The 288,358-nt window shown below is 43.6% G+C and overlaps 2 protein-coding genes across 2 annotated transcripts; both read right to left on the bottom strand.

The window, feature by feature from the left end:
* Positions 1–20,290: 20,290 nt before the first annotated feature.
* C6 (complement C6) lies at positions 20,291–58,378 on the bottom strand. Its single transcript, XM_030567770.1, has 19 exons — positions 58,135–58,378; positions 58,000–58,043; positions 56,783–56,942; positions 55,641–55,797; positions 53,531–53,675; positions 52,638–52,779; positions 51,637–51,775; positions 48,979–49,179; positions 43,422–43,662; positions 41,738–41,860; positions 40,277–40,443; positions 38,884–39,109; positions 36,625–36,796; positions 34,574–34,685; positions 33,256–33,388; positions 31,967–32,158; positions 28,180–28,270; positions 24,839–25,080; positions 20,291–21,431 (listed from the first exon to the last, which is right to left on the bottom strand). Exons 3-19 carry the CDS (start codon positions 56,923–56,925, stop codon positions 21,250–21,252), a joined length of 2,808 nt encoding a protein of 935 aa, XP_030423630.1. The 5' UTR covers positions 56,926–56,942; positions 58,000–58,043; positions 58,135–58,378; the 3' UTR covers positions 20,291–21,249.
* A 52,848-nt stretch (positions 58,379–111,226) lies between these two features.
* On the bottom strand, positions 111,227–272,838 carry PLCXD3 (phosphatidylinositol specific phospholipase C X domain containing 3). The gene is made up of 3 exons (XM_030567938.1): positions 272,685–272,838; positions 177,212–177,920; positions 111,227–111,895 (listed from the first exon to the last, which is right to left on the bottom strand). The coding sequence occupies exons 1-3, from the start codon at positions 272,785–272,787 to the stop codon at positions 111,739–111,741; spliced, it is 969 nt and encodes a 322-aa protein (XP_030423798.1). The 5' UTR covers positions 272,788–272,838; the 3' UTR covers positions 111,227–111,738.
* Positions 272,839–288,358: the final 15,520 nt, after the last annotated feature.

Genomic DNA, 288,358 nt, shown 5'->3' with positions numbered 1-288,358 from the left:
GGGGAGTCAAACCAGTTCTCAGTCCTGGTGCTGTTCTTTGCTCCAGTGTAATATTGTACAACAGTTTGGGGCAGATGTTGGCTTACCCACCTCGTTGATTCAGAACTGAATACAGCCACCCATATCATGAGTGGTTGCCTTAGTCACACATTCATACCTAATTTATATGTGTTGTCTCATATAGCTCCTCCAGAGCTTCAACAAGAGGACCTCACCCTTAAAACTGAATGGAAGGCTATGAAAAATGAAAACAAGCTGCTGCACACAAGGCTGACAATGGTTCCAATAAGACACACACGTCTCACAAGAAGATCTACTCAACTCCAGAAGAAAACACCTACTGCTGCAGCTCCTGCTGCCTTGTCATGACTGACTTGGCGACATCCTTTTTCATTAGCTTGTCATGCATTCATGTCCAGAGCTGCCCGTCCAGTGCTACCAGTCAAGTGCCAATCTTGGGTGAACAATGGCATATCAGGGCCAATAGCTATGTCCTCACAGAGTAGCAGCAACTATGGGATAGAAGCCCTAATTTACACCCACCTGTTTGCAATCTGGGAAGTTGATCCTGGATTGGCTTAATAGATTGCTGACTGGAATGGCCAGAATAATGCAGAATTCCATAATGCAGAATTTTGGTTTAGCCCAATCTTCACAGTGTGACTGCAGGGCAGCAATACAGGTGGTCAAACACAATTGGAGGAGCATCTGCAAGTGTTTGCTATCCTTGCAGATGCAGCAGCTAGATGGCTGAATAATCTATATCATGACTTGCGACATCCACAGAAGAAAAAGTTTTCTTTTTGCTGGTGAGGATCTTCAGGGTTTGGTTTGGGGATGTACATCTTCATATATTCAGCAGTGATTGTGAAGGGGAGGTTCACAGAACAGTGGGGAAGTTTGCAGAGGACGTTAAGCTGTTAAAACAATAGAAAAAAATGAAGACTATGAGAAATTGCAGCAAAACTTAATCTCATTGGGGAATTGGGCAATACTGTGATAGATTAAATTTAATGCTGACAAAGACAAAATAAATGTCTTGAATATGCTGATGGGCTCTGAGTTCACCGGATACTCTGAGGACAGGACCCAAGAGTCATCATCACAGACTCAACAAAAAATGTGTGCAGCTACTCAGGGCTTGCTATGCATCAGCCTTTTGGACTGTTTTGTTTTGTTCTGATCTTTGCTGACTTAACTTGTTCATGGTATTACTTGTTTTGACTGACAATTTACCTGTGTGTCTTGCTTCATTTTTTCGGTATCTTGGGATTGCAGTTTTGGGGTGCATCTGAGTATAACAACCTTTCAGTGATCCAGCAATCACTGACGGAGTTCAAAGTTATTCTTTGGGCAGTTTAAAGGGTTACTGCCCCCTAGCCCCCAGCTGTGATGTTTCTCTCTCTGCTCTCCAGCAATAGCCAAAACTAAAAGTAAAACCAAACCCTTTGTCCCTGAATTCTGGATTCTGATTGGTTCTGGTAGTAGCTTCCAGCTTGTTCTATCTGCATCCAGGACTTCAGGCAATCTGGGAACTGGAGTCCTGAGCCTCCGTTGTCCAGAGGCAAGTCCCCTTGAATCTTAACATAGTATGTCAGGGACAAATAACTCCTGAGGGGTTACATTTAGAACAAACACATTTCAAAGAAAACATCTCAAAACCAATATAATGGACCCATATACATACTTATCTTATCCCTAAGACGTATCTCTCTCTGGATCTGGAAAGGCCCTACTGCTTAGATGCCCTCCACAGAGTTTCTCTCTCTTTCTCTCTCACTCTGTTAGCTTGTCTCTCTAGACAGCTTCTGACAAGTGACTGCCCATCTCCTCAGAGAGCTTTTAACTATTTAGCATTCTTTTGAGCTCCAAGTTCCCAGCCTGGCAAAAGAAACTTGCATCTTCCTTGAAGACAGAACGCAAAGTCCTTGAAGCAGGTACTTTTACTCATTGTCTTTCAAGCGTGAGGGCTGGTCTACACTAGGGGAGGGGATCGATCTAAGATACGCAATTTCAGCTAGTAGCTTAGATCGAGTTACCTACCGTCCTCATGGCGCGGGATCGATGTCCACAGCTCCCCCTGTCAGCTCTGCTACTGCCGTTCGCGTTGGTGGAGTTCCGGAGTCGACAGGAGCACGTTCGGGGATTGATATATCATGTCTAGATGAGACGCGATATATCGATCCCTGAGAAATCGATTGCTACCAGCCGATATGGCTGGAAGTGAAGACATACCCTTAGACTGGGTATTCTTAGCTGGGTAGCCATTGTATTACTTCCCTGTTTGTTCTCCTCATAGCCCCCAATCTAAATTAATTTAATGCAGTCAGGAAGGAAGTCCTTATAATCAAATACATCGTAACTCCCTCACTGACCTGGTCAAGTACAGTGCTCCTAAAATTGTTACATCTCGCTATTCATAACATTACATATCAGCTCCACTTTTCTCAGACTGTGCATTTACTTCTCTATGCAATTTGATGCTCCACTCTTGCAATTAATTATGGAGTAATTACTGCACATGGCTATTGACCAAGTAAAATAAAAGGTCATTGATTTTTTTCGTTCTGTACTACTAGAGATGGGATAGATTTGGCTTAACAACAGAAAGAATGGATTCTGGCCCTATAGGGGTGTGAGGCATATTGGATTCTTTTCTGACAAAATTCTTGAGAAGTATTAGCTCACTTAGGGTTCAGATTTCTATTTCAGGAACTCTCTCAGTGTGTATTCCTTAGGGATTTTTTTCCCATTTATTGTTTGGGTTCTGTTAAGTCATTGGGCCGAATTCTGCTCTGACAGGAGCAGACAGAACGGTTGACTCATTTTGGCACTGGTAATGTTTGCTATAAAATTATATTTTTGCTCTATTCATAGGTTTGAAAAAAAATTAGTTACAATTAAATGTACAGAATTAATTTTAGCAAGAGGCAAGCAGCCTGGGAGCAGTGTGATAATTTACCATGAGTATGCGGCCAGCTTCTGTGGCAAAGTAATATTTCCACAGTATGCTGTAGGTAGAGGTTATACTAGAGTGCTTTCAAGGGTTTCTAATATTATGATCTTGAATAACTACACACGTTATAAGTACTCCTATGTCTCAATATGCTTATACCATTGGCCTTTACCTGTGTAAACACAAACTCCATGCAGGCTAACATGAATATTTCTACATTGCTTTATATTGCACCTTTACTCATGTGCTCAAGTATTAAGTTGATGAGGGCCATATAAGTACCTATATGGAGAAACAAGAAATCCCACTGGCACATGGGTAAGGTCATTTCAGTGAAGGTTCCAGGATTAGACCCTCCACGTTCAGTATTCATTGATATTTCTGAAGACAATATTTCTAAGTAAAGTAACATCGTTATAAGTGAAGGTCGGAATTTCTTCAATGAGGATGAGTTATTCTTTATTGTTTTCCATGACATGTTAAGGCAAACATTTCCCAGGATGCAACGTTTCAGATTTCACTTTAGCACGTTTTATTGCTCCCATTGCACACAGGCTGGATTTCTTCTGTGTGCAAATCCCATTCTGATAGGCTGGTTCTCATCCTTTGGACACTGGTACGGCATGAGGCAGAGGCACTTTGATTCTGTGAATGGAAGAGTTTGGGGGTTATATGCAAACCAGTTTTGCAAAAGGGTTTGTCTCAGCTTTCTTCGCCATAGCCATTAATCCATAGGGCTGGCACTAAGGCATGAGCAAAAAGATATGATTGTCACAACAGCTTTCACCAGTCTTAGTGGCATTCTATGTGTGAATTGAGAAAATGCATGTGTAAGCACTAACATATGGACAAGTAGCTGTGAGGAGTGGTTCTAAAAGACATAGGTATTTAACTTTAACCCCGTAAATGCCCATGATGTGCACAGCAGCCCTTTCAAATGTTTTTCAGATGCAGCTACTCAAAAAGGCATGACGACTTGGGTATTCTTAGAGGTGTACTTAGAAGAAAGGAAGAGCAGGTGTCAGCACTGATGAAGAAAGAAATAAAATGTAAATGAGAGGGAAGGTGATTTGGAACTGAATCTCGCAAGGGGATGCAGGAACTTGCTCTGCACACTTATATTTTTGCATACAGCAACACAGGATTCTTGATTTTCACATATCCTCTTATTTTCTGGATATATGGGGCATATGTTATGAGGATGCAATGTCAGTTAAGCAATGTGTCTGAATTTTTGCACACTCTGAGGAACACCTTTTGATGAAGTGTCTCTCTTATCTGTGAGTACAAACATGCCTCCTGCCGTCCCACTCCATGTGAAGGAAGAGTGTGCCTGCTATTCTTTTTCCTGGCACAACTACTTTGTACACGGTGTTAGCCAAGAAAATTTTGCACATTTACAGGAAAACTCACTGCTGTTATCACCCTGTTACACAGTAAATAGCAGAGTTGCACAATGAATGTTGACATACTAACTCTTTTAGGAATTTTGCAAAACAACCTAATTCTGTATGCACTGTACCTAGCAAACAAACATGGATTTAACACATAGGCACCGACTCCATGGATGCTCTGGGGCTCAAGAACCCATGGAAAAAAAATAGTGGGTTCTCAGCACGCACCAGCCACCGCTGTTCACTGTTTGGCAGCTGGGGGAGGCACTTGGGAGAGGGTGGAGAGCAGGGAGCGGTAGGTGGGGGCTTCGGAGAAGGAGGCAGAATGGGCATGGGAAGAGGTGGGGCAAGGACTCGAGGGAGGAGGCACAGCAGAAGCAGGAGCAGGAGCAGGAAGAGGTGGAGTGAGGGCAAGGCCTTGGAGTGGAGTTAGGGTGGAGCATGCCCGGAGAAAAATAAAAGTCAACCCAACTCAACCTGCCTAGTTTCATTTAGCATACAGACAACTTGATGGCCATATTCAGGAAAAAAAATTTCCTTCAGTCGATCTGTCATACTGTGGTGAAAGCAGATTGATATTAGAAGGGTAACAAACTGAGAATTGTATTATTTTACCTTTGTAGGAGAGGACTCAGTGGCTTCACTGATGGTAGAGGATGAGGAGACTCCTATGCTTGTACCTGTAGACCCCAGAAGAACCATCACTGAAGAGGGAGGACTTTCCCAGGAGTTCTGATGATTTTGAATTTTGAATTGTATTGCTATAAAAATGTTTGAAAATCATCCTCTTGATTTTCCACCTGAAGAAACAGAACCACAAAACTAGTCTGTTAAGGCCACAACCCTGAAAGTTGATCTAAGCAAGCAAACCTTTGTTCTCATGTATGAGAGGAAGAGGCATGTGTGTCTGTCCAATGATTACATCACTAATCTGGGACTTGGGAAAGCTGGCTTCAGTTCCCTGCTCCACAACAGATTTCCTGTGGTTCCCTGGGCAAATCACTTAGCCACTCTGTGCCTCATTCCCTTCCCTGTAAAATACAGATAATGGCACTTCTCTACCTCAGAAGGGTGCTCATAAATACAAAGGCTGTGAGGCAATCAGTTACCCAGTAATGAGGGGCATTATACATACCTTAGATGCCACACCCCAATAACCTCAATGGGGATGTGTGGGAGTTCGCTCAGGCAGTTCAGTTTGCAGGATCAGGGCCAAGGTATTTATTTTGCCCACCTTCCACAGTCGTGCTGCTTCTATACACAGTAACAATGAATACACAGATTAAGGTACATGGATATAAAAATAGCCTCCTCCATCATCTGAAACTTGAACTGAAACCTTAGCATTTGGGTAAAAAAGCAACTAGAGCTTCCCCTGAGATAGTGCTTAGGGTGTGCTATAGACTACCGGGATCTGATTTGGATATGGATAGAGACCTCTTTAATGTCTTTAATGAAGTAAACACAAAGGGGAAATGTGTGATTATGGGAGACTTCAACTTCCCGGATATAGACTGGAGGACGAGTGCTTGCAAGAATAATAGGGGTCAGATTTTTCTGGATGTGATAGCGGATGGATTTCTTCATCAAAGTAGTTGAAGTACCTGCGAGAGGGGATGCCTTTTTAGATTTGGTTTTGGTGAGCAGTGAGGACCTCGTAGAAGAAATGGTGGTAGGGGACAACCTTGGTTTGAGTGATCATGAGCTGATTCAGTTCAAACTAGATGGAAGAATAAACAAATGTAGATCTGGGATTAGGGTTTTCGACTTCAGAAGGGCTAATTTTAAAGAGTAAAGGAAATTAGTTAGGGAAGTGGATTGGACGGAGGAACTTGTGGATTTAAATGCGGAGGAGGCCTGGAATTTAAGTCGCAGCTGCGGAAATTGTTGGAAGCCTGCATCCCAAGAAAGGGGAAAAAAACCATGGGTAGGAGTTGTAGGCCAAGCTGGATGAGCAAGCAACTCAGAGAGGGGATTAGGAAAAAGCAGAAAGCTTACAGGGAGTGGAAGAAAGGCGGGATTAGCAAGGGAAGCTACCTTGGTGAGGTCAGAACATGTAGGGATAAAGTGAGGAAGGCTAAAAGCCGCATTCAACTGGACCTTGCAAAGGGAATCAAAACCAATAGTAAAAGGTTCTACAGCCACATAAATAAGAAGAAAACAAAGAAAGAAGAAATGGGGCCGCTATACACTGAGGATGGAATGGAGGTTAAGGATAACCTAGGCATGGCCCAATATCTAAATAAGTACTTTGCCTCAGTTTTTAATAAGACTAGTGAGGAGTTTAGCGATGATGGAGGGATGATAAACAGGAATGTGGATATGGAGGTGGATATTACCGCAACTGAGGCAGAGGCCAAACTTGAACAGCTTAATGGGACAAAATCGGGGGGCCCGGACAATCTCCATCCGAGGATATTAAAGGAACTGGTGGGTGAAATTGCAAGCCCGTTAGCGAGAATTTTTAAGCAATCGATAAACTCAGGGGTTGTGCCGTACGACTGGAGAATTGCTAACGTAGTTGCTATTTTTAAGAAAGGGAATAAAAGTGATCCGGGTAATTATAGGCCTGTTAGCTTGACGTCTGTAGTATGTAAGGTCTTGGAAAAAATTTTAAGGGAGAAAGTAGTTAAGGACATAGAGGTCAGTGGTAATTGGGACGAATTGCAACCTGGATTTACTAAAGGTAGATTGTGCCAAACCAATCTGATCTCCTTCTTTGAGAAGGTGACGGATTACTTAGATAAAGGAAATGCGGTAGATCTAATTTACCTCGATTTCAGTAAGGTGTTTGACACGGTTCCACATGGGGAACTGTTAGTTAAATTGGAAAAGATGGGGATGAATATGAAAGTTGTAAGGTGGATAAGGAACTGGTTAAAGGGGAGACTCCAGCGGGTCGTCTTGAAGGGTGAACTGTCAGGTTGGAAGGAGGTTACTAGTGGAGTCCCTCAAGGATCGGTTTTGGGACCGATCTTATTTAAACCTTTTTATTACTGACCTTGGCACAAAGAGCGGGAATGTGCTAATAAAGTTTGCGGATGACACAAAGCTGGGGGGTATTGCTAACATGGAGAAGGACAGGGATACTATTCAGGAAGATCTGGACCACCTTGTAAACTGGAGTAATAGTAATAGGATGAAATACAATAGTGGAAAGTGCAAGGTCATGCACTTAGGGATTAATAATAAGAATTTTAGATGTACGTTGGGGACGCATCAGTTGGAAGCGACAGAGGAGGAGAAGGACCTTGGGGTATTGGTTGATAGCAGGATGACTATGAGCCGCCAATGTGATACGGCTGTTAAAAAAGCAAATGCGATTTTAGGATGCATCAGGCGAGGTATTTCCAGCAAGGATAAGGAGGTGTTAGTACCGTTATATAAGGCACTGGTGAAACCCCATCTGGAATATTGTGTGCAGTTCTGGTGTCCCATGTTCAAGAAGGATGAATTCAAACTGGAACAGGTCCAGAGACGGGCTACTAGGATGATCCGAGGAATGGAAAACCTGCCTTATGAAAGGAGACTTAAGGAGCTTGGCTTGTTTAGCCTGGCCAAAAGAAGGCTGCGGGGGGATATGCTTGCTCTATATAAATATATCAGGGGGGTTAATGTTAGGGAGGGAGAGGAATTATTTAAGTTTAGTACTAATGTAGGCACCAGATCGAATGGGTACAAACTGGATATTAGGAAGTTTAGACTTGAAATTAGATGAAGGTTTCTAACCATTAGGGGAGTGAAGTTCTGGAACAGCCTTCCGAGGGAAGTAGTAGGGGCAAAAGACTTATCTGGCTTTAAGACTAAGCTTGATAAGTATATGGAGGGGATGTTATGATAGGATAGTTTAATTTGGGCAATCGATCTTGGATTATCACCAGATAAGTCTGCTCAGTGGTCTGTGGGGAGATGTTGGATGGGATGGGAACTGAGTTACTGCAGAGAATTCCTTCTTGAGTGCTGGTTGGTGAGTCTTGCCCACATGCTCAGGGTTTAGCTGATCGCCATATTTGGGGTCGGGAAGGAATTTTCCTCCAGGGCAGATTGGCAGAGGCCCTGGAGGTTTTTCGCCTTCCCCTGCAGCGTGGGGCATGAGTCGCTTGCTGGTGGATTCTCTGCAGCTTGAGGTCTTCAAACTAATTTTGAGGATTTCAATAACTCAGTCCTGGGTTAGGGGTTGTTATAGAAGTGGACAGGTAAGGTTCTGTGGCCTGCCTTGTGCAGGGGGTCAGACTAGATGATCATGTTGGTCCCTTCTGACCTACGAGTCTATGAGTCTATGAGAAAACGGTCTTACCTTGAAGTTTGCACATTTCTGTGCTTCCTGGTTTCAGTCAGGAGGACTGGAAACAAAAGTGAAGATATACCACAAGAAAAGCTGCAAGGAATGCATGGTGTTCTAAACGTAACCCCTCAGGAGTTATTTGTCCCTGATTTAGTGAGAGCTGTGTTTGCTTATGCCAGAACCACATTTGGTCCATGTAATTTTTCCAATAAACAGCCAAAAATTGTTTTTAAAACATGTGCAGTCAAGTAAATTAGAGATTATAGAGTGAATAGCATGACCCCCATTTTTCAGACTGGAACTTATTCCTGCAGCCAACTTCCTCTATATTGCAAAGTTTAGTTGGGAAGCACCATTGGGAATCCACTAACTACTACAGGCCTGTTTCCTGAACCAGTATGGGTTCAGCAAGGACCTGACATGAAATTGAAAGGAAGCAAAGGAAAAAAATCCAGGTTGTTTATTCTTAGTTTTCTGTCTATTGAGCAGAAGCTATATATTACTAACAAACACCACCACCATCATGCTCTTATATAGTGCTTTTCTTTAGTAGATCATAGTGGTGGGTGAACCTCTAAAAGATTGGAAAGTCTGGTTAGCACAGATGAGAAACCAAATACTCAGATGCTATTCTCAAACTTGTGCTCATGGGACCACAAAACTGGGTGGAAAATGAGGGGGTTACAAGGGGTTTCTGACACTACTTGCTCACATTAGGCCAGATATATTATGAAAATAGCATCACTTTCCATTCTCAAAGCTGGTAGGGCACTGGTTTACAGTCTCTTCCTTTAGGATCTCACACTATCTGCTATAGCAGGTTGGCTGTATAGCCAGCATTAAGCTATGAGATGCTAACTCTGATTAAAGGAAACATACATGATCTTTCCAATCAACTGTTTTCTGATTCCTGACCTGCTGCCATCTTTACTGTTTCCCTATTGTCACAATTTCTGAACTTACAAATCAATTTGTCATGTGCACTGCCTGACCTATTGATTGTGTGTTAAATCCCAGTTCACATTCTGTGGTTTGGCCTGGTTCTGCTTCCAGAAATATTAAAGTTATTACAAGGAACCCAATGTGCATGAAGGAGACAGTTATATTTAGGAAAGGGGTTCTGTCCTTGTACTATTTTTATTAGCACAATTAAAGTCACAAACACTCCAACCCAGCAAGGAAGATAGCAATAGTATAAAATGAGTTTCTGAGCATCCATATAGTTACAAGATCCCTTACAGAAAAACCTGAAATACTACTTCTCCTCCTCCTCCTTGTTATCATCATCAGTTAGCAACCTGGCATTTCCCAAGGCACAAGGGCCTGGATACAGCTTTTATAATGTGCTATGCTGACACCCACTATGCCTAATGCTTATTTAGTAGGGGTTTCATCCCCTTTTCCTTATCTGTATTTCCTCGCCCTACTAACATTGGGGTGTCCTTCTACAGGGTACTAGACCTTTTACCTTGAGCTTCTTGGCATATACATCAGTTAGTTACCATGGTATTCTTGTGGCTGGATGTCTGCTGATGTTCATAACTTAAAATATCTAAAGCTGGTATAAACTGGCATCTTGTGGTTTCATGACATCAGTTTAGTCATGCTAGTTTCTTACAGAATTCTATCTTGGGATATCTTATGATCCAAGATTATTCCTGGTTAGTGGCTTATGCTAAGGCTTTTGAGACCTTATGCCTCAATTAGTTTAGCTAAGTTATTATCTTCAAGGGGTTGTAGGCTTATTATGTTATGGTCTTAAATGCAAAGTAATGCACATTAGAAAACATAATCCTGACTATACACGTAAAATGATGGCATCTAAATTAGCTGTTACCACTCAAGAAAGAGATCTTGGGGTCACTGTGGATAGTTCTCTGAAAACATCCACTCAATGTGCAGTGGCAGTCAAAAAAGCTAACAGAATGTTGGGAATCATTAAAAAAGGGATAGATAATAAAATATAAAACATCGTATTGCCTCTATATAAATCCATGGTACTCCCACTTCTTGAATATTGCATGCAGATGTGGTCACCCCATCTCACAAAAGATATATTGGAATTGGAAAAGGTTCAGAAAAGGGCACCAAAATGATTAAGGATATGGAACAGCTTCCATACGATGAGAGATTAATAAGACTGGGACTTTTCAGCTTGGAAAAGAGATGACTAAGGATGGATACGATAGAGGTCTATAAAATCATAACTGATGTGGAGAAAGTAAAGAAGGAAGTATTATTTACTCCTTCTCATGACACAAGAACTAGAGGTCACCAAATGAAATTAATAGGCAGCAGGTTTAAAACAAATAAAAGGAAGTATTTCTTCATACAACACACAGTCAACCTGTAGAACTCTTTGTCAGAGGACATTGCAAAGGCCAAAACTCTAATAGAGTTCAAAAAAAAACTAGATAAATTCATGGAGGATAGGTCCATCAATGGCTATTAGCCAGAATGGGCAGGGATGGTGTCCCTAGCCTCTGTTTGACAGAAGCTGGGAATGGGAGACAGAAGATGGATCACTTGATTACCTGTTCTGTTAATTTCCTCTGAAACACCTGTCATTGTTCACTGTTGGAAGACAGGATACTGGGCTAGATGGACCTTTGGTCTGATCAAGTATGGCCTTTCTTACGTTCTAATTTATACGTATGCCTTACCAAGCTATAGAGGGATGGCTGCCCCACTCCCACAGGTAAGGGTTAAAAGCAGCTCTGGAGAGGGCTGTGTCTGGGAAAAGCTAGGCTGATTGGAAAATCAGCCACAGCTGGAGCCATGGCCCAATCAGACCATAGCTGGCCCTCTAAGAGGGCTGAGAGCAGCAGCTGCAGGAATCTTACTCTAGCCCTGGAGTGGGAAGGGCTAGCTACCTGAGAGAAGGTACCTGAAGGGGAGCAGTGCTGGAGAAGGGCAAAGGGAGCTGGGGAGCTCCAACCCCCAGGATGCAGGCCTTGGTAAAGGCCCACAAAGGTACTGGGGCTGCAGAGGGGTCACCTGGAAATACACAGAGGCAGCTAGTCATACCGCTTGCCAGTGATGAGTGGCCATTACAGACTGCAGTCTCCCTCAGTGAGCGGGGGCTAGATTATGGCACTGAGGCAAGGTGGAGACAGAGGGCTGGGGGTTCCCCTGGGAGGGGAGAACAGACTGTGGGTTACTGCTGGGGGAAGAACCCAGAGCAAAAATGGCACGGGGGTCCAGGAGGGACAAAAGGGCCCTAAGGCAGGCGAGACAGTGGCACGGAGAGGGCACTCCAGGCTGGAGGAGCTAATTCTCAGGACAACCAGCAGGAGGCGCTGTGCCAGTGAGTCTCACCTCACTACACAAGTAAATAAACTACATGCCATCCAGTATCAAGATATTTTCTTGACATACAGGTGACATTCATAGTCACCATTTCTCTACAACCACCCACCCATTTTATTCTTTACCTACTTGTTTAACACACGGGTCACATTCTGACCAAGGACCAAGGTCTCCAAGTTGGTAGTTGATAAGACAAGCCTGCTAGTTGCAGGTCTGAGAGTCCCACATTGCCCACAGTCATCCACAAGAATTTTGTATCTAGTAGGTACCAGTTCTTATTTGTCAGAAAAGAGATAAGGTAGGTAGTTATGGCATTATCATCAAGTACAGTATATGTGCTTTGCTCACAGTGGGAGCCAAGATTTAAAAAAGAGCCATGTTTTGTAAACCAGCTTCATTGTTCATCAGCTTCTAAGGGAAAGACAAAGAGAAATATAACAAGTTCTTGGTGATCACGTTTAGGTCAATGTACAGATTAATATTTAATCAATCATCAATAAGTCTGCATTTGCCAACACACTTATTAATTATGTCCCACTCTAATTCTTAATTCTTTTTCATGAGAATCTATAAGTCTCTTATATGCTTTAGGGAGGATCTGAAATTTATTTGCCATCTAAGTATTCTGATAATTGAACAGTTCTTTTTATCAGGAAGATTATGGAAGCAACAATTGCCAAAGGGAAAGTGAGATTTTTAGCACAGACCTCTGGTTCTTTTAGGCTTGCTTATGCCAGAACAATTACTTCCCTGGCTGTTAACTTCATTTTTCTAGAGGCCTATTATGTCAGAATACATAAAAGCAATGGAACAGCACACACCAACCTCTCTCTGCTCTATGCTCCATTATTGCAGGTTTTTGAACAGCTTGACCCATGGACTCCATGGATAATGGTCACAGTAGGACCCCTCAGAAGGATGATGGACACTAATATAATCTTGTCCATAGGTTTGAAGGTATCCAACTACAGAATATGAATATATGTTATTTCTTGTATTCTGATATTCAGAAGCTGTTAAACATGTCAAATGCCCCCCAAATCACTTGAGACACAGTCAAGTTAAAAGCACAAACAGGCTTTTAAACTTCATTTTTGCTTGTTAACAACAGCTAAAAATGAAATGTTGCCACATTCCTTTCTCTTTATCCAATGCTGCAACTGCAAAAAATTATTATCTGGACAAAGAGGGTAAATGGAGAGATTTGCTTCTCCCATGAACATTATGCCCTGAACAACTCTGGAGGGTGATGGGCACTCTTTCCTAAGGGAAGAGTGCCTGGTGCCCGATAGAGCTGGAACTCCTCTATCTAGTCAGAGACATGAGAATATTTATCTGATATGCGAATTATGACAGTGTGAATAAAATTATTACTACAAGTCCACTATTTCCTATGGTATCTTGGACCGGGTGCCTGGGATGGACCACACTGAGAATGCCACACTCAGGGCAGATTGCAAGAAACAGGGTAGACAATCCTCCCCAAACTGGCAGTTTATTCTATAGTTAAGAGTCCAAGCCAGTATCAAAAGAGCTTCTGTAGCACTCTGGTTAACAAGAAGCCAAACAGTCCCCTTAAGGCATTCTAGCCCTTGGCTCCCATCCAGACAAACAGGTCTAATATAGTGAGAGGTTACTGAAAACTCAGTTCACCATATGTGAGGTTCTATTAATTCCAAAGGATCAGACACTTACCCCCAGGTCAATATGTACTTCAGATCTTACCCAAATAGCACACTGGCAGCCAGTTCTTAGTACATTTTAATTCACTAAAGATTTTACTAATAAAAGAAGAGAAGAGATTTATTGAATGGTTAAAGAATCATACACACAAGTGATTTTCAGTGTTCATAGGTCAGGATCATAGCCATGATGGAATAGACTGCTGGCTTGCAAAAGTCTCTCTGGTAACTTCCAAAAGATTGGAGAGTTCTCAGTCCATAGTTCAAAATACTCTTTTTAATTGAAAATCCACAGTCCAGAAAATTGGAGGAGGAATGAGGCAAGATGGAGATGTCTTAGGAGTCTTTTATCTCTTCTGTCATGTGAATGGAAATTTACTGTCCCAAACAAAGCCCTCAGCTCCTGTGTATGGTAAGTTACTGACAAAGATGGAGTCCAAGGTCACATGTCCATATCATATGCCCTTACATGTTTTGCTGAATCACAAGGGTGGCTCCTTGCTGTCTGAAGCATCTGCAGGAAAAGATATCTGGAGACTTGATTTGTCTTAATGGCCCATCAAGCTTCAATAGTCCAGTTCATCCTGACTGGGCTGGCTAGACAGGATGTAAAACTATCTTGAGGTTGTCACCCAAGAACAAAACACATGTTTGAGATACAAATACATAGCAAATATTCATAACTTCAAAGACAAAGATGATACATGCATATAAACAGGATTGTTTTTTACTTGGCAGAGTACAATTTTGCCATTGATACCTTAGCATGACATATTTTGTATAAGATTAGTTGCAACTGTAGATCAGTGATAGCAACAATGATACAAATGGTCTTCAATCATACAGAAGTAGTGCTTTCTCATGGGAGGTGTCCCATTCACACCAATGATGTGAATATGTATTGCCTAATCTGAATAAGTGTGGCAGATTCTGGCATATCACTATTCATTGTTTATTCTGTAAGTGCATGTACATAACTATATATAGTAAGTAAACCATGCCATATAAATGAGTCTTTGCCCCAAAGAGTTCACAATATAAAGGCACAAATAGCTCGGGCCAAATGCGCTATGTAGCCCTTATTTAAATAGCCTAGTCCTATCCCATTGTTCTTCCACCTCAAGTAAACCACATGGTCCAACTGTCCTATCTCAAGAAAAACCCAGTGGTCTCACCAAATTGCACCACAAGGCCCCAGCCATGCAAACCACAGATCAGTTCTCTACTCAGGCTATCTCCACAGGTAGAGCTCTGTTGTCCTCCTTCCCTGACAGTAGGATAAGTATTCCTAAAATAGGCTCTCTGATCTCCATCCCCTCCACCCACAAGAACAGATCTGGAGAAGGCTTGTTCTTTTCACTGTAGATCTGGTCTCCAAGATGCAATAGGCTGGGTCACTTGCCCAACAGGTGGGTGTTCTCTGTGGTTCTTTTATGCTCCTTGGAATGCAGTGACAACAAACCTTTTCCCGTTGCTGGGGCTGGAGAGAGGTGGGGTTGTCAGTCCTGCTACTAAAGGAAAAATTTGGGGAAGCAGCATAGCAGGTTCAGTTCCTTGTTTTAAGGATAGTCGCTTCTTCCTAACCTGCTTATCCTCCATCGAGGGGACCACTAGCTTGCTAGCTTTCCTGTTCCTTTCCATGTCTACTTGAGTGGCCACGCCAGTGGCATTTCTTTTATCTATTTCTCACTATAAATAGGGAGGTCTAGTGGCAGTGGCCTCCATTCACAGCCCATTGGCCTACTCACTGAATACCTACCTCAGGTGCTCACACTGACTGGGAAAGGAGCCACATGTGAGTGAACAAACATTCAAAAGTGTTGGGGCTGTGTTGGGTCTGCCAAGTCTTCTGCAGTAGAAAAATAATTAATTGCCCTAAATGGAACACTGGGTATGTCAGCTTGTTGAGAAGGCTACAGTTTAATCAGTGTTTTCATTCTAAACTGTATTATTCTCTTCCTCTAAAAGTACCTACAGAGGAAGAAGATTTCTAATAATAGCTGGCTCTTAGCTGGCTGAAAGTCAGAATCTCCATCTGGCAGGAAAATTTGAAATTAGAAGCCCTGGGAGTCAGAAGCCTTTTAGCTTGGGAGTTGGGGCTCCCAGCTCTGTGCCAAGAACCCTAGAAACTCAAAGAGCCACCAGGGTTTCCAGGCTTCGAGGTCTGAGGCAGGGAGCATTGAAGCCCTGGAATCCCCAACTGTGAGACAGCCCACAAAGCGAGACTGCCCTGGAGATGCAGACACGAGGAACCTGGGGCTTACCAGCAGCTCACCAGGTGAGCTAGCAGGAAACCTGGCAGGTTTCTGAAGGAACTTTGCTTGTAGCTTGTCAAAGCTGATACATGCTTCTGGTCCTGCCATGAGGGCAGGAGACTTGATGAAAACATGGGGAGTCTGATGAATCAGCATTTTCTGATTAAATCCTGTTTTGCTAGAAATTTTATGCCCAGCTTTACTTTTCAGTCTAGCAAACACAAGGCTAAACAAGATCCAGTGGCTGGAAGGTAAAGCTAGAAGAATTCAGATGAGAAACAAAGGTACAGTTTCTTAAACAGAGAGGGTAAGTAACCATTGGAACAATTTACCTAGGGATATGTGTAGTAGATTCTCCATCGCTTGAGACCTTTAAATCAGGATTGACTGTCTTTCAAAAGACATGTTCCAACTCAATCAAAATTGTTGCAGGAATTACTGGAATTACAGGAATTACCCTCCGGCCAGGTCACTCAAGCATTCCCCCTTCAGGGGTAGGAAAGTATCTCTTCACAAACAGCCTGAGGCAGTCTTCCTACTCACTGCCCTGCCGGTGCCATTTCATCAGTGGCTGGTACAGGGACGTAGGCCCAGGTTCAGGGGCCCTTTCATTGGCAGCCAAGGTTTGACCTGCCCCATACCTTGCTACTTTTCCCCTCAGTCTTGTCTAACTCTCTGGCTCTCCCCCTTCTCTGAGCTTGCCAAGCCACCCTCCCTCCCCTCCCAGGGAGTAAGTGCAGGCTTCGTGCCTCCTGGCCCTTCTATTGCCAACTTCCTGACTTATTTAGGCCCCTCCAGCTGAGTCTGCTTCCAGTCAATTCCCTGCTTCCTGACTTCTCCTCCAGGTACAGCCTGTGAAATTAATTGGCCTGACTGGGCATCTTAACCCCTTCCAGTCCTATGTGGGGTGGACACGCTATCATAGTGGCCTATGTAAAATTACCTGGTTGACTTGACTTCCCAATACTGAGGTTTGTGCACTGCAAGAAGCACCATCTCAATCAGCACACTAGTTACTTAGAAGTCCAAGCAGAGGCCAAGGGCTGAAAAAGCCCAGACACAACCTATTTTCTCTTCCTCTGATATGGCTCCTGCAGATCAGGTGGGTAAGGTGTGGGTAAACTTGCCCTAATGCTTTCTCTATTGTACTAATCCTGTGGCCTCAGCTACTAGGTCTGGAAAACACCATATTCACTACAGAATGCATTGCTCTTAAATGGTTTAGTCACACTATATGAAAGCGTGTGAAAACACATGATTAACTATATAGGCTGGGATTTTCAAAACAGACTAAGGCAGGGAGTCTCAAACTTCATTGCACCGTGACCCCCTTCTGACGCAAAAATTGCCACATGACCCCAGGAGCGGGTCCTGAAGCCTGAGCCCACTTGAGCTCCGCAACCCCGGGAGGGCCAAAGCTGAAGCCCAATGGCTTCAGCGCCAGACAGGGGGCCTATAACTTGAGCCCTGCCACCCAGGGCTAAAGCCCCCAGGCTTTGGCTCCAGCCCTGAGCCGTGGAGCTCATGCTTTTGCCCCAGGCCCCAGCAAGTGTAAGCCAACCGTGGTGACCCAATTAAAACAGGGTTATGACCCACTTTGGAGTCCTGATCCACAGTTTGAGAACTGCTGGACTAAGGGATGGAATTTGGGCACCTAACTCCCTTAGGTTCCATTATCCAGCACACACACATTACATATGAATGATCCCATTTAAAAGATGCAGACTTGCCCTTGTGTTTCACACAGAGACTGTGGGAAGCCATGGAACATCAAGTCTGCTCGACAATTTACAGAAGGAGATGGCTGCCTGCCAAGCAACTGGAATGTGGTTTCACAGGCATACATAACCCTACACAGCTCTGGGAGCAGTTTGAAAACATCCCTTCAAATTAAGAAACATAACTGACCCCTCTGATCAGACGGTTTGTTTGTTTTAGTTAATTTTTAACTGAACAAAAAATATTGTTTTGTAACTTTCTTCATCAATTTAACTCCATAAGCAATGTCAACAGTCAGCACTAAGTGAGATGCATTTTAAGCCCATATTACTTAGGCTACAAGCAGAAGTGTGCTGGACAGGGATCTATGGAAGGACATAAAAGCCATTCTTGCTGAACTGGAAGATTTAAGAAACAATTCCGGTCAACTGAATATGTAAATCTTAGCTTGTCTGGAACTGCAGCAAGTTTAAATGCCATGGACCTTGTATTTAAAAAAATTATGGAGATTCTTGAGTGCAGTTTGTAGCTTTGCATTAGAAGCTGAGTAGGCTCAAAGGGGATCAAGCTAGGACTAACATCTACTACAGCAACAGATTTATCCCATGCCAGTAAAAAGCAGCCCTCCGTTACAGCCACAGAACAGGTCTACTGCACCTGCTGCAAAAGGTAACCTTGCACGTCTGCACATATATTGTAGCCATCCAGCCACAATTCCTGTTCTCGCGGATATTCTTATATTGAAAACACCTACCTTCATTGTCCCATACGCAGCGGTTCAAATTAAAAAGTCAGGCATTCACAATGTGAGATATTCTAGGCATAGGGAAAAATCACTAACTGTGGTAACGATGTGGTGGCTTGTTGGCAAATATGCTTTTTTTTTTTGTTTTTTTTGTTTTTTTTAAATGATGACCATTGTATCCTCATTCCACATGATAAGATTTTAACTTATCTGGGGGACTGCTTCCTGGAGCTGTACAAAAAATAAATATTATTCAGTTCTTTCCTATGTCCTGCTAGAGAAATCTACCATTTATGTAGAACTCAAAAATGTGAAGGACTGTGCCAATTTCCCAGTGAATTCCTCTTGTTTTAAGCAGTTAAGTTGTGATGATAACTGTATTCCATGTGTTATACCTGCTCTGTCACAATACAAATTTAGAAACAAACAAAAGCTGTTCTGGTGAACCTACTGTAGGCTCCTTACACTTAGATTGGAAAATACTTTACCCTTCTTTCCTACATGAGTGATGCTCATGTAGGTTTTCTCTGTGCAACAGTGAAGCTGCTGTATAGGGACAGCTACCCTTTTGTGAATTTCTAGGTCTCAGAATCCACTGTCATCTTGACGGATTTTTCCTATGTGCTGTCTATCCAGGTGTTCTTCCTTGTGCCCAATTATAAGGTAAGCCCTTGGGCACCGATCCATCAAACCAGACATTTATCTGGAGCTTACAATGACAAAGTAAATGAAGCTTCTTCTGCTACTGACTGGGAAGTAACTGCCTCTCTAGTTATTTAATCTAAAATTATTACAAAGAAAGTATTTCTTCCAAAAGAGAAGAGAGATGCCTGTCGAAGGAAACAATAAAACTGAGCACAGTGTGGCAATTGTTGAGAAAGAAAGGAAGGTCTTGTGATTAAAGCACACCACTGGAACTCAGCATGACTGGGGTGAAATCCTGACTCTATTGGAGTCAATGGCAGAACTCCCACAAACCTCAGAAGGCCAGGATTTCACCTTTGGATTCTATTCATAGCTCTTCCTCTAACTTCCTCTGTATCTCGAGGCAAGTCGCTTAACCTCTCTGTGCCTTAACGTTCCATCAGTAAATGGATTCAACAACTGTTACACAGATCAGAAAGAGAGGGTGAGACTTAACTAACAAATGTTTGTAAAGCACTTCAAGATTCTGAGATGGAAGGTGCTAGACAAGTGAAAGATTAGCAGTGTCTGAGCTCCTAAATATTTTAGAAATGCAAAAAAATAAATGAGGCAGGTGGATTGTGTCACACAGAGCATGAAAAATAATCACAACAAAAATGCAAGATGGCATTTCACTTAAAAATGTCTTGGGTCAGATTTATATATAAAAAGGGCAGCTTTAAGATGAAAAAGGCAGAAACATAAGCAGCAGATCCACGCTCCCTGTAGAGAGTCCAGAAGGTAGAGGCAGCAGCCCTCCTGGAGTCTGCAAAAAGCACAAACCTCTACTAAAAAAAGATCACTGGATTTGTGATCACTCTGAGAGCCAACCACTTAGTAATAATAGGAAATCTGTGAAAAGTCTTGAGACTATGGAGACACCTCGGACAAACTGGAAACAGATAAGGTCAAGATATGTAAGTATTTATTTTGAATTGCCTTTATTATAAATTTTAACACCACAACAAAATATTTTGGTCTATTTTGGCATAGGAGTCCTCCCTTCCTTTCCCTGCGGTTCTACGCAGCCACTACTGGGTTAGTGGTTGCTGAGGTTCCACAGCTCCCTTGCTCTTAGGAGCCAGTGCCTCCTTGGAGGCAAAACTGCCATGCCATGTTTAGCCTCAGTGGCCACTAAAATATGCCTCTGTTCCTGGATGAAGTCTGGAACTCAGCCCAGCTGAATGGCCAGATATAGGAGCCATACTGCATGATGCATCAGAGTTGCAATAAAATGGTGAGAACTGGCAAGTCTCATGAAGTTAGTTGGTTTTCTCAAAGCTTCAGCTCACAGAGTCAAGCGATTATGTTAGAAACTCAGCTCTTTCTGTTTGGAAAGTAAGTTTCTAGCTCTCTTGGGTGAAAAGGAAAGCTTGAGGCTCTGAACCTTAGAGGCTAAACATAAAACAAACAAACAAAAAACCCCAGAAGGCAAATAAAGAGAACTGCACATTTATTTAAAAAAATACCTGACTGTTCAGCCAGTCTCATGATTTTGGGGAGGCCTGATTCAGGATTTTGGAATGACTGCAACTGGAAGTGCTGTATACTGCTCATTTCATTGTTTAAGGTCTTCAGTACTGGGGGCAGTGTCTCTCTGTTTGACTGACCATCATTAAAGGAAAGGTAAAGGTGCTGGGCCGCCCAGAATCCCCTTTCTGTCTGAGAACTCCAGTATGGAGCACAGCCAGTGAGAAGACAGAGGCACTGGGCGGGCAGGGACAGAGGAGACAGCCCTCTGCCATCAACAAATCCCCTCAGGATTGCGGAGGAGAAAGTCCCAAAAACTAGGGCAAAAGACACAAACAGCATCACAGTTGATAGTAGGAAAGACCCTCAGTCCCAAAGCGCAAGGTAATTTTGAACAGATAATACGACAATTGCCATCCCTCTATCCAGGAGCCACACAAGAATCTTACTGCAGCCCATGAGAGTAATTCTGGAAGCCCAACAAAGGTGCATGCATTGCCTGCAAGATGGAGAGACACACAAAGGTAAAATTGGGCATAGTAGGGTGTAGGAGGTAGAGGGCTCATTTGCATGAGATCCTCACCAACCTATGAGCATGTCTGTAAATCCCAGCCACAGAGTTCTGGGGCTTTTTGCTGTTTTGATTTATTTGGGTAGTCAACCAATCTTTCCCCAGGAGAGGCTGTCCTATGTTGCAAGGCCTGAAGCATAAGGCCAAGTATATTTTTGGATGCATATGGCCCGAATACATTAATTCGAACAGTTCCCCTGATGCAGTACTTCTATTTTCATGCCGGCACATTTCATTGCTCCCAGAGCACAGAGACTGGCTGTCCTTTTTCTACTTGTAGATTCCATTTGGATGCAATAAAGCTGGCTCTCAACCTTTGGACATTGGTAGGGTATCAGGCAGAAGCACTGTGACTGCGAAACTGTGAACAGATAAGTTTCAGTTTTAGTTGCCAATACAGCAGGTGTGCATGTGTATTTTACAGTCTGGCAACATTTAAAAGAACTAGAAAGAGATAATGAAATTGCAAATTGACAGTATGACAATTCCAGACAGCCTTGGATATTAGTGCAGTGGGAATAGACACAACAGAAGTTTCAAGAATGTATTTTCAAAACATTGGTCCCAAGAGCAAGTAAAATGTCAACCTCGCTGATCCATTTGTCTGTCTGGCCAGTTTTTATCAGCCCATGGATGTTTTGAACAAAGACATTATGTTGACTGTATGTTTCCAATTACTTTCAAATGCAGCAATGCTGTGAAATGGATGCTTAAAACTTCTGTTGTGTCTGCTTATTTTTCATTAAACCTCCTTTTATGTATGCTAGGCTCTCCACTAGAGGCATACAGGTGACTGTGATTTCATTACTCATTTTTAACAGGAACATCTTCTAATTTCTGACATTCTACCCTAGAAATTTTCCATCTAAGAAAATAGTTCTCCCTTTCCTCACTTACAATGTAAATATTTCATTTATTCCCATTTTATTTGTTTCTATATATTATTTACATATCTTCTGTCTCTGTAGTGATTCCCAGTGCTCACCCTCAAGAATACCAAAGCTGGCCTCCATCCTATGTCTATTTTATGCTCATTGGAACGTATGTGGGTAACACTCACTGTCATGTGTTAGGGTATATCTACTTTGTAGTCGGAGGTATGAGTACAACTCGAGTAACATACTTTAATCTAGTTAGTGTCTCTAAAAATAGTTGTGAGGACACAGCACCATGAGCTGTACAAGCCTGCCCAGAACCCTTACCCCTCTACTTGCTTTCCCAGCCCACACCACACTCTATGCCACCACATCCTCCCTGCTGCTTCTAGCCACGCTAGCTAGATCAAAGCTTGGATATGCCTACACAACCTGCAATCACACCTCCGATTGCAGTGTAGATGTACCCATAGTGAAGCTGAACCTTAGAAATGCAGGGCCAGCCAAGACGTGATCGTGATTTATATAGGAAGATTGCCAAGCAAGATTGAGGGTACTGGGAAATGAGGGAAGGGGAAGAGATCGGGGGTGGGGGAGGGCAGAGAGAAGGAAGAAATATGAAGAAGATGGAGTAAAGAAAAAACTTCACATTCTGGATAGCATAAAGAGCAGAGGGGGCAGCTTTTTTAATTCCATTAAGCATTGCCTTGGATTTATTGAGCCCTTACACTGGAAACAAACACTTTTTGATAAAATTTGTTTCTCTTCCAATCTTCTCCCCCTTCTACGCTCTCTATGCTGGACCTCTGAGAGGTGCAGCACACAGTTTATAGGCCGGGGCTTAAGGGGTACTATGGGGACTTTAAGACACCTGTGTGCCCTTCTATCCTTGGGCTACTCTGCGTGGAGAGGAGGAGTGGAGAGGTGCCTTTAGTAACATACAGTCACAGGGGCCTGTCTAAATTATAGCAGCCTCTCTGGGGCTGCCCTATGGGCTGCAGTGATGCCTAGAACCCCAGCAGAGCTGCGTGCTACAGCCTCACCCCTGACACACACAACATGGCCTATAGGACTTCCCCTTGGTGGGGGTTTGCAAGAGGATCCTCAGGAGGCAGCCTCCCAGGTGTTCTTCCCCTCCTCTAGCCAGATATGGGGCTTTGGAGTCTCTTATTTATGCCACTCCAGTTCTTTGACCCTGCATAAAGGAGCTGGAGCACCCAGTCTCTGAAAGCGAGTGGAGGAATGAATGTGGCTGCCACCCACCCCTTTTCTGGCAAGGCTGCTCTGCGTGCTGTGTCAGCCAGCAAACATTTCACAAATTTACCGGAAAATCACTGCTGCTATCGCCCTGTTACTCAGTAAAGAGCAGAGTTGTGCAATAAAGTTTGTACACCAATCCTCAGAGGGATTTCACAACGAACTCTGACTCTGTTCGTTAAAGCTCTTAATAAACGCGGATTTCATGCATATTATTTTAAAATTATACCATTAAGAAGCCATTATGTAAAACAATACAGTCATGACCAAGAGATACATTGCTGCCTAAACCTATGCTACTCAGTAGTACAGTGATCTAATGTAGCTATTCCGAAAGATTATATAATATTGCTTATATGTCATGAAACACAACGCTAGAGGCTATGCTATCATAAGAACAAATAGAGGATCGTATTGGTGGCTTAATTTCCATTATTAATGCTACAGGTAGGAATTGCCTTAAAAGGTCAAGTTCCTGTAGGTCTTCTTGTACCTCTGTTTGGTGACCAATGGGAAATGAACTTGGTGATCTCAGTTTGAGGTGCCACTCCCCCCCCAAAATCAGCATAAATTACACTGAGACAGATTCTGATCTTAGTTCCACATAAGTGAATCTAGAGTAACTCTATTGATTACCAAACCTCAAAATTATGGAATAAGGCAAGCGAAGCCAAGACAGTTACTCTGGATTACACCGGGGCAACAGAAAGGGGCCCACTGTGTTCATGATGTACTGAAGTATACCCATCAACATTACTTTTAATCACTGTTTTTAAATGCAAATACACAGTAGTTACAAATGTTTTCATTGACAAGAACCGGGGGTAGGATTCTCTTTGCCCAGCAACCTGAGTAGCCATTCACAACAATGCAGAATGAGTGTAAAATAATCAGCATGGTAATGTTTTACTCCCACTTTGAACTGGCTTAAATGACCACACAAGTTGCAGTGAACAGAGAATTAAGCCCTAAATGTCTAGGTTATATGGCACTCTTCACTGGTGTACCTGACCACCACTGGAAAGGAGTTAATTTGCTAACCTTTTATTGCTGGAGACACGGGCTCAGACCTAGTTTAGGGATGCAGGAAAATAAATGTGGCCAAATTTAGCTTTAGAGTAAGCCACTGGATCTCCTGTTGGTGTTATGGGACTTACCTCATTGATCCCTCATGATGGTTGGATACAAGGTACTGTGTAAATAATAAATACTTACAGTTTTCAAATCATTTGACCCATCTGTATACAATATTCAGAGCCTTGTAGTCTTTAATCACACAGGAACAGACCCTGTTACTCTATCTGTTTCCTTTGTTGGGGCAGCACAAAGTGGATAGAAAACTGACTCAGTTTGGCAGTCCCTTTGCATGGTGGGTTCCCCAAATGGCATACAGTTGGTGTGGTCAGCTCTACACTCCCTTGAAGTGCAAGAAGTGCTGAGGAATAGACCTGCAGCTGCTCTAATTCATGCCAGGGACAGAAAGCTACCTGTGCCTCCCTGTCCTTCTCAGCTAGGAGTAGCTCAGATACACCTTAGAATGTGGACCAGAATGACTGTGAATCTCACTCCTAGAGCAGTGGTGTGGATGTTAAATGTTCTATTCTGAGTTTAAGATCTCAATAAAGCACAGTCATACCTGAACACATTTCCCAGTCGTAGCATGTGTCATATCCACAGAGCTCTTTCTTTGAGCTTTTTGTTGAAAGCTTTGCCCTTTCAATGGCCCAGTTCAGGTTGGTATCACCATGACAGGGGCCAGAATGCAAGAAATAGAGTGGCTGCTCGTTAAGGCATTTTTCAGCTAAATACTGACAGCTGGACTTTGTAGAGGGACTTTCAGAAACTGCATGTAGTACGCAGACATCTTCAGAGTAGTGGCTGCCAAGAGACAAAAACAAAAATGTTACAGGAGGCTGGAGAAAATGAAGGAGGCATATGTCAAACCCTTGAAATTCCAGCAGCATAGAATACATTGACATTGCCACTGTGCGGTTAAGTCAGGGCCATCATTAGAACAAACAGCTGCATGCAGGGCCGCCTTTAGGAAGCGCGGGGCCCAATTCGAACACTTTCGGCGGGGCCCTGGCAGGGATGACTTAAAAAGAAAAAAGTGTAAAAAAAAAAAAAAGGCCTTCCATTTCTTCCATGTATTATTTACTTTCCATAACTATATAAATAATAAAATTGTATATTATGTACATTGCATCATATACGCTGTTGACTGGTTATTAATGTCTGCCGTTTCACATGTGTGGGTCCCCGCCACTCCGTGGGGGCGTGCACATGTGTGGGTTCCCGCTGCTTCCTGCCCCCCTCATTGAAGCAGGTGTGCAGGTTACTGGCCTGGGAACTGCAGGGCAGCAGTGGACATGGGGCTGGTTCGAGGCAGGATAGGGGCTGACTGGAGGTAGGGTCTGGCTGCAGGCAGGGCAAGGGGTGCGGGGCTGGCTGGAGACAGGGGAGTGTGGGGCAGGCTGGCTTCAGGCAGGGCCACAGGGGGGTGCAGCAGGGGTTGGCAGGGCTGGAGACAGGAGTATGGGACTGGCTGGCTTCACGCAGGAGCGTGCAGCAGGGGTTGGCTGGAGACAGGGCAGGGCGGGCAGTGCAGGGCTGGTGCGGGCAGGGGTGTGTGGCAGGGGTTGGCTGGAGACAGGGCAGGGGGTTTGGTAGGGGCTGGCTGTGGGCAGGGGGTGCAGAGCTGGCTGCAGGCAGTGGGGGGCAGGCTGGTGCGGGCAGGGCAGGGGGTGCAGCAGAGGCAGCTGGAGCCCCGGCCCTTTAAAAAGCCCCCCGCTATTCCAGGGTTCTGGGGGCTATTTAAAGGGCCTGGGATTCCCCTGCTTCTACCCCACCCCAGACTTTTTAAATAGCTGTGGGAGCCCTGGGGAATGCATGGGGGCGGCGGGGCACTGGCGGCTATTTAAAGGACAAGCATGGCAGAGGCAGCTGGAGCCCTGGCCCTTTAAATAGCCCCCAGAGCCCTCTGCTACTCCAGGGCTCTGGAGGCTATTTAAAGGGCCCGGAGCTCCAGCAGGGGGCACGGGGCTTGCTGCGCTCCAGCTGGAGCTCCAGCCAGAAAAGCGGGGCCGCAGGGCTTGCGGCGCTCCAGCCAGAGCTCTAGCCGGGGCCATGGGACTTACCGCGCTCCGGCCAGAGCTCCAGCCAGGAGAGCAAGACCGCAGGGCTTGTTGCGCTCCGGCCAGAGCTCCAGCCAGGAGACCGGGGCCGCGGGGCTTGCAGCGCTCTGGTCAGAGCTCCAGCTGAGAGAGCAGGGCTGTGGGGCAGTTGCGCTCCCGCTGCCCAATTCCCAGGAATCAGCCTAAAGACGGCCCTGGCTGCATGTCTATCTTAGGTACTTATACAGCCCCCTATACCACAGTATCTGAGAACATCCCAATCTTTGATGTAGTTACTCCTACAACACTCCTGTGAGGTAGGGAACTGCTAGTCTCCCCATTTTACAGATGGGAAACTGAGGCACAGAAAGACTTGTCCCAAGATCACACAAGACATCTATGGCAAAGCAGGAATTGAACCCATGGTCTTCCATGGCCCGACCTACTGTTCTAACACAGATCAATCCTTCCTCTCCTAAGTGTCTCCATGCCAGTCCACCACGCAGACATCCTTAGTCTAGCTTGCAAATAATTAGATGCTAAAAATTCTCCAAGACAACAATTTGTTTCCTTGCTGCCTCTGGGGCCTGAGCAGTTGATGTTGTGTAAACAGACAGCATTTCTCTCTAAAACTAAACTAGCTGTGTTATTGGCTTACTTTAAGCCTGGTGCTCTTCTATGCTTTTTGTGTTATGGTGATGTTCCAAAAATTAAAGCTTAGGTCTAGAGTTTAGGGGAATCCATTTTTCCTCATTTCTTTTCTAAAGTGACTTGGTCTCCATACCATCATTCCCTGATTTGTGATTCCTCTTTGGAGCTGGTAGAGGCTCCCTGTCCCTGTTTGTCCTCTCTTCCCACAGATGGCTTAACAAGCCCACAGTTACTTATATCTGAGATGACAGCACAAGTGATTTTCTCCAAATGCAAACAAATGCAGCATCAGAGTAGGCTATAAAAGGGCCAGTAATTAAAAAAAACTCCTGTGACCAAACACATCGGTCTAACAAAGTTTGAGGTTGTTGCTGTTTTTTTTAGCCAGTTAGAATACGCCAAACTGGATAATTAGTTACACTCAAATTAATTAGTCTGACAGAAGTGAACCATCATCACTGGGCCAGTTTCTCAGATGCTGCAAATCAGTATATCTCCCCGGACTTCAGAGGAGCCACGTCAATTCACACCAAATGTGTTTGGGAGAATCCAGAAGGAATACAGGTGTTGTATTCATATAATTGGCCCTAGGAAGATGAGGCAAACCGGTTTGGGGAGAAAAAAAAAATCAATCACCAGAAGACCCTTCACTTATCCCTGCAAAAATTCACAGGACTTCAGCAAGTCTGGCTGCTAACTTCAAACGTGGCACAACCCAGGGCTTCCCTGGAGTCTGAGGCCTTCAGTGTATTCTGCCCCACACCCACCTGATGGAAGTCCCAAACACAAGAGGCATAAAACCAAAGAGCTGACCCAATGGTAACTATCAAAACCAGACCTGATGAGACTCCACATGGGTAACACAGGCTGATAGGAAAGCTAGGTGGCTGACCTCTTAGAAGTCAGTGGCTGGAAAGAAGTTAGGTGAGGGCGAGGGAAGAATGGAAGCTTGTGGGTCCAGACAGTGGGAGATGGCATTGTGGCATGTTGACCACTGGATGCCATTGTTGATCTGCAGAAAAACAGCTGCTAGCCATAAAAATGGCTGTATTTTGGACACCATCTTGTGCCTGTTTTGCTAATGTCTGGTACAGGCTGCTAGAATGCCATGGCTAGTCTCATTTTTAACTTTCCCTGTTGTTTCATGTTCACAATGAATCACTCCACCGTAGTGCGACTGTGGCTTTATATCCAAATACTGTATATACCTTACCCACAATCCTGTGCTGGAGACATGCAAACACACTGAGATCCAACCTGTTTTTGTCCTGGGCTGCAGTTACCTCTAACTTTAGTTTGCTCATCTGAAAAAGAAAGACGGTATTGTCAGAGCTACTTCCTGAAATAACTGATAAAAAGATGAACAGAAACTAGAAATGTGCTGTCACAGCTAGAGTGGGTTTATTTTAATTTAGCCTGACCTCCCATAACAAGAGGTGATACGCATTGTTCTTCAGTTAGCAGGGACACCCAGGTCTAAGTCAAACATTTAAAAACAATCCAAGTATGAATAGAAATCACACCACACAAAGGACAGAACTGCAAAAAGTTCAGAACATCAAGGTGAAGGGGATGGGGTGGAAGCTCTGTAGTCAGCACCTACACAGAAAACATAAAAGAGCTTTTCCACACCTAGTTGTAAAGCACAAAGTCAGTTCAGCCAAAAGATTCTTCCCCTGAGCTGAAATAGTACCCAAATCGTGGTGCCATTTTCCCTTGCTGTTATTATCTATTGGCTTATTTTACAAGACTTACAGTTATTTTTGAATATATTTATTTACATTGTTCTCATCACTTTGGTATTTTTGGAGAATTACAGAAATTAACATGCATGACTGTTGCCAACAACTGACACAAACCAAACTGCCTCTACCACTCTTGCCCCTGAACAGTTAAAGAAAGCAAAAGTTGGAGTGAACAAGTATATCTCACAAAAATCCTCAGACTCAGACTCTGATGGATTGTAGGATACAGCAAATTCTGAAATGAAAGGCTATCCACTGAAAATATCCTGCTGCCCATGTGCCAGACTTCCCCTCTGGAGAGGCACAGGAAAGGGCATTCCAGTGGAACCCAGGTGGCATTAAAAGATATAGGCAATTCCCAAGATGGCCATACCTTCAGGTCTTTATAGAAGATAACATCCTTAAGCTGTACCTAGAAGTTGTCTGGGAACAATTTCAATTAAAAGAATGCAGGTGTCATGCATCTACTCTAGTCTGCACTTCCGAAGAGGTAGGTAGGGAGGTATGTAGATTTCTGCTGAGTTCAAGAAGCTTCCAAGTGGGTTCTTAAGTAGATTCCAATGTAAAGAGCACATTACAAAGGTCTGGCTTGGTGGTGCTCGATGGATGGAAGTTGGTTAACCTTGAGGAAGGTCTTGAAATCTTGTTTCATGGGATTTCCTCAAAATGTTCAGGCCATGTCTTGACAAAGGGATAGTTAACCGTGGTGAAGCTCGCAGACAGGAAAGGTTGAAATTTTGGGGCCAGCTCTGCTGTCTGATAACTACAACTAGGTATGTGCAATAGTCCTCTCCTGTTTTTCTGAACACTGTAGAGCAAGAAATGCAAGAAAGAAGCATAAACTGAGAAGTAAAGGGAAAGATCCAGTTCATTTAACCACTTACTTTCAGACCTTTGCTACAGCTTCTTTGAAGCCACAGGCAACAGCAGCAGTAAGTGCAGATGCTCCTTTGGAATGGAAAGAAACCATTATTCATGGCAGGCTTCCAGTTAACCGTGTAACTTGCCATGTGACATCTTCCATAACTGCCATTTGGGATGGCTCACTCTTAGACCATTTTGCAAGAACAGGATGTGGGCCAGGGCTCGGCTTAACTTTCAAGGCTTTAACTTGATTGGAAACGAGTTTGGAAAAAACAAATGCACAACTACAAAGTGTAGAGTAAGTAGCTAGGTGTAGTATTAGTGAAAAAGGATATTGGATTTATAGTGGATCACACAATGAATATGAGCCAACAAGGAAATTCAGTTATTAAAAAGGTTAATATTATTCTGGGGTGCATTAATAGGAGCGTCATATGTAAGATATGGAAGGTAATTGTCCCACACTACTTGGTGCTGGTGAGGCCTTAGGTGGAGTTCTATGTCCAATTTTGGGTGTCACACTTCAGGAAAAATGTGAACAAACTGGAAAGAGTCCGTAGCGGTACAACAGAAATAACACAAAGTTTAGAAAACCTGATCTATGAGGAAAGGTTAATGAATTGGGCATGTTTAGTCTTGAGAAAAGAAGACTGAGGGGGGACATAATAACAGTTATCAAATATGTTAACGACTATTATAAAGAGGACTGTGATCAATTGCTCTCCATGTCCTTTTGAGGTAGGACAAGTAGTAATGGGCTAATCTGCAGCAAGGGAGATGTAGATATAGTTTAGATATTAAGAAAAAAACTTTCTAACTATATGGGTAGTTAAATTCTGGAATTGACTTCCAAAGGAGATTGTGGAATTGCCATCATTGGAGGTTTTTCAGAACAGGTTAGACAAACATCTGTCAGGGATGGTCTAGCTTTACTTGATCCTGCCTCAGAGCAAGGGGGTGGATTTGATGACTTCTCGAGGTCCTTCCAGCCCTACATTTCTATGTTTCTATAATTACAGGCCTTATTTTTTCTCCTTTAAAAAATGCACTTCTAAATATTAGATGTCACATGAAATACCACCCATGTTAAGTATTAAGAAGTTCAAAGCTCCTCAGCCTGCAAGGATCTGGGTTAGATGTAAAAGAACATATCCTTACAACAGGGTCAGTGGTGGTGACATTCCCTGTTTAAGAAAATAGACAAGTGCCCTTGAAGAGATGGGAGGAGCAAAATGGCGTGAAATAAAATTCACTAACACAACCCTGTTGGAGAGCGCTAAGCACCTGGCAAAGGAATTTGTCTGGCTGAGAAGAAAAGTTTCTGAGCATATAAAGAAAATGATGAGCAGTCTAGTGTAGCCAGAGAGACAAAACATAATGTGCAGCAGAGAATGGTGAACAAGACAGTAAGCAATCACCTTCATCGCACGTTTGCTTTCCAGACTAGGCAAGCTCCATAAGAACACATCTGGGGATGGGTGAGGATTAGGAGAGTACCACACATGATAATATATGAAATAGGTCAGACAATACTAACAAAACTATTGCATGGTAATGGAGACCTTGTTAGCTACAGCCCAGTCTCTAATCTCCCTTTATGAGCAAGCTAATGGAAAAGGTAGCCAAAACAGTGTCAGGTGCCAGTAACCTGTACCCATCTCAGTCAGGCTTCAGGGCAAGGCATGGTATTTAGAGAACGCATTGCTGTGGTGGATGATCTCCTCTTGTCCACAGAAGCAGTGGAAGCATGTCTTTGTGGCATTTGATATGGGCAATTGCCACATATGCCTGTACTTTCTCCAAAAAGCTGCAAGGATGAACCCAAAGTTCACCCAAAGGCTCAGTGCTTCCTCTCATCAAAAGCAGAGGGCCATTATGAACAACTGTTCCTTCGGCTCCAAAGCCTGCATGTGCACAGTCTCACAAGGCCTGATCTATATTGATCTATATGAAGCTCCAGGGAGAACTGGTAAGATAACACAAGCTGAGGTTTCAGCACCATGCAGGTGACATCCAGTTCTACATTTCCTTTGCTTCAAACATAAATACTACCATCTCCTAGCTTTCACAATGCCTAGTAGGTACAGTTGAAGAAAAAAGTCTATCTGCAGCCTAACAACTTCACTGCTAATAAGTGATAGGTTATAACTCAGTCATAAGTATGAACTCGATGTAGGAATAACTGTATGAAATTCTATGGCCTGTGTTATGCAGGAGGTTAGACTGGATGATTATAATAATCCTTTCTGGCTTTAAAATTTGCCACACATCATGCAATGCTCCACAGTTAGTTAAATCTGATTTGAGTTACACTGTTAAAAAAAAAGATTGATCCCACCCTGTTATCTGAAATGAAAAGATACTAGTCAGAGGCAGACCAGGGGTACTAACCTTTTTCACACGTAAGTGATCTCAGTATAGGAGGTGTCCATGATACCTCTTTCCTACAAATGTACTGCTTTCCACCAGTGACAATGAAGCCAGCTGGGCAGCGTAGCTGGATGGTTTCCCCGACCTTGTATTCATTTTTTAATGGGGAGATTGTGATGCCCTCAGACACTGATGGTTTAGGGCACATTGATACTATAGTAAAGAGACAATTCAAATAAGTATATCAATTTGTGGTAATAAACACGGTAATTAAAGTGGGTAAGATATATCTATTTAAAAAATGTTGTGACCATTTTCACAAACACACTGACCTCTTTCATTTGATATTCTAAAATTTGGCTTTAAAAAAAAAAAGCCCACAATTTTGAGTTTTGAAAAATTTTGACCTGCTCTCATGGTAACATTCCATCTATTACATTTGTCTATCAGTTACTAAAAAGGAATAAGAAAAAATGTTTATAAAGTATATATAATAGTTTAATAACACTTGTAGAATACTGGCACAGCATGCTACAAATATTAAAAAGAGGCAATTAGAGAATCTTATCCAACTATTTACAATATGAAATTATTAATAAAGTGAATGGTGGTAGAAACATTGTAAATATATTAAATAAGAAATTCATGCTGAAATATACAACCTGAAGATTCAAATCAATGCAAATGCATTGAGTTCTTGCCAACTCTTTGAATCTCTCTCACTGATAGATTCAGAATAAGTTCTAGCTTTACTTGTTGATTACACTGTAAGCACATCAGGATATGGGTTTTATGGCTCAGATTTCCAAAACAGTCTAGGGGTTTAGACACACATCCTCCACAGAAATTAATGGAAACGGAATGTGTAAGTCCCCTAGAGACTGCTTTGGAAATCTTATCCTATGTAACTTGTGTGTCCAATCTGAGAATGCTAGTTTGTTCAATCTGATTGTCACAAAATTTACAGCTCACTTGGATGGGTCTGGAAGTGAAATGCAAGTACTGCTACTGAAGACATTTAAACTCAGACTAGAAAAGGAACTAGAAAGTATCTGTCTTCAGGTTTTCTATAGCACGCAGCAGGATAGTATCTTATTGATTATAGAATATGCTATAGGAACAATCCTGCATTGCAAAGGGAACAAATACGTTGACCCAGGAGGTCTCTGTGACCTCTGACTTCTATCAATCATTAATTTCTTCTTAAGACACAATTACAGATTATTTTATTAAAAATGGAACCATTCTATTGCTTATTATATATTCTTCTTCTGAGTTTTGTTGAGCCTAACTGTTCTCTTCTTTCTTACATTGGCACTCAACAGGCTGCTGTGCCCAGGTATGATCTGGTAGACACCTGAGGAACGGATAGCCAATGAGATCATATCCAGTCATGCAGGCGATTTCAGCTTCTTCCCCAAATGCATAATCATTCTTTTCATTCTACAATTAAATCAAATCCTTTGTAAGTGGAACACTCACTGACATAAGAAACAGATTCTCAGGACCATAGTATTGCAATTGTCATAATTTTTTTCCCTTTCTCTGATGCAAAAGCCATGCATCCCATTTGTCTGTCCATCCAGGCACTAATATTGTCATGCATTCACCCCGTTAGTATCGGCACACTGGTTACAACATTTGGGTTCACAAAGAATGCTGTGTAAATTGGGTCCTATATCCTTCACCCATCCTTTGTTTTAGTTGTTGCTGAGCTCTTTTACAGATCTGTGACTGGGAGAAAGCGCCCACAGAAAGGGAGCCTTGTAGCTTGCCCTCTATTCAGCAGTATGATTGCTAACACAGCAGGGATGCAAGATATAGTAGATCTCTCTCTATGTTTACGTGCTGGTAAAAGGTCTACTGAAGAAACTGTCAGTCAACAAAAATATTGATCCCAGAAATGTAAAAAAATTGTTTAGGCAGCATATTGATGATTGTCTACTACCCATTTGTGGCACATACACGGACATGCATCAGTATCTCAGCAATAGTGCTTCCCTTGCCTTTTAAATCTCTCTCAATTTTTCACTTTGCAGTAGATTTGTATATTCAATCTCTTCTGTTAAGCTCTTACTGGAGGAAGCAGTAAGTTCTCATTAATCACTCCAACACCTAGCTGATTGTATGCTGCTCCTTGTCCTATCGCTTCCATGTAGCCAAAACCCAAAAAGTCCAAAGTGAAGATGAAATATGAATTTAGTGATTGAGAGACAGGAGAAGGGATTTTAAGGAGCAGAAAGAAAACAGTCAATGGAAAAGAAAATCAGTAGGAAAAAAGCCTCCAAATATAGAAGACTTTGGTGAAAAAAGGAATAAAGTTGGTAAGAAAGAAAATTTAAATTAAAAAATTCTGTTTAAAAATGCACCCATTAATGCCAGCCTTGCTTTTATATCCCAAACAGTGGTACATAATATCAGCTTCTAATCAGTTAGAAAAATGTATTTATTAAATAAAGTGGAATCATGTTGTTCAAGCTGGTGTCATGTACTAATATTTGGATACAATTAGAGGAAACAGTTTTGTGAACCCAACAAGGAGTTGATGAGGCTTGTCAAACCTGGAGTTTCTTGAAGCTCTCCGTCCCTGCACATCACCCCTTATCCCGGGCGTTACAATCGTCTCACCCTGAGAAATCCATTTTCTGGTGGGGATGGCTTAAGACATCCAGACTCTGGTTCACCAATGAAAATGTCCACTTCCTTTCTTGCTTCATTGTCATTTACACAGGGAGCCCCTCTGAAAAATAAGAGTTTGTAGTTAAGGATGCAAACTAAAGAGTAGCAAAGAATCCTGTGGCACCTTATAGACTAACAGACGTTTTGGAGCATGAGCTTTCGTGGGTGAATACCCACTTCCTCAGATGCATGCATGCAGACATCTGAGGAAGTGGGTATTCACCCACGAAAGCTCATGCTCCAAAACGTCTGTTAGTCTATAAGGTGCCACAGGATTCTTTGCTGCTTTTACAGATCCAGACTAACACGGCTACCCCTCTGATACTTGAAACTAAGGAGTGATTAAAGTAGATTGAAGCAGGAGGGAGAGTTCTCACAATATAAGCCGAAGGGGAGGAGAAGGTGGCAGGGAATACTGCTCCTGCAAACCAGAGAAAGCAAGGGGGAGCTCGGCTTTCTTTTCTCCTCCATTCCCCTACTATAACCCATTGAAACTAAGGGAAAGAGTACCGTGTGCTGACAAAGGCCAGATTAGCCGAAAGAAGCCCAGGGAACAGAGGAGCAGATATTGGGCCATATTCTCTGCTGACATGATAACTTTCCTGGATTAGCAGAGAATTTTACCTATTTAATTTTCTTGAATTAGGAGAAACAGGGCAAGGAGGACAAAAGATGGTGCTGAACCTCTAGGAAGTGACTGTGAGCTCAAGTGGTTTGGTCAGTGTTGGGGTTCATCATCCGTCGGCTGGGTCATACCGAAGGTAGTCAAAAGTCTATTCCCTGACTACCTAGTTCAGGCAAGGACTAAGGAGACTCCCAGTGCGTGGATATGAGTAGGCTTGGCAGAACTTGATTGTAAATATTTTTTACAATTTGATGAATATCATGTTTATTTTAAGCACTTTTTAATTTTTATTGACTAAATTTTCATAGTTGTGGAAAACTATCAGGGGAGGGGAAGACACCTGATGACTATTTAATGGCAGCCATTGAGATTTAAAATTTAAAGCTTTATAACTGTTAAAACACAAACTGTCAGCATCACATTTCAAAATAAATATCCTTAAATCAAACTCTAATAAGTTCTCACATAGAACTTTACTTTGTCTAAGTGTAAATTTTGATTATCACTGATAAGAATTTTTGTCACGTTGGGTGTATACGGTGAAATAAACCTTTACTGACATTTACCAATACAAATCTAATCCCCCCAAGCCTACCTATGAGGGAGCACATGCTATGTTACCTTACTTACTGATGGAGCTAGGTAGCCAAGGAGAACTAAAGGGTCTGTACGTGTCCAATAGCCTCAGTGAAGGAGCTCCTATATAGTCATTACAACAGAGACAGCACAACTCCCAGTCCCACCTCTGCAGCTTCCACTGATTGCTACCAGGGTTGTGACCACCAGAGAAGATGCACCAGTGGTGAACTATGGTTATGAAGTTTACTCTTCAAGACTCAGCCTTTGAATGAGACACTAAACCCATTGAAACCTTGCAAAATTCATGTTTTGCAGTTTCAAAGCAGAACCAGGTGGACCTCAGTAGTTTTGGTACCGTTTCTCTTTGAGATTTTGAATTCAAAGCTAAAAACAAGTAAACGAACAAGCAAGCAAGTAAACAAAGCAAACAAACAAGTAAACAAAGAGAAACTTGTGGGAATAGGAGGCAACATACAAATTCATGTAGCTCAGAAGACAGGAATGTGTTTGCATAAAGACCCATGAAAAGAAACAGCTGAGTTCTGTATGATTTCAGACAGAGTCATAGAAAACATTTTAAAATATATTGGTAACACTATTGGAATTCTCTGGGAAGCAACAACAAAACCAAATCAAATTTGTATCAATTTTCAGACATTTTCCTCTAACAGACCCATCCACAGAAACACAGGCAGGAAATTCCTCTCCACTATTCCCTATCCTTACTAGTCACCAAACAGGCATCTTCAATCCCAACCCCTCAGGAAGTGGAAATTCCAGTCTACCATCTTCTTACTTGTCCACAAACATTGAGATGTAACAGTCCTCTTCCTGCTCACGTTCACCCTGGCACGACTTCCCTCCATTCAGTGGTGCGGGGTTATTACACTCACGGGTCCTTCTTCTCTTGAAAGCAGCATCGCAGGAGCTCCAGGCAGACCAGCAACTCCAGTAACCATCTACTGCAACTAGAATAGTTGAAAGAAAACTCCAGTCACTTGACAAATCAACTCTACCTGCATTATTTTCCTTACTCTGTATACAACAGGAAGTCTGGTTGATTAACAGTCACATTTTAAAACTATTTGCATTGTTTCCTAGCAGAGAAACATGTTATTTATGGGGTTACATTTTAAACAGAGATGGGCCAAACCCAAATTTGAACTGAATTTCAGGGGAGTCTAAATATTCCTTTCTTTACACAGTTTTGGTCCCAGGTCATATCCAAAACCAGATGATGCCTATTTTCTAGTTCCACCATATATGCAGCCATTTGGTGATTCCATGAGGCTAGAAATCTTTTCAGAAGCTCATGAGATGTTAATGTCTTGAAATCCAACTCCTAACCTGAATTCCAGAGCCAAGATATCCCTAATCCCAAATTTACTCCAGATCCAAATCGGAATTAAATTGCCATCACCTTCACCCATCTTCTGTTTAATTCTTTTAGTTTGCTTTTCCTTGAAACATGTTTTATATGAATTACTAAATCTACAGATATCTCCACAGGCAGTACATGGGGTTAATGTCTTTTGGCTTCTGTATACCTAGCTTCTAATCCTCATGTGGTCAAGAATGAAAAATAAATACAGTAGTACCTTGCTAAACCCTTCTACGCATTTGTCCTTGTCACAAACCCCAAACTCAATTAAGCCCTGCCCAAAAAGGCTGAGTATTGGAATAACAGAGTTGCAATCAGCACTAAACAGAATTTGCAGGTAGGTTCATAAGCAGTAATTCTTAGATCTAGCCAGGTATCTTAAGTTTTCACTTGTACAAGGACCATATTTTAAAAATATTAGAAATACAGATTCATGTTGGACACCAGATTATTAGACACTATAATAAACAGGAGTTGGCACACATATATACACATGTACATATATGTCATAATATAGATTTTCACTTTCAAAAGGCATCTTCACAATATGGATATGATTAAATCAGTACATAGATAGAAGTATTTCTACCAGGCTAGTAGAAAGATTTCCTGTTGGAATAGTTTTCTACTAGAAAATGCTGATTTGATACAATCAAAACATTTCACTTCTGATGGAAGCCAGGCAAGCAGCCAGGCTAGCAGACTGCCTGCTTGATTTCCTACCTGTCCACCAACACACCTGCGATGGAGGTGGGAGAGAGAAGGCTGTCCATATGCCCACCTAGTAGGGTCCTTGGCTAGTCAGCTGCCAGGCTGCCAAATTCCTGGGCAGCAAACTCTATGGCAAGCAGCCTCCCTGGGTGGCTGGCTCCCTGGGCTTCCCGGCTTCCCAAATGGCTGGTTCCCCAGACTGCCCTAGCTGCTCACCCAGCTCCCATGGTTCCCTGGGCTCCCCACCTGGCTCCCTGGCTGGTTTGCCACTGGCTGACTGCCTGTCTTGCCTGATTTATTTTTATTTTGAAATTGGTAATTGGTATTCTAATTAGTGGAGTAACTGGTCATTTGTAATGGTCTAGTAATTGGCAACTTCCTATTGTAATACGTACAATAAAAATACAGAATAAAAATAATCTGTGTATTTTTTTTATTATACACATTACATTAGGAAATACCAAACCACTTCAACACTTATCATTAAGATTATCACTTACTAATTAAAGAATGCCAATTTATAATCAATTCCCAATTTACAAAATAAAATACAAAATATAATTTAATAATATAAAAGTTGAAATGTTTCAACTGTTCTGACATGGCATGAAAAATGTAACATGAAATTAGGAAATGTCTCAACTTTTATGTTACATTATAAATTATGAAAGTCAAGCCAACAAAGTCCAAATGAAATGTTTCAATCTTATCAAAATGAAACTACTTCCACCTATCAAAATTAAACATTTAATAAACTAAATATCATTTTGATTTGTTTGAAATGAAATTGTGGAACTTTCCTTGGTGATTTTCAATATTTTGTTCTGATGCAATGGAAATGTGAAAGTTTGGAATTTCATGGAATGGGAACTCCAGATTCCAACCAGCTTTAACTTTTAACATTAAATTGTTCAGCTATTAAGAAGAAGCATATTTGTATCATTATGGTATTACTGTAAATACCTGATTTGTAATCTGGTGTGCGTTTCTCACAGTTATCGCCATAGGTTCCAGCCTGACACACACACAGACACTCTGTTCCAGACAACACAGGTCTGCCATTATTGGGACAGGGGGTACATTTACAAGGGTCAAATATGTCCATGTATTCAATAAGAGCTCTTCTGAGGTTGCGCCGTTTAGTCACTGCACAGGGGAAGTTCTTCACCAAATCCAGGATGGGGGCCAGCTAAAAGACAAGCACATAGCAGAGGATCATATAATGAACAATAAAGTGAAAATTTTGTTGCAGTACAGAGTTAGTCGTATTGACTTCTTGCTACGGATCGCTGCAGGGCATCAACATAGCCCAAACAGCTAAAAAAAATCCATCTTTTTTAAAGACATCAGAGCCTACAAAGCTATGTGCATAAGATATTGGGAGTGTGGTGCATGGTGCAATTTCTTGGTATTTAACTGGACATGAAAACTCCACACATCTAGATCACCCATATATATTTTTTCCTCTTCACAGGGGCGACGGCCTAGCGGGCAAGTGGCAAAGAATTAGCAATATACATTTTAAAAATCACAACAGATAAGATGGTGTAAACAAAGACATGGAGGTCATGTACACTCATGGGAGATGCAGTAATATACAGGGGTGAGCAATGTGATGAGACCGATATTACATTTACTGTTTAGCCACAGTCTATGTTTTCCAAACTAGGAGTGGTTGTGGAGTTTGCACAATGAGGAAGGCAGCTAACTTTCTGCACACAACTAATGCATTGCTTTCCTTCTTCCCCAAAACAACCAGCCTCTTCCTACTACCAGGCTCCAGGGGACTCCTCCTTCCCAATGATGTCTGAAAATAGGCCCAGCGACTCCCCTCACTCCCTGTGGCTATCCAGTATCCTTCAATTTGGATGCCCAGTACTAAGGAGAGTTAATTTAACAGGCTGAGGGATACAAAAAGTAGTTCTAGTAAATGTTTACAAAACTCTCTAAAATATTTTGTGTATGTAAAATAATCACAGTCTCCTTCCAGGGAACAAGATGAAAACGAACGAAGGATCTAGTCCAGTGGTTCGCAAACTGTGGGCTGCAGGGCTGGCTTACACTTCCTGGGGCCTGGGCGGTGGGAGTCAGGTTACAGGTCTCCTGTCTGGGGCTGAAACTCTTGGGTAATGGCGCCCGCTCCTGGGGTGGTGGAGCTCAGGCTTTGGTTTCTCTCCCGACCCCCCCAGGGCAGCAGGGCTCAGGCTTGGGTCCTCCCTCCTGGGGTCCTATTGTAATTTTTGTTGTCAGAAGGGGTCACGGTGCAATGAAGTTTGAGAACCCCATATCTAGTCTCTGATCCCCTAACGGATGATGGACTTTATTTTCTTGCTAGCATTTTTCTTTCTTTTCTTACCTCAAAATCAATCACAATAGGATTATCCTTTGTTGATTCCACCCAGTCTGTGAATACTGTATGCTCTGGAAAAGCCCCCTTTTTCTCCCAGGCCAAACCTGCAGCGTATTCTGCCCTTCCTCCTTTTACCAGTGAAATAGACCGTTCAGCTGACTGCAAAAATGATCCTAAAATGAGATTAAAAGTAAGGTTTTTCAAAACATAACCACAACTTTTCTATTGTATACAATGCAAACTCCAAGGATTGGATTTTTTTTTTAAGAAGAGCCAATAGGATTTGATGGTGACACAGGGGCACGAAATTATAGGGTAGGGAGATGGTCATCCCTCTCGTTCTCTCCCATTCCCACTGAAGTCAATGGAAAGTTTGCCATTGACAGTGGCAGTCCGATTGGCATTTATGTGACTCTTGGCAAGACTGACCAAGGGATCCTTTGTAAATTTCTAATAATAACTAATAATAACTAATAAATACTACTAAGGTGTAAACAACTCAGTGCAGAGGAACTTTTCATCCAGATCCAAGGAGCATAACAGGAGTAATGTTATGAAATTAAGAAAGAAAAATGTAGTCTGAATATGAAGAAAAATAGGGAAATTTAGTAGATTGTGGAATAATCTCGAGGACTTCTCGTAAAAGAAGGGGATGAAAGTCTCATTCCTGGAGACATTTAAAACTAGATAGGACATTGTACAATATGAGTAGAAAATATATCATATGGAATTGGCAAGAGAATGGGCTGGGACAGGATTTCCTTAAACATCTCAATAGTTTGGTTGTCTTTCATATGGCACTACTCACGTGAGAGAGGGAAGGCATATTTGGCCTGAGGTGATCAAAGAGTTCTTTCCATTTATGTTGGATGCATGACTACCTGACACTTTGTAGAAAATAAACTGTTCTTTGAATATACCTGAATATACCTAGGGTAGAGCCTCCGTTGCACCAGAGCTTTGCTTGGTACAGCAAAGAAGATGAGGATGTTGAAGAGTTAGTCACGGATTCCTGATTCTCTGTCTGATTTTGTGCCACCTTCCGCCACGGAAAAGTTGAGAGCAGCTTGGGGGCTGCTTTAGTCTCTGCCAGCTGGTAATAGTCGTCAAATGATCATCCACCAGGTGGGCTTGCCAGAGCAGTCCTGACATGTCACCTTCCCACCTCCAGCATGGCCTTACATTGAAAATGTGGAGATAGGTAGCATAGGAGATGGCTATACTAGTTTTGTGAGATAGGATTCCTCAGCTGGGAAAACATGCCAGGATGGAACAGGGGAGAGGATCTGGGCCACAATGCTCATAATGCTTGACTTGGGAGACAAAAGGTGAAAAACTGGCCTCACTGAAATTGATGGGACTTTTGCCATTGATTCCAATGAGGTTAGGGTTTCACCCCAATAACTGTCAGATACTATCACCCATGGTAAATAACAGTACACAGTGCTTAGTTCTCATCACAATGACCTTCATGGTGTTCAGTCAATTTATTTGTGGTGCACGTCGTATGTACTTTCTTTTTCTTTCTGAAAAACACTCGCCTAGTTGTTTCTACGCGGACACATTCCGTTGATTCTTGCTGTGTCAAGCCTGGGAAATATTAAACAGCAATGATGGCATTAAGCGCCAAATATTAAACACAAAACACTAAACAGAATCCTTAGTTTCCACATGGTGCCCCTTTTGTCTACATCTATTTCATGGCATTCCTCACCTAGAACACCTCACTAATTTCCTCCATGTCTGAGATTCTCATCCCCACCAGTTACATCCTGAAGATGACTTAGGTGTTGTGGATTACTTCATTCACCTCACTGTTGTTTCATGAGATATCCCGCTATTCCCCCATGTACCACCAATGTCAGACAGAGCCATATTTACCATACCTGTCTAAGTATGTACTGATGTTGCTGGTACTTCCTTGACACACCCGACTATACTTTATTAACCAGCAGTGGCCACACAAGTTAACCATAACTCAGGAGCACAACCTTTAATCTGAGAAGTTAGGTTTTTAGCTTTTGTAGAGTGCTCTCTCCATTTTAATGATTTGATGATCTTTCTAAGGAATTTACTGCCAACAGTCATTGCTAATACTTTTCATAGGTTTATAGCTTTCAGGTCTAGAAGGAATCATTAGTTCATCTGGTCTGACATCCTGTATCACACAAGCCATAGAATTTCATCCATTTACTCCTGTATGGAGAACAATAAGTTGGGTTTGACTAAAGCATCTGTTCTAGAAGACATCAAGAGAAGGAGAATCCATCACTTCCCTTGGTAAAGCCTAGACCTACATAAGTTTGTGAGGTCAGATATTATTTTGTGAGAGAGCCATATAGGATTACTGAGTTGTGTATGCTAAAACATGAAAATATTAAGCAGTGCTTTTCTCATGGGCACTATTAGCAGAATGATAGGAAAATATACATACATATATATATATATGCTACTTGTGACAAAGCTCCTCCTCTTCCTTGGTGGGTCCTGTGCTTGTTGGCGGATTTGCTCACCTCAGAGATCTTCCCCTCTGGTGGAACCCACAGTCCGGGTCAACTCCTCCTGTGTCTGATCAGGAGTTGGGAGGTTTGGGGGGAACCCGGGCCTACCCTCTACTCTGGGTTCCAGCCCAGGGCCCTATGGATTGCAGCTGTCTATAGTGCCTCCTGTAACAGCTGCATGACAGCTACAACTCCCTAGGCTACTTCCCCATGGCCTCCTCCAAACACCTCCTTTATCATCACCACAGGACCTTCCTTCTGGTCTCTGATAATGCTTGTACTCCTCAGTCCTCCAGCAGCACACCTCACTCTCAGCTTCTTGTGCCTCTTGCTCCCAGCTCCTCACACGCACACCACAAACCGAGGTGAGCTCCTTTTTAAACCCAGGTGCCCTGATTAGCCTGCCTTAATTGATTTTAGCAGCTTCTTGATTGGCTGCAGGTGTTCTAATCAGCCTGTCTGCCTTAATTGTTTCCAGAAAGTTCCTGATTGTTCTGGAACCTTCCCTGTTACTTTACCCAGGGAAAGGGGACCTACTTAACCTGGGGCTAATAGATCTGCCTTCTATCACTTTCCTGTAGACATCTGGCCTGATCCTGTCACATACTAAATAGATCATATGTTTTTTTTCCTCACCAAAGATTACATACCTGAATTCTTCAGTTCTTCAGCACTGTATTGATAAAGAAGGTCATATGTGCCACCCATTGATCCAGAAGTGTAGTAATGAGTCCCAAAGTCATCAAAAATTCTGCTATATAAAGCAAAGTTGTACTCCAAAGGCAGGTGGTTAAGAGCCTTTAGAAAGATATTTGAAAGCTGCAGATCTGACTGTTTCATTGTGAAGTTTGAAACTGCAATCACTTTATGGACCCTAATAAAGTTGGAATTCTAGAAAGAAAGAAAAAATGAGACACTAAATACCCTTATTCTCTGGTTCACTAAAGACGCAAAAAAGCTGAGAATATGTTAATTTCCCTTTGCATATTGTAAAAAGGGGCAAATACATTCTATTTTATGTTTCTTTTGTCATGGGTAAACTAGCACAAATGAAACCAGAGATCAATCCACTTGAGACTACAAGCACTTGGTTACATTCTAGAGGATCTGTCTCAATGCATGATAGACAAATAGACAAAAAGTACTCTTATTAATATTACTTGTATGATGTTAGTGTGTAGGGACCACAACTGAGCTCAGGACCCTTTCATTCATTCTGTACAAACGCAGAATAAGTGACAGTCCTTGTCCTGAAGAATGTACAGCCCATAGACAAGGCAAACAGAGCTCAGAGGAAGGAACGTAACATGCAAGCAGAATGATAGGTGCTATGGTTTGCAACTATCATGTTAGTTCCGTGATTAATTTTAATTTTTTCAGGGTGGTTTTTGGAGGTAGAGGATTCGGTCAGTGTTGCCAATTCCTATGATTTTATATGAGTCTCACAGTATTTGGTGTTTTTCTTACAGTCACAGCTGGAATCAAGACGCTGCATCAGAATCTTGGCTTTCAAGTTTCTAGCCTGCAGGGTGGCAGAGAAAAAGCTTGAAACCACAAAGCAAGTGCACCCATTGGGATCAGAAACCAGAAGGCAAAGAAAAACAAAACAAAACTGTGTTTTGAAAATTTCATGATTCCAAAACCAGTCTCACGATTTCAGGGCACCTGACTCTCAGTTTCTGCATGCTTGGGATTCTGTTAGCTAAATAGAAAGACAAAGGGAGGGAGAGAGGAAGGGACAGGAAAGCAGGTGGATGAGGTTGAAAAGAAGAGACTTTGAGGGAGGGCACAGAATGATGTTGGAGCCAACAACAAATCAGTAGATGGGAGAGAATGTCCAGAGTAAAAAAAAACAAAAAAAAACCCATGAAAAGTGGCACTGATGACATAATCAGAAGCTGCAGCTTCCTGCTTCAGCTGCTTCTCTCTGCTGCTAATTTTCCCTCTCAGTAGTTTCTTTTATCCCTGAGCTCACAAGGCTTGTGATGGGTGTTGTGGGGAAGGGAGATGCGTGGGCTCTGATGGCTCCAGATTGAGTTTCCCTAGACCAAGAGATGCTGGGAAACGAAGGGTAACCCCGGCTGGATCTCAGTTTCCCCTTTCCCCACAGTTGTCCAGTCACAATTTTATTACAGTATTAGCTCCCGTTATAAAGTTTGCATCGAATTCCAGGATGCCCATTTAACGTTTCACATTGCAGTCACAGGGAGATTTGAAATAAACGACCTAAGAGATACCTCTTGTATTTCTCCTAAGGACATATGGAGATATTCAAACTGACCCTTGGTAGCACAAGTTCCAGCTGAAGTTGGAACTAATCCTGTACTCACTGAATTCAATGGGAACTCATGTCAGCAACTCTGATAATAAGATGTCTCAAGCAGGGCACCCAAAATGAGTGGCCACTTCCGAAAATATTGGCCTAAATGCTTAGTCAGGCCAAATGTGCATTAATTTCAATGGGAATTTTGTATGATTTAGAACATCAGGATTTAGTCAAAAGTTTCATTTCCCTAGCATTTCTTAGGATTTTCTCTATGGCTTTGTACCTATCCACCCATGAACAGCATAGGTACTTTTCACGTTTCCACTGAATGTTTGCATCCTTGTTCTTACCTTCACTTGGCTCAGAAAGCATATTTTTTCTAAGTGTGTCCAATTCAGCTGTCTTTTGTATTGTACATGTGATACATATATTTGCATTTTCTACTGGTAAATGTATTTCTAAATGCCTGTGACAAGCAATTCTTTGCAGAACAATTTCCCAGAAATTTAATATCTGCTCAATAATTACTACATTCAAATACAGAAAGGCTCAGAATCTTTGGCACTATAAGATATTTAATCATTCTAGCAACTTGGAAATCTTAAATCTAATTATCTTTGGGTAGATGCTTCCCCTATAAAACTATAGTGATCCTCATGACATCAGTAAAACCTACTTATGCCAGTAGTAAACTTATCCCTTAGAGTACTAAATATCATCACAAATATTTGTCTTGGTCAGGGTAGACTATTTAATAAGATATTGCACCAAATTCTTCTCAGTTACATGAAAAAAACATCAATGACTTCAATTAAAGTACACAATATACTTACTTGACCGTGGTGTAACCCAAGGAAAGCACAATTGGCCAGTGTGAAACTTGGCAGTTTTGATTGAGAAGGGGATATACAATTAATTTATGTGGATATTTTCTCTAATTTCAAGCAATACTGTTTCATCCTCCTGAGTTTTAAATAAGGACAAACTCAAAGTGAAGTCAAAATGAGTATGTTTCACCTGGTATACATTGAACCCATGAGATTCACATGATTTTAGCCAGAGACTTCAACTGGTAGGAGCAGAAGCAACCAAAGCAGGGGGAAAAATGGGTCCAAGTTGGGGCCACTGCTGTCCCCATTGCTTTCTTTGGATCAACAATAGTACAGAGGTGACCCCCTGCACTCTGGGGGCACTAGAACCCAGGTGGTGCCTCTCCCTCCCCCCAGTTCCCAGTTTGGGCATAGAAGAAAACTGCAGAGAGGAGCTGGCCAGAGACTCCAACTGGTTGGAGCAGAAGCAACCAAAGCAGGGGCCTTCAGACATCCAGAGAAGTTGCTACAGTTTTGACTGGGCTTTCTGTGTCCCATACCTGACTGGCTGTTTGCTCCAAGGCCTCTGCTCGCCTCCATCATGTCAAACCTTCTGCCTCCCTCCCAGTCTATTCACCAGAGCTTCACTCCACTCCTCCCCTCATATGCTCTTCTCCTCTCCCCTGTCACCCTAATTCCTTCCTTTCCCTATCCTGGAATTAACATGACATTGTTGTCACCATCACATTGTTCACTGTGCTTGTGTGTTTTACCCCTTTCCTCCCGCTACATCTGTCTTATCTACTAGACTGCAAGCTTATTGGGAAGGGGACTGTCTACTGCTTTGTGCAATGAGGCCCCACTCTTACTGACCCTTAGGAACTACCATACCACACATGTTAAATTTTTTTTAAAAAAAGTTTCCATTGTGAAACAAACTGGCTAGGATTTTTCAAACTAGGATAAATTTTAAAACTTATGTTAACACTCATGAATGTTAGACAATCTTCTGACCATCTTGTAAGGAAACCAGAAAGCCAGGTAGGTTTCTAGATCCATTGCTAGCATTTTTCACCACCCTAATCATGATTAGAAGCAGCAGCTACTGTGGCATATTTAACTATGCTCTGTTTTCTCTGTTGTGTACTGCCCTGTTAAATTTCTAAGGTGTCTCTGGTCTGCAGAGGCCAGCAGTCATTTTGCATTCAGTTCAATACAGCCTGTCAGAAATGGTAAACACACACCGTGTACTCTCTGTGAGGACTTTACTTCTGTTCTTTCTTGGTGTGTGGTTCTTAAGCTAAGATTACAGCCATTCTGGCTGAAAAGAAGTGCCTGTTTACTCTTTATGCATGAAAAACCATACAGATATATTCTTATTAAAAACTCTTCCCTCTCCACTCAACAGGATTCTTGGCAGCTGCTAAGATATGAAAAAATAATAGTTTTTGGAAGAAGCTTATCGCTTCATTGCAGACATTAAAAACAACTATGATTTTTTTTCATATTGGGGGGAAATTATCCTTTTATTAAAAACATCATAAGCCACATGTTTTATTTGATATGCTAATGTCAGCATTTTTGTGATTTTGTGTTCATTCATTTTGGATTCAAATACATATATAAGTAGCAAAGAAAAGTGCTACATATCGAAACTACCCTGTTTTTGTGGAGAATGGTTTCTTGAATTAAGTAGTTCAAACTCAATCTTAACCAATTTACCGTTGCCCAGTGTATTAGGATCACCTATCAAAGCAAACCAGCTTAATCCAAAATCCATTAAAATCTGAACGAGCCTCTCTGCTGATTTCAATGGACTTTAGAACAGGCAGTTATTGACCTGCCAAATACTTCTGGTACATCCTGACAATCAATTGGTCTCAAAGCAATGTTCCTTTTCATGGCAGGGTAGGAGTTCAGTAAGAAGAAATAATGGCAATACTTTGCATTGTATAGCACTTTGATCCTACGAACTGTGCAGTTATTAACCAATTAATTCACAAGGAATGGTCTTAAAGGCTTGTGCCTTTGAAAACTAGATAACTTTATCACAGCTCTTCCTAAATTTAACATACAGAATAGGACAAGTAATACATGTTATGTAATTTGAGAAGGGTCAGAGAAGAGTCATGAATATGATTAAAAGATTTGAAAAATGCTTTATAGAAAGACCCTCAAGGAGCTTAATCTAGTTAATTTATCAGCAAGAAGGTCAAGGGGTGACTTTATTGCTGTCTGTAAGTGTATACACAGGAAACAGAAATTTGATAGTATCAGGCTGTTCAATTTAGCCAACAAATATATAACAAGATCCAATTGCTAGAAAGTGAAACTGGACAAATTCAGATTAGATATAAGGTGCTATTTAAAAAACAACAAAAATAGTGAGGGTGATTAACCATTGGACAGTTTACCAGGGATTCTGTATCACTGGAAATCTTTGAATCAAAGTATGCTCTAGTTCAATAACTATTGGATAGACTACCAATAACTTGACAGTTCCAAGACTCCGGTATTATAAGGCGAGAGTAACCAGAGGTGAAAAATAATGTGGATTTATTCCCATATTTATAGAATCATAAATCCTGGTTGAACTTTATTTCATCTAGGCCATTTTCTCAACTGACTGTCCAGGCTTGGAGTGAAGGGCAGGGTTACCTGACCTGTTAGTCTCAGCTCTGATGTACTCTTAGAAGAGAGGTAACCTATGATGTGTTGATGTGGTACTTTTCCACACAGATGTATGCGTTTAAAGGTATATTATAGGTATCTCTTGTGGCATAAGGAAGAAAAAATTCTTATTTATATGCAAGTCCAATGAAATTTTATGGGTATAAGATGTGGTTCTATTTCCTAGAAGTCATTTAAGGGCAAGGTGATAACCCATGTGTGAAAAAACAAAGTTTATATTTCACTCAAGTGAACAAAATTGCCTATTCTTAAAGTAAGAGGTAATCTGGGTTTGACAATCATTTCAGCCCTGAGTACCCATTTTCCTTTCTCTCATTTAGCATAGAATAAATTTTGTGCTAGCTTGATTGTAAAATGTAATCTTTTGAAGATCTGCCATTCCTGGAATTGAACAAATGGAGAATGAAAGAAATAATAAATATGAGATCTAGTTTATTATACCTTTTTATATGAGGCTTCAATGGCTTCCTTGAAGGAGGAAGATGATGTGATTTTTACACGTCTCTTTTTTGAGAAGAAACCTGGGATCCCAGAAGAGCTTCTTCCAGAGCCAGTGTGTGAAGCATAACTAGCAGATTCTGTGTGCAGAGGAATTATATCCTGATAGAAATCCGATGCTACATCATCCTCTTCATTTTCCACCTAAAGAAGCAGAAATGGGTTGTTCATTGGAATATTGTTAAATAATGAAGTTCTAAAATTTTCTGGGAGCAACACATTTGAATGACAAAATGACAAAATAAGTCCATTCATTACATGACGGACTGTTTTTAGAAGCTGATGGTTAAAGTGTGCAAAAGGTATACGCACAGAAAGGCATTTGGATATGGAAATAGGTGAAATTGGTGTTTTTGCATGCAGTTATTCATTTATATATCAAATACATATTTGAATGTACAAAGTTTCAAGTGCAACTGACGTCAGACTTTGAAAATGTGTCTGAAAAGCCTTAATATTTCCCACTTTCAACATGCTTTTCAAAGCTGTTCATATTCAAAGGAGCTCAGCCCTTCTGCAGTTGCATGTACGAAGTTACTTGCAAGGGATGAGACAACTGATTTGCAAAAAACAAGAAATGATCCACATTTTCAGCCCAAACTCAAGCAAATCCAAAATAAAACATTTTGGGAAATTTGATAAAGTTCAGTTCATGTTAGTTTGATTGGGCTTTTGTCCATTTCTTGTTCTGCACGCTGCTTCACTCTTTGATTTAAGCTGGGAGCAGGACGGAAAGAACTGAAATACTATGAGCAAGGCTATTCTCATAGAATCTCTAGCCTATTTCAAACTACAAAGCACTGGAACGTAAGAGGGAGATTCTGGTCCAATGACCTTTCCAGCCCAAAGCATGTTGTATACATGTATATACAGATCCAGATGCACATACAGCACAAACCTCAAAACCTTCTGTAATTTGCTAATCTCTATTGGTGGATGAAAACTCACTATGTCATGAGGGCAGCTTTGCAGAGACATGGAGCAAAACAATTTGCTTCTCCCATACTTAAACATTTCTTCACTCTTCTACACTTGAACCTGGATGGCTACTAAATCTACAAGCTGTGTACATGCAAATCCAGTTAAGCTCTTTACAAAGCGCCTTTGGAAGTGTGGTCTTTGTGCAATCACACCTCTTGTGTCACTGATAAAAAATACGGCTGCAGATAGGACAATCTGCAATGTGAACCTCATCCATAGCATGGACCTTGTTGCACACTTTGCCCTTATTCCATCAACAGAGCTGCCATTGACATTGTGGAAGTAGAGAAAGAACTGACAGGGATTTGTAGGGGATCTTAATGCAAGACAGTCTCCGTTAGCAAGAGTTAGGCTAGCTGTAACCCTAATAATGCGAGATTTGTAGAAGCGAGTGGGAAAGAACTGTGGAAGAAGTAGTTGCAATCTTGTGTCACTGGGATTGTGTGAGGTGAGTGGGAAAGAACTGTGGGAGAAGTCGTTGAGATCTTGTGTCGATAATGAGGAATGTAAATTGGTGTCTGAATAGAACTGAGAAAAATAAGATAACAAGATGGCCTATGTATAAATAAAATGCAGCTGTTGCTCATTATTGTAGGTAACAAAAAAGTATAAATGCTTGCTGTAATTATTTACTAGTGGAGAGACCTGCCTAGGAGGGGGAAACCCTGTGTCCTAGGGCACTCCCTCCCTCTTTGCAATGGCTTGAGAATAAATAAAGTATTTGATTTTGCTGCCCTCAACCAAAGAATGAGAACTGAGTTTTTCTCCAACATCATCAATAAAGATCTGTGGCGATCTGTCTCCAAAGTGATGTAAAGTAACTCCTCACTTAACGTCTTCCTGCTTAACATTGTTTCAAAGTTACATCGCTGCTCAATTAGGGAAAATGCTCGTTTAAAGTTGTGCAATGCTCCCTTATAACATTGTTTGGCTGCGTGCTCTGTCTACTGCTTGTAAGATTCTGTGAAAGAGCAGTGACTTTACAAGGGAACATTGCACAAGTTCCTCTTCTCTGCCTCCTCTGCCTCCTTCCCAGCACTTCCCCCACCACCAAATAGCTGTTTGGCAGCGCTTAGGACTTCAGAGGGGGGGGAAGGAGGGGGGATGCGGCTGCTCCAGAGAGGAGGTGGAGTGGGGATGAGAAGAGGTGGGCCTGGAGTGGAGCGAGGACAGGAAGAGGTGGGCCTGGAGAATCCCCCGGCAAAGTCAGAGCCTGTTCTTCTCCGGGGAAGCTGCCACTGCAAAGGTATCTTTGCCTGTAGTGAGCTGTGCCTGTGTGGGGTAAGCCAGGAGCACTTCCCAACCACAGTACTGTACTGTACAGTACATAATGCCTTTTGTCTAATTTCTTTGGAAATTTCTTTGGAAGCTAAACCCCCCCCATTTACATTAAATATTAAAGAAAAACTGGATTTGTTTAACATCGTTTCACTTAAAGTTGAATTTTTCAGGAACATAACTATAACGTTAAGTGAGGAGTTACTGTACCCTGGTCATAGCCCTTAGGTTCTATTCCTGAGTCATAATCTAGAATATATCACTGTGTAACACATCCATCTCTCTCATATGGACATCTCATAGCAGAGCTGTTGTTTAGTGGCTTTACTCCTCAGACAGTACCTGAAAGCGGATAGTCTCAAGATTTGCAGGAACACGAAATGATTTCCTTGTGTCATTGCCTTTTACAGTTGTGCATTTTCCTCCGTTGAATGAGTTATCAAGGATTTCTCCTCGGTTCTCTCCAGCCAGAAGATGAAAACTAGAAAGAAAGTAATTTTCAGAAGTTAAAAAGACATGGAAAAATAATAGGGCTAAAACCTGGTGTAAATCAGCATAGCTGAAGAGAATGTAGGTTAACATCAACTAAGGATCTAATTAAAGGATTTTATGTTGATGCTTTGAAAGAAATTCTTCCTACAAGAGTTCCAAACTCATGAAGAATGCATCTCAAAAATGCACCTATACTTTCCCGCTTTTCTGTCTCTATTGATCCAGAACCCTATGTCACACTCATCACTGGGGAACTGGAGTACCTAGAGCTGTAATGTCTGAAGAGGCTGCACATATATCCCTTCTGTGCTATGCTTTGGGTCTTTGGGGTTAATTCTGAATTAGAAGCACTCTATGGCAGAAGAGAGAGTTGCAAACAGTCACCCAGTAAAATTGTTCTTTTCAGCTGACTGTAGCAAACAAAACAACTTTAAAATGATTTTGGGTAAAAATCTAATCAAAGAAATTCACATGTAGTGCAGAATAAAAGATGTTTAGGGAAACATTCTCCAACCGACAGAAGGGCTCAGACACATCAGAAATGTGCAGTTACATTGTGAGGAGACCAGGCTGCCAAGAGGGCCCATGGGTTGGGGCCCAACTCCCCAGAGACTAGTGCTTGGATGGCTCTCTCTATTGCATCCTGTATAAGAAGCAAGCGAGTGCTGTGCCTCTGTGCTTAATTATATTCTTATAATTTTTTGATATTCTTAATAAAAAGATACCAGGTATTTGGTGCAGTTGGATTCACTAATGTACCAGTGCAGCCTTCAGAGACTAAACCTCATTTACATAAATGTTAATGAGATAAAAACACCATAACCTGAAAAGGGCAAGCAGAAGCAACATACCCATTGCCTATTAACTGTACACTGGGGATATTCTCATATCTCCTGTTGCACACGGTCTTTTTGCGTCGACAGTCCCTTTCATCCGAGTTGTCCCCACAGTCGTTCTCTCCATTGCACTCCAAACTTTTGGCAATGCAGCGACCTGTTCCAGAGAAACCACAGAAGCCAAAATATTTTTCATATGATAGGTCTGTCCATTAGAATGAGGGTAAGACAGAGATGCTTCTAATGCTTCAATAATTGGGAGGTATGAGACTGCAGGAAGAAAAGAACTCTAAGGAAATAACAGAAATGCCTTCATTGTTCTAGCTGGGAGCAGATTCTCTTGTTCTAATGGTTGGTCACATGCAGAATTGCCCTGGTTTAACTTAAGATTTGCCAAAAGCCTATGTGAACATACTTTCTTTGGTTTAACTCGGGCTTATTTTGATTGAGGAACAGGCCAAAGCTAAACCTATATAAGCCACCTTTAAATCTACTTAAGAATATCCACCCAGAACTTTGCACTAGTTCAGTTAAACTGATACAAAACAAGTCCTAAAACTGTACGGAGCCATGTACACACACAGAAGAACCCATGCAAAGAATCTCTTCTTGTTAGAGCACTGCTGTTCTTCAGTAAACAGAGCTCACCGGACAATCTGCCCTGGCTCAAGTTTCTTGCAGACACAATGAAGACAGAAGGAAGCAGCACAAAGATATAAAGCTCCTATTTTGCACACAAATGCCTTGGCAAACCATTCTCTTTAACGTCTTTCCAAAACTCCACAAATGCATATGAAGGATTTGGAGAGTACACACAGCATGGCATTTTTCAAATAAGCAGCCTATTACCTCTATTATTTTGATTTGAACATCTGATTTAGTGGTTATGGAGTGAATAGCACTATTACCATTTTCACACTGGAACTTATTCCTGCAATCAACTTCCTCTATGTTGCAAAGTTTAGTTGGGAAGCACCTCCGGAAATCCACCAATTGTTCAGTACAGGCCTGTCCCCTGAACTGAGATGGGCGCCGCAAGGACCTGACACGAAACTGAAAGGAAACAGAGGAAAAACAGAGGGGTTATTTTTGTGTTTACCTATGCACTAGGAGGACAGTATTAACGAGCAGTGGGCAGAGCTATAAACAGCTGGTTGCTGCTGACTAGAACTGGAGTTGCATGAATTGCGTGGGTGTAACTCCAGGGTTAGGCAGAGCAGAATCAGACCCACTATGTATCTTTGTTTGCAGTCATGATCATGTTTCCTTCTAGGCTTCACTGTTTGTGATTATTTGTGATCCAGAACTGCATTACTATATTAACTATGCTGAGTTCTATGCACCATCTCTCAGCCCATGTCATCCTTTCCAATAATTTGGAATTTATTTAGTCTTATCTTTGTATTTGTTTTGAAAAAATCACACCCTTCTGTCTTCAAGGTCATTTATATAAAGCTGCCAAGCATCATCCAGAGCCCAGAGACAGATTTGTACAAGGCTGGAGGGGAAAGTGTATGAGGGTGGAGTGGAGCAGATCACCAATGCAAGCCAATTTTTCAGCTTGAAACAGAAAAATACACTGTATCACTATCTATGTGATTAAAAACAAGGCAGTATTTCATATATATGTTTCTAAACACAAACTGAGTAAACAAGAGGGACTGAGGGTTCTGTACCATAGGTGCTGGAACCAGAGATACTAGGGGTGTTGCTGCACCCCTTGGCTTGAAGTGGTTTCCAACATATACAGGCTTTACAGCTTGGTTCAGTGGTTCTGGAAGCCCCCACTATACAAATTATTCCAGTACCCCTTTTCTGTAAAGTTTAAAAAATGCACCATGAAGATATGAGTTATTGCTCCCTGAAGCTCTTGGTGTTTGCATGTGGGGCTGCTGCTGTGTTTCTCGATTTCTGCTGTCCCTCTCTGTACCAGCTCTGCCTGGCTCTAGAGAGAAGATGGTGCAGGATGATGGCAGAGCACCTTCTCCACACAAATGCCACATGAGCTAAATCACCTCCTAAGGAAAACATCCATGCTTCCCCACACATCCCACTTGGGCGGAGCAGTTTGGTAGCCTGCGTTGCTGCAGGAAGCATGATTATCTAGGCACATAGATGTCTGAAGTTCCACAGAACATACCAATTGCCTAACTGGATCAGTCCCATGGCCCATCTAACCCAATATCCCGTCTCAGACAATGGTAGCACCAGATAATTCAGAGAAAAGTGTAAAATGCCACAATGGGATAATCTGCTTTCCATGAGGGAAATCCCACATGGCTCAGGGCATCCATGAGATGGGCAAGCCATTATATGCTTCTTTCTGGATTCATGCTGCATTTTGGTGGCATGGCTCTCTTAAGAATTAGTTACCTGGACTGGTCTCATCGGATTCTGAAATACCTTTGAAAATCTGATCTTAAATATTTAATTAGGTGCCTAAATACTTTTGAAACTCTTGCCTTTAGACGCAGAGTTGGAATGAATGTTGAAAGAAGCAGTTTTAATTTCCACTGCCAGACTAGGACAGTATTTGCACCCTTTTTATCTTTTTTTTTTAATCCCATTAATGTGGATGATCTGACCCCATCAATGTAATTATTCCCCACTTAAGAATGTATTGACAAATACTATGAAATATTCATACAGCTCTGTCATTTTGGGGTGACCCAAAGAGACTTGTTACTTTGATGGCAGAATTTACTATATTTACGGGAGACTCGTTCCAAGTAATGACACTACCCCTTGAGAAAGGACACTTGGCAGATTTGATGCCTTTTTGTATGAACGTGTGCATGACAATGATTTGTGGTTTCCCAGCATGTTACCTCTCTCTCTATTCTGAGCTGTTTCTTTTAACTGACTCCCTCCTATTCCTGCCCTGATGCCAATTTATTATTGATTTCCCCTATTCCCTTGGGCTGTGCGAATCAGTTTGCCATGTGGTTCAGTATCTGAAATGCAAATAAAACAGTCACATTTCCTCACACTCACCCATCAAATTTATTTTCCACCTACTTGTTTTTTAACACACGGGTCACATTCCGACCAAGGACCAAAGTCTCCAAGCTGACAGTTGATAGGACATGCCTGCTCGTTACATGCCCAGGATTCCTGCTTTGTGCATAATTGGTCACAGAAGTTTTTTCTATAATAATCGTCCACTTTTATTTGCCTAAAATGTAAAAAGTTAAAATTAATTTAGTTAGAGCCCCGTTAAAAAGTGGGAACTGGCTGCAAAGTTTGGATCCAGAGGCGAGCTTCTTCCAGCTTTGGGGTGGGAGATGTTCACTTCTGAGGTTTTTGGGTTCCGATCACTATAATGATAACAGACAGTTGTGAATTTGGATCCAATCCATCCAAACTTCCTCCATGTTCGAGGTTTAATGGAACAGGAGTCTTGATTCAGGTCCATCTCTATGGCAAGGTGCCAGCAGATGCGAACAGAAAAAGATCAGATTTTAATAACCAGATAAGGAGCGGCTTCCGTGCATGAAAGAAAGAAGAATCCAGTTGGATGATGTACCAATGTAACAAGGAAACCTGTAGCTCCGAAGGTAGACTTGATTTACCTTCTGTTGAAGAATTAAAACACTGTTGCAGAATTCAATATTTACGAGACAAGCTTTTTTGAGACTGCCAAGTTTGACTCCTTGATACCTGTTCAAAGGCAGTGCATTGCAACGGCTGGACCTTCCAGCCAAGGAGCGCAGCACTCTGACGCTCATCAATATCACTCCTGAGTTGGCTTGGATGATGGTGGGTCACTCACAGATCTACTGCTTACCGGAGCAATGCAGGACTGAACCCATCATTACCAGAATAAATTAATATTGGGCTGTTCTACGTCCTCACTACAAGGTTCGTGAGCAAGGAAGATTCACTTGGAGACATCTCAATTTTTTTTAAATGTATTTTGTGATGAGAATTTAAAATTTTCGTATCTAATCATCGTCTAAGCACTGGGACAGGCCAACTGTTCTTTTTTCCTTATAGGTTATGGATGCAACAACTTCCAAAAGAAAAATAAGATTTGTACACAGTATACTGCAAGTCCTTGGGTACTTTTAGATTTGCCAGCCCCAAAGTGATAGTTTCCTAACAGTCCACCAGAAACAGAAAAGTGAAGAGGTAAAATCAATATGGTCGTTCACACCTACCTTTGCCTGGTCTGGGTTCCATAATTGCAAGTTTTTGAACAGCTTGACCATGATCCCCAGGGGTAATGTTCACAGTAGCATCCCTGGCTGCTCTGAATTGCCATACCCAGGAGAATAAAGCACATGAATATACTCTTGTCCATAGTTTGAAGGTGTCCAGCTACACAAAATATGAATATTCAGCACAAGAGCAACATACCTTGAAACATACACATTTTTTGTGCCCTTCTCTTAATAATAATTTGTTTTTCATTATCTTAACTTTGAAAGTACGGTAAGGCAGAGATCTCATTCAAAATATCATGTAGCTGACTGAGATTTCTGGAAAGTGATTATTGTTTGAGGGATTTATCTGTTAATATTTTAAGAACCAACCCTGTGTCACACAAATCAATAGGGACTATTGACTAGAATGGGAGTAGGATTGAACCCTAAATGAATATTTGTAACACCATTTCGGATTAAGAAATTGTCTAAATCTTCATGTATGTGACCAAGAATAATTTGATCCTGTTATCTTTACTCAGGAGTACTCCCAATAGGTATTTTGCTTGAATAAAAACAGGATTAGGAACAATATTTGTTTCAAATTAAGCCTGAAAAAACAGAACACTATCCCCCAATGAACCAACATCAGATACATTTTTACCCTAATCCTTCGATGGGACTAGTCACAGGCTTAAAATGAACCGTTGTGCTTAAGTGCTTTGCTGCATGGGGCCACTGTTTCTACAGTTTTTCCTTGCTACCTTGAGCACCATTAAATACATTTCAATTCCTGTTTTATTTCACTGCCTGTCCAAGCTACAAACTCCCACTCTCCCAGGCTCAGCAGAGAAGGAAGCCAGGGATGAATGCTGGCCCACTACTAATTCTTGCATATCAATTAATATGTATTTGATGAGTGATCAGATTACAGAATGGTCCTTAGAAAATAATATTTAGAAAATATACAACTCTCTTCAAAGTGTTATATCAATGACTAATCCCTGGAAGGAAGGATGATTTTTGATAAAAAGTATTATTCACATTTAACAACTGAACACAGAAGTTAAGTGATTTGCTAGTGCGTAAGTAGCAGAGGAGAGATTAGAACTTCTGGCTTTCCTGGAGTTCCTGCTTCCCAGTTCCCTACTAAATCCAGTTATGGTACTTCCCACCTAAAAATGACCAAACTCTACTGAAATTCTTTTCATGTTATTTTGTTCATGCCTTACCTGTGTGCAGACAAGGCTCACTTTGTTCTGATCTGCTAGAGTATCTATAATAAATACACTGACAATTACCAAACTTATATACAGTTTACGCACACTATAAAAGTGAATTAATCTATTGAAAAGAAGTAGACTTACCCTGGTGCTTCACATACACTGAAATCAAAAGCAAAAAAGCCCACTTGGCTAATTTACCACAAGATGGTTGGCTGCAAAGTCAGTCAGTTTCAGTTTTATGTAACCTCAGCCTGGTTTGAAAGGTTTTTCAAAGCCTTTTCAAGAGGTGCAGAGGTTCTGTTTGTTGTAGTTACAGTTTAATCAAAGATCCGCTGGTGGTATTATAGCTTTCAGACAAGCCGGCTGACTGCCAGCACCTCTGTGATTACCTTTAAAAATATATCTTATGCTTTGGTGTTGTGCTAGGAATTCCTCTTCATACTATGTAGACCTTCGGGAATAAGCAATTATTTTAAAGTGGTTGTTCAGAAACACACACATGCCCATGGATACAAACACACACTTTTCCTACAACGTAGGATGCTGAGTAATGCTTATTTGCATAATATTGTGCATATACAGCAAGGAATTAACTTTATCTTGCAGTATTGATACATTACCATGTCTGTGGGAAGGCTGACGGGGCATGGCCATCTTTAACATTATCAGCAAAACCCAGGGAAAAGCAGACATAGGATGATTTATTTAAACAGTTGGTCAGACATAACAAGGAAGAAAATATGGCCAAGTGTAAATATATATATTTTCCTTTACAGAATCACTTTAAACCTGTCTGCTTAGGTTCTCAGCTGCTCTGAACTGGCATAAGCCTAATACCAATTATGCCAATTTACACCAGCTGAGAATCTGGTCCATCATTTTTTATAATGAGATATTTTTAGGCAGATCTGGTAAAACTTATATTTCACCAGTGGCAAAATAAAGCCTACTGTGTGCGCTTTTCTCTGGATTTTGATAAAGCAGCATTGAATATTAAAGTTAGCAAGACACAATCTTCCCCATTCCTCTTCCCATAAGAAGACGGTCATCCATTAAATAAACACGGTAACAGAATTACTGGAAGTTAAAGTCTGCTCTTTTCTTTACACAGAGTTATGCAATGAAACAATCAACCTCCACATCTCAGAAAAATATCTCACTGTAAAGGAATGGGGTAGTAACGAATGCTCCTGCCCATACATGACAGAATAGCTACTACTCCTCTTTGGTATTCCTGGACTGCCACTTCTGTCATGAGGATGTCAGTTCCTGATTCCTACTTAAGTCAAATTAATGCCAAGTGTTGCAGATCTCCTTGATATGCCTGATAATATCTCAATACAATTCAGCTCCCAATTTGAGAACAATTGGTTTAGGTAGGAAGCTAGTGAAATTCCACTAAGGTGTGACAAGTTCCATAACAAATTGTATTAGTAGACACAAATTATAATACATAGGGTCCAATCCAGCACAGAATATCAAACCCGTATATTCTCCAGAAGGCCTTGGAGGGAAAGTTGATCTCCCAAAAAAGCCAAAGACCAAACAGGCAAACTGCTCCAGGACTGAGATTATTCAAACTGCTTCTTTGCATCTGGTCCTGAACTGGGCCTTCAGTGGACACAAAGACTAATGAGGGAAGTACGAGGTGTTGGTAATTCTCCTTCATGACTACATCCAAGAGAAGGGTAGACTGATGAATTTTACGGTGGAGCTCTCTATCTGGTTTGTTTAAAGCATAATTTCCTGAGGGAGGGTGTGATGGCTGCTCTGAACACACTGAAGAGATAGGGATTGCTGCTAGTGAACCAGCAGTAACCTTCATTCCAGACACCACAAACAATAGCTACGTCCTCTCTAGTAGAACCATCACACTCTAGCAGTCACTTAGGGCCAGATTTACAAAGGCACCGAAAGATGCACACATACCTAGTGGGATTTTCAGTAGCCGCCCTAGGTGCTTAATGCCTGTGACTTTAAGTTTAGGCACTTTTGCCTGTGACTTTAAGTTTAGGCACTTTTATAAATCCCATTGAGTGCCTAGCTGCATCTTTAGGGGCCTTAGTACCTTTGTAAATCTGGTCATCACAGACTAGATCCTTCCAGGTCCTAGGACTATGCTAGATTGTAAACAATTTTGGGCAAGGACAGTCCTTTTGTCCTGTATTGTACAGCTCTAGAGGTCCTGGCTCATGACTGGGGCTCATAGGTGCCTGGATAATAGAACTAATAATATAGAAGTGTTGAATAGTTGAGGTGAGTGTGTCCCATCACCACCAAGTGCTCATTTTCCATGGCTCCCTTTCTTGCCAACCCAAGTTAAACTCTAGAATTGAGCTGTACGCTAGAAAAAAGTTTAATTTTATTGCTACAACCCCTTTGTTGTTTTTTATATGACAGTAGTGCCTAGACACCCTAGTTGAGATTGAGACTCCATTGTGTTAGGCACTATACATACATAGTCACAGATAGCACCTACCCTGAAGAACTGTCTGTATGAATAGACAAAACAGGCAAAGGGTGGGATGGGAAACAGGGGTCCAAGATCACTAAGAAAAGCGAGGAAGAGAAATGAAATCTCTTGGCTTCCACTCCAGTGCTTTACCAACGAGAGAAACTGGGAGTGAAGGAAGCTTGGATAGCAGCAGAGTAGCAAGAAACTCCCCTCACATTAAAGATTACAATGCAGTGTAGGCCATTGACACATATTTCCAAGAAACTGGCAAAATTAAACCCCAGAGTCTCACATGTATTTGGGGGAAAAAAATCACCACTTGGACAGTTTGCTGCATTTCATTATTTTTCAGTTATGGTTACAGCCTTTTTTTGTTTTGTCTCTGGTCTGGAGCAGTCTTGTTACAGAATTCGAGGATACAATTAGCAAACTGATGTTCTGTTGCCTTTTGCCATATCATTATTGCACTGAATAAACTGTCATAAGAAATCAGAATAATTACCAGTCAGCCTGGCTACTGACTGGGTGGGAATTGTGAAGCTCTCTGAAAAACATTTGGCTATTAATTTCACAGTGTATCCTTGACTGATACCAGTTTACTGAGGATAAATATTTGGGTGGCCTACACTGCATTGTAAATATAATCTAAGCGTACATTAGGTATAGGTAAAACCCCACAAATTGTGAGTCTTGGTTATAACAGCATAATATTTGATGGATAAACCAACACTTTTCGTGACTGACTGGGAAACTGCTTTTTGTGTTCTTTTATAATATGAGAACAAGGAGTCACCCCAGATCTAATTTAAAATTTAAAATAACTGAAAGGAAATAGCACCTCAGGCAGTCATCTAAATACCTTTAAAACTCTGGGCCATAGTCAGTAGAAATGGGAATATGCAGCAGGCCATTTAGTCCACCTTCTGTCATTGAAAGATTGTTCCTTGCAGTGTATTTTCTAGTACTTTAGATTAGAATCTGTCTTAATTTTAATAATTGTGATGGATTGGAGCCCCCTTCTGTGGTGCCCCCTGATGTGCTGGGTCCCACTGATCCCGATCATTCCACCAGCCTGGGCTCCCGCACCTTGTTCTACTGTGCCAGGCTCTCAAGCCTTCTCCAGCACACACACACAGGTAGGGAAATACCCAGCTGCAAATGGACATAGAGACACTGAGATCAGCTCTGTGTGGGCAGAATCAGCTTGGGTATTGCCTAGCACTCAAGTGCACACCTCCTTGCGGATGCAAACCCAAAATTATATGGTCTTGCACTGTATAGAGATCGATATAGTGTAAGATCATTAAAATCATCCCCTCCCTCAATGTGGAGGAAGATATGCAAGCTTTTTGCTGCCCCACCTTATGAATTGCACAAACCAGGTTTTGGAATAAACAAAGAACAAGTTTATTAACTGCAAAAGGTAAATTTTAAGTGACGATAAGCAGATTACTGAGCAAATATAACAAAAACACGCAAACGAGGCTGGATACATTAAAGAAATTGGCTACAAATGGTAATTTCTCACCCTAAATGTTGTTTCAAGCAGGTTGCAGAGTTTCCTGAAGTGAAGCTGCAAGCAGTTCAGTTTACATGTTCAGGGATCCCTTTTACAGGTTGCCCTTTCTTGCCTGGACTCAGTTCCTGTCTCCCCCAGCTTAGCTCCTTTGTTTCTTCGGGTGTTTTCAGCAGGCTTCCTTCTTCAGCAGGGAGGCAGTGGAGAACAGTCAAGATTAACTTACTCCTCAGCCTTAAATAGGCTATACATATGCCAGGAAATTTGTTTCCTAGCCCGCCCCCTTCCAGTGGAAAAATACCAGCTCAGGATGGGACCCTGTACCAGATGACATGATCACATGACCATGTAGTGTCAAAGCAGCATCCCAGGAAGCTTCTTAAGAAGGTAGGATATTAGTATCTTCAAAGTTCTAATGTCCTTCCTAATGGCCCATCCAGGCTCATTGCCTACTGTCTGGTGGGCATTCCCCCAAGTATACACACAGTTGTAATTGTTACATGTCCATTTGCAGCTGTATTCAGATACAGAAATGATACATGCATAAAAATTGGATATTCACATTCAGTAAATCATAACCTTTCCAATGATACCTCACATGACCCATCTTGCATAAAACATCTTCGTTATGCCATATTAGTATAACAATATTTTGAAGAATATGGGGTTCAGTGTCACAATATTCCTTTAATGGACTTCCCCAGTCATTTGGTTTTTCATCCAGAAATGACAAAAACAAACGCCATAATGCTCCCTAAATTCTGCAATAATGCTACTGTAAGTAATTTTGCACCAAAGCTAGGGAAATGGTTTCCTGATTTTATTAAGAAAAAAACTTAAAGTTTACTGAGAAATGTAGTGATTCTTTGGGCAAACCTAGGAGAGTTTCAGGGTAGTCCTAAATGCAGTGTGGCTGAGATCTTCTCTCAACGGGCTCTAACCTCTTCTCTCCCACCCTTCATCTAGTTCAGGGGTCGGCAACCTTTCAGAAGTGGTGTGCCGAGTCTTCATTTATTCGCTCTAATTTAAGGTTTCACATGCCAGTAATACATTTTAATGTTTTTAGAAGGTCTCTTTCTATAAGTTTAATATATAACTAAACTATTGTTGTATGTAAAGTAAATAGGGTTTTTTAAATGTTTAAGAAGCTTCATTTAAAATTAAATTAAAATGTAGAGCCCCCCCAGACCGGTGGCCAGGACCTGGGCAGTGTGAGTGTCACTGAAAATCAGCTCGCGTGCTGCCTTTGGCACCTGTGCCATAGGTTGCCTACCTCTGATCTAGTTCCACCTACTCAGAGGAGACACAGTGTCCTGATACCTCTTACCCTCACCCTGATAGCCAGCTGGCTTGGTCCCCTCATCCTATATGTTCAGATGGAGGGGATTTGTAAGGTCAGTCTCCCTCTCCCCAGAATTTTCAAGCATTTTGTGGCAGGCAAGTGGGCTAGAAGCAGGGAAAAAGAGACTCTTCCAGTCCCACTATCTCTGGCCTTTACATAAACCTGGGATTGAGAGATAGGACAATGTACTGTGGACTAACAAGGTCCTGGAACATTGCTGTCTCTTTCATCCTTTTGCATTAAGACCAGCAAAATAGTGACAGTGAGAACTTTCTCCAGCTATTTATTGAGAAGACTGGTGTTTGAGAAGCTGGAAAGTAGTGGGAACCCTATTCACCAATCTGAGCTTTATGTTCTAGGAGTCAGGCCATAAAACCCAAATGGATACACTGCCAACTCAAGTAGCCTTTCAGTTGAAATTATACACCCTTTTTGACTTTCAAATGCTTTAACCACTACAACAGAAACTGTGACTGGAGTTTGTTTTTTTTAACCACACACACAGTTGCCAACACTTTTCTTAGTTGGTAGATGACTACCAAGTGTATCTGATCAGCTATACAATTTAATGGCAATACAATTTATTGTACAATCATGTAAGTCAGTCATCTGTGCAATCTTTATATAAATGACTATTTTTCCATTTGTACATCAAATATTAGAAAACTGGACTTTCTAAAGCTTAAATCAATAATAATCTTTAGACTAAGCAGAATTTTTTTAAATGAAGGAAAAGAAAAGAACTCAAATGCCCATCTGGTCAGTTGGAGTTTAATTTACTATACTATGCATTGTACTTGACTATTTAGTAGGTCTTTTTCCCTCTTTAAATCCTTATGATCCTATGCCCTCCCATCTTAAGGTGTGTTGAAATAGAAATGTGAAGGCACCTTTAAGCATGAAAGGCTTTCTGATAGCCTCCAATATTGAAATGTATTGACACATCCTATAACAGGAGAAGTGAACCATAAAATATCTTATTTATTCTATCCATCACTGGGTCTTCTGCTGACAAGGCTGACATTATCCCTCGGGCCCTGAGAAGGCCAACTTCATACTCTGTCATATTCTAGTCAGTTATATTTTCATGAATTTGGACACATGCTGCTTTCTCCATGATATCCTCAGTACCTAGAACTGAGCAGAAAGACAATTCATAGCTAATAATAGAAGGGGGTGAGGGTGAAGCATACATTAGCACAGTTTCCAAGTTATTCTTTTGAGGAGGGAAATTTTTATTAAAGGATTATTTTGCAGGATTCAGAAGTTGTATTGTGGGATTCAAAAGCTTCAGAATATAACACTGCTCTACAGCCAAAATGCTTCCGAAATAAATGTAGTCCAACCTTATTAATTTTGGGTCACTGAGAACGAAAATGATGCTTAAAATTGTTGATTGGCTCTAGTTTTCAAGATATGCTATTGGGTCAGTATATATGACCCTTGACTTGGGAATGGCAGAGGATAAGTGAGTTATAAAGGGAAGGGATCTCAATTTAAACCAGAAATGACTAAAATACATCTTTGACTGGATCTATGAATAAATCTATGACTGAGTTTGGACAGTACTTGCTTTTTAGGCAAAACAATGAATGATGCAATCTGAAGCTGGTATTACATCATACATGATATGAATTGCATCATGTTATTCCTAGAAGTCATGGATGATGCAATCATAACGAAGCTTACATCACTCTGCTGAACAAATTGCCCTATATCAGCTCTAGAAATCATACAGTATCGTGCTCTCTTATTTGTCAGTGTTTGATTTTGCAAAGGGACACGTTTCCGTTTAGCCAAAGTGAGCAGAGATGCCTCGTACTTGTGTGAACAGTGCTGATAACTTCTGCTATGTTTGTGGTGAAGTGACTTTTGCATCACAAAAGCGCAGTATAACCACTATGGTTAAGAAAGCCTATCACCTTGATTTTGGCTGCAAAATTGGAGATCAGGACAAGAGGTGGGCCCCACAAATATGCTGCAACACTTGTGCAACAAATCTTTGCCAGTGGTTGAACAGGAAAAGGAAATCTATGCCTTTTGCAGTGCCAATGATTTGGAGAGAGCCAACAGATCATACCAGCAATTGTTACTTCTGCATGGTGCCTCCAGTTGGGAAAGGTGTGTCAAAGAAGAAAAAGTGGACTGTGCATTATCCAAACATTCCATCAGCTATACGCCCAGTACCCCACGGAGAAGGACTGCCGGTTCCTGATGCACCAGAATCATTCTCACTTGAGTCAGATGAGGAAGAGGAAGAGGATGAAACTTCTGGTCCTGAACCATCAATGTCACAGGACCCACATTTTCTCCCATTCTCCTCCTCTGAACTACACCTCATAACACAAGGTGAACTGAATGACCTTGTCAGGGATTTGGAACTACCCAAGAGTAAGGCAGAGCTGTTGGGCTCCAGACTACAGCAGTGGAATCTCCTGGCAGGCTATCAGGCAAATGGAGCCCATCAATGCTTGCAGACTATTGCTGGACAGTGACAAGAGATGCTCCATTTAATGAATACAAGAGACAAGCCAAGAAGCGCTGAGTAGACACTGAATAGGACTAAACTATGTACATAATAGTTTTTTGCCTTTTGTTTCATAATAAATTTTATTTATATAACCCTTTTGCTGATTTTTAAAGTGTTACATAAACAGGACAGGTGAAATATTATCATGTAAAGCAACCATAAACACATGAAAAGACCTAGGTTTACAATTTATGATTAAAACTCTACTATCTACACAATATACATAGACATAAAATATAAAAAACTTAAATATCTTAGAAACAGGAGCCAATCAGTTGTTTTAATTGTCATATTTGAATTCAGCACATCAAAATACATAATAAATATCACATTTTATCTCTGAAGCAGACGACTTCTCAAAAATTGTAGACCAGTGTAATTGGTGTAACCCAGCCTGGAGGCATGACTACAGTCTTCTCCCTTTTCTCCTCAAGGTTATAGGTCCTGGGTTCAAGGGCACCTGGTGGCTCCATCCAAGGAAACCCCTCTATCACCATGCCTCCATGGGTCACAACTAAGAATACCAAATTCAGGACAAGCTGCTAGAAAAAAGGGAAGACACACCCCAAAACTGGTGGCTCTTCTCCCATGAGAAATATCAAAACAGCAACAAAAGAAAATCCCTGTCTCACCACACTGGCTAACAAGAAGTCAGAAATGTAGATTCCTTAGGTATTCCAGTGTGGATTCAATACCCAGACACAAGACTTAATAATGAGTGGTTATTTAAAACCAATTTCATTCAAACAAAAGGGTTCTTCTCCTCCCAAAGGACCAGCCACATATCCAGGTCAAGCAAGCTATCTTTCAATGGAGTTTCTTCCCTCCCTCTGGGGCTGGAGTCTGGATGGTTCTCTGTCTCCGTTTTGTGATAATCTTTGGATCTCTGTAGGCTCCCCCTGGGTGTTGCGTCTGCCAGCTCATAAGGGCTCCTGTTCCATCAGATCACTTGTCCCTCTGGTGCAGTCACTTCTTATGACCTGATTACCACTGCACCCATCATGATTCCTTTAATCCATTCCTTCTGTGAGGATCCAGCCACAAGAGAGATGCAGAAGTGTCTGTCTCCAGGGCTGAAAGATCCTTGGCTGACATGTCATACTCTAGGTTTCTTTGATTGTGATCATCTCCTTTTGACATAATTTCCAACCTTCTCACTGAAACAAGTTTTCCCTCCTTGGTAGCAGAGTTTTGATCCTTTGCCCCATCAATGTCCATACTGGACTGTTTTGGTACCCCTATAAGGGGGTTATGCTGTGTGCTAAAGAATGGTAACAAGGGGTTTGATCCACAAGAAACAACCTTGTGTAACAGTCTCTTGGAATCAGAGCTGATTTCACCTTACCATCACTCTACGGGTATGCTGGGGAGGAAGTCTGATGGTCAAACTCCTGTTTCTATGCATGAAAATTCCTTAAATTCTTCTGGGGCAAAATTGTGGGCCATTGTCAGTGAATAAAATGTCTGGAATGATCTCTCTGAATGTGGACCTTCAGTTTGCCAGACACCATCTTGCTTCTTGTATCAGGCAGGGCATCAACCTCCCAAAATTTGAACAGTAGTCCACTATAATCAAGTATTGTTTTTCATTGAGGTAAATAACTCCACTCTCACCTATTCCTAATGTTGGGTGGGCAGCCCATGGTGGTTACATAGTCTCTTTCTGCTGGTGACTAACACATGACTGGCAGGAGTCACACCCTTCTATCAAGGAGCACAGTTGTGTATTCAGTACTGGTCAGTAAACAAAAACTGGAACTCCTCCAAGGCAGCTATCAATGCCCAGGTGCGAAACATATTTTTTGCATGACATCCTTATGTAATGAGGTGGGGAAAACAGCTCTGTCCTTGAAATATAATTCCAGCCTGCACACATTTGAAAATATTGTTTGCTCCTACCAGTACTTGTCTTCTGGGCATGTATTAGTATCACTCTCAACAAGGAGACATCTAACTATAGGCTGTCAAGAAACTGGGAGATAGTGCAGCATGTTAATGGATTCAGTGTCCTGCCCCCCCTTTCACCAACTCCCTGATATAACTGGATATAAATGCCTTGCTCAGGGTGTCAGCTAATACCAGTAGTTGTCCTAGACAATATCCGATGTCTACCTGATAATGCTGGAAGCATGTCAGTGTGCACTGCAATCTCTTTAGAGTGCTAAGATGGGGTTTTGCCATGGTTGTCTCTAGGAGTTTGTGGGCTGACTGCACCATTACTGGGTGGCTATAGGTGTACTGATGGAATTTCTCCACTCCAAATACCACAACCATAGCTCTTTTTCTATTTGGGTATACCCCTGCCTGCTGCTCCTGCAAAAGAGCTACACCCATTCCTTTCTCCAATGCATCACACTGGGGTGTCAGCCTCTCTCCTGGCTGGTAGTGCTTCAGGAGAGAGGCTTCTGCAATACCATTCGTGTCAGCACATCAACTGCTCCTTTTGGGAACCTGCCCAGTTCCACTTCACTTCCTGCCTTGTGAGCTGACATATGGCTTGGCCTGATGACTTCTTTACTAATCACCCTTTTGCTTACCCGGGCTGTACTGGCTTCTGCAGGTGCTATGACACCCCTGTTGTGCAGACTTTTAAGCTTCTTCATATTGGCTTATGTAGTGCCATTGGAATTCTCCTTCATGGTAAGCACACAGGTTCCACCGTGGAGTCTACTTCCAGCCACAGCTTTCCTTTGAGGCACTCGTTGCCTTTGAAAATATTCCCATGTGCTTTTAAAATTGTCTCTATTGGCCATGGGACTCCACCTTTTGCTTCCAGCACTGCAGCTATACAGTTCTGATGCTGTGCCTTGATCAGATTCAGGTGCTTGTATGGTCTGCGGTGCCTACCATACACCACCACAAACTTCAGTTGGTACAGTCTGTTATTTTCGGGCGAGTTACTAGGAGGTCACATTTTCTTATGGGTTGCATTATGTCATCATTGCATATTGTGCCAGCAGTTTGTAATGGGTGTATTCAGGTCCAATTCACTCACAGAATCTCATTGCAGGAAGCCCACTACCCAGCTGAAATTGCACGAGACATTTTCCTATTAACAGTGTCACAAGCATGGAGGTTGGCACTGCCCCTTGTTACTTTCCTGTCCTGACAGGCTGAACCTACTCTTGGACTTAAGGAGGAGAGTCATGATGTCATTGATCCTGTCTGATCAACCCTCCCCCTCTTGTACAGGACTCACTTAATCTTTCAAACCTTCTTCTGCTCTTGCACACAGCTAACATGGTTCAACTCACCACATTTCTTGCAGTGCTGTCCTAGCTTTAGTCATTTCTCCTTTACCCAGTCATGTGGTCTCCCTCAGCAAATGAATTTCACTATGAGTATGGAATCCTGCCCCTGCTCTCCTTCACTGTAGTCTCACTGTGTGTACTTCTGGAGTTATTGTGCCATCTAGAACGTGCATCCTCTCATTATGCTTCCACTGCATGCCTGTGGGAGGGTGCTGGGAGGTCTAGAGGTTAGTGCACCCAACCCTCTCCCCCGCCTACGTTAGGGCAGTAGAGGTGCCTGTTCCCAAACCTAAGCCAGAACATAAGAATGGCCATACCGGGTCAGACCAAAGGTCCATCTAGCCCAGTATCTGTCTGCTGACAGTGGCCAATGCCAGGTGCCCCAGAGAGAGTGAAGCTAACAGGCAATGATCAAGTGACCTCTCTCCTGCCATCCATCTCCATCCTCTGATGAACAGAGGCTAGGGACACCATTCTTTACCCTTCCTGGCTAATAGCCATTTATGGACTCAGCCACCATGAATTTATCCAGTTCCCTTTTAAAAATTGTTATAGTCCCAGCCTTCACAACCTCCTCAGGTAAGGAGTTCCACAAGTTGACTGTGCGCTGTGTGAAGAAGAACTTCCTTTTATTTGTTTTAAACCTGCTGCCCATTAATTTCATTTGGTGACCTCTAGTTCTTGTATTATGGGAATAAGTAAATAACTTTTCCTTATCCACTTTCTCCACATCACTCATGATTTTATATACCTCTATCATATCCCCCTTAGTCTCCTCCTTTCCAAGCTGAAGAGGCCTAGCCTCTTTAATCTTTCCTCATATGAGACACTCTCCAGACCCCTAATCATTTTAGTTGCCCTTTTCTGAATCTTTTCTAGTGCTAGAATATCTTTTTTGAGGTGAGGAGACCACATCTGTACACAGTTACCGAGATGTGGGCATACCATGGATTTATATAAGGGCAATAATATATTCTCAGTCTTACTCTCTATCCCCTTTTTAATGATTCCTAACATCCTGTTTGCTTTTTTGACGGCCTCTGCGCACTGCGTGGACATCTTCAGAGAACTATCCATGGTGATGCCAAGATCTTTTTCCTGACTCATTGTAGCTAAATTAGCCCCTAATCATATTGTATGGTTAGTTGGGGTTATTTTTTCCAATGTGTATTACTTTACATTTATCCACATTACATTTCATTTGCCATTTTGTTGCCCAATCACTTAGTTTTGTGAGATCTTTTTGAAGTTCTTCACAATCTGCTTTGGTCTTAACTATCTTGAGTAGTTTAGTATCATCTGCAAACTTTGTCACCTCACTGTTTACCCCTTTCTCCAGATCATTTATGAATACATTGAATAGGATTGGTCCTAGGACTGATCCTTGGGGAACACCACTAGTTACCCCTCTCCATTCTGAGAATTTACCATTAATTCCTGCCCTTTGTTCCCTGTCTTTTAACCAGTTCTCAATCCATGAAAGGACCTTCCCTTTCATCCCATGACAGCTTAATTTACGTAAGAGCCTTTGGTGAGGGACCTTGTCAAAGGCTTTCTGGAAATCTAAGTACACTATGTCCATTGGATCCCCCTTGTCCACATGTTTGTTGACCCCTTCAAAGAACTCTAATAAATTAGTAAGACACGATTTCCCTTTACAGAAACCATGTTGACTATTGCTCAACAGTTTATGTTTTTCTATGTGTCTGACAATTTTATTCTTAACTATTGTTTCGACTAATTTGCACGGTATTGACGTTAGACTTACCGGTCTGTAATTGCCGGGATCTAGAGCCCTTTTTAAATATTGGCGTTACGTTAGCTAACTTCCAGTCATTGGGTACTGAAGCCGATTTAAAGGACAGGTTACAAACCTTAGCCAGGAATCATCTGCTCTCCTCCTGCATCTGAGCCTCAGCCCTTAGGACTGACTCATTGGCAAAATACATTCACTGGTCCTGCAGCCACAGCTGTGCACGCTGGCCATGCTTCAGGAAAACACTGCTTTCCCGAATAGGTAAAGCCTTAAGAATGTGCTTAAAGTTAAATATGTGCTTAAGTGCTTTCCTGAAGACCAGAGGGGTAGAAGCAAGGGGGAAATAAAGAAGCTGAAGAGTGCAAATTAATAATTTTTCAAGAAGCAACACTGACATCTGCAATTGCCCTTAGTCTGTAGCATGGAGCAAAATAAGAAGAGTTAGGTGTTATCTTCAGGATTTATTAGGAAAAGGGCATGAGGGGAATAGCCTGCTATGGAAATTCAGAAGACAAGGAAAATTTTCAAAGCAGAATTTCGTTATTCTCTACAATATGCCCTCAAGTCACTTGCCCAAGGAGGTTGACGCCAGACCTGGGAAGAGAACTCAGATCTCTTGACACTCAGCCCGGTGCCCCACTGTGTCCCTGGGCAACACTACTTTAAATTAAATGCAGTTAAATTCAAAGTGGCTAAATTGAGCAAAAACAAACTACTCCTCTCCCCCACAATCAGGGACAATTAAAAAGGAAGATAATTACAATCAAAGAGAAGCAGGTCTTGATTTGAATATACACAATGCAATTTGTAGCACTGAGAAGCAGACTCCTAGATTTTAAGGTCAGGTGGAGTCATTATGGTCATGTACATTGACCTTCAGCATAACACAGGCCATAGAACTTCACCCAATAATTCCTGTATTAAGTCCATACTTTATGGCTGACCTAGAGCATTTTGTTTTGGAAAGACATCCAGTCTTAGAGAATTCACATCCCTTGCTAAGTTCTTCCAATAGCTAATTACCCTCACTTTAAAAAACAAAAACAACAACAACAAAAAAAACAAAGTAGTTTCACATGAGAAATAAGAACTTATCTAGTTTCAGCTTCCAGCCATTGAATCTTAGAAATGAACATTTTCAAACACTTTCTAAAAAAGTATTTTCCTTCCCCCCCCCCCTCTTTTTTACACCATAACTAAAGAAGGCCTTTTTTCCCCAGTACTCTGTGAAATCCTACATCTACTTCATGTTGCAGGTTTAGTGCTCTGATCATTCAAGCCTCCGAGAAAAGAAATACAAGGAGATTGAGACTCCAGCTTTAAGTCTTCCTTAATCTGTAATACTTTCAGTTTCTTATTTTATCCCTTCTTCACTTCACAGATCAAAGGGAGTTCAAATTATCTCCCTTCACCTTCAGTCATTTAACTAGATTGTGTCACCACTAATGCCCACTGACAAACCAGGTCAGGGATAAACAGGGGATGGATCAAACTGTAAAGAAAGCACCGTGACTTTTCCTGAGACAGGTAAAAACATCTAATCTGCCATGGACTGAAGTTCTGAGAAATCTAATTTATCTACAGCAAAGCGAGAAAAATAAAAGTTATGACAAACCTCAAATTCAATTTACCTGTATTTGTAGGACATTTTACTAGTACATGTTGATGGCCCAATGTTTCTTCCATGCAAATATTGCCTATCAGAAAGATCTGATAACACATTAGATGCTTAGGTGAACTACAAAGCTATAATGCAGATCTAGAATTTAGGAAACCAAGACTAGGAAATCTTGGTGGACATAGCATTTTTACATCCTTGAAAATTCCACAGACTTGTGAGTTTCTGTAGTTTGGAAGATCCTGCATAATGGAGACAACTGCAGTTTTTATATACCCTGAAAGAAACACCATCACTTCAACTGCTTGTGTTTCTGGGAATCAGTGTCCAAAATTTTGCCACTATCACTACTGGAATACTTATATTATAGCTTTTTATGAGTATTAAAAAGACAGTTATCAATGACCCATCAGATATATTCCAACCAGTGGTTTTAGATAAGGCTAGTTGAAATTTCTGTCAAAACCTTTTTTTTTTTTTTTTTTTAGAAAGAGAATAGGAAACTAGCTTTTCAACTGAACAAAAATGTTCAAAAAAGTGCCCTCTTTCCTTGAAGTTTTGATCTTTTCCCCCTCATAACCCTAAAGTTTTAAGGGAGACTGGCTGAATTTTTCAGGTTTGCGGGGTTTTGCTTTGTTTTTTTAAACAGCAAGTTAAATTTCAACAGAAATATTTTAGTGACAGAGATAGGATTCCCCATTTTTTGCCAAAATTTTCCATGGGAACAAAAACCCATTTTCCAACCAGCTCTATTTTCACATACATGTAAATAAAAGAAGAAACTGACTCACATCAATACTCTGTCCCATTCTGCCATCTTGGGAGTACTATAATCACTTAGATGATTAAATCTGACAGCAGATCAAAGGGAACATTTCCTCCATTCAATACAGATATTATTTAGTTTTTCCATGTATCCAGAATAAAACAAATTCATTAAATGAAGTGATAGGAAACTAAAACAACAAAAAAAACCAGACTTATGTCTCAAAAGTGGTGTCAGGATAGAGAGATCCATGTTCTGTCTATACTTGGCTTAAAGATGCCGGATACAACCACTGATTGTCAGATATCAAACCTGTTACACCTGTAAAACCCCTTACATACATTCACAGCAGCCAGTCTATATACTTAGAAAGAACAGGAGTACTTGTGGCACCTTAGAGACTAACAAATTTATTTCAGCATGAGCTTTCATGAGCTACAGCTCACTTCTTCGGATGAATAGAATGGAACACACAGACAGGAGGTATTTATACATACAGAGAACATGAAAAGGTGGAAGTATGTATAAATATCTCCCATCTGTGTGTTCCATTCTATGCATCCGAAGAAGTGAGCTGTAGCTCACGAAAGCTCATGCTGAAATAAATTTGTTAGTCTCTAAGTTGCCATAAGTACTCTTGTTCTTTTTGCAGATACAGTCTAACACAGCTGCTACTCTGAATCCAGTCTATATACTGTTGCTCAAGAGTGAGCCAATTTTTTGGGTCCTGCAGATTGCTTTGGTTAAACAGAGAAATTGGTGATGGAGACAGTATTTCCTTTGATGCAAACCTGTTTACAAAGAATGTTGTATGTCCCATGTTCAAGAAGGATGAATTCAAACTGGAACAAGTTCAGAGACGGGCTACAAGGATGATCTGAGGAATGGAAAAACTGCCTTATGAGAGGAGACTCAAAGAGCTTGGCTTGTTTAGCCTGGCCAAAAGAAGGCTGTGAGGGGATATGCTTGCTCTATATAAATATATCAGGGGGGTTAACGTTAGGGAGGGAGAGGAATTATTTAAGTTTAATACTAATGTAGGCACGAGGACGAATGGGTATAAATTGGATATTAGGAAGTTTAGACTTGAAATTACATGAAGGTTTCTAACCATTAGGGGAGTGAAGTTCTGGAACAGCCTTCCAAGGGAAGTAGTGGGGGAAAAGACTTTTCTGGCTTTAAGACAAAGCTTAATAAGTATATGGAGGGGATGTTATGATAGGATCGTTTATTTGGGCAATTGATCTTGGATTACCACCAGATAGGTCTGCTCAGTGGTCTGCGGGGAGATGTTGGATGGGATGGGAACTGAGTTACTGCAGAGAATTCCTTCTTGGGTGCTGGCTGGTGAGTCTTGCCCACATGCTCAGGGTTTAGCTGATCGCCATATTTGGGGTCAGGAAGGAATTTTCCTCCAGGGCGGATTGGCAGGGGCCCTGGAGGTTTTTCGCCTTCCCCTGCAGCGTGGGGCACGGGTTTCTTGCTGGTGGATTCTCTGCAGCTTGAGGTCTTCAAACCAATTTTGAGGATTTCAATAACTCGGTCCTGGGTTAGGGGTTGTTATAAAATTGGATGGGTGGGGTTCTGTGGCCTGCCTTGTGCAGGAGGTCAGACTAGATGATCATATTGGTCCCTTCTGACCTATGAGTCTATGAGTCTATAATGTACAAAATCCAATTTCCCTGAATACAGCAGGACTCAAACAGGAGACAATTGCTTTGCTAACAGTTCCAAGCCCCTTTACAGCCAGCATTTTGCCCAAAGACACTCTCTCAGCCTTGCACTACTGGTGCTTTGTGGTTGTCTTGGCCTTTTTGTTGCTTATATCTCAGCTCCTGTGGCATTTCTTGCTGCTCTTCTCTCACATACAGCTCCATTGCTCCTGCATTTGCTATATCAATTCCCATGGAAAACACTTGGGCCACATGGTTCAGCTTCTCTTCAAGCCTTGCTATGTGCTTGTGTTTTGAGTGGTGGCACCTATTGTTTCTGCTATCTGGTTCCATGAAGGAATACAATTGCTTTTTACTCTTATCCTGAATAAAAAGCACCTGTTATACTCACCAGCTCAAGTGAGCTTTAACCAAGCCTATAACTAGTTAGCTGTACTGGTGAGTCATGGTGTTTAGGGCAAGAGGCTTACGTTAGCTCTCCCTGAACCAGTAGGGTCTGCAATACTTTCTTCCCACTGTGTCTAGAAAGCTTTACATGGGGCACTCACAGCAGTTCAGTTAGTTCATCTAGCTTTATTCCCAAGCAGAGTCTCTTAATTTCTCCCCCATTCCTCAACGTGCACCATGTACCAGTATTCCCATTGCCTTCTATAGCCCGAGTCAGGCATCCCACAGGACAATTTCTGCCTGTGATAATACAAGGTACCTCTTCAGCACGTAGCTACAGCATGTGGCTGATTGCCAGCACCCATTTCTGGAGACAGGTTGCCAGGAGGGATTCCTTTAAGGCTGATACAAGAAGAAAGTAATAGGTGCCTCATGCCCAAAAGAATGGTACTGACTGACAGCCCCAATTCAGAACTTTCAGCGGGAGGAAGAGAGGTGCCTATCTGGGTGAACAAACAAACATTCTTTATGCAGGCAGGAAAGAAAGATATCACCAGCCACAAAAGTAACTTTTTCTTTACTTTCAGGAAACAATTAAGGACCCCCATACTGTCTTTCCTGTCTCCTACCATAGAGCTGTGATGGCCTCTAGTTGTAAACAGGATGGAGAACCAGCATCTGTAGAAAGCAATTTAGGGATGGAGCCAATGTATGTAATATGAGCCTAACACTAATTCCTGCCAGGAATGGTCCAGTTATTATTTAGTTCTGCCTTAAGTGCAGAAGACTGGAATAGATGACTTTTTGAGGTCCCTTCCCATCCTACTCTTCTAGCAGTCTATGGTGGCATTCTTCAAATGGAAGTTCTTCAAGCACTCTGTTAACCCCACTTTCCCAGAACTGTGTCCTGTGATTGTTAGGGGGCTCAGTGATCACTCACTCCTTATGGTACTTGAAAGTGACCCACTTTATTCTGTGTCCAGTTCCAACTGACTGTGCATAACATCATGAACTTCTGCTGCACCTCACTCAGCAGTAAACCCTCACAGGCACATACCAAAGTAAAACAGTCATTAAGTTGCTTGGGGCTGGCCTAAAGTCAGCATTCCCTTTGAGCACTGGGGATGGCCATAAGGTGTGCATTATTATCCTTGTCCTAGGCTGTTGTTCTGTGGACCATGAGATCATAATGTTGTGATTTAATACTCTCCTAAATTCCACCTATCACTATTTTCACGTCTCCCTTCACATCCATTTTCATATAAAACTGGAGGCCACTGTAAAAACCTGGTAGTACTAATCTATTCAGCAGAGATCTATGCTAGTAGGGGCAGTGATACAGAATGGGACTGAAGATCTGGGGGTCAGTACATAAAACTCCCATAAAGGATCACTAGGTGGGACCAATTCTCTTCATTAGGTGGGGAACAGTGTTTTGGTAAAAACCCCAAATGCCATGCTCTGAGCAAGAGAGGCCAAGCAGTGTAAGAGAGCCGGTGGTTCAGAATGCTGTGATACACCCATGCTTGTGAGGCAGTGTGTGTGGGAGGACACTCTGAACAAAGGACAAGTGACACAACTAATCATTTCCTGTAATGGACAACCCTGCAACAGTTTTATTGCTTGGTGCAGAGGCAGCTTTGTAGAGAAAGAGAGAGGCACTATCCTGTGCAGCTGCATACGAGTGTTATTGAAGTCAGTAATTACAAGCTGCCAGTCACATCTTATCTCTAGGGGAGAGCTGAATTTGAGGGGTGGGGTGGAACATGCCGCCTGCCATCTGCTGTGGGTTTACATTAATGGATTGTGAGTTGGAATCAAACATAACATGATTTCAGATTTTTTCCCCACTATACCTAGAAGCATTTCACAGGCAGTGAACTACCCTTATTGCCCACAAGCCAGCAAGATGCCTAGTCATTCAATAGTCTCTGAAAGCCTAAAGCCCACAGAAATAGTGACATGGTTTTTCCCTGACAAACACTCCTGCCAAAGGAAATCACATCCTCTATATTAGTGGTTTTCAATCTTGTTTCATTTGCAAACCCCTAAAAATCTTTGAGTGGAGGTGCAGAGCCCTTTGGAAATCTTAATTTGTGGACACTCGGGGTCTTTGGACCACAGGTTGAAAACCAGGACTCTACATACTCCATGCAAAGAGAAGAAGCTGGGACATTAGGGGGCACCTGCAGGGCTGGCAACCCATTAGGATGTAAGGATGGCTGCAGTCCCTGGCAGGTGTCCAGGAGCACTGGCTGCCTTTTTGGCGCCCTAGGCAGCGGAAGGTCCCGCCCTCAAAATGGCATCCCTGACAGAGGCGGCAGAAGGTCCCGCCCCCAAAATACTGCCGACGACCATGGCAGCCAAACATCCGTTTGCTGCAGTCGCCTAGGGCACTAACATTTGGGGGGCGGCGATTGCAGCAAACGGATGTTTGGCTGCCATGGTTGTCGGCAGTATTTTGGGGGTTGGACTTTCTCCTGCCTCTGTCAGGGGCGCCATTTTGAGGGCGGGACCTTCCGCTGCCTAGGGCGCCAAAAAGGCTGCCGGTGCTCCTGGGCACCTGCCAGGGACTGCAGTCATCCTTACACACCCAAATATATGTCTAAGAGCAGGGCTGAGTCTCCCCTGTGCATTTATAGAAACAAAAAGGGACCTAACTTTGCAGCACTTGCTGCAGATATGGCAACAGTGGATGTGGCTCAGGGAGGACAGGGCATTTTGAACAACTAGAGCTGGCCTTAGAATTTTGGGGAATATTTTCCCCAGCCTCTTTTCCAATATAACCACTTACTGTCCACAATTGCCACATCATGATGTGCATGGCCAGCTTAAGGATTTTGGAGAGGGTCAGTGAGATGATTCTGGGAGTGATGCTCCAAGCTTTAACCAATGCTTTAAAAGGACACAGGAAGGAAGGGGACAGATCTTTCCCAGTTTCCAGCAGCTGAAGTGGAACCTAGTTGCACAACTTTTAACCAGTTTTGGCTTTCGAGACTATTTTCACAAGGAAAAGGTCTGGGAACATATTTTAAAAACCAGAAACTGACATTCTCCTTTCCAGGGCCCAAAGGCTGGCTCTGTTAACAAGGGACTCCCATGAGCTTTCTCCGGCAAGCTCATTAGTGGTAGGATTGGTCTCAGCTTCCTGGAGACAAGCTGGCACCTCTATCTAAAGCAGAGAAGGAAAAGCCCCTTCCCTGCTACAAAAGGGGACTCAAAAGAACATCTAATTGAGTACAAAGCATTCAGAACTGATATCATGCTAAGTTGTTGGCTGTACAAATGGCCGTGGCTGACCCAGCTCGGGGGCCAGCCTAGCTAAAATTGGAGTAGGAGAGAATGCTGATGCTGTATTGAGTCTGCAGAACAGAATCAAGCTCTTGGAGAGAAGAAGAGTAGTAGTTAGGGTCTCTAAAATTCATGGGGTGAGGCCCAAACCTGCTCCTACAAAAGTTAATGGGAGTTTTGACATTGCTTTCAATGGGAGGTGGACTGGGACCATGGAGAATTGTGAAAGAAGGAGCAATGTGAAAATAAAAAAAATAAATCCCTGAGACTTTAAGGAAAGATAATCTGACTGTTAATGCAGAGTATCAGTTAAGGTGCTTAAAGTCTGAATGGACTCGAGGATTTAGTAAGAGATACAGTTTGTGAGCCCTTTCTCCCCTCTTCAGGGCAGGGACATCACACGAAGACCCTAGTTATAACATTACATCACTGCCGGCTGTTGAAATGAATGCCCAAACACACACAAGGAGATTAATACGTATGTGTGACAGAAGAATAATCACATAACACCACAGAAGGAAGGTACATACTTTCTATTATATTTAATAATATACTGTCAGGTATATCTTTTCCTCAGGTAGGTATTTGTAGACATGATGAAGTCACTCAAAATTTCTCTTAGATAAACTAAATATATTGAGCTTCTTTAGACATTCACTATAAAGGCATGTATTTTTAACATGCCCATTCTTATGCCTTATTAGTTATTTATCATATTATATTGAGCTGCTCTGGCCCTTCAAAACGAGAGTGAAAACAGCCCAGATTCATTCAGACTCCTCCACTCACACAATGAGCAAAATGCAGAGATGTTGTGTATAAGTTACATCATGATGAGTGAGTATCAGTCTTAGTGTAAATAAGTCTAAGGTCTTGTCTGCATTAAAATAATTGATATACACCAGTGAAAATTAGTTACAGAGGCTGGATGCACCAACACAAAGTGGGCTTCATTCTAGCATAGCTTAATTCAGTCCATTACCAAGTTCAGTGACACGTGGATACGCCCACTTTATGCTGGTGCCACCCACTAATTAGGGATTACGTCAATGTAGTTACAACACTGGAAGTTTTCTTAATGTAAAGAAGGGCAAGGTAAATCAAGAGGGACTCTGGTGCTGATGTAATTTTTGCCTTCCTTCAGTCCCCTCACCATGTGTATTATACTAATTTAGTGTCACCTTTAAATCTGGCCCTGTGTATTTAGGAAGCATATTATAAATTAGAGTGCTATATTCCCTAAGCTTTGCTTCCCCTCTCAATTATTTCTTGATTTAATAAAGCTCAGTTCAAGGGATAAGCAAAGTTTAAATAAAATAAGAACTGACATTAAGACCTTTTAGTCAATCTCTAATAATGTACTTTTCTGGACTACTGTGAGAAGAATTTGTAGTGAGCCACTGAACCCAGCTTTTGACAGAATGTTGCTAAATCACTGGCAAGCCTTTCTACAAAAGGCATATCCAGGGATTTTTTTTTTAAACTGAAACATTCTTAATGTATGTGTGTGATACTGAATGAGAAAAGAAATGGGATTTTCATGTAATAACTTTTCAGCTGATGTAGGAGAATTTATCAGGTTATTATTTGTGAAACAATTGCCATGTAAATCTTCATATCATATACACAATGCTTTATAGAACATATCTATAGTGCTATGAAGGGCCTCAAGCTTGCAAACGTACACTTGAGTAACTATGTCTTATTGAGGAGGTTTAAACGCCAGTTAATTAACATATTGAGTTGCATAATCATTAACAGAATTCATACAAGGTTATTTAATATAAACTTCACCACTAGGGAGCACCAGCATACAAACTATTTTAGACTTCCCATAACAAAAGCAAAAAATTAACAAAATACATCTTGCAAAACCAATATTTTTAATGTAATTTTAAAAACTATTCATATGGGGACTAAGTGATTCAGGACTCAGTGGACTAGAAGAGTTTATTTGAGGTCGTAAGTTCTGTCCAACCAAGAGCTGTGCTGTAGCATCTGTGAAATTAGCTGAAGTTTTCTGCCCAGGTCCTACTGGAATGGTATCTTTATTACTCTCAAAGAGCCAAGAGTATTGGAAACTGAACTACACTTTCTACCCTACATGTGGTCCTTCTAGGACAGCATAGGACTAAACAGTATATCTGATCTGTAGCTATAGAGAATTTCAGGCTGTTAACCCGGCACTTTTCATGAACATTGAATTCATTTTTAATACAGTTGCTTTTATCAAAAAGCTTGTAGCACTAACTACCTAGTCAATGCACTACATCTCACTGACACCATATATTGCAAAAATATTTGATCTGGGCAATACAGGACTTTTTAAAAGCCATATAGAGAGCTTGATGCTACCTCCTTCAGCGCCTTGTATGAGACTCTATGGTGAAAATTCTTGTTATTTATATAACTATTACACACTTCCAATATGGTTTGTGTACAATATGCACCAGGGCTGGCTCCAGGCACCAGCGGAGGAAGCACATGCCTGGGGCGGCACATGCTAAGGGGCAGCATTCCGTCCATTCTTAAAATATATTTGGGTAATGATCGTGTGTTGAAATCTTTCTAATACTCGCTGGGAGGCACATGCAGTGGCAACAAGTGCAATTCCTACTCAAAGATTGTGGATGCATTAGAAAGTATAGCTGAAGACCAATCACAAAAGGGAGAAACTCTACAAGACACAGAAAACATTGCAAACAAGATGCAAGAACTAGAGTTTGTATTCATGTTGACCACGTGGAATGAAATTTTACAACACTTTTACCACATAAGTCAAGCTCTCCAAGAAAAAGAATTGGATTTGAAAACATGTGCAGACCTCTGTCAATCATTAGCAGAAACAGCATTGAATCCTAGAGACTATTTTTGCACATCTACTTACTACTTCTATAACTGATACATTTGAACAAGTGAAGAGGAGAGGTGAAGTGTACAAAGAAGTATCAAGTAGATTTTCTTTTCTAAATGATATGGACTTATCTGATGAATAATATTCACAAGATTCCCAAAAGCTAGTTGACTTGTACCCTGTTGACTTGAACATGAATCTCTGTGGAAAAGTATAGCAGTTCCACTGTTTTATGTGCGCAAAGTTTAATGAAGCAGGAAAAATGAAATTCAGTCACATTGATCTTCATGACACAATACTGAAAAACAGAATACAATGTGTATTTCCAAATGTAGAGATCGCACTACGTATTTTTCTAACATTGATTATTAACTACTCCATAGAACGCTCTCTCTCTCAGCTGAAAAGAATAAAAAACCCTCAGAGAACAACAATGTATCAGAACAGACTTAATTCACTTTTCCTAACTGTCAGGGTGGTTAAGCACTGGAATAAATTGCCTAGGGAGGTTGTGGAATCTCCATCATTTTTAAGATCAGGTTAGACAACACCTGTCTGGGATGATCTAGATTAGGGGTCGGCAACCTTTCAGAAGTGGTGTGCCGAGTCTTCATTTATTCACTCTAATTTAAAGTTTCGTGTGCCAGTAATACATTTTAACGTTTTTAGAAGGGCTCTTTCTATAAGTATATAATATATAACTAAACTATTGTTGCATGTAAAATAAATAAGGTTTTTAAAATGTTTAAGAAGCTTCATTTAAAATTAAATTAAAATGCAGAGCCACCTGGACCAGTGGCCAGGACCTGGGCAGTGTGAGTGTCACTGAAAATCAGCTGTGGGTGGGAGCACTGCACCAGTTTCCTGTAGCCCCTGAATAATACTCCCCAGGACACATTCTACCCCTCGCCCCCATCACACCCCTTTGTTCCAGAATCAGCCCTGGGGTGAACCTGGCTCTAAAGGTCAAGGCTCAAAGAGTCTGATTCTGATCTCACTTACACTGGCGTAACTCCACTGAATTCAGTGGAAATCTTCCTGATTTACACTGTAGTGAGCACAGAACCAGGTCCAGGATGTTTAACTTCAACGAGTTTGTGGTGACTGGTTGGTTCCGGGGTTAGTTATAGACTATCCAGCTATTTACCTAAAGCACCCGTTTGACTAACCCTGGTTCACAGTAACTGACAGTTCTGATTCCCACCCAAGGGCTTACTGAGTGTAGTGGCCCAGCTCCATTTTCCAGCTGACAAATGCCCACATTCAAAATAAACCACCACTGTTACCAATCCTATTGGCAGCCATATCAGGGAGATTGAATGGGTATAGAGACTGAACCGAATTACCTCCAGGGAAAACTGACAATGAGATGGTTTATTTGGTACCTCTTATGTGAATAAATACAGGACTTCAAGTATTTCCATAACCCCCGGGGGCCCCACCTGTGGTAGCACTGGCAAATCCACAGGAGTGTTTCCATAATGCAACCCAATGAAAGAAACTAAACAGACATCTTGTTAGAGTTCCATTAGCTTTTCTTGAACTGTGAATTACTTGGCAGCAGCTGGGAGAGAAGAAAACAATGCTAGCAGCCAAAGGAAGGTGTGAATGTCATGGCCACTTCAACCCCTCCATGTTTTATTATCTGCAAAGTTATAGGGCATGGCTACACTGGAGAGTTGCAGTGCTGGTGGTGGGTTTACAGCGCTGCAACTCACTCTGTGTCCACACTTGCAAAGCACGGCCAGTGCTGCAACTCCCTGGTTGCAGCGCTGGCTGTACACCTGGTCTGCTTGGGGTGTAGCGATTCCAGCGCTGGTGATGCAGCGCTGGTCATCAAGTGTGGCCACCAAAAAGCGCTGTTATTGGCCTCCAGGGTATTAGGAGGTATCCCAGCATACCTTTTCAGCCACTCTGCTCATCGTTTCACACTCCACTGCCCTGGGCTCAGGTGACCCGCCCTTTAAATGCCCCGGGAATTTTAAAAATCCCCTTCTGTTTGCTCAGCCAGGTGTGGAGTGCAATCAATCAGTGACCATGCCTCCATGCCCCAAACGAGCCCCAGCATGGAACACTTCTGAGCTGCAGGACCTCATCAGTGTTTGGGATGAGGAAGCTGTGCAATCACAGCTGCGCTCCAGCCGTAGAAATTATGATACCTATGGGCAGATATCAAAGTCCTGCTAGGGGGCCATGAATGGGACGCGTTGCAGTGCAAGGTAAAAGTAAAGGAGCTGCGCAGTGCCTATTGCAAAGCCCGTGAGGGAAACTGCTGCTCAGGAGCTGCCCCCACGACCTGTCGTTTTTACAAGGAGCTGGATGCCATACTTGGGTGTGACCCCATTGCCAATCCGAGGGGCACAATGGAGAGTTCAGAGCAGGGAGAAGTGGGGGAGGGTGTAGAGGAAGCCAAGAGTGAGGCTACTGGGGTGGAGGGAGACACCCCGGAGTCCCAGGAGGCATGCAGCCAGGAGCTCTTCTCAAGCCAGGAGGAGGCTAGCCAGTCACAGCAGCTGGAACTTGTTGGTGAAGAAGAAGCAGAGGAGCGGGTTCCCGGTAAGCAGATTTTATTTTTAGGATGGAAATGTTTTGGGAGTGGAGGGTGGGGGTTATGGCTGCCTGCATGCATGCCTAAATGTGGAATAGCCCATTGATTTGGTCTATCACGTCTCTGTAATCGGCCTCGGTAATCTCTTCAAAAGTTGCAGCCAGAACGTGGGCAATGTGCTTGTGCAAGTTTATAGAGAGAGCCACCGTGGTCCTTGTCCCAGTCAGGCTAACTCGTCCACGCCACTGTGCCACGAGGGGTGGGGGGACCATTGCTGCACACAGGCAAGCTGCATAGGGACCAGGGTGGAATCCACATTGCTGTAGAAGACCCTCCCTCTCTTCCCAGGTAACACGCAGCAGTGATATATCTGGCAGCAGAAAATCCTGTTGAAAATGTAGGGATACTGTTCAGTGCAGGTCCCTAAGTAGCTGCTCTCTGCTTTCCCCACTGCACAGAAACCCCAGTGAGCCCTAAGGCAGTTCCCCTTCCCAGAGGAGTAACTGCTGTGGCAATTGGGCGGGTGGTGTTCAGTGCAGGTCCCCAAGTAGCTGCTCTCTGCTTTCCTCAATGCACAGAAACCCCAGTGAGCCCTCAGGCAGTTCCCCTTCCCAGGTGAAGTCGCGGCAGTAACACTTACCCCATTACTTGACATGCCTTCGCTGCCATGGCCCCTCTGTGCTATGTTTGGTATGTGTAAATGATGCTACAAATAGTCTACAAACTCCTTCACTGTGATAATAAACAATGTAGCCTCTGTATTAAATGTTTCTATTTCTGTTATTTTAAGTGTCCTTGAATCCTCCAGCCCTATCACCGCCTGCGCGAAGACTACAGAACTTGAGGAAAAGTCCTAGGAAATCAAAAGAAGATTTGATCAAAGCAGTTATGAATCAGTACACCACAGACAGTAAGAGGCTGCAGGACTGGAGAGAGAAAATGCATGAGTGGAGGCAAACACAAAGCAGGAGAAAGGAATTGGCTACCAAGAAAAGCACAAAGCAGCTGATAAGCCTCCTGGCTCACCAAATGGACTGTATGCACTCTCGTAGCCATGCAGTCAGATCAGTACTGTGGTAACCCCCACCCCTCCCAAAGCTCTCTCCCTTGTTCCCCAGTGTTTGCACAAAACACCTCTCTCCAGCAGCCTGGTTCTTACCACCACCAGCTGCCCCCAACACCTGTACGTTCACCTACCAGCCCTGAGAACTACAACCCTTAACCTATGCACTCAACCCCCATCATGATGCAGCATATTAATCCTGAAGTGCAGCAGGTATTGAACAGCAATACAAGCAGGACATATTCAAACCTCTGAATGTACAGTCCACCACCCTACCCCCCTGCCCTTTTATGTACTGTATTTTGAATAAGTGATTTCTTGGCTTTTAAAACATTTTTTAATATTGCAGAAAGTGAGAAATACTGTAGCCCAAGGGAAAAACGGGCACAGCAAAGGCACCAAACATTACTGTTGGCTTTCAGCCTCAAATTGCTCCCTTAAGGCATCCCTAATCCTTGAAGCCCTTTGCTGGGTCTCTCTAGTAGCCCTGCTCTTTGGCTGTGCAAATTCAGCCTCTAGGTGTCGAACCTCGGAGGTCCATTCCTCACTGAATGTTTCACCCTTCCCTTCACAAATATTATGGAGGGTACAGCACGTGGATATAACAGCGGAGATGCTGCTTTCCCCTAAATCTAGCTTCCTTTAGAGACACCGCCAGCGCGCCTTTAAACGGCCAAAAGCACACTCCACAGTCATTCTGCACCGGCTCAGCTTGTAGTTGAACCGGTCCTTGCTTCTGTCAAGCTTCCTTGTATACGGTTTCATAAGCCATGGCATTAAGGGGTAAGCAGGGTCTCCAAGGATCACAAAGGGCATTTCGATATCCCCTACTGTGATCTTGCAGTCTGGGAAAAAAGTCCTGGCCAGCAGCTTCCTGAACAGGGTACTGTTCCAAAAGATGCGTGCATCATGCACCTTTCCAGGCCATCCTGAGTAAATGTCAGTGAAATGCCCACGGTGATCCACAAGCGCTTGGAGAACCACAGAGAAATACCCCTTGCGATTAATGTACTCTGATGCCAGGTGGGGTGGTGACAGAATAGGAATATGCATCCCATCTATTGCCCCTCCACAGTTAGGGAAACCCATTTGTGCAAAGCCATCCAGAATGTCCTGCATGTTCCCCAGAGTCACGGTTCTTCTTAGCAGGGTGCGATTAATGGCCATGCAAACTTGCATCAACACTATTCCAACGGTCGACTTTCCCACTCCAAACTGGTTCGCCACCGATCGGTAGCTGTCTGGAGTTGCCAGCTTCCAGATTGCAATAGCCACCCGCTTCTCCACTGGCAGGGCAGCTCTCAATCTCGTGTCCCTGTGCCGCAGGGTAGGGGCGAGCTCAGCACACAGTCCCATGAAAGTGGCTTTTCTCATCCGAAAGTTCTGCAGCCACTGCTCGTCATTCCAGGCTTGCAGGACGATGTGATCCCACCACTCAGTGCTCGTTTCCCGAGCCCAAAGGCGGCATTCCACGGTGCTGAGCACGTCCGTTACTGCCACAAGCAATTTAGTGTCTTGCGCGTCAAGCGAATCAATATCATCGTCTTACTCCTCACTGTCACTTTGGAGCTGAAGGAATAGCTCCACTGCCAAATGTGATGTGCTGGCAACATTCATCAGCAACTTCCTCAGCAGCTCAGGCTCCATTTGTAACAGAAATAGCGCTGCAGACTCACAATGGCGCCAAACTGCTTGGAATGTGTAGCAAAGCACCACGGGGCATTGGAACAGGAAACGGAAAGACCCGCACCCTTCCGTCCCCTTCCCACAACCCACAGTGCCAAAATGGGACGAGGTGCTCTGTGGGACAGCTGCCCACAATGCACCATTCCCAACAGCACTGCAAATGCTGCAAATGTGGCCACACTGCAGCGCTGGTAGCTGTCAGTGTGGCCACACTGCAGCGCTGGCCCTACACAGCTGTAACTCCCAGCGCTCCACAAATGTAAGTGTAGCCATACCCATAGCCTACTCGAATACTTGGCTTTTGTAATTATAGAACTCATTAGTGGAAATCAGCACATTTAGCATACACTTAAATGCGGCACAGATTATTGTAAAAATACATTAAAGTGCTTTATAAGAGCCATGACCATTTTACACCAATGTACTGTTTTATACCACAGTGTAACACTAGCTTTAGTACTTCATGAAGTACTCCAGCTTTTGTTCTGTTCATTTCTCTTCACTTATTAAACAGAAGAGGAAAGGTAAGAATGCATTTTAGGGGCTTTTTAATGCACTTAAACATGTAGTTGAAGTTTTCTGAGGGTAAGGAGAGAATGAACACCACTTCATTCACTCTCCCCCTCCATTTTCAGCCAGCTAATCCACTTACAGCTGTCCGACATATGAGCAAATTGGAAGGAGACTGTATCAACAGTAGTAAGCAAGTGGCAGTATCAGGAATCATCAAGTGATAGTGGCAGCTGGAGTATCATAAGCAGCATACTTGCATGTAATTACATTAATTGTATTTAATTACACTGTGACCTGAACATGCTGCTTCCGAGGGACAACACATAAATATGGTATCACAGCTTTAAAAAGGAATTTGAACAAGTGCACGATTAGCTTTTTTTAAATCATGGCTCTGCTCTGAAATACACAAGGTATCTCTGCGTGCTATGAATCACCCATAGAACAGACAGAGGGACAAGTAGGAGATCCTTCACCACATTATCTGAAACCTCTGAAAACATGTTTCCCCTTGGTACAAGGGAAAGTTCGTTATTTGACTGCAACCTATGTATCCTCCTCACCTGTAGCATGAAGACCTGATAACCAGCTAGCCTAGAGTCCTTACAGTTTCAGCCAGTATAATCAACCCAAAGGGGACCCTGGGTGCAACCTCACTCACCCACCCCTCATGCTCCAGTTGCTCCTTCAGAGTTTAATCACTATGGGGGAGGGGTGGCAGGGGAGAAGCAAAGCAGAAAAACCCAAGTCCACTTACTCCAGCAGATTCCCAGGTTTATCAAAGCATCCAGCCCAGTTACTGAACTACTCTAAATTATGTTTCACCCACATCACTTCCTACCAGCCTGAAGTGCCTCTGTTTGGGGCGTGGTACCACCAGCTTAGCAGACTCTCCTCAGTCTCTTCAGTTAGTCAAAGTCTCTTAGCATTTGCAATTCCCAAAGCAGAGTGTGTGGAGGGGAAAAGGGGGAATCCAAGTCCCTGTTGCTAGAGCAGCTTTCACAAAGCTGTTACCATCCTGGCATAGCTCTCAGCATCAGCTTTGCTTCCTGGTGCCACATACAGCATATTCCCCCTGCTCCTCGGCTCCTTTTTAACTGTTCCTCCACTGGGAACATGCCTTGCACCTGCTGAGAGGGAGGCCCTCCCTTGCCCAGTATTGCTCTACTCCCAGCTAGGGCTGCCTGGGTTTCCAGGGTCTATAGCAGGCTTGCCATGCCAGGGCTTCCAGACTCCTTGCTGTGGGCCTGGGAGGCCTGGCTCTAGCTGCTGCTCTCAGAACTTCCTGCTATGGAGAATGGAGCCTGAAAGTTCTGAGAACTATTGGGCCAGAGAGAGTATAAGAATGAGTCTATAGCCTACTGCTTAGCACACCCCTTGGAAGATCCCTTCCAGTCTCTGTTCCAGTGATTATTTAAGTATTTTATACAAAGTGGAACTGTTTCAACAGGCAAGACTGAGAGAGACCCACTCCAGAATACTCCATAGCTTGGTGATTAGGTTACTCAACTGGGAGGTAGTAGACCCAGTTGGGTTCAAGTCCCAGCTCCACGTTGGGCAGTCTAGGGATTTGAACCCAGGTCACTCACATCTTGAGTGTTCTAGCTACAGGGTTATTGGCAGAGCCATCCCTTGGGTATGGCGAATTGGGGTGACCATTCCGGGCATTGTGCTTTGGGGACCCCCACAGGCCAGACTGATTGGCTGGTGTGATCAGTCCAGGAAGTGATGGGTTATTCCTAGAAGTGATGGATTAGTCACTTCTGCCCTGGACCCCACACCCCCCTAGGGATGGCCCTGGATTGGATACTGGGGAGGGGAGCACTCCAACAACCTCATCCTGGGTTTGTCTTGAGAAAGGGATGATCTGTCTTAGGCACCTAACTGCAGGAAAGGGCTTGTGGCTATGAATCCTGAGCAGAAATAGGTGCCTCTCTTTAGCCCAGTTAGACACCTTACTTCCTTTGAGGGGCAAAATGTAGGCCACACTCATTTCCTTGGCATTTCTTACTGACTAACTTAGGCAGCTCAGAGCACTGGTATAAATCTGGGTTTGCACCATGTTAGGGGGCTTATTCCTTCACCCTCCTACTTCCCTGGTCCTTCTCGCATGAAGAGAGAAACAATACCCGAAGTCCAAAGGCACAAACAATTCGATGTTTATTGGGGTGAAATTCCAGCAAGCATGATTCCAGTTTTCTTCCTTAGTGTCCTCCTTCCCAGCTCTGACACCACAGAGCCTTGCCTGTGTCCCTGTTCCTGTTCCCATCCCCTGTTCCCATTTTCCCCTTTAGCAAAACATGATCCCAATTTCCCATTCCCAGTCACTGTTCCCATCCCCCCCCACTCCTCACTGACTCCAGACTATATAGTAAAACCTGCGTTTTGCTTAGCTATACCTTAACCAATCATTTTACTGAAATTTAACTAACCAATCCTAATATATTGTAACATGGTTATTTAACAAATTATATTCCACCATCTTCATTGGTTTACACCCAACAAAATTAATTATACAGCAGACAGAAACAATTACAGAACCAGACATAGACCATGCAAATAAACATACAAAACAATACAGAAGTGAGGATTTCACAACTACATCTATACAGACATACGGGTTTTCCAGCTGTGTCTATTGAAAAGTGAGTTCTTGCCAGACAGGATGCTATTAAACTAAGTTTCCTTTTACATCTTCTAGGGCTCTACCCTTTCTCTGGAGGTGATAGGAATATCAGGACAGGATTGTATTCCTAATAGCCCAATAGCACCTTATTGCAATGTGACTAGTTTGGAATGTGAGGATGTGACCATACACTTCCCAGTTTATGGCTGCCTAACTACATCTTAGCTGACAGCCTTAGTCTGTCACAGTAAGAGAAGGCCATTCCACAGACAGTGATTTTGATTCTTTCTTTTATACCTCTATAACTAGCTAAGTGATAAGAACACCCCTAAATTCTTAAAGTATTGGCCTTTGCAGACAGGCCTGAATATCTATATCCTAACACACCAGCGCAACTGAGATTGGAATCTAACCCCTACAAGCAGCCAGGATGTCTGCCTCACTGCTTACATCTGAGATGACTGTCATTTGGGCATTAAACAGAATTAAAACAAAGTTTGCCCTTCCCATCATAATGTCCATGCCCTTTCTCCACCTGACTACCTAAAGACAGCAATTTATTCACTCATTAAAATAATGATATCCATTCCAGTCTGACTTTGATCATGACACCAGAAACTACCATTTGGCATTCATCAGCTAAAGATACACAATTTCATTTCTTCCCTATAACCCATTACATGTTATTTGCTATTAGTAGAAGTGATGCTAAAAACCAGGCATCACTCAGTCGCTTGTATAATAGCAACAACATCATTATAATAATTGGAGTTTGTGGATGCCTGCCATCTTGGCCAACACAGCAGGGATTGGACCTGAGACCTACAGAGCTAAAAGCTTGAGCTACTGCAGCTTGGCTGCCTGTGGCGTAAACAGACTCTCATCCTCAGCAGATCAGGCACAGTGAGAGACCTGTAACACAATCAGGGGCGGCTCTAGGCACCTGCGCACCAAGCACGTGCCTGGGGCGGCAAGCCACAGTGGGCAGCCTGCTGGTGGGAGGTCCGCCGGTCCCATGGCTTTGGCGGCAATTTGGCAGTGGGTATGCTGAAGGCGCGGGACCGGCAAACCTCCCGCAGGCATGCCGCCGAAAGCCACCTGACTGCCGTGCTTGGGGCGGCAAAATACAGAGCCGCCCCTGAACACAATGACCAATGGGCTACACTGACCTAGCACTTTTCATCTTCAAAGTGCTTTAAAAAACAACAAAGAACCATCACAATGCCCTTGTGATTTAGCACCTTAGAGCAGAGGCAGCAGAAGCTCACTTTGACTGCAGGGCAGGAAGTCAGTTTCAAGGGCAGCAGAAGGTGGTCAGGGCATCTCTCTCACCAGAGGTAGTTGCACCCAGCCCTAGCCTGATCACTCTGATTCCTACTTGCTGCCTAACCAGGGCTCAGAGGCCACTTGAGTCAAGCGTGGGGCTCAGGGTTAGAGGGTGGTGTTGAGGAATGGCTCAAAGGCAGCAGGAGTGGGGGTGCATCTCAGGGTTAGAGGATAGGGTGTGTGGTGTGTAGGGCAGAAAGATAGGTCAGCTCCCCCTCCCTCAGAATTCCCTTTGCCCCCCACCATGCTGGTTCCACCACCCCGGCCTTATCGAAAGGAAAACGGTGGGAGAAAATTTAAGTATCTTTCTTAAGGCCAAAGTTAGTCATTTATTAGTGCATAATGCAAGTATTTCTGGCCTCCAGCCCATGCTCAAACCAGCAGTCCACACCGCTGTGTCTAATAAAGACCTAAGCAGCACACTCTGCTCGCGATCATATTCATTGTACCTTTAAGAGTGACCCGCTGGACACAAGGACCCATTTGTTGTGGATGGGAATTATTAAGCTATACAGCATCATCAACATGATGAATGAGAGGTAATTGCTTCCTGATTAACTCTGCAGACAAGGACAGCCTAATTAGCATTCCAACTGCCCTCAAGAGCCCTGTCATGCTAATTAAGAATTAGATATTCACCTATTTGCTGTTATTACAGTTTTCTGGGAGGTTGTCTTATTGGGCTAAAGCCATCCCAGGTATAACTCAGCTGAAGCCAATGGAGCTATACGAGGGATGAATTTGGCACAGACTAGTGTTATTTTATACATACGTTATACACATTTATATATTTTTGATGTAAGACAACACCTTCCATTTTCAATTAAAAGGAACAAACCTCACTCTCCATCTCTCCCTTCCTCTCTCTCAGCAGCGCTGTAAGTGCCTGCTGCTGAATCAGTCTCCACATAGGGAGTTGTGGAAAGGAGGCAGACTCCTAAGGCAGTTGTGCTGACAGCTCTGAGCTGACTTTGACTCTGTCACATCCTTTAGTGCCATAGTGAGATGGGACAGGCTGAGTTGCCTTGTCATCCTCAGTGAAAGTTTTCCATAGCTTGCCTTTGACTGTGAAAAATATGCCATTCTTCATGTCTCAGACAATTTTATGCAAGAGCCAGATGGGGCACAGCTGATTTTGCTGGCTATACCCTGTTCTCCAGGGATACCATATTTCTGCACTGAAGTTCACTTGCATACTGAAGGCCGGGTTTTCAGATGTAATTTTTGCACACCTAATTTTCATGCACAAATTTGATATTTGCATATACTAGTGCCCAGTTACACGCACAACTGGCCACGGACGTGTGAGCCTTTAACTGATTTGCACCTGCAGTTATGTGATTTAAGTATGAAAATGGGACATGCAAATGAGGTGTTTGTGTGTATGTGCAACTGCTGCTATGTGTGTGAGAGAGAGAGTGCAAATTCACACTTTCTTGTCCAGAAAAAGCAAATTGTGGGTTATATACATTGCTTTTGACATACAAGGCATTAGTGATGTACATCAATGCACATAATATGAAATTCAGAATGATTTTGGAAGCCAATTGTTAGAGACACACAAATGATGGGTGCAGAGCAGTGGCAGCTTTAGCAGCACTTCCTGGGTTCAGTTGCACCCAAAGAAATCATGAATGGTGCAAAGCCAGCCAAACATACACTTCTCCTGGCCTGATGCAGAGGGGAAACCCTGGAGCAGGGGTGCAGTTTGGAGAGTGAGACCACACTGCATTCATCTCATAGCAAGAGCTCCTGTCCCATGGGGCAGGGCCCAGCTCACACTCTGGACATTGAAACCTAGCACATACAGTCAGCGCCACTCAGGTTTTGTCTGATTGCCCTAAAGCAGCAGCTCCAGTCCCATGGGGCTGGGCCTGGCTCCCCATTTTGGATGTTGCAATCTGGTGCAGGGGGTTTCAGTGCCACTCACGGAGTGGTGGCCAGGCCAAACCTTAGTGGTGCTGTAATCTCCTGCATCTGGTTGCAGTGCCCAGAATGGGAGCTGGGCCTAGCATCACAGAACATGCTGTATGTGCACTCTGAGGTGTGTTCAGTCACCAGCACCTCTCCACCCTCCACACCAGGTCAGGATTAGGGTTGTGGTGCTAGGGCGGAGGATTCTGCTGAGGGTAATTGGTGCCCTCTCAACAGTTTAGTATAATGCGCCCATGGAATCAGGAGGCTCCCTCCACCCTGGTCATGGAGGAAGAGTGGCCTTGTGGCTGAGGCATTGCACTTAATGTCAGGAGACTTGGGGTTCATTTCTTGGTTCTGTCACAACCTTCCTGAATGACCTTTGGCAAGTCACTTATGGTACGTCTGCACAGCAATTAAACACCTGTGGCTAGTCTCAGGCTCAAAGGGCTCAGGCTGCAGGGCTGTAAAACTGCTATGTAATCATTGAGGCTTGGGCTAGAAGGGGGAGAGCTCCAGCCCAAGCCTGAATGTCAACACAGCAATTTTTAGCCCTGCAGCCTGAGCCCCACGAGGCGAAGCAGCTCTCAGCTGTGCTGAAAGTCTTTTATTCCAGCGTAGACGTACCCTTAGTCTTTCTGTGTCTTACTTTCCCACCCGTGAAAGGGGGCTAATGGTACTTTTTTTCGCCTACGCTTTGTCTGTCTTGTCTTGTTACACTGAAACCTTTTCAAGAGCGGGACTCTTACCCTGCCCATGTGCAGCACCTAGCACACTAGAGCGCTGCTCTTAGGTGTGGCTTAGAGCAGGGGTTCTCAGAACAATTTTTTGAGGGGCCTCAAAGTGCGGACACCAGCCCTTGCTGGTGGCTGCTGTGACAATTTTTCCAAGCCCAGCTACCCAGGGCTGAAGCCCAGAGCCAGAGCTCCGGGGCTGAAGCCCGAAGCCTGCTGAGTGCACACACTGACCCCATCTGCAGAGGCACTGTCTGAAGCCCCCAGGAGGCTGCATGGAGCAGGGCATTGATCCCTTGTTGGTGGTGCCAGCAAACACAGAGGTAGCCAGGAGCAACAGCAGGGCGCTGAAGGGAGACGCTGCTGCTTTGCCCACTCCTCCCTCCCATCTCTGCCCGGGAGGCTGTGGTGGACACAGAAAAATCCCCTGGTAGCCACATGTGGCTACAGTGGCCGCATTTAAAAACACTGCTAGAGGCACTACTCTAATGCAAATAACCTATTCCCAGCAAACCTCTTCCTAAGATTAACCCAGATTCCACATACCGCAACACTGAGGCCACGTCCAGACTAGATATTAAAATCGATTTTAGATACGCAACTTCAGCTACGGGAATAACGTAGCTGAAGTCGAATTTCTAAAATCGAGGTACTCACCCGTCTGGACGGCGCTGCATCGATGTCCGCGGGTCTCTGTGTCGATTCCGGAACTCCGTTCGGGTTGATGGAGTTCCGGAATCGATGTAAGCACGCTCGGGGATCGATACATCGCGTCCAGACTAGACGCGATAGATCGACCCCCGAGCAATCGATTTTAACCCGCCGATGCCGCGGGTTAGTCTGGACGAGGGCTGAGACAAGAAACTAGCCAGCAGATACATACTGACATTGTGACACATGTTCAGACATGGTGGGGCTGGGTGGCTGCAAGCAGATGTCTCCAAGCTGCTGGATCAGCTGTACATTACGTGTATTATCTGTTTTGTATAGCCTTTGCCTTGTAAAGATAATCCTAGTGGGAGCTTTTCTAATACTGTTAATGATAGCAAACCATGTAAAGGAAGCTGAATTTAGCACTCTGGAAACTAGGTCACAGGGTGCCTGCGAAAGCAAATTAAAAATCAACTACAGCAAGGCTCACAGATTTGTTTTCCCATTTTGCCCCCATTCACCCCACTCAAGAGGGTCATTTAGTGTCTCCTGAAGAATACCCTCTCATTTAATTAAAGGGAATTTAAATCATTATGGCCAAGTGACATTATGGTTTAAATTTTGTGCTCTTAACAAGAGGGAGAATAGCTACTTATTTGTAGTCCCTGTGCACTGTAGGAATTGTGCTGTATGATTAAAATACAAAAGGACTGGCTTGTTCCATCTCCATAAATTATCAGCCCATTCCTTTGGCCATCAAATTTTTAAAAAGTCAAACCTCATGGCAAGGTCAAATACAGAACATTTTTAAGAAGAGTGGTGAGCTCTTCATTTTGAAATAGTTGTGATATTTTTGCAAGGACTGTGCCTGATTCTGCTTTCTTTCTTTCTTTCCTTCCAGTAAAAGCAAGTCAAGTGAGATGTTTCTCTTTAGATGATTACAACAGAAGACCTGGATGAAGAAAACAGTGAGCTGATAAGAGCTGAAATTTTCAGTATGAAAAAAGGGATGTGACACCAAATAAGGGCATCTTTTATAAGCTTAGACCATCATATGAAGCATGTTTAATTGCTCTTTAGAGAGGTGTCTAAAAAATTCGGTTTTAGATGTTGCTACAGTGAGTTTACTCTTTTTTCCAGATGAGTGAGTGAGCTAAGAATCTGCTACCCTGATCAGAGTTGGGAGTTCACGTTTTGAATTTCCAAAGAAAACTCTAATTTTCTCATGGAAGAACACGGACAGCTGAGGAAACGCAGGATCAACTGTATGAAAAGAAATTACTTATCCAGAGTGTATGCTATCTAATTACACCCATCCCAGGGGATATATCATAGCGGCGGGGTGTACAGACATCTCACTTCCAGAGCTCTCACTATCTGATTAGAACATGTGGAGACCTAGAACCAGATTTCCAGGGATCTTTTGTTAATAACAGGAATGAAACTGTTGAAAGTTGGTGCCTGGATTCTACAGCAGTGTATTTATACTGGTACAGATACAATTGTTTATGCAGAGAAAGAAAAAGATGAGCCTTAACAACCGTGTATTATGGCTCTAGTGTGATATATTCAACAGTGTCACAAATATACCACAGTAAACATTATTTAACACCAATATCAGTAAGTGACTAATTATATATCTATATCTATATACGCAGTTTGGCATGCTGGTTTTACTCTCTTCCGCCTCACACATAGCAAGAATGCTGAAGAAGTGCTACTAAAATATTGGTTAAATGTTTAAATATTACTTGCAGCCTAATTGCACTGACTGGGGATTTATGAAGGTGAACACCAAACAGTCTGTTTCTAATCCTTGGCAAGAACTATAAAACCTGGGTTTTAATTAATTTAGTTGCAGCAGAACATTGTTAGCAACATTCAGGTATCTGATTTGCATGCAGCACCATCATCTGTGCTATGACAAGGAGGAGCTAGCACTGCAGTTTTATTAGTTCAACTTCACTGTTCCTTACCAGGCCTAATTCACCCAGAGATTGTTTGAATCAATGATGCAATATAAATTACTGTGTTGCATAACAATATACTTTTTGAGTCATAAAAAGACTGAATTGAGTAGCACATTGTCAAAGAGCAAGCCCCATCACCTGTACCAATGGCAGGCAATGGAAACAGTCACATCAACCCTTACATGAGTAGTTAAAAGAAAATAAATAACATAAAATTATGGGTTAAAAAATCTAAGTGGATTTAGCACTGCATGCATTTGGCTTTTTAGTGCAGGTTCTTTTATAGCTTGCCAAGCTTGACAATTTAAAGTTTTCATCTCAATTTAAATATGAAGCTGTGGAAAGTATTACAAGCCCAAGCTTGACTGATTGAAGAAACTGAAGTAACTTCTATCATAGGCAGTCTACTGGGCTGCAGATTCAGTGTCTGCCTTTTTGGGGCAGTATCTCATGTATTGGTACTTGAGCTGTTTGGTAAAAGAAAGTTCCAGAGACAGGCCCAAACCAACATCCTGCCTCTGAACCCTTCCGAGGTTTGGGGCTGCAAAATCCAGATTTGGATTTTATAGACATGAGCCCATTTCTAGAATTTTCTTTTCCTCCATGATTTGCATGTGAAGGGGATCTGGGTTTGAAAATGAAGTGACTGTTGGGAAGAGACTTCTCTATGAGCCAATTATTCCATAATTGTCCACCGCAAGATTTCTTGCACTTTCCTCTGAATCATTTCCTTCTGACCACTGTCACAAACAGGACACTGGATTGGATGGATTATTTGTCTGGTAATTGCTAAGTCTCTGAGAACTGGGCTAGAGGCACAGGGATAAGAAGGAATGGGCATCATTTTTATTAGCAGTTTCTTGCCAGCTGAATCATAAGATAGTATTGGTGCCAGTTTCAGAAAAGAGCACTGGGTTGTGCTTTTGGCTAGAAGAGGTGGAAGGCATCTCTTATTAGAATGGGACTAGAGGTGGGCTTGAATGGCAAATTTCAAAGCCACATCCTGATTTTGAGCATCCTAGAGTTTGGATTCAGGGCTTTGCTTCAAGAGAGCACTGGTAACAGCAACATGAGGGCCTGATATGGAGTTGGTGTAAATAGTGTACCTCCAATAACTAAAATGGAACTACATTGATTTAAACTAGCCAAGAATGTGGCCCGGAATACCTTGAATTTGGATAGGTCCCAAATCTGAGTCACCTGGAGGTTTGCTAGTTTCCAAAAGGGTTATATCTGTCTTCTAATCTTCAGAAAATATTTAAAAATGCAATACCAAAAAACTATGTAGTCTGTCACCCCCTAAGCAGCAGGATTACTGCAAACTCTGCATGAGTAGCTTACAGGTGCTGTTCAATGGACAGTGTGCCTTAGCTCCACTTAGATATACAGCTGCAGTATTAAGGTGTCTGTGTGCCTTGTAGATCCTTGCTAATAGCCTGACAGTCCTAGGAGCTACGGAGTAGATGTTATCCATAGAGAACAGCCGACTGCACCTCCAAATGAAAAACAAATTTTTTAGAAAAGATCATTCCCCTAAAAGATGCAACTAATGTGATTCAAAATGCCATAGTGTAGATGGAATAGCAAAATTCCCAGACTCAATCAGCCAAAGATAACAGTGGGGCGAGGTAATATCTTTTATTTTTCAACGTTTGGTGAAAGAGGCAAACTTTCAAGTTTGCACAGAGTTGTGCAAGCTCAGAAGCTTGTCTCCCTCACCAACAGAAGTTGGGCCAGTAAAAGATACTGTATTCCCCATCCACCTCATCTCACTAATATCCCGGGACTAACACAGCTATAACAATGCTGCAGAAGGTAACTGCTATTGAAGAGCAATTGGAAGGCTTACAAACTGATAAGAGTATTGTACCTTCCCAGTGTATCTTTTTGGTGTGGCAGGTTTTTCCTCCCTGAAAGGTGGGTATGTGAGTCTCCAGAGGTGCAGAGTATCTAATCTTAGAAAGAGCTGCATTTTAGCATTTGTCATGCACTTTGCATATCCTCAGATAGGGCCAGATTTAGGGGCAGGCAACCCAGGTGACCGCCTGGGATACCAGTTTTGGGGGGTGCTGGACTCAGAGTGCTGTGCATGAATAAATACAGATGTACAGATCCTAGTGTGCAAATGTACCATCTTAAATGACAGGATAAATCATGCATGCAAATCATGCATCAAAGTAATGAAATGGGCTACAAATGCAATAAAAAATAAGATATTCAAAAGTTTAACAAAAGGAGGGGGAGAGGGCGGTACCAAAGATGCTCCTTGCCTGGGGCATCATTTGCTCTAGGACTGGCCCTGTCTGTAAATGGTCATACAAGGTGCAAGGCAGTGGAGACCCAGTCATTCATTTTGCATTTGAAAGGTCAGTGTGTGCAGGGCATGACCATGTGCAGTAATCTGAGGAATAACAGCATGTGGAGTAATAGTTTTGGGTTCCTGCTCCTCCTTCTCTTAGCTAGTGGCTTCCCCTGTGTAGAATCATAAAACTTAGACATAGAACAAAGACCTATGAAGTCACTTAGCCCATTCCACTGCCAAAGCTGGTTTTACTATTGTCATTATGTTAGTGCCAAGAGGCCTCATTACTTCCTACTACAATGGTGCACAGAGCTCTTTTTGGCAGTGCACAGACCAAGAGAATAGACTGAGGGATGGTGGGGAGCTGGAGGTTAGAAAGTCCCTGAGAGAATCTCCAATTAAAAGTTATCCACAGATTTAGAGTTGGAAAGTTGCGGTCCTAGGACAACTTTTCCTAGCCCCTTTGTCCAGGAGGTCTTTTCTCCTTGCCTCCCAGCATAGCAGCTGCACATAGCATATTTTCAATAAAGTCATAAAGCAAAGGACACATCCCCATCTGTGGCCATAGATCTCATTTAGATTTTCCTTTGGCAAAGATCTTGTTCTTAAATATGTCTGAAAGTATTTATAAGTAGAATGGAAATGGATATAAATTTGAAAAGGCCTTACACCTAATAATGCAAGGTCCAGTGTCTACATTTCAACTGCAGCAACAATATATGGGCTGCTTCTTTGTTTTGTATGATTTCCTTATTAAAACCTCAGAATCCAGATCTCCTTTCTTCTATATCAGAGGGGTAGCCGTGTTAGTCTGGATCTGTAAAAGCAGCAAAGAATCCTGTGGCACCTTATAGACTAACAGACGTTTTGGAGCATGAGCTTTCGTGGGTGAATACCCACTTCTTCAGATGCATCTGAAGAAGTGGGTATTCACCCACGAAAGCTCATGCTCCAAAACGTCTGTTAGTCTATAAGGTGCCACAGGATTCTTTGCTGTTTCTTCTATATGTAAGCAAAAATAAAATACTGTAAGTATTTGGTGTGTTTTTGAAACTTTAATATTTTGGTATCTGAATAAGAGAATTTATCTGAAATTTCATAAATTTCTCTCATGTAATTTTATATAATATCATCTGTATCTGCCCGTCAAAAATCCATTCTTCCATTGGGATTAATAAGTGCAGACTCTACAGGGACAACTCTATTGTGTATTTAAACCTTATTATGATTGTAAACTGACACTTTAAATCTTCAGGGGTTTTCTGTTTGCAGGCTAGGGAGTGCTATAGAGAAGTGTGTAATCTGGATCTAAGCAGCAAAGAGCCAGGTGGGAGGAGCAGTGCCTCTTTGCCTCAGGGAGCAGCCTGCTTTCTCTCTCTCAGTTCTTGTGTGCTGAGGTTGTGGATTTTGAAACACTAAAGTAGTGTTATGCTGCAACAGTCAAGAAAGAGTAGTTTACATTTTTATTTAACTTCTGCATTTGTATGTCATGGACATACAGATCTTCAGCCGATGTAAACTGGCATCGCTCCATTGATGTAACTAAAGCTATGCTGATTTACACCAGCCAAAAGCCTGCCCAACAGTTGGCTGGAATGATTGGCTTGGACACTTATCTTCCATTCCATAGTTCTTATTTGTCTCTTTTCCACAGTTCATAGAATCATAGACTATTAGGGTTAGAAGGGACCTCAGGAGGTCAGCTAGTCCAACCCCCTGCTCCAAGCAGGACCATCCCCAGATTTTTACCCCAGTTCCCTTAGTGGCCCCCTCAGGGATTGAACTCACAACCCTAGGTTTAGTAGGCCAATGCTCAAACCCCTGAGCTATCCCTCCCCCCAGTTCTCCAGAGGAGCAGTAGAATAGCCTGAAGGCTACTATACATGCAGTCAGAGCTGTGGTCCAAGTGCACTCTGGAGACCAGCAACTCTTAATCCTGGTCATGCCACTGAATTTTAAGCAGAACTGCATCCGACAACATTCTGTCTGTAGCCTTAGGGGCAAGTCAGTTAGAGTTCTATGCTCCCATTTGTTGGGTGGTGTGAAGGGGAGAACAAAAAGAGTAAAATGGAGCCGAAGGTGCGTTGAGGGGAGGAAGTGATGGTGAGAGAAGATGTCATGTCTCTGGGGGATGCTCCTTCTTTCCTAGGCCTCCACAGAGGCTTCTCCACACAAACTATGTGCAGCTGGGCTGTGAAGCTCTGAGGCATATTTTGTACTAACATATGATTTAGAACTGGTAAAACCAGAGCTGTCAGTGAGAACCTGCCTTAATAAATGCTTAAAACCAGCATAACTGTTGTTTGGCTGTCTGCTACTTTACTACATTTGGTTCAATGAACTAAAGGTCTGGCTCAGCAATGCTGAAGCTCTCTCTGTAGTATCACCATCATCTGTGGGCTATTTTTTCTTTGGTACAAGATAGGCTGGGAAAGGGGCTTATTCTCAAAACAAATCTACCTTACAGGAGAGAAGACCTTGTATGTCAAATGTAAGACCAGTAAGATGGTGAACTGCTGCCCAGGAACATCTCATTTTTTCACATGGTGCCTGTTATACATGTAGGACTCGCAGCAACAATGGTAGTCTTGATGCACCTTTCATTCACTTCTCATACAATGGTATCTGTGTGGTTTTTGTTGTTGTTGTTATTTAGGTTTTGTTTGGGCATGCCAGCACTATATTTGGAGTCCCTGCCCCATTCTGGTGTGCCACGAATGTATCTCTTCATTCAGTCCTCTGCTTAAGAATAGCTTCTTCCATCATAGCCATAGGGTGAATCAATGACTATATTTCTTCAAAAACTGCACTGTCAGATTATGCATATGCCTAAACTGAATAACTGATTTTGTGTGATTTGTTTAACTGCCAGTCTCATAGATTTCCTCATCCTTTCACCCTTATGCATAGTGTCACATATAATATAAGATTGAATTTTCCAGGGATGATTTTTAAATGTGCTAATTACCCATTGATTTAAATAGATTGTATGGGTAGCCAAAATCTCTGGGGGAAAAAGAGGCCACAGCCCCTTATTTATTCTACAGTGTGGTTAGCACACATCTGGGTGCTACTACTGTATTCTAAGACCAGACAGAGACTAACTCAGATTGGGTGGGAAGTAGTTAAAAGGGGATGACAGGGTTAGATGGCTTGTATGACAAGGTCATTAATAGCACTGGAACTAGCTACTTGGAAGAATACGGTAATTGACTAGAATTTTGCCCTCACGTGGTTAAACAGACAGGTAGCTCTGTAACAGAAAGGGATGCTATACAATGGCTATCTTCAGTTCTAAGTCAGAACTGGGTTTTTACACTACATATTTTATAATTTATATCTTAAATGATTCACCCATATTTTTGACCCCGTTAAAATTTGTCTTTTCTTCTAGTATTTTTTCCCCAAGTGACTGAGAGAAAATCATTTTCATTTTGTTCTGGGCTTTGTGTATTGAATAGTGTAGCACCAGAAAGGGCAAATTCTGATGTCATTTATATTTGTGTAGATCTAGAGTAGGCCCATCAAAATTTGGCTTTACTCCAGTGTAACATTAGAATTTGTCAGAGTCTAGGAAATAATCCTCTTCTCAGAGATAAAAAGTTTACTTTATCTATGAGATTATTCAGGCTCATGTCAGAATAGTGCATAATCCTTCTAGATTTGAGCTCAGGGATATGAGTTTATTTCATCTTTGCTCTATGCAACCAGAAAAGTAAAGCCAGAGAGGCTCAACCAATGGGATGGAAGTATGATTATAATAATGCTCTTTTGTGTTCCAAAACAGCATTTTCTCCTACCACTTCCTGGGTATTGTACCTAAAGCACAACTGACAGCAATAGAACAAAGATCCAGTTCTCTCGTGTTTGACCGCAAATACGTAGTTTTTTTTTAAAGCTTTCTAGAAGGCATGGAAAGGTGATTCTGCTTGGCTATTAATATACATAATGGGAAGTGATTTGGAGAGAACAATGGCTTCAGTAACAAATACTAAGATTTCTTGACTGCATACACAATGTGGGAGAGAGGAAATGGAATATATTTTGCTGATGTGCACTAATTAAAACTGTGCTCGTTGTCCAGTACAAGCCGCATCAGTAATTTAAAGCAGCCTTGATTTGAATCTGAACTGTTTGTGACTGAACAATGCAGTACTCACTGCCTGAGAGAAACAGGGTCATTTTAAATGTGCACTTCTTCTTCATGGAGCAGATAGCAGACCCAGTCACTGGTGTGGCACCTTCAGGAGAAACTCTTCTGGTGGGAACCAAGGGCCTCTCTTGTTCTGAAGTTCCCTTTTTTCTTTTGACCTCCCCTACCTCAACATTTTCCCTATGCCCCATCTTTCTCAATTCCTCCTTACCAAGGTCTCATTGACCCCCCTTCCCTTTCAGTGTCATCCTTGGAATCTCATTCTGGTCTCGCTTGAAGTCTGGCTACCTCCTTTCTCCTGTTTTAAAAAACCTCTGCCCCCCCTCTCCAGCCTGGCTTCCCCCAGCTTCCTCTCTTGCTGGGCCAGCCAGGTCTTGCTACCAAAAACCAGAAGAGTGGACTAGAAGCTGAGTGGTTAGGTAGGAGGGTAACTGAGATTCTACCATTACTCACTGCTCAGCACACTCACTCTCGCAGCTTTCCCCCAAACTCTGTGACTAGAAGTCTGGCCCCACTGAAGTCAACAGGCCTTTTGCATGGCACCAGAATTTCACCTTGTCTCTCTGTTGGAAAAGAAAGAGCAAAGGAGGAGGACTGTGCTGAGTGTTTGATACCAGCCTCACCCCCCTGCAAAGATTTCCCCCCCAACATTTCCAGTTGCTGTGAAAAAAAAATTAAAAAGCCTGAGACTGCAGCTGGAAGGCTGAGGAGCAGGTAACTTGTTTATCTGCCTTGATTCCTGTACTGAGCTGCTCACCACAGTCATGTTATTTCTAGAAAAGCCATTTCTGGTTGATGTCTCACACTAGACAGGAGTTGTGTTTTAATTGAGCTCTCCAATCTAGCTAAAAAAAATCCCCCAGCTATTTTGTCTAGTGACCTAATACATTATCTTCTGGAATTTCTAACATCTGCCTGAGAACTACTCCTCCGATATTAACCTTACAATAATATAAGTATTTTTTAAGGTTTCTCTGATAGCCAAGCTCTCTCATGCCGCCATCAGACTAGTATATTATTCTTGAACAGAGACATACACACTTCCCACATTTATAGTGAGCTAAGGGAGCTGTTGAAACAGCAGGTCCAAGCTGGCCTGGCCTGATGTTCCTTTTACTAGAGTAGCCATGAAAACAACTGCCCCCTTTTGTAATTAGGAAAATAATCCAGTAGTTCATTCCCTCTCTAGAGTGAAGACATAGCGTAGAAATACTGACTCTTGGAGTTATGGTCTCTCACACAGACTTTGAGAAATTCCAGCAAACAGAGAGGTGATAACTCCTAATCCACTGCTTTTATCCTCCTAACAATGAACCATCTGCACCTGGAGCCTCTCTCATTCCCTCACTAGTTTCTGTGAGCAAAAGCACCTGCTCAGAGATTTAACCCTTTTGTCCTGGCAATACAAGTCTGCAGAATCTTTTTTATTGGTGAGCATGAGACAAACAGGAAAGCCCACAGTGCTTTTAGTCAGGGAGTGTAATGAATTCCAGCAACCCACCTTCTCCACACAGGTGTATATGGGGAGGACAAGGCTTACCCACTGAGGTGAGCCAGAATGGGCTCTAACCCATTTCACAGAAGTGCCCTGAAGAAGGTTCCATTGTATAATGTCTTTGGTCAGTTCTTTCTGGAAGTTCTTTGTTGCATCTAGACACTGAACTTGTGAACTGCAATGAAACCACAGCATAAGCGTATGGGTACCAGGGCTTTATTAGACATTTCACTGAATACAAAGAAACTGGGTTTTATGCTTTTTACATTAAATACACATTCTTGTCATAAAAAAATCACATTTGCTATACAGAACCATAGGCAATTTTTTTACACAACATTTATTAAAGTACCATTGACTAGATCCTAAAAAGAGAAGGTACAGCCCTGTGAACCGCTGGTGCACAATGCACAAGGAGCTATATGTCACCAGTGTGACACACCCACATCTCACAAAACAGAATAATGTCATTCCAATGCATTAGCAATCATTTGGAATAGTAAGGCTTGTAGAAAGAGAATTTTAATAGTGTCAGAGGCAGTATGGCGATATAGTCAGAATAACTACCTTGCACGCTTCTAAAACTACTCATCTCCAAGGCACTCAATAACCCAACACCTGCCATGGATTTATCTTCAACTACATTTTCCCCCAATTTTTATGACACTTAAAACTAGTGCATTCTGCTTTATGTATCCCAGCTTCCAAAGTGGTGTAACACTAATCAAAACAGATTTGTTAATGTAAACACAAGTCACAGACTCTAGATATCTTTGCAGATCCAACTGACTTTGGTGGGACTCTGCATGAGTGAAAAAAGCTTGCCCATGCAGCTCCAACTGCAGGATTGAGGCCTACGGGCTCTATTCCATCTCGTTGCTAGCATAGGATTGCCCCCACGGATACATTTACTAGTTAGTTTTTCATTTGAGATTTAAATGTGGAGTTACAGAGTTTAGGGCTAAATTATCTTCAACCAAGGAAGGGTGTACCTAACAGATCAAGCGTGTGGGTATGCATGGGGACTGGGTGGTGGAGGTGGGGGAAACCTGCCTGTGACAGGAGACATAGATCTCTCTCTGCCTTCTCCTAGCCCTGTGTCCCTTCATGGAAGTTCTTGAACAAAGCTGGAAGCTGTGCATTGAAACCAGCAACCTTTCCATATCCAGCATGGATGTGGGTTTGTTCACCTCTGCTAGTGATGCTGGGAGGGAGATGAGGTTGAGAGTAGGGTAAGGCATATTAGTGCACAATGAAGGGAGGGGAGGGATGATGGACAGAGGGTAGAGAGCTTGCAGAAGAGTGCTGAAATTAGGTAAACAGCACTTCAGCTCAGTGCTTAATTTGTAATGAAAGAGGTGCTGGGACTCAAGCAATTTTTTTACTTTCATAACGGATGCAGCAAGCCCAGAAGTGCTGGAGCTATGAACTGCCAAACCCCGAGGTGCTGGGGCTCAAGCAATGATTTACTTTCATAACTGATGTGGCAAGCCTAGAGGTCCTGGGGCTCAGCCCTGGCACAAATTAAGCACTGCGGCTGCTTCTTCCCCAACCAGCAGGGTGGATTCTCACTGGGTTTCACCTCAACACCCCAAACCTGTTATGTTACTTAAGCAGGTTTGACTCTGAAGCTCCCCACCCCACCAATGGCTGTGTATCCTCTGACTGAGCAGGCCAGCACACAGCTGTCTGGCTGGGCAGATTTGGAGTTGGACCTGCCTTGTGTCACATATTGGGTGTTGGGGACACACTCACCCTTAACATCAAGGAGAGGTGCTGCAGGCAGAAACAGAAAGGGGAAACTGTATTTGATTGGTGAGCAGACATGGTTGGCTGATTCATCATATTTCTGTGTAGCAGAAAGTACTGACGCTCCCCTTCTTTCTTAGAGCATAAAGCCTTTCAACTCTGGCCTGTTGGACGTTACATCCCTTCTTAGTGAAAGTTGTAATCACTCAAGACAGCAGAATGATGTTAATGAGCAGGACTGGCCTGAGTACCTACTTGTCCCTAACCTCCCTCTTCAACATGTGGAATGAACCCTGATCCCGGGGCAGGTTTCAAACTGTGAACTCACAGTCATATTCCACCAGAGGACTATCTCAGTATTATCCAGCACCCAGGTATTTCCCCACCCACTGCTGAAGTACCTTGGAAAATTTTGCCCTTAGTGTCATAGCTACACTAAAATACAGTGCAAATTATATGCTCTCCATTAGACGTGTCCAATTCCCCCTGATATAAATAAGAGCTGTGAGTGTATATCTGAGGGAATGATCTGGCCAACATACATCACACTAGGTCTTGAATTTGTGTATAGTTAATTTGATCATAAAAATGTGCTAATCCTTATCAGCTTTTAAATGAGCGCCAAGTAAGTTCAAGTTTAACTCCCTCTAAAAAGTAAAACAACCCAGATCAAGAAAAAGCATTCAGAAACCACACAACTTGTTTTGAAATCTGAACTCATAACGATGGGGCTTAACAAAATAATGTAGCTACATTAAGGCAGGTACCATGACTGTCCTTTTCCTTTAGGATAAGTTCTTTCTCACATTTTATACACAACCCCCCCCCCACACACACGCATACATACACACACACACGTAGCCAGTACCTATAAAACAGTAGCACAGTAATAAACAAATAAATAATAATAGAGAAAAATCACTTAACTTCAAGAAACTCATCAATACATTTTACATACTCTACAGCATATTTTATCCCTGTCCATGGGCAAACGTACAATTCAGAACAATGTTGACAACTGTATATAACACAGAAGCTACCAGTGAAATATGGCAAACACATCACATAAACTATTAGCTTTTGCTTCACAGAAAAGGAGTTTAGCGGTCTAAAATGTTGTTAGCTGAACTCTTGAATCTGCATATAGCCCATTCTGATGGCAATGCTCATCACTCCATGCATTGCATTCAGAATGAAAACCACTAAAGATATGTTCTCAGTAGACTTCTCTGTTTTTATATTTCTCAGCTAGTCTTCGGAACTTTTTATTTCCCTTCATATCATGTACCACACACTGGTCAATTTCTGCTCCTGATTACGCCATTGTAAATCTGCAGTAACTCATCTGCAGCCAATAGAGTTGTTTTAACAGTAGGATTTGACTCTGCACTCAGGAGGTACGCACACATATTGTACATACTTTTACACAGATGAACACTATGATCATTTTAAATGGCAGAATGTATGTGTAAATTACATCTATAAAATACCTTGGCAAATTCTACTTACAGTTACACCAGCTGCAATATCATTGATTTCATTACTATTGATACTTCAGTTGGCTTCAATGGGGGGTTCACTGATGAAAACTGAACAGATTTTGGACCCTTTGGGCTGATTCTGATCTCACTTACACTGGTATAAGTCAGAAATAACTTCACTGAAGCCAATGAGTATACTGGTATGAAATCAGTGGGCCAAATCCTCATGAGGTGTAAATCAAGATAGCCCCAAAAAATGATTGGAGCTATACCGATTTACACCAGCTGAGCATCTGGTGCCTTTAAGCTCTTTAATTTATGTGGTGCTCTGTTGTGATAGGTAATTTTTGCAGATCTGACTGAAAGAAAACATTAAGTAGCTGTGTCATAACACCCGAAAGATTCATATTACTTGACACGTACACACTAGACTAGAGACACAAGTGGTTAAATGTGTATAAGAGGAGAAAAAAGACAATGTGATGGTAGCTCACGAATTAACATTGCTAGCTCCAAAAGACAGTGAAAATGCAACAGATGGAAAAATTATGATGCCCAGTATCTTAGGTGGGGTTTTTGCTCTTATGAGTAGATTACAGTCATTATTTCCCATATAGGATTCCATGTGGTATGTGTGCAGAAAAACCAAAGCAGTGTATGCCAAACAATGGAAAGTACTAGGACCCAATTCTGGAGTTCTTAAGCAGACAAATTTAATGTTCAAGTCAATTTTGCCTCCATACAGATGGCGAGATTGGGCTCTAAGGACTTGTCTACACATGAAAATTAATACAGAGTAAGTGAAAGTGAGAAGTTAAAGCAGATTAATCATTCCTGATTAATTCCATGGGTAGTTGCTCTTATTCTGGAATAAGAGGGCTGTCTGGATTAAGCTATTGTGGAATAAGACACTCATGCTGGAATATAAGCATCCACACATGAAGTTAATTGGGAAACGTTATTCTGAAATAACTCCCTGTGTAGACAAGCCCTAAAATGATCCAGTTGTATCGCACACTTCTTTTCTGGTTTGTTTGGTTTTTTGACAAGCATCCTACAAGAGCAACAATGGAAACTCTGCCTGTTAGGATGGCAGGATTAAGATTTTTGTCCATCACAGCCTAGCAAACTGAACATGTTACTCTATTACCTCCCCAACAACACTTAAAGCAGTTTGTTTATCCACAGCCCTTGCCATTAAATTCTGTTCTTCTTTATTGGGAAGGAGATTAAAAGCTGAATGAAAATGTCATTTATCCGACAAGGTTTTTTTGTGCATTTAGCTAAGAGTAGAAAGATCCCTTCCCTCCCCCACCTTAATGGAGAAACTACATAATTTGTTTATTACCCTATCTTTGCAGAGGACTTTTTTGCTTTGCTTTTATTTTCCAGCACCCAAACAACAAATAGGACACAACTGATGCTAAGCAAACATTTTAACAATGCCAATAAGCTCAAGATACAACATAGTTATATTTATAGATACTTTTTTCTTAAATACATTGAAACACTTGTTTTCAGTACTATTTATATAAATGAAACCCTTGTGGCATTTTATGTGTGCTTGACTCAGGGTTTCCAAGAGGAAATCAACATTGTGCCTCTCAGTGGGTTATAACAGAAACCCAATCACAAAATAAAAGAAAATTAGTCTTTTTCCTTTGCTCACCCTAAAGATGTTTGCAATGCTCAGATTTTTTATTTTTTTCACATACAATATTTATATGCAGTTAAAATACTTTGCGCACATTTAAATAACTGAAAAATGACAGAAGATATTGAGAAAAAAAAGCAATCTGGCTCACAGAAATAATTATGAAAATAGCTTCTTAAACCATATCTCCAATAAATAAGCAAACAAGTTGTAGATTTATATCACCAGACACCCTATTCAAAGGAAAGGCACTGCCTTGAGAACTGTGCAAAATGTGGCAGTTTCAGTTTGCACAGGATTCGGCAAAACTCACTTTTACATTTCAACTCATGTAGCTCTCATCTGTTCAATTTTCCTTTGAGAGAATCTGGAAACTGAAAACTACGTTCATCAGAACCTACTGAGTTTTGTCTGGCTTTGTATGAAAACCATAGCTTCCTCCATCTCCTATGCGAAGAGACAGTGTTTGTGAACCTCAGCAAATGTTTTGGTCAAGTTTTGGGTTAGTGACTGGTTCTCATAGCCCTAATTGACACACAGGAATGGTTAATGAAGAAGTAGTTGTAAATTTACTTTCTACATTCTTTAACCTGTATATATACCTATAGCTAAAAATGAGGGCACAGTTCTGTGTGTGCATGTCTTTGTATTGTGTACATACAGACAATATATATGTGCCTTTTCTGCACACATACATGCATAGACACTGGCACATCATCTAAATATAAAATACCAGTGAGTGTACCTTTTATTCCACTACTTTGTTAATGAAAAAATATCCCTTCCTGGTGACACCATTTTCATTTCTGTAACCTCAGAACATTGCATTTGCACTTTCCATTGCTCATGTTCTAATCACTTAATGGAAATTAGTAAGGGCCAAATAAAACCATCCTTAGGCCTTACTCAAGCAACTTCCATTGATATCAAGGGAACTTCGACTGAATAAGGATACCACCTTAACCCTCACCCTTTCATATTTAAACTATGATATTTCAATGAGCAATTTCCCCTTGTACTACTCTGGAGTTCATATGATTTGTACAAATTTTACTAAATGTTCTGTTTTCCTCCATTGTCTGCATGCACATCAGTATATATGATTAACTGAAGTAATTTTCAATTGTGAGTTGCTGAAACCATACAATGACTCTGCTCTCATTTTTTTTTATACCTCATCAACTTTTTCACCTATTAGAGTGATATATGTTTCATTAAGAGTAGGGGGACTGGAGGGTCTGCTGTTGTAATAGCAGACATTCTAAACCCCTTGTCAAGATTTATTATTTCACATGAATGAAAGGACCATAGATTAATGTTATTTGCTACTCACTGAATTGTTCCACTCTTTAACAGAGAAATTTTTCACTGTTGAATTGGCACCAATTTTTTCATCAGCAGAAAACTGTTTTTCTGTGTTTATAGCTGCCTTAAAGAGAACTTGATACTACCCCTTCATATTAAACAAGTCAATGTTTCATCTGTATCAATTTATTCCTGCAGAAAGCAAATTTCTATAGATGAGATCAAATCCTGCTCATCCTACTCACCTGAGTAATTGTACTGAATTAGGGCCTGGTCCAAAGCTGATGAATGGAAAGCCTTCCACTGACTTCAATGGGCTTTAAATCAGACCCATGAGTGGAACTTCTCATGGGAGGGATTTTTAAAAGTGTTCAGCATTGCCTTAACTCTGCTCCTACTGAAGTCCATGGTAAAACTCCCACTGGCTTTGATGATCTTAGAGTTAGGCCAATGCTGCACACTTTTTGACTTCAGCAAGCGCACAGCACTTCTGACAATCCTACCCCAGGTGAGAAGGTGATCAGGATTTGGCCCATATTCTGCAAAGGCTATAGACTATGGTTCTGAATATTTGCTGTCTGCTGATGATACAAGAGTTGCAGGCATGATCTTATATTGAATTTATTCCCCAAAGGCGAATAAACTGATGACCGCCAATGAATGTAATCAGTTAAGCCACCTAACAGATGCAGTGCATTGAATTAAAAAGTTAGGGCCATATACTGCCCTCAGTCTGCAGCAAAACATTCATGTCAGTGGGAATTCCCTGTGCAGACATAGGGCATTTTATGTCCCTCCAGTCAGCAAACAGCAAATTGCTTGGCACTATTAATAACCTTAGAAGTAAGAAACAGAAATTATATTTGGTACTTTGTGGAAAATGTGCAAGTGGCTTTCTCTAGTCGACCACTAAAAAAATCCTGTTTTGCTCTTCAAATGAAAAACATGAGGGTTTATTAAGGTAAAAAATTATAATAACCAATGAAAACATTACCCTTTGCCCACCCACTACTGCCCTAAACACCTCAGAGATTCAGTGTTATAGGAAGATCTGTGTGTTACAAGATTTTTTTTTTAATACAATTGGGTTTTCTTTTTAAATCTATTCAATGAACAACAAATATATTGCAGTAGTATCAAGTAGTTTCAGCTTCGCCTTCATCCAGGATATAGTTGAGTTTTATGACAGTGCTGATAAAGTCACCAAGTTCTACAAAATCAGCAGTGATAATATTGATACCACTTTCTCCTGGTTTCTGAGTTTGGACCCAATGCATCATTGCAGGAAGAGCCCTGAGGAAGAAAAGGAAGAAAAGTTATTTATAAAGACGCAAGACAAGTATTTTGGGTGGAGTTTTATAAAGCACTTAGCATTGACTTCACTTTGCTCTTCATGATAAAATGCCCACTGACTTCAATTAGGCCACTGCTGAGCACTTTTGAAATTTCCATCCTTTCCTCCTTTAATTCCCTGTGTAGAATGCATCTTGATTATATTTCAGTTTCTTAAAGATTAACGCAAACATTTAATACAGGGGTTGGCAACCTCTGGCACGTGGCTTGAAGGGTAAGCACCCTGCAGGCCGGGCCAGTTTGCTTACCTGTTGCGTCCACAGGTTCAGCTGATTGTGGCTCCCACTGGCCGCGGTTCACCGCTCCAGGCCAATGGGGGCTGCCCGCGGCCAGTGGGAGCCGCGATCGGCCAAACCTGTGGACGCGGCAGGTAAACAAACTGGCCTAACCCACCAGGGTGCTTACCCTGGTAAGCCACGTGCCAGAGGTTGCCAACCCCTGATTTTAATAGAAACGTGTTCTGAAATCCCACAGCAACTGGTTAGGAAGGAGAAATAACAGAGAAAACAAGTCACTGTTCATGCTAGGTTGACACATCATCGAAAGCTTTGAGAAACATTCTGCTTACATAGTGGATGTTGTCTATTGTTCTCACACTTCATTCTTCATTGTTTCACTTCACAAAAACAAGATCTTTGTTTCTCAAAAGTTCCATTGCTCCTGATAGTTATTTCCCATCAAGATTTAGTGTTATATTAAATCTTCGTTTGGGACACCGGAACACTGGGCTGAATATCCCCTTCTTTACAAAACTGTATATCACACATCCAATAGTCAAGTCATGGGTTATGGTCCATCATGAGTTTGTGTTTTTATGATTAGTTAGTGGAAGAAAATAAGAGCAGTCTTACTGGTTGTTTTTGAGACAGGGTGGAGTTATTAGGTCAGGCACCCAGAGATGGGATATTGGACTGCAAAATGTATCTGTGTGTGTGTCTTTATAGTCTAGAGCTCTCTGTGAAACAATGAGGGCTATACCATGATCTCTAGTAACCTATATATGGAGAATATTTCTGATCAAGAGGACTCTTTAATCCTACAGATAAAGGCATAACAAGATCCAATGGCTGGAAGCTGAAGTTAGTGAATTTCAAATGAAATAAACGTGCACATTTTTAACAGTGAAGATAATTGATCATTGAAGTAAATTACCAAATTCTCCAGTGTTTGGAGTCTTAAAAATCAAGATTAAATGTCTTTCTAAAAACATGCTCTAGTTCAACCATACATTACTGGGCTAAAAGGAGGAATTCACTGAGTGAAATCTATGCCCTATGTTATGCAGGAGCTCAGACTAGATGAATGTAATAGACCCCTCTGGCCTTAAAATCTACAAATCTGTGACTCCCTCCTGGATTGCACCTGAGGTAGTAATTTTTCCCTATGCAAAGTAAGTGTAAAATTCTGATCTGGCAGCAATATCAATCAGGCCCAATGTTTTGAACGTAAATTAATCTATTCCTGACCAATGGCATTAGGCAAAATAGTAAGAAAGCAAGCAGAATGGGTGAAGGATACAGATTTTACTTATAAGTGACATAACTACTTTAATTATAAAAGTATTCACTGTTGACACAAAGGTTAATCTGGATCCTATAAAATATTACAAAGAGAAAAGCATAGCACTCCCAGGCCTTGATTCGGATCAGAAAACCACTTAAACACATGCAAAGTTCACCTCTATTCTTTTTCACACAGCGCACAATCAACCTGTGGAACTCCCTGCCTGAGGAGGTTGTGAAGGCTAGGACTATAACAGGGTTAAAAAGAGAACTGGATAAATTTATGGAGGTTAAGTCCATTAATGGCTATTAGCCAGGATGGGTAAGGAATGGTGTCCCTAGCCTCTGTTTGTCAGAGGGTGGAGATGGATGGCAGGAGAGAGATCACCCGATCATTGCCTGTTAGATTCACTCCCTCTTGGGCACCTGGCATTGGTCACTGTCAGCAGACAGGATGCTGGGCTGGATGGACCCTTGGTCTGACCCAGTGTGGCCACTCTTATGTATCAAAGAATAACATTTTATTGTATTGATTCCAACGGGACTTAATCAAGTGCTTAAAGATAAGCATGTGTTCAAGTGCTTTGCTGAATCCAGTCTTTGTAATTTTATTATGTATAAATCTGAAGAATTCTACTTGGTATTGTTGCATGAAGAACAATGAGAGATACCATGAAACTGGAGAGAGACCATATTGTGAATCCAGGAACCAACATTTGAAAAAAATTACACTCATCATAGGGGCCAACTCCATGCTCTAGGGCTGGAGCACCCATGGGAAAAAACCAGTGGGTGCTTAGCACCCACTGGCAGCCAGTTTGCCCCTCACCACCTTCCACCTACCACAGTCAGCTGTTTTGTGGTGGTGCAGGAGGCTCTGGGAGGAAGGGGGAGGAGCAGGAACAGGGCATGCTCAGGGGAGAGGGAGGAACTGGGTGGGAAGAGGTGGGGAAGAGGTGGGGCAGGGGCAGAGCTTGGGGGAAAGGGTCAGGTGGCAGGACCTGCGGCGGAGCAGGGGGTTGAGCACTCCCAGGGCCCGGAGGAAACCTGCACCTATGACACCAACCAGCTTTTCAGGAACTGGACAAATCATAACCAGAGTGACATAGATGAACCAGAGCATGAGGAAACTGATTAAGAGTGACTCAAAGGGGTTGAAAGCACTCAAAATGTAGTGCTGTATTGAAATGTCAATGATTTTGCTGAAGAATGGAGAACTATATTGGGCAGAATTCCAATGGAGGGCACTAACTGGCCTTTCTTTTTAACTCTAGCTTCCTATTTGAGCTGAGAAAGTCTTTTCGATTTAAAAGTGAGGGGCCTGATTCTATCTCTAACTAGTTTGATATAGGTTCTTTAATTCTTAAGTACTCATCTGCCTTTGATATTTATTTCCACCTGAAGCATAACATCATCTTCTCTTTGTGGCATCCTATTTGTTTGCTGTGAAACTGATGATAATTTTGTAATTCTGTTCCCAACTCAAGAGTTTTCTTATCATCTAATCCAGTGGTTCTCTAACATATTTGATCATGCCCCCACTTTCTTTTGTCTGTAGTAGTTTACGCCCCGGCCACACAAGTACATATACTGATAAAAAAAAAATCAACATGTAACTGTCACTAAATATTACAAACAGAAATGCATTGATTCAAAATAGAGCCAACAATCCACTGTAATAAGAGCAAAACCAAAACTGCGACTGTGCTTGATACTTACAATTAAACATGCACACCGTGATATAGCAAATGGATTAACGAACAGATGGCAACGGCTTGGTATAATACTGTGCAAGGTTAACAGAAATCTGTCAAAATGCACAGTACCACCTACAGTCAAATGCACAGTGCTATCTGAGGACCTGATATGTCTGGAGGAATCAGCTTTGCCAGTTATTTATTGCTGTGAGTAAAATGTATGCCGTTAAGTTTTTTTTCTCTAGAGCTTCTCACCCTCCCCGCTTCCTCCCGTGAATACATTCAGCACCCCCCACCCCCGGAGGGGGTCACCTGTGCCTCAGTTTGAGAACCTCTGATGTAATATATGTAATAAGGTGCCTATCACCTTGATATTTATCATCAGTGTTCTTTTTCTCTTCCCAGGTTCAAACCAATCTAACATTTACTAGACTGGCATGCTTCTTTCTTTTGGTTTGTATTTGATTTTAGTTCACCTGAGCTAGTGTGCCTTGACATGAGACCCTTTCAGGTTAAGTGCTGGTAGCTAGCTGATTTCATTTAATATTTCAGACTGAATCTGACTGCACCATCCCCAGTGACATACTGTCAGATAAATCGATAAGGATCTTTTGTTGATGGATCTAGAGCCGTGGTTCTCAACTTATTTATGCGGCCCACAATGTGTTATCGTAACTCCTCACTTAAAGTCGTTAACGTTGTTTCGTTGTTACGCTGCTGATTGTTTGGTAGTAGCCTGCCTGCAGGAAGAGCAGCCCGTTGCAGCTAGCAGGAACCAGAGTGGATTGGCAGCCCCCTATCAGCTTCCCGCTTCCCTAAGCTCCCTGTGCTGCAGCAGCCCAGCACGCTATCAATTGCCGGGCAGTTCAGCTGTCTCCCCACCACCCCTGCCATGTGCTGCTCCAACCCTCTGCCTTGGAGTTGCTCCTGGAGACTTCTGCTTGCTGCGGGGGGAGAGGAGAAAAAGGGGGGCTAATGTCAGGGTGTCCCCCTCCCCCCGCACCCTGCTTACCCCATCTTCCATAGAGCAGGGAAGACACACGACAGAGCTCAGGATGGAGGGAGCTTGCTGGCAGTAGCTGTGGTCTCAGCAAGCTGATCTAATTAACAAGGTAGTGTACTTAAGAGTAGGGTCAGCATCCTTAAAGGGGAAATGCGCATCTCTCTCTCACACACATGGTGTCTCTGTCTGCGATGATCTCTCCCCTCCTTCCATTCCTGCTGCCTTGTAGAGAGTGAGAGTTAACCCTTGAGGGCTCAGCCAATTGCTAGTTCATTATTTAGCAGTAAGGCATTCCCTGGGAAATATCCCACCCTCTGACTCCTCCACTTTGACCAAGCTTCACAGTCATCATCACTGTGTACCAGTATTGTTTGTTTAAAACTTACACTGTGCGTGTGTGCGTGTGTGTGTATATGTCTTTTGTCTGGTGAAAAAAATTTCCCTGGAATCTAATCCCTTCATCTATATTAATTCTTATGGGGAAATTGGATTTGCCTAACTTCGTTTAGCTTAAATTCGCATTTTTCAGGAACATAACTACAACATTAAGTGAGGAGTTACTGTACCTGGACTGCAGGGGCTAGGTGGCAGGGCAGTGGCAAGCCGGACCTCAGCTGTGTGGGACCGGCTGGCTGCCCACCCTGGACCCGGTTGTGCAGCTGCCCCAAACCCCACGGGGCTAGCTGTGAGCCCTGGACATTGCAGGGTGGGTCGGCAGCCCCGGACCCCCGGACCCCTGGACTCACGACCCTGTGGGGCTGGCCGGCTGCCCTGGACCCCGTGGGGCCACAGGCCGCCCCAGAATCCAGACCCCCCAACCCCACAGGGCCGGATGGCAGCCTCAACCCCTGGACCCTCCCATGCGGGGTGGGCCGGCAATGCCAACCCCACCAGGCCGGGCAGCTGGGAACCCAGACCCCACCACGCTGTGTGCTAATTGGGCTGTGGGTTGAGAAACACTGGTCTAGAGAGCTTGCAAACATTAATCATATGTAGATAGAAAATAAAATAAAAAGTTCACAGAAAGGGCAGTACCTTTCCCTCTTCCCATAATGCCACCTTGAAAATGGTTCTACATCAGTGGTTGCAAGAAACTATGTGCATTGTTTCACTTTAGTACAAACACTCACACATGCTAACAGCGATTATGGGAATAATCCTGGTTTAATGTTCCTCAGGGTCTCTTTGTGATGGCAATATAAAACTTGTTTGTATTGTAATTTCAGGCTCTGCATGCCTCAAACCAGTAATTGTCCTCATTATGGGTTTTAGTCAGGAAAATGCTGTGTGGCAGCCACCCACATGTTTTTATGCTCACAGAAATCCAGTAGATACCACAGCATTAGTGTATATTCTTTTAGGCTATGCTACACTACGCACCTTTTAGCGACACCGATGTGCCACTACAGCTGTGTGGTTAAAAGGTGCATAGTGTAGCCGCTCTTTGGCAGCCGGAGACACCTTTCTGACCAACAAAAACCTTCCATCCCCAATGAGTGGCAGTAGCTTTGTTGGCAGGAGAGCTCTCCCACCAACAAAGTGCTGTTCACATCGGCGCTTTTCGTTGGTAAAACTTTTGTTATTCAGGGGTGTGTTTTTTTCACACCCCTGAACGACAAAAGTTTAACTGATGAAAGTTCAGTGTAGATAAAGCCTTAAACTCTCTAACAAAATGGATTTGGGGCATGGGCATCTGCAATTCTCTCTCCCTATAAACACACTGCAGCCAACCAAGGACCCCACCCTCCTGCAGTTGCATCTATATAAGCAGACCCTGTGGCCACCACGAGTCTGCCTCAAGAGCTTAAATGTCCATCCACCTGCAGTATCTGGGCCAAGGCTTCTTAACCTTAAAGTGGAAAAAGTGACAGAATGATCTGAGAACAGTTCTCAGCCCCAAAAATTCACAAGTACTGACCTTAGCTCTGACACAGGCCTTGTTGACACACAAAACTTGTACTTTTTAAACTATACTGGTACAATTAAGATGGTACAACCATTATGGATGCAGTTATATTGGTACCACAGAGGAAGTGGAATGAGATATACTGGAACAAGTAAAACTGTGTCTACACTGGGGGTTGTACTGATATTACTGTTTAGGTAAAAAAGAATCACACCCCTACTTAAAATAGAAATACTGGTACCAAAACTATGTAAATCAGACCAGTGCTATCTCTCCATAGCCTTGGGACAACTTAAACTCACCTTGCCTCAGTTTCCCTATTTGTAAAATGCTGCCATGACAACTAATAATACTACCTGATGAGTAAATTAGAATGCTTGCTTGCCTGACAGGACTGTTGTGCAATTTAATTAATAGCAGTAAACGTTCTGAAGTGCTTAGAAGATGAAAAGCTCCATGTGAGTTTGATTGCTGCTGCAAATTAATGGCCGAGTAGTTGAAAGTTCTGACACATTGTTGTATAAAGCAGGCAAGGTACTAACAAGCTTCAACAGGACTTTATTTTTAAGTGGAAACCCCTTTACCAAGCTGCTGCTGCATCCTCTGTAGCTCTCACTCCGCCTCCTCAACTCCTCCCCCCTCCTTCCTGTTTCCTGTCCTTTCAGACTCCCAAGAGTCAGTGCTCCCAGTTCTAATAATTAAAAGCACATCTAAACACCACACAGATGCAAATTAGCTATCAGCACATTTCAAAAAGTTTGGCGATGCATTTCTATTTGGATAAGCCTTGAAAAGTTTGCATGAATATCTGCAAATGATCTGTATATTATACGTCTCCTTTTTAAAATGATTTATTAAAAATAATTAGCTGAGTCTTGCTGACTCAGTGGCTGAGGAATTGGCTATGGAATCCACTCCCTGCAATGGAGCTATGCTGCAGAATTTCAGTTTCATTTTTTCTTTTTTAAAGAAGCTTTTGGGCCTTATGGTTGCAAAAATAACCTTAAAAACATGGCCCACTTGACCAAACTGATGCAGCGTTGCCTGCCTTACGCTATATACAGCCAGCTGAGATAACAGCTCCTAGAGAGACTGTGCTGCACAATCCAGTAATAGGATTGCCAACATTCCGAATGCAGAAAACCGAACACCAGCTCCTGCCCATTTCCAAGGCCCTGCCCCTACTGCACCCCTTTTCTGAGGCCCTGCCCCCTGCTGACTCCATCTCCCCTCCTTCCGTTCCTCGCTTTCCCACTCTCTCACTCACTCGCTCATTTTCTCCAGGCTGGGCAGGGGGTTGGGGTGCGGGTGGGGGTGAGAGCTCTGGCTGGGGGTGCAGGCTCTGGGCTGGGGCCATAAATGAGGGTTTTTGAGTGTAGGAGGGGGCTCTGGGCTGGGGCAGGGGGATAGGGTGTGGGAAGGGGTATGGGCTCTAGGCTGGGGATGTGGGCTCTGGGGTGGGGTCAGAAATTAGGGGCTCAGGGTGCGGGGGGACTCTGGATGGGGGTTGGGGTGCAGAGGGGTGAGGTCTCTGGCTGGGGGTGCAGGCTCTGGGGTGAGGCTGCTGGGAGTGGGGGGAGGGTTCTGGGCTAGGAATGAGGGAATCGGAGTGCAGAAAGGGGTGTGGGCTCTAGGAGGGAGTCTGGGTGCGGGAGGGGACTCAGGGCTGGGATAGGGGATTGGAGTGTGGGTAGGATTCCGGATGCAGGCTCTGGGCCACGCTTACCTCAGGAGGCTCCTGCAAGTGGCCAGCATTTCCCTCTGGCTCCTAGGCTGAGGTGCGGCCAGGCGGCTCTGTGTGCTGCCCACACCCGCGAAGGCTGCCCCTGCAGCTCCCACTGGCTGCGGTTCCCAGCCAATGGGAGCTGCAGAGATGGCACTTGGGGTGGGGGCAGTGCACGGTGCCCTCGTGGCTGCGTCTCTGCCTAGGAGCTGGAGGGAAATGCCGTCCACCTCCAGGAGCTGGGCAGAACCAGGACAGGCAGGGATCCTTGCCTTAGTGCCACTCCATCGCCAACTGGACTTTTAATGACCTGGTCAGCAGTACTGACCGGAGCCGCCAGGATCCCTTTTCACCCAGGTGTTCTGCTCGAAAACCAGACACCTGGCAACCCTATCCAGTAAGTGAACAGGAAAGAGAAGTACTTTCCTTCAGTCCCATAAACCTTATGCACTAGGTCTCACTCTGACCTGACTCACGCCTCTTTTTGCATTAGCGTAACTCCATTGACTTCAGTGGGATTATGCCTGATCAAAATCAGTTCCTGTAGCAGGGTGCCATTTTGTCTGGTGAACAAAGATGAAATACAACCCAGCTTCCCCAGTGCAGGTCTATATTGCTGTTCTGGAAAACAGAAAGAAGGATGCCTACAGGAAGGAAGAGCTCCAGGCTCAAAGGCTATTGTATTATGTTCAACACCTGCCTGTGAGAGTGTCTGTTGCTTTGGTGGTCTGTTCCCTTGTTTTGATTTCAAATTATGCTAATTATCCTTACAGAAAAACCCCTGCTGAACGTTCCACTGTATTATTTCTGCTGAGTCATTCCACCAGCTCAAAAGTCTCCTATAAATAAACACACGCTGCTGCATGTCTATGGTCACTCACTTCTTTCCTGAAAGAGGGAAAACCATTTCTTCAAGTTCCATGCTTCCTGAGAGCTGACAAACAATGCTTCAGTTCTCCTCTTGCTTTCACCCATGTAAATCAGGAGTAGCTGGTCTGAAGGCAATGGAGTTAGACTGGTGTGAAAGCAAGAGGAGTATCAGGTCCAATCAAATCATTCACAGGCAGTTTTTCAACGCCAAAGAACGTTGCATAACTTTAAAAAAACCAGAATGGACTAGCATCATGTCAAATCTTATTAAAAAAAAATCTCATGTAACTTCAGTTAAGGGAGCAAAACTAAAAGCCCCTTGTGCTGCCTTTCAGAACTAAAATACGAGAAAGCTAATTGCATTACAATTTGGTAAAAAGAAAATTTGCTGTTGGCCTGTTTTAGCTCAGAGTGAATTTTTATGTCTGAGTTATAAAACCCTGAGGATGTGACAGAATGTTAATGATGGCAGTGCTCTTTCATGGGGACCTCCTGTGGCAAAACATCCATTCCTCTCAGCAGAGCTTTTAAGGGAGGAGAGGGGGAAAAGCAGCACTGTAAACGCAAAACAAAAGAGCTGTTCATGCTATTAATGAGAATTTCATTGCTAAAGGGCAGACAGTAGGTTTTTTTCAGATTATATGGAACCACTACAATAACTAATGCAGAAAGGGAGAAGTAGTTTCATACACAGATTGCAAAACAGTCTATCAGTAAGTGCCCCAGTTACCAATAGGTCACTCTGAACCTTGAAGCTATTCCATTTGCTCTGGACAAAAATATTAACATGTTGTGAGAGAATTTTCAGTGTCTTTCTTCCCTCGCCAATCCCCCTTTCCTACAGGAAATTCTCATTTGCAAGGCAATAATTGATCCTTTGCATCATTGCATAGTGATAAGAACATAGGAGTTGCTGTTAAGAACTCCTTAGTTTAAATAATTGAACTGCCTGGACAGATTTGCTATGTGAGTTTTAGGCTAGTTTGTAAAAATATCCACTAGTTTGGGTGCCAAATTGAACATGCTAGGCCTAATTTTCGGGGTGCCAAGCACATGCAATTCAGTTGACTTCAGTGGGATTTGGGGGGGCTCTGTGCATCTCCATCCCACGGATCTCAAATTGGGCACTCAAAAATGGACACACACAGAATTAGCAGAATAGTTAGGCCTTAAGCTCTCTGGGTGGGATTTTCAAGAATGCTCAGTGTTAGCCGAACTTTGCTCCCATTGATGTCAGTGGAGGTTTGCTGGGGCCACAGATTAGTGTTGCCAACCCTCCAGGATTGTCTTGGAGTCTGCAGGCATTAAACTTTAATTAAAGATTAATCTTTATGTCATGCAAGGGAACTTCCAGGAATACGTCCAACTAAAATTGGCAACCCTGCCACAGATGGGGCTCTGTATTGGCCAGTAGGACTCATGCTGTACCTGGTAAAAAGATACACCACCAGCAATGCTCTGCAGTGCTGCAGGCAGGGCCGGCTCCAAGCATCAGGGCAGCACGCAGGTGTTTGGGGCAGCCAACGGAAAGAGGCGGCACATCCGGGTCTTTGGCAGCAATTTGGCGGCGGGTCACTCCCTCCCTCTCAGAGTAAGACACCTGCCGCCGAATTGCCGCCAAAGAATGAAGCGGCGGTGGTAGGGCTGCCGCAGAAGTGCTGCCAATTGCAATCGTGGCTTTTTTTTTTTTTTTTTTTTGCTGCTTGGGGTTGCAGAAATGCTGGAGCCGGCCCTGACTGCAGGAAGTACTCTCTCAATGCTCCCATTTGGACAATCCCCCTCCACACTCACTCACCCCTACTGCAGGCTTTGGCTTAAAGCTACATTTGAACCCTTCACGTTTATACAGTGCTTTGAAGTGCTATCTATAAAGGCCAATTATCATTGCTATGTACATTTGACTTGTTGTTCCTTCTCTTCTACCGATCTCAGTGTGCAGGGCTAACAGTGGAAGATCAATTTAATAAAATAATAGCTATTTCCACAGTCTGCCTGATCTGTGCAGTGCTATGTAATTTATTTGCTAACAATTTTCCTGACCATAATCTTCCTACTTTGATATGTCTGGAAATCCCTCTGTGAACCTTTTGGAGCTGCAAGCACATATATTCTCAGAAGCATTCACTGGGGTGGTAGTCATGAAAATGTCAGCATGCAAAGGGTTAATCTCAGTTCCCCAGCATCGCAGATTCCATAGTTTTTCCTTTGTCATTTGGTAGTACCATGCAAGTCTGCCTAGGCCTCCATGAGAACTCCATGAGCAGGGGCTGAAAGGGTTACAAAGCTATCTGAAACATTTTAATGGACTGTGCCAATCCTTCTGGGCACTGAGGTGCATTGTATTTTTAGAACACTGGCTGAAATGAATTTGGTACATTATTCATTCAGTCTCACAGGACCCTGTTGGGGTCAGTTTTTCAGGATCTTGAATGCAAGTGTTACACTGTTCATGCAATGGCAGGATGCAGGCGCTGGTTATACTAGCATCCCATAGCCTGTGCCTTTATTCCACTGAAATGCTTATCTATAATTCAGTGGTTTCCAATTGCTGTACATATTTGGTTTCCAATTGCTGTATACCTCCAACTGGAAACACATTTAACTAGATTGTGCAGACTCAAATTTTGGGGCCAGATGAATATTTTAATATGATTGATCACAGCACTATAGTCTCTCCAGAATCAATGGGGCCAGTTTTCTTTGTACTTCAGACCGGTTTTTGGTTTTGAAACGAACAGTGTGAATTTAAAAGCCAGCTTTTTGCCTCCACCTGCAAAGGCAGGGAATGGCAACATTTTAGTAGTATTTACTGAAGCAATATCCTTACTCTTGCAAAAAGTGCAATGGGATATTTAATAGCAACAAATGTTGACCCTCTAGGCCAGTGGCTTGTTCTCAGTATCTTGCTTTTATTCCTGATTCTGTTTTTGGAATGTGGAAGCTTTTAAAGCAACAGGGAGGCAAGCTGTGTATCTAGAGTGTTAGCAATTTGCACAGCTAGGAAAGGTTTCAACAAGCCTGGGGATATGATCATAGAAACACTCATTAAAGCAACCACACTAGCCTCAACAAAAATTCAATTTTTGGTGAAGGACCAAGCATTAATCGTTAGGCCACAGAGCTTGTGTCAGGGGTTCTGTGTTCCAAACCTGGCTCTCACAGTGACTCTCTTTATCATTTTGGACAAGTTGCTTAACTGCTCTGTGTCTTAGTTTTCCCCATCTTTTCCTCAAATGATGACAGTACATCCCTCCCAACAGTGTAATGAGGCTTAATTCATTAACTTGTTTGCAATTATTTCATAATTAGCCATTCAGTTAAGAGAGCTGACTGTGAATCAGGTGGGATTCCTCCCATCCCACTCATGGCTCTTTAAACACTCCCTGCAGAGGTATCACTGCACACTTTTGCTCAGGTAGTGGTACCTGATAACTGTTGAGATGCTCAAGATAGTGATATGCTCGGGATGCGGTACCTACCTAGCTGCTGAAGGAATGTTGATTTTTTTTTTATTAGCAGCAATAATTCACAGAATAGTGAAGTTATTTTTGGAATCAGGATTTTACATGGATTTTCACACTTTGCTGAAATCTCTATCAGCAGTAAAGAAAATATTTAACTTTTTTTAGTCTCAGTCTTACATTTTCTAGATGATTTCCTGAGGTCCCTTCCAACCCTAATGATCTATGATTTTATGATTTTCTTTTTCGACTATTTGAAAAAAGTTATTAAGGTTCAGTTAAAAACTCAGGCTTTGGAGTTTACTGCAAGATGGGAAGTGCTTTGTTGAAGGTGTACAGCTGATTTATTAAATGAAAAAATAAGAACATAAGAATGGCCATGTTGGGTCAGACCAAAGGTCCATCTAGCCCAGTACCATATCTTCCAACAGTGAGCCATGCCAGGTGCCACAGAGGGAATGACCAGAACAGGTAATCATCAAGTGATCCATTCCCAGCTTCTGGCAAACAGGCTAGGGACACCATCCCTGCACATCCTGCAGAGAAATGGAGCCCCTCAGCCCATCTGTCTTCTTCCCAGGACCAGTGCTGACCCCCGAGAAACCCCAGTTGCATAAACACACCCTGCTCCTAGAACCGTACCAAAGGAGTGAGCCTTCTGGTTTACCATTTAACTCTCTCAGGAGGCAAGTGGCAGCTGGGAAGCATATAACACACGTAGATACGCTTTTCATAGAACACACCAAACATCCCAACCACAGTGCCCTTCAATAGCTCACCATTTCCTTAGGGGACCATCTGTGTCAAGAAGGTGAATGGCACCCAGAAGAGCAGCTCCAGGCCTTTTTACAACTTTTAGCCCCCTTTGTCAACAAGTGACTACACAATCCCACCAGTTGACTTCCTTGCAAAGGCAACTTTTCCCCCACTAAACCAGCTTTCTTGGGTGGGAATCAGTCTATTATTCCGAACTATTCCATATTCCACTGCATTAACCCAATGGAGCACATACTCATTTTGGAGCTGGCCTTTCAGCATGAGATGGAGCCAGACACAAACCCACAACCTTCAGGAGTGTAGTTGAGGGCCACTCAAGAGCCACACCCTAGACTGGTGGGAGTTCTTACACAGTGCCTCATAGCTTTACTGTTTGCATTTTAAAATCTTGCAAGTATAAACAACCCAGAAACAATATCTGTAAAGCACAAGAAAATGGTAACAGAAATACAGCATGTAATGTAGACAGACAGTTAGGTTGTGATAGTGCGCCACTGCTGTGAGTCAGAGGTAGCATGGAGCTCCCTAGATACGTCTACACAGAAATAAAAAAAACATAGCTGGCCCAGATCAGCTGACTCAGGCTTGTGAGACTCAGGCCATGGCTACACTTACAGTTCTGCAGCGCTGGTAGTTACAGTTGTGTTCGTACAGCTGTGTAGGGCCAGCGCTGCAGTGTGGCCACACTGACAGCTACCAGCGCTGCAGTGTGGCCACATTTGCAGCATTTGCAGCGCTGTTGGGAGTGGTGCATTGTGGGCAGCTATCCCAGCGTTCAAGTGGCTGCAACGTGCTTTTCAAAAGAGGGGGGTGGGGTGGAATGTGACAGGGAGCGTGGACAGAGAGAGTGGACAGAGACAGAGAGAATGGATTTTTGGAGTTGAGACTGTTCTCAGCTCCCTGCCTTGCAAGTTCTAAGGACTGGAAGACACACAGTGCCTACCTTCAATCATTTTAAAAGTTCTGACTCCCCTCCCCCACTCCTCTCTCATTCACTAAATGCAAATTATGCACTCCTAAATACCCGTCAGACCAGATAAGCAACCCCCCCCGCCGTGTGAGAGTGCTGTTTCTCTCTTCAAGCAAACAGCTGTGAACATTCCAAAGTAATTCCCCTGCCTGCCTCCGCTCGCTCAGCAAACAGGAGCTGTGTTTGTTTTTTAAATAAGCAGTTTGGCTGAACTTCAAGCTCTCCCTTTCTTCCGGTTTGTTGTGGACAGGAATTCTGGGATACCTCCTTATACCCCGGAGGTCAATAAAAGCGCTGGTGGGGTCCACACTTGCTGACCAGCGCTGGATCACCAGTGCTGGAATTCCTACACCCGAGGCTCGACCAGGTGTACAGCCAGCGCTGCAATCAGGGAGTTGCAGCGCTGGCCGTGGTTTGCAAGTGTGGCCACATCCTAAGTTGCAGCGCTGTAACCCCCTCACCAGCGCTGCAACTCTCTAGTGTAGCCATGGCCTCAGGTGGCAAGGCTTAGAATTGCTGTGTAGACTGTTCAGGCTCATTGTAACCTGAGCTCTGGGACCACAATTTTTAGCTGACCCCGGGCCAGCTATGGCTATGCTGTGGGTCTTTTATCCCTGTGTAGATTCTTACCCCAGGGGGAATTCTGTGCTACTGTGCATGTGCATAATTAATGAGCCCCGCAGATATTATTTTTTTGCACCGAAAAAAGCTTCTGCCGAAATGTTGCTACAATTCTGCGTTTTTCCCACCAGAGGGTGCTGTGGCACAAGAATAGCAGCAGCTCCCAGCAGAAAATAACTTCTTCAGTTCTGCCTTTTGCCCACCAGAGGGCACTGTGCGGATAGAACAAAGCAGCAGCTCTGGGCCAGCTAAGGAAGAGAAAGCCTGCCTTCTTCATAGCACCTATCAAGCCAAGTCAGGAGACAGGGTCTATGGGGAGATAGATAGCGTGTAATGCTGGGGGGTCAGACAGGAGCTCACAAGGGGTAGTGGGGGAGGACTGACTGGGATAGGGGCTGAAAGGGAGGGCCACAGGAGGGAGGAAGTGCAGGGCCACATGGTGATGGGGGAGGGGGTGCAGAGCTACATAGGGACAGCGGAGTGGCTGGATGGGGGTAGAGACACATGGGGACAGGGGGAGGGGTACAGGGACACATAGGGACAGGGGAGTGGTTGGGTGGGGGCACAGAGACATATAAGAACATAAGAACAGCCATACTGGATCAAAGGTCCATCAAGCCCAGTGTCCTGATCTCTGACAGTGGCCAATGGCAGGTGCCCCAAAGGGAATGAACAGATAAGTTATCATCAAGTGATCTTTGCCCTGTCACCCAATCCCAGCTTCTGGCAAACAGTGGCTAGGGACCCACCATGGGGTTGGGGTATAGGAACATGTAGGGACAGGGGAGTGTCTGGGTGGGGACACAGAGACACATGGGGACAGAGGGAGAGGTACAGGGCCACATGGGATGGGGGAAGTGAGTGTCTGAGTGGGGGTGGAGGGACACATGTGGACAGGAGGTGCAAGGACACATGGGGGTTCAAGAATACATGGGGACAGGGGAAGATGTGCCTGACTGAATGGGAGAGGCTGGGGGAAGCTAACTAACAATCCCTCCCTGCACCCCCAAAAAACCTGTTCCATACTTTTCCCACCCATATCCAACAACCCCCCAAGTTCACACCCAGGCTCCTTCCCAGCAATTTACTTCCCTCTCCCTTAGCTCCTCCTTTACGCCTGGCTTCCCCAAGCTTTTGCACTGCTTCTGAGGGGTGTGGGAAATATGGTTCTGTATTATAGTTTAAATGAATTATTACTCAGAGTTCTGTATTAATATGCCTAGTAAGGAATCTATTTGTCAAAAAACATTTCCTGAATCTTTTTTGTTGTCGGTATTGTAACAGACATAAGTTGCTGATGGGCATTTTGAAATAAATGACCGTGTGATTATATTGTGTTATTTTGACACATAAACAGGGTGGATAAAAATCAATGTGTATTTTTTTTAATCAAAAAAAATCATATATTTTTTACTTAAACTAGATTTTTGATGAAATTCTTTTTTAAGAAAAAATTTATCTAAAGATAGTTTTAATTAAGATACATTATAACTCAAAGATATCTCATAATGGAATAGGGATTATAAATTCTAATTCTGTAGTATGAGACAATATATTCATGTAACGTTTAAGAAAAAATTTGTAAATGAATTCCAATAGTTCATGGATTAAGGGACCCAATCTTATGGGGTTCCAGGGGCTCCTGTATAGATTATTTAGGTTAATCTTTCTATCTTCCCAATGGGACTCAGTGCTCAGTCTAGAAGATACCATCAGAGATGCTTAGTTTTGCTGTTCTCAAACTGTGGATTTGTGTCTCCAGAGATAACATGCTTGTTAAGAGCAAAAATCCTTTTAAATAAATAAATAAACAAATAAACAAATTAATAAACAATGTATAGAGGTGAGAAATAACAGACCTCAACCCTATTGTCCCTCTGCAAATTTTCGTTCACAGAGTCAGTCCCTTATCTTTCTCTAAAATCTCAAAGTTTCAAAAAGTTCAAGATTGTTGGGGGTGGAATAGATCTGGACAAGGAGAAGTCGTCTGCAGATAAATGTGAGAATGGAGGGACAGGCAGTAGGAACAAAGGTGAAACTGTTTGAGCAACATATTCCAGAAGTCTTGAGGTCTTTCTGAGTGTAGGCTTCATTGATTTGAGATCTACCATACCATTCTCTTACTAGAAGGGAAAACCTATAATGGCAGCAGACTGTAAAAGAAACCCAGTTAGGGAATATTTTAATGAAGTTCCTCTACCTGTGGGTAAGACAGGCATGTGTGCAAAATGCAAACAATGCAGTAAAGAAATGCAAGGCCTGCTTGCCCAAATGAAACACCATCATCAGAAGTGTTCCTTCTCAGGAGGAAGCTGTGTTGAAGATGATGAAAGGAACATGTCTGAACATGCAGGATCTTCAGGTTGGTAAACTTTTTTATTTCATACTTCTTTCTTAAGGACGGCCTGTCTTCCTTCTGAACTATTCTTGAATTCTCATGTTTGAGCGAAAAATGTAGTTGTTACTCCATGATACTATCATCTTAGATGCAGTTGTGATAAAAATAAATAGCTGAAGTAGGCAGATCTTCCTTTTACATTTTCACCTTTAAAGTAGTACTGCGTAATACTAAATTAGCAGTATAATGATAATAATTAAATAGCTACATTGACTTATTTTGTTTAGGAGAATCCATTCTCAACACACAGGATTCTGAAGACTATCCAACTTCAAGATCACCAGGGCCGGCTTTAGGAAGTGTGGGGCCCAATTCGAACATTTTTGGTGGGTCCCTGGCAGGGATGACTAAAAAAACCCAAAACGTGTAAAAAAAAAAAGCCTTTTATTTCTTCCATGTATTATTTACTTTCCATAACTATATAAATAATACAATTATATATTATGTACATTGCATCATTTATGCTGTTGATTGCTTATTAATGACCATTTCACATGTGTGGGTCCCTGCCACTCTCTGCGGGTGTGCACATGTGTGGTTCCCAGCTGCTCCCTGCCCCCTTCATTGAAGCAGGTGTTCAGGGTTACTGCCCTGGGAACTGCAGGTCAGCAGTGGACATGAGGCTGGTTGGAGGCAGGGCAGGGGCTCACTGGAGATAGGGTCTAGTTGCAGGCAGGGCAAGGGGTGCAGGGCTGGCTGGAGACGGGGGGTGTGGGGTGGGCTGGCTTCAGGAAGGGCCACAGGGGGATGCAGCAGGGGTTGAGAGGGCTGGAGACAGAGGAGTGTGAAACTGTCTGGCTTCAGGCAGGGGGGTGCAGCAGGGATTGGCTGGAGACAGGGCAGGGGGTGCGGGGCTAGATGTGGGCAGGGTGGGCAGGGGGTGCAGGGCTGGTGCGGGCAGGGCTGTGTGGGGGACTGGCTGGCTTTGAGCAGGGCCACAGAGGTGTGTGGCAGGGGTTGGCTGGAGACAGGGCAGGGGCTTTGGCAGGGGCTGGCTGTGGGCACGGGGTGCAGAGCTGGCTGCAGGCGGGGGGGCAGGGCTGGTGCGGGCAGGGCAGGGGGTGCAGCAGAGGCAGCTGGAGCCCCCGCCCTTTAAATAGCCCCCAAGGCTCCCGCTATCCCAGGGCTCTGGGGGTTATTTAAAGGGCCTGGGGCTCCCCTGCTTCTACCCCCCCTCGGACCTTTTAAATAGCCGCAGGAGCCCTGGAGAATACATGGGGGCGGGAGGGCTCCGGTGGCTATTTAAAGGATGGGGTGGCAGAGGCAGCTGGAGCCCCGGCCCTCTAAATAGCCCCCGGAGCCCCCCGCTATCCCAGGGCTTTGGGGGCTATTTAAAGGCCCCAGAGCTCCAGCCGGGAGAGCAGGGCTGCAGGGTAGGGCTTGCGCTCCAACCGGGGCTCCAGCCGGGAGATCGGGGTTGCGGGGCGGCTTGCCCCGCTTTGGCCGGGGCTCCGGCCGGGTGAGTGGGGTTGAGGGGCGGCTTGCCCCGCTCCGGCCAGGGCTCCAGCCGGGAGAGCGGGGTTGCGGGGCGGCTTGCGGGGCGGCTTGCCACGCTCTGGCCGGGGCTCCAGCCGGGGCGGCGGGGCTCGTCGCGCTCCGGCCGGGGCTCCAGCCGGGAAAGTGGGGTCGTGGGGTGGTGGGGCTTGCCGCGCTCCGGCCGGGGCTCCAGCTGGGAGAGCGGGGCTGCGAGGCGGCGGGGTTTGCCACACTCCGGCCGGGAGAGCGGGGCCGCGGGGCGGCCTGGCTTGCCACGCTCCGGCCAGGGCTCCAGCCAGGACCGCAGGGCGGCTTCACCGCTCTGGCCAGGGCTCCAGCTGGGAGAGCTGGGCTGTGGGGCAGCTGCACTCCCGCTGGCGCTTTGGTCAGGGGAACAGGGCCATGGAAGACCCCGGAGCAGACTGGAGCCGGGGTAAGTAAAAAAAATTTAAAAGGCGCTTAAGGCGCGGGGCCCTCTTAGGCGTGGGACCCGATTCCGGGGAATCGGTTGAATCGGCCTAAAGCCGGCCCTGAAGATCACCATCATTTTCTATAGTTTCAGAGTTATCCGCCAATGATAGTGTTTCAGTCACATCATGTATGTCACATAGCCACAGTATATCACCTGTAGCAAAAAGAAAAAAAATACTCCATCATCCAGAAACAACCACAGATAAGTTTGTGATAAAAACCAGCAGATTATAAAAATGAGGTAATTGATGAAAAAATCTCATCAAACTCCCCTTTCCGTATGATTGATAACCCACACTTCATTTACACAATTCAGTTATTAAGACCAGGATGCAGTCCACCCAACAGAGCAGATGTCACAGGCAAATTGCAAGATAAAGTGTATGGAAGAGAAATTGAGCAGTGTGCAAAAGGTCTAGAGGGTGAAATTGTTAACCCCCGTCTTGATGAGTGCAGCAATGTCCACAATGATTCTGTTGTATGTGCTTGAGTGACAACAGAAGAAGGGAATGTCTTCCATACAGAAACAATTGGTACATCAGGAAATGCACACACAGCAAAATACTTAAAAGAAGTAGGAGTAAAAGCTCTAAAACTGTGAAAAAAAATTCAAACATATAGTATGCAGCTTGGTCACAGACAGTGCTGCAAATGTATCCAAGATGAGAAAAAAATATTTAGAAGAGAGTGAAGACAATCCCAAGCTAATAATATACGGTTGCAGTGCTCATTTGATGCATCTCCTAGCCAAAGACTTCAGTGTTCCAGAAATAATGGCTAATGTTGTTGAAATTGCAAAATTCTTCAATAACAACCACTTTGTGGCAACTGCTCTGAAAAAAGTGGGAGGAACCAAGCTAACTCTCCCATGAGACATGCGATGGAACTCAGTAGTGGACTGTTCTGAGCACTATATCCAGAACTGGCCTAATCTGATGACAGTTTGTAAACAAAATTGTGAAAAAATAGATAGTACTGTCACAGCCAAACTTCTTAACGTTGGGCTTAAGAGAAATGTTGAACACATGCTGAGTACCCTGAAGCCTATTTCTATAGCCTTGAACAAAATGCAGGGAAACAGCTGTTTTATTGCTGATGCTGTTGAAATTTGGAAGGAACTGAGTGAGATCTTAAAAAGAGAACTATGCAAAGACAGAGTTAAAGTACAAGCATTAAAAAATGAATGGGACAAGCACTATCTCCAGCTCATTTTCTTGCAAATATTCTCAATACTCGGTACCAGGGTCAAACCTTAACTGCTGAAGAAGAGGAACTGGCTATAACATGGACACTCAGCAATCATCCCTCCATAATGCCAACTATAATAAACTTCAGAGCCAAGGGTGAACCACTGAAGAAATATATGTTTGCTGATGATGTTTTAAAGAAAGTCACACCAGTGAACTGGTGGAAGGCACTTAAGCACTTGGATTCAGAGATGGTTGAAGTGATAATCTCATTTTTAACAGCAGTAGCTTCTTCTGCTGGTGTAGAAAAAATATTTTCTTCCTTTGGACTAATTCATTCCAAATTGAGAAATCATTTGGGACCTGAAAAAAGCAGGAAACCTTGTTTTTCTTTTCCAGATTATGAACAAACAGGAAAATGACAGTGAAGATGACTGAGTTAGCTGGCACCTGTTCCTTCTTCGGCCATTTTGTGAATTGCTGAAAATATTTGAGTTAAACTTAACAACTAGTTTTTGGGTCAACCAAAACCACATTTTTCATCATGTAAACTATTTGTCTGAAAAAATGTACCTAGCTCTAGTCCACACTAGGAGAAAAAGTCGATGTTTACTATGTGTTAGCTAACATAGAGAAGAATCCTAGTGAAGACAAGGCAGTTTGTAGTCTTCACATGTGGTGGCAAGCCAAGGTAAACAATAGCATGAAAGCTAGAAACAGCCTTGTCTTCACTAGGATTTTAGAATGTGTTAGCTAGCATGTGGTAAAGGAAACACCTTTTTCCCTAATAACAGAAGGTCCTAGTGTAAGGAGAATGCTTAGGCTGAGTTTTATGCTATTTTGACTACCAATAAAGAAAGCCAAAGGCCAGGCAGAGATTAAGCTTGAACTGTGCACTGACTGCATTGTGTTCAGGGCAGGGTGGGAACCTCAATTGTTCACAGCACACATTCCTTAGTACCAAATTCCCAAACTCAATTCCTGCAGCTCCTGAGTATCCACTGGAGCTTTCCCAACAAATTACCGATCATGCTCAGTGCTGCTTAGTTTATGAGAACTGACAACAATGCTGCATGAGATGGTACAGCTTCAGGCTATATTAGATCTGAGTGACTTTGTCTCTGTTATTTTCTTCCTCTTCCTCCAAAAAACCCCACATCACCACACACAGAATATGAAGGTTCTCCGGTTTCTCCCTTTCACTGAAAATTAAAAATGCATTGATATCCTCCTGCTCTGAGGTATGTGCATTTGCCTTGATGGACTAGTCAGTGGAAAATTGAGAGCAGGAACCAACTGACATGGTTAACCACATGGGTGCAAAACAGAGCAGTGATGTGAGAATTAATAAAACTGAAACTAGCTAGCCCTGAGCTCAGAATGAAAGTATGTCACTAAGCAATCAAGAGACACTCAAAAGAAACAGCACAGGTGGTTTGACATTAGTAAACAGAATGGCAATGTAAATGATATGCAAGAAGAGAACAGAGTGCCAATGATAGTAGATAGGATGGATTATATAACATGATCATGGTCTGACACTGACCTGAAAAGGCCATTTTGACAAGTCATTATCATCATTTTCAAAGCACTTATTTTCTCACTGTTTAAAATAATTCTCTGGAATTTAAGACTAAAATGCTTTCTTATGAAAGTGCTTAGATGTTTTGTAACCGCGGCCTTTAAAATCTTACTTCTCTGAGTGAAGCACCTCCTCTTTGATAGAGAATAAAATACCTCATCATCATGATAAGAGGGAGGGGGATTGCAGTTTGCATATTTTGTGGCTGGGTTGGAAAATCTTCATGACAGCTTTGCACAGCCTTCACTGCAGTATTGCCTGCTCCTGAAATTGTATTGAGAGTCTGATTTTTGGTGCTTTTCTTAAAGCTTCTCAGTTTTCATTAAAAGGGGAAGGTGGGTGTTAGCCCTTGTGGTCCCGGAGAAAGGCAGAAAAAGGTGAAGCCTAAAAGGCTCAAGACACAGGAGGAAAATAAAAAAAAGATACTTATATCATTTTTTTAAAAAATCTCATGATTTGGGGGGCCTAATTCATAATTTTTGAATGTTTGAAATTGGCAACACCATTATTGTGAATTATTTGTTTCGATCCGCATAGAAAAAAAATTACAAGGATGTTACAAACATCTACAAGAGGGAAACATAGAAAGATACTTTTGGGTGACATCTAGGTCTCTGCATGTTCATTTCACTTTAACATATTAAATAGACACAATCATGGAGGAGCACAGAAGCAACGTGTTAGATGTAATGTGGCTGCTCTTTATACTGCATTTCAAGTAGCGCAAGTGGTTCCCTACCAGGCATTTAGAACCATAAAGGGAATCAAACAATTGTTTAATTCCTTTTCTGATCCCTCATGAAGAGAGAAGAGTCTTACACCTGTATACACATCTGTGCTCACATGCCCACAAACACATACTCATTGATTTTTTGGGGAGAGGGGCAAAATCCTTGCTAGCTGCTTTGGCAAGTTACCTAATTAGTATCTACACAACAGATTCCAGGAATGTCACTCTGTGGGTCACAATGAAGCCTCAAATTTCTGATCAGTGAGAAGTGATAGCAACAGCGAATAGCATGGTTGGGAGCTCTTTGTGTTTAGAATATCAACCAGTTCATTAAATAACAAACCAGTGAACGAGAAAGGAATAAAACTTTAATAAAACAAACTCACGAGCATCTCTGGCGAACTGCTGCACACAGCCATGCCATGTTCCCAACCCCGTCTTCAGGGCACATCTCCAAATTCCTATGTTCATAATACTGTCCCTTATGCAGGAGAATCTTGAAATTATAATCTTCTACAAACATCTCTCTATATTGACTTTATGAATTACACCTGTGCAGTGTACAGCGACTGCAAGGCATGTATCTATGCCATGCCAAGAATCCTAGACCATTGTGATATCAGAAGTAACTCAACTAGTCACCATATTTACTGTACAGCTAATTAGTATGCAACAATTTCATTGGTTGTATGAGGGAGACTGAACAAATGGTGGATTACTTGGCCCAACTACCACATGTATGCACCCAACACCCACCCACCCAAATCAACAGATCTCCCAGCACAAGCCCCCAGACACAAATCAACACAACCACTCACACAACACAACCAGCAGACACAATAACTCCCAAATCCCGTTAGCTGAGAGGATAGTTAAAAAGCACCAGAAGGAAGTGTAAGGAAGAGGCTAGTAGAATTCAGAGTTGGTATGATCTCTCCCTGTCCCTGGAGGAATGGCTGAGGACAAAGGAAAACTGTAGATAGAGTTACTGAAAGGGGATTGGGATGGTGGAGGTAATATAAATAAAGCTCATGGAGGAGCCAGCAAACGGAAGGTGTCCAATGCTCTTTGTATGGGATCTCAGGACAGGAGTGGAGTCTGCCCTGCTACAGTCTCCTACAGTGAAAGACAGCATCCTAGCCAGTGGGCTATGGGATATTGTGATATGGGCTTTCTCAATCTCCCTGTTGAAACTGTTCTATTGTGTATAAATAATTAAAGCATCACTGGAACAGGGAATTGAACCTGGGTGAGTGTCCTAATCACTGGGCTAGAGAGTCACTCTCTTTCCTTGCCCCAGTGAATGACTGTTGTGGAAGGAGGGGTCCCGGGGAGATCACAAGGAAAGGGAGTTATTTATCTGCACTAGTCCCATCCACAGTCTTGGAACATAACTCAGCTAACAGTGAAATGTTGAGTGTATTCCTCATTAGCACTATTTTTTTTCATTTTTATTGTTATGTGCCACCACCAATAAAGTGCAGCAGCTAATGGAGAGGCAGACTTTATCTGAGAAACTTCTGGCTGTCTGCAATATCATTCAACTGCACTGGCTATAACATCATTTCACATGCAGCTGTGCATAGTGTTCCCTAAAAGAAATATTACAATAATGCTAAGTGACTTAATTAGATAAACTATGGTTGTATCAATCGCATACAGTGTGCAGACTGCAAAATGAATGCGTTTCACCAGCTACCTGCACATCAGTTGAAAATGCTTCAGTCTCACCCATATGTGATTCCTTTGCTATGAAAATGGAGCAAAGCAAACTTTTACCCCCTCCAAATAAAACTGCTTCAAGTGGTTTTAATTCCACAAAATGGAGTTGATTGAGTTTGTGTTTGCAGCGTTACAAGACGGGAGACAAAGAAACAAACATGCCAAGATAAGTTGAAACATTCAGTACTTAAGGCCCTTGGTTATTGCTATTGACTGAATTTATCTAAAAAACTCCATTTTTTTTAAAGGAAGTATTTAGGTTTTACTGATTTTAACCCAAATTTTGGCTTTTGTAGGACCCAGGAATTTTTCACCGGGGAAACAGACAGGGCCGTGCTGAAGGGCTGGCAGGGTCAGGAAGGGCTCTGCAGCAGAAGGCCCAGTACTTATGTGTTGCAGCCTTCTGCTCCTTACCTGCTCCAAGCCCTTCAGCATGGCTTTGTTCACTTCTTCTGTGCAATAGGGAAGCAAGACAGGCTGGGAGCTGAGTCCTGGCAGCTGAGACTGCCCGAGTGATGTAGCGACAGGCTCGCAGGGAGTGGAAGGGTGCCACCCATGAATACTGGCCACTGCTGGGTGGAGCATGCCCCTCCCCCTTCAGCACAGCCTCATCTGCTCTGTGTGTGTGTGTGTGTGTGTGTGTGTGTGTGTGTGTGTGTGTGTGTGTGTGTGTGTGTGTGTGTGTGTGTGTGACAGAGAGAGAGAGAAAGAGAGAGAATTGAAACTGTCTAGATTAGAAGGCTTCTTCATTTGCTTTGTGGTAGATAGCCCCCTGGGGGCACACCAGGCAACCCTCCACCCAGTGCCCTTCATATTTGGTTTTTACCAATTTTCCCTCCCCCCACCCACATTTTTAAATTTTTTAAATAAAACCCGATAAATTCCTGGGAAATTAAAGCAAACAACTGAAACAAAGGGCCTTACCAATGCTGCATGAAGCAGCTTACTATGGCAGCGTGCCCGGGTTTTTAATTTACTTCTTTAAAGCAATATATAGCAACCATCCGATTCCCCTAGGCACACAATTTAAACAATTAAAAACAGATACAAATGTAACAATCCACACTGGCAAACTGACACTAAAAAGCACTCCTACCCCTCAAGGGAAAACAAACAAACCCAAACCCTTCCAGCTCAACCATCTCTTCAGAGAAAGCGTCAGTAAATACATGGGTCTTGCAATGTTCCCCGAAGGCCAACAAATGCTAGCTCTGTTAGATTAAAGGAGAAAAGCAAATTCCAGAACTGAGAGAATTCCTACCTTCCAAGGTAGGGCCTGTCAGCCCTAACTTTCCAGTGGATTTCAACTGTTAGGGCAAAGCACTGGGGCAACCTCCGAGAGCCTCAAAACCCAACCACAAAGGGCTTTTTAGATGAAGAATCAGCACTTTGAATGACACTGGGAGCAAATGCGATTTTGGAGTACACATCAAATGTGCTCCATATGTAAAATACCACTAAGTAGAAGACAACGAAGTAAACCAACTTGGAGGTGAAGTTGGTCTGGAAAACTATGCTAAGAATCATCAGTCAAAAGAAAAAGGTAGATGGAAAAAACTACCCTTGATAACTGCTGCTATCTGGACATCCAGAAGAAGTAGAGAATGTAAAAGCCCCTCATGTTACACACTTGAGTAACAAAAGGTGGGCATACACCCTGAGCTGAGGGGCTAGATATCTACCTCTGCCATTTTCGCTTGCTGTTTTCCTCCATTTCACCAATACCAGCTCTTTCTTATGTGGATTGAATATCCTCCACTTCCTTCTCATCCAGCCCCTACATCTCAGCTAGACACTGGGGAAACTAGCTGAGTGCAAGGTCAAGGTCTGATGAGACATATGTAGAGAGATGAGGACCAACATTATACTGTCACCCATAGCATCTCCATAGTCTCCCTTTAGGCCTTATGTACAACCTGAACAATAGGGAGGAACGGCCATTCAGCACCAATAGTGAGCCCAGTGTGTCTCCACAGCATTTTACTAAGCAAGGGGTGTATTTGCACGTCACAGCCCAAAGCTCTCAAGCACTGCGGACAAGAATCTGACATCACTGAGATGGCTAATCTGAGCCATCTCTCTAAATAGGAAACTATTCACTGTGAGGGTCACGGTTGTGGGGCTAGCACCTCTGTCCCCTTCCTGGTGTCACTGAGGGTTTCCTCCAGTGTCCTCTCCTCTGGTTGAGTCCCACAATTTGCCCACTCTTAGACCAGACGCTGGCCTACAGTACTCTATGGATCAAATATGCTTACACAGGAGATCTGACTGGGTTTGGTTATCTGCAGTTCTTTCCTTTGGAAGCTTATGACCAGTAATGAATACAGTGACCAGACAACCTTCTTAACCCAAAGTATTGTTTAATCTTAACTGTAGTAACAAAGCATTTAGAGAAAAGGATTTTAAAACAACAAACTGCACATGTGCATGTCTACCTTTCCTAAAGCTCTACCACTCTGAACAGCTCCCCATGAACAACCATCTCAGCTCCTGATAGAGGGGGACATTTTAACTGGTTGTAGTTCATTTAATCTGATGGCTCTCCATTGACTTTGTGCGGCCAAACAGTTTTGTAATTTCACTAGATCATGGAGGTCAGGGCTTAAATTCAGGTGGAGCTGTCTGGAGCAGAGCTCCAGTAAATATTTTCAACCCCCCTGGAGTTTTCATAGCATGTTGAGGGGGAAGGCATGAGGGGCTCCAGGAAATACTCTATGAGAATTTAAGTCCTCCTGGAGGTAGAATCTTTCTAGCTAATCGCCTAAGCATAGTCTCAATCACCTGAAGTGTTTACCAGGGGAGATGGCTTATGTTAAGCAATTCTCTATTCTCTCTACTTTCTTCTTTTAGGCCACTACATTAAACCAACACATTCATACCATGAATAACTAGGTCATATTCATGAATTATTATAGAGCAACCCCACATCTGTTACAGAGGAAAATGCTTGATTCTGTATCCAAGTGGGGAACCCAGGACTCATTAGGCTGTCTACCTCCCAGAATAATCCAGCTAGTCAGGACTTACTGGGAAGAAGTCTCAAAGTACTGGAAAGATCAACGGAGTGTGTGTCAAATTGTAGAAATAGCAAGAATTCTTTTACTAGCTGATGCAGAATCAAATTTGATGGAAAAATGTTAATGTTAATTCCAGATATTGCTTTGTCTCATAATTTCATGTTAGTGGCTAACGCAAATCTTCTGTTCAACTGCATGAAATACTTACGTCCTTCTGCACAAGTTCTTGGTTTAACTTGCTCCCCAGATAGCACCCATGATCTCGCATTGATGGGTCCTCTAATCCTGCAAACATACTGGGCACATGACTTAGTTCCTAACAATATAAGCAAAAATGAGGTGGTAGGTGTGATTGTGTCACCCATAAGGCTTTATGGAAATATGATTATGAATGTATATATATGTATATAACATAATTAGAATGTGTTTTATGCTGCATATGCCATGTAACATATCTCTGTAAAGGTCATGAGCAACTGAATCTATTAATCCTGTTTGTATTCATGTATCATTTTTGTATTCAAAGTTATGAATATTGGCTGCATACTTGTTTGATTCTAGGTAGGCTGTAGTGAAGACTATTCTCAGTAAGTGCCCTCCCTAGCTTCCTCTGCCTCTTTGAGTTTCAATTGAAACTCCCGGTCCTTTGCCTTTTTTTCTGCATCCAGCCTAGCCAGCTCTAGTTTAGAAGCTGCTTCACTGGTAGTCATTTTCCTGCTTTCTTGTGCTGGGCCCAGGGGTGAAAGTAACTTACAGGACTTACTGGTACTGCTGGAGTCCTGAAGGGGTGTGACCTCATCTGGAAGAGGCATGGCCTCTCCTGGAAGAGGAGTGGCCTCTCAAGATTTAAAGGCCCTGGGGAATCAGCTGTGGCTGGGAGACCCAGAGCCTTTAAATCAACCAGGGGCTCCCAGCTGCAGAGGTGGCTGGGAGCCCCCTGGGGCTCAGGGACAAATTAAAGGGCCTGGGGCTCTGGCCACCAGGGGGAACCCTGAGCTTTGCGGGGCTGGGGCAGGGATTTAAAGGGCCCAGAGCTTCTGCCGCTGAAGGAAGCCTGGAGCCCATTAAATCCTGGCCCCAGCCCAGCCGCCAGAGCCCTGGCCCAGATTCAACGAACTCTGGGCTGCCCACAGCCACGGGGAGCTCTGAGCCCTTTAAATCACAGCCATGGCTGGGACTGAAAGGGCTCAGGGCTGCCCGCAGCCGCGGGGAGCTCTGAGCTCTTTCAATCCCAGCCCCAGCCCTGCCGCCGGAGCCGCGGCCGGCATTTAAAGAGCTCTGGGCTGCCCGCAGAGGCGGGGAGCTCGGAGCCCTTTAAATCTGAGCCGTGGCTGGGATTGAAAGGGCTCTGGGCTGCCCTTACTCGCCCCAAAGCTGCAGACTTAACTGAAAACATCTTACAGAAGTGTTTTTGCCGATGCCCAATTCCCATTTGGGTCTAAACCCAAATAAATCTGTTTTACCCTGTATAAAGCTTATACTGGGTAAATTCATAAATTGTTTGCCCTCTATAACACTGATAGAGAGATATACACAGCTGTTTGCCCCCCAAGTATTAATACATACTCTGAGTTAATTAAAAAGTAAAAAGTGATTTTATCCTACAGAAAGTAGGATTTAAGTAGTTCCAAGTAGTGACAGCCAGAACAAAGTGAATTTACCAAGTAAAATAAAACAAAACAAGCCAGTCTATGTCTAATCCAACTGAATACACATAAAATCCTCACCAGTTCCAGAATGCTCCCTTTTACAGACTAATCTCCTTTTACTCTGGGTCCATCAATCGCTTACACCCCTTGCAGTCACTGCCCTTTGTTCCAGTTTCATAGATTCATAGACTCTAGGACTGGAAGGGACCTCGAGAGGGACCTCATGGCAGGACCAAGTACTGTCTAGACCATCCCTGACAGACATTTATCTAACCTACTCTTAAATATTTCCAGAGATGGAGATTTCACAACCTCCCTAGGCAATTTATTCCAGTGTTTAACTACCATGACAGTTACAAACTTTTTCCTAATGTCTGACCTAAATCTCCCTTGCTGCAGTTTAAGCCCATTGCTTCTTGTTCTATCATTAGAGGCTAAGGTGAACAAGTTTTCTCCCTCCTCCTGATGACACCCTTTTAGATACCTGAAAACTGCTATCATGTCCCCTCTCAGTCTTCTCTTTTCCAAACTAAATAAACCCAATTCTTTTAGCCTTCCTTCATAGGTCATGTTCTCAAGACCTTTAATCATTCTTGTTGCTCTTCTCTGGACCCTCTCCAATTTCTCCACATCTTTCTCGAAATGCGGTGTCCAGAACTGGACACAATACTTCAGTTGAGGCCTAACCAACGCAGAGTAGAGCGGAAGAATGACTTCTCGTGTCTTGTTTACAACACACCTGTTAATGCATCCCAGAATCACGTTTGCTTTTTTTGCAACAGTATCACACTGTTGACTCATATTTAGTTTGTGGTCCACTATGACCCCTAGATCTCTTTCTGCCATACTCCTTCCTATACAGTCTCTTCCCATTCTGTATGTGTGAAACTGATTGTTCCTTCCTAAGTGGAGCACTTTGCATTTGTCTTTATTGAACTTCATCCGGTTTACCTCAGACCATTTCTCCAATTTGTCCAGATAATTTTGCATTTTGTCCCTGTGCTCCAGAGCAGTTGCAATCCCTCCCAGTTTTGTATCGTCTGAAAACTTAATAAGCGTACTTTCTATGCCAACATCTAAGTCGTTGATGAAGATATTGAACAGAGCTGGTCCCAAAACAGACCCTTGCCGAACCCCACTTGTTATACCTTTCCATCAGGATTGGATGCCATTAATTATAATAATGAGTGGAAGAATGACTTCTTCCGCTCATTATTATAAATTATAATGGCATAATTGGGAGCCATTAATAACTACTCTCTGAGTATGGTTATCCAGCCAGTTATGCACCCACCTTATAGTAGCCCCATTTAAATTGTATTTGCCTAGTTCATCGATAAGGATATCATGCGAGACCGTATCAAATGCCTTACTAAAGGGTATGTCTACACTTACAGTTTTGCAGCGCTGGTAGTTACAGCTGTGTTAATACAGCTGTATAGGGCCAGCGCTGCAGAGTGGCCACACTTACAGCAACCAGCGCTGCAGTGTGGCCACATTTACAGCACTTGCAGCGCTGTTGGGAGTGGTGCATTGTGGGCAGCTATCCCACAGAGCACCTCGTCCCATTTCGGCGCTGTGGCTTGTGGGAAGGGGAAGGAAGTGTGAGTGTCTTTCCGCTTCCTGTTCCAACGCCCCGTGGTGCTTTGCTACACATTCCGAGCAGTTTGGCGGCATTGTGATTCTCCAGCGCTTTTTCTGTGACTTTTTGTTATAAATGGATCCTGAGCAGCTGACGACCTTATTGATGAATGTTGCCAGCACATTGCGCTTGGCAGTGGAGCTATTCCTTCAGCTGCAAAGTGAGAGTGACAGTGAGAGTGACAGTGACAGTGAGGAGTCAGACGATGATATTGAATCGCCTCACTGTGAAGACAGTAAATTGCTTGTGGCAGTAACAGACGTGCTCAGCTCCGTGGACTGGCATGTTTGGGCTCGGGAAACCAGCACTCAGTGGTGGGATCAAATCGTCCTGCAATCCTGGGATGACGAGCAGTGGCTGCAGAACTTTCCGATGAGAAAAGCCACTTTCATGGCACTGTGTGCTGAGCTCGCCCCTACCCTGCGGCGCAGGGACACGAGATTGAGAGCTGCCCTGCCAGTGGAGAAGCGGGTGGCTATTGCAATCTGGAAGCTGGCAACTCCAGACTGCTTCAGACCGGTGGCGAACCAGTTTGGAGTGGGAAAGTCAACCATTGGAATGGTGCTGATGCAAGTTTGCACAGCCATTAATCGCACCCTGCTAAGAAGAACCGTGACTCTTGGGAACGTGCAGGACATTGTGGATGGCTTTGCAGAAATGGGGTTCCCTAACTGTGGAGGGGCAATAGATGGGATGCATATTCCTATTCTGTCACCACCCCACCTGGCATCAGAGTACGTTAATCGCAAGGGGTATTTCTCCGTGGTTCTGCAAGCGCTTGTGGATCACCGTGGGCATTTCACTGACATTTACTCAGGATGGCCTGGAAAGGTGCACGATGCACGCATCTTTCGGAACAGTTCCCTGTTCAGGAGGCTGAGGGCCGGGACTCTTTTCCCAGACCGCAAGATCACAGTAGGGGACGTCGAAATGCCCACTGTGATCCTTGGAGACCCCGCTTACCCCTTAATGCCCTGGCTCATTAAACCATATACAGGGAAGCTTGACAGGAGCAAGGACCGGTTCAACTACAGGCTGAGCTGGTGCAGAATGACTGTGGAGTGTGCTTTTGGCCGTTTGAAAGCACGCTGGCGCTGTCTTTATGGGAAGCTAGATTTGGTGGAAAGCAGCATCACCGCTGTTATATCCGCGTGCTGTACCCTCCATAATATTTGTGAAGGGAAGGGTGAAAGATTCAGTGAGGAATGAACCTCTGAGGTTCGACGCCTAGAAGATGAGTTTGCTCAGCCAGAGAGCAGGGCTAATAGGGAGGCCCAGGAAAGGGCTTCAAGGATTAGGGATGCTTTAAGGGAGCAATTTGATGCTGAGAGCCAACAGTAATGTTTGATGCATTTGATGTGCTTTGCTTTACCTTGGTGTATAATATTTACCACTTCCACTATTTACCACAATATAACATAGTGAAAAAGAAAAAAACACTTTATTCAACATAACAGTACATAACAGGCAAGGGGGTTGGAGTGGTGGACTGTACATTCACAGGTTTGAATATGTCCTATTTTGATCACTATTCAATGTCTGCTGCACTTCAGGATTACTATGCTGCAGAATAATGGGGGTGGAGTGAACAGGGTAAGAATTATAGTTATCAGGGCTGGTAGGTGATCGTACAGGTGTTGGGGGCAGCTGGGGATAATAAGGAACTGGCTGCTGGAGATAGGTGTTTTGTGGAAATACTGGGGAACAAGGAAGAGGGCTTTGGGAGGGCTGTGGGTTACCCATGGTACATATTTGTCTGCATGGCTACAATAGACTCGAAAGACTCAGTTTGGCGAGCCAGGAGGCTTATAATCTGCTTTGTGGTTTTCTTTGCAGACAATTCCTTTCTCCTGCTTTCTGTTTGCCTCCATTCATGTACACTCTTTCTCCATTCATGTACACTGTTTCTCCATTCATAGGTCTTCTCTCTCCATTCCTGTGTCTTCCTACTTTCTCTGTTGTAGTGGCTCATAACAGATTTGATCAATTCCTCTTTTGATTTTCTAGGATTCCGTCTCAAGTTCTGCAACCTACGTGAGGCCGGTGATCCGGCTGCAGTAGTCAAGGTCACTAGAAAAAAGAGAGATAGAACCATGTAATACACAGAGGCTATATTGTTTATTATCACACATTGAAGGACTTTTTAGACTTTTGGTAGCATCCTTCTCACATATCTCACATAACACAGAGAGGGCTGGCAAGCTAAGTCATGGCGAGCAATGGGGTGAGTGGTTTTGCCCCAATTTCCCCTTGGGAGTGGGAATTGACCAATGGGTCACTGGGGTTTATCAGCAATGTGTACAGGAGGTAGCTGGTGTCCTGAAAAGGGGACAGTAGTGAACAGGAAGGTGGTGAGCTAGCTGCTTGGGGGGGGTGTTCTTTGGTCCGCGTTCATGCCGTCCTGCTGGTGAGGGGCGGGGGGAGCACCGCGGTGCTGGATGCCTGCTTGGAGGGTGGTTGGGGAACACAGAAGCACACCGCGGTGCTGGATGCCTGCTTGGAGGGGGGATGGGGAACACAGGAGCACACAACGGTGTTGGATGCCTGCTTGGAGGGGGGGTGGGGAACACAGGAGCACACCGCGGTGCTGGATGCCTGCTTGGAGGGGGGGTGGGGAACACAGGAGCACACCCCAGTGCTGGATGCCTGCTTGGAGGGGGGGTGGGGAACACAGGAGCACACCGCGGTGCTGGATGCCTGCTTGGAGGGGGGGTGCCTTACACCGGAGCACACTGCGGTGTTGGATGCCTGCTTGGAGGGGGGGTGCCTTACACCGGAGTATACCGTGGTGCTGGATGCCTGCTTGGAGGGGGGGTGGGGACCACAGGAGCACACCGCGGTGCTGGATGCCTGCTTGGAGGGGGGGTGGGGAACACAGGAGCACACAACGGTGCTGGATGCCTGCTTGGAGGGGGGGTGGGGAACACAGGAGCACACAACGGTGCTGGATGCCTGCTTGGAGGGGGGGTGCCTTACACCGGAGCACACCGCGGTGCTGGATGCCTGCTTGGAGGGGGGGTGCCTTACACCGGAGCACACCGCGGTGCTGGATGCCTGCTTGGAGGGGGGGTGCCTTACACCGGAGCACACCGCGGTGCTGGATGCCTGCTTGGTGGGGGGGTGCCTTACACCAGAGCACACCACGGTGCTGGATGCCTGCTTGGAGGGGGGGTGCCTTACACTGGAGCACACCGCGTGGATGCTTACATGCTAGGAGGGTGGGTGGGGAACACAGGAGCGCACCGCGTGGCTGCCTACGTGCTGGGAGGGGGGGGGGTTAAAAACAGAGCGCCATGGGCTGGGGAAACTCGAACCTGGCGCCCTGCACTCAATTATCCCTAAACTCTCAACAGGGTTTCCTACTGCCAGACATATCACTGCTGCGTGTTACCTGGGAAGAGAGGGAGGGTCTTCTACAGGAATGTGGATACCGCCCTGGCCCCTATGCAGCTTGCCTGTGTGCAGCCATGGTCCCCTCACCCCTCGCTGCACAGTGGATCGGACGAGTTAGCCTGACCGGGACAGGGACCACGGTGGCTCTCCCGATCAACTTGAGAAAGCAAATTGCAAACGCTCTTGCAGCAACATTTCAAGAGATTACCCAGGCAGATTACAGAGACGTGATAGAGCAAATCAATGGGCTATTCCACGTTTACGCATGCATGCAGGCAGCCATAACCAAAACCTTCCTCTCCCAAAACATAAAAATCTACTTACCCCGAGCACGATCCTAAGCTTCTTCCTCACCATCAGCTTCCAGCTGCTGCGACTGGCTAGCCTCCTCCTGGCTTGAGAAGAGCTCCTGGCTGCATGTGTACTGGGACTCCGGGGTGTCTCCCTCCACGCCAGTAGCCTCACTGTCGCAGTCCTCTACAACCTCCCCCACTTCTCCCTGCTCTGAACTCTCCATCGTGCTCCTAGGATTGGCAGTGGGGTCACACCCAAGTATGGCATCCAGCTCCTGGTAAAAACGGCAGGTCATGGGGGCAGCTCCTGAGCGGCGATTTCCCTCACGAGCATTGCAGTAAGCACTCCTCAGCTCTTTAATTTTGACCCTGCACTGCAACGCGTCCCGTTCATGACCCCTTCTCATCAAGGACTGCAATATCTGACCATAGGTATCATAATTTCTCCTTCTGGAGCGCAGCTGTGCTTGCACAGCCTCCTCTCCCCAAACACTAATGAGGTCCTGCAGCTCTGCATTGGTCCATGCTGGAGCTCGTTTGGTGTGTGGAGGCATGGTCACTGAGTGATTGATTGATTAATTGCACTCCAGACCTGGCTGAGCAAACAGGAAGGGGATTTTTAAAATTCCCGGGGCATTTAAAGGAGGGGTCAGGTGAGCCCAGGGCAGTGGAGTTTGCATGATTACCAGAGAGGCTTCTAAGGTATGCTGGGATACCTGCTTATGCCACAGAGGTCAATAAAAACGCTGGTGAGTGTCTACACTTGCTGACCAGCGCTGGTGATCCAGCGCTGGATCCTCTACACCTGAGGCTCGACCGGGTGTACGGCCAGCGCTGCAAACAGGGAGTTGCAGCACTGGCCGTGCTGTGCAAGTGTGTACACATCCTAAGTTGCAGCGCTGTAACCCCATCACCAGCGCTGCAACTCTGTAGTGTAGACAAGGCCAAAGTCTAGGTATACCACATCCACCACTTCTCCCTTATCCACAAGACACGTTATCCTATCAAAGAAAGCTATCAGATTGGTTTGACACGATTTGTTCTTTACAAATCCATGCTGGCTATTCCCTATCACCTTACCACCTTCCAAGTGTTTGCAGGTGATTTCTTTAATTACTTGCTCCATTATCTTCCCTAGCACAGAACTAACTGGTCTGTAGTTTCCTGAGTTGTTTTTATTTCCCTTTTTATAGACGGGCACTATATTTGCCCTTTTCCAGCCTTCTGGAATCTCTCCCATCTCCCATGACTTTCCAAAGATAATAGCTAGAGGCTCAGATACCTTCTCTATTAACTCCTTGAGTATTCTAGGATGCATTTCATCAGGCCCTGGTGACTTGCAGGCATCTAACTTTTCTAAGTGATTTTTAACCTGCTCTTTTTTTATTTTATCTTCTAAACCTACCCCCTTCCCATAAGCATTCACTATGTTAGACATTCCTTCAGACTTCTCAGTGAAGACCGAAACAAAGAAGTCATTAAGCATCTCTGCCATTTCCAAGTTTCCTGTTACTGTTTCTCCCTCCTCACTGAGCAGTGGGCGTACCCTGTCCTTGGTCTTCCTCTTGCTTCTAATGTATTGATAAAAAGTCTTCTTGTTCCCCTTTATTCCCATAGCTAGTTTGAGCTCATTTTGTGCCTTTGCCTTTCTAATCTTGCCCCTGCATTCCTTGTGCTGTTTGCCTATATTCATCCTTTGTAATCTGACCTAGTTTCCATTTTTCATATGACTCCTTTTTATTTTGTAGGTCATGCAAGATCTCGTGGTTAAGCCAACGTGATCTTTTGCCACATTTTCTATCTTTCCTACCCATCAGAATAGTTTGCTTTTGGGCCCTTAATTGCGTCCCTTTGAAAAACCGCCAACTGTCCTCAGTTGTTTTCCCCCTCAGTCTTGATTCCCATGGGACCTTACCTATCAGCTCTCTGAGCTTACCAAAATCCGCCTTCCTGAAATCCGTTGTCTCTATTTTGCTGTACTTCCTTCTACCCTTCCTTAGAATTGCAAACTCTTATGATTTCATGATCACTTTCACCCAAGCTTCCTTCTACTTTCAAATTCTCAATGAGTTCCTCCCTATTTGTTAAAATCAAGTCTAGAACAGCTTCCCCCCTAGTAGCTTTTTCAACCTTCTGAAATAGAAAGTTATCTGCAATGCAGTCCAGGAACTTATTGGATAGTCTGTGCCCCGCGGTGTTATTTTCCCAGCATACATCTGGATAATTGAAGTCCCCCATCACCACCAAATCTTGGGCTTTAGATGATTTTGTTAATTGTTTAAAAAAAGCCTCATCCACCTCTTCCACCTGGTTAGATGGCCTGTAGTAGAGTCCTAGCATGACATCACCCTTGTTTTTTACCCCTTTTAGTTCTTTCAGGTATCTTTGGGGGTGGAGAGGCTCTCTCTTTAGCCAGCTGAAGAACAAATGGGCTTAAACAGACTTCCTCTTGTGGGTGGAGACCCCCTCCTCTCTCCTATGCAAAGTCCAGCTACAAAATGGAGTTTTGGAGTCACCTGGGCAAGTCACATGTCCATGCATGACTGAGTTCCTTACCAGCCAAGCCACATTCCTGGAAAAGCCCAGATGTCTGATTGGTTTCTCCAAGTTCATTGTTGGCTTAAGTGTTTCTTGATTGGGCACTTATCGAGAATAGACCTTTCTCAGAAGCTGACCAACTGCTTCCCTACAGCCTACTAAAAATCAAACACATACATAGCCAGTATTCATAACTTTGAATACAAAAATGATACATGCATACAAATAGGATGAATAGATTCAGTAGATCATGACCTTTACAGAGATATGTTACATGGCATATGTAGCATAAAACTCATTCTAGTTATGTTATATTTTATATATATAATATAACATAACTAGGATGTGTTTTATGCTACATATGCCATGTAACATATCTCTGTAAAGGTCATGATCTACTGAATCTATTCATCCTATTTGTATGCATGTATCATATATACATATACACACACACACATTCATAAGCATATTTCCATAAAGCCTTACGGGTGGCACTGTCACAGTATGTAAGGTGATTAAAATATCTTACATAATTTAAAGAGTAAACACTGTATAATTCTACAAATTATGCTCAGTTCTGAGAATGAGAGAGCACATTTACAGAAATACATGGGCAAGTAGGGAGCATTAAGGAATGTCTGTGGTTGCCCCTAGAAACTCTAGAGGGACATATGTAAACGTTGGGTTTTTTGTTATTGTTTGTTTTTGTTAAAGAAGGTCTGATTATGCTTTTTCAATGCCTGTATTCCCACAGACAAATCAACCTGAAATAGGAGAAATGGCAATCTTCCTTTGATTCCAACATCTCCCTCTTCCTCTCCTTCTTAAATTCAACTATTTATGAAGAAAAGGTTCTCCTTCCTCAAATACTGATATTGCTTAACACTTTCCATTCTCGAAGCATTTCACAATCATTAAAAAATTAATCCTCACAAAACACCCGGGAAGTATTCCCACCTGTTTTACAAATGGGAAACAAAAACGGAGAGGTTAAGGGCCTAATCTTGCAGATATTCTGTATGCTTAACTCTCAACGAAAGCATTGGGAGTTCCGCATGTGGATCAGAACCAAAGTGACTTGCTCAAGGCTGAGAGAGAGTCAGTATAGGAACTAGGGATAGAGATCTGAAGTCCTGTACTCAGACAACAAAACACTAGTTCCCCTTTGAATTCCTTAATAAGGTGTTTCCTGGAAAGACCTCTGGGTACATCAACACTGCAGCTGGGAGCGAGTCTCCCAGCCCAAGTAGACATACGTGCACTAGCTCTGCCCTAGCTAGTGCACTAAAAGTAAGTGTGGACTTTGTGACACAGGTAGCACCACAGCCTAGCTGCCCAACTACAAGCCCACCTGACCTCCTGGATCTGTTCTCTAATGACTAGTCTGAGCTGCCTTCCATCCCACAACATCTGCACTGCTATTTTTAGCACACTAGCTGCAGCAGAGCTAACATGTATCTGTTTGCCTGGGCTGGGCGGCTCACTCCCATGCAGTGTGGACGTAGCCTTGGTCAAATCACTCTGTCGCCCTCTTGGCCACGTTAATCTGGCCAAATTCTTTCATTTTAAAAAACAAATAGGTACATATTCATGGAATTCTGGGTCAGACCAATAGTCCATTTAGCCCAGTATTCTGTCTCTGACAGTAGCCAGTGCCAGGTGCTTCATAGGGAATGAACGGGGCAATTTCAAGTGATCCATCCCCTGTCATCCACTCCCACCTTCTGGAAGTTGAAGGTTTAGGGACACCCGCAGCAGGCAAGATTGTCAATGATGCAACCACATAATAGCCATTGATTGAACCGTCCTCCAGGAACATAACCAATTCTTTTTTGAGTCCAGTTAATACTTTTGACCTTCAGAACATTCCCCGACAAGAAGTTCCACAAGTTGACTGTGCGTTGTGTATAGGAGTACTTTGTTTGTTTTAAACCTGCTGTCAATTAATTTAATTTGGTGACTCCTACTTCTTGTGGTAGGTGAAAGGGTAAATAACATTTCCCTAATCACTTTCTCCACACCATTCATGATTTTATAGACCACTACGATATCCCCTTAATAGTATCTTTTCTAAACTGAACAGTCCTCGTGTTTTTAATCTTTCCTCATACAGAAGCTGTTTCATCCCTTAATCATTTTTGTTGCCCTTCTTTGCACCTTTTCCAATTCTAATGTATCATTTTTCAGATGGGTCAGCCAGAACTGCACACAGTATTCAAGATTTGGGCATACCATGGATTTATATTATGATATTTTCTGTTTTATTATCTATCCCTTTCCTAATGGTTCCTAAGAGTCTGCTAGCCCTTTTTTGAATGCTGCTGCACACTGAGCAGATGTTTCCAAAGAATTATCCGTGATGACTCCAATATCTCTTTCTTGAGTGGTAACAGTTAATTTAGAACTCATCATTTTGTATGTATAGTTGGGATTATTTTTTCCAATGTGCATTATTTTGAATTTATCAACACTGAATTTCATCAACCATTTTGTTACCCAGTCACCCACTTTAGTGAAATCCCTTCGTAACTTGTTGCAGTCAGTTTTGGACTTAACTATCTTAAGTAATTTTGAATTGTCTGCAAACTTTGCCACCTCACTGTTCCAGATCATTTATGAATATATTAAACACACTGGTCCCAGTACAGATCCTTGGGGCATCCTGCTATTTGCCTCTTTCCACTGTGAAAACAGACCATTTATTCCTATCCTTTGTCCCCTACCTTTTAGCCGTTACTGATCCATGAGAGGACCTTGCCTCTTATCCTATGACTGCTTTGTCATAAACAGATAGCTAAGGGTTAATGTCTCTTTCACCTAAAGCACCTGACCAGAGGACCAATCAGGAAACCGGATTTTTTCAACTTTGGATGGAGGGAATTGTGTGTCTGAGGTCTTTGTTTTCTGGCTGCCTGCTTTCTCTGAGCTTTGGAGAAGTAGTTCTGTTTTCTAATCTTCTGTTTCTAAGTGTAAGGACAAAGAAATCAGATAGTAAGTTATATGGTTTCTTTTCTTTGGTATTTGCATGAATATAAGTGCTGGAGTGCTTTGATTTGTATTCTTTTTGAATAAGGCTGTTTATTCAATATTCTTTTAAGTAATTGACCCTGTATTCGTCATCTTAATACAGAGAGACCATTTGTATTTTTTCTTTCTTTTTTATATAAAGCTTTCTTTTAAGACCTGTTGGAGTTTTTCTTTACTTCAGGGACATTGAGTCTGTACTCACCAGGGAATTGGTGGGAGGAAGAAATCAGGGGAGATCAGTGTGTGTTGAATTGGCTAGCCTGATTTTGCATTCCCTCTGGGGGAATAGGAAAGTCCTTTTTGTTTCCAGGACTGGGAACGGAGAGGGGGAGTCCCTCTGTTTGGATTCACAGAGCTTGTGTCTGTGTATCTCTCCAGGAGCACCTGGGGGGGGGAAGGGAAAGGATTATTTCCCTTTGTTGTGAGACTCCAGGGATTTGGGTCTTGGGGTCCCCAGGGAAGGTTTTTCAGGGGGACCAGAGTGCCCCAAAACACTCTAATTTTTTGGGTGGTGGCAGCAAGTACCAGGTCCAAGCTGGTGACTAAGCTTGGAGGTTTTCATGCTAACCCCCATATTTTGGACGCTAAGGTCCAAATCTGGGACTAAGGTTATTATATGCTTTATTTGCTTAAAAGCATTTGGTAAGGGTGTGACATTCTATACGTCGGGGGAGTGCCCTGTATCCCCCATATTCCTTATTTATATATAATTGTGATATTGCATATAAAGCATGTCTTGTGAGGTATTGGGGAAAGGTTATGATCTGCTGAAAGACATTGTTCTATCTAAATATGCATATCAAATTACAAGAATTGTGTTGTATGGTTTTCACTAAAATATGCTGTGGATTTGGGAAGTGCCCAGATATTAGCTCTCCAGAGACAATGAAAAGGGAAGAGGTACCACTGCCTGGGTGAGTGCTGAACAGACATCACTAGCCATTGTCCAGCAGAGGAGTTACAATTCAATGACTCACTTACAGGAGACAAACTCGGGGATTGTTTCACCTTGTAACTCAGCAATGCCCACTAGCCATGCCTGGACTTGTGTTCTCCAAGCACATGGACTCAGGGTATAAAACAGAATGCAGGGGCTAGTGCTTGGCCTTTCTCCTTCCCCCACCTACAATGCAAGCAACAAGGGCACTCAGAAGACTGAAGACTCCAACAGAGGGGACTGGTCCAGGTTCCAAGGGTGAAACCTGTGTACTATGAACTGCAATATCCAGCTGGGTCAGAAAAACTGCTTAATCTAGTTGTTGCCCAGTCTAATAGGGTTAAGAGTTTAAACTGCAGCTTATATTTTCTTGTCATTTGGTAACTACTCTGACTTTTTGCCTATCACTTAAAATTTATCTTTTGTAGTCAGTAGGCTTGTTTTACTGCTCACCTTTAAAAGTGAGTTTGCCTCAAGTGTTTGGTAAATCTGCTCAGGTTTACAGAGGCTGGTGTATATCCACTTTCCATTGATGAAGTGGTGAACCAATAAATAAGCTTGCCTGCCTGCTTGTCTTGAGCAGTTCAAGACGGTATATTCCTGAGATACAATGCTGGGAGCTGGGGGGATTTGGCAGGTGCCTTTCTGTGTGTGATTCATGAGTGGCTTTAGGAGTATTCATGCAATCTAGCTGGATGTGCGGCTTCATATGTGGTTGTGCTGAGTGATAACAGTGCCTGGAGGGGCTCGTTTCTTGTCACTAGCAAATCATTGTGAGAGACAGCCCAGGTGAGAGATTTAAGGGGGCACAGAGGTCCCACAATCCCAGTCTGCACCCTGGAGATCCTGTTACAGAGGGACCTTGTCAAAGTCTTTCTGAAACAATCCACTGGATTACCCTTATCCACATGCTTGTTGACTTCCTCGGGAATTTTAATAGACTGCTGAGGCATAATTTCCCCTCACAAAAGTTGTGTTGACTCTTCCCCACTATATTTTGTTTATCTATGTGTTTGATAATTTTGTTCTTTACTATAGTTTCAAGCAATTTGCCGGATACTGAAGTCAGGCTTGCTGGATTAATTGCCAGGATCGCCTCTGGAGCCTTTTTAAAAGATTGACATTCATTAGCTATCCTCCAGTCATCTGGTACAGAGGCTGACTGAAGTGATAGGTTACATACCAAAGTTAGTAATTCTGCAATATCATATCTGAGTTCTTTCAGAACTCTTGGGTGAATGCCATCTGGTACTGGTGACTTATTACTGTATAATTTATCAATTTGTTCCAAACCCACCTCTGCTGACATTTAGATTTGGTTCATCTTTCTTTTGCCTTTTCCCCTGTTGGGTGGGGAGTGAAGTATATTCTGTCAATGGTGTATTAATGTCTCAAGGATTCTGCAACTGCTTCTCTTCCTTCTTGGTTTTGCAAATCATATGCAATTGCCTCAATTTGCCCTTCTACCCTCAGTGCAGAGCCTCTTTTGTCTCAGATTAAAGGTTTACTGGTCTTTTCTCAGTTCATATATTTCCAGACTTCAGTCTTGGGTTATTTTCATATATTAATACAAGAGCCAGACTGATTGGATGCTGTGCAGCTATGCCTCTCCCCTCTTTTGCTCTGTAAAAAGGGCTGGCTGCATTGTGTCTGGACAGCAAGGTTCTGTTCTCTCTGCACACTCCTGCAAACTGCCTGAAAGGAGACAAGGAAGAATGGGGCTGATTCGCTGCCTTGCTCATCTGTTTACCAGAAGCAGCAGAGCTAGCTGGGTGGGAGAGAAAGAACAGGGCAGCATTCTCAAAGGTAGGGTAGCTGCTATACCAATTTTTCTAGCCAGGCTTGTATACTGTACCTGTCACCGTAATATCTGAGCTCTCAGGGTTCTCTGCATGGAAGCCCCCAGGAGGAATTGTGGCCAATTCACACTCTGGGGAGCTCTGGCTGCCCTGTGACGACTACTCACACCCTTCCAGAATGTCTAAATGCTCACTCTTACCTTCAAGGAGCTAGGGTTCATTCAGTCCAACAGAGATAATCATCTGAAAAGCTTGGATAAGAATAGATAGATTACTCAGAGAGGAGAGCTTAATGAAATGGTGACCTCTCTGATTTGGTTTAATAAACGTTTACACGTAATTTTGCACTCCATTATGAGTGAAAAATGAGCCTTGGAGAATCACTCTAGGAGAAAAAAATAAACACTTCTCCCAATATCAATAATAATAAAAAATCCCTACTTCTCCCAAAATAATAATCCTTTCAGAACAGGGGTATTCATGCAATAGTATCATATATTACTCATTGCAACCACCTGAAGTCACAAGATCTCATTGACAGATATGAGATCAGTATGTGTCACCCCGGGTATCTTTTTTGACCTTCTTATCTGTCCTGTTAAAAGATTAACTAACAGCAGACTTTAAAAATCAAATGCTAAGAGCCATCACTCCTAGCTTTTCATTCATCCTTACAGTCAGCAATAATGAAATGTCTAGATGACATCTGAATTGAAGACAGTATAGAATGATTGATGAGCAATTTTTAGATCTCTTATAAAGCCAAGTAATCTCCACCAGGCTCTTTCATGTTGCATGTTTCCAAAATTACTGCATCTAAATTACATGTACCATCATGTTGACTTCCCTGATTTCAAATAATTGTAAATTTTAACAGGGCATTTGAGTTGAACTCACTTTCAACAACAAAGACGAGTTGAACTGGAATTAAGAAAAAAATTACAAGAATTGGTATTAAGTTTTGACTTACTTTTCCTGGTTTAAAGAGCCTGGAAAATGTGCTTCTGTGTGAAACTTATATTAAAATATCTCACTCTCAGACCGTATTTTTTATTTCTCTGCTGTTTATTATGTGTTCACAAGATGAAGTATTTTTGTTAATAACCAGGGTTAGTTGCTGAAGATGGTGATATTTTCCCTGTTTCAACTAGACAGTCACTTTGGTATTAAATAAAAATAGTTGAAAACCAGAATTTCAGTTTTGAAATTCCAATACTGTATTTCAAAGTTTGTTTTTCTGAACTGAAACAAAAATCCAAAAGGTTGAAATTTCCAGCAAAATAAAAATTCTGAAATATTTCAGTTAAGATCTACCAAAAGGTTCTTTTGGATAATGTTGAAGTATTAATAGTAAGAGGAATACACATACTCACAAGGATTACCCCAGGAACTATACAATGGAAACCTCTCAGAGGTAGCACGTATACAATGGAGGCTGTTTGACTCACATCGCAGCAAAGGATTTTTCCAGCCAGCAAAGTGACAGCATCACTTGGCCTCACTCCTTCCACAACTCAACACCTGGAAGCACGTCCGGAGGGAAATGACTTTGAATGGGGGAGGGTTGTCCCAGGCTGGAAAGGAGTTCCAACCTGTGTATGGAAGATCTGGAAACTGCTTGTACTATCAGGGTGAGACACTGCTTAATTCAAATCCTGTCTAGTTAATAGAACTCAAATTGCAAATTTGTTTTATTTCTTAGGTAACCAACTTTGATCTGTATGCTATTACTTATAATCGGTTAAAATCTATCTTTCTGTGGTTAATAAATCTGTTTTATCTAAAGCAGTATGTTGTTTGAAGTGCAAAGGGAAATCTGCTCAGGAACAGGGGCTGGTGCATGTCTTCGCCACATTGAGGAAGGGGCAGACTGGGTAATAAACTTACACTGGTTAGACTTCTGACCTGGGCAGGATGGTACAGCTCTGAGGTGCTAGGCTGGGGGAAATTGGCTGGAGCCTCTCTATTGTTGGTTCACGAGTGGCTGGTGAAAGCATACATGTAACTCAGCTAGTTGTGTCCCTGCCTGTGAATGGCTGTGTGAGTGCAGGACCTGGAGGGGTCTGCAGCGTGTCACAATATCACAGTGCGAGAGAGAGCTGAGATTGGTCAGAGAGGGATTAGCAGTACCGCAGTTCCAGGCTGCACCCTGGTGAACCCCTCACAGTCATCCAGTCCCAGCTTTTGGAAGCCGGAGAGTTAGGGATACCCACAGCATAGGGTTGCGTCCTTGATGATCTTGTCTAATAGCCATGAATGGACCTATCCTCCATGAATTTATTTATTTTTGAACCCACTTATACTTCTGGCCTTCACAACATCCCACAGCAACCTATTCCACAGGTTGATTGTATGTTGTGTGTAGGAGCACTTCCTTTTGTTTGTTTTAAACCTGCTGCCTATTATACCCCCAAATAATAAAGCAGGAGTGGAGTTGAGCGAGAACAAGATATTACACAGAAGACAACCAAAATTACAACTGAAATCTGATTAGAACAAAATAGAGAGTTGGGTATCTTGGAGCTGCAACAGCAAAGGTGTCATCATCTGTTCTCTCAGAGTGTGCTGGCAGGGATGACAAGTGCAGTCACAGCATAGATACCCAGCAACACAAACCTCAGGGAAGAGGTCTCAGCCATAGCCAGTGTCTGAGCAATTCAGGACTTGAAAAGCCAGATAGGCCACTTTAAGAAAAAACAACAAATGAACACTTTTACTTTATAGGTAAACCAATGGAAGAAAAGTGGGGTGGACATAATAAGATTAAAGCTGCTCAGTCCTGTGAACAGGCACTCTGCATTCTACACTAGCTGCAAGCAGCAGAGAAGTCCTGCTGAGAGCTTTATTAAGAGGGAATTACAATAACTGAGCCTGATGATCAGGAGGGCATGTGCTGTTTTTCAAGGTCATTGCAGGATAAGGAAAAGTGATGCCTGCGCTGGAAAATACAAATTCATGTAACCGCAACATTTAGCTCTCATTAGAAATAGCAAGGAAAAAATAATACAAAAGGTACACCAATTGCATTGCTACTTCCAGCTGTATTCCCTCCATCTGTGGGGACACAAAGAGAATCTCCTTGTCCTAACAGATCCCTCTCAACAGCTGGATGTAATGTCTTTCAGATCCAATGCAGCCAAAGATCAGAATCATTCAAGCACTCTGCCAGTGTAAAGAAAGGTCATGGAGCAAGAGATGTACAATTAAGTATCATTAGCCTATTAATATATTCTCATCTATGGTTAGAAATGACCTCAACAAGAAGTTTAGTGTATACATTGAAAATGGGACAGAAGATAGACGCTTTAAGGTCACCATGTTTCAAATTCTTCAGTGATGGCCCATAATCATCCATTGCCACCAACTGATTTCAGTTTTCTTTAACGTCTAGACCAGGGGTGTCAAACATGCAGGCTTCAAATAGCTCACATGATATATTTATTATGCCTGCATGTCTGTGATGCTCTCCAGGGATACTCTGAGTGTGAAGCACCTCATCACCACCTGCCCTTCACATGAAGCAGTCATGTCTGTGCCTTCTGTGAATCAGGTCCCTGAAACTATCAGCCTCTGGCAGCACATATCCTGCCTTCTAGACCTCCACAGATCTCGTTCATTCTGTGTAGTCAGCGATAGGCTCACACTAACCCCAGTACTCAGAACATTCCCTGAAGCATCCAGCCCCTTGTCCATTAACACTCATAGAATATTACAGCATATACCAGCTTGGAAAATTCAGCTAAGGACCATCACTTTGCTTAACATCACAGCACTTAGATTTATCCTTATTTTCACTATAAATATATCTATTATCAAAGAATAGTGATTTAGGTGACAGTGAATAAGAATACTGGAAACAAAGTTACATATAAAACAAAATTGTATTACACTTTCCAGAGACTAAACTTAACTGACAGGTTAACATTCTGTCTAGATCAAAGCTAGCTCAAGTAACAGCAGCAGTGAAGCTGGGGCAGCAGCTGCTTGAATATGCACCTAAGTGGATACAACGTATCAGGTGTACATGGGTGGGCAGAGCTAGCTTTTGCAGCTACCCTTGCATTGCTACTCAAGCTAGGTTTAGCTAGCTCCAGCATGTCTACACATGTTGCAATCACACCTCTCAACTGCAGTGTAGAGCAGGTGGAAAACAGGCACTAAGAAGTGAAGTGACTTGCCCAAGGTCACACTGCAATTAGTAACACAGCTTGAAATCCACAGCTCCTAAATGCTAGTCCAGTGTCTGATCTACTGGACAACCATATCTCAACATAAGCATGAACGTTAAATAGCAGAGCTATTGTACTATTTAGAACTACGTCTGTAACACAAATGGCATCAGAGCTTAATGCCTTACCGCGTGTATTACAATATCAGTAATCATCATCTTCCCAGAATATATAACGCTCCTTGTGATGTGGCTCTATAAACAAAAAATTTTTTTTGGTGGGATGGTGCTTGCATATCACCATGGCTTGCAACTGCTTCTGACCAATAAATCTGCTTCGTTTCTAATTGCTATGCTATTTCTAGATGAGAGTTGCTTGGCTACTAAAACTCTTATGTCTTATGTCAACAGCTACAATATTAAAATCCTGCCAAAGGTCAAATCTCACTGAATGACTAGGAAGTGACTTAAAATTATATATATATATATATAATATATATATACACACATATAATTATTTGTCTTAATATCTGATATAAACATTGAAAGACATTTCATGGTAATCGATTGTACATCTGTTACAGCCACAGTGTTATATAGTATCATATGTGAAATATATCTTTATAACTGTGGAAGCATTTCCATTATAAACTCTTAATGCAGTTTATATCTTGGCCATAAAATTCATTCCTAGCAGATAACGGAATAACAAAGCTTTTGCCTAGGAGTAAATTTGTTGTGAAAAATTCAGTAAAATCAGGTTAGCTATTTCTCGTCTCTAAGTGGGAAGGAAACCACTGTAAGCTTTATGTTCCCATAAAGAATGATACTTCAGCCTCACAATACCCCAGTGAGATAAATATTATTGTCTCTGACCTAATGGAAGAAAATATTGCACAAATGACAGCATTCTGCTGGCTGTTGTGTGTGCAAGATTCATGTATAATGATGCAACATCAAGCTCTTCTGCATGACTCATCTGCATGGTTGCCTACGCTACTTACCAGTTCATTTAGTGCTAGGGTGATCAAATGTCCCATTTTTTAAAAAGGACAGTCCTGTATTTAAGCTTTCCTGCAGGTGTCCTGACTTTTTCTTAAAAATGGGCAAATTGTCCCGTCTTTTCTGTCTCCCTGTGTCATAAACAGATAGCTAAGGGTTAATGTCTCTTTCACCTGGAAAGGAGTAACCTGAAACACCTGACCAGAGGACCAATCAGGAAACAAGACTTTTTCAAATCTGGGTGGAGGGAAGTTTTGGGTGTGAGTTATTTGTTCTTTGTCTTCTGCCTGTACTCTCTCGGCTATGAGAGGATTTTTCTGCCGCCTGCTTTTCTAATCTTCTGTTTCCCAGTTGTAAGTACAAAAGATAAGAGAGTGATTTATATGGTTTTTATTATGTATTTACATGTGTGTACTTGCTGGAGTGTTTTGAAGTGTGTTCTTTTTGAATAAGGCTGTTTATTCATATTTCTTTTAAGCAATTGACCCTGTATTTGTCACCTTAATACAGAGAGACCATTTTTATGTATTTTTTCTTTCTTTTTTAAGACCTGTTGGAGTTTTTCTTTAGTGGGGGACTCCAGGGAATTGAGTCTGTAGCTCACCAGGGAACTGGTGGGAGGAAGAAGTCGGGGGAAAAGAAAATCTCTGTGTGTTAGATTTACTAGCCTGACTTGGCATTCCCTCTGGAAGCAGGGGGGTGGGGGAGAGATTGGCTCTCGGTACTTGTGTTTCCAGGACTGGAAACAGGGAGGGTGGAATCCCTCTGTTTAGATTCATGGAGCTTGCTTCTGTGTATATCTCCAGGAACCCAGGGAGGGAACACCTGGAAGGAGGAGGGGGAAGGGAAATGGTTTATTCCCCTTTGTTGTGAGACTCAAGGAATTTGGGTCTTGGGGTCCCCAGGGAAGGTTTTTGGGGGGACCAGAGTGCCCCAAAACACTCTAATTTTTTGAGTGGTGGCAGCTTTACCAGGTCCAAGCTGGTAACTAAGCTTGGAGGTTTTCATGCTAACACCCATATTTTGGACGCTAAGGTCCAAATCTGGGAATATGTTATGACACCCTGCCATCAGTACTGCTGGGTCCTGCTACTGGCCAGATGCCTGCTCGCCAACCGTCCGCCCACCAGTGGTGAGTGGGGGAGTCCAGGGGCTGACCATGGAGGTCACTGTGCAAGGCTGATGGCAGGGCAAAGCTGCAGCATGTGGGGCCGGCCACTCCCCTGATGGTCCGTCAGTGCAGGCCCTGCTGTGTGCTGACTCTCGGCAAGCAGGACCCAGTCATGCTTCAGGCCGGTACTGGCTACATGCTGCAGCAATTGGCAAGTGCAGGAAGGCACCAGATGGCAGCCGGGTATGTATAGCCTCCGCTGCCCACCCATTGGCCCTTTACATGCTCCCCCTCTTGCTGTCCTCTTCCTGCTTTGCCCATTCACCCCTTCCCCCCAAGGCCTGCTGCTCCTTCATACTGTCCCCCATCTGCCCTCCCCCACCAGCAGGGCACATCCTGCTCCCAGCACTGTGCAGAGAACCAGCCCCTGGTCAGAGCACTCAGCTCACCAACAGCCTGGTCAGCAGGGTCCCTCCTTCCTCCCACTGCTTCCGTCTGGGCCGGTGCCCCGAGAAAGCCCAAGACCCTCCAGTCCGGAGCGCTGGCCACAAGGAGCTGAGCCTTCCATGTGCCAAAGCCCCGCGTGTGTCAAAGCCCCGCAAAGCACTGGCACAGGACCGCCTCTCCACCCCTCTGCTAAGTTCTGGAGAGAGGATGTGTGTGTGTAAGCGATTTCCAACCTGTTCACACCCTACCCCTGCATGCTCCACAGCAACCCCCGGGCAGGGGCTTAGCACCCTCTTCACCCGCTCGCCCTGTCCTTGGTATTGTCCCCAGGAAGTGCGGGGCTGCTCGGTCCCATAGGCACCCTCCCTTGCTGAGCCAACTCTCTGGCCAGGTTCGCTGAAGCCCCTGCAGTCAGGTTCCTGGGCCCTGGTGCACAATGCACCCTTAGGGCTTATCCCCTTCCTGCCCATACTGTAGCCAGAGGTCGCTGGGTTATGTCAGTGACCAGCAGCAGCCTGGAGGTGTTAGCTGCCTTTCAACACTATGTGGGCAGGAAGGGACAAGCTGCTTCTAGCCGCAGCAGAGTGGGGAATGGGGTAGGGATGAACTCTGCAAAGACATGGGACAGAGCATCCCTACCTCCCCCCACATCCCACCCCGGCTGGAAGTAGCTCCCATCCCTTCCCTCTCACACAGTGCCAAAAGGCTGCTGCTGACCACACTGTGCTGTGAACCCTAGCAGAAATCCGGGGGGTGGGGGCATGTGACCCTGCATGCCCCCACCCATGTGTTGCCTCAGGAAGACACGGTACCAGGAGAGAGGGGTCCATCCTGGGGATCCAGCCAGGCATGGAGGGTGAAGAACACCAGGCAGAGAGGGTTGGGTCAGTCAGTCATATTTCCCTGGCCCTGTGAGAGGTGTATGCGAGTGTGTGTGTGTGTGTCACCCCTTCCCTTGTGAACCCTAAAGCCTTAAAGAGGTAAATAAAAATAATCCAACTACACAGTATTTCTTTTTAACAGGCTCCATCAACTTGATGTTAATTTGAAAGTTTGTACTGCATAGTTCTGATTGATTGCTATTGAACTCGCTTGAATAAGAATCATTTTACCAGGTGTCCCGTATTCAGCATAGGGAAATATGATCACCCTACGTATTGCACCAAATACTGGCTTGCCTTTCCTCTATTAGATAACAGTGGTCTAACAATGTCCCTGTCACTTCCTATGTACATCATGTACTTGCCTAACTCCAGGTGTACTCTGCGTAATTAACAGCTTACTCAGGATATATACATAGGCTGTTTGAAAGGATGTGGGAGCCTTTCACAGGCAAAACTGGTTTCAGGTTTGGATATGGCTCCAAACTTCAGAGAAGACTTAAGCCAGCTTGAAGCATATAACTAGAGGCCTCAGAGTGTACTTCATACAATCCTCCTCAGCTTTAGCTGTCTTCTGATCAGACAGTCTAGCAGCTATTTAGCACCATTCTCCTCCCAACTTCAGAGATGGCTTCAGTGCTTCAAGTGAGACAATACTGATCAGTAAGAGGTACCAACCGTTTTTCGTAGCCTAGCATATTGCCACATAGCAGTGCCCCAGCACTCCTTGTAGATCAGCATTTCTCTTTCTCTTTCCCCCCTGCCTCCATTCTCCTTTGGGCTCTGTTCAGCATGCATTATCATGGCACATGCTTAGCCAGCAGTGGTGAAGCTCAAGGGTTTGTGTGAAAAAGAGGGTGGCTCTCTCTCTCTCTCCCCCTTTTCCCCCACTTCAGATGTTGGCTGCATCCTACCATCCAGTGGCTTATTTACTAGGCTGAATCCACAGCCTGCTCTGTTCCCTGGAGAAAGAAAAAAGGAAAGCAACCCTCAAACAAGCCACCTTCCCTTGACACAGTCAAAGAGAGTGAGCAGAAACTCCAGTCCTTCTGCATAAATTATGCGTAAGGTCTTCGTTTCCACAATGTTGACCTGGGGAGAGGCTATAAACAACCTTGGTTCCTCCATGGGCAGTGAAGGAAGAAATCTTGGCTCCTGCTCCTTTGGCATGGAAGAGAGGGAGAACCGCCCTTAGTTCCACTGTAGAGGCAGCAAGAATCTGTGGATAAATAGCTATGTTTTGTGGACTGAAAAGGGGAAGAGACTCCTTGCATGCCTTTCTCAATCTCCAGAAAGCACCAGGTCTTGGTGGCTGCTGTGAGTCTCCCATTCCATTGGGAAGGAGAGAGCATGGGTAATAGGGTTATAGGAGTAAAAAATAAAGAAAGGAATGGCCAATTTGGTTGGTGATGCAAAAGAAGCAAACTTGTGATTGAGAGATGAACAGGGAAGACAAGAGAGGATAATGCTGGGGGGAGAAATAGCTCACCAGCCAAAGGAATTCTCTGCTTGCCATTTCTGGCCAGTTTCCATCCATTTCATACCACTCAAGCAGCACAGAGGGCATGTAGGAAACCAGAGAATCCAATCCACTGAATTTTTTTCAACTGGGTGCTAGTAAGTCTAGAAGTAAACAAGCCCACTGGTCCGAAAATTGGTAATGGTAATGACACTTATGTATCTAGTTAATTACATGGCCCTGTAGCATCTGTGTCACTTCCTGTGAGCCTGTACCAATGTAGCATTGTGGGTCCTCAAAGTCATATGAGCCCTTATTATTACAGTGGTGTGGCATCACAACTTCGTTTTAAAGGTCAACATTTTAAAGTTTAAAATCGATATGCTTAGTCAGATTACTTGAAATTTGGTGTACAGCAGGGTACAGGGTAGGGTTAGTGAGACAAATTTGGGGTCATTTGAGCAGAGGGTTGTGGAGATATAAGCCCTGAAAAATAGTCATTTTTCTAAGAGTTTCTAGGGTTGTGAGGGGTTGTTTTTGTTGTTTTCTGTGGAGCCAGTGATCAAATTTGATGTGATGAGAGTCAAAATGGCCTCAGTCTGTTGAGTTTTACCCAAGGTGGTGCATGGCCCCCCACTAAGTCTTTGAGGGGACCCAAACTGAGAATGGCATTGAAGAAAATGTACATTTTTTATAGTGCGAATTCACCAATACAGAAAAACAGCAGGAGGGTTTCCATTCTCCCATTTAATATGCTTTAAAGCTCAACTCTTGTAAGTGCTCTAAAATGCAAATAGTTAATCAAATTGCTTTGAAATTTGGTGTGCCTGATGGGGGCATGCAGGATATTAGTGACTCAAATTTGGGGTTCCTGATTACAGGCGCCACAAAACCAGTTTTCTTGTACTGTTAAACGAGAGCTATCATGACCGGATAAATCATAATCACAGACCTCACAGACTGACAGCTGTGAACTTGCTCTGCAGTTAATATAACTAAGTATACGATAACAATAAGTGACCATCTTAGATAAAAGGAGTTCTGGACTGAGCAGCTAGAGGTTGCTACAATTCTGGGGAGAAATGTAATCAAAATCTTTTGGGGAAAATAGATACGTGAAGGCTTCTGAGGAGGGGAGGAGTATTATGGGGTTGAGGAGTGGGGGACCACAGGGAGAAGAGTATGAGGCTGCAGTGAAGAGAGGGGGTTTATAAGGAGGGGGATAAATGGAATTGGATGATAGGGATAAAATTAGAAAGGCCAAGGCAAAAAAAGATATGAAACTAGCTAGAGACAAAGGGTAACAGAAAACATTCTACAAATACATTAGAAGCAAGAGAAAGACCAAGGACAGGGTAGACTCATTACTCAATGGGGCGGGGGGGAACAATAACAGAAAATGTGGAAGTAGCACTCGTGATAAATGACTTTTTTGTTTCAGTTTTAACCAAAAAGATTAGTAGTGATTGAACGTCTAACATAGTGAATGCCAGTGAAAATTAGGTAGGATTAGAGGCTAAAATAGGTAAAGAACAAGTAAAAATTATTAGACAAGTTAGATGTCTTCAAGTCACCAACACCTGATGAAATGCATCCTAGAATATGCAAGGAGCTGATTGAGGAGATGTCTGAACCATTAGTGACTATCTTTGAGTCGTCATGGAAAATGGGAGAGATTGCAGAAGACTGGAAAAGGGCAAATAAAGTGCCAATCAATAAAAAGGGAAAAAAGGACAACCCAGGGAATTACAGACCAGAAAGCTTAATTTCAGTACCCAGAAAGATAATGAAGCAAATAATTATGTAATCAATTTGCAAACACCTAGAAAATAATAAGGTGACAAGTAACAGTCAGCATGGATTTGTCAAGAACAAATCATGTCAAATCAATCTAATAGCTTTCTTTGACAGGATAACAAGCATTGTGGATGGGGGGGAAGTGGTAGATGTGGTATATCTTGACTTTAGTAAGGCTTCTGATACTGTCTCACATGACCTCATAAACAAACTAGGGAATTACAACCTACGTGGAGCTTCTATAAGATGTATGCATAACTACCTTCTGGGAATGGTTTCCCAACCAGTTATCAGTGGTTCACAGTCAAGCTGGAAGGATATATTGAGTGTGGTCCCACAGGGATCAGTTCTGGGTGTGGTTCTGTTCAATAACTTCAACAATAATTTCGATAATGGCACAAAGAGTACGCTGATAAAGTCTACAGATGATACCAGACTGGGAGGGGTTGCAAGTGCGTTGGAATATAGGATTAAAATTAAAAATGATTTGGAGAAATGGTTTGAAGTAAATAGGATGAAATTCAATATGGACAAATGCAAAGTACTTCACTTAGGAAGGAACAATCAGTTGCACACATACAAAATGGGAAATGACTGCCTATGAAGGAATACTGCAGAAAGGGATCTGGGCATCATAGGCTAAATATCAGTGAACAGTGGAGAACTGTTGCAAAAAAAGCAAACATCATTCTGGGATGTATTAGCAAAAGTGTTATAAGCAAGATATGAGAAGTAATTCTTCCATTCTACTCTGCACTGGTTAGGCTTTAGCTACACTATTGTGTCCAGTTCTGGGTGCGACATTTCAGGAAAAAGGTGACAAACTGGAGAAAGTCCAGAGGAGAACAAAAATGATTAAAGATCTAGAAAACATGACCTATGAGGGAAGAGTGAAAAAATGCATTTAGGCTTGAGAAGCGAAGACTTAGAGGGGACATGATAATAGTTTTCAAGTACATAAAAGTAGTTACAAGGAGGATGGAGCAAAATTGTTCTCCTTAAGCTCTGAGGATAGGACATGAAACAACGGGCTTGAATTGCAGCAAAGGAGGTTTAGGTTGGTCCTTAGGAAAAACTTCCTAACTGTCAGGGTGGCTAAGCACTGGCATACATTGCCTACAGACGTTGTGGAATCTCCATCATTGGAGAATTTTAAAGCAGGTTGGATAAACACCTGTCACGGATGGTCTAGATAATACTTAGTCCTGTCATGAGCGCAGGGAACTGAACTAGATGACCTCTTGAGGTCCCTTCCTGTCCTACGATTCTATGATAGCAGAGAAGAAAGAAGTTGGGAACTCAGGTGAGGGAGCAGCTCCCCTGCTCTGCCAGTGCACCCCAACCTTCCTGCACCCTCAGCTCTGCCATTGTACCTCAACCTCTCTGCAACCCACAGGTCTGCCAACGCACCCCAACTACTCTGCCAACATGCCCAAACATCTATTTACCCCACAGATCTGCCAATGTGCCCCAACCCAGGCACAAATCCTGCACCCATCAATCATTTCACTCAACTGTGAGCTCCTTGGGGCAGGGACTGTCTCTGTTATTACAGTGATGCAGCAGCACCATCTTAGTTAAAATTGTGTCAAAACTTCTGTTTAAAGATTGACCTTTCTAAGTTCTCTAAAATCAACATATTTAGACCGATTCTTTTGAAATTTGATGTGCCTCAGGAGAGTGGAGGGTGGGTTAATGACCCAAATTTGGGATCATTTACCCACATGACCTTTCTTCTGCTCTGCTGTTGCTGGCAGTAGCCAATGGGAGTTATTCACATATGCTCTAGGTGCAGTTAGGATGTTAGGTGTACATACACTATGTAGTGGAGTCAACAGTGGGGCCAGCTTGATAAAAGTGTATTTGTGATATGAGGACACGTCTGGATTACTTTGAGGTGTGGGACAGAGCTGTGATTCTAATATGAGGAGATCTCTGTTTTCTACCCTCTTGTGTGTGAGCAAAGGGAAGAGCTACATGACCTTCAGGATCCAATATGCGTCATTTCAGTGCAGAACTGTGTATGTTACACAATTAGTATGGCACAGGGGTTTATTACAAAGGGTATGGGCAGTAGCTAACTGGGATATGAGAGCTGTCTAAGCATTTATTATCTGCACGCATGCCAATAAAACGAGTGTGGTCAGTGTCAGGTGCAGCTGTACTGAACGGTGGAGGTGGCGGTTAGCTCTGCTTGGTTGAGGCGTGTTGGTGAAATCTGTGAATTACTTTGAGGTGTGTGATTATGAGGAGATCTCTATTTTCCACCCTCTCATGTGTGCGAGGAAAGACAGGAGGTGCGTGTGTGCCTTCAGGATGCACTATACATCATTTCTAAGCAGAATTGTTCAGGGTCGTGCTGGTAGCAGGGCCTAGGGCTTCTATTACAAAGGACAGTGTCGGCACTCACTGAGGTGGAATCAGAGAGGATTCTAATGCTTTAATGGTGGTTAAGTGAAAGTGTAGGTTAAGATGGTATCCTGGGAGCAAGCGTAAGGGAGTTGTAAAAGGCTTGGAAGTTGTTCTTAAAGTGTACATGTGTTGTATTCTTTCTGGGGAGTTGGATAGGTGAGTGAATGTATGCTGGGATCTGGAACCTCCGGAATCTTATAGTGCCAATGGCCAGTGAAAGTATCTGCTCTGTGCATACTGAGGCACTGCTGAAATAGGGTAGTGGGCAGGTGGCCTAGGCCACTTTGTCCTTTAAGAGTGTTAGATGGACTCTTGTGGGTGAAAGTGAATGGGCTGCAAAAGTAGGTGAAAACTTTGTACCATTTTTCAATGCTGGGGTTGGTATGTGGGTTAACAGGGCATATTGGGGCATTGCTGAAAGAGGGCAGAGTTAAGGTTGCATGGGCAACGTGAAGTGTGCATTTCCTGGTTTACAGAAGTTTGAGTTTTGCTCCTCTAAATGTTCTGCAAGGGGATGACCTACCATCAAGCAACCTGAATTCTGCATTAACATAGTTTTTTGTCATTAATTTAAAGGTTTGCCTAAGCTAGCATTGGATTTCTTTCATACTGGAGGATGCCATTATCAACTATAAATGAAATCCATCTTGCGACTAAATCTGAAAAGTTTTTTCTGTTAATCTTAGTGTTCCTCTTGTAACTCACAACTGAAAAAGGGTAGGACTAAGCAGGCAATGACTTGTCCCTTTAACAGGATGTACAAAACAGCTAGGCAAGCCCAGACTGCTATACAGATAAATGCACTTATCCTTGAGGTCAGCACTTGTCGGCATTTATTAGCTGTAGAATTCTCAGGCCATGTCTACATCTAAAATTTTGCAGCGCTGGTAGTTACAGCTGTATTAGTACAGCTGTATAGGGCCAGCGCTGCAGAGTGGCCACACTTACAGCAACCAGCGCTGCAAGTGGTGTTAGATGTGGCCACACTGCAGCGCTGTTGGGCGGCTTCAAGGGGGGGTTCGGGGAACGGGAGAGCAAACCGGGAAAGGAGACCAGCTTCGCCGCGGTTTGCTCTCGCGTTCCCCGAACCCCCCTGCAAACCGCAGGGAAGGAGACCAGCTTGCTCGGGGTTCGGGGAACGAGAGAGCAAACCGGGAAAGGAGACCCGCTTCGCCGCGGTTTGCTCTCGCGTTCCCGAACCCCCTGCAAACCGCAGGGAAGGAGACCTGCTTGCTCGGGGAACGGGAGAGCAAACCGCGGCGAAGCTGGTCTCCTTTCCCGGTTTGCTCTCGCGTTCCCGGAGCCACCCAGCAAACCGCAGGGAAGGAGACCTGCTTGCTCGGGGTTCCGGGAACGAGAGAGCAAACCGGGAAAGGAGACCAGCTTCGCCGCGGTTTGCTCTCGCGTTCCCGGAGCCACCCAGCAAACCGCAGGGAAGGAGACCTGCTTGCTCGGGGTTCCGTGAACGAGAGAGCAAACCGGGAAAGGAGACCCGCTTCGCCGCGGTTTGCTCTCGCGTTCCCGAACCCCCTGCAAACCGCAGGGAAGGAGACCTGCTTGCTCGGGGAACGGGAGAGCAAACCGCGGCGAAGCGGGTCTCCTTTCCCGGTTTGCTCTCGCGTTCCCGGAGCCACCCAGCAAACCGCAGGGAAGGAGACCTGCTTGCTCGGGGCTCCGGGAACTAGAGAGCAAACCGGGAAAGGAGACCCGCTTCGCCGCGGTTTGCTCTCGCGTTCCCGGAGCCACCCTGCAAACCGCAGGGAAGGAGACCTGCTTGCTCGGGGTTCCGGGAACGAGAGAGCAAACCGCGGCGAAGCTGGTCTCCTTTCCCGGTTTGCTCTCTCGTTCCCCAAACCGCCGAGCAAGCGGTTCTCCTTCCCTGCGGTTTGCAGGGTGGCTCCGGGAACGAGAGAGCAAACCGCGGCAAAGCTGGTCTCCTTTCCCGGTTTGCTCTCTCGTTCCCGGAACCCCGAGCAAGCAGGTAAGGAGAACCGCTTGCTCGGCGGTTCGGGGAACGAGAGAGCAAACCGGGAAAGGAGACCAGCTTCGCCGCGGTTTGCTCTCTCGTTCCCGGAACCCCGAGCAAGCAGGTCTCCTTCCCTGCGGTTTGCAGGGTGGCTCCGGGAACGCGAGAGCAAACCGCGGCAAAGCTGGTCTCCTTTCCCGGTTTGCTCTCTCGTTCCCCGAACCGCCGAGCAAGCGGTTCTCCTTACCTGCTTGCTCGGGGTTCCGGGAACGAGAGAGCAAACCGGGAAAGGAGATCAGCTTGATTACCAGAGGCTTCCTCCTTCCACGGAGGTCAAGAAAAGCGCTGGTAAGTGTTTACATTGGATTACCAGCGCTGGATCACCAGCGCTGGATCCTCTACACCCGAGACAAAACGGGAGTACGGCCAGCGCTGCAAACAGGGAGTTGCAGCGCTGGTGATGCCCTGCAGATGTGTACACCTTCAAAGTTGCAGCGCTGTAACTCCCTCACCAGCGCTGCAACTTTCTGATGTAGACAAGCCCTCAGAGAGTTATCTAAGTAATATTGGAGAGAGCAAATAAAGCACAACTGCTTTAAAATGGCCATCTGCAGTATCACTGTCTCAGCCATGTGTATGGAGGTATGCATGACCTCATCTTTGAAACAAGGAAGGGACAGAATAAACCTGAGTGAAAGAAAAGTTATTTTTGATAATGAAAAATATTTACCCCTCTCTCTATACCCAGGGACAACAAGCGCTCAGATATTACTATGATGGGGTCATATAAGAACCTACACAATTACATAAGATCTAACAAAAGTGTTGCAAAACAAGTGTTTCTATGTCTAATGTGCTTGTAAATCACACATATACCACAAATGCGCATGGGGGAATCCTATGATACTAACCCTTTGACTGTTGAGCTCTAAAACAATTTATCCTTGGCTGTAAAACTGATTGGTTATTAGTATGTCCTTGGATGCCTAACAAAGCTTTCCACCTATAAGGCTTTTAAAAAAAATCACTGTGTTTTTGAATTCTACTGCATTCATTTACACTGTTCCGGATGCACTAAATATGATAAGAAAACACTGAAGAGGGAAAATTGTGTTGATCCATTTATACTCAGAAGCTATGGTGATGAGCACAAGAGAAATACCCAGAACTACAATAAAATGAACATTGGGACATATCCCAGAAAGTACTGTGCAACTGCCACTATTTGTGTTTATGTTCCAGTAGTGTCCACACAAGCACACACACTCACTCTCTCCCTCTCTCTAAAAGCCAGTCCCTGCCTGGAAGAATTTACAGTCTAAATAGTCAGAACAGTCACAGGGAGAAAGGAATATTCTGGATTTGGTTCTTTGCGTAGTTTTAGAAAATATATTCATATTCCAGGGAATTGAACTACTGCTTTGGCTTTATAAAAATGGCTAATGACCACCAACCTTGGTCAACACAAATGAGGGAAGAGAGGTAGTGGGCCTGTATAAGCCTAAGGTCCCAAGCAGGCAGGTTGATATTTAGGACACCAATGTATTCAGTAAATCAGGCCAAAAATGGTTATTTTTGTTTTCCTGTTTCAAGGTTTGGGTTACAAATGCCAAAAGCCTGCACCTCCAGCAGCAAAGGAAGCTATGCTAGGGTGAGAAATGACTTGGAGGTATGGCAGTGCCACCTGCTGACTGGGGAACACCACTTCTTGCAGCACACAGGATTTTTCTTCGAATGACTCCCACCTACATGCCAACTAGGTCTGACCCTACTTAGGTTGTGACAGCAGCCAGAGATGATCCCTCTGCAGGCAGCCTCTCTTGGCCCAGTTATTTTTTCTCCTTTCTTAGGCTTTGGTTTTAATCAAAGGTTCTTATGTGTTTTTGTTTTGTTTTGCCTTGGTTGCTAAGGCAGAATGGTACATTTTTAGTGTGGTAGGCAAGGATTTAGTTACATGTCTGCTGAGGGGGGCATTAGCCTTAGAGATTAATTTGGAAATAAAGAATTACTTTTACAGAGATGGGTGGATTTGTGTGTTTTCTGGTCTCCAGTCCAGGAACATTAAAAGTACCTCAACATTCCTGCATTCCCTAAGGGAGCTATATTATCCCACCCTACAGTCTTCAACTTCAGAGACAGCAAGGGTAAGAACAGCTCCAATGTTATTTACCAGGTTCAGATAAAATTGGCAATTTCACTGAAAGTCAGAAAACAAAACAGATTCATGGAAAGTACAGCTTTGTGTGTATCAAAAAGGCTCTTTCACAACTGTTTTTCAGATGTGCTAAAAGGCAGCTGTTTCACTGTCAAGTTAATTCAATAAGCAAAGGGAACGTAATTCATTTGGTGTGTACTGTTTGCTAATCAAAGAATATTTCTTGGCATGTAAACTGTGCATGACAGAATGTTAAGCCTGAAAACATATTGTTAGTCCTCAAAGTTTTTATCAGCTCCAAGAAACATAACGTACAATCATGTGAACGACTCTTAATTAAACCACTGAAGGCCAATGCTGTTGTATAAAATTCCAAGCTGCACTGAGTTGGTGGTCATACGCGGGAGCTCAGATTTTTCCCCACCAAAATGTGGGTAGGGGAACAGGGACAGGTGATATTATAAATTTCTCTTTCAAATTATTGTCCCACTGACAGTCATATGCAAAATCAATAGCAAAGGCTCTAAGCAAATAGCGTATCTATTATCGATAAACTCCTTTTATCTAGGTTACCATAATCCTCCCATATTGTACATCTGATACAATGCCAAAAGGGGTGTGGAGGAGGCGGAACAAAACCATTTTCCCTTCTGAGAAGGATTGATCAGAATCTCTCTGTAGCTTCATTTGCATTAGGGGCTTGTTCTGTTGCATCTTGAACAAGTGGGGCTGCTCCAGTGCAAGCTACATTGGTGCACTATACCAGCCATCTTGTCTTAGCTGCAAAGAGCTGCACTGTATCTACATGCAGCACTCACCTAGGGTTGCCACCTTTCCAATTCCTGGTAACCTGACCCCCAAGACCCTGCCCCTGCCCTGTCTCTTCTTCCCAAGACACCACCCCCTGCTCCTCCTATTCCCCCAAGGCCTTGCCCCCATCACTTACTCCTCTCCCCCCCGCCTCGTCACTCGCTGGATCGTCTCAAGGAGCCTGCCTGCAGACAGGAGGTGGCCCTGGCTAAGCAGGGGATGGCATAGGTTAATGACTCAGCACCTCCTCCAACACCATGGTAACCGGGCTTTTGGGTGCCATTTAGGGTTACCAGGTCCCTGAAAACTGGGCACCTGGGAACCCTAAATGGCATCTGGACACAGAAGCCAAAAAACGAACTGTCTAGGTAAAAACTAGATGGGTGGCACCGTACACTCGCTGCAAGCACTGAAAGTCTCTACGGTTTGCTGTACCTATCCCACTATTCTCAGCACACTCCGTGGAGCAGGTGCACACAGGAGATGGTATACACGTCTCTTCTGTTCACAGTGCAGATGCCAAGGCAAAAGGGCACCAGACTCACCTTCTGAGTAGGCCATTGCTGAACCAACTCCAGATCTAGATGTTTGAGGGCAATTGTAGGAGCACTACTACTCTTGGGTGGGGGTGATGCACTAGGAAACTAGGAACTGGATTTAATTATTGTCATTCTCTTATTCCAATTTTTTAAAGGTCAATATTTTTTCCTATTCTTGTTTTAATACTCCTTGTTTTGTAGTTAAATGACTGCTACCTTTTCTCGTCTTCCCCTGTGGGAGACAGAGATTAAAGTGATCTGGATGTGCGATGGCAGGGAAGGTATCCCTGCCAGCTCCTCAGTGGTGCCCAGTTGGCAACCCCTGCCCTAATCCTTCACTTCACGCAGTGGGGCTCAGAGGACAGACTGGTTCTTGGTGGGATGAGTGGTGCTTGGTGTAGTGGGGAGCTAAATGGATCTACTAGGGGACAGTGGGAAAGGGATTGTGTGCTGCATATCCTTTAACTCATGACCCCTTTGTTTTCCAGATCTCAGGTGTGCGGAAGATGTTGTGAGGCAGCATCTAAGCCCAGTAAATAAGTACATGTGTGCATGCACGCTAGGTTAGCTGTCTGCTATCCTTTGATGTTTGTGCTTTGCAGATAAATCCTCATAGGAACAAACAAACAAACAATTTACAAAAAGTTTTACCTGCCTTAAATAATAACAAAGATGTATTTTCCAGCCTATCTTTACTGCTTTGGAAGTTTGGGGTGAGGATGGAGACAGAGAAGTGAGTAACTGTTGAGGAGGGACAGAGCCAAGCAGATACCAGACATGTTTGTCTCAGGTTGTTGCAGACCTGTCCTGAATGGGGGATGTGCACTAGCTGAGTAGTCAATGGCTCTTGGGCCTACAAGCAGCCAGTAGGTAAGCGGCTTGACAGATGGCAGAACGGTCTGAGCTACCAAAGCAGTCACTGAAGCGTGGGCAGGAGCACCGTGGGATTACACTAGGATGACAAATTGCACTGTTGTTGCTGCTAGGCCAGTGTTTGTTCTCTGCACTGGCACTGCAATAGTACAGAGTCACATGGTGGTGGATAAACACCATGCTTAGCCTTGTCCAGAGCAAGCACAAGCACAGTGGTGGTGTGAATAATTATGTGCAGCTGCAAGCTCTTTTGTAGGTGCTACACAACGTGATACAAGTGTGCTGGGTGTTTGTGTTATTGTTGGCAATGCCAAAATGCTCCAGCATCAACAAGGAGATGCTTTAGTGTTTAGCTACCAACCAGGCATATTACAGCTTCTATTAGTATCCACCAAATTATGTCTGTGTGTGAGCGCGCACATGCGTGCTGTTTTTACTATATAAATTAACAAGTACTGTATAACATAGAAAACACATAGTGGCTGTCTACTCTGCCCTTTTCTGAGTGGCTACGTAGTTCAGACTATGGTGTGGTATGTAAAGTTTTCCCAGTTAATTAGAATGTGCCTTACTGCACCGGAGTAATGAGCGTTGCATATATGGACGACATGCAGTATAGATTGCATTGCTCATAAACTAGTAAAATCTGAATGCAGAGATAGTGAGAAGAGTTCTGTACTTAGTAATACTGTTTTGCTTCCTTGGATTGCTCATCTATCTATTTTTGAACAGGATCACAGTCATATGGGCTACAGCTTTGGAATATTTGATCTTCACTTTCAAAGCAGTTATCACAGCGAGTTCAGTGCTATTAACTGTGTAGATCTCACATACGCTCCCATCGGCTGTATCCTACTGTGCAGTATTTTTGCATAACTAATGAAATGTCATAATTCCTGGAAGGCAATATGTCATAGTTCTGAAACATATTGAAGGTTTGTTTCTCTTGCAGTTGTTACAAGAGGGATTGGGGGAATAAATCTTTCAGACCAGTTTGGATCCACACTTGCTGCTTGTGGGGAAATCTCAGTTATGGTTTTGAAAGCCATGATCACGAGATATTCCTGCCCTATTACTCTTTGACATTTCAAATGTGTTAATTAGTGATAGGTTCAATTTCCATGCAGAAACAAGATGCCGAGAACACAGAGATTCAGATTATACAAATCTCAACCAATCATTAAAATCTGGACTCCATTCATGCCCTACTTTATTTCAAACAGCTACAAAAAAAGACCATTCTGAGCAGAAGGAAACAAAAACATATCCTTGCGGTCCCCCCCACCATGGCACTGCAATTTTAAAAAGCATTATTCCAGTAATGAGTGAGAGACTGGTGGTTTGTCACTTGTGCTACTGAAGTTTCAGTAGTAAAAGCCTCTGACAAAGCAAAGGAAAGAAACAGGGGGGCTTTCTAGACACACAGTAAAGGTACATCTACACTTTGATAAAAGACCCGCTGCACAGCCTCAGCGGGCCTGGCTCAACTACTTGGGCTTATGCAGCTCAGGCTGTGCGGCTACAAAGTTGCAATGTAGAAGTGCAGGCTCAGGCCAGAGCCCAGGCTCTGAGATCCAGCCAGTGGCGAGGGGCTCAGAGCCTGGGCTTCAGCCTGAGCCCAAATGTCTACATTGCAAGACTTTTAGCTCCACAAGACCAAGCTCTCTGAGCTCATGTCACCTGACCCAGGCTCTGAGACTCAGTACCACAGGTTTTTTTTTATCGCAGCCTAGATGTATCTTCAGAGACATTCCCTTCGCCAAGGAGCTGATAGATTTTATATAGGTGAAGCATGTAGTAATATCCGTGGGTCAGGCTGCACAAGCATTTCTGTTCTGAAGTCATTTTTAATTACTTACATCATTTTTTTGCTGACATATCATTTTGGCTGAAGTTTAACCTTGTTTTTTCCAGCCTGAATTTGTTTGGGAAAGCTGTCATAAAAACAGTTCAGCCTCTTTCAACTAGGAGGGAGTGTTTGGGTGTGTGCATCACAATTATTTGGGAAAAGTGGTTTCATTCTTAGCCATTCATCATATGGAAGGAGACAGTATTCCCTCTGGACCTTTCCAACATATGTGCATCTTTGCAAAGAGAACAAAACATTACCAGACCATTGTTCCTCATTATAACTGTTTTGTTTTGCAATGCTCTTATACCTAAGGCAACTGGAAGTGGGACTGCAGCACCTATGGACCAAGGCTAACCTAGGTACCAAGAGCCACGAAACCACAACAGCACGGATTTCAGGATGGGTTGAGTAAGTACCCAGGGTCCCGGGTAGGTACATACTCAAGCAGTGAGCCCTTCCTGGTATCTGTGCTGCCACAGCTTCATCTCTATTGGTACATGAGCTAGGTAGATTATAACTAGCTCCAGTATGTCGACACATGATGCAATCACACTTCTGATTCCAGTGTAGATGTGCCATAACGGTAGTGTTGTGGCCACCTGAAATTTGGCAGGCACATAGTCACAGAGAGGTGCCTTTAGGTGATTTGGTGAAAAATGGTTGTGATTTGTCCAGTCACGAATTTAAATAATTTTATTTCTTATATGCGCACTGATTTTTATAATATAACAGCTAATAACCTGTCAACCTTCTGTTCACTTTGTACATGCATTAGATCCACAGGGAATCTGACCTCTTTCTATATGACGAATGCCTGAGCGTTTGGGAAGGAAATAGACTCTAAAGAGTCAAGCCACATTTGACATGACGTGTGAAGTTAAATAAAGAAGGATGCATGGCTCTGTCCTATGTCTGTCCACTGGGTGTGTGAAGGTTTGTAAGGAAGAAAATTTTGCACTGTCCGGCTTTGTTAGAGACAGAACTTGATATCCCTTTCTCCTGTACCTGGAATTAGTGCCAAGAGCCAATAACTAAACCCAGGCTGGATTCAGTTATTGCACAGATTTGCTCACACTCAAAAAGCACATTTTCTGAATAAATATTTGCAGTGTTAAAAGGTAAGAAACAAAATGTGGAAAAAAAAGTATCCAGAAAGAATCAGGACTTTGTTTATGCTTTAGTGTGAATTCTCTTTCCAGGTAAAAGCACTCATCTTTCATTGTTGTTTCCTTTAAATGCCTGAAGATCACCTTTGAACTTTGACTCTAACCCATTATAGCAGAGAAAAAAGAAATGCATCTGCTAAATCTTCCATAATAAGAGCTATAAAAACAGAGTTATTGACACATAGAACACAATCAGTCTGAACACACAGTGCCTTCCAGACACTTACCTTTCTGTGATTATTTCTCTGAGTCCACTAGTAACACCCTTAACCACAGTACTTGCTTTGGGGGTCAGCACCACTTGAGATATAAAAAAGGAGCCCTTCTTTCTTCTCTCAATGATTGATGCCTGAAGAAACTGAATCAGTTTTTCTGGGTCTGTTGTGTTTGCCCAAGGAGCTGGCATCATCTGCCCTGGCCAAAGAAATGGTACCTCAAGAGCCACTGGACTGTGATAAAATACCAACACTTGGTAATCCTTCTCCCACAGGTACTGGAGAGTTACTTCTTGGGCAAATATAGCAGGGCACATTTTATTTCCAAAGGTGCCTTTGAGCATTTGGACCAGGTTCTCATGATGATATTTCTGCATCCCATAGAAATGATTGAAGTCCAAGAAGACCACTTCTTTATGGTGGTCAGTCAGAAATGCGTTGATCTCTTCAAGGCCCTCATTGACTTTGGCACTGAATAAACCATGAGCAAAGTAAAGTTCATTGTCAGGGTCTCTGGGTTTAGTGGAAATTCTGAGATCAAAATATCGTATACCAGCACCCAGCTGGCTAGTAAAGTTCATCGTCTGTGTTGCCAACCACTTTCTCATCAACTTTTTAGCCACAGTCCCAAATACGGAGACAAAATTCTGGACAGTTTCTGGTTGTTCAGGTCCAACTGGAGAGGCTTCGTCGATGTAGAAGCTAAAGGAGTCATGAGACCCTACAAATATAACAAAACAAAATCAATGTTGTTTTCATATACTTAAATTTATAAATACTCCTCTCTTTCAGGATAATCTAATTTTCTGGTCAGCACACAGATACTCTAAAATTGGCCTTTTCCTACCACCCCCACAAGCCATCCCGCCCCATACATTATTTTCATTGAATCAATATTCACATGTGTTGAAAGTGAATGAATTTAGGGGAGCTAACTGAAATGTGTATTACTTTCATTAGTACCCCTTACTTATGCCCTTAGTACTACTGAAGTCAGTGGGCCTGATTCTTAGTGTAAGTCAGGAGTAACTCTAGAAGTCAGTCAACTTGCAGAAGTGTGTTACACCTATGTAAATTAGAAGAGAATTAGACCCAATCAGTGTGTTCACATGACTAATGGTTAGCTGGATCAGGACCTTTGTGATGAGCAAAAATACATATCCTTGAAATTTTACAAAAGCAAAAGTTTTCAAAAGCCCTGAAGTGACTTAGGAGCACAGACACCATTTTCAAAAACACCTAAGTCCCACCGACTTTCAGTCAGGATCCTAAACCAGTTACTTTTGAAAATTATATCCCAAATCTTTGCACTCATGGGAGAAACAGTGTAAGGATGATAGTTTAATAGCTATAGCTGATGCAGACTCTGTATTCCATTGCTTAGAATGAGGAGGTTCATTGTATAGTTTGAACAATGATGGATTGTAGTGTACCTTTTTGTGTGCTGAGGTTAATTGCATTGCACATTTTTTAAAATTTGTACTACCAAAAAAGGTCAACACCACTTCCACTTTGCATTGCACAATTTCCTTAGTTTCATGGATTTGTCTTTATTTTGCAATATTCACTTATTTTGTATAGATTGCAACCACCATGTATGAAAATTGCAACTACAGTTAAGGGTGTTAACAATATCTAATAAGTTTTCTATAAGGGGACTATATCTTGCATTGCAAGAACCATGTGATCTAATAGGTCTTTTTCATTCTTAAGTACTGTGATGCGGTCTAAGGGAAAGGTGACAGTCTACACTAATATCGTCACAACTGTTACAAAATTGTGAAATATTGTACACAGTATGCCTTGTGAGGTGTCATTGGAAAAGTTGTAATCTGCTAAATATTATTATCTTGTTACAATGTGTATATTGATGCTGTGTGTGGAGTTATGAAATTTTGCTCTGACTTTGTAACTCAAACATGTTTTGGGTCTGAGAAACATCAACAGGCTAGCTCTTTAGAAATAACAAAGCAGGTGTAAACAAGGACATCTGCATGTCAGCCCTTAAGACATCTCAGACAGAATGTAGGCAAAGGTGCAAGCTAGAATCCGCAATTCAGATGATGGACAGATGGCAGAGTACATATGTCATGAAACTGCCTGACCTGTAACACAGCCAGGATTTTTTCCAACCAAAAGGGTCAAGGTATAAAAAGGGGAAACAAAGGCCTCTGGCTACCTCCTTCATACCCCATCTCTGAACTGTTAATTCTGAGAAGGGAAGTTTTAAACAAAAGGACTGAAGTCCCCAAAGCTCCTTGGCAACCCAGAGAGACATATAGAAAACTAGATTTAACAGTCTTGCTAACGTTTTGGACCACATACTCTGATACAACTGAAATGTGTTCTACCTGCCTTAACTTTTTCATAACACTCATTTCTTTTCTTAGTTAATAAATCGTTAGTTAGTTTACTAAAGGATTGTCTACAATGTTGTTTTTGGTCCTTAGCATCCATTGACTTGGGTGAGCAACTGGCACCTTGGGGCTGGAAGAACCTAATGTGTGGTGATTTTTAGTTTTAATAACCTTTCATCACAGAAGTCCAGTTTGTCTGAGTGGTAATATGGGCTGCTAGAGGGTTGAAAGGGACTGTTTGTGGTTCCATATTAAGCTAGTATAGTGATCCAGGAGCACACATTTGTTGCTAGTTTGGTTAAATCCTATTACAGAATAAAATTCCAGTGTGGGAGCATCTGCCCAGTTTTTGTCAGTCTAACCTGAAATTAGCTCTCAGCTGTGATCCACACCAGGTACAATAATAGGGCTGCCAGGTGTCCCATTTTTGACTAGAATGTCTGGTTGAAAAGGGACCCTGGCGGCTCCAGTCAGCACCGCTGATCGGGTGGTTAAAAGTCCAGTTGGCGGGGCTGGCAGGCTCCCTACCTGGCTCTGCAGGGCTCCCGGAAGCCTTGATATGTCCCCGAGGCTCCTAGGCGGAGGAACGGCCAGGAGGGCTCTGCGCACACTGACCCCACCCTATGCGCCAACTCCGCAGCTCCCATTGGCCAGGAACTGCAGCTAATGGGAGCTGTAGGGGAGGCAGTGCACATCACGCAGAGCCTCCTAGCTGCCCCTATGCCTAGGGAGACGTTGCCACTTCCAGGAAGCCCCCCGGGGTAAGCACCGCCCAGAGTCTGCTCCCCACACTCCCTCTCACATCCCAACCCCCTGCCCCAGCCCTGAGCCCTCTCCAGCACCCAAATTCCCTCCCAGAGCCCACTCCTCACACCATCTTCCACACCCAACCCCCTGCCCAGCCCAGAGCCCTCTCCTGCACCTTGAACGCCTCATTTCTCGCCCCTAGCCCAGAACCCATACCCCTCCCACATCTCAACCCCCTGCCTCAGGCCAGAACCCCCCCCACACTCCAAAGCCCTTGGCTCAACCCCCCAGCCTGAAGCCCCCTCCTGCATCCCAAATCCTTCATCCCCAGCACCACCCCAGAGCCCACGCCCCAATCCCCTGCCCCAGCCCAGAGCCCCTTCCCACACCCTGAAGCCCTCATTTCTGGGCCCACCCTGAAGCCCGCACCCCCAGACAGTGAAAATGGCTGGGCTCACCTCATCCTGCATCCCAACCCCTCCCAGCCCAAAGAAAAAGAGTGAGTGAGAGAGAACAGGGCTTTGGAGCTGTGTTCTGGCTTCGCTCCAGCTCCAGGCAAAAACCTGCAGCTCCACTGCTCCAAAGCTGCTCTGCGCTCCAGCTCCGGGCTCCGCTCCAAAGCCCTGGGGGAGAGCGGGTGATAGAGGGAGGGGGGAAAGCACTGAGCAGGGGGCAGGGCCTCAGAGAAGAAGCGGGGCAGGGGCAAGGCAAGGGTGTTTGGTTTTGTGAGATCAGAAAGTTGGCAACCCTATACGGTGACAACTACCATTAGCTTTTGGTTCTTCATCACAAAATGAACAAAAATTTACCTCTCTTTCCTACTGTCATTCTGCATCCCAATACCTTGCCTGGGATGGGTTTATGGAGCCTAAGCACAGCAGGCAACTCTGTGGGTGAAATTCATCAGAGTGGAAAGGGCCTGTACCCAGACCTATCCTGCATTTTGTGCAAATCTCTTTGAAGTCAATGGGACTTTTGTGCCTGGAATGGGCTTCGGCATCAGAGTCATAAAGTTTCAGGTCAGAAGGGGCCACCAGATCAACTAGCCTGTAGTCAGACCTCCTTATATCACAGGCCATCAACTACACCCAGCAACTGCACACTGGACCCAAAGACTGAAATGAGACCATAATATTACAGCTCACAGAAGACAGGAGTTATGTGCCACAGACAGAGAAACAATCAGAGGGACCAAAGTGCACCAATGCCTCAGGCCCCCACAATGGCAGGGAAAAGAATCCGTGAGATATACCCAAATAATCCCGGCAAGTGACCTGCAGCCACGCACTGGAGATGAAACTGAAAAGTCCCCAAGGTCACTGCCAATCTGACCCAGGGGGAAATTCCTTCCTGACCCTGCACATGGTGATCAGTTAAATCCTGGACATGCGAGCAAGAACCAGCCAGCCAACTGCCTGAGAGAGAGAGAATGCTAAGTGCTACCTCTGGACCTCCCCATCCAATGTCCCATCTCCAGCTGTGGCCATCTTTCATGTTTCAGAGGAAAGAGATACAAAACAAAAAACCCAAAAGGTATTGAGGAAGGTGGAAACCCCTCCCTCACCCCTACAGGTGGCCAGATGTAACCCTCAGGAGCTTTTAGGAACATAAAACTAGGCTCTGAGTAATTCAAATTCCTAGCATCAAGGGTGGGATTTTCATCAACACCTAAATGTCAATGACACTGAAAGCATGAAAGCTGTGGCAAACAACATATCAAGGTTAAAGAAGTCCCACAATCTGCTCATTTCTGGATACCATATTAGCTAAATATGATGAACCTTACACAATGCACTGACAGATTAAAGGTTTTCTTCTTTACATGGAAAAAATAAAGTCATTACTGCCCATCTCAAGCTTTGTTTCAATTCATCTTTGTTTATTCCAAAGAATACCCTCATCCAATATTAAAACCACCCCTATTAAACAACTCCTTGAAAGTCCCATTGTTTTTCCTGATTATCTTAACTGCCTCCTTCAACTGCATTTTATTTTAAATAAATTGCGAGCTGTGATTAACTTTTTTATGACAAGTGTTGCCTTGATACCATATTTCTTGCACAGCTGGTTAGATCATAGAGATGTATGTGGTGTGACAAAGTTCCTCCTCTATCTTGGTGGGTCCTGCCCTTATTGGCAGATTTGCTCACCTCAGTGATCTTCCCCACAGTCTCGGTCAACTTCTCCTGTGTCTGATCAGGAGTGAGGAGGTTTGGGGGGAACCCGGGCCTGCCCTCTACTTCGGGTTCCAGCCCAGGGCCCTGTGGATTGCAGCTGTCTATAGTGCTCCTGTAACAGCTACATTACAGCTACAACTCCCTGGGCTACTTCCCCATGGCCTCCTCCAGGTGTCTGATAATGCTTGTACTCTGTAGTCCTCCAGCAGCATACCCTCTCACTCTCAGCTCCTTGCACCTTTTGCTCCCAGCTCCTCACACGCACTTCCTCTCCTCTGGCTCCTCCCTCCTTTACTGGAGTGGGCTCCTTTTTAAACCCAGGTGCCCTGATTAGCCTGCCTTGATTGGCTGCAGGTGTTCTAATCAGCCTGTCTGCCTTAACTGGTTCTAGCAGGTTCCTGATTACTTTAGTGCAGCCCCTGCTCTGGTCACTTAGGGCACAGAAAACTACTCATCCAGTGACCAGTATATTTGCCTTCTACCAGACTCCTGTACCACACTGGCCTGGGTCTGTCACATATCCCTCCCACCTGCTCAACACCAAGGGGTTGGGCAGCTTGGGATGCCAGACAGTCCACACGGGACAAGTCATCAGCATTGCCATGACGGCTCCCTGCTCTGTGTTGCACATGGAACTGGAAAGGTTGGAGGGATAAGAACCACCTAGTCACCCTTGTGTTCTTCTCCTTGTTTCGCTGCATCCATTGAAGAGGGGCATGTTCGGTCACAAGGACAAATCTGCGCCCGAGCAAGTAGTAGTGCAATGCTTCCATGGCCCATTTTACGGTGAGGCACTCTCTCTCCACCACTGCATATTTTTGTTCCCTCGGAAGGAGTTTCCTACTGAGGTAGAGAATTGGGTGTTCCTCCTCCCCAACCATCTGTGATAGAACGGCCCCCAACCCTACTTCTGATGCATCTGTCTGCAGGATAAATTCCTGGGTGAAATCAGGGGCTATCAGTACAGGGTTACTGCAGAGGGCAGTCCATAGGTCTGTGAATGCTTCCTCTGCTGCGTCAGATCATCTCACCAGATCAGGTCCACGGGCTTTCACTAGGTCTGTCAGGGGGCTTGCCCTTGTGGCAAAGTGGGGGATAAATCGTTGGTAATACCCCACTACACCTAGGAATGCCCAGACTTGTTTTTTGCGACATGGTCAGGGCCAATTTTGGATGGCCTCCAACTTGTTCACTTGGGGTTTTACCAGACCTTTTCCCACAATGTAGCCAAGATATTTGGCCTCTGTAAACCCTACAGTACACTTGGCAGGGTTTGCTGTAAGACCAGCTCACCTGAAGGTATCAAGGACTGCCCCTAGCTTCTCAAGGTAGGTTTCCCAGTCTGGGGTATGATTGACCACATCGTCCAAGTAGGCAGCAGCATAACTGTTATGCGGGCATAATAGCTTGTCCATGAGGCGCCAGAAAGTAGCTGGGGCTCCATGTAGTCCAAAAGAGAGAACAGTATATTGAAAGAGACCCTCTGGTGTAAAGAACGCAGTCTTTTCCTTTGTATCTTCTGCAAGGGGAATCTGCCAGTACCCCTTTGTCAAGTCTAGGGTAGTCAAGTACCGGGCATTCCCCAAACAGTCCACTAGCTCATCCAGGGCCGGCTCCAAGCCCCAGCGCGCCAAGCGCGTGCTTGGGGCAGTATGCGGCGGGGGGCGCTCTGCTGGTTGCCGGGAGGGCGGCAGGCGGCTCCGGTGGACCTCCCGCAGGCGTCCCTGCAGAGGGTCCGCTGGTCCCGCGGCTCCGGTGCAGCATCCACAGGCACGCCTGCGGGAGGTCCACCAGAGCCGCGGGACCGGCGAGCGGCAGAGCACCCCCCGCAGCGTGCCACTGTGCTTGGGGTGGAGAAATGGCTAGAGCCGGCCTTGAACTCATCTATGCGAGGTATGGGGTATGCGTCGAACTAGGATACTTCGTTTAGTCGCCGGAAGTCGTTGCAAAACCTTGTGGTGCCATCAGGTTTGGGCACCAGCATGATTGGGCTGGACCACTGACTGTGGGATTCTTCGATGATCCCCAACTCCAGCATTTTTTTTTACTTCTACTTTTATTTCCTCCCTTTTGGCCACTGGCACCCGATAGGGCCTCATTCTTATTCTGGCCCCAAGGTTCGTGATGATATGTCTTGGTTGTTCGACTCGGTTTTGTTGAGAACACATCTTGGTTCCGGAAGATCATCTCAGACACCTCGTTCTTCTGGTCTGGTGTTAAATCGGGAGACACTCTCACCTGTTTGGAAGGCTTGTTTTCCTGGGTTAGGGTCTTTTCGGATAGTTATGCATGCCTCTTGTGCATGCCAGGGTTTCAGAAGGTTGATGTGATAAATCTGTTCTTGTTTTTGGCATCCTAGCTGCCGCACCTTGTAGGTTACTTCCCCCACGGGTTCAACCACCTCATAGGGTCCCTGCTATTGGGCCAGAAGCTTGCTTTCTGCCGTGGGTACCAACACCATCACCCAATCCTCTGGTTGGAACTGTCAGACTTTTGCCTGATGATTGTAATAGGTTCTCTGGGCCTCTTGTGCCTTTTCAAATGTTCCTGTACAATAGGGGTGACATGGGCTATCTGGTCTCGCATCTGTATTATATGTTCTATTATATTTCTCCCCTTATTGAGTTCCTCTGCCCAAATCTCTTTGGCGATATCTAGTATGCCACGGGGGTGATGCCCGTATAATAACTCGAATGGGGAAAACCCAGTTGAGGCCTGAGGTACCTCCCATATAGCGAACATAAGGTAGGGCAGTAGTGTGTCCCAATCCTTCCCATCTCGACTTACCACCTTCCGTATCATAGCCTTGAGGGTTTGGTTAAACCTTTCTACTAACCCATCAGTCTGCAGATGGTAGACTGAAGTTCTCAGGGTATGTATATGGAGCAGCATACAGAGGTCCTTCATTAGCTTTGACATAAATGGGGTTCCTTGGTCTGTTAATATCTCCTTTGGTAGCCCCACTTGGGCAAAGATCCCCACCAGCTCTTTGGCTATCGTTTTTAGAGGCTGTGTTCCGCAGGGGGACAGCTTCTGGGTAGCGAGTAGCATAGTCCAAAACAACAAGTATATATAGGTGGCCCTGAGCCGTCTTCTCCAGGGGTCCCACTAGGTCCATGGCTATTTGCTCAATGGGGACCTCTATGATGGGAAGGGGTAGTCCTCCAGCAGCACACCCTCTCACTCTCAGCTCCTTGCACCCTTTGCTTCCAACTCCTCACACACACTTCCTCTCCTCTGGCTTCTCCCTCCCTGACTGGAGTGAGCTCCTTTTTAAACCCAGGTGCCCTGATTAGCCTGCCTTGATTGGCTGCAGGTGTTCTAATCAGCCTGTCTGCCTTAACTGGTTCTAGCAGGTTCCTGATTACTCTAGTGCAGCCCCTGCTCTGGTCACTCAGGGAACAGAAAACTACTCATCCAGTGACCAGTATATTTGCCCTCTACCAGACTCCTGGACCCCACTGGCCTGGGTCTGTCACAGTGGTTACACAGAGATACCCTAATAAACTAGATCTGCATACAGAATTTTAATGCTAAATCAAATGGGTACCACCAATTAGAGCAGTGACTCGTGTTTCAACATATTACAGGAAAAATAAATGGAATACATTAAAAGTTCTGCTCAGGCTAGCATGTATGAATCTAGAGATCAAAGCAAACCTTTTATTTAAGACAGGTTTAGGTTATTGATACTATCCTGGAATGAATCACGTAAACATTTACCACAACGTATATCCTTAATCTAAAAAAAAAAAAAAAAAGTCCGTTTGATTTCAGTAGGATTCTGTATGGAAGTAAGGATATCTATAGTAGCAGCTGATTGCAGGATTAAGCCCCAAATTTGTGGGAAGATAGGAGCAGAACAATGGTCTAGTTCAGTGGTTTTCAAACTTGTTTATTCTGGCGACCCAGTTGAGGAAAATTGTTGATGCCCATGACCCAATGGAGTGGGGAGGAGGGGTTTGGGGAGTGGGAGGGGCTCAGGACTGGGGCAGAGGGCTATGGGGTGGGGCCGGAAATGAGAGGTTCAGGGTGCAGGAGGGGGTCAGGTCTCTGGACTACGGTTGCAGGCTCTGGGGTGGGGCCGGGGATGAGTGGTTTGGGGTGCAGGAAGGGGCTCTGGGTTTTGTGGGGGCTCAGGGCTGGGGCAGAGGTTGGAGCACAGACTTACCTCGGGCAGCTCCCAGTCAGCGGCGCAGCGGGTGTGCTAGGGCAGGCTTCCAGCCTGTCCTGACACCACGGCCCACGCTGCACCCCGGAAGTGGCCAGCAGCAAGTCTAGGTCCTAGGCAGAGGAATGCAAGCAGCTCCACGTGACTCTTGCCCGCAGGTACCGCCCCCCCCCAGCTCCCATTGGCCAGGAACTGGCAGAACCAGTGCTCGAGGCAGGGGCAGTGCGTGGAGTCCCGTGCCCCCTCCCCACCCAGGAGCCGGACCTGCTGCTGGCCACTTCTGGGGCGCAGCACAGTGTCGGTATAGGTAGGGACTAGCCTACCTTAGCTGGGCAGCACCACTGACAGGACTCTTAACAGCCTGGTCGGTGAGGCTGACCAGAGCTGCCATAACCCAGCACCTTACATTCCGTGACCCAGTACTGGGTCATGACCCAGAGTCTGAAAACCACTGTCTAGTTAGTCTGCTAGGTTGCCTCCGGTAGTCTGATGTTCCAGAGGAAGGCATACAACTCCCAAAATGCACCTGGTCATGGAATCATAGAATCATAGAATATTAGGGTTGGAACAGATCTCAGGAGGTCATTTAGCCCAACCCCCTGCTCAAAGCAGGACCAACACCAACTAAATCATCCCAGCCAAGGCTTTGAAAATCCGGGCCTTAAAAACCTCTAAGGATGGAGATTCCACCACCTCCCGAGGAAACCCATTCCAGTGCTTCACCACCCTCCCAGTGAAACAGTGTTTCCTAATATCCAGCCTAAACTTCCCCCACTGCAACTTGAGACCATTACTCCTTGTTCTGTCATCTACCACCACTGAGACCAGCTTAGCTCCATCCTCTTTGGAACTCCCTTTCAGGTAGTTGAAGGCTGCTATCAAATCTCCCCCTCAGTCTTCTCTTCTACAGACTAAATAAAAGACGGTTACTCACCTTTGTAACTGTTGTTCTTCGAGATGTGTTGCTCATATCCATTCCAGTTAGGTGTGCGCGCGCCGCGTGCACGTTCGTCGGAGAAACTTTTACCCTAGCAACCCAGGCGGGTCGGCTGGGCGCCCCCTGGTGTGGCGCCGCCATGGCGCCCAATATATATCCCAGCCGACCGGGCCACCCTTCAGTTCCTTCTTGCCAGCTACTCCGACAGTGGGGAAGGAGGGTTGGTTTGGAATGGATATGAGCAACACATCTCGAAGAACAACAGTTACAAAGGTGAGTAACCGTCTTTTCTTCTTCGAGTGATTGCTCATATCCATTCCAGGTAGGTGATTCCCAAGCCTTACCTAGGCGGTGGGGTCGGAGTGAGATGTGGCGGTATTTAGAACTTCTACGCCAAAGGCCGCATCATCTCTTGATTGTCTGACTAGCGCATAGTGTGCGGTGAATGTGTGGACCGATGACCGGGTCGCTGCACGGCATATCTCCTGGATAGGCACGTGCGCCAGGAAGGCTGCCGACGACGCCTGAGCTCTCGTGGAGTGCGCCGTGAGGTGGCCAGAGGGGACACGAGCTAGGTCGTAGCATGCGCGAATGCATGCAGTCACCCAGGAGGAAATCCTCTGAGAGGACATTGGTTGACCCCTCATCCGTTCTGCAACCGCTACAAACAGCTGAGGGGACTTCTGGAATGGCTTTGTTCGCTCCATGTAGAAAGCGAGCGCTCTGTGTACATCTAAGGAGTGTAGCTGCTGTTCTCTCCAAGAAGAGTGTGGCTTCGGGAAGAAGACCGGGAGGAAGATGTCCTGGTTGGTATGGAAGGCAGACACAACCTTAGGGAGGAACGCCGGGTGGGGTCGTAGGTGCACTTTGTCCTTATGGAAGACGGTGTAGGGTGGGTCCACTGTGAGAGCTCTCAGCTCGGAGACCCGTCTGGCCGATGTAATGGCCATCAAGAAGGCCGTCTTCCAAGACAGGTACGTGAGTGAGCAAGTCGCTAGTGGTTCAAATGGCGGAAGCGGGAGCCTGTTTAGGACCAAGTTAAGGTCCCAGGTAGGGGCAGGGCGGCGTGCGGGGGGGTAGAGACGCTCCAGGCCCTTAACAAATCTGGCGACTAGGGGGTGGGAGAATACGGAGCGGCCACCCTCTCCTGGTCGAAAGGCGGATATGGCTGCCAAGTGCACCTTTAAGGAGGATGACGCCAGGCCCTGCTGCTTAAGGTACCAGAGGTAGTCCAGGACCGTGGGAATCGGGGTCTGCATAGGGTTCACCCCCTGAGTAGCACACCAGCAGGAGAAGCGCTTCCACTTGGCCCTGTACGTTGAGCGAATGGAAGGTTGCCTACTGTTAAAGAGGATATGCTGGACCGGTGCGGAGTAGCTGAGCTCCGCCACGTTCAGCCATGCAGGAGCCACGCCGTGAGGTGTAGGGCTCGTAGGTCCGGGTGACAGAGCCTGCCGTGATCCTGCGTGATCAGGTCTGGGTGGAGAGGAAGGGGGATTGGAGGGTCCACAGACAGGTCCAGCAAGGTGGTGAACCAGTGCTGTCTGGGCCACGTGGGTGCGATCAGGATTAGATGCGCTTTGTCCCTGCGTAGTTTCAACAGGACCTTGTGCACCAAAGGGAACGGAGGGAAGGCATACAGTAGGTTGTGGGACCATGGCAGGAGGAATGTGTCCGAGATCGACCCGGGAGAGAGGCCCTGAAAGGAGCAAAACTCCTGGCACTTCCTGTTGGACTTGGTCGCGAAGAGGTCTATGAGGGGAAATCCCCACCTCTGGAAGATGGAATGGATGACATCCGGTCTGATTGACCATTCGTGGCATAGGAAGGATCGGCTGAGTCTGTCCACCAGTGTGTTCTTGACCCCTGGGAGGAAGGATGCCACCAGATCTATCGATTGGGCTATACAGAAGTCCCAGAATCGAATGGCTTCCTGACATAGGGGAGACGAACGGGTTCCCCCCGTTTGTTGATATAGTACATGGCCGTTGTGTTGTCCGTGAGTACGGAAACACAATGGCCGTGCAGACGTCATTGAAACGCCTGGCAGGCGAGGCGGACTGCCCTCAACTCCCGGACATTTATGTGGAGTGACAGCTCTTGGGACGACCAGAGGCCCTGGGTACGCAGGCGCCCTAGGTGGGCCCCCCACCCCAAGGATGATGCATCGGTTGTTAGAGTCATCGACGGTGGCTGTGGATGGAACAGCATCCCCGCGCATACTAGTGATGGGGTCATCCACCAGTCGAGGGAGCGGAGAGGGTCGGGGGAACCGTCACCAATACATCTAGGTGGTCCCTGCCCAGGCGGAATACGGAATGAAGCCACGTTTGGAAGGGCCTCATTCGGAGCCTGGCATACTTCGTCACGTAAGTGCATGCGGCCATATGTCCTAGCAGTGTGAGGCACATGCGAGCCGAGGTGACTGGGGAGGCCTGCAAGCTCCGTATGATCAAGACGATAGTCTGGAAGTGGGGCTGAGGTAAGTAAGCCCTGGCTTGAGTCAAGTCCAGGGTTGCGCCTATGAAGTCCAACCTCTGTGTGGGAACCAAGCTGGATTTTTCGGCATTGAGAAGCAGGCCTAGCTGGGAAAAGAGGTCCGTAACTACCTCGACATGTCGCCGTACCTGCGACTGGGAGGACCCCTTTAGCAGCCAGTCGTCAAGGTACAGGAACACGTGGATTTTCCGCCGATGGAGGTGGGCGGCCACAACGGCCATGCACTTGGTAAACACTCTCGGGGCCGTGGAGAGGCCGAAGGGTAGGACTGTGAACTGGAAGTGCTGATGTCTGACCGTGAAGTGAAGGTACTTCCTGTGCGGTGGAAAGATGGCGATATGGAAGTATGCGTCCTTCATGTCGAGGGCGGCATACCAGTCTCCAGGATCCAGGGATGGGATAATGGTTCCCAGGGAGATCATGCGGAACTTCAACTTGAGCATCCATCTGTTGAGGCCCCGCAGGTCTAGGATGGGCCTGAGACCTCCCTTGGACTTGGGGATCAGAAAATATCGGGAGTAGAACCCCTTGCCTCTCTCGCCTAGAGGTACCTCCTCTATCGCTCCTGCTGCGAGGAGAGAACGAACCTCCTGCAGAAGGGTTTGCTCGTGAGAGGGGTCCCTGAAGAGGGACCGGGAAGGGGGGCGGGAAGGGGGTGAGGAAGCAAATTGCAGGTGGTATCCTTGCTTCACTGTACGCAGCACCCAACGGTCTGAAGTTAACCGGGACCACGCCGGGAGGAAGTGGGAGAAGCGGTTGGAGAAGGTAGGGGAAGGATCCTGTCTTGCGTCTGGTACGCCGTCCCCGGGCGCACCTTCAAAAGCCGGACTTGAAGCCCGGTGGTGCCTTGGAGGGCCCTTGGCTTTGGCCTTCCTGGGAGCTGGATTGGCGTCTGCGGCCCCCCCGACCACGCTGTCTACTGAGGTCCTGCCTCTGACGGGGTGGGAAGTATGGGCGTCGTGCTTGGGACCTGAAGGGTCTACACTGGGTGGAAGGTGTATGCATCCCCAGCGAGCGTATGACGACTCGATTGTCCTTCAGGTTTTGCAATTTGGAGTCCGTCTTGTCCGAGAACAACCCTTTCCCGTCAAAGGGTAAGTCCTGGACGGTATATTGGAGTTCTGGAGGCAGGGTGGAGGCCTGAAGCCAGGAAATGCACCTCATGGTTATTCCCGAGGCCAAGGTTCTGGCTGCCGAGTCAGCCACGTCGAGGGAGGCCTGGAGAGAGGTCCTGGCCACCTTCTTACCCTCCTCCAGGAACGCATTAAACTCCGGGCGGGAGTCCTGGGGTAGAAGCTCGGAGAACTTACCCACCTCTGCCCAGATATTATAGTTATAACGGCCCAGTAGGGCCTGTTGGTTGGCCACACGGAGTTGCAAGGCCCCAGCTGAATACACCTTGCGCCCCATGAGGTCCATTCATCTAGCTTCCTTGGCCTTGGGGGCCGGAGCCTGTTGGCCGTGCCGTTCCCTGTCGTTAACAGATTGGACAACTAGGGAGGAAGGAGGAGGGTGAACATATAGGTACTCGTACCCCCGAGAGGGTACCATGTACTTCCTCTCCACTCCCTTAGCTGTCGGCGGGATGGAGGCTGGTGACTGCCACAAGTTATCAGCGGTGGACTGGATAGTTTTTATGAATGGGAGGGCTACCCGGGTAGGTGCATCGGCAGAGAGGATGCTCACTACCGGGTCCTCAACCTCTAGGACCTCCTCTACCGGTAGGTTGATATTAAGGGCCACTCTACGGAGGAGGTCCTGGTGGGCCCTGAGGTCTATCGGTGCGGGTCCTGACGCTGAACACCCAGCCATAGCCTCATCTGGTGAGAAGGAGGAGGAGGATACTCCTGGAATGAGGGCGTCCTGTGCGGTCTCCTGCTCCTGGACTGGTTCCTGCTCGAGTTGATCCGGGGAGTCTGGTGGCACCCGATGTTCTGAGGCGGTAGAACGTGTCCGGGGCACGGGGCCACCCTGGGTCTGATAATATGCCCAGGGTGTCCAAAAACCCCACTGTTGGGCACCCGCGTCCTGCGGGCGGGGGTCCTGGAACATTCCCAGCGGTACTTCGGGATCCTGGTCCCGTTCATAGTAGCTACCCGCCTGGGAGGATGCCGACGTGCCTCTAGACGGCATCCTCCCAGGCGGAGTGGCAAAAGTTGGCACCGAGGTACCGACAGACCTTACACCTCTGGGTTGTGGTGACTGGTGTCTGTATTGGTGACAGTGTTGAGAGCGAGACCAGGACCTGCGACTGACTCGGTGCCGGGAGGTCGACCGGGATCTCGAGTCCCTCTGTCTCGATCTGCTCCTGGAGGCGCGGCGCCCACCGCGGTGCCGTGAGCTGGAGCGGTACCGCGGTACCGCGAGTACTGGGTTGACGCTCGAGACGTCGACCAGTGCCGGGATCTTGACCGGTGCCGAGGTGATCGGTGCCGGGAGCCTGACCGGTGCCGAGGTGATCGGTGCCGGGAAGGTGATCGGTGCCGGGAGTCTGACCGGTGCCGAGACCGAGATCGACGTCAAGAGCCTGAGCGACCCCTCGATGCCGAACGTCCGCGGGACCGCGATCTGGAGTGGTGCCGGTCTACTACACTGACCAAAGCTGGTCTGGTCAGGGTCGGTTTGCCAATGGAGTGTAGTACCCACACCGGCGGCGCCAGGGGTAAGGGCAGCGGTGCCTCTGTGATCGTGATGAGATCCCTCGCTGCGGCAAACGTCTCCGGGGTAGAAGGCGAAGCAGGCTCTACCACGGTGTGCACCGGGGAGCCGCCAGGTGCTGGACTCGACGGCCCTCATGGGGTCGGAGTCAACGGTACCGGCTTAGATGGTGCCGCGGCAGGTATCGGTGCCGGGCGGTCCGTCTTTGGCGCAGGCTCTAACTGCGAGGCAGTTCATGTCGGGGTGATCTGCACCTTTGCCGCCTTCGGCCTCGGGGAGAGGGAGCGGCTCGGAGTCGGTTTCGGTGCCGGTGGCGGCCGGTGCCGTGAGTCTTTGCTGGCAGCGCTCGGTGCGGTGGCGGTGCCCTTGCTTACCGGCTGACTTGTGCTCGGTGCCGAGGGCGAAGGTGTCAGGGCCGCTTCCATAAGGAGCTGCCTTAATCTAATGTCCTGCTCCTTCTTGGTTCTCGGTTTGAAGGACTTGCAAATTGAGCACTTAGCTGATAAGTGCGAGTCCCCGACGCACTTCAAGCAGGAGTCATGCGGGTCTCCAACTAGCATGGGCTTGTGACAAGCCGAGCACTGCTTGAAACCCGATGAGCCGGGCATGAGCTCCGGCTCCCGGTGAGGGGAAGGGGGGGGGTTCCCCGATCCCCTCAAACTACAACTAATAACTACACTAATAACACTAGTTAACTAACTGACTAATAATTATATATATATATGTACAATAATAAACTATAACTACTATATACAACGATAGCAAAATGAGCTGCTAGGGAGTGTGGAGGTCAGCGAAGCAGCGCTCCACAGTTCCAACGACCGACACGGGCGGTAAGAAGGAACTGAAGGGTGGCCGGGTCGGCTGGGATATATATTGGGCACCATGGCGGCGCCACTCCAGGGGGCGCCCAGCCGACCCGCCTGGGTTGCTAGGGTAAAAGTTTCTCCGACGAACGTGCACGCGGCGCGCGCACACCTAACTGGAATGGATATGAGCAATCACTCGAAGAAGAACCCCAGTTCCCTCAGCCTCTTCTTGTAAGTCATGTGCCCCAGCCCCCTAATAGTTTTCGTTGCCCTCTGTTGGACTTTTTCCAATTTATCCATAACCCCTGTAGTGGGGGACCAAAACTGGACACAATACTCCAAGTGTGGCGTCACCAGTACTGAATAGAGGGGAATAATTACTTGCCTCGATCTGCTGGCAATGATCCTACTAATACAGCCCAATATGCTGTTGGCCATCTTGGCAACAAGGGCACACTGATGACTCATATCCAGCTTCTCCTCCACTGTAATCCCCAGGTCCTTTGCCGCAGAACTGCTGCTTAGCCAGTCGGTCCCCAGCCTGTAGCGATGCATGGGAGTCTTCCTTCCTAAGTGCAGGACTCTGCACTTGTCCTTGTTGAACCTCATCAGATTTATTTTGGCCCGATCCTCCAATTTGTCCAGGTCATTCTGGACCCTATCCCTACCCTCCAGCGTATTTACCTCTCCCTCCAGTTTAGTGTCATCTGCAAACTTGCTGAGAGTACAATTAATCCCATCATCCAGATCATTAATAAAGATATTGAACAAAACCGACCCCAGGACCAACCCCTGGGGCACTCCACTTGATACAGGCTGCCAACTAGACATCGAGCTGTTGATCATTACCTATTTAGCCAGACAATCTAGCCAGGTTTTTATCCACCTTATAGTTCATTCATCCAATCCATACTTATACAAAAGTATAAAAGTCATTACTGGTCAGTATAGAATAGTCATTATTTAAATTACTAGAGTCAAGAGGAACAGCACAAAAGTCTCATCGCAGAGGACTAAGCTTGTCAATATACACTATTTAACTTTTGTAAAGCAACCACAGACAATACAGAGAAGGAGGAGGAAATTCATTAAACAGCTGGCAAGCTTCTGAATATTTTCAGCCAGGGAAATTTAGAAAAGTAATTTTTGTACTTTTAGTATCTTTATGCACAGGCTCCAGAGTCCAGTGAGCTCACACTTTTGGGGGCAGGGACAACAAGAGAGGAGAGTGCCATAACTTTAGAGACACTATGTCATGTTGTGCAGATTGGACAGGAGGAAGCCATTAAAAGGTATCAAAAGACAAATTAAATCAAACTACTGTTTGGTTTGCTGATTGATGCTATGTATTGAACAGATGTGATCATATCTGGAGCTGACCATGATGATATAAAAATTCTTCCTAGTTGGAGATTATAACTGACTCATAACATCCATAGATACAAGTAATTTGAACAGTTTCTTCCAATATGATTTATCATGCACTTGTCAACATCAAAATTTCTCTGTCTTCATCTTGGCCTGTTACCTTTACAAATCTACTCACATGACTGAGATTCCAACATCTTTGCACCTGGTAGAAAAGTTACCTTATGGTCCTCATGCCATCACATCTATTTGTCAATATTCCTGAGGATGAGAGGATCTCTTACAACCATCACCTTTATTATATAGCAAACTATGTTCTATTCTATAGTAAAGATTAAACTTGGTGGGTGAGGAATCTGCCTCCCTCTCCTTCCACTAGAAAGTGCGTCTTTAGGGACAATTGTCTGTCAGTGTTCTTTCTGTCCACTGTGACACTGGCTTCCATAACTGAAGGAAGGATGCCATTTCTGGGGTAAGATTTCTCTGGGGTACAGTAATTGAAACAATGATAGATTATATTTTTAAATCTTTCTCTGTCTTGCTCATCCGCCAGTTTAGTGTTCCATGCTTCAAGAAAGAGTATTTGCATTGCCGAAGGCAGAACATGGAAGCACATTTCAATGGACAGAGCTCAGGACTGGAAACCTGCCATTCCTTGAGTTCTAATCCTTGTTCTACCACTGACCTGCTGTGTGGTCTTGGACTAGTCACCTATTCTTCAACTGCACTCTAAGGACCAGAAATCCCCAGGCTTGCTACAGGTTGTCTGTGACACTCCAGTTTCCTTTCAAGACCTTTGGGACGTATTATGTTCATGTTGTTAGATTAGTAACTGCAAGAGTCCTGAAGACAACTTCCTGCACATGGAAGGCTGCTGATCTGCACCCAGGGCCGGCTCTACAGTTTTCACCATCCCAAGCAGCTCACCGAATTGCCGCTGCAGACAGCGGGGGCAGTCCGTATGCCCTTACGGCAGAAGGCGCATTTCCACGGCGGTGGCAATTCGGCGGCAGCTTCTATGTTTATGTTTAGCTGTCCGCCGCGGACAGCTAAACATAGAAGCTGCTGCTGAATTGCCGCCGCTGCGGAAACGCGCCTGCTGCCCTAAGGGCACACGGACTGCCCCCGCTGTTCACGGTGGCAATTCGGCACGCTGCTTGGGGGCAAAACAACAGGGACTGCTGCCCCTTGCAGATTGCCGTCCCAAGCACCAGCTTGGAATGCTGGTGCCTGGAGCCGGCCCTGTCTGCACCCTTATAATTTGCATCACAATAGTGCCTAGAGGCCCCAACCAATATTGGACCCCATTATATAGGTAAGTAACAGATAGCAAAAGAATCTCTGCTCCAAAGAGCTTACAATTTAAACCGACAAAATTAGATCATATTGCAATTTTCCTGCAACATATATTCTGCCACAGGCTGTCTCCAAGAAAGGTTAGGTGATGGAGTGGCAGCAGGTCAGTGCAGTGCTCACTGGTAGGCTTTTTAAGTTGCAAAGGAGAAGATCTGACACTCACTCTTTATCTTTCACTCAGAACAAACTCTTTTTTTATATTGACTTACTCTATTTCCATTTCAATCTTTTCTCTCTCTCTCTCTCACACACACACACACACACACACACACACACACACACACACACACACACACACACACACACACACACACAGCTTCTCACTGCTCTGCCAATTTTTTAGACCTTTTTTCACTATAATCAGTCAGTTCCCCCGCAATCAGTCTTGTCAAGGATTGGCTTCCGTTTCTACATTTACAGCTCTTAATCAGTCACTCCAATTTTATGTACTCAGCAGTGGTAGCATGTTTTCATAATTCTCATTCCAAAATAGCTAGTCAGAAAGAAACTTGAAAAATAAAATACTTACTCACTGGATTTCCACTCAGTCAAACTCCTTTTTAGCATGGAGTCACCCTGTATATGTTTTTGTTGCTGGCCTCTCAACTTTAAAAGTAATTGCAAATGATGCTTAGAGAATCTGCAGCATATACAGTTAAAAAAATGAAGTGGTCAATTTCAACCATTAAGACATTAAACTTTGATGTACTTACAGGTAGTCAAGCATTATTTAGATATTCAAGAGTAGAATGTACAGTAACATCTAGCATGCAGGCAAAAAGCTTCTGGTACTTTCATTAAGGAAATGGTCTTAGCTTTCTATAGTGAATTATTTTAACAGGACAACTGGGAATATGCAGCCTAGTTATCAACATATTTATAGAATCCCTGGAGGGCTAAACTCCTCCATTTAAAAAATAATTGGACTCAATGGTGGAAAAAGGACCCTAAGGGAGAATGTATTTCAGTTTAGAAGTTGTTACTTTAGTTCTCTAGGGATTTACTGAAATACTGCCAAATCACTGTTTCCTGGCTCCCAGCATTGTCCCGTCATTCATAAAAAGAGCAAGCATAGATGGACTTTGGTATGTCTCTCTCACTTCACTGCCTCTCGGTAAATGCTTAGATCCTCTTGCTTAATGGAGGTCTGGTGACTGTCACCGACAATAGTTGTCCTGAAATGAAATACTTCTTCAAAGCAGTGATAGGCTCCATCACATCCTCAGTCACGTTCTCAAGCCATAGCAAGGCACAAGTAGGATACACAAGTCTGACGTATTTTCTGACACTGTAACCTCCAAATCTTTTTCAGAGTCACTGCTTCCCAGGATAGGGTCTCCCCATGGGTGATGTGTGAACCCCCCATTTGGGGAAGCTAACCCGTAGCCTTGGCCTCACCCCTTCCACCCAAGGCCCTGCCCCTTCCCCGCTGGAGCCCCTGAGCTCCCAACTATGGCTGGAAGAACCCTGCCCCAGCCAGCTCAAGTCCCAGCTGCCATGTCCTAGCCCTGGGCTGAATGGGCAGTCCCAACCCCAGAGTGTTGGGCGGCCCCAGCACTGGCCCAAGTTATGCCAAGTCCCAGGCAGGTGGAAGGCCCACCCTAGCCCCAGCCCGCACCCCCTTTAGGTGAGAATCTGATAAGGGTGGCAAGAAGAGCAGGGACACCGTGGGGAAGAACAGAATGCAGGAGAGGGCCTTGGACCATGGGCAGAGCTATGCCTGGCTGTTTGGGGAGACTTAGCCTCCCCTGGCCTGTGATACTGGTTGCTCATGGGTCTCCTATCCTGTAAATTTGGCCTACATTCTTTATTCCTAGATGTTAAAATTAAAAATTACCTAGATAAATAGATGTCTTCAAGTCAGCAGGCCCTAATGAAATACATCCTAAAATACTCAAGTAGCTAACTGAGGAGATACCTGAACCATTAACAATTATCTTCAAATACTCATGGGAGAGACGCCAGAGAACTGAAGAGGGAAAATACAGTGCCAATCTATAAAAAAGGAATAAGGACAACCTGAGGAATTACAGTCCAGTCAAATTAACTTCAGTACTCAGAAAGATAATAGAGCAAATTATCAAGCAATCCATTTACAAATACCTAGAAGATAATAAGGTGGTAAGCCACAGTCAGAATGGAGTTGTCAAAAACAAAATCATGCGAAACCATCCCAATAACTTTTTTGGACAGGTTAATACACCTTGTGGATAAGGGGGAAGCAGTAGATGTGATATACCTTGACTTTAGTAAAGCTTTTGATACCGTCTCACATGACCTTCTCATACACAGTTTAGGGAAAAATTATGACTAGATGGAACTCCTGTAGGGTGCATGTATCAACGGTTGGAAAATCATTCCCAGAGAGAAGTTATCAGTGGTCCATAATCAATCTGGAATTGAGTGGGGGCCTGCAGGGATCAGTTCTGGGTCTAGGTCTGTTCAATATCTTCATGAATGATTTAGATAAATGGCACAGAGAGCACACTGATAAAGTTTGCAGATGATGCTAAGCTGAGAGGGGTTGCTAGTGCTTTGGAGGATAGGACTAAAATTCAAAATGATCTGTACAAACTGGAGAAATGATCTGAAGTAAATAGGATGAAATTCAATAAGGACAAATGCAAAGTACTCCCCTTAGGAAGGAACAGTCAGTTGCACACATACAAAATGGGAAATGACTGCCTAGGAAGGAGTACTGTGGAAATGGAAATAGGGTTATAATGGATTACAAGCTAAATATAAGTCAATAGTATAACACAGTTGCAAAAAAGCGATCATTATTCCGGGACATATCAGCAGGAGTGTTGTAAATAATTATTTTGTTCTATACCCCACTGATAAGGCCTCTACTGGAGTATCATGTCCAGTTCTCGGTGCCACATTTCAGGAAAGATGTGGATAAATTGGATAAAGTCCAAAGAAGTGCAACAAAAATGATTAAAGGTCTAGAAAACATGACCTATGAGGGAAGATTGAAAAAATTGGGTTTGTTTAGTCTGGAGAAGAGAAGACTGAAGGGGGACATGGTAACAGTTTTCAAGTACATAAAAGGCGGTTACAGAGAGGATGGTGAAACATTGTTTTCATTAACCTCTGAGGATACGACAAGAAGCAATGGACTTAAATTGCAGCAAAGAAAGTTTAGATTTATAGTTAGGGAGATTTTCCTAATGTCCAGAGCAGTTAAGCAGTGGAACAAATTTCTTAGAAAGGCTCTGGAATCTACATCACTGGAGGTTTTTGAGAACAGGATAGACCAGTGGTTCCCAAACTTGTTCCACCACTTGTGCAGGGAAAGCCCCTGGAGGGCTGGGGTGGTTTGTGTTCCTGCCACGTCCACAGGTTTGGCTGATAACGGCTCCTAGAGGCCGCGGTTCGCTGCTCCAGGCCAATGGGGGCTGCGGGAAGCAGCACAGGCCGAGGGACGTACTGGCTGCCACTTCCAGCAGCTCCCATTGACCTGGAGCAGTGAACCGCAGCCACCGGGAGCCGCAATCGTCCAAACCTGTGGACGTGGCAGGTAAATAAACCGGCCCGCCCCGCCAGGGGCTTTCCCTGCACAAGCAGCAAACAAGTTTGGGAACCACTGGGTTAGACAAATACGCGTCAGGAATGGTCTAGTTATTAGTTAGTCCTGCCTGCAGGAAACTGAACTAGATGCAGGGCCGGCTCCAGGCACCAGCGTAGCAAGCCGGTGCTTGGGGGGGGGACATGGAAGGGGGTGGCATGTCCGGCTCTTCGGCGGCGGGTCCCTCACTCTCTCTCGGGGGAAGGACCGGCCGCTAAATTGCCGCCGAAGAAGCAGCGGTGATAGAGTCACCATCACGGCTTTTTTTTTTTGGCTGCTTGGGGCGGCAAAAACCCTGGAGCCGGCCCTGACTAGATGACCTGCTGAGGTCCCTTCCAGTCCTGCCCTTTTATGATTCTATGTACACATTTACATTTATTCATATTAAAATGTGTATTGTTTGCTTGCACTCAGCTTACCAAGCAATCCAGCCCACTCCTAACCAGTGACCTGTCCTCTTGATTATTTATCACTCCCCTAATTTTTGTATCATCTGCAAACTTCATCAGTGACGATTTTATATCTTCTTCCAGGACCTTGATAAAGATGTTAAATAGTATAGGGCCAAGAAGTGATCCCTGTGGGACCCCATTGGAAACAGACCTGCTTGATGATTCCCACTTCTCAATTACAGTTTGAGACCCAGAAGTTAACCAGCTTCTAATCTATTTAATGCATGCCATGTTAATTTTATATTGTTCTAGTTTTTTTAACCAAAATATCATGCGAGACCAAGTCAGACACCTCACAGAAGTCAGAATCAAGTTCATTTGGCAGGATTTGTTTTCCATAAACCCATGTTTACCCTCCTTTAATTAATCAAGTCCCTTATTGTCCTTAACTCTAAAGGCTATAGATTTCTCCTCCTGTCACTTTCTTCTGTTATCAATTTTCTTCAATTCCTTGCTTCTGATTTATATTTATCACTGTCAACTTCCCTTTTCTTCTATTTATTATACATATATTTTAATTTTTTTTAATAACTATTTTCACTTCCCCTCTAAACCAGGTCATTTTTTTAACAATATGGCTGTCTTTCTTGATTGTGGCTTTTTGGGCTTCTAGTAAAGTGTTCTTAAATAATCCCCAATTATCATTCACATTTTTCTGAATACATTCTTTCTCCCAGTTGACTTGGCTCATAATTGTTTTCAGCTTTGTGAAATTGACTCCTTTAAGGCATCTAATATATGGACTTTATTCTGTTTGTACATTATAAATATGATCCAGTCACAATCACTTGTACCTAAGCTACAATTAATTTTTAGTTCTGTGATCAGTTCTCCTCTTTATTAGTTTAAGTTACAGCTGCCTCCAAGAGCTGCCCTGCGGCTGCATGCAGTACTACCAGGAATCTCCCTATTCATGCCTGCTGCACACCTGCCCCCAAACTCCCCTACAGGGAATGGTTAATAAAATGTGTATGAGATACACCCCACACTTCATTTACCTAAAAAGTGTGTGGGTGCATGCATGCAAGAGAGACAAATTGGAGGGAGTGGCTTTAGGTCTGTCCCAATTCCTACTGCAGAAGCAAAGTTCAGTTACTTGTTTCAAGGTTACCTTTGTAAGGAAGAGGGCTAGAAACTTCCTTTTTAAACAAGTTAATAAATAAAAGCAAGCAAGCTGAGATTCTCCTTTGTATTTATAGCTCTCCAGATAGGGTACAAGTGCTACAGCTATGGGTTTCATGAGGTCAACTGCTGAGGCAATTTAAAAAAAAAAAAAAAAAGGCAATATAAACACATACAGCCCTCCTGACAGCAGGTTTCCCCTTCTTCTTTGACAATTTCGTTAGTCTCTTGTAATTATGTGTGTAGGAAGAAGTGTTGCAATGTTTTCTATGAAATTTGACAAAGTTAAAAAGACATCATTGAGTGCAGATACCCTTCCACCTCTTCCCAGTCAGCCCCCCACCCCAGACAGATTTCAGTTTAGAACTTGTACAGATAAATGAAAGCATGATGGGAGATTATTTCAAAGGCAAGCCCTTTTTGGGTGCTTCAGCACAGAATGGTTAATTTCACCAAAAGTGGGCTCCACATTAAGAACCCTATTCTATATTCTTTACTCAGGCGAATGTCCTTTAACTTCAGTTAACTGACCAAGGACAGCAGGATTAGGCCTTAACACAGAAAAAATGTGGAACCGACTAATCGGTTCATTAGAGACTGCATGCTGTGCTAGTACGTTAACAAAGCAGGTGCTCCTTATGAGGGAACAAGATAAACTCCTCTGGGAATTAGGCTTCTAACTCCTATTTATGCCACTGAAAAGTGCTCCACACTTGTTAAAGACAAGTAGATTTTCCATGAAGGACTGCAAGCTGAAGCTAGAGAAATTCAGATTAGAAATAATGCTCAAATTTCTAACACAGAGTAGTTAACCATCGGAATAATTTACAGTAGAACCTCAACTACAAACATCTCAGGAATGGAGGTTGTTCGTGACTCTGAACAAAACGTTATGGTGGTTCTTTCAAAAGTCTACAACTGAATATTGACTTAATACTGCTCTCTGTGTGTGTGTGTGTGTGTGTGTGTGTGTGTGTGTGTGTGTGTGTGTGTGTGTGTGTGTGTGTGTGTGTGTGTGTGTGTGTGTACACATACGTGGCCTGAGTGCATACTTCTGGTTCCAAATGAGGTGTGTGGTTGACTGGTCAGTTTGTAACTTGTGTTTGTAAGTCTGAGGTTCTATTGTACCAATGGATGTAGTAGATTCTCCTTCACTAGAAGCCTTTAAATTATGATCATCTGTCTTTCTAAAAAATCTAGTGTCAACCAAAAGACATGGGCTTGATGCAGGAAATTACTGGTTGAAATTCCATTGCTTGTGTTATGAGAGTCAGACAGGAGATCATAATGGCCCCTTCTGGCCTAAAATACCAAAATTTCAGCACCGCATATGAAGATTTAACTGAATGTTTGATATGAAAATTAAGTGCATCACATTCCTTAATACTTTTTTTCAGTGCAGTACAGGTTACCCAGATCTGAATTTACAGGCCAAAATACAACTCTCCTTCAGAATTAACCACAAGGAGCCAGATCTTCAGCAGGCACAAATCAGCATAGCTCCTTTAATGAGGATCTTTCCCAAATCTTTGCAAACCTTGTGGCATGCAGCCTTTTTGAGAAGAGCAAATAAACCTGAACTTATTTTTCCTTTCTCTGTTAAAGCTCAGTGCTGCTTGTTTAGATGCATCAGGGAAAAAAAATCATTATCAGATCTGACAGTCTGGTTAAGTAGTAGTTTCACACAGCAAAGTATCATATCAGTTATTTTCTCTTCTCTTAGTTCAAAGAATAGCATATAAAATGTGACTGTCTGTGGCAGGGAAAAAATAGCAAGGAAGATATCCACTGGTAAACATAAAATTCATGAGCCTGCAACCATTTAGGGTATGTTTTACTGTAGCACCAGCGCACCCAGGCCAAAAATATCAGCAGCACCCATGTTATACTTCTTGGGGCAATCAGCAATGCTTGAGTTTTGAGCTTATACCTTCGAGTGTAGCATTTAGCCAGGGGTCTCAAACTCAAGTGACCACGAGGGCCTCATGAGGGCTACTTCATTGGCCCAAGGGCCACATCACTGACACACACCCCACCCTCGCTGCCCCCAGCCATGCCCCCAACTCCACCCCTTCCCTGAGGCTCCACCTCTTCCCACCCCTTCCCTGCCCCCATTCCAACCCCTTTCCTGAAGTTCCCACCCCAACTCTGCCCCCTCCCCGCCCCCAGAAGGTGCATGAGGGGTGTGGCGGGGGCTCAGGACAGGGAGCTGAAGTGCAGCAGGGGGTTGGGGTACAGGCAGGGGGCTCAGGGTGCAGCAGGGGTGTGGGATGCAGCAGGGGGCTTAGGGCAAGGGGGTGGGGTGCAGCAGGGGGCTCAGGGCAGGAAGTTGAGCTGCAGGAGGGATGTGGGATGCGGCAGGAGGCTCAGGGCAAGGGGTTGGGGTGCAGAAGGGGTGTGGGATGCAGCAGGGGTCTCAGGGCATGGGGTTGGCGGTTGAGGTGCAGGCAGGGGGCTCAGGGCAGGGGGCAGGAGGGCTTCGGGCTCCGGGGTGGCAGCTGCGCACACCGGGGCCAGGGCAGGTTGCTGACCTTGCTCTGCTCTGGGAAGCAGCTGGAACCATGTCCCTGTGGCCCCTGGGGGAGGGGGATGCAGGGCTCTGCATGCTGCTTGCAGCACCTCCAGGTACCTCTCCCGAAGCTCCCAGTGGCCGCAGTTCCCTGTTCCCTGCCAATGGGAGCTGCGGGATGTGGCGGTGCCTAGAAGCTAGAGCAACACAGGGATGAAACCTCTGCTTCCCCCCATCTCTGGCTGCAGGGGTGTGATGCCAGCCGCTTCAGGGAGCAGCATGGGGCTTGAGGGGGGCAATCCCGTGGGTGTAGTTTGCCCACTCCTCGCCTGGAAGTAGGCCGGGGGGTCGGGCGAGGGCCGCTTGGCAGGCTGCAGGAAAAAGCCCCGCGGGCTGCATGCTTGAGACCTCTGCATTAAACTGTGATGACCCAAAGTGGCTTTGTTCTGCTGAGCATAAGAAACGGCATCTCCCCAATCCTAGTGCCTTCCTATCATAAATCTTGTTCAGAACCCTGATACTACCCACTGACAAGACAGCCTCGAAGGGCAGTATGTCAGGTGACAGAATTTTCTTAAAGCCTCTATTGATTTGTTACTATCCTCCCTTCTTCACACAGATACACATAAAACCCTATTTATATGACATGACCCAGGATGACTTAGCCTTTGTACTCTTAAAAATATCAAATCAAAGATACCCCCTTAGCCCGGAGCTGCTATTTGTTTGATTTCCTTTCATGAATAGCAACAGTTCTTACTAGTGTTTGTACTATGGAGAGAAATTTCCCTGAAAATATATTGCTTCTGATTATATGGTTTCCTCATAAAACTTCCTTTCTTGCCAATTACTGGATCTATTGTTGCAAAGGGACATTTTGCATCCATGGATTATGCATCCCATTTTACCTCTATTACAGACAGTACAGTCCTTTCCTAATCCAGGGCTCTCTTGGATGTATATTTTTAGCTTCACTATGGACTTTATTGAATTAGGCCTCTTTCCTTTTCTACCATTGTAACATAGTCTATTAAATCTTGAAATGACCTTAAGGATATAACTCACATTGCTCCTTAGTACAATACAGTACCGATATTATGCTGTGGACTACAGTACAGTGGGCACTTTTAACAGCTGGATATTTGATTGCCACAGTAACTTTAAACTAACATATTTTACATTCTGAATAAGGGGAATATGGCAAATACTCTTATAAACTGACCTCTATGGTGTTTTTTTAAGCACAATGCACAATTTCAAATAGATAAATGAAATGATTAATTAAAATAAAGCTAGGATTACATGTATTCACATTTTTGGTAGAACCACATGTTCTCTAATTGACTTTCAGTGGAGCAGCTGCAGATGCTCTAGAACCTCTGAAAATTATGCTTGGTGTTCTGGTGGGCTTAAATTAAATCTGAGATTTACACACTCACTTAATATGGATAGTAGGTTTTGTTTTTTTTAAAGTTAGTTTAAATCCCTTGTTAAAAAGATGAGGGTTGCAGAGTTCAGGATGACAACTGGCCAATAATTAACTCATTGTTAAGTTTTCACATTTTTATCCATTAGATTGCCTATCATCTTTTTTATCTAGGTTGCATGGATGGATCAAATGAGGTTGTATGAAAAGCCAGTCAAAGAGAGATTTGATCCATTAAAAGTGGATTTTCCATGACTCTCAGTGTATCTTCACAGTGCAAATAAGGCAGGTGATTGTTGCATGTGTAGACGTATCCAAGACAGCTTTAACCTAGTCAGCTCCTGCACTGATAGCAGTGAAGCCCCAACAGAACGGGCTTCCTAAAGGTGCAAGCCCACCAGGGACCCTGAGTGATTACTTGGGTGGGTCCTTCACCGCTATTAGTACATGAGCTTGCTAGGTTAACACTATTTTGGGTATGTCTGCATGTGCTGACATCATACACCACAACTACAGTGAAAATATACCATTTATGTCTCTGTAAGAAAGCCACTGCAGTCTGAAATTCATCTCTAGGAGATTTTTAAAGGTAAGATTTTTAGATTGTTGGTATAACCTTCAAACTTCTGCAAAGAAGCCTTTGATGCAAAGAATAAGGATTCCTGCAGCACCTTAATGCGTGTACTGAGTCTGACCACTGGTGTATCAGTGCCTGGGGATAGGTTGGCTGAGGGATACCACTGACAGAGTTCTCTATTACTAGGAAGAGACATACACTAGATTTTTATGTGCATTTTCTCAGTCACTGAGCCAGTAAGGGCAAATCCAAGTAGTCCACTTGATCTCCCAATTTCCTTTCACAAGGATCAAGTAGGGAACATGTTATAGATAGGATCCTACCAATTCACATCCATCTTGGTAAATTTCACTATCATAGGATTTAAAAATTTTTACATTTCATAATTTCAGATATTTAAATCTGAAATATCATGGTGTTGTAACTGTGGGGGTCCTGATTCTAAAGGAGGTTTGGGGGGGATGGTCACAAAGATACTGTAGGGCAGTGCTTCTCAAAGCCAGTCCGCCGCTTGTTCAGGGAAAGCCCCTGGCGGTCCGGGATGGTTTGTTTACCTGCTGCGTCGAGAGGTTCGGCTGATCGTGGCTCCCAGTGGCCATTCCAGGCCAATGAGGGCTGCAGGAAGGGTGGCCAGCACATCCTCAGCCCGCACTGCTTCCCACAGCCCCCATTGGCCTGGAGTGGCAAACCGTGGACAGTGGGAGCCACGATCTGCCGAACCTGCGGACGCGGCAGGTAAACAAACTGGCCCAGCCCGCCAGGGGCTTTCCCTGAACAAGCAGCAGTCCGACTTTGAGAAGCACTGCTGTAGGGGGGGATGTGATATTGCTTCCCTTACTTCTGCACTGCTGCTGGCAGCAGTGCTGCCTTCAGAGCTGGACCTCTGGACAGCAGCCATGGAGCCTCCTGCAGCCAGGGGAGGTTCCTGGAGGTGGGTCTGACTGACCCTAGGAGCAGCCAGTGCTGGGAAGAAGGAAGTCTTATCCCTCCCCAGCACAGCTGGGACTAGCAGCTGAAGCCTGGCGCAAGGTGGAAGCCCCTGGCTGGGACATCCCCACTCTTGCCCCTCTTTAGGGGCTAAAGGAGCCTAAGGCTGGCTGTGATAGCACCCTGGATGGTTGCTCACATTGCCCACCCTTAAAGCCAGCCCTGCCCCCTGCAAAAAGTGATGACCCCTCCATACCATGTGTCATAAACAGATGGTTAAGGGTTAATGCCTCTTTTACCTGTAAAGGGTTAAAAAGTTCACCTAGCCTAGCTAACACCTGACCAGAGGAACCAATGGGGGAACAAGATGTTTCAAAAGGAAGGAGGGAAGTTTTTCCTTTGTTTAGAGTTTCAGTTTCAGCCGGAGTGAAAAAGATCAAGGAACCAGCCTCTTAGCAGAGTAGTAAGTTTTAGAAAGGAATAAATAGGTTTATGTTTATTTCTTTGTAACCTGTCTTATGCAATTAGAGGTAGAATCAAATTGGGTATTATTTTGTGTAACTAAATTTGTGCCCAGGGGAACATCCTCTGTGTTTTGAATCTGTTGTCTGTGAGAGTAGCTGGTATGCTAATCTCTCCCAGAGGGTTTTCTTTTATTTTTCTTTTCTTTAATTAAAAGCCTTTTTCTTAATACCTGATTGATTTTTCCTTGTTTTTAGATCCAAGGGGATTGGATCTGGACTCACCAGGGATTGGTGGGAGAAAGGAGGGGAGATGATTAATTTCTCCTTGTTTTAAGATCCAAGGGATTGGATCTGGACTCACCAGGGAATTGGTGAAGGAATCTCTCAACGCTACCCAGGGAGGGGAAGGTTTTGGCGGGAAAGGGAGTGATCCAGATACTGAATATTCTGTATGGTGGCAGTGATACCAGATCTAAGCTAGTAATTAAGCTTAGAAGTGTCCATGCAGGTCCCCACATCTGTACCCTAAAGTTCAGACTGAGGAAGGAACCTTGACACCATGCCACCCTCACTTCTGTGCTACTGCTCGTGGTGGCGCTGCCTTCAGAGCTGGGTGCACAGCCAGTAGCTGCCATACTATACTCTCCAGCCATGCAACTCTAAGGCAGTGCTGAAGGAAGGCTGGCAATACTTCAACCTCCCTACAATAGCCAGATTTCAGGGTGGAGAACTGATTTCACAGTCTGTGACGCATTCTTCACGTACAGTTTTGAGGCAGACTTTGGTTTTGCTGGGGCAATAACAAAGACGCGTAGGTCTGGGCATTTGCAGGCTGCAGCTACACAGAATAGTAGAAAGTTTTGTTACCCGATTGTTGTACGTAGCTACTGTTCATAACAAACAGTTTATCTTGATAGCCCTCTGCTCATCAGTAAGGCACTACAGGGAATAATTCCCCTTTCTAAAGTTGGTTCACAAAGGTTCTGTGAATAAATCCTTCCTATAGATTCATTTCTACCATGACGCCTGCACAAAGCTAGCTGACAGACAATGGCAAGGTTGATAGGAAACTGTGGTTAATTCATCTGGGGGGGGGGGCCGGAAACAAATTAAAATATTGTATTGTGAAGACAAGGCCAATCATCACTTTGATCACTTCACACGTATGTTGTACCCTTTACATTTATTTACCTGGCGTTTTTACACTGTGGAAGGTCTTCTACCACAAACTATCTTATTTTAAGGTTTGCTACATGCGTAGCACATTTTAGGTGTTATCAGAAACAAAATAGCTTCTGGCTATCATACTTATATTAGAAACATCTCTAGTGGTGATGTACCACAAAAGGATTCTCTCATACAGGGTCATGTCAGTTAGAAGGAAGGTCACTGCAACATTTGGGCTCCATGTGAATGAGTGGGAATGGATTAAATCAGACCCTGAGATGTACATGGAAAAGAATTCTGCCTTCCCTATACCTGGAAATTAAGTGCCTTAGGAAGAGAGTAAAGAAGTAATCCTAGATACTTCATGCCTGATTCCCCACTCCCTTGCACTTTGTGGCATCATTTACACCTTTGCAAAGTGGGAGTAAAACGCTCACACTCATGAGAAGACGCTGATTTGTTAATGTTTTACAATTAGTTTAGTAAGTAACTACGCCAGATGCAAGGCAGCAGAGAACCAGGCCCTCTGCATTCACTCTAAGCTGCTGCAAATAAGCTTAGAGGGATTTCTCATTGATCTGGATCACTGCCATCAAGCTGAGACTGATGGTTGAAAGCATACCACTGACATTCTGCTGTCTAGTGCCAGAGATCAGAGCATCTAGTGCTGCTGTGCCTTACAGTATGCACCTACTGTTTGCACAGCCACCCAGTGTGAAAGCACTGCATATTAGGAACCCTTTCCAGGAGGCCTCCATTCAGCTCCCCCATGGAAAGGCAAAGAGAACCATCAGTATCTGATTTTTTAGCTATGCCTGTAAAATAAGGCTAACAAGCTCATTCAAAGATTTGACAAGTCATGTTTCAAGATTGGCATGGCATCATTAGGTGCTATACAGAGATTTCCTAACCCAGCAGAGGATGTCATCTGCCCATGTTCTTTACTTGGCACAGTAAATCAGATGTCATAAAATGGTACCATGTTCTCCTGCTATATGACATTTCATCAGCAAGATCTCTTGCACAACATTTTAATGTTCCAAATCTCATGTGACTCCATTAGTCACTGTAAATTGTCCTTCCTAACAGTATGTACAAGGGTAGAAATTGTAAAACCGGGACCCTATATCTATGTTGCAGGAGGAAGAGGATTAAGACAGGGGAAAGTCAATAGGCAGACTGCTGGCCAAATCCAGACTAGCAGTTGCTTTTGAACAGACTCCCCAAATTTTTTTATTTACTTATCTTTATTATTTTCTCTGGAATCTGGACCTTGATTATACCTTGACCAAGACATGTAGACCTTGACTAAAAAAAACTGACTACCCTGGGTTAAGACAACCATGGAGGATCATATGACAGGATCTTTGCCACAAAATACTCATCTGCAACCTGATGTCACCAGGACTAGAAGACAATGGGAAAAAGGTCTATTGCAAGTGGCGTGCCATGGATATGTGAAGGACAGCAGTGAAGTAATGCATACAATATGAAAAGGAAATCTTGAGTACAAACAAAAAACAAAACAAACCATTTGATGATTACTCAATAGGAACAAGTGACAGGTGACTTGTGCTACTTCTTAATTTTCCATAATTGAGGTGTGAATAGTGGTGAAAATAGATTGAAACAGAAAGGGGAATGCTCACTGCACACTGAAAGGGGGAAGACATGGGGAGCACTGCTTAGCTAAGCCAGGAAGGAGTGAATGAACTCCTCTCTGCTTTTATTTCAGCCTCTGGACATGGAGAAATCATGACAACAGAGCACAGGAATTATCAAACTGGATCAGACTTGAAGACCATCTAGCCCAATCTCTGACAATGGCTGGAATCAGATGTTTCAGAGGAAGGTGCAGGAACGGCAGGCAGATGAGGGAAACCTGCCTCCATATTAGGTCTCATCCAGATTTCTAATAGTTAGAGATTGGTTTAAGCCCTGAAGCATAAGGTTTAATATCCCTTCCAAAATTTTCATCATCATTAATTATAACTCTAGATATTTTTGATAGCCATATAAAAAACCAATTACTTTTGAGCCTGAAGGCCCAGGATTTGAGAAAGAATGGAAGAAAAAAATGCATCAAACTACAAAAGATCTCATGAGACGTTTCTCAAAAAATATTCTGTGAACATAAGAGTAGCTTTGATGCCATTTCAACTAGCCCATTAAAATAAAAACCACCTTGTAAAATAGTTAATATGTTGAGAAAGCGAGTGACAGAGAAATAATAGGTAGGATTGTAAACAGGGCCGGCGCTTCCATTAGGCGACCCTAGGCAGTCGCCTAGGGCGCCAGGATTCAGGGGGCAGCATTTTGTGTGCTCCCCACGGGGCGCACGGGAGCTTCCAGTTCCGCTCCGACCGCGCCACAGAAGAAGGACCTTCTGCCGACGTGCCGCGGAAAACAGCGGCAGGCAATTGAGCAGCTCAATGACTGTCGCTGTCGCCTGTGGCATTTTGGTGGAGGGTCCTTCTTCGGCGGCGCAACGGGAGTGGAACCAAAAGCTCCTGCGTGCCTCGTGGGAAGCGCACAAAATGCCGCTCCCTGAATTCTACCTAGAGCGCCAGAAGCCCTGGTGCCGCTCCTGATTGTAAAACAAGTCAAGCAGTGAGTTGCATCGCTTGGTGTACATTCTCCGTGCCCCAAGGAATACAAGGAAAACAATCATAATTCCATTTTGAAAAACAGGAGTACAAGAAAAGATTCACAAAATGTAAAAGGACTGACTTTTGCCAATTTACACTAGCTGAAGAGCTGGTCAATAACGTTTAATAAGCAGTCAAGTACAAAGAGCACTCCATTCAATTAATCTTAGCATTCAGATGACTGAGTTTGCTCAGGTTTCTGAAAACATGTAGTTCACACTGGGCATGGTCATGGCTTTCCATGAACCTCAGCATTACCTCAGTTGCTTCCTGCTAAAATTACATCAACATATCATTTGCATAGTCAGAAATATATATTTCCAGGGGTGCTAGAACAATTTGTACAGTGTGCGTGGAGGAGAAGAGGGGTGAGGATGCTGAGAGCCATTGGAACCAAACTGTAAACCCTGTATATGATGGAAACCACTTCAAGTCAGGGGGTGCTGATGCACCCCCAGCATCTATATACATGTAATTTGATGCCTATCCTTATCCTCCCACCACATCAATTTTAGCTCCTTAAGTCCTATGTCCACTGTTAGCATATAAACTAGTAAATATATTTTAAACACTTTTCAAAGCAACTGAATCACATTCAAAACTGAAATAAACAACATCCCACAGGTTCTCTCTGGTCACAGCTACTAACACATCACTCTCCAGCAGGAGTATGTTGGGGCCGTAATATGATGCTGCCTGGGCTTGGAAACCCTGAGAATGCTGATGTCTGCAATAATCCTGCCACTAGCAACTTTGGGGGATCTGCTATTTAGTAGGACTTTGCTGACACCAATACAAATTCTTTCATTGTTCCTTGCTAATTGAGCTGTCACCTTTTCCTTAGGCATTAATAAGCATAGATCACCATAGTATCTCAGCAGAATTATCACAGCCAAAACGAGCTTGGGGTCTTCTTTCCCATATAGCTCTCCAAGGCAAGCTCAGGTATTTCAGGTCAAGTCACTGGCAGGGATCTGCCCACACCCCAGACTGTCAGTTTGCTACCCTGTTGCAACAGTAAAGACTTTGACTGTTTTCTAATTGTTGTGCTGTTCTTATTAAGGCGAGGTGACCTTGTACTTAACAATTAAGTTATCTTTATTAACATCAGATTGTGCTGTAAACTGCAGCCTGCCACTTACTCTGTTCTATCACTTGCAGTCCAGAAACCTCCCTTGCAAAATGACCTTTGGCCTCTGCAGCCACACTCCAGATCTTTACAGAACAATAGCAGCTGCTACTCTGCAAGGCCTGGAGCAGGGAGTTGAACCCAAGTCTCTCATAGGCCAGGTGAGACTCATCCACACTCTCTCCTCCAACCCAAAAAAAGTTTTGAAAAATTCCCCACCTGCTCATACTGGCTGCCATCTCTCCCTCCATCCCCCTCGAGCTGTTGCGTGCAGGTGTTGTGCTACCTCCCTTCACACCCCCTCCTCCATCGAGCCCTTATGATGTAGGGTGAAATAGGTGTTGGGCCCTAGGCACGCTAGAGCATGCCCACACAACCTGGACCCGCTGGTGAGACCGGAATTCTAACACCTGGTTTGAGAATCCCACTTCTGGGCCATCAGGACTTCAACTTGAGCTTGGGCTCTGAGCAATTTGTTAGCTAAGGCGTGGCATCAGAATTTAGGTGGCTTTGCAAATGGTGACCAGCAAGAACTTAGGCAGCAGCTGAGCATCACTTTTGAGAATGTTGGTGGTGCCCAACAGTGAGATAAAAGTATGTAAAAGGGCAATTAGGCATCTAAGTACCTTTATGAATCTGGACTTAAGTGACTTAGGAGCACTCAAAAGTGACTTAAGCACTTCAGAGCCTAAATCTCATGGACTTCAATAAGGCAGTTTCCCAAAGGCCATATTTTCAAAGATGCTTAGGAGCCTGAAGATGTAAACGGACACATAAAAATGCAAATAGGTATCTAATAGGATTTTCTAAACCACCAAAGCAGGCTAGGTGCCTAACTCCCATTGAAATGATCATTATGTTTAAGGAATGATATACGTTTTTGCCATAATGTTTTCTTCTTTAAAGCTGGTATTCAGTGCAAATAGACGTAAATGGATACTGCATTCTTTCTGCTTATAAAGTGGAGACAGGAATAAAGCACTTTGTCAGACTACAAAAAGCATGTCATAAATAATGTGATTTCACACTATATGGAGAGCTTCTGTTGCAGTAATGACTTTTGTACCATACAAATGCACACATAAAGATGCAAGTCTGCTTCAAAACAAGCGCATCACAAATTTTCTAAACCATGATTATAAAATATGAATTATAGCTAATTAAGCTATGTCACTAACTCAATGTCCATAATGGCTGATTACCAACTGAGATGCAGAATTAGTGTCTTCCAGTATATTTTATTATTTTATTAATATGCTGTGAGTTTTCAAAATATTCTTTATGGTAAAACACATGTTCCTGTTTGTTTATATTTCTTTGCTGTTGCTATTAACAAAAGATTACAGGTTATTTTGATCTTGTCGTCTTAAAACGTTCAAACATTCCCACTGCCTGTAAGGCTCCATATTCTAGTCAGATTAGCACAGCACAGCCTCCTAGACCAAAATCCTACAATGGGTCCCTCTTGCAGTGTATGTGGCAATGCTTCATTCTGGGCCAAACTGACAACTACACAGCAATGTTATGGGTTATTAAATTATTAAATAACATTCAGTTTAACGCCAATAGTAATAAAAAATACATCACAATGTGAAAATATAATCAGTGCTTGTTAGTTACAGCTGTGCAGCTTTTCTGCTGTGTAATAGATGTTGGGGTCTTTGGAGCCCTCTCAGATTTCCCATGTTCCCTCAACATCTATTCGCTTTGCTACATCCCCTACCCATGGTTCAGAGAAATTTAGCTCGTCACTCATAGCCCCCAATTGCCAAAGCGAAGCCTCTCTGCCTCCCTACAAGGGAATTCCATTTGGGCAACGGGATTGCTCACAGTGCAGAGGTTCAGGGCTAGTCTGCAGAATTTCAGAAGGATCCTGTTAAAGGCAGAAACCAGCATCATAGGAACAAGCCTAGGAAAACCACTGAAGCACAGGATTCCTCTTGTGCATGAGGTCTAGCACAATATGCAGACACTGGCAAAATGACAGCTGGATGAGCTGAAGATGGCAGCAAAATGGCCATTTGTGTGTATAAAATCACCATAAATAGATTTTATTTTTTAAAAGTGTACTATAGAGCCTCTTGAGTGAGCACATGTGCATTATACACATTGCCCTGACTGTACCATGAATTTCAGCACTACTACCGGCTAGCTCTTACATAGCACTTTTCATCTGTAGATCTCAAAGCGCTTTCCAAATGGGGAAAAAATGGCAGCATAGAGAGGTGAAGTGATCTGCCCAAAGTCACCCAGCAGACAAGTGGCAGAGGTGGGAGTAAACCCTGGTCTCAGGTCCACTCCAATGCACTACTCACTGGCCAAACTGCCTCTCAGCCTAGAACCACTGTAGTCAGTTCCCATAAAAGTAAGAATCCCAACTAAACGAAAACCTCAGAGTCTAGCGAAGTTCAGAGATGGATATGAATTGTGAGGCTTGCACCCATTTTTAAACATTGAGTCAGATAAGCTTCCATATACTGAGATGTTTATATGAGTATTAGAACTGCAACTCTGGGAAATGTTCCCAATAAAGCTAAACAATAAGTAAAAGTCAACTGGTTTCATGTTATGCTGCAACCTCAGCAAAACTCAGACCATGTTCACAGAAAGATTTGCTGAGATCTGACACTCTTTCAAGTGCTCCTGAGTCCAAACGAGGACATCTCTGGGTTGACTTCTGAGTTTGGAGTGAATCAGGCAAAAGACAAATTTGCATTGTTTTGTCACAAATGCAGGTGAAACTCAATGGATTGGACTGAGTAGTTTCTCTTTAAGATTTTGCATTTGTCTGAAACCAAGCCAAAAGTGAAACTTTGGAGGTGCATGAAACCCTGTGAATAGAGACTACTGAATTTTGAAAGCTCTCAGTCTAAACCAGAGGTAGCAAGCTTCTTGGCCTGAGGGCCGCACTGGGTTTCGTAAACTGTATGGAGGGCCGGTTAAGGGAAGGGGGCATGGCCCAACCCCCACCTCCTATCTGCCCTCCCGGACTCCTGCCCCATCCAATCCCCTTGTTCCCTAACAGCCTCTCCTCTCGCTCCGGGATCCTTGCCCCATCCACACTCCCCTGCTCCCTGTCCCCTGACCTCCCCTAGACCCCCACCACCCCATCCAACCCCACCTCCTTCCTGACTGTCCCCCCAGGACCCCTGCCCCCATTCAACCCTCTGTTCCCCCCTACACCCCTATCCACACCCCTGACCACCACCCCGAACTCCCCTGCCCTCTATCCAACCCCCCCCGCTCTGTGCCCCCTTGCGCTGCCTGGAGCACCGGTGGCTGGCGGCACTACAGCCACACCACGCGACTGTAGCCGGGCAACGCCGCCACCATGCAATTCAGAGCATCGAGTCAGGCCTCGCTTTGCAGCTGTGCTGCCCCAGGAGCTCACAGCCCTGCCACCCAAAGCATTGCACTGGCAGCAAAGCGAGCGAACTGAAGCTGCGGGGGAAAGGGGACAGCAGGGGAGGGGCTGGGGGCAAGCCTTCCAGGCCAGTAGCTTAGGGGGCTGAGCAGGACAGTCCCGTAGTTTGCCCACTTCTGGTCTAAACACATGAAAATACAGTGCTGTCCTCAGTGTATTTCAAGTACTGTCAAATGAGCTGTCCATATTATTTTATATTATATATATATATAAATAAAATTCCATCCCCTTCCCAAAGCAAAGATTCAGGCTGGTTCTTGTCTTATTTGAACTAGTTGACTCCATCCAAAAATCAGAGAGACAGTTTCCTTACTAAAATATACACTGAAACAGCGTCTCACAAAAGGATCTCTCAGAGGTGCTCTGATATAGTAATATATTGCAATAATCTTATTGGGTGCCTGCACATACAATAAACTAAGGAGAACCAAATCCTGAGACACTGGCATTGATCATTTTTTACTACCATCTCTTGCACATGCACAAGGGAGTAAATGGTGCACTCCAAGAATGATTAGATTGAGTGAGATATTCATACCACTCAACTTAGGCCAATTTAATAAGCACACATTCATAGTAATAAATAATGGGTGAAACCCTGCAGTTCCCCTTAGGGCTTTATGCTCCCACTTCTGCCATGAGGGTAACAGGGTAAGAAGGCCCCAAAGCCCTAAAAAAGAAAGAGAGAAGCCCATCTTCTGCTTCACAGGAATTTATGGAAGCCCCTCCATAGCAGCTCCATGAGTTTTCAGTATCCCACCCTTGAATTGGTTGACCATAACTTAAACACACAGGACATATCTTCTGCGCCTAGCCCCCAGCAGATGCACTGGCAAGTAGTGAAGTAGAATCCTTCAAACTTCTCTCCCACTCTGTTGAAGCTACTACAGCCCAGTGACTACAGTAGACTCTGCAGCTCCTTATGAATCCTCATGAGAGCAAGTGGGAATAAGAGGATCTATGCAACAGCAGATCACTTGTTCCTGACCATCCTGAAATTCATTCCCACCTGTTTCCCCGCACTCCCACTGGCATGTTGCTGTGGAGAAGCCCTCTGGCAAGTTGTTCGCCATAGTGAGGGAAGGAGTACCCATTGCGTGGTGCCCTGGGGGCCTGCCTGCCCTTGTGCAGCAAAACAGCACTGGTTCTCTGCCAAGGGAGCCTCTAGAGGTGGCAGGGGCAGAATTTGCCCCTCAGTGCAGGCAGAGGAAGAAGAGTGAACAAAATAGCCATAACACCTACACCCACCACAGAACAGCTTCACTACTATGTGAACTTTGGTTTCCTATCAAATCATCATTCTGTCAAATCATCTGTTCCAGCCATTCATCAGCTCATTCCAATCATCTGTTCACATAAGCAAAGGCTGTTTTGAACCTTCCCTCTATTGTGGCAGTGCAATTCCCAATAAAGGTAGCTCCCCTCTGGAAAGGGGACAACTGCAGAGTACAGTGCTGGAGGGAGAAAATTAGAGTCTAGAGGCCTCAATGTAATGTCCTCCCCTTTCTGCTCGGAATAATGCTCGGAATAATTACTACAATAGGAATGTTAAAATGTTAACTTGTACAGTAGTCTATGGTGCATGTAGTTTTGATTGACATTTTGGCTAGAAAGTGAATCTTACTTAGCAATCTCTGTTTGCTGAATTAAAGTACTAATAAAGGCAGTTTGATAAAGTGATGTCTCCCTGTTTGAAAATGAGCCAAAGGAAAAAAATGTTCTTATGACTTTGCTCCTGCAACTACAAAATGATATTTAGATAGATAAGATTTCATGGTTCTATGTGGGTGGATTTGAACCCTTAGCACTAGAAGATAAATATAATGATTAGGAAGTCTTTATAAAATGTAAGCTGTGTAATAGTCCTCAGTTAGAAACACATGCTGCCTTCAAGATCTGCAATATACTGGATGCTCCATCTCCTTATGTTGATCTGCACTTCTATCACCACCATCATTGAAATATGAGTACCTCAGACATTAATGAATCTATCCAGATGGGGAAGGGAAGTATTATCACCATTACACAGATGGGAAACTCAGGTACAAAGAAGCTAAGTGTCTTGCCCAAGGTCAGATAGGAAATGTGTCAATAAGCCAGGAATTGAGCCCAAGATTTCAGAGTCGTAGTCTTGTACTTTAACCACAAGTTATGGTTGGTAGCTACTTCAACTGAAATTTTCACAGGTGGCCACTATTTCTGCATTCCTAGTTTCTGGGGGTGTTCAACTCAAGTCACCTGGAACATGAATTTTAGAAGTGCTGAACAACTGCAAATGAAGTAAAAAGGTGCTGAGGCTGCTCAGTAGCTCTGGAAATAAGGCGATGTAGTCTAGAAGAAGGAGCATATTGCTAGGAGTCACCAAGTCCTGTGTCCTAATCCCAGCCCTGCCAAGAATTAGCTGCGTGGCCTTGATCAGGTCACTTTGCCTTTCTTCTCAGTTTCCATATCTATGGAATGGGAATAAATATCACAAATTTACCTCTCTCTCAAGAACATTGACACCATTAAGTAATGTCTGTCCAGTACTAGATTTAAAAAAAAAAAAATCCCACTCCAAATCTAATCTGAAAATTCAGGCCCAGGAAGTCTCTAATTGTGCACCCAAAATTAGTGGAGACTTCTTGAAAATATTGTCCTAAATTTCTCTGTGCCTCAGTTCCCTGTCTGTAAAAACTTTATAGGGTTGTCATTATTTAAAAGAGATAAATGCATTTGTTAAGGTTTGTTATTTTTTCTATTGTGATAGTGCCAAGAAGTCCCAGTCAAATGGGCAGGACGCAAAGCACTGTACAGACATGTAATGAAAAGCCCACACTTTTTTGATAAGGTGCAACCTGGACTGTGGGACCGTTGATGCCTCTCTCATACTGTGATGCTGTTGGCAAGCTGCAAATCACTGGCAGGTACTGCATTTACAAAGACATCCACAGGCAGGGACACACCCAACTGAGTTACATGAATGCTTCTCCCAGCCACTCACGAACCAACAGCTGAGAGGTTAATGTTCAACAGATTAAGACTTTCAAAATGATAGCTCAAGGCATACTTTGTACAAAGCATATCATAATTATATGACAGTGGTGAATATGGTGGTTCCAGGATGCTGCTTTGAGGTACAGAGTGCAATAACTTTCCCCGAAGATCCTGCAATCCAAGTATAAAATGAAAGACAAGAGGTGAAAGTAAACTGATGAGGGAACCCCGAGAGAACAGTAAGACAACTACAAACAGTACAACAAACAAACAGTGCTCATCAGCTGCTTAACTATTGTTGAGTTGTGTAGCTCTGCTTCATGGCATAGGCAAGTTTGAAGAAAGAGAATGTTGTGGCTTTGCTGATTTGAAGGTGCTCCTCTCATGCAAAAAGAGAGCAGCATGAGAGAAAGGGTGACAGTATTTGTGGGAAAATTTGAATAATATACAATAGAGGCAGCCATTGTTGATGGAAAGGAGGCAGAGATCGATGGCTCAAGAGCACATTAGAGATAAGTAGAGCGAGGCTAAACCATGAAGGGTCTTACAAGTGAAGACAAGCAGTTTGTGTTTGATGTGGGGGGAAAAGGAGGAGAGTGCAAAGATGTGGTTGGTGCATGGCTGATAAAGCTCAGATACCATAGTGATGAGCACCATAGAAAAGCCTTAGAAAACTAATTCCTTATTCAGTGTAGGTTTGTATGGCATATGGCCACACATTGAATGGAAGATAAAAAGAAATACAGAAGAACTGCCTTATTTCTTAAGCATTGTCCTTTTTGTGCACTGAACAAGGAAGGGATATTGTGAGACAAAAATAATATGTGATCATGTAATTGAAGACTGTATCATAATGCACAAGGGAGCAAGTTAAATTTTCACAGGCAACCATTCACAAGCGCCCCCTGGCCAAGTGCGTGTGCCTGCACTCACTCCTGTAGTTTGTGGTGGGTCTTCAGTGACTCAGTCCTCTGGCCAAGTTACAAACAGTCTGTGCAAAATATAAATCAAACCCCTTCTGGAGTAAACAGTCCAGTAGGGCCTGGACCCCTTGGCTGGAAAGTCTTTGTAGCCCTCCCTGGGCTCAGCTCAATCAGTTTAATAGTCCCTCAACCCTGGTATGGGCCATGCCCCCAGGACTTCCTCCCTGCAGACTCGTTGCCCCCTCTGGGCCTTTCTGACCTCAGCTCTCCTGCCAGACCACTAAACAGTTCAGTTCCCTTCCGGGGGAAGGTGGGATGTATCAAAGTCCAATATAATCCAATGTCATTGACTGTCTTTGGAGGTCTTCAATCCCCTCTCCTGGGCCTGGTCCAGGGCTTAAGTCACTTCCCCAGTGGCTGGTTGGAGGTACACATGCCTGCCCACTACTCCAGGTCCCAACCCCCAGGGACTCTACAAATAGTAGTCACTCGCTGCATCTCTTTGACTACTCGCGATGCTACTACACTTCCCTGGGCCACTTCCCTGCAGCCACTTCACCTTCTTCGCTCTTACCTCAAGGCTTACAGTTGCTAAGTTCCAGCAGCCAGCCAAGAACTCCTTCTCTGCTCCCTCAGTCCTTGGCAGAAACAGCTCTGTCCATGGTCCTGTAGCTTCTTCAATCAGCCAGGAACCCCAGTCACACTCCTCCAGCTCCAGGCAGCAACTGCCCTCTAAGCTGCACTGCAGCTCATCTTATATGGGCCTGCTGGGTCTGGAATGGCTGCTCCCTGCTGTCTCTCTCTCATTGGTTCATGAGACACAGCCACTCTAGGCCGCTTGGGGGATTAATCTCCACTGCTCCTTTCTGGGACAGGGTGTGGTAGGACCATGAAGTCTTCTGTAGGGGCTCACACTGGCATTTTTTAATTTCTGAGTGCTTGCTTTGCAATCTTAACATTATTTTAATGATGTTTTTTTTCCCCATGCAATAATATCCTGTTATCAAGTGATTAAAAATACCAGGAGGCAGTCTCTTTTGTGAAAGGTGCCTACTGGTGGAATCTCTCAGGCAGCAGGTGGGAGAGCTACAGGAGGAGGCAGCTAGGCTGAGGAACATCCATATCCATGAGCAATTCCTGGACAGTATCCATGTGGCGACAGCTGACGTAGCTGTCCCAGTTGACAGGACTACCGACACACCAGTGGAGGAGGAGGCTCAGGGTGGACACAGCCAGCTGGTTACTTCTAGCAGCAGGCAGTGCTCCACCACTGCTGCGAACCCTCCTGCTGTGGTAAAAGATAACCGTTATGCTCTTCTTGATACAGGAGAGAAGGAATCACCCCCAACAGTTAAGGAGGTGAAGCCTCGTACCCCTAAGGCTGGGAGCTCTGCTGCCACCACTTGTAAGAAACTTAGGGTAGTGGTGGTTGGAGACTCTCTGCTGAGGGGGACGGAGACACCCATCTGTCGCCCTGACCGTTCATCCCGGGAGGTATGCTGCCTGCCAGGGGCCCGTATCCGAGATGTTACAGAGGCATTGTCGAGGATTATCCGGCCTTCTGACTACTACCCCATGCTACTCATCCATGTGGGCACAAATGATACTGCGAGGTGTGACACTGAGCGGATCAAGAGTGACTACAGGGCTCTGGGAGTACGGGTTAAGGAGTCTGGAGCGCAGGTGGTATTCTCTTCGATTCTTCCTGTTGAAGGTAGGGGTCTGGGCGGAGACAGATGCATCGTGGAGGTGAATGCCTGGCTGCGAAGATGGTGTCGCCAGGAGGGCTTTCGCTTCCTCGACCACGGGATGCTATTCGAGGAAGGACTGCTAGGAACAGATGGCGTTCACCTTTTGAAGAGGGGAAAGGCCTTATTTGCGCACAGACTGGCTAACCTAGTAAGGAGGGCTTTAAACTAGGTTCGACGGGGACAGATGAGCAAAGCCCACAGGTAAGTGGGGAACAAGACCTGGGAGATGAGTTGGAAACAGAAGGGAGCACGGGCTATAATGGCAGAGAGGAAGGAGGGTCAGGGCAAAGCTGGGAGGCAAGATCAAACTAGTATCTTAGATGCCTATATACAAATGCAAGAAGTATGGGTAATAAGCAGGAGGAACTGGAAGTGCTAATAAATAAATACAACTGTGACATTATTGGCATTACTGAAACTTGGTGGGATAATACACACGACTGGAATGTTGGTGTGGATGGGTATAGTTTGCTCAGGAAGGATAGACGGGGAAAAAGGGAGGAGGTGTTGCCTTATATATTAAAAATGTACACACTTGGACTGAGGTGGAGATGGACATAGGAGACAGAAGTGTGGAGAGTCTCTGGGTTAGGCTAAAAGGGGTAAAAAACACAGGTGATGTTGTGCTGGGAGTCTACTACAGGCCACCTAATCAGGTGGAAGAGGTGGATGAGGCTTTTTTCAAACAACTAACAAAATCATCCAAAGCCCAAGATTTGGTGGTGATGGGGGACTTCAACTATTCAGATATATGTTGGGAAAATAACACCGCAGGGCACAGACTATCCAATAAGTTCCTGGACTGCATAGCAGACAACTTTTTATTTCAGAAAGCTGAAAAAGCTACTAGGGGGGAAGCTGTTCTAGACTTGATTTTAACAAATAGGGAGGAACTTGTTGAGAATTTGAAAGTAGAAGGAAGCTTGGGTGAAAGTGATCATGAAATCATAGAATTTGCAATTCTAAGGAAGGGTAGAAGGGAGTACAGCAGAATAGAGACAATGGATTTCAGGAAGGTGAATTTTGGTAAGCTCAGAGAGCTGATAGGTAAGGTCCCATGGGAATCAAGACTGAGGGGAAAAACAACTGAGGAAAGTTGGCAGTTTTTCAAAGGGACGCTATTAAGGGCCCAAAAGCAAGTTATTCCGATGGTTAGGAAAGATAGAAAATGTGGCAAAAGACCACCTTGCCTTACCCTTGAGATCTTGCGTGACCTACAAAATAAAAAAGCGTCATATAAAAAATGGAAACTAGGTCAGATCACGAAGGATGAATATAGGCAAATAACACAGGAATGCAGAGGCAAGATTAGAAAAGCAAAGGCACAGAATGAACTCAAACTAGCTATGGGAATAAAGGGAAACAAGAAGACTTTTTATCAATACATTAGAAGCAAGAGGAAGACTAAGGACAGGGTAGGCCCACTGCTCAATGAGGAGGGGGAAACAGTAACGGGAGACTTGGAAATGGCAGAGATGCTTAATGACTTCTTTGTTTCGGTCTTCACTGAGAGTCTGAAGGAATGTCTAGTAAAGTGAATGCTTACGGGAAGAGGGTAGGTTTAGAAGATAAAATAAAAAAAGAGCAAGTAAAAAATCACTTAGAAAAGTTAGATGCCTGCAAGTCACCAGGGCCTGATGAAATGCATCCTAGAATACTCAAGGAGTTAATAGAAGAGGTATCTGAGCCTCTAGCTATTATCTTTGGGAAATCATGGGAGACGGGGAGATTCCAGAAGACTGGAAGGGGGCAAATATAGTGCCCATCTATAAAAAGGGAAATAAAAACAACCCAGGAAACTACAGACCAGTTAGTTTAACTTCTGTGCCAGGGAAGATAATGGAGCAGGTAATTAAAGAAATCATCTGCAAACACTTGGAAGGTGGTAAGGTGATGGGGAATAGCCAGCATGGATTTGTAAAGAACAAATCGTGTCAAACTAATCTGATAGCGTTCTTTGATAGGATAACGAGCCTTGTGGATAAGGGAGAAGCGGTGGATGTGATATACCTAGACTTTAGTAAGGCATTTGATATGGTCTCGCATGATATTCTTATAGATAAACTAGGAAAGTACAATTTAGATGGGGCTACTATAAGGTGGGTGCATAACTGGCTGGATAACTGTACTCAGAGAGTAGTTGTTAATGGCTCCCAATCCTGCTGGAAAGGTATAACAAGTGGGGTTCCGCAGGGGTCTGTTTTGGGACCGGTTCTGTTCAATATCTTCATCAACGATTTAGATGTTGGCATAGAAAGTACGCTTATTAAGTTTGCGGACGATACCAAACTGGGAGGGATTGCAACTGCTTTGGAGGACAGGGTCAAAATTCAAAATGATCTGGACAAATTGGAGAAATGGTCTGAGCTAAACAGGATGAAGTTCAATAAAGATAAATGCAAAGTGCTCCACCTAGGAAGGAACAATCAGTTTCACACATACAGAATGGGAAGAGACTGTCTAGGAAGGAGTATGGCAGAAAGAGATCTAGGGGTCATAGTGGACCACAAGCTTAATATGAGTCAACTGTGTGATACTGTTGCAAAAAAAGCAAACATGATTCTGGGATGCATTAACAGGTGTGTTGTAAACAAGACACGAGAAGTCATTCTTCCGCTTTACTCTGCGCTGGTTAGGCCTCAACTGGAGTATTGTGTCCAGTTCTGGGCACCGCATTTCAAGAAAGATGTGGAGAAATTGGAGAGGGTCCAGAGAAGAGCAACAAGAATGATTAAAGGTCTTGAGAACATGACCTATGAAGGAAGGCTGAAGGAATTGGGTTTGTTTAGTTTGGAGAAGAGAAGACTGAGAGGGGACATGATAGCAGTTTTCAGGTATCTAAAAGGGTGTCATCAGGAGGAGAAAACTTGTTCACCTTAGCCTCCAATGATAGAACAAGAAGCAATGGGCTTAAACTGCAGCAAGGGAGATTTAGGTTGGACATTAGGAAAAAGTTCCTAACTGTCAGGGTAAACACTGGAATAGATTGCCTAGGGAAGTTGTGGAATCTCCATCTCTGGAGATATTTAAGAGTAGGTTAGATATTGGGATGTCTATTAGGGATGGTCTAGACAGTATTTGGTCCTCTTGAGGTCCCTTCCAGTCCTAGAGTCTATGAGTCTTCCAGCATAAGAGGGTAAGATCACATAAGATTACTGGACAATGTGACGATCAACCAGATATATATCTTAACGGGGGGGTGGAGAATTAAGAGAGAGAGTCAGTCAGCAGACAAGTTGGCTCTGATCATTAATCTTGTAGTGTGGCCCCATTACAACTTAAACTCAAAAAGATTACAAAAATGGACAAAAAAGAATTATCGCAATAGAGAAGTTCAAGGACAAAGAAATGCAGATCAGCCACTTAGCCACTATTTCAGTGTTGTACAGGGCGAGGCTGATGAAAGTCTGGAAGACAGATGGTGAAACTGGAAGATGACAGTAGTCAATACATCAGAGGAGGTAGTGGGCCGCTGAAGACGCTGGAAGAAAGATGCATGGATTACATCTGGAACATGGACAGCAACTGACAAGCTGAAAATTCTGAAGGGAAAAAAAAAAGAATAGTGCAAGACACTGACAGAACTCAGAAGCAGGATGCAAGATATAGCAAAAGCAACAAAGAAATGAAGAGAAGCAGGCAAGATAGAAATGCCTGGGTTCAGAAGAAGGCTGCAGAAGCAGGCGCACAGAGGAGCGACATCAAGCAGCTGTATAGAATAGTGAAAGCTCTCTCACAAATAACTAGACTGCCACATGGCCAGATATTGCAAACACATGAACAACAAGCCAGATGATAGCCAGAACATTTCCATTCCATATTAAACTGTCCAGAACTGATGATTATGCACAGGTCTGAGAGAAATGGCAATGCTAATTTAGAAAATAGAAGAACCAACAACTCCTGATGAAATTAAAGAGTTATCAAAGGTTTCAAATAGGGGAAAGCTCCCGGGGTTGACAATACTCAACTAACAGGCCAGAGTTAATTCTGATTAAGCAGTTAACTGATAAAGAAAGCTTAAGCCTATCATCATGGCATTGCCAAAAAGGAAAACCTTATTCAGTGCATGAACTGGAGAGGTATTGTACTGCTATCAATCCTGAGCAAAGTATCTGCCACTGTTATGCTGAATAGAATAAAGCTTGCAGTGGACGAAACCTTACAAGAAGAACAGGCTGGCTTCCATCCAGGCCCAGATCATTTTGTGAACCCATTCACTGTTTGACCAATCTTAATAAATTTTGACTTTAAGAGAGTGTTCAATAGTGTCTGCAGAGATATTGCCAGGAGCTATAGGATAGCAGACAACCAGATCAACATAATAGAGAGTTTATATGATGGAAGATCAGATACAGGCCTAGGTGAGTGGTTTGATACTATGACCGGTGTTAGACAAGAGTGTGCGTTGACTCAATCCTCTTTGCATTATCAATAGGCTGGTTGATGAAGTGGACAACACAGGCATTGTGTAAAATGGTTAGTGGAGATGAGTTACATTACCTTGACTTTTACTAAGTAGGACATGGAATAGAATGATTGCCCTTACATCTGAGGTAGAGCAGCAAAAATTGGATTGAAAGTAAATGTAGAGAAATCCAACATTATAAAGGTAGGAAATTAGAGAACAGATGCAAAGGTGTATGTGGATGGAAAAGAAATAAAAAAGATAGAAAAGTTCTACTATCTGAACTACATGATGACATTTGAAGGTGGCTGCAATAAAGGATATTCATACAAGATTAGCAAAAAAAAAAAAAACACACCTGGAAGGATGAAGAGCATCTGGTCAAACAGAGTTCTCCACACCAAATTAAAAGATCAGATGATGTCATGGGACTGTAACAAGCATGCTACTATATGGAGCAGAGATTTGGCTAATGATAGTGCCTTTTAAAAAAAAAAAAAAAAAAAAAGGTTGGATGCTGCCCGTCACAGATGCCTGAGGAAGATATTACACATTGCATGGCATAACAACAAATGCGAGAGTAAGGGAGCTGACATAGCAGGATATGTTAGCAAACATCAAAGAAAGAAGGCTCAGGTGGTTCGGACATATATGCCGTACGGAAGATGGGAGACATGCTAAGCATTGATTTGGGTGCATGAATGAAGAAGGCAAAGGCAAGGAAGGCCAAGAAAAAACTGCCCTTCCTGACATATATCCTGGAATATATCCTGGCATCACCTGTGAAGAAATATCACAACTAACAGGCAACCATAATCAGTTGACAAACTGGGCTGCCCAATGTGTCAACAGCACAGGAGTAACTCAGGTCCAGGATAAGGACTACCTGAGTTGAAAAGTAGAAGCTTCCTGTAGTTCTTAAAGCTTGTGAAAAAATACATAATAAATACAACTGTCATTTTCAAGTGGATAGAATACTGTTATTACAACTCACTGCCTGCTGTTATCTCTTGGGAAGAGCTGCTGTATAATGACAAACAGCTGCCACATTCTACCTCACAGGTTGCTACATTTCAGTGAAGAGGGTAGCAACTATTGTATGAACATTTAAAAAACGAACCTCACTCTGCATCATTTTGTATGTGTCCTTTTCAGTGTTAATCACGTACTAAGAACCGAACTTTTAATTCAACCAGAAAGATGTGGAGTTGGTTTCATTCTGGGAGTTGAAATTACATCCTGTGGGTCATCATTATGCAGCCCAGCCGTGTGAGGAGATGTTTGGCCAGGAGTATAGAAACCTAGGGGCAAACAGGTAAGGTATTTCTACAGATGTCTTTGGAATTGTTGGTTCCATTCTGCTGCCACACAGCTTGCTTGGTAGAAAATCAAACCGTGTTATACAGAATCTTGCCCTGTTTTTTCCCTATATGGGAGAGGAAAGGCAAGCTTGAAGTTAAGGCACTGGATTGGGACACAGGAGATTTAGATTCCCATCTCTGCTACAAACATCTTGTGTGATCTTGGGAAAGTCACTAAATCTCTCTGCGCTTCTGCTCCTCATCTATCTAATTGAGAGAATAAATTATAATACATTTCTTTTCTCCAACCCTTTGTCTGTCCTACTGCTTTAAATGGTGAACTCGTTAGAACAGGGAGTATCATTTGATAAGTGCCATATATAGTCGATCATAAGCTGGTTTGTTTATAAACCGACCCCCCCCCCACCAAGATGGATATGCAAAAATGGCAAATTTTTATGATCCATTCATAAGCTAACCCTATAATTCAGGGTCAGCAAACTTTGGCTCCTGGCCCATCAGGATAAGCCGCTGGTGGGCCGAGACAGTTTGTTTACCTCGAACATCCACAGGCACAGAGATAAACCTACATCAACAAAATGTCCCAGCCTGCCAGTTGTTTACCTTGATGGGCCGGGACAGCAACTGGTGGAGAAATTTTCAGAGGAGCAGGGACAGAAGCTGAGGTCAGGGAAGTAAACCATGTGACCACCCCCCACATGACCCCACCCTTAACCCAGGACCCCCCCACATGACCCCTCCCCATGTAATCCCTTCCACCCCAGCTGTAGTCCGGGACCACCACCCCTCACTCTCCCTATCCCATCCCTTCCCACCTTACCTGGGGTGGGCCAGGGGAGGATGTCTCTGGCCCGGCCGGAACAACTCCGGCAGGTTGGGCAGCACGGCCGCAGCCTGCCAAACCCGGAGCTGCAGCTGCTTCGGAGGCTGGGGGGAGAGCAATGTGGCCAGAACAGGAGAGACTCTGGCCCTGCCTCTTCCCTTCTGGCTCTGCTGGCTGTGCTGCCTCTCCTTGCCCCTTCTGTTGCGGGGAGGGACTGTGTCCCACCTCTCCCCCTCTCTATACCTGTTCATAAGCCAACCCCCTTCTCTGATGCTTCCCTGTTTTGCTAAAAAAAATTGGCTTATGAACGAGTAGATATGTTATTTGTACAGTGCCTAGAATAGTATGATAGGTAGGTGCTACTGTAATACAAAATAACTAACAATAATATCTGCAATTAGAAAAGGTGAGTCAGGAAATAAGTCAAGAATTTCTGAGTCCCTCCCGCCACCCCCCCCCCAATTGCTTTTGAATTCAATGGTGAATATATTTAAAAAAAAGCAAACCTGCATGCAATTTGGGCCGATCCAAACCCCACTGAAATGAATGGAAAGACCCTCATTGTCTCCGGATCAGGCCTTCTAAGTGTTTTAATTTCTTTCTTGCACAGTTGGAGGTTAATAAAAAACGCAAACTTCTTACACCTCTAATATTTCCTGAACTGGGAGAAGTCTTTAAATTAAGGTGTTCCACTAACTCTTTATCAACAAGAAACAAATCCAGCTGCCAGACACCTACTGGGTTAGGAAATATCACCCAGCACCTGCTATTGTTTATTATCCTCCCATCTGCCAACTACATACCCATTAATCTCAGACTACACTGGATGCAGCCCTAAATATTAGAGGAAAACTTTTTCTACTGGTATAAGAGGCAAAGAATCTCTCTCCATTGAGTTCCAAAGACCACCAGGAGGAATGCTGAGGCTCGAGCTCTGGTTTACACACCAGGGCAAGCAAGGGGCATGCCTTCCCAGTCACCTCACACATGCAGCTTGTGATCAGAGCAGCAGCAAATCACAGTCAGCACCCTCTGAGCCATCTTGTTCTGCATCTGCAAGATGGCTCTTGTTTGGAGCCCAAGGCCAGCACTGTTCTGTTCTTACCCACCCTCCAGCCTACTCTTGACATGAGTGAAAAATTCTTCCCTTTGAATTTTTGTGAGGCTTTTGTTGTGATGACACCATGCGTTAGTGGACTGGCTTTTTGTTGTTTGTCTTTTTTTTTTTAATAAAACAAGGGGGAGGGAATAATTTTTACTAGGAAAACACTGTGTACCTATATACAAAGGTTATTATTTTCTCTCTCTCTCTCATGTGTGTGTGTGCGTGCATGTGCACATGCATACGTGCACAAACGTCCAGACTTTGCTTGGACAGACTTCTCGTTTTCCCCCACGGTGTTGCAGACACACTTTTAGTCTCAATTCTAAGAAATTCAAGGAAGGTCAGTTGTGACTTGTACTTTCTGTAGGCTGAATTAACAACAAGGCTATCTTATTGCCTTGTAAAGAATAATTCTTGGTGGCAGAGTATTTTCAAATAGAAGTTCATTTCTATCCAGTTTGCAGTCTCTTTCATTAAAGCGCTGCACACAAATCTGCTCATCCTGGTTCCCAACATAAAGATCTTTACTGGTACATTCCAAACATACACCCCCTTTGCTTACCCCAACCTCCTGGTAAATGGGGAGAAAGGGAGCAGACACTTTAAATCAAGGACATTCTGAGTAGAGCTGGTTGAAAATTTTCGAATGGACACTTCTTCAGAAAAATGCTGACTAGGTAGAATTGAAGCCTTCTGTGGGAGCGTGTCAATTCTGTCAAAACTTTCAACAGTTTCTTGGCAGCCAGCCAACCTGGCTCCCCTACTAGCTGCCTCATAGATATGTAGGACTAGAATGGACCTCGAGAGGCCATCTAGTCTAGTCCCCTGCACTGAGGCAGGTCTAAGTATTATCTAGACCATCCCTGACAGGTGTTTGTCTAACTTGTTCTTAGAAACCTCCGACCATGCCGGTTCCACAACTTCCCTAGGCAATTTGTTTCAGTGTTTAACTACCCAGACAATTAAGTTTTTCCTAATGCCTAACCTAAATCTCCCTTGCTGCAATTTAAGCCCATTATTTCTTGTCCTGTCCTCAGTGGTTAAGGAGAACAATTTATCGCCTTTCTCTTTACAAAAGCTACCTGACTTCCAAGTTGCTGACTGCTCAGGAAAAGTTGGACAACATGAGGAGGCAGCTTCTCAGGGAACCCCTTCCCTCACTCCCTAGGGAGGAGACAAACCCCTGGAGGCAGCTGTCCATGCAGTTAGGCAGCCATGAGCAAGCTCAAAAAAGTTCTGTTTTCATTCTCCTTAAACAAAATTTTTCAGAAATTTTCCTCCCACAAAAAGTTTCTAATTTTTTACTTTTCATCCAGATTTGGGACAAAGTCTTTAAGGTGACTAATTCTCCATCAGAAATAATGCACAAAACTGATGGGGAAATACATATTTTCTTAGAGACATGTTTCATTGCTGTACAAACACTGATATAAGGCTGCATTCCTAAATACACTGGAGTGAGGGGGAATAGTTTTAATGTGCCTTGCTTTCTGTAGCATTGTCTGAGTGTATGCATGTAGCTATTAGGGCTTCATAATGTAAGCCTTTAAAAAAAGTGAGGGGTCAATCCGAGATAGAGTGAAACACCTTTGCGATAAGGGGGTTTGATAGCCTGAAGCTTGGGCATTACAAAAGGTGTTTAACTCAATCTCAGACTGACTGCCTTCTTTAACCATTAAAACAAACACACACTTGTCTATATACAGATGTTGCACTGACTGTACTAAAAATGGGATTAAGCTGATTTATTTAAACGGGTGCAAACCTCTGCGGATACTTTACATTGGTTTAAACTTGGTTTATGTTGGTATAGCTTGAACATGCAATGCAAGCTAAACTGATACAAGCCAGATTTAAATTGATGGAAGAGTGTCCACACATAAATTTGTACCTGTTTAATTAAATCGATTGTAAAAACTCACTTTTTGGCTAGGTCTAACCTGGGCGGGGGGAGTCGACCTAAGATACTTAACTTCAGCTATGCGAATAGCGAAGCTGAAGTTGGCCTATCTTAGGTCAATTTACCTGGCCATGAGGACACTGGCGAGTCGATCGCTGCCGCTCCCCCATTGACTCTGTTTCCTCCTCTCGCATACGGTGGAGTTCCGGAGTCAACGGCAGAGTGATCTGGGATTGATTTTATTGAGTCTACACTAGATGCGATAAATCAATCCCCAATAGATCGATCACTACGCGCCGATCCCGCAAATAGTGTAGACATATCCTTAGTTAAAGTAGCACTACTTTCCATGTAAACTAGGCCTAGGAATGAAGTGTCCTGTCAGTGTCCCCCTCCTGCCACTCCTAAAGTGGGGAAGGTGTGGCTATAACAAGTGGTGGTTTTTAACAATATTCTGTAATGTTGTCTGAATAAGCCTGCGGACAGCTTTTAGCACCTGTTGCAAGTTCCAGGTTAATATGAACTATAATGCACCTAAATTTGTGTTAATGAAAAGACAGCAAGTTTCTTAAGGATATACTAAAGTTGCTGGGAAGGAACTCGCCACTGTTAAAAACCTGAGTAGTAAATTTAGTCAACCACACCAACTCTGATAACTATCTGCAATGGAAATATAGCCACTGGAGTTTGAAAATTAAGTGAGGCCAAATGTTCTTTGGGATTTTTCAGCCACCTCTAGGGAAGACTGAGATTTACATTTCCTATTCTAGGATGGCCACATTTTTCTGCATAAAAACCCCAAATGCAAGCATCAGTGAAATGACAGATATGTAAGACAGAGAGAAATGCAGATCTAAAAATACAGAGAAATTTTAAGTAAGCAACACTTGTGAGCTAGAACTCTGACAGGAACATATTGTTAACCGCAGAGATTACAGAAAAAAAAATTGATGTTCCAAAATAGGAAAAGCTACTACTTAATTACTTCACTGACTTGTCTTCAGGCAAAAGCATTTACTAAGTAAATAAAATATTTCAGTGTAGAGCTATGATTTCTTATGGTTCTCACTTCGGTCAGGTTGACAAATAAAACTAGCACAAACCTCAAAACCTGTGAGGCAAACAGTTATCTCATTAAAGCACACCATATTAACTTGCAGCCATCAACCCTGCTGCATGCTGTGCTATGAATAAATTAAATGTGAATTCAGAAGCATTCTGGCTGGCTGTGTCTGACAAGCAACAAAACTGTACAAACTTCAATCATTTCAGCTTGTGTAACAGAGTCACAGGGAAGACAGGAGGGAGGCAAATGCAACAGAGTTGATTTCTATCCTTGGACATTGGTACAGCTGTAACTCAAAACACATGAAACAGCTCTGAATTAAAATGACATTGAACATACAAAGCTGAACTGATCTCTGGTACAATAACCAATAATAAAACAGATATTTCAGTGAATGACCATGATCACCATCTTTTTCTGGTTGAACATTAACAGCAACTAACAATGCCCATTTCAGAGGAAATGTGATCTGGAGATGAAATGTACTAAATCTGGCCCTGTAACAGCTCAAACAGGCAGCAGAATCACACTCTGTGCCAGCCACTGGATAATGGATTTCCCCATCATCTTAAAGTCATTGGGTCAGATTCTTATCTTCACTAAGCCCCTTTACTCCACCCTAACATTAAGGAGGCTTTAAAGTGGGCATAAATTACATTTTGCCGACTTGCATCGAAATTACTTTCCAACAAGTATAAGGCCCATCCTTGGTGTACAGCAGATACACTACCGGAGTGGAGTAAAGGGCTTAATGTAAATGACAGGCAGGTTCTGAGGCCAGTTCTATCATCTGATACACAGGCATAACTCTTCCCGATGTCAACAGGAGTGAATGGCACCCACTTGTCAAAAGAAGTTGCACCGGGGGGCAGAACTGGTCCCTTAGAGTATATATGAACACATTTCTGAATATAACAAACCCTTGTGAATTTCAGTTGGGTTAAACCCACTTTAACAGGATAGCTTCTCTTTCCTTCATCATAATAAAAACAAGAATGAGCCAGCAAGTGTCACAGCCACCATCTTGGTGAACACCAGTTATTGAACTGGAAACCTCCAAAGCTAAAAGCACAAGTCAGCTTGAACTAAAGTGGGTTACACAAGATGTGATGGGGCAAGGCCTGATGGCTACCGTAAAATTAAGCAATGAGGAACAGGTATGTTAGCCCCAGGCTAAACAAATCCCTGGTACCATGGTAACCAAATAGCAGTTGCTCCAGGTTAATCAAGGCACGTGGGGCCAATTAAGATCCTTCTAGAAGGCAGTGGAGATAGCTAAATTGATTGGGACACCTGAAGCCAATCAAGGGCTAGTTAAGCCTCCCAGTTAGTCAGTGAGGTGTGGGTGACAGGAGCTATAGGAGGGAGCTGTGCTGTTGGAGGAATGAAGCAGTATACATCCATATCAACATTTCACAGTGATCTCACAAGGAGAAAGAAAAGTATTAACTCATCACTCCAGCTCTCTGCACTGGCTCCTAATTAGATCAGCGTCAAGGTCAAGATTTCTGTCCTGACACTTAAACCTCTCCAGGGGATTGTCCCTACTGAGATCACCTTTCCTTCCACAACTAGAACCTCCCAGAAGTCCTTCCATTCCATCAGAACAATAGAAACAGGTTTATACATGCAGAAAACAGATCTTTCACAGGAGCTGGACATAGACTATGAAGGTTATGACTATATGAACTTATGAATTCCAGTTTGATTTTATGAACTCTGTATGGTTATACCCTTACAGAGGCATTTCACTACAGATTGACATCCTCCCTCTTGAATTAAGCGAAGGGGGTTTGGTACTTAGTGTGTGTCCTCGAATGGAAGAGAGACCTTAAATGACCATCAACAATTGACTAATCTTGCCCTAGCAGGACAATAGAGCCACTTGTTAATGACTCCTAACTACTGTAACAAACACGGGAGGAGGCTTTCAGATACAACCCATAGGAGGATCAGAGAATGGAAAAAACCCAGAGGAAGGACAGAAAGAGATAAGTGTTTGAATCTATTGTTAAAAGGAGGACCAATACAGTTGCCTAGTGTGCCCATCCACAAGGGGGTGCTCAGCCAGAGCTGTAATGGAGCTAACTCCTGCCTAAAATGAGAATGGCCATGGAACTAAGCATAAATCTTATTTCTTCAATTTTGCTTTACCTCATTAATTCCTTCAGACATAGCTGGATTTGTTTACAGGTTTGTCTGGAAAGCAAAAAAGAAAATAATTAAAATTTATCTCTATTTTTAAATACTTGGGAAGGGTCTAGATAGTACGGAAATGGGGTTATACAAGTAACAGATGGATGTCAGATTTCAATGCATATTTCAGAGTGAAAACAATGGGTTTGATTATAATACTGAGTGCAGAGAGTCCTTAACACAGGGTTTAAATGGTGCATAGGGCCTTGCATGGACCCTCTACTACAAAGGAATTGCACTTAGTAAGAGGAAGGGCTATTTGTCACATTTGACCAACTAAGAAGAGTGGGTATGTTTACACCCAGGCCAAAAACATGCATTTCTGGCCATAGAAGGATGATCTCTCTTCTCTACACTGGCTGCAATTCATTAAGTTACTTTTCTTGAATTTAGCTCTACCCCGAGCAGCATGAGCACCAAGAACACAAAAGTAGCAGCTGCTCACCCATCACACACAAACGTAACCCTCAGCCTTTGCTATCTTCGCCCTTGCAACTAAACTTAATTTTTTCACAAAAGGGACACAGTCTGAGAGACCAATTGCTTGAGAAGAGGAGGTTATTCACCTTGTTCAGTAACTGTGGTTCTTCAAGAAATGCATTCCTGTAGCTGCGCCACTTCAGTTGTTCAAGTGCACATGCACCTCTCAAGCCTTTAATCTGAGGTTTTCCATTAGAAGTACATGAGCACCAAGTTCCATTTGGCCTGTGCATGAACGCTATACAACCTCGTGCCCCACACACATGCACACACACCCCTCAGTGCTTTCTCTAGCCAAATGTCTAACAAAGAACAATCCAAAGCAGAGGGGAAGGAGAGTGGGTAGCGGAGCACGCAGAGAGGGGCATATCTCAAAGATCCCCAGTTACAGCCAGGGGTGAAAGTAACTCCAGACACTTACTGGTAGGGGGACGGGGACAGCTCCAGTGGGGCGGGGCTGGGGGTCAGCATCCCCCAGCCAGCCCTTCCAGGCTGCCTGACCCGCACCAGCCAGGGCTCCAGTGGCGATTTAAAGGGCCTGAGGCTCTGGACGCTGCTGCTGCTACTGAGTTACCTCTTCTTCTTCTTCGAGTAATGTCCCTGTGGGTGTCCCACTTTAGGTGATTCCTGAGCACTATCCCCACAGGGAGAAGGGACCTTCACAACTGAGTCTACGATGACAGTATAGCAGAACCAAGCACCACATCAGATCTGCCAGTGTGGACCAAGGCACAGTGTTTAGAAAAAGTATGCACTGAGGCCCATGTAGCAGCTCTGCATCTCTCAGACATTGGAATGTTCTTGATGAACGCTGTAGAAGTTGCCTGTGATCTGGCAGAGTGTGCTATAATCCTTTGGGGGAGGTAAAGCACCAGCTGCATTGTAGTGAGCAATGATATACTCAGATTGTGGACCCCTTGGACCTTTCTGCGATGGAGGCAAACAGCATAGGTGATTTATCTAGATAGGACCAAGAAATTTTGGAAAGGGCCAATGTCCATCTCACATTTAAAGTATGAAAGGAGCTCTCATGCTGGTATTTATGTGGTTTAGGAAAAAATACTGATAGGTGAATGGCCTGATTAAAATGAAAATCTGACAACACTTCAGGTAAGAATTTAGGGTGAGGCTGTAAAAAGATTTGTTCTTGAAAAAAAAATACCATAAATGGAGGGTCTGCCATCAAGGGCCCATTCTCCCCAGCCCTGCGAGCTGACATTATAGTTACTAGAAAGGCTACTTTCATAGATAAGTGAAGCAAGGAGCACATTGCCATAGGTTCCAATGGAGATCCCATGGAGGCATCCAAGTACAAAGCTGAGATCCCAAGAAGTAGGAGGATCCTTAACCGGGGGTAGAGGTTCCCTATACCCTTAACAAATCTTGAGGACATAGGGTGAGAAAAGATAGAAAATCTTTCTAGTGCAGGATGAAATGTTGTTACTGCGGCTAGATAAACCTTAACAGAGCTAGAGGATATCCCTGATTTCTTCATGTCCAGCAGGTAATCAAAGATGGCTTAAAGCAAAGAGGATTCTGCCCCTCAACAGTGATGGTGACACCAGTGATTGAACCCTTTCTATTTCAGAAGGTAAGTAATTCAAGTAAAACTTCCTTCTATTATTTAGTAACATGTGGATTCTAATACTGGGAACCAAAAAAAACCATGGTTGGAAGTGGAGGACTCCTAGGCTGGGATGAAGCATGCAGCCTGTGTTCTGGGATAGGAGATGAGGGATGGTCAGAAGCTTAAATGCCAGGTGGACACCCAGGTGAAGGAGGTAAGGATACGAAGTCTGTCTCAGTCAGGGCAGTACTATAAGGATAACCCAGGTCTTGTCCTGTCTGATCTTGTTTATCACAGTTAGTATTAGTGGTGTTGGAGGGAATGTATAGAAGAGACCCTTTGTCCAGGGAAAGGGAAAACCATTCCCTAAAAAGAGTGGTGACCTAGGCCTCCTCTTGAGCAGAGTAGGGGGGCACTTCTTGTTGCAGAATATGGTGAATAGGTTCATCTGTGAAAGTCCCCACCTTTGCAATATCCCATGGAGAATTTGAGAGTTCAACTCCCATTCATAGTCCTGAGAGAAATATCTGCTGACCATAGCAGCTGTGTCATTCTGGACTCCACGAAGGTAAATGATGGAGATCCGACTCTAGTGGGCTATCCATCAGTTCCATAACTTTACAGCTTTGACATCAAGGGAGAGGGATTTTCTTCTTCCCTATTTGTTGATATAGAATGTGAAAGCAACATTATCCATCATGATCCTGAATGGACTTGCCCTTGATGTGGGTTAGAAATGAAAGCAGACATTCCTGACTGCCTTGAGTTCCAACAGCTTGATATGGAGACCAGTTTCCTGAGATGCCGAGCTGCCCTGAGTTGTGAGAGCATTCACCTATGCTCCCCACCATAACAGTGATGCATCTGTTGTCACACAGTCATTGTTCGAGCTGGGCAATAAAAGGAGCACACAAGCAGACATTGACAGAAAAAAAAATCAACTCAAACTAGGGAGTTTTTTGCACTTGTCACCCCTCACCACTCTGATAACCCTTTAGACTGCTACAAAAAGCTGCAGGATGGGTCTTCTGTTCTAAGGCCTTACTCCAGAGGTCCCCAAACTGTGGGGCACGCCCCCTAAGGGGGCACAGAGAAATATTTGGGAAGGCGTGGCCAAGCCTAAGTCAGCCCCCCTGGGAGTGGGGAGGAAGCACCACCCAGCCCCGCTCTGCTCCAACCCTCCCCCAGCCGCAGCCCCAGCTCCCAGCTCCAACCTGCAGTTCCACACCCAGCCCTGCCCCAGCCTCGGCTTCCTTACCCCATCTGCCTTTTCTCCCAGACAGGTTGCGGGGGGGCACAACCCTGAAAAGTTTGGGGTCCACTATCTTATGCAGAGTATTCTTCCACCCTTGCCTCTGGAGAGACTCCCAGTGTTCTATCCAGCTATTAGGGCTGAGTTTTGGAAAGAGGATTTGATCTACAGTGGCCTGACTATATTAGTAAGTCCTTAACAAAATGCAATCTGACTTCCCCCCCCCCCCCCCCGATCAGAGCTCATCTGGTTAACTTGAACATGTAATCAAGGAAATAACTGCAGATGGTAAGCCTGATATAGATAGTGCCATTCTAGAAGAGTGTATGTCTTGGGCATCCCAGTCCTTCATAGATGGCATTGGGGGCCTGCTGGAGCCATGCTTCCCCAAGTGCTCCAGGATCTCCTGACCCCGCTGTACCAGAGGAAGAGTCGTTTGCTTCCACAGTATCAAGCTGAGCAGTTGAAGCTTCTGACACTGTAGACTCAGTGGGAGATTGGGGCCTACTTGTGGTTGGAGACAGAGCTCCACTTCTTTGCAGCTTTCCCCGAGTCCTCCCGCTCTTAGGCAAGACATTGGCTAAGGTCAAATGGGTGCTGGATCTGTCCAGAGACAGATGTATGGTGGGGGTGTCCTGACCGACTCTGAAGAAGGTTGAAGGGAGAGCTCTGTCTTCAAAACCCTCAGTTTGGTCTCTCAACTCTTCTATGCTCTAGATTTGAGAGCCAGGCAAGAAAAAAAAAAAAGTTACACTTTGGGGAGATACGAAACTCTCACGAGTAACAGATACACTTAGAGTGGCTGTCACTGACTGGGATAGCCTCCAGACAAGAGAGGCAGCGTTTGAAGTCTGGCAAGCCAGGCATGCCCAGAAAGGCCAAATAAGTACCCCAGGAAAAAAAAAAAAGGGGGGGGGGAAGAAAATGAAAAAAACAAGCCTCTCACAACTATCTAATTCTATACTAACAAAAATACCCTTAGAACAGGCTGAGGCATGTACAAGGTGGACATGCAAGAGCTCCGTCTCGGGCCCAGGCAGTAGAGAAGGAACTGGGGGCAGTTTGCCTGCACAGCTCTGTATACCCTCAGTGTGCAGCACAAGGTTCTATAGAACACATGCACAGGCCAAACAGACACTGCTAATGAAAAATCTCCTATCAAGGGCTTGAAAGGCCCATGCATACCTGAAATAAAGTGAAGTGGAGCACCAGCAGGGACACTACTCAAAGAAGAATACAAAGAGTTTGGTATATTGCTACATTAGGTATATTTCCTCTGAGAAAAGTTGTGCAGTGGTGTGAAAAATATTTCCTTTAAAAGAATAAAAATATTTATTACATATTAGTGTGCTTCTTACCTGCGCCTGGACCTCAGAGGTGCTAAATTTACAACAAGGTTCTATATTGCTATGGTAAATATTCCTTTTTTTATTAAACAAAGTAATCACCACCATAAAGTTCCTGAGCAGATATCACTTGTGCATACTCATGTTTTTTTTAAAAAAAACAGTTCCTAAAGGAGGTTATTTATCAGAGCAAGACACACCACTGCCTAATGGCCTACACACCGCTTGATGGCACAATGGAGAATGAAACCTGTGTTGGTAGAATAAGGGAATAGAGACTAAAGGAGAGGGAGAAAAAGGAGGCAATGACAACTAGTTTTGAATAGGACCATTTATTCTGAATAAATGCTACATAAGAGCCATGTAACCAGATGACATCTTTCTAGCAATTAAACTTTCCTCTTGCATTGTCTTTTTCTTCTGGCACTCAACTTGTCATACAGAAAATATATTCAATACAATCAGAATTACTGTACCACATCCATAGCTTGTGCAAATTATACATTAAATTCACTCCAGCTTCATCCAGCACAATCTTTCAGTATAAACAGTTACCTGTAAGGGCAAAGCCAAGGGAAAGAACATTTGACAGCCACCATTGTCAACAGTGAGGCCATAAAACAATTAGAATATCCCTACTATACTCAGCCATCAGTAGAGTGACAGCACAGTGTCCTTCCCTATTGTCATTAGCAAGTAATCTTTTTTCATTATCCTCCAATGGGGATCCATGGTCCTGATAGGAAAGATTTGCCTTGACCTCAAAGGAAATAATGGTTGGCAAGGAAAGCCTCTATTTCTCCTACCGCTAATGCTGGTTCACGAACGGTCTCAGAGTATGGCTAGCTTCTTGCTGAAGGAAATCATTCATCCTGCCCTTGTTCTAAGGAATTTATTCTCTCATTGCGAGTGCTTGTAGGGGAAATGTAAACTGATAACTCCTGTTACTGTTTATGTGGGTTTCATCCATTGATTTCCTGTACATAGTTATTAGAAGTATCCTTAGGTGCCCATTGCTATGTTATTTGGATGCCCTCAAATGGGAGATTCAATACCCAAAATAACGTTATATTGCACAGTTACTTTTTCCAGAAGCTGCTAAAAAAAATAAAATTAAACTGTCAAAATTCAGAGAGAGTTTAAAATAACTTGACTCTAACAAGCATTGCAGTGCATGCTCTGTATGTCTGGGAACTGCAGGTACAGCTATAGTGCAGTACAAGAGGCAGGTTCTCTTTCATCCCTTTTTCACTTGAGAATTCACAGCAGGAGGATGTATAAGTTCGACCTGCTTGCCACAAGGAGTCCTTTCTGAACAAGAGATTTCAAAGAATTTTTAATGCTTTTTTTTAATCCAATTTACTGGCAGACAGAACATTTTGGGTGCTAGAAAAAGGACACACAAACGTGTCCTGACAATAAAATGCTACCAATACTTGCATTCAGAGTTGAGAAGATATTATAAGGCTCCATTTTCAGGCGGCTAAACACAATTTTGGGAGCGGAAAAAGGAGAAGTTAGCCTTTCAGCTGATATTTTTCCATGTTTATTCTCAGCTCAAAAAGGCGAAAGCTCCTACTATATGAGCTAATGTAAAAATCAGAGCTAAGCACATTGAATCAGTCTGTGCTTATTTCCTGATTACATGTTCATGTTAACCAGTGATAAACTACAATAAAAAACAAACAGTTAGATCACATTTTGATAGGGACCTATGCATAGGACAAAAGTAATTTAGGCAAGCCACTGTGGATCAAAATCTTTTTTCCAAAACACAACCCCAGTAGCTGGACAGGACTTTGTGAGGGTCTCTCCAGGGGCAAGGGTGGAAGAATAGATTTAAAAGTTTATTAGAAAATGTTTAAAAATAAACGATACAGAGAGTTTGAAAAGTCAGTTATTGATCATCGGGGGTAGCATACAGCGTATAGGGGGATGCTAGTAGTTTAGTAATGAGCAGCACATAGCATATACAGTCTGCCATATTCCCAATGCGGGGTGAACAGTGGGCGAGATCAAAATACAGTCAGGAAGCAGTGGGGGTACATCGCTCATACATACAGGTTACAGACAGTCATGGGTAAAGATACGCAGGCTGGGTAATGGGGATAGGATGACCCTCACATGGTGGAGTTCGGTTCGGTGGGTTCAGGGGATAAAGTCCAGCAGGGGAGGTCCACAAGTTTCCTCCCACTCGTAGGTTCACAAAGTCACATCGGCTCACACTTGGTATTGGCGGTGGCCAGTGATGTGCTCTGTGTAAATGTCTCTAGACTATTGAATAGTGTCTGAGACCATTACGCGTGGCTCAAGAGACGCCTAGCGACGGCCCACCCCACAGGTGCGAAGTACGCATTCATTACAGGGGTCCCAGGCACCCAGGGCCCCAACGATCAGCGCGTCAGTGTAGACCTCCTAGCCCTTTGTCCGCAGGGTGTCTGCCAAGGGAGCGTATTTTTCAAGTTTGCGGACTCAGGCTTCGCAACGAGGATAAACTTTTTCCGATCCTCGTCTGTGACGACGATGTCCGGGCACAGTGGGCTGTCGGTGTCAGGGATGGTGCGGTTGACAGCCATCTCTCCCAGATGCGGGACGATGGCCTTCACTAGGCGGTCCTGGATGGCGTTGTGGCGCAGCTGCCAGGCTCTGGCATGGGGCCTGCAGCTGCACAGGACGTGGGGCAGGATCTCCATGGCGTACCCACACTTCCTGCAGCGCTAGTCCGGGTTCCAGTGGCAGACGGCTCCATTGATCTACATGAGGTCTTAGAACAGAAGATCCTTCTACAGCAATCTAAAGAGTTATCACAGTAGTGGTGGTCATGGTCGGGGATGGGGAGGAACAGATAAATGCATCCACCTAGGGGCAATTCATTTCCTTCAGTCCCCACCCCCCACTTTCCCCCAAAGAGTGGCAGCATGTGGCTGTGCTGGGAGACCTCACTGAACTGGGTGGCCAGAAAAGGAGACAGGATTCTGGCCTAAGTGGCAATTATTACACATAGGATCCTATAATGAGCTGCAAGCAAAATGCCTTACAAGCCTGAAACCAGGATCTGCCCAGATAAGCATGTACACCTCACATTTAAGGTCCCCAATTCAGCAGAACACTTAAGCATATACTTAACTTGGAAGTCACTGGATGTTAAATACATGCTTAAGTGCTGTGTTGAATCAAGATCTAAGTCAATGGGAATTGTACTTACTTATCAGGGAGCAAACCCTGACTCAAATTCCTGCCTAGATTCTGAGAAATATCAATTGCTGAACACTAGTTCAGCTCAACCAGCATCAGCAACACAGAGCCCTAGTGTAGACAGGGCTTAAAATATCTGGGCTAAAAATCTAATAATCAGCCATTGATAAAAAGTCATTACACAAGAGGGGCCTCCACACTATACAAAGCCTGTGTCCTCAGAAGAGATGATCACAAGAGATACAAACAACTATACGGACAGATATCTCTTCTGAGTGTACAAGGTTTCCACATGGAACTCCTAGCTGCATTAATGAGAATTACAGATATGTGGTATGATTCTCAAAAATGCTCAGCAATGCTCTAACTCAGCTCTCAGTGGGAGTTTAATCTTTTGACTTCAATGGGAGCTGAATTGTGTGAATGCTGAGTGCTTTTGAAAATCCCACCTATGAATATCTACATCGGGGTCTCAAACTCAATTTACGTTAGGGCCAGGGCCAGTGCCAGTCCTCAAATCCTCCCAGTGGGCCAATGTCACTCATGCCACCCAGAGCCCCCCCGCCCCAAAACTCTACCCCCACCTGCCTAAGGATCTGGGACCAAGTTTGCATGGAGAAGGATGTCTGGGGTAGGGGACTGGGGTGCAGGTTCTGGGAGGGAGTTTGGGGCAGGAGAGGTGTGTGTGAAGGGAAAAGGGGTGCAAGCTCTGGAAAGGAGTTTGGGTTCAGGCTCTGGGAGGGGCCTTTGCGTGCTTCTGCCCCCAGGAAACACCTTCCCCCCCCCCAGCATCCCATTGGCCACAGAGGTGCTTGGGGCGGGGGCAGCATGCAGAGGCACAGACCTGCCCCATCCCTGGGCCGCAGGGAGAGGCCAGCGGCCACTAGAGTGAGCAGGTAGATACTGCTCAGCTCCACTGCGCTGCTGGGATCCCTGAGGGGGGGGGAGCACGTGGGTGCAGCAGGTGGGGTAAGGAAGAGACTTGGCCCAAAATTGCTGAGGCCCCGTGAGCCATGTTGGGGAGGCTTGCGGGCCACAGATGGCACACGGGCCAGGAGTTTGAGATCCCTGATCTACACGCTCATATGAAAATAGACCCTCATGGCTCTGAAACCTGAACAAGAACCAGAAGAGAGACACAGACACACACACAATCTTGTGCTGATTACTGTTAAGTAGCAGAAAGGTTCAATGCTTTAATGGTGGCATTATTTATTTACATTTGCATTATAAGAAAGTACAATTATTTATGTTTTCCAGTCAGTATACGTAATATATGTAAAAAACTTTAGGTGGTATAAATTCAACACTTTGGAATTAATAACATTCATCCTCATGAATATTTTAAGGTGTTTAAGTCATCCCCGAGTGTTTTGACTGATGCTTAAAAACTTGATAAATCGGACTGAAGCATTTGCTGTTGGCTTCAAGGCTTCTGTATCTGATACAAGCTTAATTGATCAAGCTAGCAAAATGAATTCAGTGACATAGACCTAACCACACAGGTTCGTTTTTCCATTTGATGCAATTTCAATACATATTTTAGCCTGAATGGAGGATGTTGTGTCTGCTCGGCTCCCACTACTGTTTGGTGAATATGATCTGATTGATATATAGGGCCTTCTACTGTTGCCTTTTCTCCAGTGAGTGATCTTTACAGCAAGTATCTGTAAGTAGGCCCACTGGGACTATTTACATTAGCTCACATATTACTCATGGAAGGAAAGGTTGTTAAGATCATGTTGTTACAACCAATAAACCTTTTCTTCTCCTCATATTTTTAAATTAATACTTTTCTGTTTCAAGTCATTTCCATCACTGAACTAGGACCTCTTTTCATCCTTTCCTTGCTCCTGTTTTCAAAATAAAAATGTCCAGGCATTGATATTTGAGCCATGTAGCATACCTTGAACACATAGCCAGTCCGATCAGTCATGGTACCAGAAGGGTTAGTCCTTGACATCAGTTTTCCTTGCCAGCTTATATTTCTTTACACTAAATACAAGCTACTGCTAAATACATTCTTTAATTTTACAACCAATTAAAAAAAAAAAACACTTTAGTACCTATATGGGCTCACTCTAAATTGTGCACATTAGGTTAGTTGATGAAGATACCTAAGCAGATATGTTTCTCAGCCCTTTCCCTCCCTCCAGCCCCCAAAAAGAGAGGAAAGCAAGGGAGGCTGCCTAACTCTAAGCTAAAATATAATTTTATTTAGTTTTTGAAGACCATAGATGAAATTTCAGTAAATACACAATCAAAAGACAGCAAGAAAAGAAAAGGGTTAAAGTTAGGGGAAACTGAGTATTTGGTGAATATAAAGGAAAAATGAATAAAAGCTGGAGAAAAAAAATAAAAGAATAAAGAAAAGCAGGTTATAAGAAAACAAGGGCAGATATTAATAAAAAAAGCTTGTTTTATTAAGTAGTTTAAAAAAAATCTTATCTTGATAAGTCTGGAGTTAACTAGGTCTACCCAGAAATTCTTCACTTCTCAATTAAGGTCACTATTTTCACAAATGGGAACCTAAATGTAGACTCCTAAATCCATTCTTGCACACCCAAATAAATCATCTAAGGACCAGGAAATGTTAGAGAAGAAAATTCTCACTTTCCTGGGAGCATCTATGAAGAGATCAATTAGTGCACACACTGGTTTAAATCTTTATTGAGGGGAGCAGCAAAAAATTGCTTCAGGATACATATAGCCACCTCTTCTTTTATAACCCTGTTGCCAGTTCCCTCTTTTTCAGGTTTACAAGGCATTATTTGGTACTGATTTGAATTCTGACTGACTTATCTTGGAAGCCTACTAAGTGGCAGATGGCTGCCATACTACCCAGGTCTCAAGGACAGTGGAGAACATCTGCTTCTCTTTGATGGACCACTGAGTCTGAGCGAACAGATTATATAGTCTGTTCTACAAAGCATTTGCTGTTAGAGAAAGCAGTAGATTGTAGAATTCATTTCTACATGTGATCACACATCATTCTAAGCACACACTTTCTGGTGAAATAGCACCTAAAAGCAATGAGGTCTAGAGAGGAGAGAGTGGTGGAGGGAAAGGTAATGCATGGGGGAAATTACCAGATTACACTTTTTTTGTTGCAGATCCACAATAATCAGTATACACACCATTGCACCACAATCTTAACAGGTTGATCTGGCAGTTACTGCCTAAAACAAACAGTCTGACACAAAAACTCTACTTAAAAAAATCAAAAAGCAGTAATATTGATTTATATGCTATCCAGTAGCTAGTAAAGATGATAGATAGCCCTCCCTTCTGGCACCTTGTTATGGTTGGCAACGCCCTTCCAGTAGCCACACTTTCTGATTTTAAATCCATAGTTATATGAAGCAGGGGTATGACCTCAGCAGTGATTTGATACATTCCAGGTGCCCTGAAAAAGGGGCCTACCTCAAATCTAGTTTTTTTTTTTTAAATTTCAAAAACTGTTTTAAAAAAGAGCTGTAGTTGGGGTGCCGGGGGGGGGGGTATTGCAGTGTAGTCCAGTAACCTCCTCTTCCCAGTCCTCCAAAAGGTTACCCTTCCTTTACCCAAATTCTACAACTTCTAGAACAATCCAAAGACTGGCAAACCTAGAAGACACAGTCCCCTTCCTGGAGGGGTCTCATACAGCTGGAGGAAAAACTACTTCAAGCTTTAAACTTAGAGATTTATGAAATATAGTGGCTTGCCTGGGATTTAAACAGAATGGAATGTGGCCTTCATGATCTTAGTACAGGCTTAATTCAAAGCTCAATTAAGTCAATGGTACTCTTTCCAGTGGACTTTGGATCAGCCCCTATTCATAGAAGTTTAAGGCCAGAAATAAAACAACATCATGGAAGAAGTCAGCCTGGATAACACATGCCATAGAATAATTTCACCCAGTAATTCCTGCATCAGACCTATAACGTCTGGTTGTGCTAAAGCATATATCTTTTACAAAGATGTCTAATCTTGATTTAAAGACTTCAAGTGATTGAGAATCCACCACTTCCCATAGTAAATTATTCTAATGGTTAATGAGCCTTGCTGTTACAAGCTTATACTTTATTTCCACTTTGACTATATACGTGACTGAAGTGACATTTATATTTCACTTCTCTGCTTCCCCATAGCATGCTGTGTTAGTTATCTTACTGGAACACCATCCTGATAAATATTGCTTATATTCTTTAATCAGATTCAGTAACACTTTTGTATTTTGTAAGGGAAAACAGTTTTCAGAATACTACTAGAATTTCTGGAACTTAAAGTTCCTCTGCGATACCGAATCTCTTGCTTCTTGGTTTTGCTCTGCCAACTGTGTTCAGATTTTATTGTTTTGATATTTTTAAAATAAAGTTAAAGATTAAAAAGGCAACAACTTAATACAAATGGAATAAGTTAGTATATGAAGTTAGAAAACTTCATGCACTACAGCAAAGCAACTTTCAAAGAGTAACATTGGTAGAAATAGGGCTAGAGCAAGCGTGTGGATAGCGTCAATCAGTGTTGCAGATGGATTACGATACACTGGTGAGCCACAAAGCAAAGGAATCATGGGTCAAACACTTAGCGAATATTGGACCCTAAAAACAAATGAAAAATGGAAAGAGAAAGAAGAGCATGCCGCCTCTGTCATTGCAAAGACAACCATGTAAACAGTCTGTACTCAAGAACTGGTGGTGGGGAGGAAGTTTTGTGATTAGAAAACACACATAGAACAGGGAACTACATGACCACCATGAAGGATAAGTCATGTACTGGAACATGGAATGTAAGAATGTACCATGCTGGAGAACTTGCAGTAATGACATACGAGTTGAAAAGATATTGGGGGGGGCGCGGAAATCTATCTATCTATGTAAAATGGAATGGGAAGGCAAAGGAGAATTCTACCCTGATGAAAATAAGATATTGACCCCAGGAAGAGAATATTGTGGACAGAAGGACAGAGTTGCATGGTACTATAGCCAAAGCAAAGCAAGACTCTTAGGGCATCTAATTTGACATCATCTTGTATGCTGAAGGTGAGATTCCAAATCAAATCCTTCATGGTGGTCATGTAGTTCCCTGTTCTGTGTGTGTTTTCTAATCACAACTTCCCCCTGCCCCATCAGTTCTTGAGTACAGACTGTTTACATGGTTGTCTTTGCAATGACAGAGGTAGCATGCTCTTCTTTCTCTTTCCATTTTTCACTGGATTCGATTTGGAATTCTATCCTGATGAAAATAAGATACTGACCCCAGGAAGAGAATATTGTGGACAGTAGGACAGAGTTGCTCCAACGTGTTTTCATGGACTGTGACCTACAGCGGGACACCAAGATCCAGGTCTCTATGACAGTTGTTATTCCTACACTTCTTTATGAATGCCAAACCTGGGTGACCTATCGACAGCATCTCAAGAGTCTGGAAAGGCACCAACGATGCCTTTGGAAGATCCTTTGCATCAAATGGGAAGATCGCTGCACTAATGCCAGCATCCTCACTGAAGCCAAATGTCACCAGCATTGAAGCAATGATTCTCATGTACCAATTCTACTGTGTCGGACATTGTGTGCAGATGCCAGACTCTCGCTTCCCAAAATAAGTCCTCTACTCTCAGCTCACTCATGGTCAGAGATCCCGTGGTGGTCAGAGGAAACAATACAAAGACACACTGAAAGCATATTTTAAGAAAACTGACATGGACAACACAAGCAGGGAGGTGCAAGCCACCACCTAACTCCAATGGCACCACATTCTCCATCAGGCAGTGGCCCATTTCGAGGAGAAGCGCCTTGCCCTTGAAGCTGAAAAGAGAGAGAGGGGGAAGGAAAAAGAAAGAACCTTCTCCCAGCAGACAGCTGGCCCATCCGGAAATGTACCTACTGTGGGTGGATCTGTGGTTCCAGAGTCAGACTCCTGAGTCATCCCAGGACTCGCATGTAAATCCGTGGTGGTGATTGTCTTTGAATTGAGAGATCACTGATGATGATAGTCCTGTCCCCCCTTTGAAAGCATTTCCATCTGGGAGAAAGGTAACAGGAAACACCAAGTAATTTCTTTGCTAAGATGTGATTTTTGCCACTACCCGCCTTCTCACCAAAGAATGACCATTTAGCAGGTAATGGCCAATCAGCCTTGCATTCACCTGTTAAGGCACCAGCTTGCCCTTTGTCTCTGCAGAACTGGTTGGCCACTCCCCAGACTTATCTGGAAAAATGTATTTTTAGTCATGATTTCAGTTTATTTTCATAACTATACATATGATGTTATGTGCATTTTGCCACGATATTATTGATCAGCAAGTTATGAGTTTTTAAACAATACTTCACAAGGCATTCCTTGTACAAAACATTATTACACTAGTGTGTAAGGTGTGAACACAAGGGTATAGTCTGTCACAGGTAGCATTTGGCAGAATGGGTTACAGCAAGTCCTGACAACATATGGCATCCCTGAAAAACTGATCAAGCTGATAGAGAACATTACAGGAGGAGTCAATGAGCATGCTGAGAGTAAACAAAAAGCTGATAGATGGATTCAGGACGGCTGTAGGAGAGAAAATAGAAGCAGTAACAGCTGTAGCACAGAGATGAAATGGGAAGAATGATGTTATGTGGTAGGACAGTGCATAATCTTAGATTCACAGACAATATTGATTTCACAGCATTGACCAAGGAGAATTTACAGAGAATAACTGACAAGATAAACGAGGAAAGCAGAAAATTCGGATTGAAGATCAACAGAATATGACAAAAAAATATGGCAATTGTGAAACAAGAGGTAAAGATCAAACTCTGAAACAAAGAACTAGAACAAGTGGAAAAATCTGAGTACATTGGAGGAATAGTATCAAAGAATGGGAAAGGTGAAGATGACAAAAAAAAAAAAGCATAAAAGACTAGCGATTACCGCATTTGGAAAATTTTGCGAGACCTGGAAGGCTAAAGATATTTAGATAAAACCAAGAGTCAGCATGAGACTAAGGCAAGAAATAATGCTGTTACAGAAGATTCAAGCAAACTAGTTGTAATGGTTTGGATACATGTCAAGAACGACCAGGGAAAAGATACCCTATGTGGCAATACATACCAGTCTGCAAGGAACTAGAAACAGAGGATGCGTTGGTGAAGAATGACAGAGAAAAAAATGTTTAAAGATGAATGAAGCTGAGAAACTGGTACAAGATAGAAGATGGTGAAAAACACTTCATTTGACCCCATCATTGCTGTTGAGCTGACAGACAGGGGGACCAAAGAGAAAACTTTAGTGGGCATCATCTTGAACTAAGTGTGAACCTGGGAACATGTCACATGATAAACAATGTGCCATCACATGATGCGCAGGGGTTGAAGTACAGGAAAGCAGTAGGGAATGCAGCTTCTGCTCCTCTCCTAAAAGCAGAAGAAAGCTCTCCCTTCTTTGCCTGGATTATCTAAGCAGTTCCTCACCACAACTCCTCTCCCCCTTTCTGGATGGTGCAATGGGAACTCCTTGTTTCTGTCTACTTTAACCACAGATGCCACAAAGAGCATGATAATCTCCACTTGACCCAGAAGCACAGCAGCTATAAGGTCATATGTTCCACCATTGGTACTTTTGCAAGAGAAATACCAACCAGCCATGTCAAAACTGCCTGCACAGATCACCTAGACAGATTTCCTGATTGATCTACCAACACAAGATTTCCTGTCCGTTTACTTTGCTGTTGCTTTAATAGACTGATTGCTAGTGTGGCATGTTATATAGTAAAGCACTATTCTTATGCAGAGAGATTATCATCGCTGTGGAGTGCAGAATAGTAAGAATCATCCATTTTAGACAGTGTCATTACCATGTACAGAAGTGTCAAATTTCCAACAAAAGGCATAAAGTGTTTTAACAACTGTAGGGTTTGGAATATATTAGGGATTGTATGTCTGTGTAAACAGTATGAACAGAATAGCAAATACGCTGGTAACGGTTGGAGTTTTTTCCCTTTACAAATTTCACAAAAGCTCAGGAAACTATCATCTCTGCATCAGAGACCTCTAAAAGAGAAGAGGGTAATGGGATACTGTATAGTAATGATTTCCTGCCATGCCTCATAGCATCTTCATGTACACATTCAAGAATCGGTGTAAATTAAAATAGGATTTTTCTTTAGCAGCGTATTTTTGCATAGTCTGTATTAAAAAGATGGGTTCACCCTCCCTCCCCTACCCAAATCTCTAGTTTCTCTTTATGTTAGAGAGATTTTTATATTATATTAAGAGACAGAACACATTTCCTAGATCCATACATGGTGATTTCTCCGTTGAATCATCTTTTCTCTCGACCCTCTGGAGATCTCTTCATGTGGTCCAGGCTCTGGAGACAGGACAAGCAGAAAAATTATCTTTCCCCTCCCCGCCCCTTCCAATTCAGCTTGCTTAGACAAAAGTCATATTGCATTCTGGATAATCTCAGGATCTCTAGGGAAAGAAGCCTCAAGCAGCCTGGTTCTGATGAAACTGCACTGCCAGTGTAGATGATCTACCAGAAGGAAGAGCCAGTGCAGAGGCACAGGGCCAACATTCAGATGGGATCTTACAATGCCTGTTAAAAATGCTAAATTACATACAGGTAGCATTGTATTTCTAAATAGACAGCATTCAGGGTCTTTTTTTTATAATGATACCACACTATTAACACATTTTCCCCCAAATCCACTGCATATGCACAGAGAAATTAGATAAAAACAAAACAGGGCTTTGGAGTGGAGCCCAGAGCTGGAGCAGTGGAGCTTCAAGTTTTTGCCTAGAGCTGGAGCGGAGCCGGAGCACAGCTCCAAAGCCTTGAAAACAAATACTCTTTCTGGAAGGTTGCAACATATTGTTCTGAAGTCTAAGAAACAAAGTTAACACACAAGAACCCCAAAACAGAGAAAAACAAAGCAGGCTGCTCTCTAAAACAGAGAGACACAACTCAACCCACCTTACTCTAGGCTGGCTGCAGATTCACTGCTACTATGCCCAAATTGTTCACTTCTCAACAGAGTCCTGTAGCCTGCAAGTAAGACCAGGAAAACCTCTGACATTTAAAGTGACAAGCTACAATTTCATCAGTTTTTAAAATATACCACAATGGCTGTTCTAACTTACACACTAAAGCCCTGATTCAGCAAAATATTGAAGTATTTAAATGCTTTGCTCAATTAGGGCATTAATCATTTGGGGCCAGATTGTAAACTCCTAGTGGTGGGTAGTTATTTGCCACAAGAGTAGTCCCACCAATGGGATTACTCATGTCAGTAACTGCTCCCCAGGGGCAGTCATAGGTTTACAATCTGGCCCTTAATGAGCAAGGACAGCTGCATAATTATTGGCCTCTTATTCAATTAAGGCTCAGCTCAGAACAGAATAGTCACAGCTTTGAGCCATGTAGAAAAACTCCAAGGCCACTAATCTTGGCCATCAACCAGACTGAGTTACCCAGCACACAACTTGACCAGGGAGCAGAATCACTTTCTGGCAGAAAGTAAGATGCCTCCTGCAGACAGCAGGTCTGTGCTAGACAAGTCATATTAAAGCATTCTCTCCCACTCTCACTCAGACTTTTAATACTGAGTCAGCAAGACAAAAATTCCCTTGCCTTCTGCACTATTATGATGAGTTTTTTTAAAGAGAATAGTTGCTGTAGTTCAATTATTTGTATTTATCCTCCACTCATGCAGATTTCTCTCTCTCTTAGTCAGAGACAGGCACAGAGTGGTCAATCTCTAAATTCCTTAAAAGATTTTTTTGCCAGCAGGTGACCTCATTCTGACTGAAGGTAATAGGACACTGAGCAACATTCTTCCTTTTTTTAAAAAAAAAAACACAAAAACAAAAACCATTGTCTAAGAACATTCCAAGAAAAGTTCTCTTACTAATAAACCATCATTATTTTCCTGTCAGTCACATTTAAATAGTCTCATTCCTGGAGGCAGAGTGATGCTCAGTGGAGTCTGACATTGTCACAGATAATTATACTCCAGATTCAGGATAGCTAAACAGATCCATATGATCCAGAGAAGAGAAAGTCAGCTGGAGAAAACTGAAAGAGCACTGGAAGACTGACTAGGGTGAGGTTGATATCAGGGAAGAACTTCTTAAGAGTCAGAGATGAGAATTGAAGAAAAAAAAATCTGTTAGGTTATCTAGTGCATATACCTACCAATGCGATAAGTCCTTATCTTGTTTACTAGTGTTTCGTGCTATCCAGTTTTACAGGAACTAAGCAATGCTGCTTCCACCACTTCTCTGGAGAGACTATTAAACCTAATACATTTCCTTGTGAGCATATTTTCCGGATCAGAGTAGCATTTAGCTGTCATTACTGAATAAAATTATATTAAAAAGAAGTTTAAATAAAAAGTATGGTTGGGAGAATGGGCGACTCTCAGAAGCTCTTTTTAAATGTGATCTCACACTCTGGAAGGATATTCCTCCAAAATATAAAATACTGTAATGGCTTTATACACACATTACTAGGGGGCAGTGCACAGGAGGAGAAGCAAGGGGGTTGTCTGTGCCAAACAGTAGAAAAAGCATAATGGAAAACAAACTAAAATACATTCCAATTAGGTATTCCTTGTGTGTTTTAAGAATGCTGCAAGTTAGGAAAACTATGACATTTTTATTCGTATAAAAACAATTGGAAGGAAAAAAGGCATGTCCTTCATCTATCTCAAGAAAAGTTTATTTTCCAATTTATTGAACTCCCCCATTGACACTTCCATGGACATTGTCAAAATATAAAAAACAGATACAATTAAATCGTCAAATGACAGTGTCAAACACACACTTTTCCCATCAGACAAAACCCTGACAGGTGACCTTCATGGTGCATTGCCAGGCTAACAAGCACTGGAGCAGCAAATTCCAAAGGAGAGAGAAAATCAGCAACACAGTGCTAAAATTGGCAGCTGCCTAGCACCCAAAGAGTCCTGGAAAAGGACAAACTGGACTGGGAGGAATCCAGAGAAGAAGTTCCTCTGGGCTGTGGCAGTGCGGCAGAAGGCCGAGAAAATTACATTCTCCTTTTGAAGCAATGAAAGGATGATGGATATGAACAGGAAGTGGCTATTGCTGGAGCTGGGTTCCCACTACTTGACCATGATGTCATGCATGTGGAGGAAACTAGGGCTTCAAGCTAGATAATTCTCATATGTCCTCTCCAAATATGTAGGTCCAGCTGTGGACATCTGAATTAGACAGGCACAGTATTGCCAGCTGCCAACCCAAAGTATTCAAAAGTCCTGAGTGAGGCCCCTGAATCATGAGATTTTAATAAAAAAAATACATATTGGCTCCTTTTTATTTTCTTTCTGGATTTTGAGTCTTTGGGGTTTCCATTTTCAAGCTGTCCTCTGCAACGGGCCATTATTTCTTAGGGGGGAAATTCCTCAGTATCCATCACCCTTTTCAAGAATGCAACCCTGACATATACTGGGGACCCCCTGTACCACATACCTCACTGGCCCCAGATTTGCAGCCCACCAATTTAGTATCCATTTACACCAATTAACATTCCCATCATGTTTTATGAAGACTGCCCCATCAGCAACTGGCACATTGATACAGGCTGTGGAACTCCCTCCTTTAGCCGAAGATCTTTGACATTTTGAGAAAAAAAAATTAAAACACTGTGTGGCCTTTGGTCACCACTTCACTCCACAGGCACTTTTTGTACTTTGTAATACAGAATCTGAATATTTTCTGCCACTATTTAACTATACAGATTATACTGAATTAAGGTTTACAGAGCCATTTTATGTGACTGATAGAACACCAGTTACATGCTAGAGATATAATAAAAGAAAAAAATATTGTCTTCTGCTAAACATTAATTGATTGCAGATAAGTGGGCCAGCAATTTAAAGCCAGAAAGCTACATTTTTGTTTTTACAAAATATATTACAGGAATTATTTAAAGGTTAAAGTAGTTCAGTTGCCTCTAATCTCTCCTTTTTAAAATCATGAGTACTTTTTGTAATCCAATAAATCTCCTAGCCTCCCTAGCAACAACATCTCAGCTAATCTGCAGTGTCCTGTCTGAGTGTGATGTGCAGAGGGGAGTAGAGTCTGGAACCTGCCCAGTGGAAAAGATTTATTCAACTTTCTGAAAAGATTTTATCTGATGGTTTACTCATCCAGAGAGTATGTAAACCAGTCAGATTTTACATTAGGTAAGGAAGAGATTAAACATCTTTTATCACTAGTGGAGATATTAAACCAGGTGACTAGGCATCTGAAAATTGTTCCATTAGTTGGTTTTAGGTTCGATTACCAGAAAACCATCATGTGATTTAAAGCTAGAAATTTAAAGATGACAGAATTTGTACTTTTAAAAAGATCAAAAACATATTTAGTTTCATATTGAAATAATGTCAGCTCTTACATGGATTTATCATTCTACTCCACTTCAGGAGGAGGGGCATTTAAGCAACAGTGACCCATTTAGGAAACTTTGGGCCTGATCTTATGAAATGCTGAGCACCCTCAATTCCTACAGGAGCTAAGAGCACAGAATATCTATCAGGAATGAGGCCTTTCATCTGTTGCACAATGATCTATTAGAGGACAAATATCCTTAGCTTTTCCTCAAGTCCTAGAAGACAATTATCTGACAGGTAGAGAACATCTGAGAAAGGGATGATTATTGCTATTATAAATGTAAGTTACAGTTTGATTTAAATATCCTTCCATGTAACTAAACAAAACAGAAATAATTGTTTCCTCATTTCATACAACCCACTGCTTTTTAGAGCACATTTATTCTGCTACCTAGCTATACCCAATTATGAAATTGCATTCTTGCTATAAAAATCCTAACCATGATCTCGGTGATTTGGCCTGAAAAGATTTGTAGCACCATTACAAAATTATGCCACCAAAACATATGCATTGTACATGAAAATATATGCATGAGCTGTTCCTCACCAAAATCCTTGGAGCAGCGGTTCTCAAACTGTGGGCTGGGACTCCAAAGTGGGTGGTGACCCCATTTTAATTGGATCTCCAGGGCTGGCGTTTAGACTTTCTGGGGTCCGGGACCAAAGCTTGAGCCCCACTTCCCAAGGCCAAAGCTAAAGCCAAGCCCCACCGCCTGGGGCCGAAGCCTAAGGGCTTCAGACCTGGGTGGCAGGCCTCAGGTTACAGGCCCCCCCACATAAGGCTGAAGCTCTTGGGCTTTGACTTTGGCCCCCGCCCAGCGTGATGGGGCTCAGGCTTTGGCTTTTCCCTGGGTGGGGGAGCCAGAGGGGCTGAAGCTTTGGTCCCCCTCTCGGGTCATGTAGTAATTTTTATTGTCAGAAGGAGTTCATGGTGCAATGAAGTTTGGTAGATTCCTCTACTCACAGCAGTTCTCAATGATTCCAATTACTGATCTGCTACTTGAGGAGAGGGGGGAAAAGTGTTACATTGCATTTGTTTCCACTGATTTATTCCTGTCATAACAATATTTCTATATAACTGACTGCTGAGTTCTTTGACACTACAGATGTATTCCAGCTAAAGATACGCCCAAACCAAAATCCCTAATCATAGGTCAATTGATAATCCTGCTTCCAAACATGCCCTAAATACTAGGAAAGTTTAGGCTGAAATCCAATCTTTACAACTTAGATTCATCTCTCTTTCAAAAATATGTTCCTGTGCAGAGACTCACGAATTTCAATGGGGCTCCAGGCTGGAATGAAGGACTGTACATGAGGATCTATTTGCAGGACAGAACTCTAAAATTATAAAGCTTTTGAACACAGAACCAACTAGAATAGAGGTTATTCTCACTGGAACAGATGGCCTATTAAATCTAAGCAGTGTATAATCAAAAGTATCTTAAAAGCAGAAACCAAATTATATTTAATTAAAAGCAGGAAGACACTCCTCCTCCTCTGCTCCCCCGCGCCCTCCCATAGTCATTAGAGTGTTCAACATGATGAATAAGACTTTTCAATAGAAATAGCTCTCTGCAAAGCCTTGGTTGTAATTTCCATAACCTTAACTTGTTTGCTTTGTATAAGTAGGATATTATTGTTATTTATATGGTATTCTCATTCTGAGCTCTTAAATTATGCATGTGTGGCAAAACAAATACAAAATGATACATGTGTGACAATACAAAAAATATTTTCTATGAAAGGTACAACTTTACAAAGTTACAAGTACAATTACAGGGAGGGGGGGATAGCTCAGTGCTTTGAGCATTGGCCTGCTAAACCCAGGGTTGTGAGTTCAATCCTTGAGGGGGCCATTTGGGGATTGGTCCTGCTTTGAGCAGCAGGTTGGACTAGATGATCTCCTGAGGTCCCTTCCAACCCTAATAATCTATGAGTTACACAGTAGTAGGAGAGGAAGAGAGGAGCTTGGATGCACAGACAAAGGAGTAAAGATGTTTTCAGCCATGGTTTGGAAGGAGATGGGAAGTCAATAAGGTAGCAAGACAGGAATAATTAATACCTGTCAACATTAGTGAGATTTTATGGAAGGTCAGAGAAGAAGCCAATTCTATTGGAACTAAGTCAGCAAGTAGGGGCTGGACAGAGACAAAGATGCATTAAATAGGCAGCTCTTACTTAAAAGTAAGGTAGTTCTGAATCAGAGCTGACAGTAGATGGGGAGCTCATAAAGGAGGCTAAGGTGGTTCTGCTTTTTTAGGAGGAGGTCTGAGGAGGCAGGCATCATCATTCAGAGTATGCTGGAGTCTGGAGAGCTGAGACTCAAAGAGACCATTGAGAAGGGAGATTAACAGCAAAGGCAACAGAAAAATAAGCCTTGGCTCAGGATTTCAGCAGAGATGGAAATTGAGGCAATGGAGGGAAGGAGAGGTGTTGACAGATTGTTTTACAAACAGGGCAGACATGAGAAGAGTACAAGAAAAAAGCGAGCAAGGTTACAGTTAGTAGAAACAATAGGAAGGGGAAAAAAGGGTCAAGGAAGCAGAATTATTTTTGAAAATGATCATTCATATATCGTCTTGAAACAAGAAAGCACTTCCCTGGGGCAAGAGGAAATTAAGATAAAGCCATAGCATGGACTGGAAATGAAGGAATTATTATAACATCAGAAATATGTATAGCTTTAACTATCATTCTTGCACCGAGGTGATAACATTAAAGGTAAGAATAAGCAGGGAAACTATGTACATGTCAAATTTAAGCTTCTAAAAATGTATGAATTATCTGCTATTCAAGCTGAAAGGGAAACAACATCTGAACAGTAGTTAGCAGCTGATTTCCCCACCCCCCCCCTCCATTCTTTGATAATCTCAAAAATGGCTCAATTTTTCTTAAAACTTTCCAAGAAGTTTCCTCACTTGGCTCAGAAATGTCCATCTAAGAGGTAATATTTTCCAACGGTTAGAAGACACTAATATAAAGGACTGGAATTGAAGTGTCATCTGAAACAGAGCTACAGCGCTGTTCATGAAATGCTATAGAACGTATAAAATCAGGTAAAAATACAGCTATAATACAGGTGGCCTGTTCATTGAAGAGCCGAATTAGGCTTAAGAACAGCCATACTGGGTCAGACCAAAGATCCATCTAGCCCAGTATCCTCTCTTCTGAAAGTGGCCAACGCCAGGTGACCCAGAGGGAATGAACAGAACAGGTAATCATCAAGTGATCCATTCCATCATCCATTCCCAGCTTCTGGCAAGCAGAGGCTAGGGACACCATCCCTGCCCATCCTGGATAATAACCATTGATGGACCTATCCTCCATGAATTTATCTAGTTCTTTTCTGAACCCTGTTATAATCTTGGCCTTCACAACATCCTCTGGCAAGGAGCTCCTCAGATTGACAGTGCATTGTGTGAAAAAATACTTCCGTTTGTTTGTTTTATACCTCTGCCTATTAATTTCATCTGGTGACCCCTAGTTCTTGTGTCATGAGAAGGTGTAAATAACACTTCCTTATTTACTTTCTCCACATCAGTCATGATTTTATAGACCTCAATCATATTCGCCCTTAGTCGTCTCTTTTCCAAGCTGAAAAGTCCCAGTCTTATTCATCTCGCCTCATAGGGAAGTCATTCCATACCCCTAATCATTTTTGTTGCCCTTTTCTGAACCTTTTCCAATTCCAGTATAACTTTTTTGAGATGGGGAGGCCACATTGGCATACAGTATTCAAGATATGGGCATACCATGGATTTATATAGAGGCAATATGACATTTTCATCTTATCATACATCCCTTTCTTAATGATTCCCAACATTGTTTGCTTTTTTGCCTGCCACTGCACATTGAGTGGATGTTTTCAGAGAACTATCTACAAGGACTCCAAGGATCTCTTTTGTGACTGGTAACAGCTAATTTAGACTCCATCATTTTTATATGTATAGTCGGGATGTTTTCCCATGTGCATTACTTTGCATTTATCAACATTGAATTTCATCTGCCATTTTGTTGTCCAGTCACCCAGTTTTGTGAGATCCTTCTGTAGCTCTTTGCAGTCTGTTTGGGACTTATGAAACTACTCATGATACTTATCTGCAAATTTTGCCAATTACTGTTTACCACTTTTTCCAGATCATTTATGAATATGTTGAATAGGACTAGGCCCAGTACATACCCCTGGAAAACACCACTATTTACCTCTTTTCATTCTGAAAACTGACCATTTATTCCTACCCTTTGTTTCCGATCTTTTAATCGGGTACCGATCCCTGGGCACCACACTTTAGGAAAGATGTGGACAAATTGGAGAGAGTCCAGAGGAGAACAACAAAAGTGATAAAAGGTTTAGAAAACCTGATCTATAAGGAAAGGTTAAAAAACTAAGCATGTTTAATCTTCAGAAGAGACTACTTGAGGGCAGACCTGATAGTCTTCAAATACGTTAAGGATTGTAATAAAGAGTATGGAGAACAATTGATCTTCTTGTGCACGGAAGGTAGGACAAGTAGTAATCAGTTTAATCTGCAGCAAAATATTTAAGTGAATATTAGGAAAAAAAATCTTTTAACTATAAAAGGATAGTTAAGCACTGGAACAGGTTTCCATGGGAGACTGTGGAATCCCTGTCAGAGGTTTTTAAGAACAGGTTAGTCCAGGGGTAGGCAACCTATGGCACGGGGCCAAAGGCGGCAAGCAAGCTGATTTTCAGTAGCACTCTCACTGCCCGTGTCCTGGCCACTGGTCCAAGGGCTCTGCATTTTAATTTAATTTTAAATGAAGCTTCTTAAACATTTTTAAAATCTTATTTTACATACAACAATAGTTTAGTTATATATTACAGACTTGTAGAAAGAGACCTTCTAAAAACATTAAAATGTATTACTGGCACACAAAACCTTAAATTAGAGTGAATAAATGAAGACTCAGCACAACACTTCTGAAAAGTTGCCAACCCCTGGGTTAGACAAACACCTGTCAAGAATGGTCTTAGGTATATGGTCCTGCCTCAGTGCAGGGGGCTGGACTAGATCAGTGGTTCTCAATCAGAGGTACATGAACCCATCTAGATGTGTCTAGTTTTACAATGGCTACATAAAAAGCACTAGCAAGGTCAGTACAAACTAAAATTTCATACAGACAACAACTTGTTAATTCTGCTCTATGTACTATACACTGAAATGTAAGTATATTTATATTCCAATTGATTTTTTATAATTATATGGTGAACATTAGAAAACAAGCAATTTGTCAGTAACAGTGTGCTATGACACTTTTGTATTTTTATGTCAGATTTTATAAGCAAGTAGTTTTTAAATGAGGTGAAACTTGGAGTACACAAGGAGTACAGTAGCCTGGAAAGGTTGGGAGCCACTGAACTATATTACCTCTCAAGGTCCCTTCCAGCCCTACATTCTTATGATTCTGTAAATTCTGACGACACACGTTATTAAATCGTAAGATATTTTTAGAGCATTTTTATAAAGGACCATTTCTTATCTCTCTCTACTTGTGAAGCCACAAATGTAACTGTGCAAGACTTGGAGTAGTGGAAAATGTAGCTCTGAAATTGAGGAGCCTTTGCATTCTGTGTACTGCACCTTTTTTCTCTCAGCTCTTTCCTCCTGTGCCCCTATACTCTAAATCCCATAGCTGCTGCCAAATTTCTCATGTTGGTACATGGAGCTCAGGACAAAATGGCTATTAAACTAGGTACATAATGTTTGTATGCAGAAGTTTAAAAAGAGCAGATCACAAAACAAAAACAATGAAATTTCTCGCACCTACAATTCAATACAGATATGTTTAACACTGCTCTAAAATAGCCTATTAAAACATAATAGTGTCACAGCATTAAAGAGAAAGACTTTAAGGCTAGAAGGAACCCTTGTAAATATCTCATCTGACCTCCAGCATAAACACAGGCCAGGAGACTTCCCTGAATTAATTGCAGCTTCAAGTTCAATTGCTGTGCTTGAACTAGAGTATCTCTTTTAGAAATAGATCTACTTATAATGTAAACACAATTCAATGATGGAGACCCCACTACAATCTAAGTTTTTCCAGTGGTTAATTACCCTTACGATTAGAAATTTACCCCTTATTTCTAATTTCAAATTGTCTAGCTTCAGCTTCCAGCATGGCATCTTGTTATGTTTTTGTCTGCTACACTGAAGAGCCCTTAATCATCAAATTTCAATTCCCCGTGTAGTTATTTATAAACTGATCAAGATGCCTTTTAATCTCCTATTTGATAAGCTAAATAGGTTGACTTCCTGGAGTCTCTCACTATAATTCACATTTTCCAATCTTTTACTCATTCTTGTGGCTCTTCTCTGAATTTGCTCCAATTTGTCAAAATCCTTCTCGAAGGTGGTCTCATGTGTTCTCAGTGAGAAGCCATGGTGCCATATTCAGCACTATCCACATAGATTTAAGGTGTGAAGTGCATCACAGCTGGCTAATCTCAAGATGACATGGACGAGGGTAGCAAGGTCTGTACCTGCTAAAAAAAGGTTCAACCTCCAGGTGTGACAGAAGAAAAATAGAACAGCCCCGGTCACCCATGAGCCCCTATCATTCAAGAGCAGTTCAAGACTGGTTCACACTGTGCACTTGAGTTACCAACATCAGGCACGCACTCTCAGAAGGGAGGTATATAGACACCACTGTATAAAACCTTAAACATGTAACTAATGCAGGACCAAATATTGCTTATGCCAGGTTTAGGTCCAGACTAATTTTGGTAGAAAGGTTACACAATCTGGGGAGTAGGGTAGAACAAGAAAGATCTTGTGATAGGTAATTTTGAAGGCAGCTCAGAGATTCAGAATATTAGAAGGAGCTCAAGAGAGACAGATTAATAAGCAGAGTGCAGGTGAGATGGTCAAAGCTACATGGCAAATTAATTTATCCCATGACTAGCACCTCTGCATTGTATGTGTACGTGCAATACCTCAAGTCACATTAAAACTAGCTACACATTCACTGATGGCATGTGCTTAAAATCAGTGGGTGATTTCTTAAGGGCATGCTTTCTACTGCTGAAAGATTACTTTGTTGCATAACATTTCTACCCAGGACCCAGATAACAAGCTTTGGACACATGGATATTATTGAATTAGTAGGTACAATATTTAATCTATGCCTGTTGGTTTGCAGACATAAAGATTCAAACCACCACCACCTAGACTGGTTATCTAAAAGCAGTCTTTATGCTGGCATTATCAAAGGCAGAGAAAGTGAGCTAAATTACTTTTTTTTTTTAAACCAGGTACACAGTCAGTCAATTTTACTTTCTCTTTGCTACCAAAGACGACAGAGTTGTTTTGAAAACAGACATAACTTTAGCTGGGTGGATCTTCTAATATGAAAGGTAAATTAATAGTATCAGAGGAGGTATAAACTAGGACAGACTCAGAGGAATACAGCCATTCAGTGTGCTCCATGCAGTTACCAACAGGAGATTAAATATGCATCTGTTGCTTTCCAGTAGTTTATGAGATTATTTTCCACCATTATTACAAGTTCCCTCTCCTGAGGATAACACTCGTGGAAAATTATAATTAGATGTGTTAGCACAGAGCCTTTCAGAACAAAATAGATATAGACGTCACAGCAAAATGCTGGAGAAAACACCATGGTTTAAGGGATTATCCCAAATTGAAAAGTTCTGGTTGTTAGAAAGTTGACCCAAAAGTTATTTCAGGGATATCTCCCCCAGTTTACCATTACTGTGGTGTTAGAGAAGAGTGTCCTGATTTTAGGAAATCAAACAGATACCCAGTTAGAATTATTGAGACTGCAGCCAGCTAATGTATTTAAACAAGGTAGTGGCAAAATCTAATACCAACTCTAGGAGTGTGATTGACAAGAATTTAAGTAGTGAAAAATTGAATGAATCACTCCATGTACTAGATTAAAAAGTGACAGAGCAAATGCGATAATTGTTTATTAGTTATCTTTTACAAGGTTATCGTAACTCAAACTATACTGCCTCAAATCTGATTGAATACATCTGTAAAATAGTTTGTTGAAGGGAAACAACAGTTATAAACATGCCTATGCAATTAGCACATTGCTTGTATACTGTGTTTGAAATTGGAGACAATGAGAAATTGTACTGATACTTGCTACCAAACAAACAGGTTTCCTGTTATACTGGAGCATATTTTGTACTGGATAAGTTAATATAAATCTATTAGGAAAGTGACTATAATGTTAAACTAATACTTTGCTTCTTGTGACAATAGCATAGGAATAAATATTCAGGCTCTAAATTAAACTTTAATCTGCTCTGCTGTTTAAAATCAATACTTCTCCAGCTGCCAAAGAAGTTTAGGTCCAAATGGAAAGAATAAAACCACCTCTATTTACCAGAAAATGAAGGCAGGAGAGAAATAAATAGAAGTTACAAGAGATACTACATTTTGATTTCCTAAAGCTTAAGGATTCACAAGTTTAAAAAACAGGAAGATTTGCAGTTTTTGCATCTGCACATTTCCTTACATAGTGGAAGTACACCTGTCCAAACAGTTAATAGACTAACAATTATGTGCACTTAAATCTAAGTGTTAAAATGTGTACGTACTGGGAAGAATTTGTAAGATGGCAATATAAGTTCCTTGAAGTTAATTTCTTCTCAATGAAGTCCTATGTTTGACTTTCAAGTAAAGCCTATGCAGCGTCATAGCAGCCATGTTGGTCCCAGTATATTAGAAAGACAAGGCGAGAGAAGTAATATCTTTGATTGCAGCAACTTCTGTTGGTGAGAGAAAGCTTGTCTCTCTCATCAACAAAGGTTGCTCCAATGAAAGATATTACCTCTCCCCCCTTGGTTCCTTGGAATCTGTCAGTTAGGGAAATAACTTCATGGAAATAAATGTTGGATACAATATCGGCAGCAGACATTATGATTACAATTGTGGTGGTAGCTAAGTGTGCTAAGCTCTTTCTAAACACTAAGGAAGACACATAGGCATTGATCCACAAATGTACTTAGGCACCAAAACTCCAGACATAGATGCCTAAATCCCAGTTTTAGATAGGTTGCAATTTTGGTTGGATGTATTCCTCAAAGTTTCATCACATAACAATCTAATTCCTGGACACCCCAGGACAATTCTAGAGAGCTGGCAACCTTGTTTTATGCTACACTGTAATCCACAAAACTCCCACTCAGCTACCTCTAACTCTGTAGGTGCCTACATTTTCAGGGTGAAAGTTTCCTTGGTACCTCTGGCTCTGGACATACACACTGCTGCCTCCTTGTAGCATCCAGATGCCTGTCTCCCAGAGAGGGCCATGAACCAAGAGAAGATAGGCAGCCAGAGGTCTGTCTTGTTCACGGGGCTCAAATCTGGCAGGCATACAGAGGCTGCCTATCAGATTACATTGCATTCTGATTAGGGTAGTGCCCACATTATTGCTTTTATCCTGGTGGTTAGAGTACTGACCTGCAATTTGGGAGATTCAAGTTCAATTCCCCCTCTCTCTGCCCGAGGGCGGGGAGGGGAAAGAGGTGATCCCTGTTCAAAGCCTATGTCTCTCAGGAGGTTGTGATCCCTGAATCTGTCCTGTTGTAGTTGTTTCACTATGGATCAGTAATTAATTACTGGAGGAGGGAGACGGAACCCTGGGTCTCCCACCTTGAGATGGGTGCCCCATGTACTATGCTACAGAGTCACTCTCTCTATGGCCTAATGACTAAGTCTTTATATAGAGTGGAACAACTTCAACAGGAAGGACTGCAGGAGGCCCACATCAGAACATCCCATAGCTCAGCAGCCAGGACAGTCTCCTGAGAGGTGGGAGACCTGGATTCAAATCCTGTCTCCTCATCAGAGGAGGGAACTGAACTCACATCCCAGCTGACTTCTGTAACCACTGGCCTAAAAGTTGTAAGATGAGCAGCAGTGGCACCCCTCCAGCAGCTTCACAGGGTGTGAAGTAAGGATGAACTTGTTCTCACAAGATAGCACTTAAGCTATCTGACTTCAAGAGAAGAGTTCCCAAGTGCGGATTGCAAGCAGAAGTAGGTGCCTCCTGGCAGCCTGGACTTCCAAACTAAACTCTGTGAGAGGATGCTCCCTCAGCTCTCTGATGTGCCACACAGCCTAGCCAGTTTCCATCATCTCAAAAACACACCCAAGCTGTTTGCCTTTCATAACATGTACCTTTTACCAAACAGTTCTTCTGCAAAGCCAGACACGATACAGGTATATTGCAGCAGCTTTCCATACACCTTACCTTGCAAGCTCCTCCCCCTGGCTTCCTGTTTCTTCTACTTATATCCTCCTCATTCTATCATTGGCTCAGTAATTAACATCCTGGCACTCATAATCCCCCAACAGAAAGTGGCTAACTGCCTCCAGCTGGATCTACAACCTTCTTCATGCCACAGCTAGCCCTGTCACATACCTCCCTCCCTACTTCAACTGAGACCTTTTCTTGCCTCCTAGAGGCCTTCTTCACTGCTTAAGCCCTACTCTCTTTATGGGGTTTGAGTTCTAATGGGATGACTTCTGCCTTTTCAGACCAGCCTCCCATGGGCCACCGGTGAGAGTTTCTTGCCTTCCACCAACAAAAAGTACACTTTAAGGATGGATTTTTCCACCACAGCTTTGTCTCTGCCTGTAGGTCATAGCTAGTTACACCCCACTGACCATAACTGCTTTCTTTTGCCCCTGGCTTGTAAACAACCAAGTGAGTCACCCCTCTAGAGCTGCAATACCTTGGTCTCTGTCCTCCTCTGTCTTATCTTGTCCCTGACTCAGGACTATCAGAGTAAGTTTGCCCATGGAGACCTCATTATTAGGACCCTTCTCCTTCTCTGCAGCATGCCCTCTTTCTCAGGCCCTGCCTACAGTGTGCTCCTCCTGGGAGTCAGCCAAGCCTCTGCCCTCCTTCTCCTCTAGGTCTCCCTCCTCTAGTATTTCCTGATCCACTGCCCCCTTCTCAAACATTTTTCTCCATCACCACCACCCAAGTCCTTGTTAATATATGTCTAAGGTGCTTTTGTACAGTTCCTGGAAGGCTATTGGAGGGTCTTCACTCAGAATTACTCATTCAGACCCATTTATTGGGGTCTCCCTCTCCATCTTTTGTCCTTCTCAAGGGAAACTGAGTCTAGTCCATGCCTATCATGACCGCACTGGGTAATGACCTTATTACATCTGCTCTCTGCCACTTAAGTTTTCCTTCCACCTCCACTAGGAGGACAAGCAGAGGGTAAGTTTTCTCTTCCCCCTGCACACAGTGGATGGTTATTGTCACCCCTCTCTGTTGCCACTGCAGTTTAACCAAGGTGCCTTGGACTAGGGAACATGCACTTGCTGAGTCTACCACCCCCTTTGTGGTTCTCCAGCCTATTCAGATGGGAACAGTCTTTATCCCAGACCCACCTTTTACACTTGCCCACCTACAGAGCTCCATGATCTCACAGTCCATGTATGGGCAGTCCCTTTGTTTCTTTTGTCCCCATTTCCTCACCCCACTGGTAACAGACTACTATTTGGGCAATTGGGGCACCGTTGTTCACCCCTTATATCTCCTTGCCAGGTTTCCATGAAGGAGGTTTCTCAACCTTCTTTCCCCTTCCCTGATTTTGGAGGGTGGGATGGGGGGGTGAAGAAAGGGATGGAGTTTTCCCACATACTCCATTAGTTTCATCATAGTTTCTAATGATTCTGGCTGATGCCTCTGAACTGAGATTTGCATGGCCTCAGGTAAGCTCTACATAAAATTGTTTGTTCCAGGACAATAAAGTCCATTAGAGCCTCTTTATCTTTCTTCTGCCTGCCTACCCAGGCATGCTATTCTCTCCACCTGCTGGGTCTTCTGCATCTCCATCTGTTGCTCGACTAGCCAGAGTAGCATTTCCTCCTAGCATCCAGATCCCACTACCCTCATGTGGGTCACATTCCCTCAGCCAAGAGTGTTAAGGACCCTAGACTAATCCTCACTTGTCACAGGTTCTCCCTGAGCTACCTGATGCGTTACAGTGCCTACCTAGTTTCCATCCTCTCATGAACTCACCCAAGCTGCTTGCCTTTCACCTCTTATACCTTTTTTCCACAGTTCTTCTGCAAAGAGAACATGACACTAGCTTATTGCAGCAGGGGCTTTCCACAGTCTCTTCCCTTTGTACAGCTAACTTTATAATAATAATATATGGAGATATACCTATATCATAGAACTGGAAGGGACCCTGAAAGGTCATTGAGTCCAGCCCCCTGCCTTCCCTAGCAGGACCAAATACTGATTTTGCCCCAGATCCCTAAGTTGCCCCCTCAAGGATTGAACTCACAACCCTAGGTTTAGCAGGCTAATGCTCCAACCACTGAGCTAACCCTTCCCTTCTCAGCTCTTCCTTCTTGCTTCCTGTTCCTCCTACTTACATCCTTCCAATTACTTCATTAGCCTAGTAACTACCACCCAGGTGCTCATAACCTCCCCCCGCAACAGAAGGTGGTTAACTGTCTCCAGCCGGGCCTGCAGCCTTCTTCCTGCTGCAGCATCATCAGTCATCAGGGTGCTGCTGCTAGCACTCTGTCACAGAGGGGCAGGGATTAGGATGCAGCCCTTTCATCAGCATCTCCCATTGGCTAGTTTAGGTGGCTTCCTGTCTAGTACACTGGCTTTTGTTCTTAGGTACCTATCTCTCTCCATTCATTGTACAGAAAGCCTAATCCAGACTTCATGGATCCCATTATTGTTCCAGTGATTTCCAAGGTGCCTAAAAGTTAGGCATTGTGACATTGAGCATCACAGTGCTTATGTCTCTTTGTGGATCTGGGCCACAGTTATGTACCAGGCTTCCTAAAGCTAGGAAGCCGCCCCCCAGGAGTAACATTAGCTAACACCAGCATTTAAGAATTAGAGATTTAGATAATCAGATGTGCTTTGGGATTGTTAATGGTCTATAGGAGAAAAGGGCCAAATTTCAGAGGGCTTAATCTTGTGCCAGTGATGACCATGGGAGTTTTGCACTAGCTCTAATGAGAGCAGGAGCAAGTACATTAGTTCTTAAATGAGTAAGAACTCCTTTTGAAATCAAAGAGAATTTTGCTCAATTTAAAGACCACAGAATTTGCTCCATAGTTAATATTGATGCTGTCTGGCACTGTTAGCAGACTCAGCAAAGCAGTCAAAGATCAAAACATACATGGAAACTGAAATACCCTCTCGTTCCTAGAAATAGTTATTCCTAAAGAGTGTTGAGGTATGATAGCAGGGCAGCGAGAGGAAACTTGCATTGTTACTGACTGTGCTGCACCTGATCTCTGGACAAAGCTACAGGAGGAAAATTAGTACCAATTTTACTGCAACATTTCAGCTGCAGTTGCTGCAAAATGGCATGAAATTTCTTAGCACAGATGCCCCCATTAAAATCTTAAGGCTCTTAGTGATGTCAGCCAAGCAACCAGTACCCTTCATGAGCATCAAATGTAATTTAGTATGTATGGAAATAAATCAATTTGATGATCTGCTCAAATCTGACACAAACATCTCTTTTTTAAAAAAAAAAACCCAAGCTCTGTATTTTGAAGGGAAACTTGGTCTGTAAATGTCACTATACATTTAAAGTTAATTAACTTATTTGTCATTATATGCAACACACTGTGACAACAACATTGTTTGTTTTTAAATAAAAAGCTATTAACAAAAAATAAGCAAGTTTTTTTTTATAACACAAGCACAATCTGACCTAGTGATGTTCCTTCATAGATTCCTATAACTGGATATTAATACCAATATCAAAAATGCTACAGAAGGTAAGCCATTTAGGCATTTTGTATTGGGAAGACAGTGCGAGACTCAGGCAAACACACCGAAAAACAGAGGCACAAACTGTAAAGAAGAAAAAACTATGATGTTTAAAAACAAAAGCAAAATATAGAGGGACACTAGCAAACAACAGTTGCAATGATATCAACTTGAAGTATCTTTGACTGGTGATAGAAGTGTCATAGCACCAGTAGCTGGTGTTTAGGGCTTGCAGGAAATGAGGTATGAAATGTTGACATTTATCATAAGTGTTTACTGGGACACCTAAGAGCCATTATAATTTACATTAGACTGTTAGAGCCCTGGTCCAGTACAAAAGGACATATCAGAAAACTTCCCACAAACCAGGCTTCCTGTTAATCCCAGAACCAACCGGTTGATCTAGGTTTACTAACTTGATTAGCATTTCAGACTGCGACACCAATTCGGGCATCATTTTAGTGTATTGTTAAACAGCATCTTTTGATGAAAAAAGAGAAGGAGGTGGAGAACAATTGCTTTAGTGATCATAGCAAATCAGGCACTGTGAGCTATCATTCTTTACCTTATTCAGTTCAGGGACTAGACTGACATTTTACATGAGATGTTTTCAAAATGCTACAGAAAATGAAGTCACATATTGAAACTCAGTACTTACTGTCTGCCTGTCTCTCTCAGGGAATGAATTGCCATTCATTGAAATTCAATGTAAATTGTGCACCTAACTCTCTTAAGCTCCTTTGAAATTCCTAGAATACAAGCTTACTTTACACCAATAGTTATAATGATTTTAAGCGATACTGCATTTTACTCTTGTATTGCCCCTTTTACTCTGGTAAAGTAACACAAGGAAATGGTATTTCTCAAGGAAGTGTGTGTGTGTGTGTGTGTGTGTGTGTGTGTGTGTGTGTGTGTGTGTGTGTGTGTGTGTGTGTGTGTGTGTGTGTGTGTGTGTGTAAAAAGAGAGAGTAAAATGCTATAAGTCTGTAATTTATTTTACCAAAGGTACATACTGCTCACTTTGCATGAGTAACAGAACTACCTCTACATACAGACAAAAATGTATTTGTTTGGAATTAGCCATACACAGCAGTAGATAAATATTATGCAGCCAGTCTTCTTGTCTGTACACAGGCAATGCGATGGAATAAGGTACCATAATTTAAGAGAAAGACACAACAGTAGCACAGACTATGCTAGTTTACCTCCTTAGTAGTTTGCCACCATTCATGTACTATATAGAGAGAAGTGCTATTTTCAGAGTGCTTTACAATTTTCACTCTTTAGCAGTGTTTAAAATCAGTGGATTTATGTCAGTCCATTTACAATGTAATTGCGGCATCAGAATGACTCATTTAGGGAAGACTATCCCCTGCCCTACATAGTTGACCTAGCTATGGAAGTGTCTTCACTTAAACTTGGTTGCCGCTGGCGTAAGTGCCCCTCTACACCAATTTAGGCCATGGCTACACAGGCACTTTACAGCGCTGCAGCTTTCGCGCTCAGGGGTGTGAAAAAACACCCCCCTGAGCGCTGCAATATACAGCGCTGTAAAACCTCAGTGTAATCTGTGCCACAGCACTGGGAGCGCGGCTCCCAGCGCTGCAAGCTACACTCGTAAGGGATGTGGTTTACGTGCAGCGCTGGGAGAGCTCTCTCCCAGCCCTGGCGCTCCGACTACACTCACACTTCAAAGCGCTGCCGTGGCAGCGCTTTGAAATTTGAAGTGTAGCCATACCCTTAGTAACACCACCTCTCCAAGTGGCATACAGTCCTGGTTGATGTAATTTGTCAACACAGTGTCAGTGTAAACATTGTATTGCTTATGTCAACTGTTACTAGCCTCTAGGAGCCATCCCACAATGCCCCCACACTGACAATATAATTGATACAAGTACTCCTGGTGAGGATGTGCACTGCCAACACAAGAAGCCAAGTGTGCGCACACACAAGCAATGTACAGCTATGGTGGCTGTAAGCTGACACAAATTAGTTGACATAATTTTGCAGTGTAGACATGGTCTAACAGAAGACATTTAGAAATAGTCAGTCCAACATATCCATATATATTTTAATACCTTACCTTTCCCCCTGCACCACCATTTTTAATAGCAGTGGGTTTTTTAAGTTTGTCCGTTGGGGATACTAGCTGGGATAGGTGGGAGGAGAGGGATTCTTTCATGATCTTCTAAAGAAGGGAAGCAAACTTTGCAATCAGACTGACAAGGGCATTTTGAACATTTGTGTAAAGCAAACTAATTGCATGCCATAAAAAGAAAGAGGGATACATGCTAAGTTATACTGAAATGTATGACAAAGGTAGGCTATATCTATATATGTAGTATCTCTTTAATAATAGAAATGCATACCACTTCTAATACCCATTAGTTGCTTAATCTGATTTGGTTTTCAAGCATCCAAGTCAATATAAAATCATGTATTCATGTAACCACAAGGCACTTGTTTCTGGTGTTATCCCTAACAAGTCCATTTCTTTAGGAATCTTATAAGCACGAGCAGCACAGTATTAAGTGACACACCCTGCAGACTATCATCTTCTGCTGCAGCAAATTTAGTTTGTCAGATATTCCACATGTGCAGCCCTTTAATAGGACAAGTAGCCACAGGCATTCAAAGGCTGTAGTTGAACCATTGGTTAGGTACTTGAAGAACAGCTTCAAAAGCAGAAAAGAGGTGTGAGAGAGATTATTGGTTGGTTCGTTGTTTTTTAAATTCAGACTAATGCAAATGGCAAATAAACATGTTGCAGCCCAGTAAGCTGTTAACACTCTTATAGGGCAATTAATTTATTAGTATTTAATAATCACCAGTTAACATCTGCTGAATACCAATGCTTCTTTTTGTCATTGTTTTGGTGGTATTGCTTTTCCCCTAGAACACTCTACCACCCCAATCCATTTCAGTCATGTAATTATTGAGAGAATACATTAGCATTTTCAAAGATCTGTCTGATGTTTACCTTTGCTCTGTCTGGCTGCAAACCCCCACTGAACAATGGGAGTTCAGAAGCAGGCAAGTGTGGCATATTCCTACTATAGTTCCTATAAAATGACAGCCCAGTACTTCTCACCAGCTCTTGTGGATTTTGAACAAGCACATCCCATATACTATAAAGCCCTTATGTGCTCTCACAAAACTGGTACCCTGCATTTGACATTGCCTTGGCAGTAGAGAGTGTGTAATAATAACACTGCTTTAATAGTCCTAAATAAATTCTCTTTCAGTTTCCAAAGCTGAAGATGCTTTGCTAATTACAGCTCATTGATCTGTTGGGAATGGGGTGGGAGGGAATGCATTAAGGATCTCCAAACAGTTCAGCACTCCAGATTGTGCAGGTCATTTGAAAAGTTAAGACAAAGTAATTTCTCCTCTATCCTGGACTGCATGAGCTTCCCACCCATAGTGAATCTTTTAGGGAAGAATGTGGTAAGCATGCAGTGTCTTTCTTTCCCTCAGTCAAACTGACCTGAAGAAGAGCTCTGTGTCAGCTCAGAAGCTCATCTCTCTCACCAAACCCAAGCTGGTCCAATAAAAGACCCACCTTGTCTCTCTAACATCCTGGGACCAGCATAGCTGCAAGAAGACTGCATACAGGAACCTTGACACACAGTTCATGCAAGCATCAAGCACAGAACACGAGCTCACAGCAATTGCTGGCTCGCTCTCTCACAGCCATACAAACACACCCCCTTCTGCATTTCACTGACTAGCTGATTCCCTTGCACATCCGCACCAGATCACCCCACTGCGAACACGTCAAGCAGCTCCGCAGGGAAAGCAGCAAAAAATCCTGTGGCGCCTTATAGACTAACAGACGTTTTGGAGCATGAGCTTTTGTGGGTGAATACCCACTTCGTCAGATGCAGGCATCTTCGTCATGCATCTGATGAAGTGGGTATTCACCCACGAAAGCTCATGCTCCAAAACGTCTGTTAGTCTATAAGGTGCCACAGGATTCTTTGCTGCTTTTACAGATCCAGACTAACACGGCTCCCCCTCTGATACTTGTCTGCAGGGAAAAGGAGCTTTGCCGCTGCTGTGGCTGCCCCGAACTTTCCTCGCCTCTTCTCGCAGAGAGGGGCCTTGTCTCTTTAAGTGAGACTTGAGAAGAATATTAATGACTCTGGGAGGGTCTGGCAAAGAAATCGCCAGATGCGTCCAATTCAATGTCAACAAGAAAGAGGTGAATGGCCGTGGTGGAGGCAGGACAGGGATCTGTGCTGTACAATCACGGCAGAGGGGGGGAAATATGGGCACGGAGAAGGGAAGCGAGGGGGAAATGAGGGGAAGAGACCGGGCTCCACACACACAAAGCAGTCACCTTGCAAGCAGCGCTCCGCTAGAGATTTCACCCCTCAGCCCACTGAGGCAAGAAGTGGAAATGCAAGAACTCGCCCCATTTCTCAGCGAATGAGGCTTTCCTGGGCACATGTTAGTCAATATCTGCCTTTCATAAACATAAGGGGGTGGGGGGAACAAGCCACCCCGCTTAGCTACCGGCGCCTACCTGGGATCGCTAGGTTGGTGAGGGGGAGGCTGTGGATGCTTTCTGGCAAAGTTGCCATCCAGTCTGCGAATTTCAGCTCACTCTTCCCTTGCGATGAAGCCATGCTGCTGCCTTGGTCGCCTTCCTCTGCCGGGCAGCCTCACTGCCTGGATCCCGACGGCCGCTCCTCCCGCCCTGCCAGAGTTTACACACTGCCCCGCGCCACACCCACAGGCTGGCGCAGGCACGGGCTCATTTTAATAATTATTCCAAACGCTCCGCGCTCGCGCCGCGCGGCCACAGGGCGCGGATGGAGCTTTTCGCTCTCGCCCACCACTCCCGCTTGAAACCTGCCCTTCCAACAAACCACTTTGCCGGGCATTTTAACTGGCTCCACGCTGCTCCCCTATGCCTCAGCCTCCCCCTCCCCCTTTGTTTGCTGGTTCGGGCTGACTCGCTGGAACCAATTTGCCCTGCTTCTGATTGGGACTTTGCTCGTTCATTTTTAATCAGTGGCGTATAATACTTTCTCCCTCAGGCGCTTGTTTATTTTTGTCTGTTTCCCCCTGCTCCTCACAGTGGTTTCTGCTTCGGGGGCATGGGAGCATGATTTTCATCTCACTCAACCGTCTCCTCACACAGGGCTTCTTTCTTTATTTAAAAAAGAAATGTTGACATCATCCTCTTCTGTTCTTTGATCTTTTGGGCACAACTCAGGGTTGCCTCTTCTTCTGCACTTCATTCCCTGATTAAAAGGATGATCGAAGTGTCTGTTTTACATGGACACCGGTGGTGTATATTCATGAATGAACTCAAATATCCCTTTCAATGTATTGATGTGTACAGCAGTTTAAGTGGGGGATGGAGACATAACTAGGACACCCCCTCTAAAGGGGGACATGGACACTAGTGGGGAGAGAGAATACCCTCCTGACCATCTGCTGCCCCCTCCCCGACAGCCGTGTGGGATGAGGAAGAACGAATGTATCCCCAAAAGGAGGTCACTCCCAGGAGCCAGAGGCATAGCAGCAGTAGTTGCAGTAGGATGGGATGGGGGTGGGGGCAATGTTGAAGAGGAGCAGGCATGAAGCCATCAGCCCTTAAGAAACTCCATCTAGGACACATAGCAGGTCTCAGCAACACAGCCTATCCACAAGCACATAGAAATGCTGGAAAGGACCTTGAAAGGTCATCTAACCTCAGTGAAGTGGGCTGGAAGGACCATACCTAGACCATCCCTGACAGGTGTTTGTCTAACCTGTTTTTAAAAACCTCTAATGATGGAATTTCCACAACTTCCCTTAGAAGCCTTTTCTAGAGCTTAACTATCCTTATAGTTAGAAAGTTTTGTCTCGTATCTAACCTAAATCTATCTTGCTGCAGCTTAAGGATGTTACTTCTTGTTCTACCTTCAGTACATGGAGAACAATTGATCACCATCCTCTTTATAATGTATTTGAGGACTGTTATCAGGTCTCCCCTTCAAGTCTTCTTTTCTCAAGACTAAACATGCCCTGGTTTTTATCCTTTCCTCATAGACCAGGTTTTCTAAACCTTTTGTCATTTTTGTTGCTCTCCTCTGGATTCTCTCCAAGTTGTCCACATCTTTCTTAGAGTGTAGTGTGCAGAACTGGACACAGTGCTCCAGCTGAGACCTCAGTAGAGACTAATTAGAGCAGGACAATTACCTCTTGTGTTTTACATACAACACTCTTGTTAGCACACTCCAGAATGATATTAGCTTTGCTTGCAGCTACATCACATTGCTAACTCATACTCAATTTGTGATCCACTATTATCACCAAATTCTTTTAACTAGTACAGCCACTTAGCCAGTTATTCCCCATTTTGCAGTTGTGTAGTGTTTTGTTATGGTAGGGCTGTCCTCTGCTCCCTACACTGCCCCCTACCCCCACAGTACAGAGTCAAGTTCAAGGTCTTATTCCTTATTTTCAAGTGCTTTTTGACCTGGACCCAGCATATCTAAAATGTCACATAAAGCTTTGTGAAGAAGGGGGATTAATGACTTGGCTTCTCAGGCACAATGGAACTTTCTAGTTTCTGTCCTAAAGGTCAAGTTCTACTGTACCAGGGACAGAGCATTCTCAGGGGTCAGCCTGAAAATTTTTAAACTCCCCCACAAAATGAGCGGTATCCAATTAAACAAACCTCACAACTTTCCATGCTAAGTAGAATGTGCACTTCTTAACCCTGCCTTCTTTAAGTAACACATTCTGCTACAAGTTCTTAAACTGTGGCTTTTCTTACATAAACACAGAGCAGCATATATATCAAAAGTAGCAGCAAGTCATAGCCCTACCAAAACAAAAACACATACACCAAGGGCAGGCAACCTATGGCACGTGTGCCAAAGGCAGCAAGCAAGCTGATTTTCAGTGACACTCACACTGCCCAGGTCCTGGCCACAGGTCCAGGGGGCTCTGCATTTTAATTTAATTTCAAATGAAGCTTCTTAAACATTTTAAAAACATTATTTACTTTACATACAATAGTTTAGTTATATATTATAGACTTATAGAAAGACACCTTCTAAAAATATTAAAATGTATTACTGGCATGCGGAACCTTAAATTAGAGTGAATAAATGAAGACTCAGCACACTACTTCTGAAAGGTTGCCGATGAGATGAGAAAGAGAATGAACTACACGTGATTGATGTCAGTCACATTACTTAATGCACTACTGGAAGGCTCTCGGATATTGCAGTGATAGTTTAAGAACCTATATAGACTAGACTAGTAGTGAAGGGACCTAACTGAGAACTTCCAGGTCTTTTGTCCCCTATGACACAGATGGAACATGTTTTGTCTTGGCCATTTGCAACAACCGCCCAATGGGGAGCAGGAATGTAGCAAGGGACTGATAAATGCTACTGGCAAGAAATTGAACTTTCTGTCCTGCCTTCAGTGACAAGCCCTGTGCCAGAGTTACAAATTCCCTGTCAAGTGAGAAGTTTTAGTGTTCACTGACTCCAGCAGTTACTGTGACATCATCTTGTTATTAAAAATTCACATAAAAATAAAACAAACGCAGCTAAAAGTAATAGTCACAGTGTAGTCTGTTATCAGTTTCTGGTTTAGATCCTGTCAGCGGCTTTCTGATCCCATATCCACTTGTTCTCAAAATAGTTCTTTCTGCAGTACGCTCTTCCGTGCTCAGGTAGATCAGCCACATGGACTTCATGTTTTCTGTTCCTGGTGTTTTTCTTAGTGACTGGGCGTGCATGAGTTAGTTCTGCCAGTACAAGAGCAAAGTCAGTAGGTCTCTGTGTCCTTGTTTTTGTTTCAATGTCTTCTACTCCTCTAGGATAGTTATGACAGGTGGCTTTGGCATGCATGGTATATCTATTATCTTGGTAAACTGCCAGTCTCTTTTTATTTGGATTTTAACTCTCTCTCTCTCCTACTTTCAATAGGAGTAATTGTTGAGCATTTTTGTCATAGTATTTCTTCTGGTTCTAAATTCCTTTTGCAGCTACTTCCAAGTTAAGTGCCTTCACTTCAGGAAGATTATTAAACATAGGCAGAATGACAAATGTCTGAATGGTGCCACTGAACTGGTACACCTACTAAAGCATTGTGAGGCTTGTTGCAATTTTTATTTTTTGACAATTCTAAATATTGATCCCTTGAATGCATTATCACTTTTTATCTAGTTCTTGGTATTTGTTTTGACTTCTCTGCTAGCTCATTTGACTGTAATAATAACAGTAAAGGCTTGATGTGATGTGCTTGAACTAATAGGTAAAAGGAATTATTGAAATGAACCACTTGGACCATTATCGGTTATCAACTTCTCTGGAATCTGATGATGAGCAAACTGTGATGTATAATGTGATATTGCATTATTACTCCATGTGACAGGAAAGAACTCAGTTTTAAAAAAAAAAATCTGAGAAGTAGTTACTTGTTTAAGTCAAATTCACAATACAGATAAGACAAGCATCTCCCAGTCCAGGGAACAGTGGAGCGATTTCTTTGTATATGGAGCACTTAAACATTTAAATAAAAAAAAGGATGCTTTTGTTTTAACACCCACAAGAAGGTATTCAATAGAAGCAGATCTCAAGGAGGGATTTGAGTAAGGAGATGATACTGAACTGTTCAATTTGTAGTGAGCAGTATAGAAAAAAGTGTAGATATATTTGTGGGATGAGTGGGCAAACAGGCATCAAGGCTACCATGCTTTTCTCCAATATTAGCAATTCTTTACTCCCTGCCTGTTAGTGTGTAAATTCCTTCCTTCCAAAGTAACTGATCTTATACACCAGAAATGAACACAAAAGTCCATATGGTCCATGCTGTGAAGCAAAACAACACACTGCATGCTACAGCTAAAGACAAGGTATCATTTTGCATCATCTTAGAGTGACATGAAAAAATATACAATATAATACTACACATTTTCAAACAAGTGCTTTAAGTTTTGTAATCAATACAGTCCATGACAGAGGGGTAAGGGTTAAAGTTTTTATTCACACAGGTTTGGTCACATTACTCAAAAGTTACAAATGAATTACACTGGGGAACTCAAAAAGTACAGATAAATCTTTCATGTATTCTGTACATGACATTTTCTTACAGAAAAATGATTTTATAAAGGGTTTAGAAAAGTTAAACATACAACTGGTACTATTGCTTGTATCTTTCCATCTATACTCAAGAGACCATGAGTCAAACTGTATAGGACTTCGGGCAAGAAAAAAAGAATTAAAACCCCTTCAGTAGCTTTTTTCTATATCTAAAAATGTCAGAGTTTGTCTGTTATTTTGGACTTTCCAGGGCTGGAAGTCAATGTTTTCTGTCTTATTGAAGAGGTATGAATCTCCCCCTTTGCAGTGGTATAAAATTGCTGGCTAAAGTTTTCACAAGCAATTAGTGCCTCAATTTTTGGATGCCCAACTTGAGACACCTTAAAGGGGCCTGATTTTCAGATCATCAGTACTTGGCACTTTTTAAAAATCAGGTCCCTTTAAGGTGTCTCAAGTTAGTCATCCTTGAAAATCTTTGTTTCTAGTACACTGCAACTCTTAAATTTGTCACTGACTCAGAGTGGTAGCTGTGTTAGTCTGTATCAGCAAAAACAATGAGGCGTCCTTATGGCACCTTAGAGTCTAACAAATTTATTTGGGCATAAGCTTCCATGGGCTAGAACCCACTTCATCAGATGCATGAAGTGGAAAATACAGGAGCAGGTATAAATATAAGAAAGGATGGGAGTTGCCTTACCAAGTGTGAGGTCAGTCTAATGAGACAATTCACTTAATAGCAGGATACAAAGGGAGGAAAGATAACTTCTGAAGTGGTAATGAGAATGGTCCATTTCAGACAGTTGAGTGACCAGAAATGATGTGCCAGCAATGCCCCTCTGCCAAGTACATTGGCCAGACTGGACAGTCTCTGTGCAAAGAATAAATGGACACAAATCTGACATCAGGAATTACAACATTCAAAAGCCATTAGGAGAACACTTCAATTTCTCTGTAAAAGCAGCAAAGAATCCTGTGGCACCTTATAGACTAACAGACGTTTTGGAGCATGAGCTTTCGTGGGTGAATACCCACTTCCTCAGATAGATGTAGTGGAAATTTCCAGGGGCAGGTGTGTGTGTGTGTGTGTTTTTATATATATATATATATATATATATATATATATATATATATATGCTAGCAAGCAAGCTAGAGATAATGAGGTCAGTTCAATCAGGGAGGATGAGGCCCTGTTCTAGCAGTTGAGGTGTGAAAACCAAGAGAGGAGAAACTGGTTCTGTAGTTGGCAAGCCATTCACAGTCTTTGTTCAATCCTGAGCTGATGGTGTCAAATTTGCAGATGAACTGAAGCTTAGCAGTTTCTCTTTGAAGTCTGGTCCTGAAGTTTTTTGCTGCAGGATGGCCACCTTAAGGTCTGCTATAGTGTGGCCAGGGAGGTTGAAGTGCTCTCCTACAGGTTTTTGTATATTGCCATTCCTAATGTCTGATTTGTGTCCATTTATCCTTTTCCGTAGAGACTGTCCAGTTTGGCCAATGTACATAGCAGAGGGGCATTGCTGGCATATATTACATTGGTGGATATGCAGGTGAATGAACCAGTGATGGTGTGGCTGATCTGGTTAGGTCCTGTGATGGTGTTGCTGGTGTAGATATGTGGGCAGAGTTGGCATCGAGGTTTGTTGCATGGATTGGTTCCTGAGCTAGAGTTATTATGGTGCGGTGTGCAGTTACTGGTGAGAATATGTTTCAGGTTGGCAGGTTGTCTGTGGGCAAGGACTGGTCTGCCACCCAAGGCCTGTGAAAGTGTGGGATCATTGTCCAGGATGAGTTGTAGATCCTTGATGATGTGTTAGAGGGGTTTTAGCTGGGGGCTGTATGTGATGGCCAGTGGAGTCCTGTTGGTTTCTTTCTTGGGTTTGTCTTGCAGTAGGAGGCTTCTGGGTACACGTCTGGCTCTGTTGATCTGTTTCCTTATTTCCTCGTGCGGGTATTGTAGTTTTGAGAATGCTTGGTGGAGATTTTGTAGGTGTTGGTCTCTGTCTGAGGGGTTAGAGCAGATGCGGTTGTACCTCAGTGTTTGGCTGTAGACAACGGATCGTGTGATGTGTCCGGGATGGAAGCTGGAGGCATGAAGGTAGGCATAGCGGTCGGTAGGTTTTCGATATAGGGTGGTGTTAATGTGACCATCACTTATTTGCACCGTGGTGTCAAGAAAGTGGACCTCCCGTGTAGATTGGTCCAGGCTGAGGTTGATGGTGGGGTGGAAGCTGTTGAAATCGTGGTGGAATTTTTCCAGAGTCTCCTTCCCATGGGTCCAGATGATGAAGATGTCATCAATGTAGTGTAGGTAGAGAAGGGGCGTGAGTGGACAAGAGCTGAGGAAGTGTTGTTCCAGGTCGGCCATAAAGATATTGGCATATTGTGGGGCCATGCGGGTGCCCATAGCAGTGCCACTGATCTGGAGATATATATTGTCATCAAATTTGAAATAGTTGTGTGTAAGTATAAAGGCACAGAGCTCAGCAGCCAGTTGTGCTGTGGCATCATCAGGGATAGTGTTCCTGGCAGCTTGTATTCCATCTGTGTGTGGGATGTTTGTGTAGAGAGCCTCTACATCCATGGTGGCTAGGATGGTGTTTTCTGGGAGGTGACCAATGCATTGTAGTTTCCTCAGGAAATTGGTGGTGTCACAGAGATAGCTGGGAGTGCTGGTGGCATAGGGTCTGAGTAGAGAGTCCATATATCCAGACAGTCCTTCAGTGAGAGTGCCAATGCCCGAGATGATGGGGCGTCCAGGATTTCCGGGTTTGTGGATCTTGGGTAGTAGATAGAATAACCCTGGTCGGGGCTCTAGGGGTACGTTGATTTCTTCTGGTGTTAGTGTAGGGAGTGTCCTGAATAGATGCTTAGTTTCTTAGTGTATTCCTCAATGGGATCTGAGGGAAGTGGCCTGTAGAATTTGGTATTGGAGAGTTGTCTGGCGGCCTCCTTTCGGTAGTCAGACCTGTTCATGATGACAACGGCACCTCCTTTATCAGCCTCTTTGATGATAATGTCAGGGTGGTTTCTGAGGCTGTGGATGGCATTGCATTCTGCACGACTTAGGTTGTGAGGCAAGCGATGTTGTTGTTCCACGATTTCTGCCTGTGCACGCCGGTGGAAGCATTCTAGACAGTATTTGGTCCTGCCATGAGGGCAGGGGACTGGACTCGATGACCTCTCGAGGTCCCTTCCAGTCCTAGAGTCTATGAGTCTATGAGAATGTATAGGTCCAGACTGTCATTTCGACCCTCAGGAGGAGTCCATGTGGAGTTCTTCTTCTTGTGCTGTTGGTGGGAGGGCACCTGTGTATCAGTGCACTGTTCAGTGTTGTCCTGGAAGTATTCTTTGAGTCGGAGACGGCGAAAGTAGTCTTCCAGATTGCCACAGAACGCTATCATGTTGGTGGGGGTGGCAGGGCAGAAAGAGTCCCCGAGATAGCCCAGAAGAAAAGTCTGTCCTGAGTGTGTAGTTGGATAGATTGATGATATTGCTGGGTGGGTTAGGGGTACCACGGTTGTGGCCCCATGTAGCAGGTAGAAGTTTAGACAGCTTACAGTCCTTGGTCAATCTCTCTGGTCACTCAATAACAGACCTAAAAGTAGCAATTCTTCAACAAAAAAACTTCAAAAACCGACTCCAACATGAAACTGCAGAACTGGAATTAATTTGCAAACTGTACACCATCAGATTAAGCCTGAATAAAGACTGGGAGTGGTTGGGTTATTACAAAACCTAAACCTATTTTCCCCAATACTGATTTCCCCCTACTGTTACTCACACCTTCTTGTCAACTGTCTGAAATGGACCACTCTCATTACCACTTCAAAAGTCCTTCCTCCCTTGGTATCCTGCTGTTAAGTGAATTATCTCATTAGACTAACCTCACACTTGGTAAGGCAACTCCTATCCTTTCATGTATTTATACCTGCTCCTGTATTTTCCACTTCATGCATCTGATGAAGTGGGTCCTAGCCCACAAAAGCTTACGCCCAAATAAATTTGTTAGTCTCTAAGGTGCCACAAGGACTCCTCCTTGTTTTTGTCTCTGGACTGAATATTTCCTGACCTGCACTGTGGATCAGTGTAATTTGGAGTGAGGGGGGAAGGAACAGAACTCCACAGATTGTTAGACTCAGATATGCCAAGGAATGAATGACCATGAAGACTGAACTACCCTTTCACTACTAGTAGTATTCCCTCCAAAACAGGGCTGTAAGCACGCTGGTTAGTACTAAGTGCCCCTGCCTATTCTGGAGCAATTGTGTAGAAAAATGGAATATTTCAAGTAGGAAAAATGTCAGTTTAGCAGTTTTTAGTAGTAATACACGCATTTAATGAAAATGTTTCCTGTAGTTTTAGTTCTAGTAAAAGTAGCATTTTATGATAAAACTTCACTGATAAACTTTGTCATTTTAGCTACCAGAGATTGTCTTTTCACATGTCCTTGGGTTTAGGAAATTGCTTCTATTTTAGTCATGTGAAAAACAGAAGTAACAAGATCCTCCGCTTTAAAGTACAGTTCTACTCTGAAAAGTGACTCTGGGAAAATGGCCTTGTGGGGCATTGGCTCTCAATTGCCAAATTAAATGCCTTCAATTTACAAATAAAAATAGTTATCTAAATCCCAGTTCTGTTCAAAACTGTTTTATGAGCACCACTGATCAGACCAAAATAGTCTTTTTTGCTACTTTTCATTGGAATTTCAGTGTTTGAATTTTTCTGACTCAAATTCTGGGAATCAGGTTGTTTTCTCTCCTTCTCACATCTCATGTCTATTAATAAAGGTCCTGCAGAACAAACTAAGTGCTTCTTTACATCTGTGTACCCCATTGCCTTCAAATTATTCATCAGCGACATTTGGGCAATGCCACTGCCTGTAATTAATTGGAACTTAATCAATTATGTTGTTGCCACACACACACGTAACTGTCTCTCAGCTTCACTGCTCTGCACAGCAAGCAGGAGTAAAATGCTATTTTCATCCCCAAAGTGAGAAAATATAACTCTGAATATAGTCACAGACCTGCTGAATAAGAAGGTGCCATTTTGACAGTCACAATAAGGATATGTAGGAGGGGCCACACAGTCTTTTGACAAATCTCTTTATAGCCTTACCTTGCATTTGTTAAGAATGCAGCATTAACTAACATCACTTTTGTCCAAATAACATGCAGCATTTCTGAAGGAGCAAAAAACCCCAAAGCAATTAATCTTGTCTTCCTTCTATAAGGAAGATTTGTGCACAGCTTATATTTTCAGACAAAAACAAGTGAATGTGTCTCTTGCATTGTGATCTGAATGCATAAACTTTTAAAGTCAAGCAGCTAAGTTACACAATACAATACTGTGAAAAGGTGTCCACACCTTCAGTTCCTGCTGAATTTGAAAAGATGCCACATCTGTCCTATACACTGTTGTTGTAGCTGGTTTGATCCCAGGATGTTAAAGAAACAAGGTGGGTGAGTTAATATCTTTTTACTGGACCAACTTCTGTTGGTGAGAGAGACAAGCTTTTGAGCTTGCACAACTCTGTACAAACTTGAAAGATGAAAGCTTCAATTATCACCTAAATGTATTACTTTAATTGATGACTGGGAATGTGGCACTGCTGCTAAATTTTTTTCTCTTCATTTTCCATGGGGAAAAAAGAAATCAGTAATGCAGGTACTTTTGAAAATAATGTAACTGAATTATTGACTGCAAAGATGGCAAAATCACTCAGAGCCCTATTCTCCAATAAATTCTTGATATGGTCACATTAAAATATGGAATTGGGTGGGAAAGGTTTAGAAGAGGAGAGAAGTTTTGGAAGTTTGCCATGCAATCCATTGACCTGAAAGTTAGTGTAATCCCAGCAAATACATTTTCTCAGAAATAAGAGCATCTGTGACTAAAAAGCCCCATGCATGGCTTGGTTAAAGAACTTGTCTAAAAGCTTGTTTTCAAGCATGTTGATTTCACTAAGTTCTCAGAAATTAAGGATGTCAAACAAAAATGAGATCTGGACCAGCAAATAGGTCAGCAGCTGAACAAGCCTTGGGCAGCTCAGATACAGATTCCATAGCCATCATCAAGGTAGCCAGCCTAAAAACTAGAGCTCTTCCCCCCTGTAGAAAATGTCTGCCTTTTGTCCAAGAAGCCTTCCCCCACTCAAAACAATGCCCCCAATTTTTCAGTTTTGAAAAAAAAAAAAAACATTTCAAGGATAACATACATTTTTCCATACATTTCTTTGAGACAAAAATCACTTTTTGAGTAATGGAAAATGTACCTAAGACACTAAAAACCATTCACAAAACACCAGACATGATCATAGGAAGTATAGTCCAGTGAAGGAATCTAAATTTTCTAGCAGCTATTCCCACCTGCTGGGATCCTACCATTGTGGATTTTATCTAGCAGAGTAGGAAAGATAAGAACAATTTTAAAAGTGTTGAAAAAATGAGAAGACAGCTTCAGGTCAAGAACAAAGTGATGCTCATTTGACAATATTTACTTTGTTATCACATTGTGGTCAGAAAAAAATCAATGAGACGAGTAGGACTGAGATGCAGAAGGTTTTTAGACATGGATAGCATAGCTAGCACAAATGAATTATGAGCAATCAATCTGTAAATATCATCAGTTTAAGATAGATAGATAGCTCAGTCATTTTGGATACCTACACAATGTTAGGTATCCAAAAATGTCTGCACAGATTTCTTAATAATAGAGAAATTATTTTCTGCATAAACCAATTTAGTTAAAGTAGGAAAATTATACAAACATTCTGAACAATTATAAAAATGCAACTCTTTGATATATGACAGCTGGTGTATTTTTCTTTTACCACCAAGACATTCTGCATAACACCTTGTAATTAATCTTAATTATTACTGAATGTCACATATGCAATATTGTGATTCTTTATGTAGTTCTGATTGTTTTAGTGTAGGATCATTGAAAATATATAAAATAGCAAAAATATTCATGGGTTTCGTAGATATGAGTCAGGTGATAGGATTAGCTAGACATGGCCTATAATGTGTTATGATAATAAGGCTTTTCTTAGGACTTGAGTCCAATGTCCTATGCATATTTAATTCAAGTCCCATTAATTTAGGGTTGTTTTTATCTCATTGCCAGTTGCTCAGAGAAAACCAATTTGGTTTGTTATTACAATTTTTATTCAAGAGCACTAATAAACTACAAAGTTAAAAATGTCTAATAATTTAGGGAAGTATAAAGCAATATGATCATGATCATTAATACTGATATTACAATATAAACTGGGTTAGTCAAATCAAGAAGTTAACAACAATGCAACTTAAAACTGGGCAATTATAAAGAGAACAACTGAAGACCAACAAATGCTGAAGTTATTGCATGAACACAACCAGTAATCAAATCACAAAGTTAACCTAACACAAACGATGAAATGACTTATTTAATCTTCCTATTTCTATGCAGTTTATACTTTCCCTTGTGGAAAGGATAGGTTAAGTTTAAAATCTTTATGTATCCCAAATGACTCTTAGATACCTATGATAAGATTTGCTTTGAACCTATGCCAATCAATATCCAATGGTAGTTTACAGTATGGGCTTATATTCACATAAGATTACTATTAATGGCCGCCTGCCTCCTCTCCCCCAAAAGGCTAGGACAGCAGTCTCCTGTAGGTGTCACTGCATAGGTGTGTTCTATTAAGGAGACAAACAGAATAAAGTTATTTAGAAAAAGTATCTGCTCTTTAGCTTGCTTGTCTTGTGGAGTGTCAAATTCAGTCAGTAACTGGTTTGGAGAACTAGGCAGAGTCTTTGGGCTTAGGTACCATCACGCTAGTGGGCTTTATTCTTCGGTCAGCTGGCTGATCTGTGATATCTTTGTCTCTACTCTCCTTGGCAGAAGAAGGAGTATCAGCCAAGTTGTCATTGTGGTGACACTTCTTCCTCGTTTGCCTGGTCTTGTATGGTATCATTCCATAAGACCTCCCTGTAGTCTTCCGATAGAATCAGGAGATCACAAGTTTCTCACCCCAACTGCTTTGTCCAGTCCTGGTGATGTCATTCTGACTCTTGGTCTACTTTTGGGGTTCTCCTTTTAGGGTACTACTTTTTAGTCACCTCCACCACTCTGTTTGTCCCAAATAAGCAACACTGAGGGAATAACAGAAGGTGATGATTGTATCAATATGGTCTCTAGCCCTTGTTTTAAGGTGAACTACTGAGACTCTTCAATTGCCTCTTGACTATTGAGCCTGTTGTCTTCCTGGTCATAACTTATGACCCATTGCCTTTTGACTTACAAAACACAAATACAAAAGTAGTTCCTTGCCACTCACATCTCATGCTTTACTTCCTCAAAATGGAGAGGAAGTCATAGATAAAATAAGAATTGGCAGAACTGTCACCACATCTGAGAGACTTGGTGAAAAGTCAACTCACTATCAAGGCTCAGAGTTAGTCTGCTTCAAAGCTACTTATTAAATCCATTAACTTACATTTATTTAAATATAACAAATTAAAGTTTATACTCAGTGTCTACATGACTATAGGCTTGTATATCCTGCAAATGGCTAATAGAAGGGACCTCTAAGGGGACTTGAACAGAGAGACCAAAAGATATTGAAAACAAAGAGATACTTAAAGACAACTTAAACAATTAATAGGATAATTCATTATCACTTCTTTGTCTTTTGAGGCATGATCCAAAGTCAGCTGAGGTCCATGAAAAATATTTCTATTGACTTCAGTGGGATCTGGGTCAGTCCCTCAGTGAAGAGCACATATCAGTTCCTAAGAGAAGATATCAGTTTAATTGCTTTCAAATCTCATCTATTTCCTAAGCTTTCAAGGGATGGATTTGACAATATGATATAACTTTTCTAGCTCTAATGTCATTGATCCTAATTAAGAGGCACAATGGATTCTGGCGTATCAGATATGATTTGTACAGTATGGGCTGTGTTAATATTGGTCAATTTCATTCTTCATGTCCTAGAATTATGCTTCATGACAGATGTATTTCTGTATCCTGCATTAGGATCTTCAGAAGCTAAGAGCAGGTATCAATTTAATAGCAGATATCTACAATCTATAATCTAAGATTTCAAGGGATAGATTTGGGAATGTGATAGATCTTTTTGTAGAGGGTTAGTCTAGTAGCCATCTGGTCTAGTGGTCAGGCAGAGGCTCCAACAGTTCTTTCTGGCCTGGCTCTGACTGGATTATATGTAGCAGGACTCAATCCATCCTTTAGCTTTTTTCTTAGTGATAACATGTACTGTATTAAGTTGGTGGTTCTTGAATCCTGTCCCTCCTGCATTTGGAAGATCAGGTCTAATATCCTGCTAGGCTGTCTCCTATATAGTAATTCAAATGGGGAAAATCCCGTGGAGGATTGAGGAACTTCCCGGACAGTGAACAGCTGAGAAGGTCAGAGCTGGTCCCGGTAATGAAGTCATACATTTTTTTAACATCCCTCTCAAGGTTTTTATTAAAATGTTCCACCAACCCATTGTTCTGTGGGTGGTAGGCAGATGTTCTTAGGGTTTGCACCCTAGTAAGATGCACATTTCCCTCATGAACTGTGACAAAATTGGTTACTTGGTCAGTGATTTTTTATTTAAGGATCCCTATCTGAGCAAATATTTTAATTAGTTCTGCAGCAATGATTGCTACCTTTGTGGACTGGAGGTATCACTTCAGGCTAGCGTTGGGCATAGTCCATGATCACCAAGATATACTGGTGTCCTGTCATGTTCATTTCCAGAGGGCCTATTAAATCTATTCGTGCCCTTTCAAATGGGGTCCCCACCACAGGGAGAGGCACAAGAGGTGTCTTTGGGATCTTCCTCTGGCTTGTCCATGGACATTCAGGGAATGAATTGCAATAATCCTGCATGGACACCAGGTCACACTTTCAAGTGTTTTTTGCTGCCTGAAGTATCCTCCACAAGGTGTCGCATGGGCCAGCTTCAACACCTCCTTTTAGAATGCTTGGGACAAGGAGTTGCTGTCATAACTGTCCTACTCAGATCTGAACCTTAGAGTTCAGAACATGAGAAGCTAGCATGAAACCTCCAAACTTAATTACCAGCTTGGATCTGATATTGCTGCCACCAGCCAGAATTCTAGTGTCTGGCTCACTCTGGTCTCCCCAAAACCTTCCCTGGGGAACCCCCAAGACTCAGAAGCCCTGAGTCTCACCACAAAGGGAAATAACCCACTTCCCTTCCCCCTCTTCCCCTCCAGGTGTTCCCTCCCTGGGTTCCTGGAGAGATATATAGATTCAAGGAGCTTGAATCTAAACAAAGGGATTCCACCCTCTTTATCTCCTCCCAGATTTCCCCACCCTGGGTACTTTAGGGGATTCCCTGTTTCAAGTCCTTGAAACACAAGTACCGAGAGATCTAATCTCTCTCCCCCCTCACCCAGAGGGTATGCAAAGTCAGGCTTAGTAAATCTAACAAAGATTTTCCCCCTCCCTTTGTTTCTTAGCCTTAACCAGCGAAAAATACTCAAACAGGTCTTAAAAAGAAAGCTTTATATAAAAAGAAAGAAAAAGGACATAAAATTGGTCTCTGTATCAAGGTGACAATATACAGGGTCAATTGCTTAAAGGAAAAAATGAATAAACAGCCTTATCCAAAAAGAATACAATTTAACACATTCCAGCAACTACACACATGTAAATACAAAAAAACAATATAAACCTATTGTCTTACTATCCTTGTACTTACAACTTGGAAACAGAAGATTAGAAAGCCTGGAGATAGAAAGATCACTCTCAGAGCCAAGAGGGTCACTGAACCAAGACAAAGAACAAAGAACTCACACCTCAGAACTTCCCTCCACCCAGATTTGAAAAAAGTCTTGTTTCCTGATTGGTCCTCTGGTCAGGTGTTTGGTTCCCTTTGTTAGCCCTTTACAGGTAAAAGAACATTAACCCTTAGCTATCTGTTTATGACAGTTGCATCCTGATGTCCCGTTGGTGTTTCTCTTCCCCTTTTGATTTGAAGTGTGGCCATTGTTTTAATAGCTGCAGTTCTTTTACTACATTGCTGATCCGGGTGAATTGTTCATAGGCTCAGCTCAATGTCAAATCATTTAATTGTTCCTCAGTGAAGTCAACTTGATTCGACAGCATATCTATGTTGGGA

The sequence above is a fragment of the Gopherus evgoodei genome, chromosome 6 (genome assembly GCF_007399415.2).
Source record: "Gopherus evgoodei ecotype Sinaloan lineage chromosome 6, rGopEvg1_v1.p, whole genome shotgun sequence".
NCBI classification, from domain to species: domain Eukaryota; kingdom Metazoa; phylum Chordata; order Testudines; family Testudinidae; genus Gopherus; species Gopherus evgoodei.
The sequence above is the reverse complement of the archived record's forward strand: the minus strand, read 5'-3'. Positions and strand labels throughout refer to the sequence as shown.

Excerpts from the sequence above, each read along its gene's own strand:
- C6 (XM_030567770.1), bottom strand. The coding sequence starts at position 56,925 with ATGGACAAGAGTATATTCATGTGCTTTATTCTCCTGGGTATGGCAATT. Across the intron at positions 53,676-55,640 it reads ACCCGTGTGTTAAAAAACAA|TTTCGTGTCAGGTCCTTGCG; the intron begins GTAGGTGGAAAA and ends GTTTCCTTTCAG. Across the intron at positions 28,271-31,966 it reads ATCACTTACGTGTGAAAAAG|ATGAGCAAACTAAAGTTAGA; the intron begins GTTAGTACCCCT and ends TTTCTTTTTCAG.
- PLCXD3 (XM_030567938.1), bottom strand. The coding sequence starts at position 272,787 with ATGGCTTCATCGCAAGGGAAGAGTGAGCTGAAATTCGCAGACTGGATG. Across the intron at positions 177,921-272,684 it reads CACCAACCTAGCGATCCCAG|GGTCTCATGACTCCTTTAGC; the intron begins GTAGGCGCCGGT and ends TTATATTTGTAG. Across the intron at positions 111,896-177,211 it reads AGAGAAATAATCACAGAAAG|GGCTCTTCCTGCAATGATGC; the intron begins GTAAGTGTCTGG and ends TTTCTTCCTCAG.